Here is a 288358-nt window from a genome sequence, read left to right on the forward strand (position 1 = left end):
ATTTTGTCCAGAGTTTGTAATCATTTTTGACTCCATAACTACCAGAAGCAAACTTAAAGCCACGGGTAGCTGTAATCTCTTAACATAACCTTAACCCTTTCTCTCATGGTTGCTGCTATTCAAATAATGAAAACCTCCAAATATCAGAGAAGGACGATTGGCTGTCTCTACTGCTTGCTTAACTGAGGGACTGAATCAATGGATTGTGCTGAATGACAAACATTAGGTTCTCGGCAACTGATTGGTACAATTGTGACATGACTCTCATCGACAATGGATTGACTGACACCTGGCCTGGTGATGTCGTAAATGTCAATGGAGAGTTGCCTGCAGGAGCCAGAGGCTAGAGATCTGCAAGGATTATACCCTTCTGCTCAGAGTCAGGTAGAGAAAGCATTGCCCCACTCTGGCACAATTTGAATGTCTTCATGGACTCTGGGAAAGTTTACAGGCCTTGCTACTGGGCTGAAGGGGCCATGAAGGAGTGTTGTTACCTAGAGCCCCTAGGTACCAGACAATATATTCCTACAGGGAAAGCATCCTAGCATATTTGATAAGGAATAGATGACTAGATAATTTATCATCTGAAACACAGTATTTCTGAGAATGGAGAAGATCCTAGTAATAATTATCACAGAAAAAAAAACAGTATAGAAATGTTATTGTCCCAAGCAAACTGGCATGTTTTAGACACTGAGCAGTGTTCAGCGTGGCTGTTCTCCTACACACATATGATGGATAATCTATTCCTTGTGCTCGATAAGTAATAAACTCATGGGTGTCACAGTAGACTCTAGATCTCCTATTCTTCTGTGCACACATGAGAAAGCTTCATTCAAAGACTTGGACAGCCTGGAATGGTGGCCACAAGCACTGGGGGATGTAAGAGCTGGAAATGAATACAATGATCCCAGTTTAAAGCTGCAGTAAGGATAGCCATATGATCAAATGTCAACAGAACGAGGGTAATGTGGGCTTGATTCAGATAGAAGCGGACATCCTAACAATGTTAAGTGGAGCCAGGCTCCTGCTGTACAGTGGCAATTCTAGAGACTGTGGTATGCTGATTGTTTTAATTCATTCATTCAACAAGCCTGTACTAAGCAACGGCACCGCATTAGGGGTGAAGCATGCAGTGACAACTTGGTTTTTCAGGATCAGGGCCTCATCTAAGGATCTAGGATAACATGAACCAGTCAGAAACCAGAGCTACACAGAAGTTGCTACAGTTCAGCTCCAGGATGCACTTTAAGCAGAAAACTGACAAATGAATAGGAACTGGGGAAAAAAACTTGGATTATAAATTAAAAAACATATAGGATCACTATAGGAAGCATGGACAGCTACAGTAGAAAGCAATCATGGCCCCAACAGAAAGCACACACCATCACAGCAGAATGCGTGCAAGGTGACAGCAGAAAGCATAAGTGGTCACAGTAGAAAGAATTCACGGTAGAAAGCACACAAGCCACAACTGAGAGCATGCATGGTCACAACAGAAAGCACGGATAGCCACAATAGAAAGCACACACAATCACAGCAGAAAGTGTGCAAGGTGATAGCAGAAAACATTAGTGGTCACAGTAGAAAGAATTCCCTGCCACAGTAGAAAGTACACAAGTCACAACTGAGAGCATGCATGATCACAACAGATAGCACACACAATGACAGCAGAAAGCATGTATAGTTACAACAGAAAGCATGCCCTAGATGGCTGCATGGGCAACGGCCAGTCACTCCATCTTGTCACCTTCCTGTCATCCAACCCCATGTATGACAGATGTACTGATTCTCAGGACAAACTGAGACCACTAATCCTCAAAAACATTGGCATTATCAAGTCTTTGGGCTTTTAGGATTGGTGAGTGACTTCCCTGAAGTAAAGAGAAAGGGTTTAAAACAAAATGCTTTTGTCTCCATAGCTAAAAATATCTCTGGAATTCAGAACCATTTACATGAAGAGTCAGATCTCTGCTGGTCTCCATCCCTGACTCTGGGTATTCCAGTCTTCATCTTCAAGAGCTCATAGGCAGGTGGAAGAGACAGTTCCTTTCAATCCAATGAGTAAGGGCTCTGACAAACAGAACTTAGAGCCTGGCATAGTCTAAAAACAGAGTCCAACACCACCTCTTACATATTTTTTAAGCAAAAAAAAAAGATGCAAACTGCTTAGGAAAGGAGAGGCTTCTCTGGGATTCCGTTTTCAAGCTCCATTGGCTCACTACCAGCAATATGCTTTTGTGTTTGATTTGTTTGTGATAACAGTACTTTGCACCATAACATTTGTTGAGTGCCCACTGTGAGTCAGCAGAAGGAGCCTTACTATATGCGTTGACAGCTATCGCTGTGTAACAAACACAGACGTTTCTGCGATACATAATAATGGGTTTTCACTCACCCTTTGGCATTTCCTGGGACCAGATGAGCTTGGCAAGACTAGTCAGAGGCTTGTTCTTAAGTTGGAGGTTTGAGGTGTTCTAAGTCAAACTCTCCATATATCTCTCATATCTTGAGGTGTGTACACACACACACACACACACACACACATCAAGCCCACCTGTGCAGGAACCTTGTATCACTAATATTCCATTTGGTTTTCATAGGCCGTGTAGCTGAACTCACGGTCAAATGTTAGGCAAACTGCTAAGATCTCTCAACATCAATGACAACCTCTGTGGGCAGAGAACTGTTATTGTTCTTCTGAAGCTTACGAGGACAAATGTACCATCTCACTGAGCTCCACCACTGAGCAGGAAGGTACAGGTCACATGTGGGTGGCTGAGTGGCAGCTGCTGGAGAGGAAGGACCAGGAAAGCACCAACAGGGTCAGGACTTCAGACCTAAGCGCCTCGCCACTCAGGTCCTTTGCTGTGACGTGAGAGCACTTGGTTCTTTCTACCTTTCTGGGTCTCTCAGGTATGGCAGAGACAGGGACGAGAAGCTGCCAGGCCCAGACAAATGCCTTGACCATGGCAGCCCTGTGACAGTTAGTCTTGATAGTCAACATGATGGGACTGAGAACTGCCAGAGACCCAAGTCCCTGAGCAAATCTGTAAGGGATTAGATTTAGACTAGGTTAACTGAGGTGGACAGACCTACCCTAAATATCAGCAATGAATTTTCATGCTCTGAGCATCTGGACTGAATCAAAGAGAGAAAGTAAGGTAAATACCAATATTAATTTCTTTCTACTTCCTAACTGAATATAATGGGACTGACCACCTTCTGCTTCTTCTGCCTTGCCTTTCCTGTCATAATGGACGGTGTATACCCTACAGCTATTAGCCCAACTATTTCTTCACGAAGATACTCTGCTATCTGGGACTTTGTCACAGCTATAAGATAAGTCACTAATACAAGCAAATGACTCTCGGCTGCTAAGAGGGATGTGGAGGACTCTACCCCATATGTGTCCCAAAATGACCGGGAGGATGCCACAGCTACCCTTAGGTGGTCAGTGACTGATTGAGATTGGTATGTGAAACCCAGCTCTCACCTCAGGACAGACAAATGTTATGGGGCAACTTTTGTTTGAAAGCACTGTTTGGAATCAAGTTCCAGTTGGACTCCCAAGTGACCTGACTGGTCATAGCTTCCACAGAGACAAATCAGCAGGAGACACACCGTTTTCAGAAGGAGAGGATACTACCATACAGAAGAGAGATTTCCTATCTTTCCAGAAACCTCTGGTTTGTTCTTTAGATTTTTCACTGGTTGGATGACATTCCATTCACATCTTTCATAATAAAACAAAAAGTCAATTGACTGCCAGTTCTAAGTATGCCTACATGTATATAAAGTACCTTCACAGCTACTCCTAGATTAGTAGTACAATTAAATAAATGAGTAATAGAGCCTGCCCAAGACTCCTCCACTTTCTTCGTTATCTTCTAAAAGCCAAACCTCATTGATTCTGAGGGTCCTGAACCTTTGCCTCAGGCTCTGATTCCACACTCACTACTCATAGAACATTATAGAAGACATGGAACAAGGATTGTAAGAACCTGAGAACATGGATGCATGTTAGTGTCTGAAGTGGATGGAGAAGCTCTCATGAATTCTCAACAATATGATTGCCTTCACGAGACCTGCCAAACCACACCAGTTGATATGCCACCATGAATAAAAGAAAATCTGGCAAGGTCTCACGCTAGGTAAAGAATAACAGGTAGTCAATGGTTGCTGAGGAAGAGAAAACTAAAAAAAAAGAAAAAAAATAGAATTATCCCCAATGGTCCACTAGTTTCTCAGCTCCTGACCACTAATCTCGCCTTGAATGATTGATTCGATGATTTGAACAAACCAGTTATCCCTATCTGGAGAGCAATTGCATTTTAATGAGTAGCATGTTGAAAAGAAAAAGGGCTTCACCACCCAAAGGAACCTCAATACTACTAAGGCTTCACTTGGAGTCTTCTCTCTATCAGGGCAAAAGTTGCAGCCACAATCTTTAGCTTGAATGTGTGGCCATTGATTTGCTCTATAAACAGGAATAGGGCAGGTGTGATGCTGTGTAGTCAAAAGCTCTTGAAGGGAAAGGCTGTGGTGACCTCTGCTTACAGAGTCTTGAATTCTGATGGGAAGAGAGCCACCTAGTCAGGCACTCCCACTGCCCGGTTGCTTTCACACAACTCTGGCCAAAATACTTGAGAGGACAACCTAAAGGAGGGGGAATTTGCTGTGGCTCTCTGGCTTAGTGATTCAGTTTATCACGGTATTGAGGGTCAGGTGGAGCAGCTCACATCATGGTGGACAGGAAGCAGACAAAAGGAAAGAAGCAGACTATGATGAAACCCCCAAAGTATACTACTAATAATGCCATCTTATTATGAACCCATCAGTCTTAATTTATCCACTAGGCCAGAGTTTTCTTGCACTAATGGAAAACACCACGTCATCAGAGACACAACCAGAAGTGTACTCCCCTAATCTAGGTCACTCTAAATCCAACTAAGTTGATAATTAATATTAACACACCCACCTTTTTTAGGCTGACGAGAAGAATGTTACACTGTCCAACTAAAGACCCAACCAACACAGCCTAGGGCTTTCTTTTCTCCCATTTATTCACTTGACCAACTCCCGCTCACCACTAAATTGCAATACTATCATTGACCCTTTGAGCAAACTTATCCACTTTCTTAGGATGATCCAGATGGTTTATCACTGTGTTCTACAACCCCACTTTAACCCAGGAGAACTTGTCCTACTCAATTTCTTAATCTTCATGCCCAGACCCTGAGTAGTCCCAATCCCTGGGCTCAAAGCAGGGCAGGCACATAGGGTTTAGTGAACAAGTGTTACAAAGTAGGATTCCATGCTGGTGGGTTGGAGCACCCTGCTCTGCTCACAGAACTGCTGCCTTTAGGAGAAAACAGAAACATGCTCATTGTAGTTGGGGCTCATTTTCACAGTAAAGTTTTTCAAATGATGTAAAGAAGTTGATTCCAAGTGGATAACTTCAAGAGGGCTGTCAAGAGCAAAGAGCATCTTAGCTAGCTTTAATTATGAACTCAATACTGACAAGCTCACTGGACAGACGGTGCTCTTAATGCTTAGAGTAACATGGTATCTGAGAGGAGAAAGACACCAACATGGGGACCCTAAGTCTGATTCCATGAACCTCCCATCAAGAACTGCACCATCTGTCCGCCAATCAGACCCAGTGTAAAAGCAAAGCCATCATCCAGCTGGCGTAAGTTGATGCTGAGACCCTGCGTGGATTTACAACGACACACATTGATTTTGGCTCTTGGAAGGTGTCAGCTCACTGTAAATTAGAAGAGTTATCTGCAGGAGCTGCAGAGATAAGTGGCTTTGCACATAAATACCTTTTTCTCTTTTCTTTTTTTAAACAAAATTGCTAATTTGTTGAGAATATTCCATGGGAGAGAATTTAAGGAATTCTTTGTGACCTGCTCTGGACAGTATGTTGGGACAATCAAGGGTAGCCTGAATGTATCCAGCTCTGGGGCTTCCGGCTCTTGGAACTATGCTCTCCTCCCTATCCTTTGTCTACTGTGATCTAAGGTGTGTTAGACCTATGCATGCTTCTTTGCTTTAAAGGAACCACTCATTGACTTATCAAATCTGGACAGCAGCATCTAAGTCGAATGCATTGCAGAGATACGAATAAGACAAAAGTGCCTGAAGGCTTGTGAGAGATATGAAATGGGAAAGGAGGAAAGAGTGGGGTTGCGTCCCCCAAGTGAGTGGAGAAGTTTAGGTTTGGTCATAAGCTTCATGGGAAGCCACCAAGTGGTTTAAAGCAGAGAGTAACTTCTCTAAAAATTTCAGATGGCTCTGGTACTCCTGAGGATTGGGTTGGAAGGACTCATGGCAGAAAGGGGAGCATCTAGGGAGCTACTGTGATCATCCAGGAAGATGTAAGGTGGTGCACTGAAAGGCAGTGGAAGAGGCAGGAAGTAGATATAATTTGAGCTGCAATTTGAAGGCCTGTCAATCCTAAGTGCTGAGATACCCAGGCAGCCATACTTCCCGGGCTATAGCTTCTCAAGCCATGGACAGTTTCTTATACAGAAATCAGCAGGCCACTCCAGCACCTAGTGACATTGTGCTCAGACTTCTGGGCTCCCTGCCACGTCTGGGTGCAGTTTTCTGGACCCGAGCTGCAGCACTAAAGCACCTTTGCATCAGACACTGGATTCGCATTCACACAGAATCTAGAAAGTTTTGCAGAAAAGTACAACTCATGGCCCCATGCACCAATTGAGCTCCTGTATCGAAATTCTCCCCCTCGAGGCCTTGTCCTTTTGTTGGATAGTTTACTATTCTACCTCCTTTTATACTTTTGAAAAGGAAATTCTTGTGTTCTATGTGACATCCTTGTTTAAAAGCTAATGTGCTTTGGATCCATGTGGGTCTGTTATTCCTTTCGTCATTGGCAGAATTATGTTAGATTTTAGACTGATTGGTCCCACCTGAATTGATTGGCTCACACACCAAAAGGACCGCTACTGTTCTGAGCTGAGGATGGGCTGAATCACGGTTTGAATATAAAATGCTCCCCACACGCTCGTGTACATGAACAAGTTGGTCCCATTTTTAGATTCTGTGGAACCTTTAGGAGGTGCCTAGATAGGAGAAGGGTGCCAGGATACAGACATTAAGAGCTATAGCCAAATCCCTCATTCAGCCCAGTTTCACTCTCAGCTTCTTAATCCCCCGGATATGAGTGATGAGTGAGCAGCCTGTTCCTCCTATATCTGTGGGTCCAGCCAGTTCAGCAGCAGTGCCTTGTCCTCTGAAATTATGAACCTAAAACAAAACAAAACAAAACAAAAAAAACAACAAAAACAAAAAACAAAAACAAAACCCTACTTCCTCCCTCAAGTTTCCTTTCATCAGGTATTTTAGCACAGCAATAAGATAAGTAACTGATAAAATGCAGAGTAGAACATCTGGACATCACGTGTGGTCTTCAAGAGCAGGATCATTCCCACCTCACTCTTACCCTCTTTCCCTTCTCCCCAAAGTGACAATCCCATCACATCCTTTCTGATTATTTCCACTGGAGACTACCGAGCATATCCAATACAACACTGTGGCAAACACTGTTGGGTGTTTCCATGGTATGTGACTAGTCTGATTACTGGAGAAGGTTCTCTCCCAGCTCCTGGGGTGAGTGATGATGAGCTTGATCCCATGCAGCAGCACATCACCTCCGCAGTGACTGGTTGAGCAGAGCCAAAGAAACAGGAGGAGAAGTCAGTCAAGGATTCAGAAAGATGTGCTTCATTGATAAAAAGAGGTGTCGGTTAGGAGGCACTTCCCTTTCTCTCTACTGGACATCAGGGATGCCTGTATCAGGGTGTTCTATCAAGGCAGTGACTAGCTAATTGATCAACCCAACAAAGTGAGTAAAATGTCAAGGACAAAATAAAGGAACCAAATTAACTGACACTGGGACATTCTAGATCCAAGCTTCTATCCTTGTGTGAAGAAAAAGAACGTTCCCTTTCCTAAAGTAGATTTTGAACTCTGTCTTTTGCAACCCCAAACTTCCAGACAGATCCTGTTCAGAGCCACACCTACCAACAGACAGCCCCTTCCCATCTCCATCAGGTCAGGACAAGCAGGTCTGCTCCCATCGGGCAGGACCAGGAGGGTTCAGTCAAAGATGTCAAAGCAAACACTTTGATGAGCCATGGGCAAGAGGGGAAGATGATGGGGCTGGATGAGCACTGTGGATGGAATCAGGGAAAGAAAGGTGTTACGGTTGAGTTATGGCACCTGCATGAAGGATGTATGCGAGGGTAAGAGGGTGTGAGCTCTATAAATAGGCACGGGGATGGGGAAGGCATCACTGCCAGTGTCAGGCTAGCAGTAGAAGACAAACAGGATTATCAACAAAGAGAATTACAGGGCATGGAGAAATCCCAAGAAAGTGTGATGGATGGAGCCTGGCAACAGGGTGGAGAGTTACTGCTCTAAAGCCAAGCAAAGTATAAGAAGAGTTGACGGATGGCACTGAGAGTCTTTCAGTCTGGGAAGACATGAAGAAGCGCCAATTCATACCAGATGGGATGGCATCCACAGACCAAGAAGGGATTCCCCCCAAGTCCAGGGGACTCAATGAGTTTGGGGGGATTACATATGGTAGTATGAGTGATGAAGAGGCAGTCACCACATGCTGTGAGTTGCCATCTAGCACCACGAGCTCATGGTGCTTCCATACCCTGCAAGGAATACTTGGGGGTGTAGGATCCCAGATTCAGCATAAGCTCTCATTCACTCTAGGGAAGTTAAGCCTCCAGAGTCACATCTCAGGAGTCTCACGGGCCAGAACTAATCAGAACTATGTTGTCTATCATTTCATAGGCTTCCCATCAATCCCATCATCCAATTATGTGTCATGGCCACCCATCAGGCCAGATCCCTTGTCCAGTTTCAGATCAGGAGATATGTTTCCAGACTAGCAATGGTAAGTACCAGATCAGGAGATATTATCCCAGACTAGCAATGGTAAGTACCTTCAAGCTTTCATTCCGTGCTAGACCCGTGGCATGTACATTGCACTTCCTGTTCACTAGTGTTTGAGATTTGCTGAGTGCTTATAGGTGAGGGTGTGAGCAACAGACCAGACAATCAGTCCACAATAGTCAGGACCATGTGACTGGAAGGAGGGACATTTCTGAGACCTTCAGTGGATGGATGCTTGGAGGGTTACTACTTGAGGCCAGGGTAGCCAGCTAGAGAATTCATGTTCTGGCTACACTATAGTTACGATGTCATGTAGTGGTGGGAGCAGCGGGCTGTGACCTGGCTCCCAGCTAGCTTTACCCAAAATAATTGCACAGAAACTGTATTTATTTTAATCACTGCTTGGCTCATTAGTTTTAGACTCTTATTGGCTAACTCTCACATCTTGATTAACCCATTTCTAATAATCTGTGTAGCACCACGAGGTGGTGGCTTACCGGGAAGGATCTAACCCACCTCCATCTCGGAGAAGAGAGCCATGACAACTGCCTGCCTCTGCTTTCTTTCTCCCACAATTCTGTCCTGTCTACTCCACCCACCTAAGGGCTGGCCTATCAAAAAGGCCAAGGCAGTCTCTTTATTAACCAATGAAAGTAACACATAGACAGAAGACCCTCCTCCATCAGTGTCAGGGGTTCACAGCTGTGTTCTCAGATCCTAGGGACTGTGTATGGATAACGAATTTGACCAAAAAAAAAACTCATCCTGTAGAGGATGAGGCAAAGAGAAGCTCATCCCTCTGGTCTGCAACTATGGAAGGATGTCAGAGAGTAAGGTTAGAGGCAGACAGAGCTCAGAATGCAGAGTCCTCCTCTTGCTCATCCCTATGCATGCCATGGTTCATGACAGGGAACTGTGAAAACTACAGAGGCATGGGAACAATGAGACAGGTGGTTACCTCACCAAAAGAAGCTCAATGCCATGAACCGCCTGATAAATGTCATCAAAATAGGACAGAAATCTGCCAGCAGCACTTTACAGAGATCCCTACTTGCCTTGCAGCACAGGCCATGAACAGACCACACACTGGAAACTGGCCCCTGGAAAGGAGAGGGTGGAAGGGGAGAAGTAGGAGTCTCACACATGTTTCACTGAAGGGGCAGAATAAATAAATAGTCAGGAGAGTCATTGAAACTGCATAAAGCAAGATACTTTGATAACTGAAAACTCAGAAGTCCAATGCCTTGAACCTAGTAAGTGTGTGGTAGAGAGGAGGTTGAAGTCACAGAGGGCACATTCCCTTACATATCTAATTCTAGTCTAGTTTGTCTGCTTGGGATGGTATCTCAGTAGCTAAGCGTTCTCCATGATTCTACTATAAAAGTCACAAAGTAGGAAACAGTGCTGAGCTCAGTTAGGGTCTAAGACATGGTTCCCTCCAAGTGCAGCATCTGCAGCCAAAGAAGGAACACCCCTGTTCGGAAGGTAAGTGTCAGTAGGAGGGGAGGGTTGAATCCACCAGGACCTTATGAATAAGGTGGGGTTTTGGAAAGAAGAGGCAAAGAAAATGGAGCTGTAAGGGGAGAGAATCTTGAGGCGAGGAAGGCTGGACAGCCCTGGTGACTACAGTGTCCACCCTCCTGGGAAGGTATCAGCACATTGATGCCAGATGAAGGCCAGGTGTGTATGAAACCCAACCTCAAATGGGAAATTTTCATCTTCTAATCTCCCATCTACAGTGATGTAGGAGGGTCATCTGTCTATGTGTTACTTTCATTGGTTAATACAGAAACTGCCTTGGCTTTTTGGTAGGGCAGGATTTAGATAGGTGGAGTAGACTGAACAGAATGCTGGGAGAAAGAAGCAGAGTAAGGAAGATGCCATGAAGCTCTTCCTTTTTTGGTAGGGCAGGATTTAGATAGGTGGAGTAGACTGAACAGAATGCTGGGAGAAAGAAGCAGAGTAAGGAAGATGCCATGAAACTCCTCTCCGAGATGGACGCTGGCTAGACTCATGCTGGTAAACCGTGACCTCGTGGTGGCATACAGATTATTAGAAATGGGTTAATGAAGATGTGAGAGTTAGTCAATAAGAGGCTACAGATAATGGGCCAGGCAGTGTTTAAATGAACACAATTTCCATGTAATTATTTCAGGTGTAAACTAGCCGGGGAGCCAGGATCCTGGCGGGAATGCAGCCCGTTGCTCCTTTTGCAACACTACAGGGCCATCCCTACGTTCATGAGAACTTTCCACGACATTCATCTACAGACTGTTCCTTCCACTGTCGATTTGGTTGAGGATGGGGATTGTCTGAGAAACAAAACCAACCAGTTCTCTCATCCCCCTGTTTTACCAACAGCACACCAAATCAAAAGATTCGAGTTGTGAATGTAACTCTTGGCACAGAGACAGTGAGATTAAAGGCTACATCCCAAGCTCTGGAAAACTTTAATGCCAGGTACAGGGGCCTGCAAGAGACAGGCAGACATGAGCCAAGGGGTAAAGCCTGTCCTTCAGGAACTGAGAGTAACTTGAAATAAGATAGACGGCACAGAAAGGATAGAGAGGTGGGAAAGAGAGCCATCCCATGGGGAGCAGGGCAGCTAAGAACCCAATAGACAGTGCCTGTCTTATTCCTAGAGATGGTTAAAAGGAAATGCAAGTCATCTTGGTGCCCCTCCCATCCTCAACCAAATGGAGCTTTTATTATAACAGTGCAAAGAGGCAGGAGCTCAATGATGCTGACCTCAATGGCTGAGCTCCGTGTGTGTGTGGGGGGGGGGGTGGCAGCCGTCCATTAATATTCATGCTATGACTCAATGACCCGGGTTCAGCACCCTCCCACTCTCCCTGCCTCCAGCACCTGGTCCCTACTGTGACCCTTTGGAGGGCTGCCCGCCTGCCTGTCCTTCTCTCTGCCTGGAACCAAACGTGCCGGCCTCCCTCGTCCCGCAGCGCCTGACACGCTCATGACAGATATTGACAACCGCAGCAACTCTTTCCTTTCACCCACCCAAAAATCAACCGAGCTACAATGTGGTGATTCATCCTCCCTCCCATTGTCCTCCTCGGGCTGGCCCTGCCGCAGGGGAGGAGGGACAGCTGGAGTCATCCCCTGGGATTCAGAGAGATTGGCTCCGGCCCTGCCCATAGCAGCCTTGTCATCTGCCCAAGAGAGCAGCCAGTGAAGCCCAGGTGCTGGGGAGTGCAGGGTGCAGCAAGAACAATGGATGTATCGGTGTCATTCCCTTTCTCCAATCCCTATCCCTAGGACAGTTTGTCCCAGTAAACTCCAGGCAGACTTCCAACCCTTTGGGTGAAAATAGGAACAAGATATATACCCTGTCTTCTCTACTGCATTCTTCTCAAATTGCACCTGGCACTCTGGCTCTCTGGCATGATGGTGCAGAGACCCTGTCTCTGGCCCCACCATCCAGTGGATAAGGTGACTCAGCGCAAGGGAAGCCTCTCTTCCCCACGCTCATTCCATGGCTGGACCTCAAATCTCAGAGCTGTCTGAAGCATGTGAAGCTCAGGCCTCAAGGTGGTGAGATGGTTATGTTACTGAAGATCTCGTGAGAGGTCAGGGAATGCAACGGGCATCACATATCAGACCAGGTCTCATCGATTACTTTAGTAACCTCATAGATGCATTAGTGCCACCATCTTTTCCCTATTTACCTACATGTTTTTCGTTTTTATCTAACATAGATATATACAGAACAGTAAGCTAGGTGCCATGCTGTCTAGAGCAGTGAGCAAAACAGAGTCTGCTTGGTCCCCACAGTCTAGTCAGGGGACAATTATACTAAAGAGACAAGTGGAGCAGTGAGGGCAGAGGTGAAGGAGAGGTTGATGGAGAGAGAGGCATCAAAAGGTGGTAGCATTGCTATTTTGCTACAGAGTTGGTCAGATAACCTGGGGTCAAAGAGCATCTCCAGGAACAAGACAAGTTCGGAATCCTCTGCTCCTCGGGAAGAGGGGAGCCGTGGGACAGTGTTGGCTGGAGAAGTCACCTGAGTTGGCTGGGCTTCTTTGGCTGCTGCGTTGAGATGACTGGCAAAGGAGAAAACAAAAACAGGCAAGCCTGCCAGCTAAGGGAATAGCGTGGTGCTGCTGGCCTTGGGCCTGGCTGACAGTTGTGAAGATGTACTGATACCTCTGCAGGGTTTGCAAAGGGCTGAGTGGTGGAGACATAGGCTGTGCCTTCGGACAGAACCACAGTCTCCTATATTAAGGAAGACCCAGCTCACCATCTGTGGCTCATTCCCATTGAACATGTAAAAGAACTGAACCCTTGGTTCTGGGTGAGATGTCATTTCATCTTCCTGGAAGAGAATGGGAAGAAGACAGGGATATTAGAACTTCTGTCTTGAGCTTGCTGTGGGCCGCAGTCAGCCAGCCCTGGAGCATGACATTCTAGGCCTCACCTCGACCCTGTGAGCAGAACCTCCAGACCCATTTCACAGACCAGGCATAGGGAGAAGCTAGACAACTCCAGTGGGCAGGTGCCACAGGCTCCAGAGCCCTGGCATTAGTGAAGGCACACCCATACCAGGGCCGTTGGACTCCTAACCACTTCCTTTCCAACCAAGACATTTTCCCTTTCTTGACTTTGTATAGAAAGGCCCATTCTCCCAGGTCCAAGAAGAGGTCCCCAGATTGTTCCTTGGGCAGCAGAGGAGAGGGTGCCTGAATTGACCTTGTCCCATAGCCACTCTGATGAATGTCTTGCATATCACCATAGAACCTTCATCTGGCGATGGATGGAGATAGAGACAGAGACCCACATTGAAGCACTGGATGTAGCTCCTAAGGTCCAAATGAGGAGCACAAGGAGGGAGAACATGAGCAAGGAAGTCAGGACCACAAGGGGTGCGTCCACCCACTGAGACACTGGGACTGATCTAATGGGAGCTCACCAAGGCCAGCTAGACTGGGAGTGATGGAGCATGTGATCAAACTGGACACTCTGAATGTGGCTGGCAATGAAGGCTGACTGAGAAGCCAAGGACAAAGGCACTGGGTTTGGATTCTACTGCATGGGCTGACTTTGTAGGAGCCTGGTTTGTTTGGATGCTCACCTTTATAGACCTGGATGGAAGGGGGAGGACCTTGGACTTTCCACAGGGCAGGAAACCCTGACTGCTCTTAAGGACTAGAGAGGGAGGGAGAGGTGGGGAGGGGGAGGGAAAATGGAGGCGGGGAGGAGGTGGAAATTTTTAATAAATAAATTAATTAATTTTAAAAATAGAAAAAAAAAGAAAGGCCCGTACTCCGCAGGGAGCAGACTCAGCTTTCCCAGGGGAACGAACAGTCTCCTCTCCTCTTCCTTCCTGGCTTCTTTCTTCAGGTTTGAGTCTTGAGCGGGAGTGACTGAATGAAAAGTCATATGGATAATTAAAGCTACTTATAAACTCTTTGTATGTAATAACACTGAAAACAAACCCACCCAACTTACAAAGGATAGAATTCTCGAGAACTTCGTGTGCCCTTCTTTATTCTTTCCTTTGTTTTTTGAGTTGCCTACAACTTCCAGGAGAAAGGACCTGTCATTGCACTGCACAGTGATGAGTTCAGATGGACCACAGATCTCATGCCAGGACAGGGAGAAGAGCTAACAACAGCTCTCCCATCGAGCGGCTCCGCTCCTAGGAGTCACAGGGAACAGAACGTTCATGCAGGATAATTAAAATATAATCCAGCATTGCGAGGAGAATTAAAATGTGTTCCAGTCTTCAAAATGTGCAGATCTCAGGCGTCTGCATTTGGAATGTTTCAAAGCTTCCTGGAATCTATCTTCATTTGGTGCCCAAGCTCTGGAGAAAGATGATAAACAGTCTTGCAGTGAGGCAGCCAATTAACAAGCCAGGGGTTGTAGAAAATCAAGCAGGCTTCTCCCTTGCTCCCGTGCATGCGGCGTAGAATCTGGAGTAGGTGGGTGTGTGAGACGTGTGTTTGGTAGGTGATGTGACGAGCGTATACATTTTGTATGATGTGTGGTCTATGTGCATGGTGTGGCATGTGCTGGGGGAGGAGTACACGGGTTCTGTGGTATAGTGTGTGTTTAACTATGATATTCAGGCATGAGGCGAAAACTACCCTCTTGAAATCAGAGCAACTACAATTGCTCACGAGAGGCTGTAACAAGATTGTATCCATGACCATTCTGCCTGGGTGGGCATGGGAAGTGTCGTGAGGTGCTCTTCCCCTCAAGCATATAGTCAGTTAATAGTCAATGGGGAAAGGGAGGCTGTCGAGTGTTGTAGACTCCTCACTATTGCCTCTGTAACGCCAATAAACCCACTGGGTCACTGAGTTAGACTTGGCTACAACTGTTTCTTTGTTCCATCCTTATTGCCCCATTGGGGGTGAACAGAAACTTGTGTATGTCTCCCAAGAAAAAACTATACAACATGATGTTCCGTGGGTTTGTGTGGTGTGGAGATTACTGTGGGGTGCATTGACATGAGTGCATGGAAGTAGACTGTAATGTTTTGCATTTGATGTGTGGAGTGTGGTGTGGTATGTGTTTTATGCATTATATTTGAAGTCCATATGGGAGTTTTGTATGTGTGGTATATGGTGTGTGTAAAAGTGCAGTGTGTAGTGTTTGTGGGGATGGAGTACAGGGTATTGGGATGCACTGTACTATTTACTTCTGGGTATGGAGTTTAGAGTGAAAGTGGGCTATATTCACTTTTAATTGGGCATGTATTCAGTGTGGGGGTAGTGGTGCGGTGTGTGTGTGGTGTGAAGACAGAGTGTGTCTGTGCCGTTTCAGTGCGGTGCGGGTGTGGTAGGAAATCCTGACCACTCTGAGAGCTCTTCTTCCCAGTTGCTTCCTCTCTTCCCACTTTTCTGCTCCAGAACTCTCAGCATCCAACATGGTTTTTCATTGCTTGCTTGCAGCTCTAGTGTGTAAGCTCTCCGAGGCTTGTGAATGGTCTCATCCACAGCTGACTGGGAATATGTCTTGTCCCAGCGGGTCCTCCATAGCTACTTCTGAATGATTGGATGAAAGATGAAAATCAAGTCATACTCAGCAGATGGCTCTGGAGAACAGGCTAGGACTGTGTTGGAAGGTGGCCCAGGCAGCCCTTCGTTTATCTACAAGGTTCTGTTGCTCACCAAGTGAGGTCGGCATGAATGGCTTGTGAAGTTATACGCCAACAAGCGCTTAGGGAGAAACCATTGTAATCCATCAGGAGGGGCCCCATGTGTTTGTACTGTGGAACTCTCTGGAATCAAACTGGGACGATGGAGAACAGGAGATGGGGGAGAAGAGTAAGATGGTTTCCAGCAGAGGGAATAATACAAGGAGAGGCCATGTCAAGGTTCACCCCCTGAGAGCTTCACAAAGGGACCCAGGGACCCCCGAGCTAGAAGTCAGGCCGTGTGGAAACATCTCACAGGCCCCATGGCAATGCTACCCAGACCACCGGCCTATGAAGACATGAGACACAGGTGACAGAATGCAGAGTCACATTGTATGCTGCTTCCCTGTTTCCTTCATCAGGGAACTTGGAACTGAAACATGACATATACCCAGAGAGAAAGGCAGGGCTTACATCCTAGCCTGGATCGCTCCTCTCACTATAACGACACTTTTGTTCTCCAGGCTGAACAACCGCGCTCAGGCTCCTCTCTAAGTTTGCCTTAAGTCATGGGGCAAGGAGGTGGGGGAGGGGCACAGACTTGGACTTTCTGCACGGAGATCTTGACATGCCAGCGGACACCAAGTCCTAAACTTCCCAGAGTTTCATGATTTAGTAGATTTAGTGTTCTACTGTCCCCTTCTCTCCCATCTCTTTCCTCCTTCCTTCTTTTCCCCTTGGGCACGGGGCTTTTCTTTTCCTCTAGTTCTCCTGTACTGCATTCTTACCAACCTCAGGTCTCTGTGCATGCCATATTCTTCATCTAGCTCAGTCGTGGACTGCCACTTCAAGGGGTGACACTTCACCTCCCTCTCCCGTTGTGCTCCTCGTTAGCACCCCTATAGCCCTTGATACCTTCTATGCAGCACTTGCCTTTGCTATTTCCCAGAAAAATCTATGAGACTGAGTAAGCATTAAAAGGAGGCTTGTCTCCTGTGCATGCTGAAGATTCAGGACAGGGGTTCTTGGTAATTGTACAAGGTGCTAGATGTGCTTATCTGGATAGGAGGATGATTCATGATTAATAAAAACTCAGAGACAGATATTGGGGTTCAACCTGCAGATCAGAGAAGCAAAGCAGCCAGTCAGTGGCTCTTATCCCGACCTCAGTCAGAAAATAGTGATCCTGCCTCCAGGAAATTTCAGAATGAGGCTGAGACTGAGAGCTGCCTCTTTCCATTTTAATAATCCTCTCTAATTCTAAGATTAAGGGTGTGTACAACTACCACCTGGCTTCTATAGCAAGCTAGTGTGGTTACTGGGATTAAAGGTGTGTGTTATTGCTGCCTGGTCTGCAAGGCTGGCCAGTGGGGCTGTTTTACTTTTCTGATCTTCAGGCAAGCTTTATTTATGAAAATACAAATGAAATGCCCTACAGGAGAATTGAGCCTTACCTGTGGAAACCCACCACTAAACAGCTAGGAGAGAACAAGGTCAGAATCCTTTGGCTTAATTTGTTTGTGGTACCCAAGACAGGAAAGAGATAGCTCCCAGGAGACCAGAGTCAGGAAAGGTTTCCAAGAGGAAAACTTCGGTGTGATTCAGGACACCTGACTGTGGGAACACATCGCAGGTTCTAGTAGAATCTGAAGCCTGAGTCATGATTCATACTCTGCTCTAATGGGACCCAGGGGTTGAGTGGATCTATTGGTGAGCCTCAGAGGCAGACTAACTGGGCTCAAGGAAGCAGCACAGGCCCTGGAATTTGGTATATTCCTCCACTTTCTTCATGAGGGACAGCTGAACCAAACACACGCCCCATCCCTGGCTGGGGCTGAAAGAATTAATTGCATTTTGCAAGCTCTAGGAAGATCATCCAACTTAATTAAGATGGGCCCATCAAGGGAACATCCATCAGTGACTGGCACAGCTGGGAGGAAGGAAACTTAGCAGGGAGAGAGGAAGGAAACACAGTGGGGAGAAGCTGCTGTATGGAGGAAGCATCCTCCATAGCAGGGTATCCTAGAGGGGCATGGGCCCCCATATCTGTGATCACAAGAAGCAGGGAACAGGGGTGCATCTTCATCCACAGATAGTGTCTTCTCCTCCTTCTCCTCCTCCTCACCTTGCTTCAATCATTCAGTCCTTCAATGTTCCTGTACTTTAATTAAAGGTACCCCCCCCCTTTCAACACGGTCTTATTTTTCTTAGCGCACCCTGAAAAGGAATTAGAAGCCACTAAAGCAGATATGACTAACTCTTCGGAACACACAAAGAAGTCATCAGGATGACCATATACCCTGTTTCCCTGTACCTCAAGCAGGAACTGGAGACGTAGCATAGGGGGACCCCTCAGGGGTCTAGGCAGCTCCACATCACAGAGCTTCTCCCATCCATAAAACTGGAAGGGCTGCCATCTTCAACCAGTGGTACAGGTGTGTTCCTCTTGAAAATAACGTGTATGTAAAACTGGGTTAGATTTTGACAGTAAACGTGCCTGGCTGTTGGAAATAAAAATAAAACATAAATATGTCTGTAGTTTCTATCACTCTGACCCAGGAGACCCAAGTGCCTAGGACAGGGTCAGTAAACTATCGTCTTCTGGTCAAAGCTGGGCCACCTCTTACTTTTATAAATAACAGCTGTGTTGGAATGTAATTGCACTTACTCATGTAGTGGGCCGCTTTCATGATAGGATGACAGAGGAGGGTAGTTACAGCAGAGACTATGTTATTCACAGAACTTAATATCCATCTGGCTCATTACATCAAAGTATCTGTTGACCTCTATGAGGCTGCAGTAGCCAGTGGCCCCGTCAGAAATCCTCCCAGGTCTCGAAGATCCAAAATAGTATCTTATAGCAGACCAGGTGAACACGTCAAACAGCTGGCATACATAATATGTAGAGTGATAGCCTGTATACTAAATGCCAAGTCTTACAGTACTGTTGAACTCTACCACTGTCTCATTTATGAGCAAGCTAACTGAAGGTCTGAGGTAAAGTAATATGCCTCAGCCTCCATGCCAAGCAGGCTCTCTCACCCAAACTGTTGCCCTTCTCTAGACAGGATCCAAAGTGAATGCCATCCTAGAGTGTTGAAAGTTAGGTGCAGAGACCCTGTCGTGCCAACCTCTTACTGGGGCAGGAAGACTGAGGCCCAATGAGATGAGGTTTTCAGGATCACTTAGCATCCACGGCATAGCTGGAAAAAAGGTTCAAGACTTCTGGCTTGAATTCTCAGACCATTCCAGTAGGGTGGCCATCAGTATCCACTGGGGAATTCATTAAGCATATTCTCTGAGTTGTACGAGGCCATAGGAAGATCTGAGACCTTATCTCCATCCATATGACAGCCACGAAGGCCTGAGTGCTTCCATTTTCCAGAGGAAGACACTGAAGCCGAGCCATCAAAAGGTACATGTCCCAGGAAAGCTAAGGCGGGAATGGAGGACCCCTTGAATGGCAAGTGGCTTTCTTTCACACCAGGCTGCAGGGGAAAATGGAGCTGCCACAGAGGCAAAGGGCCCCATCCCCCTCACTCTGTGGCATGCTCCTAAGGCCTTTTACAGTAGCTGTCTGCAGGCACCAGCTTGGGGACAGCGTGGACCAACCAGGGGAATCCTTGCTCCCCCTACTGGTGGTTCATTGCCTCAGTTAATGACACGCATTATCTCCCTCCAGATTGCACCTGAGGCTGCTGCTAGAGGAGTGTGGGAGGGGCGCTGGAACTGGCCACACAAGTGTGAAAATCGGTGCTTGATTCTAAGCTGCCACAACTCACGCATTCTGCAACTGGGAAGTGGGTGGCATGACCAGGAGGTAACAGTGTGCAGACTCAATAAATATTCTCACTGTCAGCCTTATGGAACGGGAAGAAAACCAAGGCCCAGACAACTTAAAGCTTGCCCAAAGCTATACAGCTTTGGGTCAAAGATCCTTAACTTAGGGACCACGATGATCCCCTGTATGCATAGCACCATCTGCCTGTATGCAAACTGTTCTGGTAGCAGGTCTGTGATTTTCATCAGGATTCCCAAAGGACTCAGTCACTGCTCAGGTGTGTGAGGGGACTTCTTGGCAGAGGTGTCAACACACAGATTTCCACGAGATGGCTGTTCTCCCTGTTCCATCAGCCTGTAGTACCCTTCATGGAGTGTCTGGGGTGGGTGCAGACTTTACCTTCCACTCATCCAGAATCCTGTCCTCTGGAGAGCAGGTCAGATATTGTCCAGGTGAGGTGAATGTGGGCAAGAAAGGACACACTGGGCTCTGCTCATCCTTCTGTCCAGCCTCCCATAGACAAATAAGGTCCACACTAAGGGGGCTGGGTACAAGCACGAGCACATTTTCTCCACCCAAGTGTTTCTGGTTCACAGCCTTCCACTCACACCAGTTCACCTACCTGACGTTACTTTCACTAAATATGTCCAGTTCTAGAGTGTAGAAAGACTGTCACTGAGGGAGCCAGATCACTTGGAGTGACCCTTCCGTGGAAAGCAGGCCCTCTGGTCATCACATGATGGGCTCCTACAAGAACATAAGACATGTGCCGGCATGTGGGGGGTAACAGTCTTAGTTTACAAATATTCCAACAAAACTGTTGGGGATTGCAAAGAAACAAGGCTCTTTGGGGTTAGCTGTGACATGTTGGCAGGCAAGGAACAGACATCCAGATCCAGTGTCTACGAGTATGGATGTTTTCCTGCTGAAGGCTCCTGATGCCCAGCTGTGGAAAGAATGGCTGTATCTCCGTGGAGCCCCACAGGGAGAGGGACTGGTCCTTGTGGCAGCTGTGGCTTTCTAAAGCTTCCTTCCAAGACTCCCCTGTTCCTTACCTGACAAAAAGTGGTAAGGTCAGCAGCAGCAAGAATTGAAGGCAGCATGAAGGCAAAGTGGCGGGGACAAGCCTTACCCAGACCCTCACTGGGATGCAAGGCTCCTCAAGGGGTCAGTGGGAACGCTTGCTGTTCTTGTAAGGGGATGTGTTCACCTGTCCGTTGAGCCTGTTTGCACACATATAACACAGATAGCACCAATACTCCACACTTGAATGTGGTGTGTTCATTCACATTTCCCTCACATGGTCTCTCATCTCTACACATGGGTGTGTGAGGGGTGTGTGTGTGTGTATGTGTGATGTGATGGACTTTGCATGTATTCTCATTTCTGAAACTGGTTTGGTAGTGCAATCGCTCACTGTTGTAATTGAATTCCAGTTTGAAGCCCTGACTCTTAAAGTGATGTGATTAGGAGCTGGTGACAGGGTCATAAAGGGTGTGCCCACGTGGACAGCGAGGATCAGTGTTCTCTAGAAGAGACTTGAGAGGAACCTATTCACCTCCTACCATGAGTACTACCTATGGACAAATATGTTAGTTTTCTGTCACTATAACATGATGCTTGAGATAAAAATTCAGTAAGAAGATTTATTTGGCTCCCAGCGTTGGGGAGAGGGGTTCTAGCACCCGATGAATTAGCCTGTGACGTTGTTCCTGTGGTGAGGTGGTGCATCACAGGAAGAGCACAGAGCACTGGAAAATTGCATATATCGTGGCCTGGGAGAGAAACAGAAATTAGGGAGTGGGTTTGGTAGTTTCATCACTAGGGGCCCCTTGAGAGGTGGTCTACCCGTACCAGGCCCCTTCGGGTAGGGCTACTGTCCACGCGTCTGTGGCTCACGGATCTGATTGAGAGCACCTAGGAGAGAGGTGTGGGTGCAAGAATCAAGACTAAGATCTGTGGGCAAGAACGACTTATTGCCCTATCCTGGACCCAGTTTCGCCAGGGGACTCTGACTTGACACAGCCTCCCCTGTCCCCATGGACCTTACTTTTCTCTTTTGTCTGTTTCGTGGTAGCTAATACACCAAGCTGTCATTGCCTTCTTAGCCTGCAGGAAGTGTAACACCTGTTCTCTACCACCAGCCACCGAAGCTTTAAATTACGGCAGGAGCGGTGACAGTGACAGATTGGAATTTTTTCAAAATCAAACCCAAGCATGTCCCTGCTAAGAAAGGGTCTGGGTTTACTTCAAAATAATTTACTTAGAAAATTTTGTGGTACATGGTAAGTTAAGTCCCATCAGTACCCCTCCTCTTTTTTTTCTTCTCCAGCAAAGTATTAGACTACTGAACTGATTCTCAAAGGCATCCCTGTAGGACTTAAAATTATTATCACATGGGAGAGATTGGTGTAGCACTGGGGTGCTTCCAGGAACAGCATGGCCAATTCACTGGGACCCTTTCAAAGGGACAGAGCAGGAAGAGGGCTTAACACCACATGGCCTTTTTGCCCCAGCTTTGAAAGGCAGATATGAATAGCAAGTAGAAAGTCATCAACCCCAAAAGCTAATGAATTTTAAATAGCTAGTACAAGAAAAATTAATTTGCTAAATTAGTCTTGTAGATACAGGTTAAAAAATGAGTCACTGTCACCTCAAAAGCATGAAATGGAGATCAACACAGCTCCGAGTCAACAGTCAGGTGGAGGATCATGTCCCCAGCTCAGCACTACCCAGAGGGGTCAGGGCTGCCCTCTGTCCAAACACCTGATGAGCTCATCAAGCATCACTCAGTGGGTTTCCTCTGTTTTTTCTTTAAAAATTATTTTTTGAAATTAAAATATAATGATATAATTTCCCCATTCCCTTTCTTCTCTCCAGCCTTTCCCAGATATGCCCCACTTGCTCTCTCAAATTCATGGTCCCCATTTCTTTGTGCTTGTGTTGTTGTTGTTGGCGGTGGTGGTGGTGGTGGTGGTGGTGTGTGTGTGTGTGTGCGCGCGCACGCGCTCCTAAATATATAAATGCTACCTCCTCAGTTCATATAATACTGCTTATATGTATATGACTTTGGGGCTGCCCACTTGTTATGGGATAAGCAATTTGGGAGCTCTTCGCTGGAGACTATTTCTCACGCTCTTGTTTTATGGACATCTTTGCCTGCGCACCATGTAAGTACAGCCACTCTTCCCGATGCCGTGGTGAAGACTGACCTTAGGACAGTTAGCAACTCATAGGCTGGTAGGCAACAGGAGCTGTACCTGCCTCATGACAGTGGCTAGATCATCACCCAAGCACCAACCAGGGAGTGAAAGGGCTTACCCGACCAAAGTCACACGCCTGCAGGAAAGGGAAATTGGCTGTTCCTGTCTGGCCCGAGTGCCTGTGTATGTGAGCCTGGAAAAAGTCCTGGCTGCAGAGAAACAGGGAGTGCAGATGACATTGGAGGAGTCAGAGAGCATCTGAAAACGGAGCCAGTGGTTTCTAGACCTGCCCAACACTATACCTTCCCTGCAGCCCACCCCCAGGTACCACAGTGTTCTTGCAGTCCAGCCTTAGAGTAGCACAGACACTCTTGGCTGATTTGTTTGTATCTGGTCTCAGATTGGCCCTGGGCTTCTATTTTTCCACTGGCTCTTGCTCAAACTCCTTAGCTCCATGTAGCAGATCCAGACACAGTACTAAAATTCTACAGCTGGCCCCAACTCACCAGGCTGCTGCTAAGAGAAAGCACAGCCGTACCACTGGCACAGCTGAGCATCAGGGAAGCCCCTGTGGTCTGACCTTACAGGATCACAGGGAACAGGCAGATACAATCCCATAACACATCAAGATCTGGCCAAGCAAACACCTAACAGAAAAGAAAACCTAAAGGCAAGGTACAGTCAGCCTTTCCAGTTATTTATTTTTTTAAAATAATTTACTTTTATTTAATGTTCATTGGTGTTTTGCCTGAATGTCTGTCTAGTGAGGGTGTCAGAAGCCCTGGAACTGGAGCTACAGACAGGTGTGAGCTGCCATGTGGGTTGGGAATTGAACGCAAGTCCTCTAGAAGAGCAGTCAGTGCTCCTAACTGCTGAGCCATCTCCCTAGCCCCCACAGTTGTTTCTTAAACAGATATAATATATAAGTTGGGCCCCCCCCAGAAAAAAACTATCTGACATAGCCATGGTGGTGAGGAGGTCCAAAGGGAGAAGTAAGAACAAACCATATTTTATCACAACTGGAATGTTCCAGTTGTCTGACAGAATCGGTCTAGGAAGGAAGCCGTGAGGCATCAACCCTTCTGCCCCATCCTGGATGTCCAGAAGGATACTGACAGCCAGGAACATCAAGCCCTCAGTGATTTGACCTGGCTAGCACTGTGGAAAGTCTGCCTGGGGTAGGGTTAGCTCCTTCAGCATAGAATGCCCTGGAGTAGAGGGAGCAGGGGGTACTTCCTACAGCATGGAATGCCCCAGGGCCCCATTACATCCACCCCCCCCCATCAAACCTTTTCCAGCGAGGAGATGTAGGATGTCTGAGCTTCATCTTATCCCTAGGAACACAAACAGCAATGGATGCTTCCTCTGTGGGCCAAGGTCAAACCCTCTCAAGGTTCAGCAGCCTCTGTCCATAATCATAGAACTTGGCAATAATCCTCATTCAAGAAGTAGCTGAACTTGGAAGAGAACTCTAGCAACTTGCTGAGGACATTTGGGTGAGGGTGACAAGACCAGACAGGGGACATATTCTCTGCTTTCACTTTGGTCACTGACCATAAATCGGACACTTGTTTGGACAGGAGGCTCCCTGGAACACTGGCTGACCCTGGCCTATCAAATGGTCACTGCCAACCAAGGTTTCTGGAGCTCCCCTCCCCCACCTTGTGGAGCTGGCTTATGGATAATCCTCCCACCTACTCTTTGCAGGCACCCCCTCTCTGGATTGAAGTAAACATTTTCTTTATCCACTGTCCAGTGTGCACTGGGTGACAGGGGTCAGCCTAGCCACTCTCTCCCACCATAACCCCATAGCAAGTCCCATGGCCATCTCCCAGGCTACTGTTTCTAACTAACTCACACAAACACAGGGTCCTTTGTTCCTCTGAGACCAGTGAACTCTCTCGTCTCCTCTGTGCCAAGATATTGCTTGTCTCCTGCTGAAGTATTCACCCACGAGTACCAGAGGGTCCTGCAGGGTGAGGTGAACGGCAATGGGGATGCCAACAGGAAGTGCCATTGTCTGTGTCTGCACCCCTGAACACAGCTCCACGGGGAAAAGGGTACTCGGATGCAGAAAGTACAACCCACCCCCCTAAGAAGAATGAGAAAAAGGCACATTTTTTATTTCCCCACCTCCCTGAATGAGAGGTGAAGAGAGAAAATGTATTTATTTTAAAAAGCAAAAAAGAACTCCAAGTTGGAGTTCTTGTGATAGAGGAATAGGGTCAATCATTTGTTCCCCGTGCTCCTGCACTGAGGAGGGTGGTGCTCAGGGGAGAATACTCGGCTGGCCCTCCCCATCCTCCCCAGTGGTTCACTCAAATGACGTAAGGCCACTTGCTGCATGGTGTCTGTCTCCCTTTCACAGACAGCACAGTGGGCAGAGGGGAATGAGCACCAAGGGTGAGGGGTTGTAATCAAAGAAGATGCTGATGGGATGGGAGTCTCTGGATCCTGAAGCAAGAAAGGAGCAGGAGAGGACAGTTGATGTAAGAGTCTTCCAGAAACAGAGGATGCTGGGTCAGGGGTGTGATCTGTGCTGAGGACTGGGGTTCTGTATTGCTGGTGATGCACTGGCCTTGATCAGAGGACAGTGCAGAGAATACCATCTCTGCCAGGAGACAAGAAAGACAAGGACAGCGCCATTCCACGGGCCTGGCAGGTTAGGGGGTCCCCAGTGCCCACAAAGCCAAGGCTGCTGAAGGAGACTAGGTTCCTCTAGAGTTCTGGGGCTGGCTGCTCCCCAACCTGCTCCTCCATGGGTGGAACAGCTTCTTGTACATACACGATGAACTCTGAGGCCTCCCCGCCTTGTGTGTACACGGTCACTGTCTCAATGCCCTCCACGTCATCAGAGGACACCACCAGATGGTGCTGCTCGGCTAGCTCCACGGAGGCCTGCTGCACAGTCTCCTGGATCATGACGGTGTGGTTGGAACTGGGCTCCTCTTCGGTGACCTGGGCGGGGGGTGGGGGAGGACGAGAAAGATGACACAGGTTTACCAATGATGTCAGGACCTCAAAGGTGGCACTGGGAGCTGCAGACTATCCTCTCACCAACGCTGCACTGACTCGTACCCTTTTCATGAAGAATGAGATTCCATGACATGATATGGTATGATCAGTGCCTTTTCCATGTTACAAATGGAAGAATCCACACCCCAAATCCAAACTCCCATCCTGATGTCAAGCTGTCTCCTCTGACCTCCACAAGGTGTGGAGTCACTAAAGTATGGGGGTTACAAGGTGCCACGGGGCTACTGAGTGTACAAGCACCCAGTATAGGGTAGAGGGCTCCTAAAAATGTAAAGCTCATCCATTTGATATTGATCAAGTGGCTAGGTTCTTCCTGGCCTCTTTGTCTTTACCACTCTGGGAATCCCACTTTGAATGCTACAGTTCCTGGGGACTGTCCATGAATGTGAATGTCTGGCCATTTTTTGGAGGCCTGCCAGTAGATACATGCTGCCACAGAGTTGGGCAGGGGTGGCCAGGGAACACTGATAGAGGAGAGAACCAGCTGGTTCCTACAGCCAGGACTTTCTTGGTAGCTCTAAGATGGCAGAGTCCAGGTGAGGCCGAATTCTTACCAATGCTAAGACATTACATCCCTGATTATCAGCTCTGGGCTGTGTGAAATTTGAAATACCAACCATCTTTAGCCCATGAAGGGGAATAGGAGACAAATGTAGGAAGAGTTAAGAGCCTAAACTGCAAATAAGGACTGCAAAATAGGCAGGTCCACTGGTCCATGAAGGAGTGGGAGTAGCTATCCATCCTGGGACCTGAGTGGCAAGGGGATGTGCCCTGCCCTGCACTGAGCAGGTGTGAAGGTCAGCTCCGGCACTTCTGAGAAGTTTGGGCAAGACCCTCTACAAGCCTTGGTCTACTTTTCAATGAAAGAGGAACCCATGCCCATATCTCAAGAGATCACTGAGGGGAACATGTCTTGTAGAGTATTATTTTGACTATGTAAAGATGTGTTATTGTTTATTCAAAGGACTATTACTCTAACCATGTAAAGGTGTGTTACTTTTGTTTATGCTACATTTCTTTAATGATATAAGGATGTGATTAATTATGAAAAGATGTGTTCCATCTGTTTTGATCTTCCCTGCGTAAGGCACTTCATTAGTCTAATAAAAAGCTGAACAGCCAATAGCTGGGCAGAGAAAGGATAGGCAGGCTGTCCGGCATAGAATAAACAGGAGGGGAACTAGAGGCTGGAAAAGAATGAAAGAAGAACAAGATAAAGAGGAAGACAGAATGAGGGACACATCTCCCAGGGCAAGCAGCCAGGCAGCCACAAGCCCACCAGCAGACACGAGAAGCAATGAAAGTAAGATATATAGAACAAAGAAAAGTAAAATGCCCCAAGGCAAGAGGTAGATAAAGAGAAACAAGTTAATTTAAGTTAAAAGAGCTAGCCAGAAATGTGCTTAAGCTAGGACAAGCATTCAAATATAATATGCCTTTGTGTCACGATTTGGGAGCTGGTTGGTGGCCCAAAAGAAAAAAGCTTGGTGCATTTTGGCATTCCAATATGGGGCCATATTTCTATATAGGACATGAGAAAACTGGGGGTGGGGGCGGGGAGAACGAAAGAAAAAAAAACAGAAAATGGATATGGCTCCTTCCAATACTCTCTACCATACAACAAGCCCTTGAGCAGCCAGTACTTTAAATAGAAACAAAAAGTTAAGTAAAAATGCCAACTTCCTAGAGCTGGCATGGTTGAATGCAGTTCCTGGTCAAACACCCCTCCAGACCAGGCCATGAGCTTATGGCTTGGCTCTCAAAGACCTGAGGAGGGGATGGAGCCAGTCACCAAAGCCTCAGCGGAGTACTCAGTGGTAACTTAGCAGTTTAAGAGTTTGGTCATGCAGACAGAAAAGGCAACTTTTTGCAAAGTGTACACTACCTACTAGTCTTCTAAATAATCCATCCATCCATCCATTTATCCATCCGTTCGTTCATCCATCCATCCATCCATCCATCCATCCATCCATCCATCTATCCATCCGTTCATCCATCCATCCATCTATCCATCCGTTCATCCATCCGTTCATCCATCCATCCATTTATCCATCCATCCAACCATCCATCCTTCCAAACAACACTTTCTTAGATACTTTCAGATCGAAGGCACTGTTTGTCTATCATTTGATAAAAACCTCTGTTATTTTTACAGTTACCAGTAGATCATAAACTATGGGAGGGTAGGGACAGTGTCTGTCTTGTCACAACTATTTCCCAAAATGCAAGGTCAATGCCTAGCACATAGTAAGTGTCCAATATTTCTTGAATGATGATCTACTGGGTCACAGGTGCTGTGATGTGTAGCAACACAAGGAGATGAGACAGTGGTTGCACAAAATAAATCATGATCACACCACAGATGACTTCTGGACCCTGTGCAGGTGTAGGGTGGGTTCCAGGAAGATGGGGAAAAGGAAAAGGACACCCATGAGTTGAGGGGAACGTGCTAAAGCAGCCACACAGACTCCCACTCACGACACTTCAGACTTTCCTCCTGGCCTGTGACTGACAGCATGACCATGGCTTCCTACTCCCCGCCCTGCCCATTCATGATTATCCAGCTTGGAGGGTCGCACCTCAGTCCCATAATTACTGAAGTTTCATGAGGAGGAACAAGTAGAGGAGGTTCAATTCATGGAGACTTGGGGGAAAAGATATCTGTGGGAGGAATCTGGGCATTCTGATGTTAGAAACTAGCAGGAGCCTGGGAGTGAACGAATTTCAAAACTGCAAAGCTATCTTGAGGGAAAACTATCTAGTCCATTTCTTTATTTGTATCTATTCAAATAAACCAAAACATTTATTCCCCTTATTTTACTGTTTATTTCCATTTTGTTTACCTTGGAAGATGCACTAGGAACCAAGACTGCAGAGGTAAATACTGCTGTCTTTCAGTTTGAAAGGCAGTACCTGATGGGAGACTTGGAAATGGGAGGGAACATGCTACAAATCTTTACCCTTACCTTGTTGGTAAACAACACAGAGAAAGGAAGGGATGGGTGACTGTACATATACAAAAAAGACAGCATGCTCCAGGTAAGTGTCATAGCACCATGTGACAAGAAGGACAGGAGGGACAGATCAGGTGATATGCAGGGCTATGCACAGCAAGGTAGAGTGAAGGCTGGAGAGAGGGGCAGATGAGGTCTGAAATAATGCTTGCAATGAGCTCTTAAGAAGATTTAAGGGCCTTTGCCATCCACTCATAGACTGAGTATTTATTTCACAAAGCAAGGCAGAGGCTGCTGAAGTCAGGGCTCACGCCATCTAAACTTGCCCTCTTACCATCTTGCTGTACATTTACATCCATTTCATCTGCTACTTTTTAGAAGGCTAAAGTCCACTTAAGAGAACTCCTTCCCCATTTGTTTATTTTCTTCAATTTCCAGCCCCAGGTTGGTTTTGTCCAGCAAAACCAGTCCTATATTCATCCACTGATTCTCAAGCACAGGGCATCACATTTGGTTGGATGAAGTCACCAGAAAAGGTGACGGATAACGCTAACCGTGCATTTCACTGAAGTCCTAGCACAGACATTGTTTGGTTAACACAGGCCAAGATAACATGGGGCTCCCTACTGCTGTTGGTGCACCTGCTCCACACACTTAGGAGCTCCATAATGAGCTAGGAGAAAGGGATTGCTCCACAAAAGGATCTCGTAAGTCTTTCTCAGGGTGTGCTCCTCGACCATTCTAAGTGTCCCCTGATCTATAAGTTAATAGGTGTCTGCAGTTTATTAAATACTCTCCCAAGCTCCACCCTGACTGCTCATACACAGTATCTGTTCCCTCTTCACAAATGTGATCATGAAGCTCCTAGGTGTCCAGCTGAGCAGTTCACAAGTAGCAAAAGCTGGGCCTGGTTCGTATGAGTCTAGAACTCTTTCTTCCTTGGCTGGCTCAGCATGGCAGTGACTAAGGGTATCACGTGTCACAGACTGATAGGATAGAATTATTGCTCCTTAGCCATTCGAGGCAGACAAAGGTTGGCTGTACAGCTCTAACCATTCTCTTTGTTCAAAATGTTCACTCTAGCAGCTTAATCTATTAGCACAGGCTTAAGATTGTTCTCCGCAGCAGAAATAACATGGTTTTCACGGTGTCATTACCCTCTGAGATGGATACTTCATTTTCCTCAAATGCTGTATCTAACATGTCTTGCAGCTAAATTATTAGCAGCATAGATAGCTTAATAGAAAACCTTAGCCCACAGGACTACACAGATTGCTCACCGAGTCAGGTCCTGTGTTCTGTTGTTAAGTGTCTAGGCTCAGGACTGAAGCCTGCTAATGACCCACACTTGGCAGTTCTATTGATACTGGAGAGCAGCTTCCCTGTCTCTTTACCTTCATCTCATGGTCCACACTGCAGCATGGATGGGGATTTTATAGGAAGCTATGTCACCCAGGCTCTTCCCATCACCTTACTGTCTATTCCTGTATTCCTCACTTATTTATCCTTCCCTTTCCCCCTTCTTCAGCTCCTCTCCCCACTTTCAATCCATTTCCACAAGTTTACATGTTTTAAGAAAGTCCTAGAAATCTCTCTTGCTCACAGGTCCTCAGGGAAGAAGCAGCCCAAGTCACTCCCTCAGGCCTCCATGGCCCTGAATGGGTTTTGTGTTATAATCCACCTCTAAGTTCTCCCTGTAAAACTGTAGGGTCTGGTGAACACGGCAATCCTTGCTGTGCAGATGCTGGCTTAAATAAACAGCAGCATTTGCCCTAATTACCTAGAAACACCCAAAGGAACTTAGCACCATGCCTCGGAGGGTGTGGAGCTCAGGGAAGAGGAGAAGCTGCCTGCGGGGCCCTACCTACTACAGTCACAGATGATGATGATCCAGTGCAGGATAAGGCTACATCCAGCTCCCCATGCTTCTAGAGGACACAGAGCTTCAGGTACTTACAATAACAGGACTGAGTCAAGTGGGCAGCAGTGTGTTGGGACCATGCCATAGCCTCCTCCTGAGTCTCCTATCAGTTTCTTGGGCTAGACTGAAGCACAATCTCATTTTAATGTCTCTTTAATAAGAATACATTGAGAGGCTCTTTTGCCAGAGTGTTTCATGCCTCAAGGTCATCCAACCGGACCAGGAGCATCCTCTAACAGCATAGTCTTCTGGATTGAGCACACTACACCCTGCATCCTCAGCACCCAACACTGGCCAGAGAAAAAATGTGAGGAGGCACCTTGTCCAACAGAAAGACCACAGAAAAGAGGTGGTCCATAGGACGCCTTCAGAGTACTTCTTCCTCAAGGCAGCTCTTGACCTTCAGCTCACAGTCATTGCCCCCCACACACACACATTCTGAGTCTCAACCTGAGCACATGTCCTTCTGCTGGAGACTGCACCAACCACAGCCTCCCAAGACACCAAAATAACCCAGAGACACAGCCAAGGACGCAGAAATATGACAAACAAAGATAATTAAGGGAAGGAAAAGCTGTGGCTCACGGCTGAGTCCCACAGAGGTGGCGGTGAAGAAAGGAGAAAATGCCCTTACTAGCTGGCATGGAAAGAAGCACTCGCTAAAGCCACCGGGGACACAACAGAAAGGACACATCTGCAGCCCGCCTTTACCCAGAGCTCTCAGAACACTGCGCAAATAACTCCCAGGCACCAGCTGCCCACACACCTGTGCCCGGGGCCCACGGCCACATCCTCAGCAACCGTCTACTAAAACACGTTTGAGCTCAGTTCTGATGCGGCATTGGAAATGCCAGGCTTCGGACAGGGAAAGCTGGATCCAGCACAGCACATAAATAAATAACGGTTACAGGAAGATGAAACCAGGAGGACAGAGTGGAAAGGCCTACAGTATATGATAACGGCCTTATCAAGTACCTTGTTTACATCTGAACAAAACATAACCACAGCACCCTACAGTACATGCTGCCCACGGACCCAGTCTGAGGGCCCTGGCTGCTGCAAGCAGTCAAGTGGTTTCACTTCAAGGGTCATAGCTGGAGGGTCTTGTCAGGATAGGGACCCTCATTTATGCCTTTCAAGAGACAGATATCTGTTATCATCTCTGCCACTGTTGCTGCCATTACCAGGAAATCACAACTTCAGGCAGTCTTCACACTTCAAATCCATTTTAGATAACCTGAGCCAGGTTCCCTTTTATTGAGACATGCTTTGGAGAACAGCTTTCTCTAGATATCACTCGTGTCCATGGTAAGGAAGGCACCTACAGCACCCATGTTCCTCCAGCAGAGGAACAAGGCCACGACTTACCCTCTTCTCTCTGGTGCTCCTGTTGCTCAGGACTGGCTATCAAGACCTGCTGGGAATTCTGTGATAGGGAGACAGCCGCAGGACTGAGAGGGCCAGCAGGAGGACTAAGCATACTCAAGACAATCGATGGAACATAAGAAGCCCTCATCATGGGCAGGGCTATTAATGAGACCAGGCACAGGTGACACCTCTTCTAAGGTCCTTAACCTCTGAAACACCCCGACTCCCAGGACAGCCAGAGCTATTTCCCAGACAGAACCCGACATAGCCAAACAGTGAGAATGAGAAAGAAGCCTGCAGTTACTCACATTTTGGCTGTGGAAAGGGGCATACTCCATGTCATTGCTTCCCCTGTACTCTCAGAAGGGAGGCAAGTCTGTTTCAAGGGAGTCACAGCTGGTACATTCCCCGTCACAACCTGGCTTAGGAGTGGAGTCTCATGCATTGGAAACAGAGGAATTATAAATGCAATACCAAGACTTACCCAGGCAAAAGAAACGATGCGTGAATGGGCTTTACGGGGAAAATATCATAAATTTCTAACTCTAGAACTATTTATATACAAGACCAAAATGGGATGATGCTATCTGCAACAACATGTAGAAATACCAAAAATATTCACAGGCAGGAAGAAGCCATCCCAGGCATCACTGAAGATTGAAAGCCTTTTTTTAAAAGGGAAGGAATGCAAGGATGGGGGGAAGGTCATGGCTCACCCTGCACCAGGCAACCATAGTTTAGGGGAGATGGCACATTACCTCCTCTGCTTGCCATTTTTCTCAATTGTATGCAGGCAGCTGGTAGTTCTCTTTTCTGGGAACACGTATCTCAGACATACTCCCAAGACAAGTTGGCCCAGCTGCTCACTAACATCTGTTCCCAGTCGCTACAGCAACCTCCAAGGTCTGAGATGCTGGACGTCATGGTGAGCACAGAAGCACAATTGTACCCTGTCTGTGCAGCACAGGGCAGGCAGCTCTAATGCAGAGTATGTGATGCACTTACATAAGCTTGTCTACTCAAGTTTCCTGACCCAATGAGAAGGAGAAGGGCCAATTGTCTTTTGAGAAAGAGTTTGCTGAAAGGAAGAGAAACATGGTAAGCAGGCTTCTTCCTGGCCTCTGACTCACAAGATAAGGACTGTTTCCATACTGAATAGATCAACTTACTGCAGAGCAAACAGAAGTTTCATTAACTGGACATCTCACTCTTCTCTATGCTTTAGACTCTAAGTCCCATTTAGTCTGCCGTGAACAATCACTTGCCTGAGGGGGAAAAGGAGCTCCATGTCTTATGAACTATAAGCAGTGGGGAGAGCAGCATGGTGTTTCAGAGAGGGGAAGTGGAGAACAGGACGCAGTTACTGAGAGGTACCACTCCTTCAGGACAAAGAGCCTCACCTGGCCCGATCCCCCAAAACAGGCTTCCAACACATGAACCAACCCTGCACATTTGGCACATGTTTTTCTATAGGCACCTGCTCCACAGTGTGTGCCCAATAAATACTGAACTGTGCTAATAGAGTGCACCAGGAGATCTCTTAAAGGCCCCACTGAAACAGAAAATGGTAGAGTGGTCACAGTCAGGGGGACAGGCTTGTGGCTTTTGTTATCTGACCATCTTCTCATACGTCGACAATCTTACCACACCTGCCATTTTGCTGTCCTTTCTGCTCAGTACATTCAAGAGTGCACGTCACAGCCAGGCTCCTCTCACAGGGCCTCTTCCATACACAGAGCCCAGGAAGTCTCCCTCTTATAGCAACCCTTAGCAATGGTTTCCTATATCTCTGCACATTCCTCAAGAGAAAAGATCTCCACCCTACCCACCTAAATGTCCAGTCACCCCAGAGTCTTTGAAACTCTGTCCTGTCTCATTGCCCACCATTTTCTGGGTAGGGGCTGGAACAAGGCCTTAGCCAAGACTGTGACTTTTGTTTGACACCCTGAAGATGCTTCTCTGCCAGCAGGTGTATCAGTTATTTTTCTGCTGCTGTGATAAAAAGTCATGACTAAGAGCAACTCAAGAAAGAGTTGGTTTTTGGCTCCCAGTCACCAAATGCACAGGCTTACCTCTCTTGGCTGTTGCTCTTATAGAGCAATGCTCTAACTCTCAGTTCATTGTGCCTCCTTGCTCATATTCCCATACCCATTCCTTTTTACTTTGGTTTACACCCCTCAGCATCATAGTCATATCAAATCAACCTCTTTATTAGCTTGGACTGCTGTAACAAAGCATATTAGACCAAGTGGCTTATGGACAGTAGGAGTACAGTTTTTTTAGTTCTTAGAGAACAAACAATGAAATTTGATATCAAGGTCCCAATATGGCTGGGGTCTATCTAGCGAGGACCCTAGACCCACGTAGCACTGACTTCATGTAATCTTATGGGTGAAGGAGTGTGAACTAGTTGCAGGGCCTTATTGTTCCAACTCTATGACTTGGTCTCTTCCCATAGCCCTACTTTCTAATGCCACAATCACATTTGGGGTTAAAGTGTAACATACGCATTCTGAGAGATGCAAACATTTAATCTATAATGGCCTCTCTCAAGGAGGGTTGATTTTGTAGAAATAACTCAAATTGACTCAGCATGAGATTGTACAGGAGCCCACATGCATGTGTTAATTTAGGTTATGTAATTGTCTATCTTCCAGAATGAGCCACACAACAAGCTCTCCTAGGAAAGAGGCGGGACTGGAGAGGTAGTTCCATGAGAGTGCACTTGCCCAGCCTAGGCAAGGTCTGGGTTCAATATCTTGCACCAAAAAAGATAAAAGGGAAAAAGTATCCTTTTTACCATTTTATCTGGGACTCCCAGTATGGAGTCTAGATAATGCTTGCTGACTGCTGAATAGAATCAGCTAAAAAGTAACATTCGCAGTTGACTCTGCACAAATAGTAAAGAGTTAAGGAGTTATGCTGTGTCTATAGTGCCAAGAGCTAAGATACTGCAGTCTTAACATATACTAGCTAGCACAGGGCCAAATGTTTCATTTACATAATCTATTCAATGGCCCCACTGGGGATATTTTATTATTTTAACATAGTATAAAGAAGGAAACTGAAGTTCAATAAGAAGTACTCTGTCCAAGGTCATGGGCTATAAAGTGACAGATCTGAGGTTCGAGTCAGACATTTTATATCTCCCATCTAGGTTCACTACACAGATGGTTGTGCCAAGGGAGACACCCTAGGTTGACACCTATGTCACAGACTTTGTGAGAGGTATGCCTTTGTGCTTTCCACACAGAATGGTGCCCATAGCCTGCCTGGAGATGCTAAGACTGCTCAGTGAAGGTACTACCCTTACTAAAAAAGTTAGCTAAGTACCATCGGGTCTGAGCTCACATTCATGATCACAAATACTCATGACAGCCCGGGACACCTAGGAGACTAAGCCTCCACCTACCCTTATAGATCTTCAGTGTGATAAGAACTAAGCATGCACAAAATCATACTCGGTTATGGTTTAAACAAAGTCTCTAAGAACTGGGAGGGGCAGAGGGTCCTGCTGCCTTCCCACACTTCACTACTGCCCAGAAAGGAAGGAGGGCTTCCTGCAGGGCAGGTCTTCCTGTAGGAAGTAGTCACTGCTACTCTCCGTCTCCCTGGTTAGTTTGGGGTAGGAACAGAGAGCAAACTGAGGGCTCCTCCAGCCTGAAGCCCTTCCCTGAGAAGCAAAAAGTCCACAAATGCCTGCAGGGTATTCTCTGACCATGGCCCTAGATGACAGAGTACTGCATCCAGGTCTGATGTTAGCACGGGGTATTTGATTCTCATTTGACTATTCAGTGACTGTATCCATCATCTATACTGCCTAAGAAATTAACACAAGGGTAGTAGCTTAAAACAATCCCAGCCCCCTTGCATCAAACTGTACAGGTGGCTGTCACTAAGTGGATATGTTCTGTGCTTTATGGATCATAGATCTGATTAGGCCTCACTGGTCAAGCTTCCTTCTTTAGAATCTACAATGTCACCTACTAGCAAAGATCACTCACATTCTCTGTCTCTAGAGGACAGCACCTTGTAGATTAAGAGGACCACTAAGGGCATACTGAAAGATCACTGCCACGAAGAGGTCAGGACATGTCTATATCCTACATGTTTACATCTGATGCACAAGTCTCAAGGTGGGAATCAGTTCTACAGAAGGGAAGAGGGGATGAGGAGCAGGAAAGAGGTATCAAGCAAACTGTAATGAATGATGGTATCAGAACTCAAGTGGGACTCTGCAGCTTGCAGGGGACAACAGTAGAAAAACTGGGGCTTAGAAAAAGAAAGGAATAGGCAGTTCTCAGTGGACTGGCATCCTCAGCTCTAAAGGTGAGTATATGCAGGGACAGGTGCCGTAACAAAGAAACACAAGTCTTTATTTGATTTCTGGGAACCATGTCTCATATGTCTGGAAATGTATCATGGAACTTATTCTTCTTCTAAGATTTCACAAAGAAATGGACTTTTCAGCATCTGCCAAGGCATGAGAGGGCTCAGCAAGTAATAAAAGAGCTTTGAGAGGAAGTAATTCGGAATATCAGCCATCAGCCATTATGACAGGGGCAGAAGTCTCTGAAAGAAGTTTCATTTAGGAAGAAGAAAAGGAAAAAGGTTGAAAGGCTGGGGAGAGCTAAGGAGGGTCTACAGGGGACAAAGGTGGCACTAAGTGGCGTGTGTGTGTGTGTGTGTGTGTGTGTGTGTGTGTGTGTGCAGTGTGTTCACCCGTCCCTACATCTCCAGGCTGAAGGCCACAGTTCAACAACAGCAGAACAGATGCTCTGTAAAGAAGAGGCAGCTGCTTGAATATTAGGGAGCTGGCAGAACTAAAGTTGGCAGGGGTTTGTGAGCAAGCCAATTTTGCGGCAAAGTTCCTGAGGCAGGAGCCAAAGCTGAGCAACCAACAAAACCCAGAACCTGAGGTGAGAAGTCTGTCACAGAGCCGGCTATGATGGGCACAACAGGGAGTACGACGAAGTCCCTGAGGAGATTTTTCTACTCACAAAGGAGCAGAAGAGCTGAGCATGCAAGACACAAAGCGAGTGACAGAAAGGAGGATCAGAACAAGGCCCTGACCAGCCAGGGCTAGAAAGTAAAGTCCTGTCTCAAATATCAAACCAAGCCAATAAGGCAAATGGAAGGGTTGGGGATCAAACAATAACAGAAAAACTTGACTTGGAGGCAGCTGCTGGAATTCTGAGGCTGTACTTAGCATCTAACATTAGATCCTCTGAGCCCGACAAGCGTTTACTTTCTGTCTCTGTGACATGCACTGTTCTCTGTCCACAAGTACACATGTATACAACATACAAATATACACATGAGTGTTTCCTTAACCTTCTATGAAGAATCCCTTAGATGAACCACAACAATGACAGAAGCCATAACAGCACGGCAAGTGACACCTGAGACGCCAAGGCTCTGTTCACAGTGCAGGAGGACTAAGCAGCTGTTAGCTGTGACACACATGACACACCAACATGAAGTCAACCCAGCCTAGGAAGGGAAAGAGGGAAGAGAGAAGGGACCAGTCCCTTCCTAACCCCTGGCCCTTGACCCTCAGAGGAAACTGTTTCCAATATATGTCAAAAAGTGCCCTTCACAAACAAAACTATCAAATTCCATTATTTCATGTTATTTGCACTTAAAGAGACAGCAAAGGAAAAGAAAGTGGACCTTGCTTAGCTTGTTCTGAGGTAAAGGAAAGAGGAGAGGCCTCACAACTCATCTTAAGGCACCTCAGCTGGCAGATATCCTCTGTACCACGTAGGATTCTCTGGCCAGGCTGCCTGATACATAATTATAATAAAACAGAAGAGAATGCTTTCCTTAAAATGGTTATGAAGATGGACTTTGAAGCTGCATCTAAATCCTTTCCCATATGCCCCAGGCCATTATTTGACTACAGTCTCTGTTCATGCTCAGCTTCACAGGCCAGGGGAAGAATCCAGGCTGGAATCTCTTTGCAAGAACTTTCCAAGGCACCAGGCTCTCAGGCCAGGGTCTGCTCTTGGAAGTCCCTCAGCAGAACAGCTTCTCTTCACACACATAGTCCAGATGGATGGTGACCGTGGGTTCAGTAAGCTTGAAAACTGGGATTTATCACTTTCACTTATTGCTATACTTCAGATTGTCTCCAAAGACTCACACCTTGAAGACTCTGTCTGGAGGGTGGCACTGGTGGGGCGGGGGGGAGAACCTTCAGGAATCAGGGCCTTGCAGAAGGAAGTAAGATCATGGAGGCAGGTCCTGAAATGGAATATCTGGATCCCCAGCCCCTCTCTCTCTAGTGTTGTCTCAAGTGCCACCAGATGAGCAGAATTGCTTCACCATGCACTTCTGGCCCAAGTGATATGGCTAAAACAGCACAGAGTGAAACCTTTGAAGCCAGGAGCCACAATAAATATCACCTTATAAGTGCCACATAACAAGCAGGAAATGGCAGTGCATTCCTGTCATCCCAGTGCTGAAAGGGGGACCCCGGAGGACCCCAGGGGCTAGCTGCTCAACCAATCAAACCAGATTCAGTGAGAGACACATTCTCAAAAGGTGGAGAGCGACAGAGGAGGCCACTCAGCATCAACCTCTAGTCTCCACAGGTGTATGCATGGGCACAGCCACGTACACAGACATACACATGCACCAACATATACCATACACACACATAAAAAATGAATCTATAAAAATAACCTGGAATTCACTTGGGTCCTATAGAATATGCACATAAAACAGACAATTCTGTTATAAAACACATAAAATTATGGTATGTAACAGTATTTTAAAAATTCATTATTATAGTTCCTCATATGCTTTTACAATACACCCTTGCTTTTTCTCTTCAGTACTGATTAACCAGTGACTGCAGAGTCAAAACGTGAAACCAACAGTTCAAGCAAAAATACTCAGTTGTTATTGGGCAATTTCTTTGTGTAGTGGCTTGGGCTGGAGCAAGAGGAAGTCGTCAATACTGAAGCCCTATGCTCCTCTCATGAGGAGAGGGCAAGAACTTGCTTCCCAACAGGGGTTATAGGACTCCATCAGTGGCTCAGGAGTCTCATTAGCACATGCCATTTCCTGAAAGAAAAATAATCAATCCCACCCAATAAAAACAACCAAATTAAATGTAAATGACGGGATAATTTAATCAGAGAAAAGGTCAGTCCCTCACCTGCTCGAGCTTGAGATACTTCAGTCCCTCTGGTACAGGTGTGGGCAGATTAATGTCTATCTGACCATCCATCCATCCATCTATCCAACCCCTATTCTTTATTCTTCTATTCCTTATGTGTTACAGTTTACTTAAAGGGAGGCTCAGGCAGGCACACGAGATGACGACTGTGCTACACACACACACTTGGGAACATTTTCAAATGGAGTCCCTCATGATTATGTTCACAGTTCCACTTGCAGCTTCGGGTTGAAGTATGAAAGAAGGCTCCCTCAGGGGTACCACTGTTTCCTCCTCCTGTAAACATCTGTACCTGCTTACACAGGTCGTACTGATGCTGATCTGCCTTGTTCTCTGTTGTGCTGCCTGTCTGATAGAGAGAAGTATACCTAAGCAGGACTCCAAACTCACAACTTCACATAAGGCAGCACTGACTGTAACACTTGATAAACCACATCCCGGAGTAACAGCCAATCAACATTCTTCATAAAAAGGATAGATGACAATAAGTTACACCTTCTGAATTCTCTAACATTCACATGTGTGAACCAAGCAAAGCCTTCCCACTCTTGCCCTAGGTTAGACCCTGTTCCAGTAAGTACCAGATCTTTTTCAAGATTCCAAAGATTCCACATCTCAGGACACAAGTGAGGAGTACCAGAAGATATGGAAGACAACCTGGAGTCTGCAACCTAGCAAATGCCAAGTAAGAAGCTGGGATGTGTATCAGGACACTGCAGACTTCAGCATCCATCTTTCTGGTATCCAACTTCTGCCCAAGACCTGGAGGGAAACTTCACGGTGGAGTAAGAGTTTCAGACACTCAATTCAAATACTCCACTACAGGGCACGTCTTGTCCAAGGATTGAGAAATCCATGTTAAATCAAAAGTTCCTATTGCCCCAGAGATTTTCATGGTGGGAACTTTTCACGCTTTGCCTCATATGCTGAGAAACCATTGAGTACAGTCATAGAAACAACAGTGATATCTCCACTCTTAACTTCAAAGGTGGGTACCCAAGACATAAGATTCAGGAGAGCATCCGTGAGAGCCAGTCTAAGAACTGTCTTTGGACGTGCAAAAAAAACTTTTTCCCCCCCTTGAAGTTAAATGTCTCATGTTTTGTTCTTATTTCTCAGTACTAACTTCACAGTAAAGTTTGGATATCACTAGTAGCCCACATGTCTTTTAAGTTTCTCCTGAAATTTCAGAGACATCTTCCCCCAACAACCCTTTGTCCCATGAGCCTTCAGTCCCATGCTGTAAACATCGGCTCTGTTTGTTCACCATTTCACATTCTCTGTAGCATACTGCTTTATTCCTGTCTAATTTCTTTCCACAGAGAGTAGACACCTTGAAGGCAGGCACTGGTTCCTTCTTGGAACTCCAGCACCACAAAATTCACTGACAACAGCAAGTACTCAATAAATACCCAGTGATTCATAAAAGAACAAATCCACGCAAACCTTTATAATCTATATTTAAACTGTCTTCATGAACTTGAATATACAGTTTCCTGGTTGTGGTGTGCTTACTGGCTTTGTTTTCTGCCTTTAAAGTAGCTGTGCGAACTAGTTTTGTTGGCTGAGATTTCTGTCCTGCCCGGTTCCCACAGTTGTTAAGTCCCAAAGAAATCCCACAGAAATCTACATAAATTATAAACTGATTGGCCCAGTGTATCAGGCTTCTTATTAACTCTTATAACTTACATTAACCCATAATTCTTGTCTGCGATAGCCACGAGGCTTGGTACCTTTTTTGGCGAGGCAGTCACATCTTGCATGCTCTGTGTCTGGCTTCCTCTCTGTCTGGGTGACGACTGCAGACTGACTTTTTCCTCTTCCCAGAATTCTCCTGTTTTCCTTGCTCCACCTCTACTTCCTGCCTGGTCACCCCACCTATACTTCCTGCCTGGCTACTGGCCAATCAGCATTTCACTAAGAATACAATTGACAGGGTACAGACCATTGTCCCACAGCATAGTTTAACTTTTTCAAAACCTGAAGCAGGTATTAAAGAGATAGGGATGAATCAGCAAACGAAACTCGGATTATCACATGCAGTATATTCTAACAGACTGGTGAAGACTACTTAGGTTGGAGGAGGAAATGAAAAAAGTACCATAACAATTTGGTAGAAAAACTTTTCTTTCCAAACTCATCATTTTCTCCCTCTCCTGTATGGATCTAAAGCCATGACGTTTCTTTTAAAAGGACAGTCCGTGAGGAAATACTTCTGGGCATCTCTGGCTATCCCCATACTTCCTACTAGTTTACTAGTTTCCTTCCTGGTAGGTTCTCATTACGCTTATTTGCATTCTATGATTCTCTAAAAAGAAACTGAGAGTCTCCTCGGTGTTTCTAAAATATACTAACCTTTTTCCAACACATCTGCACAAACAGAGTCACTGAAAAACAGCCCCATAATAATCCACGGAGACAAGACCAATTTCATTTCAAATTCTATGTGAGGCAAGGCAAAGTTCTGAAAACAAAAAAGGGAAGACGGCAGGAGGCAAATCCTTCTGGGCAGAGGAACCTCACCTGCTTTACAACAGTTACTGTCCCAGGCGCCATAGCAACCACTGAGGCCACAGCAGTGGCATCGTGGGTCTCCGAACCCAGCTCAATGATCTGCTGCAGGATGTTCACAGCTGTAGGGTCAAGTCGATCACCTATGGGAAAGAAGTAACAGGACATCAATAAGCTCTCGGCACTGAATGGCATCCAGCACAAACTGAGCCCTAGTGAAGACCATGGAGTGACACCTAGTCCAAAATGTTCATGGGTTCTCAGAAATCACTCAGACAAGAGAAATCACTTGTTTGGTATCTTTTAATTTATTAAACATTTTCTATAAGAACCTCTCAAGGCTTATGGAACCATAAGCAATGGCATGATGGTACGATACTCGCTATTTTCTTTGATGTATAAGTCAGTTGGGCACAAAAAGCAGAGATTTGCCTCAGGTCATTGATGCGATGGCATCACAAACATGGAACCAAAGCCCAGATGAACTGAATCTTGATGTGGTTACACAAACTGCCCTTCCGTGTCAGAACTGAGGATTACTAGCTGATATGTTCAAATGCATAAGAGGTTTCTCCTGAGGGCATGGTAGATGTGCAGTGAAAGCATGCCAAGTGGCAGGCAGAACACCCAAGAATGTCTTACTTATCTAGCCAGTGGGCTTGTGAACTACAAGCCAATTAAGCCTGCTTTCATTTTAATCTTGTCAGAAGACAGGGGCCCACACCATCAGGGCAGCAGCTTGGCACACCCTTCCTGCTCTCTCTCACCATCTGCTGCCCATCTGTAATCCTCCTGAGCACACCCTCACCCAGATCACTGATTCACGACAATGGAAATTACTGTTTGGTCTCGGTGCTTCATCATGTCATGAAGTCTTGGCCAATGTTTACACCCTCACAGGCAAGCTTTTTGCAGGCTATGAGCCAACATGAATCAACCAATAAGAGACTGGAAAGAGAGACTTTGACATGATCAGTGTAGTGGGTAGAACATGACCTGAGATGGAGGGGATGACCTACATATATTCACAATATACCGAGAGCATTCCCCCTTTCCCACAATACACCTGTACCTGGAGCTGACTCAGATGTGCCTTGCAGCTAACAGTCTAGATCCCAAAGACTAAAATGTTTACTTTGGTGAGTCACTGAGGTTAGATTTTAATTCCTCCTCCACTCCCTCCCTTCCTGATCATTATCCAGCCCAACTATTAGTCAGCCAGGAGCTGTGGTTCCCACTGGGAATACAGATAAAGCATAATCCCACCCCTGTACTCATCCTTCCTGGGCTGACAGGCTGCTGAGACCCATGTGTAAGCAAACCATCATAGGGCATGGTATTGCAGGGCAGTTAGGGGACAGTAAAGATAAGTTTGGTGAGATTCTAATACATGGCAAGCGATCTAAGAACTGAAGGTGGGGGTGAGCTAGGCAGAAGAGTTCCACGAGGGGACTGCACCCAGGCTAAACTGGAGCACAAGTGAGAAACGCAGCCTCTGCTGATACCCACAGAATGCAGCCTGGACAACGCAGCCTAGGGGCAAGAAGCAAGACAATTGGGCAGCCAGGAGGTAAAGCAGGAGGTCTGGGCTGTCGAGTGACAAAGATAGAACAGAATCTGAGGTTCCATGGGAAGACACTGGTGGGCACACGGGCATGTGCTCATGGACTCTTTAAGGAAATAAACACCAGTGGGGAAATGGGAAATGAAGACAACACTGACCACTGAAACAGAAACCCAAATTCAAATAAGGACTCAGTGCTGGAGTCTGGCCTCGCAGTGTGGCCTTGCCTCTAGAAGTGTGGCCCTGCTTCCCTCTAGTGTGCCAGCGGTCAACTATTTGGAAATGGGAATTTGCATGGAGCTTTCTTAAGACTGGAAATGAAGGATTTCAAGTCAGGACAGGAGCAGTTTTCTCCTTGTATCTCCCATTACCATCTGTTGTCAATGCTTTCCCACTAATCCTGCTTGCTTGATTCAGTCTCTGAGATGCATGTGCGCTGGCATTCTCAGAGCTTTGGGAAAACTGCTTCCAAGGTCAGTGTCCAGTTTGTAAACTGATCAAAAAATTCAAAATTATCATTTGATTTAAAAATATGATCTGGCTTTTTGGAAAGAATGGAGACAGATGAGTGATCCTGAGCATACAGATGTATATTGGTCTTCCTAGGGTGACCTGCCAGTAGATCACATTCCAGTCACCCACTGTTATCACCTGTCTGGACACTCTGGACCCTGGGATAATGCCCATGGAATAGATGGCCATGAGGAAACATGAGGCAGTGGTAGGAACTGCCCGATGAAAGTCAGGAGAACCAGACTCCAACTCTGCTACCTAAATGGAGGACTCTCACCACTATGTGCAGTGGACAGCCACCTTTAAGTAAGAATGTCAAGGTTGTCCACACAAAAAACTGCTCTGGAAATAAGTGTGATCCACAAGGGTCCCACCGTGGCTGGGTTCATTCTGAAGAGTTTACAGATAGACAGCCCGGTTTGTTTGCTATGGAAAGAGCAGCACTGAAGTGAGAACGGAAGCCGGGGTGCCCTCACCACTTTCAGAGGTGTATCTCAGGTCCTGAAGTGCCGCCACTGCTGCCTGTGTCCCCTGAACATCTTCTTCAGCTTCGGTGATGTAGAGGTATTGGGTGGAGGGCTCCTCAGGAGTCTCTGTTGCTGGCTAAATAAAAACATCATCATCTCAGCATCCCTCCAAAAGATTAACAGCAACCCCCAAATCCCAGAATGAGATAAGCACATACAGAACAGCGCTTCACACGGCACTGGCATAGCTCTCCTGAAAAGCCATCTGCTCCCACAAATGCCTTTCCCAGAGAAAACATTTTCTCTCGAGGGTCAAGACATCATAAGGCTACTTTGAGTGGAAGCTTGTTTCTCCCCATGCTCATGATACAAAATAAAGCATACTGTTCATAATGAACATAATTGAATATGTGCTTCTACAGGCTCCTCCCACTGCTCCTAACACTGTCTTTTATCTGTCCCTTACACTGAGGTCTCTGGCCATGCAGCTAACAGAGGCAAAGGAACAGCCATGGGAGAAAGTAGGGAGCATGTAAAGTACGCACAGGTCCTACCATTCAGTAGGAGCCCACCGAACCATAGCTATTGACATGACCATCAATTTATTACACAAAGAATGTAGAGAGGCATATTCTGCAATATCAGGCTATGTGAGGGAAGGAGGGGCTCAAGTGATGTTCAAAGATATCTTCTACCTCAAGGGGAGAAACAGAGAAAGCATATAGTCACAGAATGAGAACAAAGATCTCTTGCTGAGAAGGAACAAAGCCAATACCATAAGGTGTGGGCCATGAATCTCACCAATTAAGAACAAAAGGTGGGTTTTGGACAAAATTTATAGAATAGTCAACATTATATTCTATCAATACCTATCAGTCACTGACACAGAGTTTCAAAGTAACAAGTAATTATCCTTCCACAGCCAACTGGCCAAACTCAGATTATACCTGCCTGACACAAAGGAAACACCTAGTAAATATCCAATGAATGTAAAAATTAATAAAAAGAATATTTCCCCTTTTGAGTTGCACTAAGGAGTGTACCAGTTAACTATGGACCCATGGGCCTTAGCTTGTGAAAGAGCTGTTCTTCTAGGGAACACAGGTAACAATGACATTCAGTAATACCTCTTCTAAGTGACAACTCAAACTGCCAGGAAGTCAGTGTGCTTGCTATTCTATTGGTGGCCACACTGTGCCCAACTTCCTCACTGCTTAACTGCCTAACTTAGAGAGGCAAGGGCATATTTTTCCGTGTACTATTTCATGAGGGTCATAGCTCTGCTAATAGTTCTAGAACCTGCTGGAAGTACTGACTGAGGTGGGAGGATTTCCTGTCGGGAGTCAGCACTCCAATGTCTGTTTCTTTAGACAACAATTTCTGTAGCGTGAACTTAGGAGCTGAGGAGAATAATGAAGGCACCACCTGTGGTGATGGGACACTGAGGATGCCATTACCACCAGCAACACAAAGGGCTTATCTCCCACATAAGCTCCAGCATTGTACATGGTGTTCCCTCCTTCAGCTTTCCAGTCTACCAGCCTACTGTATGACGAGAACACTAAGGCTACGCAGTCAACAGTGGCTCAAGGGCAAACGGCTATAGACACAGAGACAAGTTCAAACTCTGTCCCTCTAAACTTCACCCTTTTTTAGTCTTAATTTATAAAAAGTTTCAAATACATACAGAAGTAAAGAGAGTGGTATTATAAGATGACAAAAACGTATGTGTCTTGTCATCTCGAACTTGTCACTCCATCGCCTGATTTAAACAATTATCCACTCATGATCAGTTGTGCCGTCTATGGTTCCACATCCTCCATGACATGCTCTTGGATTTGTGTGTGAGTGTGTGTGCATGTGAAGGCCACAGTGCACATTTTGAGGTCAGAGGACAATTTAGCAAAGTTGGTTCTTTCCTTCCATTTTTGTCTGGGTTCCAGCGATCAAACTCAAACCACCAGGCTTATACAGAACATGAATTACACACGTGCCATCTTGCTGTGGCTCTACCCCTGATGGCTCTGAAGCAAATGAGAACCATTGTTTCCTCCACAAATATTCCAAATGAGGTCAGATGTGGAATTTTCCACATGTGGGTGGTATAGTGCTATCAAAAGCTTTTAGAATTTACGGCATTGAGGATTTTGAGTTTTTGTTTTAATTAGGGATTTTCATCATATAGATGATGATAATAATAACAACAGTAAGCCACATGAATTCCTAGTGATTCTTTGACTCCAAGTTGGCACTAAGGCTCCATCTAGCTTTGGCTTCTGCTTATTGTAACATCTTCTTCCAAGAGTAAAATCACAGTTCCCTTTATACACAGAATGTTCCCACACTTGCTCAATTATAACACACACAGGAAATAGTTTCAGAGATTAAGCATAGTCCACCAGATTGTAGCACTCATCAGTTCTTTGTCTCTGGCCTTAAGGTATCCAGCAACACACTATTTCCATAGTTACTTGTTTCTGACTTTAGTGGAAACTCTCTAGTATTTCCAAATGAAATAAGACACTGGCTTATGGCCAAGACACATACATTTTTGTCGTCTTAAGGAGCACCCACTAAGCTCTACTGAAGCAGTATAACAGGTGAACAATGCTTTCTGTTGAAAGCTTTTTTGCATCTATGAAGGTGATCATTCCATTCTTCCCAAGTTCATGGTGAGCTATATAAGCCTATGTTCTTCTATAGAGCCATGATTCCTTATATTTCAAAGTAATCTCTACACTGCCATAGTGTTTCATTATTTTTATGTGCTATTAATTGTTTCAAAGACCTTACTCCTGACCGGTTATAAGTAGGTACCCTGTGAGTTCACAAGTCAGCTGGGGGTGACTGTGACTGCCAGAGAGGGATGAACCTTGGCAGTGTGTGGAAACAGCTGGCTGTCTCAGTGAGGTCCAGAGAGGCAGGGTGATGTTACTGGTACCTTGTAGGAAAATGCCAGAAATGTGGCTAAACTTCCTATAGGGTCTAGACAGGCCCTCCACAACAAAGAATTACGCAGATCTAAACATCAATGGTGCTGAGTTTGAGAAGCCCTGTCTTGAGTGACTGCAATCTGTCCATGATAGTGGCATCTGGAAGCTGTTGGCTCTGGGAATGGTGACAGATTCAGATTTCTAGGGAAACAATCAGTGGGTAGGACTAGGAGTATTTGGTAGAAGACAAGAAGAACCTGGAGTCAGAAAATAATAAATAAAGACCTGGAAGTCTTTCCAGTTCTCTCAGAGAAGACAGCAACAGAACATTTGCCTTCCACTCTATTGAACGTAACATCTAAACGAGGGTTTGTGAGCTGGAGAAGCAAAGACAACATTCCCAGAAAAGCTCAAATAGCCTGGAAGAAGATTCACATAGGTGGCTCTGATCTCACTCAGAGGGACCCAGAGCCATGACCTGAAATGGCTGCAGATTTTCAAGGAACACATCCAGTGCTCTCCAGGGCAGACTGTGCACAGCACCTGGGCTCACCTGACTTGCCACGTGTGTTTCAACATGTTGAGATCATACCACACTTAAAGTTTTACCTCCAATTTGGGGTCTTCATCAATTTCCACTACCTTCAAGCCATGTTTGTTCTTCAAGTGCCTGTTGAACTCCCATTTGGTACCATACACAAAGTTGCAAACAGGACACTTCAGACCACCTGCAAGCAGAGACAGGAAAACAGCAGTGTTTATAGAAAGTAGGCATGCTGCTGTCTCTTTCTGCCCAAACGTGGAAGAATCCACAAAGCGCTTTACTTTGTATCCGGCACCTACAGTCACTCAAGCTTACCTTAGCACTGAAATAAAAGAGCAATGGTATCAGCTTTCAGTGGAAAGATTCTGGAACTTAATACACTTTTCTTATTTATTGAATAGGCTTTTGCAGAAGCCTAATATCGGTTTGATATCTTAAATGCCAGAGAGAAACGAGCAACATAATCCCCTTGACCAACTAGATTGTGGCTAAAATCAATCTTTCATGTAGTTATCTGCAAAGAATATTTTTTTTAAGTCACTAAAGAGCAGAGGCTGATTTGCCAATCTCCTTTGCCCCAAATGCTTACTTACAATCAGATGCTCAATTCTCAAACCCTTTCCAAGAGAAGCTAAGTAGCGAGCATAAATTCCCCTGAGAGTTTCCCAGTAAAGAATAAATTAAAAAGTCGTTCACATCCTGAAGTGTCCCTGTTTATTGAACCAATTAAATTGTGCACATGTTCCAGGCAGTGTTTAGATGTTTTAATTGGGATAATGTAAAACTCAAGGTAGAAAAAAAAAAAAGTAAGGTCACAGAAGAGACTTAAACTAAAATTAAAGCAGAAGCAGCATTAAATTGGAGACTGGACACCAATCTCTTAGCAGGAGATGCAAGCTCTAGCCAGAGTAGGCTAACTGCAGTCCCCGTGCTAGCTGACCAGATCTCCAGGCCAGAGTTGGGCCTCCACATGGGGCTGGGCCCAGACAGTGGATGCCCTCACCAAAGTTCCCCTGCTTGAGCTTCTGCAGCCTGGTGACTCTGCAGTTCCAGCAGCTCATGCCCCAGTGGTGACCTATCAGGTCTCACCTTCTCCTGCCCCATGTTTTCCCTATAGATAGCCTTTGTTCCCTAATCTCACCCTTAGACTGTAGTCCGAGAGCAATGAGACTCAACATTAACTTCATAAGGAAGGCCTGCTCTTCCTCGCCTCCTTAACTACTCTCTCTGTGTTCCGTTTGCTTTTGAAAGTCACAATGTTCACTTAATACTATCTTGCTTGCTCTTTTAATCCTGCCTCATGCCATGGCAAGCTGTTCCCCGACTCAGTCCCATAAATGCCACAGCACATGTCCAGATCAGTCATTAACCCAATGGACACCGTTTTCCTCCTATAACAATAGCAACAGCAGGAAGAGTAACACATATCTTCTCTCCGAGTATGCATGTCAAACACCTCAGGCATAAGCTCTGCTCACTTCCCAACAATACTGGCATAATCATGTCATTTTAAATGGAGGCTTCAGACTATGAAGTAGTATTTGCCTTAAGCCAAGGTTGTAACTAGCTTGAGTTCTGTGAAGTAAACAACAATGGTGGCCATAATTCCTATCAAATTCGTCCTGGACAGAATGATAACCTCACTCTCCTCTCAAGATCTTTCTGACTCAAATATCTGCACCAGTTCCTTACCTTTACTCTTAATCATGAAGCCTTACAAGTGATCATTTTTATATCCCTGACATGAGCATCAAGTGATGCCCAAAAATGCCCCATTTCTCCAATTCATCTCTGAGTTGAGCGAATCACAGGGATGACTATATTTAAGCAGCCAGAAGCTGAACTGAGGAGTATGTCTCAGGCTGTCACATTCATTTATTTACTGCTAATTTCAAGGAGTTCTGTCCTGATGCTGAGTTTGTCTGAATAAATTTTGTAAGAGCCAGGTTATCTCAGGAGCAGGCATCACTAATCTCATCCTCTGTCACATGCAGCTACAATGCATGCCTTCTCCTGAGCCAACTCCATGTTGGTGGAATCTCCACAGAATATGGTCTACAAATGGAGTATCTTGTCTATTGCAGAACTGGAAGCTAATAGTACGTTCCTTTCCACCTTCATTGCTCTTCAGTTCCCTGATCCTGGGCAGGTTTAAGAGAATACAGCAGAAACAAGAAAGAAGAGAAAACAAAGCTGGGTGACACTAGTCACCATCAGAAAGACTGGAAAGAAATGGACATCAAATTCTTAAGTTACAAAACATTCTACAAATAAGGCAACTTCTTCAGTAAATGCTTATTTTCATAAACTCAAAGACACTACTCTTTTGTAGACAAGACCAAATGCATTGTTCTTTCTTAGCCAGGAGCATAAGTAAACATCCTTTTAACCACCCACGGTGGCTTGACTGAGAAATGCCCCCACAGACTTGGGTATTTGAACACTTTGTCCCCCGGTTGGTGGTGCTGTTTGGGGAGGTTACAGAACTCTTAGGATGTGAAGGCTTGCTGGACCAAGTACATCGTAGGGCGGCGGCTATGCAAAGGTAAAGCCTTGTCCTGCTTCCATTTTTCTGCTTCCTGCTTGTAGTTGAGGAAGTGATGTCCCAGTTCCCTGCTTCAGCCACCTGCTGTCGTGCCTCCCCCGCCATTATGGATGCTCCCTCGAGAACTGTAAGCCAAAATGAACTCTTCCTTTTAGAAGCTGCTCTTGGCTGCATTGTTTATTGCAGCCACAAAAGGTGACTGATACATATTCCCTGTAATCGTGTAGTAGTCATCCACCCTGCTGTCTTCCTCCATGATCATCCTTGAAAAAGTTCTCTCAGTAAGGCCTTCCACCTTTGCTCATGGCTAGACCAACACTGCTTCTCCCTGACGGAGTTAAACACAGCAACAACCAACAGCAAACTTACTGAGGTCAAATGAAGGCTTCACAATGAAACTAGAATACTATTTTAGGGAAAACTAATTCAGGAAGAAAAACAACCTCAGATTATGTTTAAATTGAACTTAATATGATAATGCCCAGTATTAATTAAAACTTCAACCTTTGCCATACCAACTTTAATTAAAGAACAACAAATAGAAATATGTAATCTCACCTGAATGTATAACTATGCCATTTAATTGACATCAGAGCAGAGAGAAATAATTTCTACTTCAATTAATTAATTTCTTAGTGTGCACAGTAAAGGTCAATAGAAGGCTTGGTAAGCTAGTCTCAACCCTGGCATTAAATGCTCAGTAAAGTTGCAAATGGCCAGCCACAATTTTCTCACCTGGATTCATTAACCAAGAGAAAAGGTAGGGGGTTAAGGAGCAACTTTAAAAGCTCACCATGGCAGCCTTGCTCTTTACAGAATCCAATCTACTGGACATTTAGAGGCTTTCCAGGCATTAAAAACCTTCTTTTTGGTGCCTGATGTTACAAAAGATTCCATCTCATGTTCAATAACATGAGTTTAGGAAGGGCACGGAACATGAGGCAGGCAGGCAGATCATGTGAGTCTGGAGGACTTTCTTACTCTCTTCTACTAAGGTAGAATACCAATCCTCATATCCTCATGAAAGGCTACAGCACAGTATGCAAGCTATAGGATCCTCCAAATGGGTATTCTAACCATTGGAACATGTGAACACATGCATATCTAAAAGGGACTTTGCAGATGTGATTCAATTAAGGACTCTGTAGTGAAGATCATTCTGGGACATGGAATGTATCTATCTAATCGAAGGGAGCCTTACAAAAACAAGGAGGAGAGGGTCATCATAATGACACAATATGAAAAAAACTCCACTGAGCATCCTTGGCTTTGAAGGTTGAAGAGAAGGGACCACAAACCAAGTCATGGCATATTCTCTAGAAGCTGGACAAGGTCAGAAAACAGATAGATGTTTCCCTACCATCTGTGGACTTGTTAGCATCTCTACTTCAGCTTAGTGAGCCTTAGTTTGCGTACCTGACCTTTGTATCTGTAAGATAACAAACCTGCATAGTTTTAAGTTATTTGCTATAGTGGTTTTGGGAAACTAGCACAGGCATTCAGGGATTGGAGCAGCATGAATTCTAATTGCTCTTAATAATAAAAACCCAGAGTCAGACATTAGGGAGGAAAGCTGAGAGATCAGAGAAGCAGTGCAGCAGCCACTAGAGAGACCTTTTACCACTACCAATGCTCATAAGGAAGGGACCATCCTGTCCTTGGATCTTCCCCAAAGCAATGTGCTCATCCTCTCTGAGAGTGGATGGGGGCTGGGTTTGAAGGGTAGATGGAGGGAATAGGAGGAGAGGAAAGAGTGGGAACTGAGATTGGTATGTAAAATGAAAAAGGATAGTTTGCTGTTGTTTTTAAAAAAAATGGAATAAAAGAAATTAAATAAAATAGACTCTACTTGATGTGCAGAGCTAGAAGGAATTCATGGGTGTATTTTAATGGTCACATTAACGTACTTCCATGTCTCATTTTTCTACTTTTATATTCATCCTTTTGGGGATTAACTCCCATATAATAAACTAACTGTGTGTCACCACTCCCTGGCCTCTAGTGGCTTAGCTCCACACTCTCATCTTCAGGCAAGCTTTATTTGTTAAAACATAAACAAAATATCACTACACAGAAGCAGCTTCATTAAGGAACTTAGATACTGAATAGTTTAAATTTACAAGATGAGTAAGTTAAACATGGACTAGGAGTCCCTGCAGATATTAGCATTTCCTGTTGAATAAGAAAGTTTTACCCCTAGTGACCTGAAGTGCTGCTAGATCACAGCTGGCCACAGGACTCAGGGCTATTAGACCCTGTGCAAACCCTAGCCTCCCTCGGATCCTTGAGGAAAACAGCAAAGGGAAACTACAGCAGAGGAAACAAGCGAAGCTTATCATTAGCTGGCTGGTATCCTGAACTCTAATGAGAAGTCCCTGGTAAACACACCACTAGAAGCATCTACCAGTAACTCATTGAGTCTGGATTTTAGACATTTTAAACATGTCCCAAAATTAAATTGATGACTTTTGGGCTATTGAAGAGCTTCTGGATTTTCTGTTATGCTATTTCCTGAGATTAGCATGAATAATACGATATGCATGTGCTCCCATGGATACAGATTTACATTTTTCTAATTCAGTAGTTCAAAATAACAAAGACTTTAGCAGAAGCCAAAAATGAAGCCTTCCTCACATTTCTCCTGTCATTCCTTCTCCAGTCGTGATAATCTATTGTCTCTTCAGTGACTCTCAAACTGGGGCTAGAGAGAGGGCTCAGCCACTGGGAGAAGCAACTAATGGCCCTCCCAGGGCCTTGCCTTCATATGGAAGGGAAGAATTCTTTAGCCACACCATCAGAACACAGGTCCCTAAAAGGACCTGCCTAGTCCCCATGCTACTGAACAAAAGATAAGCAGGTTCCACTCAGGTAGGAATACCAATGAGTACCACGATAAAAATCACCTAGTTTAATACTGAGTTTCAGAGACTGGGCTGCCCACACAGGAGAGGCTGAAAGACAGGTGCTTAAGGAAATCTGTAGACAAATATCATAGCTTAGGGTATTCATCAAGCATTTACTTCATATCAGAAAAATAGCAGGAACTATCAGAGGATAAGAGCTAATTTTTGCAACTCCTGTTGAGGCAGGTATTAGCTTCCCCTGGGATGATTCTGAATGCAAGATCAAGTTCAGGGAAGATAAGCACCTGTTCCAAAGGCCATAATGTGCATAGGACCCAGTTAAGGTCTGTGTGGCTCCTAACCCTATGTGCATTCCAGAGAACCTAGAGAAATCTGATAGGGTGCTTTGTGCAGAACAGACCTTTGCTAAGTCTCCACTTCATCATATGACATGCCTCATAGAAGGGAGCTACGACTTCATGAAGCCTGGCACCAAACCACCTTACACACTTCAGTGCCTGTGACTGCTGATCTAGTCCTTGAGCAAACTTTAATCTGGCATCGGTGAAGGGGCAGGAGTCAGGGGACTGCAAGGGACATCTTCCTCAAACAGCACAAAACATACATTTATACAGGAGAAGACTTCAAATCCAAATTGATGATCAAGTGAGAACTTAAAGAAATCTACCTTCAAATAAGATGCACATATGCTAGATAAAATAAACTGCTTCATGTAATGCTTAGGAGAAGTCTAATGTCCAAATAGTACCAAAATAGTGAAGACATATTTAGTTGTTTGCTTCTTCAATAAGCCCTTAGAAAGGGATTGGGGGGTAGGGTGAGGATGGAGACACATGAAATATAATGATCAAGCACTGATCTTCAAAGCTTAAATATAAAACTCAGGTCCTGCTAGGAAATGCCAATTGATTAGAGAGCCTTAGAAAGTTAACAGACAACTTGGGGAATGAAACAGTTCTAGTTCAGCACAGCTTTTGCAAAGCGGTGATGAAAGCCTAAATGCAGCGATAGCCTCATCAATCAGATCCAAGGGCCTGCCCCACCAGCCAAACTGAACATCTATTTTCTGCCAATCAAATCCAAGAGTGTGAAGGATGTGAAAACTAAGCCCCAGCTTCTCACTCATTATTTACGGTGACTCTAAGTCAAATCCATCCTCCCTTGGGATTCCTGGACATGACGACTGTCGTGAAAAATAATGCAATGGAGGCTAGTGGTGCAGCTCGGTGGTAAGGTGCTGGCCTAGCATGTGCAAAGCCTTGGGTCCCATTCGCTGCACAGAAAGAGAAGGTCCCAAGCAATGGTTCCAGAAGTTTTAGATATTTTCAGAAAAGAAAAGTAAATCTAAGAACAAAAGTGTTTTGAGCCAGATGCCACTGAACAGCATCCTCTCCACCCTCATGGCAGATGTTCCTCTGTAGTTAAGAAGTCCGGCAAGTTCAGGCTAGGTGACTTGCCTAAGACAGCACGGTTCAAGGAAAGGAAACAGATGTGAGCCAAGATCCTCCCTTTCTGCTCCACCATCCTGTTCCTAGAGCCATAAAACTTCTCCTGAGGAAAACGCCAGGCCCGTTTTCTCTCTCGCACTCCAATACCTCACTAGTGGATGGCTCTGAAAGGATCTGAGTCTCAGCTGCTCATCTATTCCTGTTCTGCTCTGTCACTGGATGCTGCTGGATACAGACAATCCGTTCGTGTTACATGGAGATGCGTCTCTAGGCAACTCAGCAAGGGATGCCTCGCTCTGATGGGGGAAAAAGAAAGTATCCCTGGCTACAACACAGCTTGCAGGCCTCCATCTGGTAGCCAGACAGGTTTCTAAAAGCCCCTCGGCTCCACGTAGTCACCAGCTAATAAGAAGCAGTGTTCATGGCGCACTGGAGTCAGGCTCAGCTGAGTTAGTGGAGCAGAGACATAATGCGGCTGGACTTCCCTAGGTGGAAACAGCACCTGCGGCATGCCCTCTCCACAGGTAATGTGTGGTTATTTCTTTTCAATCAAACCTCCAAAAGAAAAACTCTGAAACTTTTTAATACTACCAGAAGTTTTCAGTAATTATCAATAAATGCTTAAAATATTTTTCAGGCTGGCTAAGGTATCTGTGTATTCAAAATGTGTTTTTCTATACCCCATTCCCACAAAGATCAACTACTAAATATGTCTATAGTAACATTGGTTACAATTTTATTTTTAAATCTAACTAAAATATAATTACATCATTTCCCCCTCCCACTCCATGTCTAGCCCCCTCTCTAGAGTTCATGGGGTCTTCTTCTTTAACATCAAGGAAAAGGGGGTATAAAGACTGTAAGAGCCAAAGGACCATGAAGTGTTGTGTTCTGTAAGATCACACCTCCTAGCTATGCAAAAGAAGCTATACCCATGAAATCTCAACATCACGGCTGTCTACCTAAGATCTAAAAAATTCCAACATCAGTTGACACCCCAAGATAGATGTGGGGGAGAAAATCTCACAGAGTCTAGTGTATGGATGAAGAACAAAAAGCAATTAACAACTCTTGAGAGAGGGAAAATTAGTCTTCCGGGGAGATGATTCCCCTAGTTGATTATCTAATAGTCAATAAGTGGTCAGCCCTAGAAATATATACATACAAGCAACACTAGATGACTCTAAAGGTTGTATTTATGCCTGTTCTTTTATATGTATAAGAAATAATAATAATTAAAAGGAGGGGGGAAAAGGTAGAAACTCCATACCTTTTGGCAACAGAACTTTTAAGCTCCTATATACAATGTTGTAGTATTGCCAAGAGCTCCGAGGAGTTATAATTACAAAGCCAAAGACTGTAGCCAAGGATAACAAAAATGGTCTTGTCCATAACAGTGAATGAAGAAAATAAGGTCTAAAATTTCTACTCTGCAAGCATTATGTGCAGACAGAGTAGACAACAATATTGATGGATACCACTGTAGATATCAGAGACTATGAGTAATGTTTTACCACCACCTTTTAGATCACCATATAACAGGTGTAATGAGTTGTAATTCTGACTTGTGTTTTCTGGTGAATAATGAGGATGGTGATGGCACACCAACAAAGAGGAAGGAGTAATGTAATGCCAGGTTCATGGGTTAGAACTGAGTTGTTAAAGTCTAGCAGACAGCAGAGGTCTGAGCCCCTCACCTACCTTGCTGGATGAGTGCTTCAGTTGCAAGCTCCCTACTGCCCACGTTGGCATACTCCTCATTGGGGTGCTTCCTGTTGTAGTGTCGCTTCAGGGAGCCAGAGATGTTACACGAGTAGTGACAATGGGCACAGCGGAAAGGCTGGGGGAACAAGAACAGAAATGGTGAACTTTGACAACTTCCCCAAGAGTGCCTCCTGGTGAGCATAAGACATCATCATGCCTGCAAATCTGCAGGCCCAATAGACTCTGTCACTAGGGAATGGCTGGTCCTAGTTAGGGTTTCTAGTGCTGTGGTAAAATACCATGACCAAAAGAAACTTGGGGAGGAAAGAACTTATTTCAGCGCACGTGCCCTGGTCACAGTTCATCATGAAGGGAAGTCAGAGCAGAAACTCAAGGCAGGAACCTAGGGGCAGGAACTGAAACAGAGGCCATTTGAGGAGTGCTGCTTACTAGTTTGCTTCCTATAGATTGCTCAGCCTGCTTTTTTTATACCACATCACCCAGGGGACACTGCCTTCTATCCACCTACATCAATCAAAAAAATGCTCTACAGGCTTTCCATAAGGCAATCTGGTGGGGCACTTTCTCAACTGAGGTTCCCTCTTCCCACACGACTCTAGCATGCAAGCTGACATCAAAACCAACCAATACATCCTGCTTCCATAAAACCCAAAGTGGCCAGGGCAGGGATTCCACTAAAGAAGCCTGCTGCCCTTATATCATGATTTCTCTTTTTGTCTACCTCTGGCACCAAAGAAGATAAATAAAATACCAATATGCTAACCAATCACAGTTGTAAGTGGGTGTCATTAAAAGCAGTTCCTATTACAATCAATTCATTGATACTCTTGTTCCTTCATCTAAACAACTTTCTTTGTGACATTACGCAGTGCCAGGCTGTGGGGAGGTATAGCTGGTAAAAGCCACCGCAGCCTGACCTAAGCCAGAAGAAGCACTTACAGAATAAAGTCACAGCTGGGTCCATAGCCTTGTCTGGCCTCTTGCATATTGCTTCCGGGAACTCACGAGAGGAAGGGAAGGAATGTCAATCAAGTCCCTCAGGAAGACTTTGGCATCAGCCTCGAAATAGCTATAGATCACTGCCATGTGCCAGGCTCTTTCTCATACCAAAGTGTCTTCCTGTGTCACAGCGTTGTGTAGTTCAGACAAAGAGTGGCAGGAATCCTGTTTGGCACTTGGACCTACTAGCAACACCAGCTTTCTGGCTGGGCAGCAAGAGAAAGAAGAATACCAGCGTTTTGGCCAGGCAGTAATAGAAGAAGCTCATGGGTCAGCAAGATGGCCTCAATACTCTGGATGTTGCAGGAGGTGCCCAGATGAAGCGTGTTTAACCTCACAGGTGAAACTTACCTACAGCAGAACCTCAGACAATTAGCAAAATGTCTCTGAGCTATTCTTCATCATAAAACCTGAGGATAATAGCTACCTTCTTGGGCTATGCTCTGGATGGAAGGGTGGAACACAAACAAACAGCTGAGATGCTGTGCTGAGAGTTCCCTACGACTTCCTTTAGCAATTCTACAACTCTCTTGCACACACAGAAGCTGGCACATCACTGTGTCTATTATGATCACCTTGACTATGTGACTGACAAATTCATCCATCTTTTCACCATTATTACGCAGACACACTGAAGCAGTTACAGGACTGACTGAATGTGGAGAACGCCAACCAGCCGGGGAGATGACCGCCCTGATCTGAAGCATCCACAGCCTCTAGCAATGGTTTCTTCTTCCCAGGCATATATGTTCCCAAGGCTTCCCACAGAGGCAGAGAGGATGGATGGATGGTAAACATAAAGGAGGTCCTTGGCCTCAGTTTTCTTTCTCCTTACTGTATACCCAACCACTCCTTCAAAACAGTTTTTGTCCATGCCTTCCACTCTTCCCCTTCCCACTTAGGGCCCTACAGACTCCTGGGAAAACAGTTGTCAAAGATTTGACCAACACCCATGTTCCACATCTATCAGATGGTGCCACCTCCCAGTATAAAAGCTACTGCTGCTGGCCTCTGCACTAACTGACAAGATCAGATTTTTAACCCTGATGTTCAGCACTGACTCTCTCTAAGGCCTTGAGGCCTGTGTGTCTTTCTGCTCTGGTTTCCAGCCACCATTGATGGCTGGATGTGAACACTCAGTGTGACCCCTTCCCTTTTTCCCCCAGTAGGAATATCTAGCTGCCGTCCAGTTTTCTCCACAGAGATATGCTGCAAGTGGAACTCAAAGCAACTGCAGATTCCTATCTTGCTACATAATCTGCTGATCAATCATACACAAAGCTGGCGCTCACCACAGCCACTTTTACCACTCAACAACTCCTGCTACCTAGCTCCTAGAATCTGTCCCTGCCCCTCTCCGCCTGCCACCCAGTGGAGAGAAGGATGCCATTCCAATTGTATTGATTTTGGCACCAGAGATTGACACCCAGAGCCTTGCACTGTTAAATAAACACTCTACCATTGAACAATATCTCCCTCCCAGATCCTCTTAAGAGAAATGTCACACCCCAGGAAGGCCATTCTCCCAAAGAAAGACAACGAAGCTTCAAAAAGTCCCCAGAGAACACCTACATCAAAACATCCTGGGACATAAAATATTTAGTGCTGTCCCATGCGGGGCTACATTTTTACAATCAGTCCTCTGCAGAACCCTTGTGATTTTGACCACAGGAACCTGCAACAAAGGCAAAACTTGTAGGGTTTCTCATCTATCAACTCCACAGGGGTAAAAGGACTACACTTCCCATAAAGGACTAGTACAGAGTTAAAAGCCACACCATATTCAAGAGCTTTCCTCTCTAAATAAGAAAACATTATGAATTCATTATTTTTGGAATGCTAGCATTCACACAGACATCAGAAAACTGAGAATGTACTGTATACATGGGTGGTCAGTGAGAAACAGCTGAGAAAGAGAGGAACAATCAAAGTGAAAAATGGTCCTACAAACCGAATTCTGACTGTGGAGCCAAGTCCATCCTCCAGATAAACCGCCACATGAGAATTTCAATGCCCTTCAGTTCCCATGCAGGTGCCTTGGAAGAATTTCTAATGAGAATAAAAATGGCAAACAGGTACGCCATGAGGAAAGAAAAGGTACAGATGAGGCCAAAGGAGGGCACAGTTCCCAAGCTACAGATTTTTAACATGTCAATCCTTGGAAGGCGTGGTGGAGAACTCTGCCACACCATCCCATGCAGACCGAGGCTATCAGGTTAGCATTATACAGGGAGCTCAGTACTGGGCTGAGTAAAATGTCTCTCAGGTGTGCTGTTCTGGGACCAGAAAGGCAACGATTCCCTTCCCTGGCCTCAACTCTGTTCCTTAAACCCTTTCTGTCATTCCATGAAATGCCCTGATGGGGTCCTCTGTCCTAAACTACATTCCCAGAGTTCCACCTGGACCTTTCTGACAAATCAGGTCTAAGCTGAAAAGCCTTGGTAGTGTCAATCTGAGAATTCTTCAGGAGCTATGGTGGGCGAGAAGGCAGGCAAACCACAGCTAAGTCACTCTGGCTGTGTTACTGATACATCAGGTTCTAAAATTCATATCCAAAGTATCTATTTGCTGACCTCCTACTGTGAGTGAGACACTGTTCTCTGATCTGGAGATCCTATGATGAATGAAGGCAGCCTTGTGACTCCCTGAATATATATGAGTTTCCAAAGATTAAATGCTACCGAGGCAAACTAAATCATAAAACTTGGTTCATACACCAGATACTCACAAATAGCAAATGGCACTGGACCTCAAAAGCAAAGTTATTTATTCGGAGTCTTCAGAACAGAATTCTACCAAGAGTTAGGAAGACAAAACTCGTGGCGTCCACACAGTTCACTTGGAAAAAAGCCTAATGTTCTGACTGTGCTTCAAAAGAAAGGGATTAGAAAAAAAAAGACAGGGAGCTATCAGTCACAGCTTCTGTTTAGTTGTACTGAAGTTACTTAACCAGCTTTCTGAGAGCTAACATCCTAACTAAGTTTTTCATCTATTTTCTGAGCTACCATATGCTCGGTAGCTGTGCTTTCATGGACTCATTCCCCTAAGCCTCTCAATTTTATATGGTGCAATGATTGTTCCCATTTCACTGATAAACAAATGGAGGCACAGAGTGATTTAGGCACTTGCCCAAAGTGTCCCAGTCTCTTCATCTGTACTGTTTTGGAGCACTAGGCATAGCTAACGACAAGGAAATGCTTTAGGTTTTTCACTGGCCATCTGGGCATCTATCTTCCTCACAGTTCTTCTGGGAGAGATTCAGGCTGGCATTCTAAGATACCATAGACAGGAGCCAGCCTATAGTTAACCATCAATAATAGCCATGGTAGACTTGGAAAGACTATGGCCCCTGCTGATTTTCACTATGCTGCATAAATGTGTGCGTACGTGCACACGTGCACACACACATACACACACACCAACTGTTAATGTGTGCTTTGTAATATTAGGCTCTAGAAGTCAACATTAGGTGTCAGGGAAGAGAGTGACAGTCCACGTAAGCAATAAAGAATATTAGTGTCTTTCTTGATGTCTGCGTAAATGCTAGCATTCCAAAAATAATAACTTCGCAATATTTGTTTACTTAGCAAGGAAAGCGCTAGAATATGGTATGGTTTTTAACTTTGTCATATACCTGCATTTGAACTGTAGACATTCTGTTCACATTTGAAACTGTTGCTCTGGAAACTACACTGAAAGAAACAAGAGTGAGGCAGGAAGCAATCACCCTTTGCTTCAGTGGTATAGGCAAGAGACACCAAGGGCCAGAGTGAGTCAGGGGAACAAATACCCAGGCAAGATAGTAAGCAGTTAGAGAGAAGGAGAAGAGAAGGCAGATGGACCCAATGGTTGAAATGGTCTGGGGGAAGAAAGAGGCTAAAAGCTGTCATCCATGTGTCTAGTTCAGATCAAAGAAGAGAAAAATACCAGTCTTCCAGGGGTAAAACTAGGAAGTCTAGACCCCCAATCTAGAGATGAGGTAGAGTCATAAATCTAAAACACAAAACCTTCTGTGGTATAGGTGTGTAGCTGGGCATGGGCACTTGGAAGATGCTCTGTGACTGGGCGTGGCTATGATAAGAGTTCTGTATGACTCTGGTGGCCCAGCATGATGGACAGGAAGGAGGGCTGCACACTGGGAGCTCAGGCAGAGGAATCAGAAGCTTCTGGAGTTGTGGAGTGCATGGTTGCCATCCTCAGCATGGGGAGACGGCAGACTCAAGTACACCCAGAACCCAATTAGAAACGGCCTCACCAGAGTCCACAACCAGACCCAGAGAAGGCAGCTATGGTGAGCTCACTGAAGAGTTTCAGAAACAAGGTGAAAACAAAAGCTGAACTCAGCAAGCTGCTGAGGTGGCATGGGGCAGGAGTGAGCTCTGGGTCATGGGCCAATTCTTAGAAGGTGTCTGCTCATGACCCACAGCACAGGCTGGAAAAAATGTGCAACTGATTTGTAAGGCAGGGACTCCCTAAGTTCATGGATTTTTATCAGGAAAAGTAAAGTCCTGCATTCAGTGGGGGACATACCACCAAAGGCTCAGAGATCAAAACGTGAACCTTCCCCTTTGAGATGGACAGCATCTATGCAGAGGATGACAATATCAGATGCCTCTAGTGTGGGAAATCTGGGAGACGGAAGCAAAATTTTATAGCCTAAGTTTGACATTCTGGATGACATAGACCTAGAAAAGAGAAACAGAAGATAAAGCATTTATTTGACTGACATCCCGGCAAATGCAGGAAAAGACAATGTTGCTGTAGCAACCTGTACCACGTGGACTAGTTGGTCAAGGTATATTATTAGAAGCAGCATTATTAGACCTTCACACTATAATGGGACCATCACAATGACATTATCATTGTGTACATAAATGAAGTAAAACCATGAATGAACCAGAAATTAAGAGGTGGGCTCAGGTATTGGATCCACCAGAGTTATGACAACCCCAGCCATTTATTTGGGGGAGTGTACACTTCCACTCTGGAGTGTGTGCATATTAATTTTTATGTAGGTGCATCTGGTATACGGGTAGGGGTCAGAGGTCAACCTCAGGTGTTGCTCCTCAGGAGCCACCATCTTGTTTTGTTACTCATTGGCCTGGAGGTTGCCAACTGGGCTAGGCTAGCTAGGTCCCAGGGATCCACAGAGTTCCACTTCCCCACTGCGAGGATTACAAGACCATACTTCCACATCCTGCCTGGGTTTACCCTTCTCCCCATCAATTTTAATTCCCTATTAAATGGAGGAATAAATTTCTGCTCACCTGCCAAGGTTGGAAAGAGGTCACAAAAGCAGAATAGGACTGTAATTTGAGCAGTACAAAATGCAATAGGCCTCGGGACATTTGTGCTTAATCAGTTACACAACACTGTCATTCATTTCTGGGGATTCAACCAAGAATCCAAAGTTCTTTTAAACTCTCAAAATTCCTTTACATTCTTAAATTATGTCTGTCCTAAGCATGTGAAGATCTCTGTAACAACTGTGCTAGGTTTGAAAAGTTAACCTGGAGACAGAGTATTTGTGATGTGCCTGGGTCACAACACAACCTGGAACATTTTACAGAAAGGACTTGAGCGCATGAAGATGCTGGTGTCTGTGGGAACTGTGCAAACCAGCTCCTCGATGCTGAGGCTGAACGATGCCCACGTTTGCTAAGTTGATCATTTGAGGATTGAAAAACCTCCTGGTAGATAGCCCTACCAACTCTCCGCTAAGAGAACATTCCTTTCCTTTCCACCCTAGAGAAGACCTGCTCTTCCTATAGCAGAGAGGCCTGCCTGCGGCCTAAGGCACGCAGAGGGAGGCCTGTCCTCTAACCAAGCACCGTAATCCTCCCACCATGAACAAAGGTTCCAAAGTATACCTGCCACATCACTGCAACATCTCTGTACACACTGATGGTGACTTATGCCTGTGACACATTCCTTCAAACAGAAGGAAAAAGAGTTTGAGTTTGCTATTTTCCTGGTGCTGGGGGTCGGACTGATGAGGTACACAAGCCACTCAAGACAATTCCGTAGTGCTGCATTTTAAGTGGGTTAGCAAAGTGATGGGCAGTCAGAGAAGAGCTGGTACTCTTCTGGTGGGGGAAGAGTCAGACCACAGAAGTTGGTTCCAGGTCACAGCATCTTCACAGTCTATTTAGCCATCAACTAAGTTCAGTTTTGTCAAATAGGCTCCCAATTAAACATCCATTAATCATTTGTCTAGAATCACAGTTTTTGGGTGACGAAAATATGTCTAGTGTTCAATGATGCCAAAGAAGAGAGGGCCTTGCTCTTACAGGCTCCAGGTTATGCTCAGGCATCATGTGCTGACCAAGAGAACCCACTCTGCCGGGACCTCTCCACAGTGCCCAGAGAGAAATCTCAGAGCTCAAATTTGCATACAGCTAGTCGGTAGGTAGTCTCCATCTACCCCATAGTCAGCAGGGGCAAGAGAACAGCTATGAGATAAGAAGAAAAGAAGAAAGTTGGGAGAAGGGAAGGGAAAAGAATAGAGAAATTGCTCCAGTGGTTTTTTTCTTGTTTCTGGGTTTTGTTGTTGTTGTTATTTTGTGGAAGTATGGTACTATATATCAGGTTCAGGGCCAGATCCACGAAAATATACAACCAAGGTAACATACCCTTTTTAATAAAATGCATACATATGTGCATAAATAAGCTATTACTTGCCAAAGTATTATGGTCAGAACCATCGGTGAGATCACAGCAGGGCTGGATCCATCAGGTCATCACTGTGCCCACATCCTATGCCTGGTGCTCACCGCAGCATCTGAGCTACCCTGTCCCACAGATTCTAGACTTGGATTTATGAGATGTTTTGTCACTGAGGTGAGCTCAGGAGGTAATCCCTACTGCTACAGCAACATGCTCTTTGCTCAAGGTCGGAGACCTGCACCCACAAAGCCTCCACATCATAGGCCTACTTAGGCACAGACATTGTGTGTATAATACATAGTACATACATAGTAGAGATACTGTCCATGTACTTTATTGGCCTCATAACCATCTGGAAATGTTTGCTTGACTCCTTCCTTCCTTCTTTCCTCCCTCCCTCCCACCCTCTCTTCCTTGTCATTTAGAAAGTTAAATGAATTGAAAGATGGTTATATGACCTACCTAAAGTCACGCAGGAGGAGACATCTGTAAGAGCAAATGCTAACATAGATACATGTTGAGGTGACTCTAAAATCTTTGACCAAATTCAAGTACAGCAATGAATTCAACTAAGCATGCCCAGGAATTCAGAGCACATATTGCCAAAACTATCTATAAGCAAAACTATCTACAAGCAAGGAAAAAGAATTGTGCTAGATTAATGTAAGAGTTTAAAATACACTAAGAACAAAATGACATTTGAAACCAGGCATGATGGGGTATACCTTTAATACCAGCAATCAAGAAGCTGAGGCAGGAGGATCATGAGTTTGAGGCAAACCTGGACTTTACAGTAAGTCTCAAAAACAAAACAATAACACACACACAATCTCTGCAAAGCCTAAGAAAAACCTCTTAGCCGCAAGCAGACACAAGTCTAAGCTGTGCCATTTCATCACCAGGTGTTGGAGGAAAGCTTCTTGACCTTTTTATGTCTCTCTTTTCTCATCTATCAAATGGATATAACATCGGATCCTCTAAGCATGGAGTAAGATACTATAAATACAGCATACGACACATGATAAGCATTTCCTGTGTTAGCTGTCACCACCATTATTTCCAGAGTCAATATGTTATAGAAGAAATGACAGGAAAGAAATGGAAAATTAGCAGCAGCAGCAAAAGAACAATTTCACAGCAGTTACCCAGCTAGAGCAGAGTATTGTGTTTTGTGGCATCAGGAAAAACTGAATGTCAAGAAGACAGCCACATTTTTACCTGTTCTAGCAAAATTGTGCACAGCACAGTCTATGACATTCTCCTGATTTCTTCAGCTGCCTGCACCCAATCAGAAATACCAAGCCTAAGGCTACTAGGAAAGAAGCCCTGCAGAAATAGTGATGGGGGCAGAGAACGCAATGGGCACAGTACAGAAGAGGGAACAGGAGCTAGAATGGGGCTGGAACATACTGACCCGTATACCTCTGCTCAAACTGTTCCCCCTGCTGCACTCTGGGGGGAAGAGAGGGCTGTTCCTTCTCTGCAGGCCTGCCTACTCCATGTCTGCCCACGGCTCTGCCTGTACTCCCCTCCACAGTCACCCCAAACACTGGGAAGATTCAGTCACATCACATCCTTTGTTACTGTCACATTGTCCTGATCTTCATGTGCCATTCCTGGATCACACCCCTGCTTCTCATATATTGTTCTCATTGTAAGTTCCCCCACTTTCTCCTGCTCAGAGCTTCCTAAGGGGGGGGGGGTAGGCACAGCCCCAGATGACCCCCTTAGAGTCTCTTGTGACATAGCAGTTACGGCATCTGGTGGGAAAGGCAAGTACAAAGCCCCACATGAGCTTGAGGCAGGTGCTGTGAGAGTCAGGTCCTTGGCCAAGGTGTATTGTGGTATTTTGTGTCCTGAAAAATAGGACAGAGCTAGCCACTAGTTAACCATAGTGGTCTGGTGGTCTACACAGTGCTGACCTACTCTCTCCAGGCAAAGCATCAAACCTCATCCACCAAGCATGAATCACAGGATCACATTCTCTAAAGACATTTCCCATCCCTGTCGAAGACAATCCCTACTTGAGGCAGGGCAATAGCTCAAGCACAAGCAAGCACAATGAGTAAGCAAAATTGGCCAAGACAACCTGTCAATGGACCAAAAGGTAATACGTGCACCTCGCCAATTACAACACACCAGCAGTGACCGCCAGTTTCAAAATGACCAATCAGAAATGTTCCTGCGGCAGATTAATTTCCCTAATCCCATAAAAAAAAACCCAAACTTTTTACAATATAGAGCTTCTGCACTGGAATCTCCCAGAGTCTGTGCCATTGACTTCGTATCTTCTCACCCCCTGCCTCACCAGGAAACGGGAAACATGCAGGCTGTAGCAACAAGCCAGCAAAACTACAGCTACTGAAGTGAATGACTTCACTTCTGCTGTGAAAGAAGATTTTGCTTCACAGATTTAAGCCAAAATTGATGGGTCCAACATTTTTTCATCCATGAGTTACTAACAGCACATGTGTTGTCTTGTGCCTGTCTTGTGTCTGATAGTGGACACACTCACCACACACACCACTCACTTCTCAAGTTTGTCAACTCACTATATGACATCATCCACTTGCCTGTCACAAAACCTCCCAATTTTCCTCAGAAGAACCAGTTTCCTTCTCACCAAGAAACTCTGCAATCAGCATATCCACTTGTGTAGAGGACCGCAACCACATTCGCCATTGCAAGATGGCGCTGACATCCGGTTCCCCCGCCCGGTGAACAGGATAACGCGCATGTGTTGGCAAATTTCCAACACTGTAGTCCCTGCCTCTCCCGAGGCGTCATCTGGGATGATGGGTAGCTGACCAATCTGACAGTGACACGTCCGAGGCGGGGACTGTTTCCTATATAAGGGCTGGGCTCGCCTCGCTCTGGGTCTCCGCCATGTTGGCTTATGCTCTCACTCTCAAGAAGCATTAAAAGCTGTTCTGCAGAAGGATCCTACGTGCCCTGCGTCGTTCTTGCTGGCGAGACAGTAGCGCGGGACATCTGGTGCCGAATCCCTCGGGACGCTGAGGGACCCTGACAACTGCTCGCACCGCCGGAGACCCCTTGGACACAAGGAGGATTCAGAACTGCAGGTCTGTATACTCAGAGAGATATGGCTTTTCCTGGATTTTTCGGTTTTGGGCTTGACCTGTTTCCGCATTGGGAAGGTTTCGTAGGGGCCTTGCTACCTCTTTTAGTAGTCCTCTTATTTTTTGCCAAAGATTGCTTAAAAGACGAATCCTGCCAGGCGGTTGCTGCAACGGAGGAAGTCCAGGATAGCATTTCAGAAACTGAGTACAGTGAGAGGTTAGGTGCGCGCACAGTCTCAAATAAGGAAAAAGGACCCTCCAGTGGTTTTAAGAAAATAAGAATGGGGGAGAAGACTGATTTACAAGGTCGAAAGATTTCTGGAACCAACAATAAGAAAAAAGGAAAGGACAGTAGTTTATATCCTCTGCAGGAGCTTGAAGCTCCGCAAATTGAAAGTGACCATGAAAGTGAGCATGAAAGTTCTGGCTCAGGAGAAGAGGTAGAAGAACTAGATACAGAGGAGGAGGCAGAATTAACCAGCGGTAGGGCCATGAGGTCATCCCAAAGGGCCCATCCACAGGTCCTAAGGGAAGCCTACCCATTGCTCATTAAGAGTTTACAGCTATGGGGTCTTCAAATAGCTGCTGAGAAGGTCCAGATTACAGACACTGGCCAATTCTTAGGTTCTGTTATTCTTCCTGAAAAGATTCTACCACAAAAAATAAAAATTTATAGGGACGATTTGCGAACATTAAATGATTTCCAAAAGTTGTTAGGAGATATTAATTGGCTGCGACCGTTTTTAAAAATCCCCTCTGCTGATTTGAAGCCATTGTTTGATATCTTGGAAGGGGATACTCATATTACCTCCCCTCGGGCCTTGACGCCGGCAGCAGAAGCAGCCTTATTACTAGTGGAGGAATCCATTAAGGAGGCACAGCTGTGCCGTATTGATGAAACTCAACCATTTGTTCTATGTGTGTTTAAAACAAGAAAGCTACCCACTGCTGTGTTATGGCAGGATGGACCGTTACTGTGGATCCATCCGCATGCTTCTCCTAACAAAAGTATTGATTGGTATCCAGCTGCTATAGCTCAAATTGCCCTTAAAGGCCTTAAAATGTCTGTTAGTCATTTTGGTAAGCATCCAGCGGTTATGATAGTTCCCTATACCTCCTTTCAGATACAAACTTTGGCCGCCACCTCTGACGATTGGGCAATTTTGGTTACCACCTTTTCAGGAAAAATTGATAATCATTATCCCAAACACCCTCTGCTGCAGTTTGCTGCATATCATCCCATTGTGTTTCCCCGAGTTACGTCTTCTGCCCCGCTAAAAGATGGGGTGATGGTGTATACAGATGGCTCCAAAAATGGTGTGGGAGCCTATGTTGTGGATTCTAAAATATATACAAAGAACTTTTCTGCCACCTCACCCCAGGTGGTGGAATGTATGGTGGTTTTAGAGGTTCTTCAAAAATTTCATTGTCCTCTTAATATTGTTTCTGATTCTGCCTATGTGGTTAATGCTGTTAAATTATTAGAGACCGCTGGAATTATAAAACCTACTAGTACAGTGGCAGCTCTTTTCCAGAGGATACAGGACTGTTTACTAAATAGGAGAGCTCCATTTTTTATCACACACATAAGAGCACATTCGGGGCTCCCGGGCCCCATGAGTTTAGGTAATGATCTGGCTGATCGTGCTACGCAGCTTGCTGCGGTAGCTCTTGCCTCCCCGTTACAGACCGCTAAAACCTTTCATGATAATTTTCATGTTACAGCTGAAACCCTGCGTAAACGTTTTTCTCTTACCAGAAAGGAGGCTCGTGATATTGTGACCCAATGTCACAATTGTTGCCAGTTTCTCCCTGTCAGACACACTGGCGTAAACCCCAGAGGGATTGCGCCTTTGCAAATATGGCAGATGGATGTGACTCATATCACTGCCTTTGGAAAACTTCAGTATGTGCATGTGTCAATTGACACATGCTCTGGCGTTATTCATGCCACACCACTTACAGGAGAAAAAACCTCTTATGTCATTCAACATTGTCTTGAGGCATGGAGTGCTTGGGGCAAGCCCACATCTTTAAAGATGGATAATGGGCCTGCCTATACTTCTCAAAAGTTTAAACAATTTTGTGCACAGATGCAAGTCACACACATTACAGGCCTGCCTTATAACCCCCAGGGGCAAGGTATTGTAGAGCGAGCACATCGCACACTCAAATCTTATCTACTTAAACAAAAAGGGGGAATATTGAAGGAATTACCCCCGACACCAAGAGTAGCCATTGCCATGGCTCTGTTCACTATAAATTTTTTAAATCTGGACGATAATGGCCAGAATGCTGCAACACGACATAGTTCGGATCCGCAGCGGCCTAAGGATTTGGTTATATGGAAAGATGTGTTTTCTAATGAATGGAAAGGCCCGGATCCCATCCTATTGAGATCCAGGGGAGCTGTTTGTGTGTTCCCGCAGGACCAGGAAAATCCATTCTGGGTGCCAGAAAGACTGACCCGAACGGTGAGGGGTGACCCACAACACGCGGACTCGCCTGAAGATTTGGCTTCTGTTCCTCCTACCATTTTGCGGATAGATGACAATGGTTACGAAGGAGCAGCGATGGGGGATACTCTTAGCCTTCCTGAAGCCGACACCAGTCAGCCATAGAGTGGCAGTGTTTCCTCGTTTCTTTTTTTTTTTATTTTACAACCAATAAGACTCTGGGGCTCCCCTACCTTCTATTTATAAGCTTATTGGGTGGGGGTGGGAATGTTTGGAACAGCCCTATGCTGTGGATCAGTGTTTCTCCTCTGGATGGTCTGCTGACTCAAATCCCAAAGTCATAGGGACAAAGTGTGGTTATTGCACAAGCGCTGGCTGCCCTGGAACAGGGAACCTCTACTGATGTGGTTATCTATGCTGAAGCAGCAGGTTTATGCCAACCAGCTCCTGCACCCCTAGGACACCTCTGTCCATTGCACAGGGTGGAGTGCTTGGCTTAGCTAGCCCTGAAGGTTGTCGAGCTAAAGAGCATCGCACAGAGAATGGCCCTCTCTGAGAGATATGTCGCCCTGCATAAGGGTTTCCTGCCGTATATTCCCTTTCCCAGAAAAATGGCAGAGGGCAGGCCGGATAAGTTCCAGGTGTCATGAACCTAGGGGCAGATTCCGTGCAAGCCCATTATAATGTTTCCACTTTGGGAAGTGCGACCTCTATCTCTGCCTTCTGAGGGAGTTGCCTTTCTGCAAAGAAGTAAAAAAAGGGGGAGATGTAGAGGACCGCAACCACATTCGCCATTGCAAGATGGCGCTGACATCCGGTTCCCCCGCCCGGTGAACAGGATAACGCGCATGTGTTGGCAAATTTCCAACACTGTAGTCCCTGCCTCTCCCGAGGCGTCATCTGGGATGATGGGTAGCTGACCAATCTGACAGTGACATGTCCGAGGCGGGGACTGTTTCCTATATAAGGGCTGGGCTCGCCTCGCTCTGGGTCTCCGCCATGTTGGCTTATGCTCTCACTCTCAAGAAGCATTAAAAGCTGTTCTGCAGAAGGATCCTACGTGCCCTGCGTCGTTCTTGCTGGCGAGACAGTAGCGCGGGACACACTTGCCCCTACCACAGGCCTCCGACCTTCTGCTAACAGGGTTCACATCAGAACACCTATGTTCCTCTGCAGTCAGGGTTGGGGGGGGAGGGACTCAGTAGCCAGATGCCTATAATAGCCAGTTAATAATTCATGTGATGGTCAGCCAAGAGAAACCCGAAACCTGAGAATCCACTTTAAATGTCTTCTTAAAAGTCATTAAACACCTGTAAAGACACTGTAAAGTGGAAGTCATAGAATGAGAGACTGAATTTGCAACATATAACCAAAAACGACACACAGTTTTAAAACAAACAAGAAAAATGAAGAAATAGTTGAGTGGTTATTTATTAGGAAAGAAGTAAGGAAGACAGGGAGAGAGGAGGAAGAAAACTCATGGCCATGACAATCATGGAAATAAATATGTACAGAGACCACAGCACGTCTAGCAGGGCAATGAAAGACTCTTCACACCAAGATATGGACTGACATGGTATCCAGGTGCTGCTGCTGCTGCTGCTGCTGCTGCTGCTGCTTGCCAATCCCACAGTAGGCACACCCTGTGCATGTGTCACCCAGAGAAGCTGGGTGACTCAGGCATCAGAGCACATATGTTGACGGGTCACATAGCCAGAAGCAGAGCAACCTGGTCACTTTATGGGCAATCAGACCAACATAAACACATACCCTAGATTCACACACCAGAGTATAATTACACACAAGGAATGTTCTGCTATGCTTCAGAAACCTTTCCAACTTTCTAGAAAGAGCAAGTTCTCCTTCTCATTGGGGACTGGCACCCAGGAAAGCAGAAGCAACCCTGCATAGTTGCAGACAATTTCAATCAGCATGTCCACCTGCACCTCCCAACCCCCAGACCTGCAGCCCCTCCGTGGAGTGCACATAAAAGCATGCTCATCTATGCTGATGGGCTGATCAGAACTGAACTCAGCAGCCAATAGGTTTGGCTACTGCAAAGAAGTGAGAGGATTAGAACCAGGAGCAAGAACCCTGTTCTGTCTCATCAATGTGCAGCCGAGTAAAGGAGCAAGGCTCAAAACAAACATTGCAAATGTCACGGACATATACGTGACATGAAAGCTGGAAGAAACTGCCTAGGGTGATAGGAGGAAACAGGAGGGTGAGATAAAGGAGGCAGGCTGTGAGGGAAAGGCTCCCTGTACAGCGTACACCTGTGTGACTCTCACTGACGGCTCAGACAGATTAACTCTGGTGCAAACGGCCTCATCTAAAGCAACATAACGCATGGCATTCCTTTTACCTGAAAATCTGCCTTTGGAATTAGAGGACCTCCCTGTTTATGTCTGCAGTGACAGAAGAGGAGAGGAAGGGGACTCAAATCCACTGATGGTAGCAGAATGAAAGCAGGCAGAGTGGCCACTAAGTTTCTCTTGCCTGCCTGGGGTGGAAAAAAAAAACAAAACAATATGCACATTTGCAGATGAGGTCCTGGAAAGTAAAGGCTGCTGCAGAGGGTTCTCAGATAGTCACCAGCAAACCAGGCTTTGGCCTAGGGCCAGACTCCAAACCTCAGGCCCGCCCCCCCTGGGCAGCTGGTGCACAGATCAATCAAGGCTACTGCAAATAAGTGTGACTTCAGCAACACTCTCTCCTGCTGATGCATCAGCTGGGTGACTTCTGCAACCTTCCCACTGCACTGAGCTTTTCATTTTACAGATGCCTCTGGGTTTCAGATCACAGCATCAATGTGATATCTTTCCAACAAAGGTATTTCTAACACCTGCAGTACTGGTGGCCCAATCAGCCACTTCTTTCCCTTCCCTTCCCACTCCCACCTTGGTGACCTGCCTCTGGACAGCTCCTGTCTGGACTGCCTGTTAATCACCGGCGTGTTCCCACTGACTCCACACTGCAGATCAGACAGGGTTAACACTGCTGCAAAACTAATAGCGGTATTAACCATATTTGCCTATATTTCCAAAGAACACAGCTAAATGAACTAAACATGAGCCTTTGCACAGGAATCTCCTTTGATGTTCCTTAACATTACACAATGATGAAACAAGGCTTATGGGGCCCAACCAAAGAAAACAACACATTTATCAATATTTAGCTCCTCTCTGCTGAAAAGCAGGCCCTTGGCACTGGCTACACCACGTCTGGGCCTTGGCACTAACCAGGGCCTGACTCACTAAAGCTAGAGCAAGGCAGTTGCAGAGTTTCTTGTTCCAAAGTGCTCCCACATGCTTCATCCCGTTCTAATCTCAGAGTTCTCACTACTGTGAGGAGGACAAACTCAGGGCCCAAGGCTACCCATGAAATAAGAATGAACCCAGAAATGCCCCGTGATTGAAGGTGTGTGGGACCCTGGCCCTTTGTGGTTCTGAGCTCTTAAAGCAGCTCAGAATCTTACTCCACCTAGAAGCCTGCCAGGATGAATCTGCCACCCTAGTGATCTGAAGACAAGGGTTAGGAACGTGGCCTATCTGGCAGAGTGCTTGCCTGTCCTGCACAGAATCCTGGCCTCCATACCTAGCACCACATAACTGGGCTTAGTGCCCAGCACTGTAATCCCAGTACTTGGATGGTGAATGCGGGAGAATTAGGAGTTTAAGGTCATCTTCATCTACACAATGAGTTTGAGGCCATCCAGGCCTAGGAGAGAATCGTGTAAAAAAATAGATGTAAGATGTGCCAACAGTGTACTCATTCCCCAAAAGGTGCTGCCTTCGTGTCACAGAAGGACAAAAAGTGAACCAACGACTCGTGCAAGAACTTACATCTTAGGATCAAAAGAAGGGACTATAGCATTTGCCAGATGTCATTAAACCTACAAAAACAAAGACCTGAAGGAGGTGAGAGCAATGTGGCCATCTGGAAGCATGAGGAGCAGGGATAAGCTGAGCGTGGGAGGGAGGACAGGTTGACGTGACTGCACTGGGTCTGACTAGAGGAGTGGAGGCTGAGGCAGAGGGGCTGGCAGTTGGTTGGCATTTGCAGCCATGGCGGGGGGGTCCCTGTTTTCCCTGTGAGTACTGCCAAAAGTGAGGGCTGATTCTGCCAACTCCAAACCTACACGTATACAGTTTTGATAGCCCACAGAATTTCAGAGAAGACAGACAAGGACAACAAGGGGACAGAAGCAGACAGACATGGAAAAACATGTACATTACAAAGAAAAGCACAAGGAAGGGTGGAGATTTTCCTGGACTCTTGTTCCTGGTGCATAGCCCTCAGATCCTCAGAGATATTTGTTCCAAAGATATCTAAATCACTCTGAGGCTTATAGAATACAGGCATGAATGAAAATGCCATTCATTTCTTATAATACAGGCAGATTTGCATAGTATAAGTTTTGTTGTTGTTGTTGCTGCTGTTTTTCTGTCCTAGCCATTCTGAAAGTTGGGTGTTCTTTACAGTGTGAAAGAGCATTATCCCACAGCAGCTGGGAGTCTTGAAGACAAGTTTACCAAGCCCAGAGTGAAAGGTTTTTCTAACGCTTGTCTCTTTTGAGAATTCTATGACCCAAAGATCAGCTCTACCAAGGGTCAACAACATGGCACTAACAAAACCAATTCCACGGTAAAGATCCAAAGAGCAAGAGTCAGATCTTCATATCAATTAATAAGCACAGAACTATCTCAGTTTTCAAATAAGGCCAGAGACAAATTAAACAATTTAAAAGAATAAATATTTTAAAACCATGGGTACCACAAGTTCAAAGCCAGCTTACCTTAAGGCAATTAACTCATCACGGTAAGTAACAGTAAATCAATCCGCACTAATTGCATTTTGTGCAAGAGCTTAGAAGACTCTTTAGTGTTGGCTGGTGATCGATTTTATTCTATTATTATATTTTTGGTAATCACTGTAATGTCAAAAATGCAATTATCTCCAGAGAATATACTGCATATTCTTAGATGGACAGAAATTTAATTTAACATAAAACTATCCAGTTTCCATTTTTTTCCAGAGACGCTTTTAAAAAAAAAATCTTAAATGCAACAGAACTGAAAATGACACAGATGCTCTTTAGCACAGGCTTTGTAGTTGGAAGCCAGTTAACAAAGGGCCCATGTGTCATCCAGGTCCATACCTCCCTTCTTCCTCCCACACACTTCCGCACACTCATAGGAAATAGAGAAATGAGTATCGTATCAGAACCCTTACTGTCCTTCAAATTGGGAACAGAAAAGCAAAATAGAAACTGCCACAAAAACCCACACTTCATCCTCATCTGCTGCCCCTGAGTTCCATGGTTTCCACTGTACTTGGTAAGAGTTCTGGCTGCTAACTTGTACTCAGTAAGCATTCTGCGCTTGAGTTTTGATAACTGAACACACAGCCACAGGTGTACTTCATCAAGGCAGCGAATGGGAAAAGGACAAAGAGGTGAAAAGTCACTGAGCTCTGAAAGCATAGAATAAAGGATAGAGTTATTATGTCACAAAGAAATCGACAAAAACCCAAGCAGCATCTCTTGAGAACTGCAGTCCTCCTAACTCATGCGCCTTCATTCAATTCTGGGCCTTAATCTTTTGATCTATAAAACAGAGATATTAATACTTGCCTAGAAGGGTTATCAGGGTAAAGTAAAATATGCATATAAAACACTAGATAGCAATGCCAGGCAACTGTCCTTGTGAGATCACTCGGGGGTACTAGTAACTGGAATTGCTTACAAATGTTACTACTTACAAATGTTTGTCTTCCATTCTAGTTACTGGAGATTATCTCTTCACTTCCACTCCCTTCCTCACAGGGGTTAGAAGCAAAGCCAGGAATAAACTGTTTACACAGCAACCTCTGTGGCTGACCTCATCCTAGATGCTATCTTTGTCCAACTCTGCATATTTGTTCACATGTATTCTGTGTGTTCCCATGCCCTTTACCTTCTACATGCATACCTCGCTGTAGCTTGCTGTGGTCACATTACAAAGGCCTTGGTCACACATTTCACTATCAAAATGCAATAAGAGATAATGATACAGTGGCTTAGAAACTGTTTTTGCTAAAGAGAGTTGGCTCTGTAACTTGGATCTACAAGGTAACTGTAAATGCAGAATGAAACCTGACATTTCTGCTTTTGTTCCTGCCTGTGTCTTTTACTTTGGATGAAGACAGATAAGTCTTTAAATTTTTTTCTTGAGACACCTTAGATTCCTAAATAAGAGTAACTTCACAGGACAGACCCTTTCCCAGACAAGGGCAACTGTCCATGAGGGTGAGGTCACATCACAGAGCACGGTAACCATCTTCTGAGAGGCACCCTGGCCTCTTAAGCAACAAGGACTTCTTTAACCACCCTGGGCAGCACACCCACAACATCCAGAGAAATGGGTTAGCGAGACCACATCTTGACTAGGATTGCTTAATTACACAAATCATGTATGCCCCAGTTCTCCCTGCGTATATAAACCTACAATACACATCAGCACGCCGAGGATGGACTTGGGGACACTGAACCCTTTTATTTGTTCCTCTTCAGAGTAATGCTTGAATTCCCTTTGAGTTGTGGTCATCAATCAGTGGAGAACCTTCTTGCTGCATATTTCTAAAAATATGGGTTTCAAACATAATCTTAACTCAGCTGAAATAAGACTTAAAAAGATATAGCTGGAACAATTGTTGTGCTTGTCTTCTGAGTTCCCACAGCTCATGAAACATAACTTTTCCCTAATACTCCATACAATGGCTATTATTTTTGATGCACATTTGGCTCTCAGAAGGCCTATGAAACTGGCAGACAGAGGACCTGACTTCATCCCAGAAGCCTGTGCTCCTGGCACAGGGCCTGACAGAGAAGTGCCTGGTACCCAAATCATCTCATGTACTTTGATCAAACGATCCAGTAAAAACTGAATTCTTTAGTTGTTCCTACTTTGTCTCTGAAAATTCTGATTGCTGAGTTATGATGTGAAGTAATCTATATGAAAGACTTTGGAAAAGTCTATTAGAGGTCAAGTTCTCCTTTACCTGTTACCAGTTTTGTGACAATGCTGTGGTTATGCAAATTCTCAACTGCAATAAAGCTATAGGCTCATGGCGCTGATGGCCAAGGATTCAACCTCTTTTAACACATATCAAACATAACTTCAACAGTGTGTTGTCAGGTGATAGGTCAATTCCCAACCTCAGCTATATCTAAGAGCTTTCTGGCCACAAAAAAGGAAAGGACCAACAGCCAAGAAGGTCACACTGTCAGAAATGAAGGAGGCTAAATAAAGATGGGTCAGCTTCCAGCCACCTTGAACAGTTTCCAAAAGGTCCACATTTCAAAACTGCTGATTTCAGTCTGAATTTTTCTTTGCAGACTTGCACAACTCATACACCACTTTTTTTTCCACTTATTCTCCAGAGGCCAGGAGAGTTTGGGTGTCCTTGAAGCTCTATAGAGGATGGAGCGAATGTGCAAAGTCTCTCTGGTGCTGAGCCCCGTGACATGCATCAGTGCGATGACATGCACTCATGGGCAGCAGGGATGAGAAGAGAATGGTGGGGAAATTCAGAGCATGATGACCCTTGCCAGGAAGCAGATTTGGAAAGCATGGGCAGTGGGTCCAGCAGGAAGGGAAGGGGCTGACGAGCAGGACATGACTGGATACTCACAAGAGCTCCATGTGGAAGATACACCTGGTAAAAGGTTCTCTCCACCAAGTGGTATATTTATATAACATTTGTGTTAGAAGACACCATTAAGGAAATTGTCACATCAGGTATGTGACTATAACATGTGACTATAACTCTCAGAACAAATGGAGCCTGCCTCCGATACCACAAATGTTGAGTAATGGAACCATGATAGGCAAAAGTGTGCACAGTCAAGGGAAGTTCACCATGATAAGGAGAAAGCTAGAGAAAGGATGGAAACAAGCATATGAGATCCACACGGCAAGTCCTTGGCATTTAGTTTCTTATTAGTGCTAATGTGTACAGAGGCAGCCAAGAGTCTGCTTCTATTCCTAAGCAATAGGTAACTTGGAAAAATTAAGGGACTTGCCCCAGATCACCCAAGCAGTAATAAGGCCTGGATTCCAAGACAGTTTGAAAGCACATGAGGGTGGGCCTTATAAGACACAGGACTTTCATCCCATGGGTGCTTGTGAGTGGACATGACTCAAGGTCCTCCCTATCCTACTTGTGGGTGATGCTGTGTAGATAAAATTGTCACAGAAAACCCGCCAGAGCACTGCACCTGTCACTTCTGCCTACAGTTGGCTGCTATGTCAATCACCCTCTTTTTTTTCTGACTTCCTGTGTCTCTGCCGTAGATAGGAGAGGGCCAACATGAATAGGCAGTGGGCAGCCACTCTGTGAGGAGCTGTCAAGTGGACAGCCTCAGGCTTAGAGATCCAGCAGCTTAGTGACATCCAAGAGTGTTGGTGCTCAAGAGCTTTGCCTGACTGGAAGCCAAGTCCTGATCGTGCTCCCAGAACATCTGAAAACAGAGGAACTAGCTCTAGACCTGCTGAGCCCAGACCCAGCTGAGCTACACATCATAATAACTGCTTTCTGGGTTGGGGGCCCTAAGACCAATTGCAGGTTTATAGACTCACTGGGAGGCCTCAGAAAACTCAGCATAAATCTGATTACAAAAAAACGAGAGCAGAGAAACATCATTCAAGGTAAGAAAGGCATGAGGCAAAGTCCAGGGAAAACCAGGCACAAACATCTAAGAGTTTTTTCCCAATATAATCACAGGGGACATAGTCACATTCACTGAAACAAGCCAATCAGAGATGTTCTCAGAGATTCAGGGACCACACACTTTGGGGTGGGCACTAATGACATGGGCATCTTCTTCCTAACCATGTATCCAAACTCCAGGAAGGCAGACAGGTCTCCAATATAAACCACAACTCTTGCACAGTGAAAGCAGAATGAGTTCTTATCGGTCAGGGTGCCAGGAACACATGAAGTCCAAGCTCTCATAGACCAGGCAGCAAAGCCAACCTCTCATAGACCAGCTGTCCTCCTTCATCTTCTGCACAATGCCCCACATGAAAACCATTTACTTTCAGATACCAACTAGTATGTATCCCAGACTACATTACTCACTCAAGCATGATATTTGGTTCTATTAAATATTATAATATATGTAAAGAGAAGCAAGACAATGTAACCTCAAAATGGGGGAGTTGATATATACATAAAGATGTTATTAGAAGAAAATATGAAAACAACTCTAAGTGTGTTAAAGGCTCTGGTAAGAAGAGAAAGCTTGTAGTGACAGATGAAAACATTAAGCAGAAAAATAAAGCCAATTTAAAGAACTAATTGGAATTGATACAAATGTTAAAATAGCACACCCTTTATTTGATGATCTTATAAACAGCAGATACGACATAAAGAGAAGGGATAACGAGCAGGAAGAAAGGCCAAGGGAAACAACTGAACTACAAAGATGAGAGAGACAGACACAGAGGGAGAAGGGGAGAGGCCATCTGAGTAATGGCACGCAGCATGTGACGACACTGGTGCTGCTGCCCTAAGGAGAAGATGGGGAACAAGCAGGCCAAGTGAATATTTAAGGAGATAATGGCTGAGAATGGCCCAACTAGTGAAAGACACCACCTACAGACCACAGGATTCAGCCAATCACAAGTCAGGTACCTCAACTCACAGGTGTCAAAATGAGGCAAACAAAATAGGGGACAAAAATCACAAATCAGCATGAAGAAACAGACCCATTACAGGTATGTTCAAACCAGTGGAGGGCAGAGAGCAAAGAAAAGCATCTTGTCACGATGCTCCCCCAAACACTGCCAGCTGTCAACACTGCTGTTGTTGCTGTTCTTTCTGGGAAACAGACTCAGTTTGTAGTCTGGACATAGATCAGGCTGGCCTTTACCTCAAGGTGCTCTCCTGCCTTTGCCTTCAAGACACATTGTACAAATGAAGACATCTTCAAATTGGAATAAGTAATGACATTTTCAAAGGAAACAGAAAAGTCAGTTCTGTCTAGCACATGAGCATCATCTATTTGCTCAAGGAAATTCTCCAAGCCAGAAAGACAGTGTATCTGATAGAAGCCCAGCTATGCGAGGAAAGGGGGGTGAATATATTGGTAAGTTTTACATTTACACTTAATACATTTTCAAATTAATTTTTTAACTTTTAAAACTATATTTTCAAATATATGTTTGAAATTTCACTAAAATATTGCTGATTAAAACAAAAGCACCACCATGTTTAGGAGTTAATAGCTTAAGTAAAAATAATGTGAGTGATAACAAAAGTGTGAGCATGTCAATATAGGTGCATAATATTCTGTGGATTTTATTATAGTCACAAAAGTATATTATTTGAAACCATATAGTTTTTAAAAAATAATATTCCCAGCAACCACTTAAACACATGCATGTGCAAGCACACACACACACACGCAGAAGGTAAACACATCCTAAATGAAGGTAAACACATCCTAAATGAGAGATATTCTCTTCCTAAGGTCATCAAAATCAATGAAGTCTGAGAGCTGTCAAATCTCAACAGAGTAAGCCAGACCCAAAAAGAGTAATATGGTATGTATTCACTCATAAATGGATTCTAGCCATAATTAAAGGTCTTTGAGCCTATTATTCGTGATCCTAGAGAAGCTGGATAGGAGGGTGAACCTGAAGAAAATTCAGGTAGTTTTCCTCCTGGAGATTGGAAATAGACAAGAGTCCCAGATCCTTCATCTGGCGATGGATGGAGATGGAGACCCACATTGGAACACTGGACTTAACTCCCTAGGTCCAAACGAGAAGCAGAAGGAAAGAGAACGTGAGCAAGGAAGGCAAGACCAGAGGGAACCTTCATCCGACGATGGATGGCGATACAGAAGGAGACCCACATTGGAGCATTGGACAGAGTCCCCCAAGGTCCAAATGAGGAGCAGAAGGAGGAAGAACATGAAAAAGGAAATCAGGACCGGAGGGGTGCGTTCACCCACTGATACAAGGGGACTGATCTAATGAGAGTTCACCAAGGCCAGCTGTCTGGGACTGAGCGAGCACGTGATCCAGCCAAATTCTCTGAATGAGGCTGGATTCTCTGAAAGTGGCTGGCCCAGAGTCTTTCTGAAAAGCCATTGACAATGACACTGGGACTGGTTTCCTCTGCATATACTGGATTTCTGGGATCCAGTCTGTTTGAATGTTCACCTTCCTGGACCTGGAGGGAGGGGGGAGGAGCTTGAACTACCCACAGGGCAGGAGACCCTGACTGCTCTTGGGGATGGAGAGGGAGGAGGGGAAGGAGTGGGGGGAGTAAGAGGGGGTTGGGAGGAGGGGCGGAAATGGAGACTTTTGTATTTTAATAAACTTTGAGAAAAAATAAAATAAAATAAAATAAAATAATTTAAGATATTTTGTATTATGTTGCATACTACTGAGATCCTAAAGGAACAGGTCATCAAATAAAAATGAAATAAATGTCAAGCATGAGATTCAGTTACTCATGTGCCAGTGTCAAATTGTCAGTAGGAAGAGACATGCCATACTCATGCTTGTGATTAACAAGCAGAGACACTGAATATGGGACAACAGACACTTTCTGCAGTACTTCCATAACTTCTCTGTAAGTCTAAAATGGTTCTAAGTTTAAAAGAAAAATCAATAGAAGTGGTTAAAACTTGATTCACCCCCCTCCAAAAGCAGAAAAACAGAAAAGAACTGATATGACAGGTAGAAATAAACACCCGCATGCTGATCTTCTTTCAAGCATGTTGACAGTGCACTAAATATAAATAACTGGGTACTCTAATTAAAACATAGTGAACTGTCTGACTGCTTACATAGGCTTACATAGCTAGCATGCATGCATGTGGATGTACACAGAAACCAATGCAGTGTAGGAGGTCTATGAATGTTCCATATGGAATCTGGCTTTTCCTCACAAAGCTCCAAGCCCACTGTAGTGGTTTTGGAGCGCAGCAAGCTTCTACATCAGAACCATATGGGAAAGTGTCTCAGTCAAGGTCAATGGCTGGGCTCTGGCTCACTAAGAGCACCCCTAGGCTAGAAATTCACTCTACACATTTCTAAGATCCAATAATGATTACAATGGTGACTCCAGAGAAGCCAAATTGGTATGGAACGTGACAATAGGCCTTGAAGAAAGCTCCTGGCACGCCTTATGGGGAGAGAAAGCTAGTGCTCTTCCCAGCCATCCTCATAGCTATGGCCAGAGTGGAGAGCAATGCACAGTCATTCCGTCCTGCTTCCTCACACCAGCCTTTGAAAACTTACATCAGAGCCGACAGTTTTCAGAGGAAAACAGGGGCTCACATAAACAAAGGAGCCCCACAAAGGTCCACTAGTTGGCAAGTAGTGGCACCAATGCTGTGGCTCTCATCTGCTTAATGCTGGTGAGCAATTCACACAATAAAGAAAAGAGCACCAGTGTCTAGAAATGAATAAAAAAAATGGTGAGAATATTAGAGTAAGTGCTTTATAAACAGAATTAAATCCAAGCAAAAAGAATATGGGCATGATCAAGGGGTTCACACCACTTCCTTTGGTTCTTTTGAGAACCGAGTCATTTTCTAGAAAGAGGGGAGGAAAAATAGAGCCAGCATCCTTTGATCACCCACTGGGTACCATGTACCAGACCCACTGCTAATAAAAATAATACTGCTTTTAATATCTCCAGCCCCAGGAGACAGATATCGCCATCAGCATTTTATAGGTAGTAAGATATACATAAAGAAGTGAAATGACACAACCTGCAAACAGCATAGCTAGGAACTGACTCAGCCTCTACCTGGCTCTAAATCCTACAGTTTCTAGGCTACCTCGTTGTTCTGGGGTTTTCAAATGCCAAAGGCAGTTCATCACCACTCATGTAGGCCAGCACCAAAGACTAAAAACATATTCGTATTCTGCTTTGACTTTAGTTTCTAAGATCTTTTTTTTCTTCTTACAGTGTTATGGATCTTATTTACATATATGTGACCCTTTCAATTTACATATTCAAAAATCAAACATAGGTTGGGGAAATGGCTCACTGGGCAAAGAGCTTCCCCAGGCAGATGTAGGGGTACAGAGTTCACATCCTCAGACCATCCAAAAGCCTGGTGGGCATGGCCAATGATTTGCAATCTAAGGGCACAGGAGGCAGAGACAAGGGTCCTAGGGTAAGTTAGCAAGTCAAAATAGCAAGTTTTGGGTTCAGCACAAGATTCTGCTTCAATATAAAAGAATGAGAATATCTGAAGAAGAAATGTCAACTTTTGGTCTCTACTAATGTACTGTGTGCATGTACACGAACACATATATGAAACTTAGACATATGTGCCACACACATGCAACCATGCATAGATGTATGCTCACCACACGTCACTATAACCCTGTCTTCCTATGTACTCAGTCTGTATTCTCACCCTTCCCAACAGATATGTCTGTTTATTTTGCATGTATTTTTATAAAAGCTTGAAAGTAAATAAAAGAAATATAGTTTTAAATATCATTTTAAATCTTCCTTTTGCAGTTTCTTATACAGATTAAATATCTTTCTATAGAAATGAGCAGAGAGATATTTTTGACTCCTTCAAAGGAGCTAAAGATACTCTGCTGTTGTTTGTTGAATTTTTTTTTTACTTAACCCTTACCTTATACATGGATATGCTACATATTTTTGTTAAATAATCTTACAGTTACGGTTCATATATCTGGAAGGATCTATGCAGTAGAGGAATTCTTACAAGTGACAATTTTACATCATCTGTCACACACTTGTAACAGAGTCCTCTGTACTCATCTCCTTGGGGCACACACCACTTTGGCTCCTGTCAACAGCATATGAACAGGGTTATTCCCTCATGGCCTGCAATGGAGTGTGCATTTGAACTCTGATGTTTACTGCTGTAAGCGAAAAATGATCTCGCCATGGTTTTGCTGATTCTTTTTTAATCAATGAAGTTGAACATTTTATCAAGTACCCAAGTTATTCCATTGTGGCCAATTCTTTTCACACACTTGCCTATGAGGACTTCATAAAATAATAGATACATAAAAATATTATATGAAAATAATTCTAGCTGCGCAGCATTTTCCTTGAGTTTTAAAGTTAGCAAGAAATTCCCTTCTCAGGCTTTGATACCCGAAAGCCTGCTAAGAGAAACCTCAGTGTCCTTGGATGAGTGAGCTAATCAATCAAGCTAGGAAATAGTCCAGGGAAAGACAGAGAATGGCTCAACTCAGCTACAATAGTAGATCTGAGCAGCCATTTGTATATGTTTCTCTGACTCCTGCCTAACTTGACTTCCCTAGAAGAATCATCTAGTCATCTCCTTTCCTGTTCCCCTCACTCCTCTCTCCTGCTCCTCTCTCTATTTCTTTCTCCACACACCTACAGTGGCAGCACCCTCCACATCTCCACATCTCCAATGATAAGAAAAAACACAGCACAACCACATATTAGAGCTAGAAATTAGACTCAAGAGAATCAAGCATCTAGTCCTCAAATTTGGTATGTAATGATAGCCATAATGCCACCAAAATGAAGTCAGCATCCTCTTTAGGTGAAAAGACAAGACTTCATTTAAAAATGGTTTATTCAAGCTATAATAACAACCTGCCTGGAAACACATACCGGTTGTTCTAACAGTGGCACGAATGCCATGGAAGTAACCAACTATTACTGATTATATTATTTAAGCTAGGCATTATGCAGCTAGACACAAAGACCAGCCCATTATTTAAACCCTACTGCTCAGGGGCTGCTCATCACATTCAGGTATCTTCTCTAGCACTCCTCTAAGGTCAAGTGTTGACAGTGTGGGAAGTAGAGGAAGCCCTTAGCAAATATATGTAATAAGTGGATAACCTGAATGAATGGGGTATTATTGACATGAACACAACCATTCAAGCACCCCAGTGTCTCAGACCCATAGGAATAGCAAAGCCTTCCCCAGGTCAGGCTCGGGGAAATGGCAAAGCTTCCCTGGCTCACATGTGGATGTTGACAGTGTGTACAGAGAATATGGACTGTAGCTTCCTCTTCCAAAATGTTTACAGCCTGAGAGTGCTCCCCTACACACACAAATTAGCTAACCTTGTCTCCTTGTTCAGTTCAGCTGCATATAATAAACACACTATGTTTCTGGACTGCTGGTGTGTCACCCCATCAATCCAGCTTTTCTGCATGGGTGCCTGTTTCTTCGTTTCCTATTTCCCTGGTTAGGTCAATCCCTAAACCCCGCAAGGTTGAGGTACACTGTGCTCTTGGGAATGCATTTTGATTGCAGCCACTATCTGTGATTTCTTGGTGATGTGATGAGCTTGGCTCTGAACTTTACCACCCATTAGATTTTAGGAGACAGAAAATGCTTCCTGCATGAAGATGTCCACTGTGGCTATTTATAACAGCCCAAAGGATTCAATGATGAGGGGCAAGATCAAAAAAAGCATGGCTTCAGTACTTCTGCAGCAGCCACAGGAGTTTGCAAGTCTATTTTCATGAAGTATGAAATGACTGAAAATGCTGAAGGGAAAGGCAATGCTTCTAACTGCAGAAAGGGTCTTGACCCTGCATTCAACTAGGAGGGTCCTCTACCCCACATTCAGCTGTGACTCAGAAGGGGAGCAATTTTAGCAAACCACCAAGCCTCTCAGCTATGTCACAGAACCCAACAAAGCTTTATCAGTGGTAAAGCTGATGCAGTGATTTCCGTTAAAAAAAAAAAAAACTCATTTACTGTTGGACTGCAAGCTCATCTTTAAAGAAAATGCATCAAAAGCATTCGAGATTCTATGAAGAAAGGAATTTACAAGCATTTTCAAATCTTATTTAGTGAACACTAAATAAATACATAAATAGAAAATAAGCCATTTTTAAAAACAAGCCAGGGACCTGCCTTATGTCAGTGTTTCCTGTCACAAGTCATATACTGTAAGTTATGAAATCTACCTCAGAAAAAGCAAATTGCTTTCACTTTGCAAACTGACTGCACAAGTTCATTAGTATTTGCCTGAGGATCCCAGGCCAAACAGAACACTAGAGAAGATGAGAAACCGAATGTTTGGCAGCATTGGCGGGTGAAACATCTTTGCATACTATGCATTTTCTGGCCTCCATAGCAAAGCTCCTCCACAGGCAGATATGAGAGGAAAAACTGTGGGAGAATATGACTGGCAGAACAGCACCCCCCCCCCAAGACACCCACATCCTAATCCATTAAACTGTTTAAAAGGAGTTAAGACTGCAGGATTATGCTGGGATTCTCTCAGAGGTAAGAGTGCTTTCCTAGCATGTAGGCCTGGGTCTATCTCTGTCACTGAAGACAGAGTAACAACCAAACACAGTAACAACCAAAAACTAACAGACAGAAATTAAGACACAGGCTACCAATCACCTGAACATAGGCTAAGGACTTTGCTTGAATTATATGAGTGCCGTCACAAGGACCTTTAAACATTTTATTATTTAAACAAGGTGTCATGCATCCCAAGCTGGTCTTGAACTTGCTACAAAGTCAAAGTTGACCTTGAATTCTAATCTTCTTGTGTTCAACTCTTGAGTGCTGGGATCACAAACACGTGCCACCATTTCAGATTTATATGGAGAGGACTGAAACAGAAAGTATGTTAGGCAAGCACTCTGCCACCTGCCACATCTCCAGCACACACAGGTGTGCACATGCATGAGTGAATGTGGTGTCTGTTCCCATGTTTGTACACCCCTGCACATGTGGCCATGAGGGCATGTGAAGAGCAGAGGCTAATGTCAGACAGGTAGTCTTCAATCTCCACCTTAGGTTCTGAGCAAGGGTTTCTAACTGAACCCAGAGCTCTCTGACTCAGCTAAGCTGGACAGACAGTTATCTGCCATCTCCATCTCCCCAGGTCTGGGGTTACAGACATGCGCCACTGTACCCAGCTTTGTGTGTGAGTACTGGGAAGAAAACTCGGATCTTCATGCTCATTCAATAAGGACTTTACCAACAGCCATCTCTCCAATATCACCCCAGCCCCAGCCCCAAAGGGATCATTAAAAGTCAAAGGGGAGAGTCAGAGCAGAAGAAATGAAGGGACATGCCATGCTGCTGGCATTGAAATAGAAGAACTACAAGCCGGAGACTGCAAGGATTCCAGCAGTGGAGAAAGTCAAGGGCATGGGCTGGAACACTGGCCTTGCCAACATTCTCTTGGCTCTCAGTGGAGGCTGTGCCAGACTTATGAGTTGTAGAATTATAAAACATGTGTGTTGTTTCAACACAACTTGGTGGTAATCCATTTTAGCAAGAGGAAACCAACACGGGGTGAGAAGGGAGAAGATGGAAGAGTAATTGCTACTATCTGGATGATCGTGACTGGTGTGGAACAATTTCATGCTGCTTAATGAGGAAACTGAGAAACCTCACTTAGGCAAACTGGCATAGGAAAGTTACAGGGTGAGATACCACGGCTGGCTGCAGTGTTCCTCAACCTATGTGAGCTTCTCAGCTATGGTACTATTTGATGAAGAGGATCCAAAATCTACTGGTAGCCTGAGGAAGGCCAGCCATGGCCCAGGGACCATCTCAGTGCAGCAACAGCAGGGCTTGCACTGGATGCCATGGACACGGCAGAGGAAAGAGGTGGTAACCACCTGTCCAGATGCTTAACAGGATGAATCCCACATCCACCCCCACACTCCTACAGCACAGCCCAATCTTAGAAAACTAGGATTTAGTTCAGGGTCAGCTGAAAACCTAGGGTGAATGCAAAGCCCACTGAGACTGGAGCAGCTAGATGGACTCTCCTCACTGGGCCTAATTTCTCACCTACAAATACAGAAGCTTGGTTGCGTTGACGCGCTGTTCTCTACCATGGCAAACGCACTACCAAAAGTGTCATCTACTGATGAAACACGTTTGTGTACTGTGAAACTTGAAATGAAGTCCCCTGTTTGTTTGTTTGTTTGTTTGTTTTGTTTTTTAAAACAGAATTTTGCTGTAGCTTTGGAGCCTGTTCTGGAACTAGCTCTTATAGACCAGACTGGCCTCGGACTTACAGAGATTCACCTGCTTCTGCCTCCCGAGTGCTGGGATTAAAGGTGTGTGCCACCACCACCCAGCCTGAAGTCCCCCATTTTAATTATATAAAAAACAGGCATAAAATTGAAAACCTAACAGATTCAGTCATGTACTGCTCAGGTGATATGTGGGTTCTACCTTAGCACCTCGTGTTCACTGCAGACCCCAGGATCAACTACCTGACAACAGTCTGCATGACTGTAGTTTTTCCAGTTTCTCCCTTCTCCCCTTCTCCCCAAAAGTCATTGAGAAAATAAAGCGTGAGAACCTGAAACAAAAGTGGGAGGGTGTGGCTTAAATCCTGGTTCCTTCTGGATGCTAAAAGTGTATTTGACACATGCGACGTCCTTACCAAGTTCAATCACATGAAGAGATGTTCTAAGAACCCTCACAAGCTGTTCTGAGCCCAGGATGGGCTTGCTGCTTGAGAAGGTCCTTTTCACCTCACAAACGACAGACACATCTGTCAACATGAGCATAGTATTTAAGATCACAGTATGTTGCAGAAAAGACTAGAGCTGATCAGGTAAACTATGAGGTTCGGGTTCTTTCTGTGATAAACAGAGGCAGCAGTATGTACCATGGGGAGGTCCGAGGTGACAGGCACATGCCTCATTACACTAAGCCAGTACCTAAGGGGCTCAGTCACTGATAGCTGTAAGTGTGGTAACCAACATCCCTTCCATATTAGATAAGTCTATGGAATTTCACAGTAGGAATTTTCAGAAAAATATTTCAGAGCACAATAGTCAGTCATTTTAAAGATTCCATTAACTGTGTACATACCAACAGAAGTAACAATGTCAAGAGTCAAGTTGCTGTAAGTGATATGCAGAATTCTGATTGAAAAACATATTGGGTCATCTTACTTCCTCTCCATAATTACATGAGAGAATGGCTAAGTGCATACTACCAAACACATTAAAGAAACATCACTCAAAACAATTAGGAAAGCATAGAGAGACTGCATTATCCTCCAACCCCTGCCACATGCTAGGCACTGCAGAAGGTGCACCAGAGCACTCTGCCACTCATACAAAATGCCTTACAGGAGACTTTATCACACCTGTTTTACCAGGCAATGGGCCTGCAGAACTCCAAGATCTGAAGGCAAGGATACACGTCCCTGAACCTGTACTTTCCTCCCAGTTCACTCCAGTCTTGAGAGGTAAACGCATGCTTTGTCTTCTGTTAGCATCCTCTTGCACACTGTTTCTTGAACTGGTCTCTAAACCATAGGGAACTACTATTCTTCTGAAAAGGGGGAGCACAGAATAAACTCCACACATGACAGCTAAAGGGCTGGAACGCAAAGGCAATGCCAAAAGTGGCGTGTGTCCAGTCAGAATTCCCACGGTCACCTCCCACGCCCCTTACCTTGAAGGAGGCATGCTGCTCCATGTGCCGCAGCAGATGTGGCTTCTGGGCTGCCGTGTAGTCACACACAGTGCACTTGAACTGCTTCCCTGGAAAGAAGCGGAGGATAAGGTGAGCAATGCCAGGCTGGCAGCTCGGGCATGTAAAGGGGCCTTGCCAGGTGGAAGAGCAGATTCTCAGAGGGGCTCAGGAAGGCAACACGACCAGTTGTCAGAAAGTAGCAGCGGGAAGGAGATCACCACTGAAGGAAGAGATTGGTCAGCTTCACCCAGGGCAGCTCTGAGCAGTAACACTGGAGCACACTTCTACAGGAAAAGGTATGCCCAGCCACCTAGAGAGAAGGGCACTGAAAGAAAAAGAGGTGTTTAAAAGAGACAGAGACAGAGAGATATTGATCAGCAGAATGGGCCACAGCATGGTCAGAAACATGAAACAGCAGCATCTTCCTTCTGGAACGGGAAGTGTACAGTCTACAGGAAGTTGAGCGCCGACCTGGAGAAGAGGGAAGCCAGAACACTGAGGATCCAGGGCACCTCAATGAAGACGAGCTCCTGAGCATCAGCAGTGTGCAGAAAGATGTTTTACACAGAGAAAGATCACTGTGCAAACCGCCCATGCTGGTGGGAAAGCCAACAGCGTGCCTTCAGAAGTGCCACAGACAACTTCAGAGGAGAGCGATGTTTTAGCAATACAGAAATACACAACAATCAGGTGCATGGGTGCCCATGTGAAAACAAAGAAATAGATACATGGAACGTATTCTACTCCTCCTGAAGAGAGTAAACGAAATCTCCATTTGTCATCATACAGTTATGTAACCAAACAGAAGTACACCCTACTTCCTGTAGTAGGAAATGGCTCGAATGGTGCCAGCACTATAGGAACACACCTACTGCCCCTGCAGTACAGACCCCAAGAAATTCTAGCTCCTCTGGAGACCTCCACACTGCTCCTTCACCAGACAGGTAAGACTTCTCTGTAGTTGCATCCCCTATATCTCCCTGCTCTGCAAACTGGGTAAAGGCACAATTGGCCTTGACACCTGTTCTTACCAAGGTAACCACTAGGTCAGGTCAAGGACAGACGTTGCTCCTGGTTTTATGAGATGATTCTACTACCTGAGATTCTTCTGACGGTCTGTGAAAACCTTATTCTCTGGCACTGCATCACCACCGCCCTTGTGTGTCTGACTAGTCTCTGAGTTTCTTGGTGACAGTACCCACGTCCATCGTTCTCTATAAACCGATGCCCCACAGTATTCTAGCCCACACTCTTCTCATTCTGAAGCGCCATTGCACATGACTGTTCCTACAGTTTTAGCACACATTTGATACCCAAAGCTACACCTTCGACTCAGACCTCTTCCCACAGCTCAACATTTGAGAAGTCACCTATTGTCTTAGTCGCTGTTCTATTGCTGTGAAGTGACACCAAGTCCTATAACGGAAAGCATTTCGTTGGGGCTGGCTTTCAATTTCAGATGTTGAGATCATTAACATCATGGTGGGGAGCATGGTGGTATATAGGCAGACATGGTGCTGGAAAAGTAGCTGAAAGTTCTACATCTTGATCCAAAGGCGGCAGGAAGGGAGAGCAACACAACCAGGCTTTGACTTTTGAAGCCTTAAAGCCCAGCCCTAGTGACACGCTCCAACTAGACCATACCTAATCCTTTTCGAATAGTTCCATTCTCTGATGACTAAGTATTCAAATATATAAATAATCCTTATTCAAATTACCACATTCTACTCCCTGGTCACCACACGTTTGTAGACATATCATAATATAGCAATGCATTCACTTCAACTTCAAAAGTCTCCACAGTCTCTCACATTCTCAAGGTATCTTCAAAGTTCCTTCTGAGACTCAAGGCAATCTAACTATAACACCCTGAAAAATCAAAATAAAAAGGAGCACCTACTTCTAATATACAATGGCACAGGATATATATTACTATTCCAAAAGGGAGGTATATAAGCACAATGAGGAAATACTATAGTGCCAAAGAAAGAAATGAAAACCACCAGGGTAATCTACAAATTCTATGTCTCCATACCCAATGTCAAAGTTCTCTGCAGATCTCCAACTATTGCCCACTTAGTCGGCTGCAACACACTTCTCTCTCTTGGGCTGGTTCCATTCCGTTACCCTGTTAGCAGCTCTCTTTGCCACACCTCTGGCATCTCTAACATCTTAGGGTCTCCAACACAATCCAGGATTCACCCCTACAGCTTCAAGTAAAAGCCTCTCTGAGTTTCCATGCATAAACACCCCTGACACACACCTGATCTCAGCAGCTTTCTTCGGCCCCTGACAGAGAGGTAGATTCCACAACCCTTTTCTTGTGTTCTTGACTCTAAAGACAGAACCTTGTGACCTAAGCTGCCAAGTTCCACTGCTTGCTAGGGATGGAATTTGGCCCCTCATTCAAATACATCTTCATCAGCTTTCTGTTTCTGATGGTTTCCTTCACTACTTAAGCTTTTCCTTAATTCTTTTTCACTTTTTGGAAGCTTAACTGAATAGGATCTTGCCCTGAGGTTACCACTCCCTTTATTCCATTTAGCATCTTTAAACTTTTTATTTCCTTGAGCACTGGACTTGGCTCCAACATTCCATTTCCTGGTACTCCTTTTCTCCTCAAACTATATATTTTGTAATTTCCCCTTTGCAGCTGATTTTTTACTATATATCTGCATAAGTGTGATCACTAATGACTACACAATACAGTCAATACGAGTCTGACTTGAAGTCACCTCTGCAATACCATTCATCTAAAACTCTTCAATTTAGCCCTAGGCAGACTTTTGTGGATAAGGGAAGAAAGTACTACATTCTTCACAAAAATATCACAAGAACAGTCTCTAGGCTACTTGTTAATACTCTGAAACCTCTCAAGCTGAGCCATCATAATTTACATTGCTCTCAGTACCACTGTCTTCCATGTTCCTACTAGGAGAGCCCATTATGCCCCCACTTAAAGCATTCAATTGTTTTCTTAAACCAAAATTTCAAAGTCCACATCCCACCAACAAGCAGCATGGTCAGGCCTGTCATAGCAGTACCCCAGTACCTGGTACCAACTACGGTCTTAGGCACTGTTCTATTGCTATGAAGAGGCACCATAACTAAGGCAACTCTTATAAAAGAAAGCATTTAATTGGAGTTTTCCTTACAGTTTCTGAAGTATAGTCCACTATCCTCATGGCAGGAGCATGGTGGCATGCAGGCATATATAATGTTGGCGAAGTAGCTGAGAGTTATACATCTGTACCCGAAAGCATCAAGAAGAGAGAGTAATACTGGGCCTGGCATGAGCTTTTGATACCTCAAAGTCCAGCCCTACTGACCCACTAACACACTTCTTATAACAAGGCCACACACCGCTTAATCCTTTTCAAACAGTGCCACTCCCTTGTGAATAAACACTCAAATACATGAACCTGTGAGAGCCATTCTTATTCAAACTAGCATAACCATCAACTGGACTGGCCACTTACCTGCTCCAAATGTCTTAAACTGGACTAATTATCATCCTCACCAAGTAGGTTCTACCTCTAAGAATCCCAGCATTACCCATGTCACCCAAGTCTGATGCCTGGATTGGATACGAAGTGCTCCCGCCCAACACACACAATCAAACACTTAACCCCCAACTGTTTTGGAAGGTTACAGAACATTTGAAAGGTAGGGCTCAGCCACAGGAAGAGGGGTCAGACATTGAGGCTTACACCTGGGCTCTACTTCCCTTCTAGTCTTTGCTTCCAGATCAACCCAGACGTGAACATGCTTCTCCTACCACAGCCACAGGCTACTTCTTCCACCACATCACTCCTTCCACCCACACCTTACAAAACATCAATTTACCCGGGCACGCTTCTCATTCTGCTCACTCTGACTACCTGCTCACAAGCCAGGCTGCTATCAACTGCCATGTCTTGTTCATCTTAGTAATACAGCACTGGGTGTACACATACATGAGCATATTTTGTGAATCTTCTTAAGTTGAAATGTCTAAAAGATAAACAAGAAAACTTTTATATCTTACATAGGCAGCACCCTTGATAAGAGCAGCAAAACCAACAAATGGTTCAAGAATATTAATGCTAGAGTTGTACTTCTCTTTAAGTGTATGATCTCTAAATTCTAGATTTTATTCTCCTGCCCCCCCCGTGTGTGTGTGTGTGTGTGTGTGTATGTGTGTGTGTGTGTCTGTGATCTCTATAAATCTGTGTATGTCATGTATATCTGGGTTCACATGGAGGACAGAAGAAGAAAGCAGATCAGGCATAGTTGGAACTAGAGTTACAGGCAGTTAGAAACCAACTAATGTGGCTGTTGCAAACCAAACTGCTCTTTTAGAAAAGCGGCAAGTGTTTTTAACTTTTGAGCCATGTCTCCACCCTGATTTTACTAAATCTTCAAGGTCAAGCTATAGAGATATTTTCACTTGTAAAGTGTGCAAGTTACAGCTAGAAAATAACTAAAATGTTTTATTAAATACATTTTCAACTTTTCTCACATATGGCCACATAGTTCCACACATCATCAGCATAATCTCAGCCAGGTAGACCTTTCAACGAACCCATGACTCACGTGATAACATCAGCATGGCGCCAGCAACAGAAGAAAATGCTTGGATTCTTTGCTATCTAAGGAAAGTGAAGGAGGAAAGTGGATAGAACTGTTCTCAGTATCAAACAACAAGATGAAAGAGTAAAATATTAAGTGTTACAAGGAAGCCTTGAAGGGCAGGCAGCTGGCTCAGCAGTTAAGAATGCACACTGCTCTTGCAGAGGACTAGAGTTTGGTTCCAGCAGACGTGTCAGTCGGCTCACAACCGACTAGCTTGTAATCCTAGCTCTAGGGGATTTGGCACTCTCTTCTGAACTGCATCAGTACTACACCCACGTACACATGCGCACACGTGCACACGCACACACACACACACACACACACACACACACACACACACACACACACCATCGGGGATCTCTTGGGCGGCCCTTAAAGGAGATTTCTAGTATTGAGGCTTTTATATGATAGTCATGGCCCATGGGGGAAGTATTGCCTGCTCAAGTGGGATAACTTCATTAACGTGTGTGTGTGTGTGTGTGTGTGTGTGTGTGTATACTAGCTGGCTTTGCAAGTCAACTTGACACAAGCTAGAGTCATAGAGAGGAAGGAGCCTCAGCTGAGGAAATGCCTTGATAAGAAGCAGTTATAAGGCATTTTCTCATTTGGCGACCAATGGGGGAGGGCCCAGACCATGGTATGTGGTGCCATCCCTGGGCTGTTGGCTCTGAGTTCTATAACAAGGTAGTATGAGTAAGTCAAGGAAAGCAAGCCAGTAATCAGTGCCACTCCATGGCCTCTACATCAGTTCCGGCCTCCGGGATCCTGCCCTGTTTGAGTTCCTGCCCTGACTTCCTTCAGTGATGAACAGCAATGCTGAAGGGTGAGCCTTATTAATAAATCCTTTTCTCCCCAACTTGCTTTTTGGTCATGGTGTTTTGTCACAGCAATAGAAACCCGAAGACAGTATGTATGTACATATAGTATGTATGTACATATACATATACACATAGACTTATATGCATTGTGTGTTGTAATTTTAGGCTTTGTTGTTACTCTTGGTTGCCTCCCAGAGTGTTTTAATTATTTTTATATGGCTGTGATAAAACACTGTGACTGAAAACATTTAGTTTGGCTTATAGTGTCCATGACAGTGGAATGAAGGATAGCTGAGACCTTATATCTTGGCCAACAAATCATGAAGCAGGAAGAGAGAACACTAGGAAACTGTGAATCTTTTGAAACCTCAAACCCCACCCTCAGTGATACACCTTTTCCAAGTTCACAGGTCTCAATCATTCCCAAACAGCTCCACCAATTAGAGAACCAACTATTTCAATATATGAGCCTAATGAAGGTCATTTTCATTCAAATCACCACACAGAGGTTGAAGGTAACTAAGTATCCCTGAAGATACCTGCACTCTAGACAAAAGAACTGGAGGACATTCACTGGATCAGGTTTGAAAGCCTTCACCCTAAGGACCACCTTGCATAATAATGGAAGGTACTATGCAAGTTTCCAAGAAACGGAAGCAATTAATACTCCTAAGAAGCTATGAACAAGGACAATCATCATGACTGAATGACACTTAGGGTACAATAGTGGCATTCACAGCTTGGAGGTAACCAACAGCTCTCTCTCATTAGACTTAAGGCCCACTCAGCATAAGAAAATCATGTCTGATACTGAAAACCTAGTCAACTACCCACTAGTGAGGTCACAGATCTTAGAGGAAAGCTATTATTGCCACCTTATTAAGCCAATATAATTCTTAACTATATTTTAAATATTTATTATTATACCCACAGATAAAGTTTAGCTCTCATTACTGATCAAAAAAACTTCAGTTTGCAACAGAGACCATTAAAAAAGACTACAACAGGTCAAAATGTAGAGAATAAGTGATTGTGGGGTGTCCAATCCCAACTGACACATCTACAACACAATTCTTGCACCTAAGATTTGGGAAACATTGAGGGAGGGGTTGGACCAGAAAAGCTGCTGTGAGAATATGTCTCCTAGAAATGACACAGAAGTTTCAGCCATGAAACCTCAACAATATGGCCACCTAAACAAGACCTGAATAAAAACAATATGACCAGATATGCTAACATTGAAAAGGTAAATCAAATGAGGCCACAGCCATGGGGGGGGGGAACTACAGGCAACCAAGGAGAGAAGGAGAAATGGCTTTTCCTAGGGATGAGCCACCTGATTGGTTACTCAATACCAAGTGATCAGCCCTGAAATTATATGTAATACTAAACAAACTGAGCAGGTTGTATTTATATATTTAGGTAGGGGTGTGTGTGTGTGTGTGTGTGTGTGTGTGTGTGTGTGTGTGTGTGTATTTAAGAATAACAAAGAAAATGAGGTAATAATTTCAAGATGAAGTGAGGGTGGGGGTGCTGCATGGGAATGACTGAATGGAGGGAGTAAAAAAGAGAAAAATGTTGTTAACTATATTTCAATTTAAAAGATAAAAAATATAATTAAAAGGAAAAAAAGAAGCTTTGAAAGAAAGAAAGAAATGGAATAACCTGCTAGCATCCAAGGCTCTGAATCATATAAGTAGTGTGTGGCTCCAGAAAGCTATCTTTACACAGGCAACCCAGCCAGGCAATAGATACAGCTCGATCAAACAAGCATGAGACAGTACTTAACACATCTTTTGTTGACTAATTAAAACACTTGAATGCAGATTTATGAATAGTCATGATTTTCAGACTTATCAGACCATTTCTGGCATAAGACTCCAGAGAATACCAAGAAAAGCAGACACTAACCTAGTGCTTCTTCAGGTTAAAATGATCCCACAGGGTTGGCAGATGAGCATCACACAGCTGTATGTGGACACTAGCCACACAGTATCAAGAAAAGAAAACAAAGAAAAAGCAAAAGAAGAGGTTGGTTTTTAAAACCGTCCACTTTTCCTTCTGGTTCTACTCACTGAACTACTAGGAATATTTTAGTAGCCCTAGTCTTGGGCAGATATGGTCCCACTGGGTACTCAAACCACTGTTGTAGAAAGTATCATTAGTTTATGGATGAGAAACCAGAATCACAAACCTAGGTAGCTTTCTCAGTCATGAACTGGAGCCTGACTTGGACCCAGGTTCATTCTCTCTCCAATCATAGAGAATCATTTCACCTAATGAGGGCTGAAAGAACTGACATCACTCATGGAGGTCAGTACCTCTCAGACAGAATGGCTGTCCATTAGAAAGGGCCACCTAAGAAAAAGTGGCAGGAGAAGTGATCAGTTCACCCTGGATGGTCCTGGGATCATTCTTCTCTGTTAATCAGAGGCCCTATTAGAAAACAGGAGACACTAACTGCTGTCTAGTACAAGGTTGACTTTTAGTAAGCACCTAAAAGTCAGGGGACCCAGTGGGAGACTCTTCTCCACAGGGACCACCATGCTACTTGGTGGTGACCCTGCTGTCCTCTTGCTGTTCACTTTGAGACTATCCAAAGCTTGAGTTCTAAGTAAGGCCGTCTACACAGACTGAGGACAGAGTGGAGAACAATGGAGCAGTTAGGATAAAGTACAAGCAGCTATGGAATCAGATAGTTTATAACAGACTATTGGCTCCAGTCTCCCACAAGCTCTTGGCCTCCCCACCCACAACAGAGGCTCAAAGCCTGCAATGGCTGCAGGCCCCTTGGTCTCATGGCTCCATCTCTCCACACCCAGGTGGAGCCTCTCCTCTCTGCACTCACATCCACAGCCTTGGTGCCTGCTCCTCCCGGGTGTTGGTGAGCTCTTCAGTTGGCCCGCATTCTGTTGTTAGTTCAGTTCTCTAAAGCTTCTGTTCAAGTGCCACTCCACGGGTCCTTCTGTGCTCATCTTATATTGAGATAACAGTCCCCATACCCTGATTTACTGATTCAGTTTAAGAACTAGGAAGCTCATAGTATTTCTATGTAGAAACTGAACATTTCATACTTATTACATTCACTCAAGCTTCCTAAGTATCTGAGATGGTTCAAGATTTCCATTCTAATGCAACTTGTCTTTATTGATTTTTACCATATTACCATCTGTCTCACTCACTGGACTTTCAGCCTCCTGACAGTGGAAGTTTCTGCTTTCTGCTTGCTGTCATCGGGGCTGTCTAATAAAAGACGGATTTTACTGAATGGCCAAAGCAATTAACGAGTGCATCTCTGCCAATCTGTAAGCTCCTTCACAGGCTGTGGGTGCTGTAAGCCTTCCATTCTACATCCTAGGTGCTGAGGACTAAGGGCACAGTGAAGGTGAGACCAGTGAGAGGTCAGAGCAGCACTCACTGGGTCTGCTCAGACACCCTATTTCCCTCTGCACTGTCAAGCTGTATCACTAGAGATGGGACACAGCATGTACACCATGTCCAGTTCTAGTCACAGATGACTTGACCACCAGAGAAGAAGTGACCTGAGTGAGCTGATCCAGGAATTAAACTACCTAGAAATGAGGCAAATATATATATATATAAAAAGTGGAAGGAGCTTACAGTTAGTCTGCACTAGGAGGGGGAGGGGAGAGAGATAGGGAATCAAAAGAAAATGAGGGAAGAGAGAGGGGCAGGTAGATAGTGCAGATGGCAATCTGGCAGCTATGTTCAATCGCTCATCAAGCTTCAAGAAACAGTCATTGTGTGCCAGAGCCATGCCTGACCACAGGAGACAAGAGAGAGTAAGACAATGAAGCTGGTGCCCACTGAGGCACATCACAAACAGGAACTAGCAGGTATGTCAGAATAAATGATTGTAACATGAGACCAAGAATGATGATTGCTACAGAGTGCTAAACATGAAGGAGGTAGATAGGAGGGGGCGAGGCCCTGGGTTTGCTTTATCATGAAGGCCCCAATGGGAATGTGATGTTAAGTTGAAGTGGATGGATGAGAAGGGAGTGGCCGAGGAGAAAAGAAACAACTTTGGGGAGATAAATAGCCACTGTCTCTGGAAACCCAAAGAACTTTCACAAAAAACTACTGTCTGTTCTGGTTTCTCAAAAAGGTTCTGTCAACAGGCCAAGAGCTCCAGTGCAGGCAGCCACTGAACCTGTGAGAATGCAAACCAACAAGACTCCAGCAAGAGAGTAAACAAGAAGACATGACTGCATATCAAGAGAGAATAAAGCCAGAGTTAGCCCGCCAATGGATATCCTTACAAAAGCAATCACACAAAACTCTATAAAAGACGCTGCATAAGCTTTATGAAGCATAGGTCATTTACTCTGTACAGTACTTGCTCAATTTTATGAATTGTCAGATAAATACAAATTATAGCACAGGAGACCTGATATCTATTGGTAATCATTTTTCATAGTGTTAAAAAATGAAAGAGGTAAGACACTGTACTTCCAAATCTCTGGTAAAAGTATTTAAAAGAGGAAAATTGTGGTTAATGCACAGATACAAACAAAACAGCTGCTCTGGTGGTGGGAAGTACCCTGAGAAGGAGTCAAATGAAGGAAAGGTGTGCACGCAGAAGAAAGGCCCCTGACATAGAGGGTACCACAGCTGAAGGGAGGGAAAAAAGAGGAGCAATAGACTGTCCAAAATTAATGAGATGATTCAGTAAGTCACCACTTTAATACAACTACTAAACCAGTTACCTCTGGGCTGCACAACTATCAAGAATGACTACAGTCTCAAAAATCATCATAACTGTATAATAATCTCCATAGGATGCACCGACCTCTGATCAAAGACAGATATTGACTAGAAGTCACTTGCAGGTGACAGAACTGTGGATCCTATCCTAAGGAGGTGCTCTTTGTGATTTCTCTGTGTGTTCTCTGTGCTCTCATAGAAAGAACCCCGCATCTTTAGCACCATCCTAGATCATCCTAGATGATCTCTCTACCACACAAGGTACAAAGGCAGGTCTGACACCGAGAAACAAAAAATGGTGCCAATGATTCCTGAAATTGAAGATTCAGAAGAGTTCATGTCTCTCTGAACACCAGACCGGCTGTTTCCTGATTTTGCAACTTTGTCTGGTGTAGTAGGGAGGGGAGCAGAGAAAAATGTAGAGCTCAACAAAAATCAATTAAAAAAAAAAAAAGACAATGGTCCTTCAGGCTCACAGGGAGTGGCACTATTGGGAGGTGTGGACTTGCTGGAGTAGGCGTGGCTTTACTGTAGGAAGTGTGTCACTGTGGGGGGGGGGGGACTTTGAGGTTTCAGATGTTCAAGCTAGGCCCAGTGTAGCTCACTATCTCTTCTTGCAGCCTGTGGATCCAGACGTAGAACTCTCAGTTACCTCTCAAGCACCATGTCTGCCTGCATGCCACCATGCTTCCTGCTATGACTATAATAGACTAAACCTCTGAAACTGTAAGCCATCCCCAATTGAATGTTTTCCTTTATAAGAGTTGCTGTGGCCATGGTGTCTCTTTACATCAATAAAACCCTAACTAAGACATCTAGCTATGTGTCTGAGAGTCCTTATTCCCAAGGAAAAGACAGGGGCCCAATTTATGTTTAATCTGTCTTCTGAAGCGAGATTTAACTTTTACAAGCAGTCAGGAACCTTCTGAGCCATATCTTTCCTAGAAGACGGATGACAGAAAGCTAAGGCAACTCTTGTTTGGAGGACTGGACCACAGAAAGCCCTCAGGCTCTGCAATACTGGCCCCTTGAAGGATTATGGCAAATAAGCCTTCCTAACTACAAACTGTAGGACTTATAATCTTATTATTTAGAAAATTCTCCTTCATTGACTTCATGGCCCAGATGTTAAAAGTCAAAACCATGAGAACCTGAAAGAATCTCACAAAGGAGCAAAACACACACACTGTATAAATCCAATGAAATAAAACTTAAAGACAGGTGAATGTCAACAATAATGCAAGAAGTCAGAGCCAGCTAGCTGCCTTAAGATGGGGGAATGACTAGTAAATTGTTCCTTGTCTTTGACTGCGGTTACCTCCTCTGTTTCTTCACCTAATAGGAGCCCCTGGCTTGTCCTTTGACTAATGGGTGGATGGCTACTGGCGGATTCTGACTTACTAGACACAGCCTGGGAACTAGACACTGTCTAGATTCAAGTGTTGACAGACAGTGAGAGAAATGGAGTCCGGTGATTCTCAGCTCCACCCTTGCTCAGGCTATAACTGGGGACAATGACTTGCCCTACCCATGGTAATGGAACAGGGAGAGATTGACAGTGGGAGAGGAAGAACGGGGACCACCCACTGCCCTGTCCTAGCTTATATAAAAAGGTCCAGCAGACCTCAAGGAGTTGCTGCCTGTGGACTGCCATTGTTGGGAAGAGGAGCAGGACCACAAGGTGCTTGTGTGGAGCCAGCAGAGCATCTGCCTCCAGGCTGTTGCAGGAAGCTATATTGAAATAGATGCTGAAGCACAGAAACATATGGTTGTACACAAGGGAGGGGAACTCTGAGCCCTAAATCCTGCCCTTATGGATATACAAGGTCACCATGAAGAACACCTGTTGTCTCTGTTGTTCAACACCAGGGCATCTGCTTCATGAGTTTCTTTGGGGCTGGTTACAGCTGCTCGGCTACTTTAAATAGAGTTTTATATAAAAATAATACAATGGCTAAAGAACCTTAATCCATTGCATTTGGATTCTGGCATTTGAACTCAAGCTGAACACAAAGCCACAGCAATGGAAGATTCCTCTGGGTTGAAAGCAAATTGTTTGCAATGTCTGTTAAGTAAGCATCACTGCCAAATCAAACTTCACATGTACCTTAGATGTGAAGGGTTACTGAAGTGCTTAGAGGAGGAATTTCCATAAACCTAAACTGTTATTAGCAAAAAAATACCTACAGGCTTAAAGTAGAAATGTCTCATGACTGTTTATCCAGTCTTACTGTAAAAGGTGATTTTTGCATAAGTAAATTTTTAGCAGTTTTTGGAAAAGTTAGATCATACTTTTTCCACACAAGTAGTGTTTACCATTTTCCCACAGTGACACTCTGATATCCTCTGTGGCACCGTGCCCTAAGGGCAGAATGACCAAGAGACAGTGGACTTGGCTGTCCCGTAGTGATGTACACTCAACAAGTACCCACTCTTGCTGGGGCAGTTAAGGAGTGTTGTGGTTTTTAAGAGCCCTGGTATGTAGAGGAGCTGGTACAAGGCCCACATACCTGATATAAGCCCACTACCCCAGGGTAGCAGGCCAACAATACTTCAGACCTACCACAAAGGCAGCCAGTTCACAATACCTGAAACCTCCACAGGAGATTTTGTATTGAGAGAAAAAGGTGTCTGCAGATATGGCCAAGTAATATGTCTCAAGCTGGAGTCTGGCCTGAATTATGTAGAAGGCCAAATGGCAGCTGGAGAAAAAGGCCTGAGGATCAGAGTCAGAGCACAGACGTGAGGAAGCAGGGACAGACTGAAGGACACTGCACTGCTGGCTTTTAAGACAGGGAGGCTCCTAGACTGAAGGGCACAGTGTCTGTGAACTACAAAAGAAGAAGCAGATCTCTGTCCCCCTGAGAGTTTGACGAGGGAGTACAGCTGTGCTGACACCAGGATCACAGACTGTGCGACTCCAGAGACATGATGCCATGAGCCCACCACTGCTCTAAGCCACAAAATCTTTAGTAATTTGTTACAGCAGCAGAGGAAATAAACCTTACAAAACACGTTAAAAGGCATCTGCTCCAGGCTGCATAGCGGGAAGCGTTGGTGACCTTTTCTGGGAGTGCATTTCTATTCAACCTAAGACAAAAGGTAAAGACTACTCCCCCTTCCCCCCCACACAGAGAGTCTAATGAACCAGTGATTTAAGCACAAGAGCACGGGTGGGCGGTTACTTCCATGAATCTGGGCAATGATGGACAGTTACACCACAGAAGATTTTCCTGAGACTAACCTTTTAAACACCCTCAAGGAGGGGTAGGGCTTAATACACTTTATAAAACTAATGTGTTCTTACCCCTTTTACCACAGAATGTCAGTGGACCTAGTCTTGTAAGAGCTTCCTGGAGCTAATCACGGCTACTGCTTCAAAACACCATTAGCTGTGTCATGCCAGAAGGATAGAGTTCTACATGACCTTTCACCTGCTCTGCCTTCTTACTCCTAGTAGGCCAGCCATGCAAGGGATGCCACCTACAACAAGGAGAGCATCCTGCAGGAGGCATCATAGGCACTTGGCTGCTAGAGCTTTGCAGAGCCATAGCTCATGGTTTGAGTATCTGCAGTAATTTCTGCAATGGCAAACTGGAACAGAAATAGCTACAGCAACAAAAATACGGTGTAAGACGTCTCTGTGCTTTAAAAGCCGAACTTCAAGCAACCGCCGACGTAGTCTGCTGATGATTCCCTGTAATTAGTGCATCAGTTTTAATGCAAGGAGGAACAGATCAGTAGGGGGCAACAGAAAAGAACCAAATAAAGGGACAGGAAAAGAGCAGGGAACTAGGACTATACTGAAATGGCAAACACTGTGCCAGGCATATCTGCACAAAAGTCCTACCTCACTTAATTTGACACCTCAATGTGCACATCGGGCTAACTGTCAGGTAAGCTCACAGGCACAAGGGCAACAGCCTCAATTATTCTTCAGATCTTATGGCTCAGATAAGTCTGACAAAATGAGCTTCATATGGACCCAAACAGAATGCACATATAAAATGATACTCTTGGGTCTTGGCATCAGCCCACCTTTGACCCCACCAGCCCACAAAGACACACAAGGGCCTCCGGTATCTATCAACTGCCCCATTCCCACCTTTCCTCCGATGAAGAAGAAGGAAGGATGGGCTCAGGATACAGTCCTGTTGATGGAGACCACTTGCCTGTGTGCTATGCTCTTGTGCACTGCTTCTCGAATATGATAGTTCTGACAGGTTAGAGCCATGGATGGGCTTTACCATTGAGTGATTTTATGATTTTTCTTTCTCTTAGAGGATAGAAAAGTAAGAAAAAGAAGGGTAAAAAAAAATTCTGGCATTGCCAGAAATACTCCAACCAATGAGCAGCTACAAGAGTTCTTATTATGAAGTGAAAAGTTACTTTTCGAACTCAGCTGATTCCCAAATTTAACTCAACTTGTCTAATTATTACACAAGGGCTTGAAGCCTGAAAAATGCCTTTTAATAAATCTTACCAGAAAAGTCCTTTCTGAGTAGATAAGGCAATATTGAACCAAAGGAAGTAAGGACTCCACAGGATCTGCACAGAATCTCAAAGAACCATGGGTTTCACGATGAAAGGATTCTGACCTGATTATGTAACAGAAAAACAGCATGGGATCCATCCTTCCTCACCAGCTGAAGGAACAGAGAATTAAGAGAGAACCTCCAGATTCTACATCATAAATATCTTTGTAAAAGGCCAAAGTGTCTGTGGTCCCAGAATTTTCCCCTAAATTTTTTAATTCCATTGACTGAGATGGGGCCACTAACAGATCAGTTCTGACTTTGTACATCTGGCAGGCAAAGCTTTACAAACCCTTCACTCAGACTGGCCTATCCTTTCCAAGTCACATTCATTACTAAGGCCCTGTGGGAAAGAGAAATTCAATAAACAGAGATATATCATTTTAAATAAGCCAATAAATGTGAAAAATTAGATTCACATGCAGGTGAAAGAAAGGGTGGTGACTCACTGTCTTTTTACTTCATTAAAAGATGCCCAAGAAGATTCATTTAATAGTGCATTCCCCAACCGTGCTTTAAAATATCTAATTCACAAGCACTTGATTTAACAAAATTTTCTGAGATGAAATGGTGAGGAAAAAACCAGCATTTTTTTAAAGAAGGGCTGCAGCCTACACTCTCTATGCAAGGCACTTTACACCTTGTTTTTCACTTATTTGCACCACAAAAATTAACTGAGCACAGGTGGTGCGGGAGAATTGTTTGTAGTCTGTCAATCATATTTGAATAAACGCTGATTGGCCAAGCAGGCAGTATAGGCGGGAAAGCCAGACAGGAAGTAGGGGTGGAGGAAAGAGACTGGGAGTATTCTGGGAAGCAGAAAGCTCCCTCCACCATTCCTGTCCAGATCACCCAAGAGGCAACATGTGAGCTGACAGCTGAAAAAGGTACCAAGCCGTATGGCTACCATAGATAATAGTAATGGGTTAATATAAGTTACAAGGGTTAACAAGATGCCTGAGCTAATGGGCCAATCAGCTTTAAAACCTAATGTAGACTCCGTGTGATTTTCTTTGGAACTTGCCGGCTGTGGGGTACCGGGTGGGACAGATACCCCAACAAGCCAGCCCTCATGCTACACACAGGTGTCATTTCGGGGCTGCAGACACAAAACAAGTGCACCATGCCCCAAGTCTCTGCTGGCTGAGCTTACCCACACAGTGCAGTGCTTCCCCACCTTCCTAGTCCTGGGATTCTTTAAGACAGTTCTTCCTGTTGAGTGACCCCCAATCACAAAATTATTTTGTTGCTGCTTTATAACTGTACCTTTTCTACTGCTATGAATCACAGTATAAATATCTGATATGCAGGATATGAGATGTGCAAGCACAAGGAGGTCATGGTCCACAAATTGAAAAACACTGGCCTAGAGGAAACCACAGAAAAACCATAAACAAGGGAACGCCATAGGACAGTAGAGAATGAAAAACCTAAAGAGAAACAGTACAAACATGCAGGGAGGGCACGGAGTTGCTGCCAGAGAGATTCTCCAGCAGAGATGACAAACAACTAGACAGGGCACTGAGAAAGAAAGCCAAGGAGAAGTAGACAAGTTTGGACGACTTGGTGCGACTGCAGACACAAGGTACACAGGAAAAGACTCACTCAGAAATGCTCTTCAGGAAAGACCAAAACCTCTGTTAGTGGGAGGAGGCACTCACTCCAGTGTAGGGAGGAAGTATACACTTAACAGGCCTGATAATGAGGAGACAAGAGTCAGGTAGGGCAAGAAGAGATGAGGGCAGAGAGAAGATGGATGAGCTAGAAGGACCACACAGGCCACACAAAGAACTTCAGATTTGCCTCCAAATGTGCACACCTATATTAGAGGCAGGACTCTGGACCCATTAGTTCAGATCCGGCCTGTTTCAATAGGGTTACGGGCTGCTGGATAGAAAACAGACCCCAGGCCAAATGGCAGAGTGGATGAGTGGCAAAGAGACTGCGTATGCTGAAAAATGGGAATGGCAAGGACAATTCTTCTCCCTTGGACTCATGCTGACAACTAAATGAGCTATGTTCTTTCATCAGTTCTGAGATACATATTTTTCACATCTTATCTGTGAAATTGAAATGTGTGTACCAGCAAGAATGATTTACAACAGCCTTTAGCAGTCATGGCAGTCCACACCGCAGATGCTGTAAACATGGCCTTAATGCTCCTGTCATCACTTCAGGTCTGGAACAGGTATTTCTGGTATGTGCATGTAGTTTGATTAGCATTCCAAAATGACTTCGAAATACTCGGCTTGAGGGGTGGGAATGGCAGAGTGTTTGTTCATTCCCCAGCAGCACCAAAAACCATTTTTCTGAAAAGAAGCATCATACACAGTATTAAGTTTGAGTATGATATTTTCAAACAAAGTTGGGTTTTTTTATGGTTAATCTGAAGGAAAATCACAAAAACTATTTTAAATAAAAGTCTGTTTTGTAACAAATGGTTATTGTACACACCACAGTCAAAGACAGAACTGTGGGGGCATAGATACAACAGGAGCACACGCTCACCTCTGAGTGTGACATCTTCCATCAGTGCAGCAGACAGAGCTGAGTTACAGGAGGCCACTGGCCCGTGAACAAAAGGGCAAACTGCCACCACCCAAATGGTTCAGCTGAAAGTGGAACTCCCAAGCCCTCAGAAAAACACGTCAGAATGGCCCAGTGATGAGGCCAAGAAACACTTTTTCAGAGGTCCAGAGAATGCCAGGAACTAAGCTAGCAGACGAGATGTGACAGCGTGGGAGAACTTTCTGGAGATGGAGTTGGTCATCATGAGTGCACCTGAAGGCATGGGCAGCGACCTGGGTAAGGCCAGGGATGTTATCTCCTTTGTCAGACTCGAGCAGAGGAGCTGCACTCAAACAGGAGCATAGTTTAGAAAAATCACCACATTTGCTCTCTATTTTATATATATATGCCTGAGAACAGTCCAATGAAACAAACATGTTGTATTTAAAAAGGGGGGGGTACTGTGAACTATGGAGTTGTAGGTGGGCTTCTGGATCACGTGGGAGAGAACACGATCACTTGTAAAAGGATCTTTTCTTTAATTTATTTATTAGAAATTTCCACCTCCTCCCTGCTTCCCTTTTCCCTCTCCCTCTCCACCTCCCCCTCCCTCTCTAGTCCTAAGAGCAGTCAGGGTTCCCTGCCCTGTGGGAAGTACAAGGTCCTCCCCCCTCCATCCAGGTCTATAAATGTGAGCATTAAAAGGATCTTTTATGAGTGAGAGAACAAGGCTGTCCACACTGACCTGGTTTCTCACCAGAGCAGCTGAAAATGGGTAGCCATTCACTATGGCTGGGTCCAGCAAGGTGGGCAGTCCAAGGCCCAGAGCAACTCCACACTGTTCCCTGCTTTCATATATCTGGGTGTTAAGAACAGTGTTTGCTGTTGTTGTTTTTAGTGCTTTGAGTTATATTTGTAAAAACAAAAAACAGAAGATGAAAAGGTGGCAGAAACTGTGTGGTACTCAAAACCTAAAATATTCACTATCGCATTACACTATCTGACTACCTCCAGCTCACAGAAAACAGGTTATGGTGAGGAAGAGAAGGAGCTGGTATTGAGCAATGGAATATGCTCAAGGGGCATCTAAGGGTCAGTCACCTAGGCATCCACAAGCAGACATGTAGTGGGCAGTTTAGAAGGACTGGGGCTTGGTTGGCAGAGTAGGACATTCCTGCATGGAAAGCCTCCACGTAAAGAGCCTTCCAAACTTGCAGGAAGACCAGTACACATGAAGCCCAGTGGCCTTACTGACGCATGAAAAGAACTCTGCAACAGAGTAAAACGAGGACCCAGATCAACGATATGGAAACAGAGAAATCACCTGCTCTAGTCACTCTGCAAGGAACAGGCAGACAACATTCAAAGCAAGACTCAGCTCTACCTATCTCTATAGTTTCTCAAGGAAAGAACTTAATTCTTCCTCATCAGATAATACGCTGTAGACCAAAGAAATGGTCACTACAGACTTAGAAGCAGTGTTTACTGCTAGATATGAAGTCCCTATAGGGTTAAACACTGACAGCTTCATCAGGGCACTCAGCACACCAGTAAGGAGCACAGGCACTGGCCAGGTCAGAACTCACTACACTCTTGTCAAATGCTCATGGTATGGAAGGAATGACTAACATTCCATGAACAAAGGGGTGATAATCCAATGAAAGACCCCAGAATTCTCTTACAAAACCAAAATAGAATGGAATAGTATGTGGTAAAATTGTATTAATTAAAACAGTATCTTTTAAAGCAATGACCTAAAACAAAACCCATCAAAGACAACCCAAAATCTCAGAATGAAACACAGCATCTTTAGGGCATTCTGGCACAGGCAAGATAGGTGGAAAGGATTGATTTCTCTATAAATGCACTGAGTCAGTAGACTGCTGTGTGAAAATGAAGATTCCTAACATGCTGCATGCACCAAAACAAATTTTAAGAAAGTGAAATTTCATAAATGTTATGAAATCATAAATAAAACTTAAGGCAAAAGAATTTGTTTTGAAACAAGAGAGGTTTCTTTTATCATAAAAAACTCACAGAGGGTAAACACATAAAGGAAAATATTGATAAATTTAAATGAGCAATGCTTTTTAACTTCTCTCTATAAAAAGAGATTGTAAGATATAAAAGCAAATGATAACCTAGGGGAATATTTATAGAGCCTCATAAAGCACTGAGGTCCACAGAGCTCTATGAAACCAAAGAGATACAACAGGAGCATTACAAAAATCAGTAAGGGACGTAAAATCTTTTCGAAGTCTCTGCCTTACACATGGTATCAGAGAGAGAAATTCAAAGCTTTCTTTTTTTATTTTTTATTTTATTTATTTTTTATTTTTCTATTTTATTTAAATAAAATAAAAGGGAAGTAAGAGCATATAGTTTGAGGAGAGCTAAAGCAGGTAGCCAGTGGAGCTAGAATAGCTAGCCTAAGCTCAGCCCTCAAAAGCAGGAATGCACAGTAAGTGTCAAAGGGAGACACAAATGACAGGCACAGCAGCCTGGGGAGAAAGAACCAAGCTTCAGACACATTGCACACCACACACAGCTGACCCTCCTTGCTCTTGCTGCCTAGAATCAGAGCACTTCAAAGCTAAGAGACCCAGGGAATGTCAAGGCCTCGCCTCTTCTTTTTCAGTGTAACAAAGTTCTCAAAAATGTTAGAAAAAAAATGAATAAAAACTGCAAATTTCTATAACTTTGCTGGGGAAGACTCCATGTTATTTGCCAGGCTATATCCTTGCAGGGAGGCCATACTGTTGTTTCGACCAGACTGCCCACACTGGTCCCTTTCAGAGTCAAAGTTAAGACCACTGTACCCTTTCTGAGTCTTCATGAATGCCCTCATAATGCTGTTACCATAACCCAGGGTACAATGTGGCTCTGGGGGTGATGGCCTTCAAGAATGTGCTTGGAGAGAAACAGACTACCACATGAAGGAGCATGGTTCCTGCAAAAATTCTCGAGTAATGCAAGATCAGCAAGGCCATTGTTTGAGAGGTAGAAATTCTCAAGTAGCTACATGACACTAGTACTGTCACCACCCCTGTGTGATGATGGCCTATATAATTGAGCTCTTTGTTTATTCGCAGAGCTGGGGATTGAACCTAGAGACCCACTCACACTACACAGGTACTCTACCACTGAGCACACACAACCCTGTATATTTTTCATTTTGATTAAGACTATTTTTTTTAAAGAAAGTACTGTTCAACAGTCATGGTCCTGCCATTGGTTCAGCATCCTGCAAGGCCCTGATTCTAATTCTAATAAATGACAACAAAGCATTCAGCCTTTCCCACTAAGCCGCTCAAGTCCAGTCTGACTCTTGCCAGGAACCTGCTAGTACACCCCCAGCAGGACTTACTCCCAGGACATACACAGCTTGGAAATAAAAACATCATCTCCTAAGTTCCAAAATTTTGAAACACTATGGAACTTACTTTTATCTGTATAATAAACCCTAATTTTTATATCTAATTGTGCTGAAATAACAATATATCAAGAAATTTAATTAGTCATGTTACATGGAACATTCACAAGCTCCTCCCACAACTGAAGTTTCTAATTGAATAGAAACTTCGTAAGATGTTGTATGATTTGACTGCCTGTGTTTCTCAATATCTTTCTCTTTGCGAAGCCCAGGTGTGCAGGTTTTAAAGCTACTGTATGCTACCAACCATCAGAACTTTGACCCTTAATCCACAGGCTTCTGAGCTCTCCACATCTGCGCACACACCTTCAAAGGCATACCTGCTCTTGTGTTATTTTATCTAGAAGACGGCCTCTTGAAACATGAGCTAATCCTCATGGTTTTATTGTCCCTGAAACCCACCCAAGGCTCACACACATAGCAACTCATATTATTTATATTTTAGGCTAAGCCCTATTTTGAACTGAATAGTAGGAACCCCAGAGTAGCAATTTTATGTAAATGCATCAACTCAAAAAAATCAGGTCAGGAGCCACCACAGTTGTCTTTCCAAACACACTCAAGATGAGAAGGAAGACTAAAGAGGATAGAGCCTTCCAGAACCAAGCATTAATAGTTTACTTCCTCCAGCAGCCTCCCTCTTCCTGTCCTACAGCACAAGCTCACATGTCCCAGAGGGTTTATGCTGAGCATGTTATAAGTGAGGCACTGCTTGGCACAGGTTGGAGAGACAGAGGACAGGACCTTGTGATCTTTCAGAGTATGCATCCTATACAATACAGTGCTTTCCGGATACAAGGGATGGACAGTCTCTCTTGGTCTTGGAATACCAGCTTCTAGTCACACATGGACAGGTCACTGGAGCTCAGGAACTCACCGTCAGACGTGTGGAGGAGCTTATGACTTTTCAATGTCCCTTTGGATTTGAATTTCTTGCCACACATGTCGCAGAGGTGGGTCTTCTCGGTGCTGTGGCGGTTCATATGAGCCTTGAGGTTGCTCTTGCTGCGAGTTGCATATTCACAAAGAGAACATTTGAAGGGCTTCACACCTACCAAGGAGAAATGCATAGATGTATATTTACAGGTGTTTGTGCAGCTATTTGTGGGGATCCAGAAGAATAGTTCACACCATATCAAACATCTATCTGAAAAAGAAGTGCCTTAGTTACTCCCAACACATCCCACACTTCCCACGTCTTCCATAATCCTGCCACTCCCTCCTGCTGAAATAATCTTGCACATCACAGCGAGTTGGTCACTTCTGCTCTCCCTACAGTCTGGTAACTCCCTGAAGACAGACACTCTGCTCAACTTACAAAGTGGTCATTAAATCAAACTGAACCAAGTTGAACTAAATAAAATTAGAGGCCTCATCAGTTTTTGCAAAAAAAAATCAATGTGATCAGGCATCTGGAGTCAAGTGTCAAAGGATATTCCTATTCATAAAATAAACAGAACCATACTCACACTGAACTATTCTCAAGATACTGTGTCTACTCCATTTATCTGGCTTTCACCCACCAAGAGCCAGTATTAGAACAGCTGTCATGGTTCATTTCAAATCCATTTCTTGACCACTATGGAACTTTGAACTGCTATATCCTCTGCACACCACATGCCAGGTGTGTAGATAAAGTTCCACAATGTGTGGTCAATGTCTATGACTGTGGACAGTACCAGGACTTAGCTATCTTTATTTTGTCCCTTCTTGTTGGTCTTCACATTTTTCTCTTGAATTTGTCTATTGTTGTTCTTGTCCCAAGTTTTATTTGTGGACTGAGTCGGGAGAAAGAACACTTACAGTGCAATGCAACGATTAACTCCTAAGAATCCCAAATACTTAATGTGGGTAAGTAGGCTTTTTAGATAAATCTTTGATTCCATCATTATAGAAAAATTCATAGACAAGCAAAAAAAGAAAACACCATGACAATCAAACACAAAACAGCACCCTTTAATTTTCTGAACCTTTATCAAAATTCTGAAGATTTTAAAAAGAATAGATTTCTTCCAAATGCTCAATATAGAATATTATATCTCCCCTGTGAGTGTAAAAGTGTTGGCTGCACATTAAGCCTGGACACACACTGAGCCTTCTTCTGAGGAATTTAGGAAACAAGCTCACTGACCCTGTAGCAAAACTCAAAGCACTTTATACTTGTGTTTCATGGGTAAGTGAACTGAACATCAGGAAGATGGAAGGTTTGCCCATCCTGCATCTCATACACAGTGAGGAAGACTGGAGCATGTCCTCCCACTCCAGTCCTATGTCTGCCATGCAAGCATTATCATCCAGGAGAAAAGACTTCTGATCCCCAGGATTCTATCACACTGGATTTCCATCAGTGTCAGGTCCTTGGTTCTGTCTCTAGGCACACCCAGATGATTCCCATGAACACCATTCCGAACCAGTGTCCATGCAGTCGGAGGCTTCTGCCTCCTTGCCTGCTGAGAACACTCACAATGAACTCCTTCAGTGCCCTCAGAAAATGACATGTGTATGCATTCAGCACCACTATTACCTCCTCCATCCCTGTCTCCACCCAGGAAGTACCGCTTTCTCCTACGTGTATGCATCTCCCCACCACCGTCACCTCCTCTATCCCTGCCTCCACCCAGGAAGTACCGCTTTCTCCTACACGTGTATGCATCTCCCCACCACTGTCACCTCCTCTATCCCTGCCTCCACACAGGAAGTACCGCTTTCTCCTACACGTGTATGCATCTCCCCACCACTGTCACCTCCTCTATCCCTGCCTCCACCCAGGAAGTACCGCTTTCTCCTACACGTGTATGCATCTCCCCACCACTGTCACCTCCTCTATCCCTGCCTCCACACAGGAAGTACTGCTTTCTCCTACACGTGTATGCATCTCCCCACCACCGTCACCTCCTCTATCCCTGCCTCCACACAGGAAGTACCGCTTTCTCCTACACGTGTATGCATCTCCCCACCACCGTCACCTCCTCTATCCCTGTCTCCACACAGGAAGTACTGCTTTCTCCTACACGTGTATGCATCTCCCCACCACTGTCACCTCCTCTATCCCTGCCTCCACACAGGAAGCATCACTTTCTGCCAGTGCAAGTCAATGGAGATGTGAAGAACAGAGCGTTAGATTCATGCCATGTGGATCCAAATTCCAGACCCATTACTTGCTGGCTGTGTGGCATGAATATTTCATAACTTTCTGAGCACCGTGTTCCTCACTGGTAAAATAATACCTGGCTCTCTGGTCCCTGAACACACTGACCAGGGCATCATGGGCAAAGCACTAAGCATATTGCCTGGGGCCCACAGTGCTCAATAAATGCTGGTGAGCAAGAAAACACCATGCAGCCTCAGCACTGGGCCTCCGTTCCATGCCTTCTCTCTCAGTCAAACTGGGAGTCTCTCTCTTCCCACCAGCTCCTCCCCTGGAGCCTGCAACTGATGGTATATATTGAGAAATATTTTCTCATTCCTCTTCCCTTCACCTTATGGTCCTGCCTATAGCACGCAGGATCCTGACCACAGGAGGGAACTAATACACAGGACTAGCAGGGCACTCGGGCTACTTACACCTTTCTCATGCCCAGGAGAGCAACATCCTCCTCTAGGGGCAAAGAATAAGGTTGATGACAGGAGACTCTTGACTTGCGACTTGCCATACTTTCAGTAAATGGCTAACACTTCCATACCTGTTCAAACACCACTGAGCATGGCCCCCAAGCTTCTCTGGGTGACCTCATTTCCACTCAAACCTTCCACCTTCCAATCCTCTCTCTACAAGATAAACAGTGATGCTCCACACTGCCAAAATGGCAAGATTCCCGCTGGCCTCTTTACTTGCAGTCATTCATAGTTCCATTATTCTTCAACACCAGCTACATACATACAGTGAATGACAGTGGGCACTGCAACTGCCTAGGGTAACTGGTGCGGTTTCCTGTTCTCAGGACACTGGTTTCCCAGTAAGCAAAGTATTTCACCACAGTTATAACCAGAGCTAGGAAGAGGGGAACATCTCTATACACCACAAATGTAACTAGAGTCACAGTTTTACCCTCTGATCTTCTCCATTGGCTGGCAGACACCCTTCTACGTGCTAAAAAAAAAAAAAAAAAAAAAAAATCCTAACTACAGGACATGTGATGACAAACTTCCTCCTGACATAGTCCCAAAATAAAGCACACAGCACAAAATTAAACAGAACTTCCAAATGGAAAGACAACTCACCCTCATGAGCCCAGATGTGCCGCTGAAGGTCTGAGCCATTCTTCATGAAATAGAAATCACAGTATGGACATTTCATGGCTCGCTTTCCAATTAGTCCTTTGAGCTGGACCCTTCTCCCAAGAACCTCAGAAATGGTGTTCATGGAGACCTCTGACAAAAAAACAGGGTAACAATCAGAGAGATCAAGGCTTTGATCAAGGCACTTTGTTCTTTACGTTACAGGTAAATAAACTTCAATGGCACCTGCATATGTAAGAAATACCCAGGAAGTGCCCCGTTGGTATCACAAAACAGCATTTTTACTTACTGCAAAAGCTAAACTTGAATCTGACCAAGTTGCAGATCTAAGTACCTGTTAGAGTACAATGTGAATAACGGATAAACACCACAGCGCCATGAGCAGACTAACGTGGAGCATGGCCTTTCTACAGGAAAAGTCACTCAGCTTCTGGGAGACTAGGATGGGAGACTAGGGGTTCTACAGAATGCAGGGAATGTAAGAGACGCCATCACTAAAACACTGCGGCTCAATTCAAACAAACCGTACAGAAAAATCTTAAATCAACCGGTGACACTTTAAGTGGCCACACACAATACACTAAGGTGCACTAAGAATCACTGATAGCATTGTTTTTTATAGGCCACAGAGGTCAAGCTAAGTTAAACCATTGTTAATTCGAGATAATACATAAGTCTTTCATAGGAAAACTGAATGGGATAAACTTTGGGATATTCTAGAAAGGAAAATTCATGGGTGGAGATATGTAAAGAGCTCAGGAAATGTAGAAGCATATGGAAGCTGAGGTATGGATATATAGGGCTCCTTGTATAATTCTGTATTGATAAACAAAGGTCAGTGCTTTTAAACGCTGCTTTCAGCTCACACTGGATCATTGGTCACCTAGGACAAAGATTAATAGCAGAAAAATGGAATAATATAACCCACAGGTTCCCATGACAAAGGCTCCAAGTTCTGTGTGTCCCCAGACAAAGCACAACTGTCAGAAACCTTCACTTTTAACAGAGAAATCAGTTCTCTTCTATCAAGGGCGGGTACAAATGTTTAAACAAGAAGAGGCAGGAATGAAGAAGAAGGTGAATTTTGCTGCTGTTTACTGAGCACCCAGGTCTGCTCTGTCTGCTCTACTTGATATGACAATGGAGTCTGACGTTAAGGTAAGGTCTACCTCAAGGATCCCATGGTAGGAAAAATGACAGTGTCTGCAGCAGAAGTGGTCAGAATGCCACCCTATATATAGGGTGAAGCAAGGCAGATACAAGGCTTCCCTAAGAGAAGACCATTTTAAATACTGATTTCATTCCTAGCTGGTACAGCCTACATACAGTATTATGTTTTAAAATAAACATAAGTATTTAAAAATTAATCTTCTTTTCTAAAATTCATAATCTTACCAGGATGATTGGTCTTGATATGTGTCTTTATCAATCGGTCTTCTGAAAAAGATTTTTCACATACAGGACAAGAATAACTCCTTTTGTCCTTAATAGAAAAAGAAAAAAAAAACAATTAACTATCTTAAGTGTAGAAAGACGACTACTATCCTTACCATCATCATCATCATCATGATGACTACCAAAACATACCATCACCACTACCACCACCGTCAGCACCACCATCACCATCAGCAACACTGTTATCTCCACTATCAATGTTGTCACCATTCCCATCAACATCACTATCACATCCATCATCAATACAGGTTGATGACTACAACAAGCAGCAGCAAACACCTCGTCAAAACCAGATATACAGTGCATCCTTCTGAAGCCACTACTAGACAGGCATCCAGTTCTACACAGCCTGGGAAGATGCAGACAGAAGAGCTCTAGGAAGGTAGAAAAGGCAGCCGCGAGGCTCTACCACACATTCCAGGGATACTCAATAATCCAACAGTATACGATGTCCGCAGCACTCAAAACACTGCTTACACTAAGTTGTCACATGTGATTGAAATCCACATACAATTGTTAAAAAAAAAGTCATTCATGTTTATATTATCCATTAAGAAATGGAGGGCCAGGGAGATGAACACAAAATCAAGTCAGTCAACATTTTAGTGTGTGGGGGGGATGAACTCATAAGACCCCACTCCTATAGAGGAATTATTTGAAGTTGATAGCTTCTAAAGGGAGAGATAATGATAATCCTTTCTTTCAGGACACAGCCTCTGGTAGGCTGACCATGCCCTATTGGAAGAACCCACACACAGGAATATATGACCAGGACAAATTGAAGTTGATAGTTATTTAAAAAGAAAGAGAACATGAAGTTGGGGGAAGCAAATCTGAGAGAGAAGATTCAGGAGTGAATATGATATATATATATAGAGAGAGATATATATACATGCATATATATAGATATATATAAAGATAAAGATAAAGCTATCTACAATGAAACACACACACACACACACACACAAGACCTTGCCATGAGCTTTCTGGCCAGCCAATGCCACTGACTACCCCCAGACAACATTGGGCTTGGGATGTCTCAATGTGCTTCTATTACTCCCTTCCCCTCTCCTTGACACTGGGCTCACAGTGCAATTTTACAGAAATTCTCAAGGCTCTCTGGCATCCTGGTGGCACCCTCCCACCTCCGTCCCAGCCGCCCTTGTCATCAGAGCTGATGGAGGCATTCAGAAGAGCTTTGAAAGAGTTTACACTGATCTCCCCTGAGTCCTTGCTGTTTGATTTTTCTTCTTTTAATCCCTGATAGTCTGAAAGCAATTTATCTTAGAGCTTATCAAGGGCCCCGTTTTTTTGATGTCTTTGAAGATTGTCAGGACACAGGCAGTGGGAGAGGGGGCTGGGAGAAGGGTAGACTCTTAGGATTCATTTACTTCTTTTTCAAAAACTCCCGTGTCTTGCTTCAGATGAAACCCAAGCACCAAACACACTCAGCAAACTTAAAAAGAACTAAGGCTAAAAGAGCCCCTGGCAAAGGCAGGGAACACAAGAAAGCTAGCCATAGGGTGGCTAAGAGCCTAGCCTTTGGAGTCTATTTGCTCCAACACAAGTGCCTTCAGAGCCATTTGTGCCCAGAAAGAAGTGAGCATCAGCCTGAGACTGCAGTCACTGCAGCCACAGCAGGAGGTACAGGAGGAGAAGCCTAGTTTATCACTCAGGTGACCTCATCTGGCCTGTGCCTCACTGGCCAGTATATTGGCCTCCAAAGAAGTGGAGTCCTGAGGCCCACACTGGATGGAGAATACCAAACCGAATCCCCCACAGTGTACAAATAAGACACATACGTGTATCCCCTACAAAACACTGGCATCGGGTCCCAAAAGAAAGCTGGCACTCACTCTGAACAACTGCTCAGGAATAGGTCACGGTCACAGTGTCTGCTACATCCCAGAAGCTGTGCTGGGGACAAAGGCAGCAGATGCTTGAGTTCTTACAAGTTATCTAAAGATGTGCCACTCAGCAAGCCCACCCATCAACGTGGGGGTTGCAGAAGCCACTCCAAGTACTAAGAACGTAACACTTGTGTTATGACAGATTTGAATACAATACCAGAATGTGCTGTATTGAAGGTGGAAGAGAGAGGGTTCTCCTTCTGCTAAAGACAGTTCTGGCTCCCCATACCATGAGGAACCAATTCTCCACACGGGAAGCTCTGGAAACCTGAAGGCTGCTGCACAGTGGGTACAACACCCAAACGGGGGTAACTGAGAATCAGTCGTGTTTTGTGAGCACATGTGACCATACTCTTAAAGCCCTTAGGAAGGAGAAACACTTCCCAGTCACCTACATTCCCCTCTTCACATGAATACACACTGATCAGGTACACTCATCTGTTTCTGAAAATGTATGGAAAGAAGCCTCCTTTACTTTCTCTATGCTTTTTGGCAACTAATTATTTTAGTTTATCCAAAAAATACATGTTATTCAGCAAGCATCAAACAAAAGAGATGTGTGTGCTTCTCAAAGGTCAAGGCCAAGTATTCTAACCACTGACCGAGAAGCCAGCAGACACTGGATGGATACACCACCACTCTCACTGCTGGGATCCTCATCCTCCAGATAAAGGGACGAGGAGAAGGGCATGGAGGTCAAGAGTAGCAAGAGCATCTACCATGTGGCCCTGCATGCATGAGACCGTGCTTAGTCCTTACCAATATAACCACAGCATGTTCCCAGGGCAATCCTGGCAGTGGACACTAGTGACCTCATTTCCAGGACATGGACCTAGGGAGGTTGAAGGATAAGACTATGCCCCTTCAAAATCTTAAAACTAACACTCTCAGCCTTGGGCTGCAGCTTGTGTGAGCACCTCTGAGGTCTCCTGAGAGAAATACAAGACAGAAGCAGGGGGCCCTTCTTTGAGTAACAGATTCCCAGGGCCCACTTCCAGTTAGGATGACAGCGGGAGGCCATGGGTCTCTTCCTAACAAATGCTACTGTGACATTGGGGTTCAGAGGGGTCACCAATTAAAGCACGTAGGTCATCAGTTTACACTCTTATTGATTAGGAGCTCAGGAATCCAGCCCCCTAACCACAGCCCCCAGCAATACTAATACACTCTGGCATCTCAACACTTGATGCTGAAACAAAAAACAGAAAGTAATACTTGCCCTGTGTGGGGGTGAACACTACGGCTCTGATCTGATCTACTTAATCTCACGTTCAAAGAAGCCAGGCATGACTCACTGAAACATTTGCACAATCCTCTAATGAGTCACGATCTAAGGATGCTGCCATTCACTGACCTAATTTAATCCCCATAACCATGAGGGATGATGGAAGCACTTTATCTCCAATGTACAAGTGAGCTAACTGAGGCTCAAAGAGCCTAAGCAATTTGCCCAGAATCCCAAAGACTGACATGGGACTAGAAATGAACCTTGCATTTGATTAAAATCATGTTTTCCCTTCATGAAGTTTTAATAATTTTAAAGTTGCTTTTGATAGTGTTTTCTTACAGCAACAGGAAGGGAACCAAGGCATACATCGCTTTACACAAAGATTCTGAACATCCTCAGAATGACCGATGAAGGGCATTCTTGGCCCCATTCCCATGGAGGGACGACTGCATCCCTTCACCACACGTCTATGCCATGGACTTAGTAATGAGAAGGAAGAGGCAGTGGAAAGAAAGCACACTGGCCACCACTCTTTTATGTAGTTACTTGCCAGATTACCTCCGCATCCTAATACAACCAGACTAAGTCAGGATCTGTAGGCTCATTCGGAGGTGGAGGATGATACTTTAATATTTGCTGTGCACAAGAACCTGCGTTCAAAGCAGGGATGCTAAAACCAAAATGAAACCTCATCCAACATATCCATAACCTCTTCAAGTGCACAGGTAAGGAAGCCAAGCCCCAGGACAGACAAGGACTCACTCTGGTTCCCATGGTTTCCTAGTGAGAACAGCCAGATGTTGATGTGATTGAGATCCTCAGCTGGACAATAGTAACATGACATGGTGCTTTTACACCACAAGCAAGTTCACACAATCTCCCTGTGAACTCGGCAGCAGCTAGAGAAAGTAGCTCACTGTACTCTCTGAAAGATATGAAGTCGGAATGAGGCAGAGTGCTGGGCTCTGTCCTCAGCTCCACATCCCCAGTGGTACCTCTTTCTTGGCTGTGTTGATGGGAGTATGCTAACAATAGTGAAGACAAGTGGCTGGCGAGGATGACTCACCAAACATGGACAGGAGGTTGGGCGATGGGGAATATAGGCAGCTTCTCCTTAGATGGTTTAAAATATTTGAAAACTTTTCAAAGGGAAGATTAACATTTAAACTCTAAAAGTTAACAAGCATGAGTTACTGAACTGATTTCACCAAGAACTAGCCCAAATCCTACGAGTATAAGACAGCAAGACAGCATAGCTGAGCTACATCCTGATGCAATCACCACTAAAAATGCACTTCAAATGCTCATCAGTTCAAGGAGAGTGAGCCAAACTTCAAACAAGGGAGTATTGCCCAACTCTAAAGAGGAGCCAAGCATGAAGCCTGCTATCGGATAGATGGGGGGAAAAAGATACTAGTCACAAAAAGCTTTATTTATAGCACACACATTTTATGTTCCTTTTATATAAAATGTTCGGGAGAGGCAAAACTATGGACATACAAAATGTTCAGGGACATACAAAATGTTCAGGGACAGGGAAGCAGGTGATGGCAGCAAACAGGAGTGCCTCCCTATGGGATAACAGAAATGTTCTAAAGTTGCCAGCAGCTGCATAAGTCTGTGTGTATACTAAATTCCACTGCACTTCACATTTTAAAAGAACAAATTATACCCTATGCACATGACAAATCTATAGAGAGCTTAAAAAACAACCACCTTCCTTGCAGATGGGGAATATTTTAAAGCTAGCACCTTCATTATCAGATCAACAGCGTCTACATGAAGAAAAGGCAACTTGTCCCTGTGTGGTATCTTCAGCTGCATGACAGAAATAAGTTACAAGAAGCTCAAATGACAAATGTCATCAAGATTCAAAAGCCTGGAGTTTTCACAGAAGTTCTCTTCACTGCAATGGCAATACAGTCCTTCACTTCAGGAACAAGTGTGCAGCGGATCAACTTCCGAGCATGAACTCAAAGTCTTCCCAGCAGCTTTTGCCCAAGTTCAGCTGACCACTTCCCCCCTCACCCTCTTTCTTGGCCCAAATATCTTCAACTTCAGAATCATCCTCTACATCCCCTCAGGGTGTCTGGGGAGGAAGGCAGTTTGACCTGCTAGCCTTTTCCTCGCATTGTTGATCTATTCATCCCACACAAAGTGGAATACACCTTGCAGGTAAAAGCAGTTTTACTTGTAAGTACTGTTGAGAAGCAGGACAGTACCCCTTATGATGTTAACTGAGCCACATTCCCTCTATCAGAATATTGTACTTCTTAAGCAGCAAAGTGCAGATATTAACTCATGGAGCTTGAGCAAATGGCTGCCATTTAGCAACACAGGAATATCTACCACATAGTCTCTGCCTACCTGGGCCAAAGTTCACTCCTGTCACATTCCTTCAGAACATGTACAAGTGTCCAAGACTCACCAAGAAAAGCATATCTAAGACTAATGACCTACCACCACCAAATGAATAGCATGTGACAGTGATAAGACCATGGAATGAATTCTGTCATCCTTCATTCATTGCATAACTATAGACCAAGTTATTGTATGAAAGAGACAGAGACACCAACCAGACTCTGTGCAGTAGAGGAAATGATTCCTAGTTCCCAGAGCTGACATGGGAATTAAGTAAAAACCCAAGAAGGAGCTACAAGATCAAACCAGCATCTTTCTGCCTCAAGATGGACCTCTAAAGGTGAGCTCAGTGCTCTAAAGAAAGTCCCAACCATATTCATGACCACAAAAGCAGAAAAGTGAAACGCCAGTGCTGTGTGCACATTCCCTCAGGAAGAGTGATCAAATGCTTACCCACTCCTTACAGAGCTCCAATGGCAAACCAAAGTGTGCTTCTATCAAAGGCTAACCTGGGGAACCAATGAGTTTGAGCTTATTTACAGAACATAGATGAGAAGTTACTTACTAGAGTCTGGGTGACCCCAAAGGAGTCACACAATGAAAAGTCTCACCTGGAACTAACGACAACTAGTTAAGTAGATGGAGTTCCAAGCATCCAGTTAACAGTCCCACAATCTACACACTCTAGCATCCCCAGAGGTCCCAAAGTCACATGCAATTAGGGTAGAATTATACACAGCTAGCTATGGGGTAAAGAAAGAGGGAGTGAGATCAGGTAAGAGTCCAATGACCCTCGCCATGCCCCTCTTTCTATGAGAGAGCATCAGCAGTCGACAGCACTGATCTTCGAGGTTAGCACTGCTGTCTGAGGAAAGTCTTGACTGTTTTGCTCAGAGGTCGGCATCTACAATAGCCTTTTATATGTGAGAAGTGAAGTACACAGTCAATACCAAAGACATATTCCTGATGCTCCCCAGTGAGCCCAACACTCAGGGACTGAGAATCAGCATTTGAGGAAGAAGATAACCAGGCTAGACCAACAACCCCACAACATTCACAAGTAACAGACAAATTCTGAATGTGGAACAAGAGGCAGCCTAGGCTGCACAGTCAATGTTTCAGTGAGTACTGCTCTAGTTCCTGTCACACATTTCAACGGCTTTGAAAACTGAGTCCAGAGCAGCTAGCTTCAGAACAGTACGATCAATGAGATTAACCTTAGTCCACACCAGGCTCTGCTCTGGACACTTACATGTGCTCCTTCACCTCACCTTCACCTGCATGAGTAAACTAAGGCATGGAGTAGCTCCGTTACTCGTGTCAAACACAAGGTAAACAGGAGAGCAAGGGTTCAATCCAGGCTTCTGTTTTCCTAGTCTCCAGCATTACACACTAAAGCAACTCCTAACAAGAGCCTATTCTAGCACTGGACTCCCTCCCTCAGCCTCTGTGTCACTCTGACAATCATGACAGAAAGGCTGACAAACCATGTGCCCAGGGCCCTACTGGAGAAAAGCGAAGGGAAGGAGGGAGAGAAGGAGGAAGGGAGGAAAGGAAGGAGGAAGGGAAAGGAAGAGTAAGAAAAGGAGGGAGGGAGGGAGGGAGGGAGGGAGGGAGGGAGGGAGGGAGGGAGGGAGGAAGATGGGGAAGAAGGGAAGAGCAAGATCAAGAACCAAAGCAAGCCTGTGACATGAGTAGGAGAGGATGAGGAGAGAACAAGAAAGTATGACAGGAAGCCGGTATACAACAGGAAGTGCAGCTAGCACTTATGCACTGACTGCAACCATTTATCAGGCTCAGTCTTGGACCAGTCTATTTTAACACTGCAGTAACAACAGAATAGAAATATACAAAATATGCACAGATGTGTGTGCATGTGCAGATATGTCTAAGTACACACATGTGCAGACATGCTTACATGTACCACTGTACATGATTGTGTGTATGAGTACGTACATAATGGACTTTGACGGTTTGAATGAGAATGGCCCCCATAGGCTCATAGATTGGACTGCTTGGACACCAGTGAGTGGCACTATTTGAAAGGATTAGGAGATATGGCCTTGTGGAGGAAGTGTGTCACAGGGGGTGGACTGTGAGGTTTTAAAAGTCCATGGCAAGACCAGAATCTCTCTCTCTCTCTGCTTACAGATGAGACTGTAGTTCTCAGCTGCGGCTCCAGGGTCTGCCCGTATACCCTCATGCTTCCTGCCATGATGATAACGGACTAAGCCATGAAACTGTAATCAGCCTCTCAATTAAATGCTTTCTCTTCTAAGAGTTGTCTAGGTTCTGGTGTTCTTCATAGCAATAGAAGAGTGACCAAGACAGGTTTTTTAAGAGTATATTTTATATAAAGTGAATTATCTGAGGCCACAGAGCCTGTGGGAGTATGGGAAATGGTATTGGAACCTATTCCAACATGCTCTGATCTCACACCTCTGAAAACCCCCTGGCTGCACCTTAATGACAAACCACCTGTTAAGAAGAGCAAATCATCCAATTTCTGAAGTCTCCTTTTGTGCTGTCTTTAGCATAAACAGGGACACACAGGCCTTAGGTGTGGCTTCTTGTTTATGTTAAGAAATATTAAACCATTCTCAGGAGGGTCAGTCTCTTCCCATCAGACCAGACCTTGCAGAAACAAACACTCACTCATTGCATCATTGTGTGATCAACCATCACAGAACCAGACATGCCCATCGTGCACATTAATGGTACCTTGGATTAACATGTCGCTTCTCAAGTCAAAATGGTTCCTAGATGCTGTTGATGTTGACAATAAATGCACCACTAATGTGGCAACAGTGGTCATTAACATTCACTACACTCACACTGCCTACCAAACACTGCTCCTGGTACAATTACCTAATCCTATCCAATCAATCAACTTAATGCCCCAACAACACTTAGAGGCAGCTATTATTATTCCTGTTATTAATAATTCTTTAAAATGCCATTTATGAAACTTTTGCTTCATTTCCATTCTGCAGATCTTCTGTAAACTTTCTCAAATGCTAAAAAATTTGCAGAGGATGGGATTTGTTCAGTCTGATCAGAGACTCACTATGAAAGGAACTGGATGGGAGGTGAAAGCTCTGTGAGGCATCGAGGGGCAGGAGAAGGACCCCTCTGTGTCCAGAGGGAGCAGGATGTTCACATGCCTGTGGCAGTGATACCTCTATATGCATAAATGTGGGAGAGCACTGGGCACCCAGGGGGAGGTGGGGGCTGCCGCTTTGGCTTGCTACTTACCAGCTCTGTGTGAACTTTAAGATGGGCCTGTAGCTTATATTTATCTGGAGTCGAGTAGTCACAGCCGTCAGTGGGACACTTCAGCAAGATGTTACTGTGTTTCTGAATTACATGGCGTTTAAGGCAGTTTTTGGTGATGGAAGAATAGTGACACTGGGAGCAATAATACAGATGTTCCCGGGTGTGGGTGCGGACATGCATGTCAAAATGCACTTGGTACCAAAAAAGTTTGCCTAAAAAAATATTTTCACATGAGAACAAGGAAGTTTTTTTTATACTGAATTTGATTTTTAAAAAAAAATATCATCATTTTTTAACTTCCATATTTATCGCCTTTATCTGGTAAGCCCTTCACACTTTCCACCAAACTTCTGTCAGGAAATTACTTTTCAAAAAGGGTAGTTTTTAAGTATTAAGGTACCACCATCTTTCACATGGTGATAGGGCTAGGAAAAGAGAAAGGAAATGTTTATTGAGAGCGAATTATGTCAAACATCACCCTGCAAATGCACAAATCCAAGAGCCTGCAAGTCCTCCTGACGTTCTGGGCTATGAGACAGGCTCTAGGCTACCCACTTCCTGTACTGCCTGCTGTCTGGGAGCTTCCAGAGGCACGCTTTCACCACCAGCTAGAAGGGAGCTGCTTGGGCCTCCCTACACAGGGCTGCAGCCAGTCTCCTACCCTCTCTACCCAGTTGACAGAGTCACAACTGAAAACCAGAAGAGTGACTCTTCTTGGTCAACAGGCGGTAGAAGTTGTGAGCAGCCCTCAGCATGACCCCCAACACGGTCAGCTGTGCATCCTCCCAGCTGACTCTGGCAAGGCTCCAGCTATGACGCATGGCATGGGCTCACTATTCCTATCTATCATGGAGGAGGGTGGCTCACTTAGGAGGTGTTCTTTGCAGACAGACATGAGCTCAAATGGAACCCAAGGTGATGGCAGCATGAAAGGAATGGACAGGGCTGCTGGGAAGGAAAGCTCCGCTCAGAGGCACCTCTGACCAGCACAGCCTGTCCTTACCACAGTATTCGCACTCCAGGTCTCCATAAACCTTCCGGATTCTCTCGCATAGACTGGTGTTCATCTGCTTCTTCTGGAGACTGTCTAAAACCTTCATGAATGCCGTGCTGCCGGGATGATGCTCGGTGGAGGGTGTGCAAGAGTCAGACTGGCACATTACAAGGTCCCCTCCACCAGCCACCACAGGGAGGAGGTCTGAGGCCTCCACTGGGTTTGACCTGAGACACTGGTTAGAGTCAGGTTCACTGGCTGGCATAGGGACCGCATTCTGCCCTCCACCTGGAGGGCTCTGCTCGCTCTGGGCCTCTGGGTCTGGTTCAGCACTTTTGGCCTTGGTCAGCAGCAGTATGACATCTTCACCCTGAGTGTGGGCTGAGCCTCCATGCTGTGTGTCCAAGGTTGTCTCGGCGGCAGCAGGAGCCTCAGCAGAGGAGGTATCAGTTTTCAGTAAGAAATCATCTGAAACCACTCCTAGAGGGTTGAGGTCACAGGGGACCTCAGTGGTTCCTACTTTGCAGGGGGAAAGGGAAGCACTTTCAGTCTTGGGGGTGTCCAGGGGCACAGCTGGGGCAGTTGCTTCTCCAGGGGTCTCCAGTTCCCTGGGCCCTACCTCAGGCTGAGCTTCCCCAGGACAAGCCTCGTCCCTGTGCACATCTACTTCTGGGCACACAAATTCCTCAGCTGCCAGCTGGAGCTGGTCCCCCAAGGCTTCTTGCTGGATGTCCCCACCAGGCTCCAGGAGGCAGAAGCTCTGGTTGATGGAGCTGGTAAAGACCAACGTCTCCTGGGCTGTCCCATGCACCTCTCGGATGTGGGAGCGCAGCCTGATCGAGCTGACAAACTTCTTGAGACATATAGCACAGACATAAACAAAGGGGTGCTTTCTGACATGCAGTTCCAAGGCCTGGTACTTAGTGGCCCCATGGCCACAGAGCTCGCAAGCGAAGGGCCACTTGTCGCCATGGACCAACATGTGGCGGTCCCGGTCTAGCTCATTCTTGAACTTGCGCTCACAGATGTGGCAGTCATAGAGCAGCTGCCGCTTGCCCTCCCTCGTCATCAGGCGGAGCTCATCTAAGGCCTCCTTGACCTTCTTGTCCTGAGGGTCATGCATGTCCCGGATGTGCTTGATGAGGTTCTTGACATCCGAGTACTTTTTCTTGCAAAAGCGGCAGTGCTGTTTGATCTTCTTGTGCACCCGCTCAATATGCACCTTGAGGTGGCCCTTGCTGAGGCAGGTGAAGGAGCAGTAGTCACAAGAGAATTTCTCTCCAGTGTGCTTGCGCAGGTGCACGTTGAGGTTGGCCTTGATGGCGCTGGCATAGCTGCACTGGGAGCACTTGTATGGCTTCTCGTTCGTGTGGATCCTCAGATGGGCCTGCAGTGAGTGCTTGAACTTGAAGACCTTGTTACAGTATTCACAGGTGAAGATCTTCAGCTGAGTGGGACCTAGCCTAGAGATGGAAGACAGCGCCATTAACTTCTGGAGACCTTGAACCGATCCAGTGAACCGCCTACCAAAGGCTGTGCAGTCAGCTACAGGGGAGTGGGAAGAGGTGGAACACCTATTTATTCAACAAATAAGACTTGGGGGAAACAGGATAGACACAGACAATGATGAAAGAAGGTACTGGTCTTTAGGGAGCACAAGCCCTAGCGGGAGAGAAGGGAGCCCTGCAATGACCCACAACAACATGGTACTCATTGAAAGGAGTGTGTGAAGAGCAGAAAAAAGATGCCTCTAACTGAACAAAGGCTGCTGGGGAACACCTGTCATGGTAACAGCTGGGTCAAAGCTTAACAAAAATGAACGCAGTGGCCAGGGAAGGAAACAGGAACAGGGGTGTGATTTATACAAGAAAGATCACCAGGCATGTTCCAAGACTGTGTTCATTCTGGGATACCTGAACAGAAGCAAACTCAGTTTCCATGAGATTAGACATGGTGAGCTTATTCAAAAACTTTGATAATCCACACCTGCCTACTCATCCCATTCACTTCAGGGTGGCTCATGTCCTCTTTGTCACCTTGCATGGAAGGGCGCACCTGAGAGAAAGACCAAACTGTGGTCTTTATCCATGTTCTCACTTCTCCCCAGAAAAGGAGAGCACAGACGGATGGTAAGGAGTTTAGAAAAAGACCTATAGTTTGCTAGATGGTAGGGGTGTGCCTGCCTGTGGTGAGCAATAGCTAGAGAGACTTCTTGGAGCCCAGTCAGTGGTGATCAAGGTCTCAGACGGGAGAGGTTGGTGTCTAGGCAAGCTCACAGCTGACAGAACTACACTCTGTCTCCTGAAGCTGTCACACACAGCAGATGACTGACGAACTACCGTCTATCCTCTTCCACCATCACTGGGTAAGAGCTCAGAGGGGGAAAATAGCACTCTTTATTAACTTCACACACCATTAAATAAACAATTCCTACTGATGAAACCAACCAGCATGTCGAGGGCATGTGTTGGTTTTTGCCGGTATGGTGGGGAATAAAAACATGCCCTGCCTCTTGGAGCCCAATGTGGCTAGGAATACCCTGAATGAAAGAGCAGAGGTTCTGACTAATAATTAGTACTTACAAGAAAATGTGTACTGACCATTTAATTTCCACTCTCATCAACCCATTTTACACATAAAAAAAATTAAGCATCAGGGCTGGAGAGATGGCTCAGATTAAGAGCACTGGCTGCTCTTCCAGGGGTCCTGAGTTCAATTCCCAGCAACCACATGGTGACTCACAAGCATCTATAATGAGGTCCGGTGCCATCTTCTGGCGGCATACAGATATACATAATAAATAAATCTTAGAAAGAAACAAAGGAAGGGAGGGAGAAAGGGAGGAGGGGAGGGGAGGAGAAGGGGAGGGGAGGGAAGAGGAGGGGAGGAGAGTGGAGGGGAGTGGAGGGGAGAGGAGAGGAGGCGAGGGGACGGGAGGCAAGGGGACGGGAGGCGAGGCGAGGTGAGGCAAGGCAAGGAAAGGAAAGGAAAGGAACTAAGCATATGCCCAACATAAACAATTGCTTAGTGACTTGCACGCCCATAGCCTCTGGAGCATCCTCGCCCTTCCTCAGCCTCTTTGCTTCATGAAACCTCTGATGCACAGCAGCCCCTCCACAGTTTGTGCACTTGGAGAAAGCTCTTTGAGAGCAGCTTCCTCTGCTACCAAAACGGTAGGCACTGAAGTACATGACCATGCATCAGCAACAAGAACAGTGAGGGAAAGCAAGGAAGCAAGAGAGAATGCACCCCTGGAAGGTCTATCTAGGCTAGCCAAGAAGGATTTATGGCACACTAATAACTATGCAGTGCTATTAATTAGTATCATTAAATTGTGCCTACCACAGATATAAGGTCTGTATTGATGCAGCAGTTCATACAACTGTCTCTTTAAATTTAAAACACTTAAGTGGCCTGCAGTCCATAAATACTAGTGAGTACAACTCACTTGATGAAATTAAAATATTCAAATTTGAGAGCTACTAGTACTCCTACATGCTAAGCCCAAGGCTTCTTTAAGGAAAGCAATTTGGATCTTTCCCAAATGACAAAGACATCCAGAAGGTGATACATTTTATACAGAGCACTGAAGAAAGAAGTCCTGGATTCATAACATTAATTAAATAAGCAAGTCTCAGCATTTCCTCATCTATTGAGAGACCTAAATAGTCCTAAAAGAACCTTTTGTTCTTTGTTTTTATATTATTATTAGGCAAATATGTAGCAGATCTCTGAGTGGTCTGCTTTTGGAGAAGACACTAAACCTGGGCACGATGCTGAGCAGGCTCCATTTGACTTTAAGCATGAGCCATAAATGGCGACTGTGGACTAGCGCACTGAGCTGTGATGGGCAGAGAACGCTTTAGGGATTATCTTACTGCAAGTGTTTCCTATTTGGAGAGAAAAGTACTGCTGAAGAATTTTCAAAGGTCAGACCCCCTACTGCAGTAATTCCACCTCTGGGAATCTACCTGAAAGAAACAAGGGAACAGTCGATTGAAGGAATGAACTCCTTCAATGCCCATTTTTTTCATAATAGTTAAGGACAGCAATATCCTTGAAGGCTCTCACATAGACAAATACTTAGTGTTTAGACCCTGCTTACATGTTTGTCCACTGGCATCAACAGGGCCATATTCAGCTAAGACACATCTAGAAAGCAACAAGCACCCCAAGCCCTGGGAGGAGGGGCAGTTTTGGATGCCCATTAAAAGTTCTAGGTACTCATTCCTTAATGTAACAATTTCACTTGGAGTTAATTTATATTTCAGGCAGTCTTGAGAAGCATGGGAAGGAGGCTGTCCCAGAGTATGAATCAATACACTATTATCACAGAAAAATGTGGGGAGTTGACTTGCCCATGGTAGCGCATGCCTGTAATCCTCACACACAGGAGGCTGAGACAAAAGCGATGGGGTTAAGACCAGCCTGGGCTACATAAGCGGTGCCTTTTTATAAGCTGTTTAAATTACAAAAGAAACATATAGGAAGAGAAATATTTTTAAGATGTCCTAAAACTGAAATATTTTCAAAGTGCAGTAAAGTTTTTAAATGTGAAAAATAATAGTGCATTTAGTATTTTGTATGACAAAAAACAAAACATATATACATACACACACATATATATTAGTATATCGTGAAAAACTAACAAGTATATGCAGTGAACTAGCAGTAGTGAAATCTAGAAAGAACTATGGGTTGCAGGAGCTCTCACCATGAAGGTTGCTTCTGTTTTTACAGTGTGCCTATGACTACCACAGTATGTACAAAACAGGCCCTGTTTGCATCTCTTTTTATAGTTTAATGACACATTTGAATAGATAATATGCTGTGCCCTGTGAAGACAAGAGAATGCTCAGTCCCTAGGGTACAATGTTCTGCCTTGGTCTTGGAGGAAGCACTCTACTACGGCAAAATCAAGAGGTTGATTTTTTTAACTAAGCTAATGAGCTAAGACCCTTTACCGATAAGGTCATGAACAGAATTCAGACCAGCAAATGTACAGCTCTTCCCTGCTCCTTGTGAATGTTACTTACAACCTACCTCTGGTTAAGGCCCCCTGGGACAACTCACCTGCTTGACTTCATGGGCTGCTCATATGGGGTCTGCTGAATGGCATATTCTTGGTACCCTCTCCGTGGCACCAGGTCTGCTGCCGTGGTCTCGGGAGGGGCTGCTCCTGTTTCAGGGGGCCCAGCCTCCACTGGAATAATCTTGGTAGCACCTGAGATTGATACACAGTGCACTGCTTACTGAGAGGTGCTAGCAAGAGCACTGACCCTGTTCAGCAGAGTCAGTAGGTCCTGGGGACACTTACTGGAGGACTTTCCATGCAACGCACTGGTTTTCTTATTCAAATAACACATTTAGAATGTGTGAGTGTGTGAGTGTGAGTGTGTGAATGTGGGGGGTGGGGAGGGTGAGTGTGTGGGTGTGTGTAGGTGAAGATACAGTTTTTCTAGTAATGTGCCCAAATGTCTTCCTGAAGTACAGTTTTACTTGATCAAATTATGAAACAGGCAAATACACATATGTCACTTGCAAGAATTTCTCCAAAGCCACTGCTGCTAAATTTGAAGCAAATATAAAGCCACATCAAGGCAAATCAGGTGGCAGAGCAGCCAACAAAAAGGGAATGTGAGCACTCCAAATGCCTCTGATTCTCTTCCCAGGAGCAGAAATTGAAAGTTCAAAGAGAAGACCCCCCAGGGTCACCTTTGCTTTTTACTTGATAACATAAACTGACCCAAGACCATTCAGAGCAGGTAGACTTTGTGGGGGCTGAATGTGTATGTGCATGAGTGTAGGTATATGACCATGTAGGTGTGAGTATGTGTGTGTGTGTGAGCGTATGTGTACATATGCATCTATACGTGAGAAATGATTGTGTGTCAGTGTGTATGTATGTTTGCGGATGAGTCTGTGTGAGTGGGTATAAGTGTGTGAGAGAGAGTACATGCATATGTGTGAGAATGAGTAGGTGTGAGAATGGGGAGAGTGTGTGGAAGTAGTGGGAGTGTGTATTAGTGTGTGTGCATGTGTGTGAGTGTATGAGTATGAATGGTCGAGTTTGAATGTGAATGCACAGATGTGTGAGTTTGAGCTGTGAGTGTGTAAGTGGAGTCAGGGTTGAGAGCAAGTGTGTGAGAGACTCGTCTCTACTACTCGTTTCTAAAACACCAAAGGGAATTGATTATGATTTTACCCTCTTGGAATCTCAAAATACTACCATAAATTTTTAAGAAAAATTGTGGAAATTTTCTCTAGCAACCACTGAGAACAGAAAACTGTCCTCTGGGATTTTCCTTATCCATAGTAATATTTCTCTGAAGCAGAGTAGGGCAGATGGAGTGATTTTCCAGAAAGTTCAAGTAGCCTAATTTTATACGACATTTTCTCTCCTGAACACCTTACTTTGTAGTCAGGTATAAAAGAGAAAATGTATTCAGAGTTTTGAATTTGAGTGGCTACTATCAGCACTAAAAATAGCGGCTTAAAGGGAGCAGCTGTTCTGACAACCATGACAATGTCCTCATTGTATCTGAGCTAATACCCCCCATGCATGAAATATTTAAAACATTATGATAGCCTGGAATCTATCACAAACTGTTGGTGCTGGCTAGTTTTTATGTCAACGTTTATGATAGTTTAAAATCTATCAAACTGTTTGTGCAGGCTAGTTTTTATGTCAACTTTTATGATAGTTTGAAATCTATCACAAACTGTTTGTGCAGGCTAGTTTTTACATCACTTTGACACAAGCTGGGAACATCTGGCAAGAAGGAACCTCAATTAAGAAAATGCCTCCATCACACTGGCCTGGAAGCACGCTTTGGAGAACTTCCTTGACCAGTGGTTGATGTGGGATAACCCAGTTCACTGTGAACAGTGCCAACACTGGGCAGGTTTGGGTAAGAAAGCAGACTGAGCTGGATATGGTGGTGTATGCCCTTAATTCCAGCAATCAAGAGGCAGAGGCAGGTGAATCTCTGAGTCTGAGGATAGCCTGGTACTCAGAGTGAGTTCCAGGACAACCAAGGCTACATACAGAAACACTGTCTCAAAAAAACAAAACAAAAACAGGAAAAAGGAAAGAAGGAAAGCAGGCTGAGCAAGCCATGGATGAGCAAGCAAGTAAGCAGTACTGCTCCATGGTCACTGCTTGGGTTCCTGTCTCCAGGTTCCTGCCTGGTGTTCCTGCCTTGACTTCCCTCTAATGGAGGGCCACCTGAGAGGGGCAAGTTAAAATAACCCTTTCTTTCCCACGTGCTTTGGTCCATGTGATTTTATCACAGAAAAAGAAACTCCAAGGCATTCTCTTTGTCTAAAACAGTCTTTCCTTCAAGTGACCTTTAAAAAAGGAAATAAAGCATATCTGCCAGCTATGTTCATGGAAAAATAATAATAAATAGAAATGTCTAGTACTGAAAAACATTTGGTGAATACCATCAAAATGTGAAGGAGCCGGGCAGTGTCTGCCTGGCCTGCAGAACCGCTCTTGCCCTTGTATGCACTGAGTAGGGAGCTCCCAGCAAGGAGGCAGTCACTGTAGTATGACAGGGACGCCACCAGCTGAGGGGCTGGGGAGGGGCACAGAGGGACTGTTCCTGCACACCTGAGTGACAGCAGAGTTGGCCAGGAGATGGGCACGGCAGCCCCAGGGGATAATAAGGTCTGTGGTCACTCCATATGCATAGGTGACTAAACGAAGTTCCACTAGGACACCTAGCACATCGGCAATGGCCCAGTCCCACTTCCTCAGGCTTCCTCCATGCCCTCCTTCCCCAAGGACAGCTGTGTTACAGGCTCTCACTGTATCATTCCCAGCCTATCGTCAGTCACCTGGAATGGCTTCGTGAGCAGTTAAGACCACGCTGATGATGGGTTTCTTGGCTCCAGAAAGCTGCCCTGCCTCCTTTCCTGAGATCTTCTGGACTTTCTCTGTTTTCTGAGTCCGAGGTCTTTTTGGAGCCTTTTCTCGATCATCTTCTTTGTACTTCTTTTCTAGCTCAGTGTCTGACTCGTTACCTAGGGAGCAAATATCAAGATGTAGAAGCTATCCCTTAATGCCAGCTGAGGAGAAAATACGACTCTCACCAGAGGTGATGGCAAAGGACATGGCTCCCTCTGCATCCTCATATCCACCTCCATTCCGTCTCTCTCTTTTCCTGGCCCAGGCAGGACATTGAGCTAGCTTTATAAACTCAAAGCAAAGCATGTTCACTGCACCCAGATCACAGCCAAGTATCAGGAATGCACTGCTAGGCAAAGCAGCATAGCCCCTGGGCCCATTTTCATGAAGCATCACTAATATCAGCACTGGAGATAAAATGGCCTGCGATTCACAGTCCAAGAAAGTCCTTCTCTTAATCAACTTATACTTCCCAGGCACTTCCCTTGTGCCAGGCATGGTGGACACAGGACAGGAACACACCAAGCCTTCAAAGGCCTCCACTCCACAACAGACAGAGACAATGGGTATGCTTCAAAGCAGTCTCTGATCTGATTTGCATGAACAAGAGTAAAGAACAGGATGGCAGAATCTACCTGAGAGGTCAGAAAGGCTTTATGGAGATGTTAGCTATGGCTGAATGAAAGAGTGAAGGTCAATGAAGCATTGCATGGGAAATAGAGCACCAGTCAGGAGGAAGGAGCTACATGGTCTAGGAAGGGGGTGATTAAAAATGGCTGTGCTCCAGTGTAGCAAAGAACGACAAAGACAAGAGATGGATACTTGGCTGAGCATCACGGTATCCCCAACTTCATGAGAAAGAAGAAAGTGACCAAAACAGGTGTCAAGAGGAAGAGGTAAGTCCTAGAAGTCCATGATACTGTGGAATAAAATGTAGACTGTACCTGGCCTGGCCCTGCTGGGGACTCCTGGGAGGTGGGGTGATTGTCACATCTTCTGAAGACTCAAAGAAAGATAGTAGGTTCAGGTTTTTACAGGACCTGTTATTTTTCAAAGCTGATTGCTATCTGGTCTTCCTTAAGACAATAGGGAAGCCAAGCAAAACATTTAGGGCATCATGGGACCTGTTGGATCCCATGTGCATCTCTGAAAGACAATAGTGAGCCACTGAAGCCATCTAATCCAAAGAATAGCTGGGCTGGATTAAAGCTTTACATGTATGCTATACTGGAGAAAACAAAATAAATTGGCTCACAAACCATTCAAATGCATGCAAAACAAATGTATTAGTCACAGACATACAACAGCAGCCATGACAGTTCCAACCTTGGCATTAGCCTAGGAGTAAGAAGAGCCTCCACATATCAGTGAAGAACAAAGGAGCAAACACCTGGACAACAGCCCCAGCTGAAATGAAACAGGGAAGAAGGGGAGGGAGAGCTTTATTAGAATCACCATGTCTGAAATGACCCACCCGAGGATAGGGTCTCCAGGCTGTCTGGAGTGACCACTAGGAGTGATTCCACACACCCCTGAATAAGACATGAGAGTCGCGGATAGACAAGGGATGCAGCACAGTTGAGCAGACAGGCAGGTGTGAGGGTGGGCTTTGGAAAGTGCGGAGATTAAGGGGTTATCAGGGAGGTGAGACTGAAACCAAGAAGCAATGAGGCAGAGGCAGTGCAGGAGAGCACACAGGGAGGCAGGCAGAAACCAGTCTTCAGTGCTTCCTACCTCGCAAGTCAGCTCCAGTCAGTCCAAGACAATGCACCAGTGAATGCACAACAGATAACCTAGAGACCTAATTCTTAGCAAGCCATGAGGGCTGAGGTGAAGCTAAGGAGACAGAATGACCAGACTAAGCATTCACATTGTGTCCCAGAAACCAACACAGTGCTTGCCAGGTTCCTGGATCATCTCCAGACCCAAAGGAAACAGTCTCGGGTTAGTCTTTAACAGATTGGTATTAGTATTAAATATATTAACATCAAACAAGAGAGAAAGACGATAGGCGGCATCATGGATCAGAATGGCATGCTGCCCTCCAAGGCCAAGTCAAGGACCAACACTACATTACTACTGTCAGATCCCGAAAGCCACATGGTAGGCACAGCACCTAGTCTCCAAGAATGCTGGTGGAGCCTACATATTACAAAGACTGCTATTTATCATGTTTCCCAGCAATTTTTGCCTTATTTTCTAGTGGCTATATATAACAAAAACATTTTCAAAGACCTACAAACTGAGTCACAGAAGTCTTTTTGTCACCTAGATATTGGTGATACGTGCACATAAATACTACAGCAGGATATTTCGGATGCCATAAAAAGGTAGAAGAATATTTAATGGATTTTTTTAGCTTGTAAAATGATGCCTTACTCTATAACAGAGTTCACTGTGGGATACAATTCAATACGTGGGTGATACGCCAAGAATAGATATGTTGACATAAAAAAAGGGACCTGAGAATTACCATAAGCTTATCCTGATTAACAACATAAAACCACAATAAGAAAACAAGGGACACACTGCCAGTCAGGGTAAAAGATGAGGAGGTCCCACATGCTGTGGGAGATGAATGAGAGCAAACTCTCCAGGTGAACACACTGCAGAAACAAGTCAAAGCAGTTGGTGGCTGGCAGGGGGTAAAGGTTTGGAATCCACATCAGATTAAGAATGAATGATGGGACCTGAGTTGGCCTATGTAGAGAAGATGAAACCACTTCTCACCTTAACTACTGCAGCCACTGGTGCTCCCTTCTGGTTCTGGCTGCGCTGTGGTCAAGCTGCTGGTGTGCATATATATGGGTTGGTTATCTTCCCCATCATTAGGAAAAAAAAAAAACCTGGCAGAAGCAGCTTAAGTGGGAAGAAGTCTGCTTTGGCTAATAGTTCAGAGGGAACACTCCATCACAGCAGAAAGGGTATGGTGACAGGCTAGTTCCAGTACAGGGAAATGGAATGTGAGCGGGCTGGTCATATGGCTGTGGCAGTCAGAAAGCATAGAGTTTTGATCATGATCTGTAACCATCAAGGGTCACCACCAACCAGTGTCTCACCTCTGCCAGTCATGCCTCCACTCCAAGGGCACACCCTCTGTAGGAATGAGGAATACCACCTTCCTTTTCAGGAGCTGAGAATACGCTTCAGCACCCCAAGAGTCTGAGTGCTAGGGCTATAGAACCTGGGCCACAGGGGGCTGAGGGAAAACTGTCAGGGGTTCTTCCTTAATAAGCGAAATATTGCCCATAGACCTTGCCAGGTAGCTCTGTGGAACTGAAGCAAGCACTAGCCACTGAGGAGCCAAGCAGAAGCTCATTTCAATACACTTATGCTCATTAAGGAAAAGAAAGTTCACACAGCAGAGTCACTGTGTCAGCCTGGACTACTGACCCCAGACAGCTTGTTCTAGGGAAAGTTCTGTTCATATTTAAACTGGTTTTTAACTGGTGTTGTAAGATCTTTACACCACCCTCCACCCTAGTTCCTCAGTGAACCATTCTACAGTCCAAATTTAACCACGTTACTCTCCAACTTAAACCTTGTAATGCCACCCTCCTGTCTCCATTCAGAGAAAATATGACCGTCTTCATGAATTACCATAAACCATCTGTCATACTACCCACTGAGGCCAAGGCCTTGACTCCCAAGCAATACCCTCATATGCATATCTTCTCCCCAGATGGCTCCAACAACATGGGCCACAGACGGACTAATCAACCATGTTGTGTTTACTCCCTGGACCACTTATTCTTCTTCCATGAATCATCACTACAGTCTGAGGGTGACTGCTCCCCAAAGACTCATGTGCTGAAGTCTTGGTCCTTGGTGTAATGGTGCTGAGAAGTAGCAGGGTGGAAAGCTGAGGGAGCAAGGGACCAGAGGGAAAAAGGGACTGCCAAAGAGGAGGATGAAACAGTGACACTTGCAGAAAAATGAAAGAAGCTGGAGGACCGTACGATATGTGAGGTAAGCCAGACTAAGAAAGATAAATAGCACATATTTCTCTCATATGTATGTATGTGCATATAGATGTTTATATGTGTGTGCATGTATTCTTGTGTGTGTGTATAGATAGATAGATAGATAGATAGATAGATAGATAGATAGATAGATAGATGAGTGAATGGATGGATGGATGATGGATGGATGAATTGACTGATGGATAGATGAATGGATTGATTGAATGATTGATTGATTGAGGGAGAAAGGAAGAGAGAGGGAGACAGACAGATCATAGATAGATAGATAGATAGATAGATAGATAGATAGATAGATAGATAGATAGACTGAATGAAAATAGAAGGCACCATTGGGGAGGCAAGAGGTTTAAAGGAAGGGCAGAGGAGAACATAAGAGAATAGTGGGGAAGAGAAAGACAGAAACAATATATTGCATGTTTTCTTCCATCTCTCTTGTATGTGGAATATATATATAGATATATATCTATATATCTATATATATATGACATGAAAGTAAAAGAAAGATTATTTGAGGAAAGAAAGGGGACTAGTAAGAGGAAGGGAGATAAATATGACCAAGGTACAGTGTGTGTGTGTGTGTGTGTGTATGTGTGTGTGTGAAAATGCCATAATGAAATTCATAAGCTTATATGCTGACCCACAAAACTAATTGGAGGAAAATCTGAAAGGGCAGAGCAAGTGTGAATTATACACCCTTCAGTGCTCTTGGTTGGTCACCACTCTCTAGCAGACCCTGCAGCACAGCTACTAGTCCCTCACCACATACAAATAGCTACACACAACTTAAGCAGTCGGTGAGGTAGAGGCAGCACACAGTCACTCTCTAACGCTGTCACAGGCGGTCTACCATTGTCACTCTCTACCGCTGTCACAGGCTGCTAATGCTGGCGTCATGTGTCAGCATCCTGAGAATCCAACTCTTACATCTACAGTTGGGTCCATGGCTAACCTCAGCTTGTTGATTTGGGGACTCTTTCCCTAGGCAGATATAAACAAACATCTACCTCCACCTTACAAGGACGCTATCAATAGAAAACAAAGACAGAATTCTACCAAAGTCCTACTTGAAGAACCCATTAGTTTATGAGGGATCACTTAGAGAGCAAAGAAGCTGTTTACAGGGATGTGAACATCACCAACCAAAGCAGCCTTACCACTGAAAACTCTCCCTCACTCCTGCAGAGACGAGGACTGCATAGACGGAGTTCCCCATCGGCTAACCTTTCACACTCCGCAGACTCTAGCACATCTGACACTATGTGCAATTAGGGCAGAATTATGTACAAACGACCGGGAAGAACAAGCAGAAGTGGCTGAAACCTAAGGTAAGGATCCAATGGCCCTCCCAATCCATTCCCTCTGGGAGGAAAAGTTAAATGTCAACAGGCCTGATTTCAGAGTCACTTGTGAGCAGTCAGAGCTGATATGATGAAGATAACAGCCATTATGCTCGGAGAACAATCTTCTATGACACTCATCCTGGTAGGTCCCACTAGCCTAGCCCCAACCCCTGCTTCCTCGGATCACATCCAAATCAACTGCCAGCAAAAACAGCTACTTCCAAACAAAAACAAGCTAAGAGCCTCCCCCCCCCCCTCCCCGAGCTACCACAAAGAAGGACCCTTGAGTATTCTCAGTCTCCAGTTCTATATAGCCTCACAGGAGTCTCCAGTTCTATAAGGCCTCACAAGATCAATACCCTGGAGTAACCACTCTGCCTAAGAGTATCTAGAGCCTTAATACTAGGCTTTCCCATAGTTTTGGACACAAGGTGCCATACCCTGAGCATCCTGGGAAATGGTTCTCAGAGATGATCGCTGCATATCCCTCGAGGGCACTAGAATCAATAAGGCTCTGTAGAGACCTGTCAGCACACTTGCTCCAAGGCAAGTGCCTGGGGCACTTAGAGAGTAGTAAAGAACTCAGGGTGAGACAAAAGGAGGACATGAGGGCTGGCATGGAGAACTGGGCATTACCAGGCATGCAGCCCGAAGTGTATAGGAACGCCCAGCTCTCTACCACATGCCGCGTGCCTGCTTCTTGCCCCAGTTCAGCTGTGTGAATACCTAGTCACAGTCCCCTGGCTCAGAAATATTTGAGGAAAGATAACAGGGATAGGAAGAAAGAAAAGACATATTGATAGTAGGGTTGTTTATTTATTTGTTTGTTTGTTTGGGCAGCCTTCTGCTCTCTCCATTTGGACAATATAATCCTTTTTCTATTTGTTGTGGTTGGAATATAAAATGAGTTTGAACAGTTGTTCTCCAGCAGGTGGCACTGTTTCGGGGGAGGATATGGAAGCCTCAGGCCAGGGGCCTAACTAGCAGAAGTCGACCTAGGTGCACAGGGCCTAAAGGTGACATGGGCTTTTGACTCTAGTCTGAGCTCTCTGCGTCCTGATTCTCACACACCCAGCACTCCTGAGGGAACATCATGCCTCTCCTGCCATGATGTATTGTACGCTCTGAAATACTGCGACAAAATAAACCTCTCTTCCTTAAGCTGCTTCTGGCAGCAATGAGAAAAATAACCAGTACTGGTTGTTCATGAATTTCCCAGCACCCTCACCTCACCCATCTCTGTGGTTTTCAAAGTTGCATTTTCCCCACTGAAACACCACCTGGGGTAGCAGTCATGCTACCGTTGCCTTTCCCACCTCCAGCTTCCAGGCTCCCCAGCTTTACACTGGGGTCTTGCTTCCTCTGAGTTATTGACTTTGGAAACTTCTCCCTCCACCCCCAGCTACTGCCTATATTCTCTGTAACTTCCTTTTCTTTGGAAAATTCAGTAGCTCTGTAACGGAGCTACTTCTTTGGTTCTCCCTCTTGCACATGGTTGTTGGATTTAGTCCTACTGTGTGCACAATGCCAGTGGGCCAGCATGCATAGCTAACGGTCTGCTACCAGTGGAGGAAAGTCAATAGGCAAATACCACACTGTGTCTCCAGCCAGGATCGTACATGGCAGGGGAAGACTGACAATGGATGTGAGCACAAGAAACAAGTCGGTCAGCAGAGGAGGTCGCCATCCACCTGAAGCAGCGAAGGGCAGCCTTGGCAGGCCACGGAAGTGAGCATTTCTAAGTGAGGGCTGTGCTCTGGGTTGTGATGTAGCAAACATATCTCACACCTACATCCCTACAACTAACAGGTCAGGAGATCTGCGAAGACTCAACCCTTTCTCTTCTGTCTCCCTGGTCAAACAGGAGCTCAGTGATGTTGACAGCCTTCAGTCCACTCCACAGGGCAACTTCCATAGAAAAGACTGTCAATCTTAGAAGAGGAAAGTCATCCATTCCTTAAGCAAATAACAGGGAGGTCCTCCAGGTGTCTAGTGCTACACAGGGTACTAGGGACCCAGAAAAGGGCCAGGTCTGTCACCTATCCTCTGGCAGCTCAGAATCAGCCATGGGTGACAATGACTAAACTCCAGCTGCGCAGGACATTGTAGCTGCCACCGTCCCTGTCCCCTCTGCCCTTGAGGACCACTCCCAATTCCGTAGAAAGATAAGGAAATTGTAGTGCTGGGAGAGGGAGAAATAATGTAGCTCAGACTCTCCCTGATGTGTCAGACCAGCATTCGTGTAAGTTTGTCCAATTGCAAAGCATGCTTGTCCCACTGTCCTCTCCTGCCTCTGAAGCTATGCAAACCAGACAGTTAGACTAAGTGCCCGGAAAGGAGTCAACTGCGTGGGAAGTTCCGAGATGGAACAAGACCATGGTCGAATAGCCAAGCCTATACAATAAAGACCTAACAGAGTACGTCCCAGAGACAACACAGGGGCCTAGCTGATAGACTGGAACAGTTGTTCTCAGCCTTCCTAATGCCGCAGCCCTTTAATACAGTTCCACACATTGTGCTGACCTCCAACCATAAAATTATTTTGTTTCTACTCCATAACTGTAATTTTGCTACTGTTATGAACTGTAATATAAAGGGGGGGGGCGCGACCCACCGGTTGAGAATCCCTGCACTAGAAGGTGCCTGCCACAACCATCACTGCTGTCTCTGGAAAGCTGGTGGCTTACAGACAGTTCATATACTGCAGTTGCTCAGCAGCCCCCTCCCCGGCCTAGCTCACTCAGACAGGCCCAGGCCATCTGTGCTTAAGGCTAATTTGGCCAGAATAAAGACTGGTATTTGCTCTCTGTGCCTTCAACTTAGTCTCCACAAACAGCAAGAGACTATTTGTTCCTAATCACTTTATGCAGATGAGCAGCCCCACTCGAGCCTAGGCAAAAGCCTGCCATGTTCTCAATTGCACAGCTGGCTTCTAGTGCAACAGATGCAGGGCCAGGCATTTGCAATACCATTAAGGTTGTCTAGGGCATTCCCAAGTCTTCTAGCTGGGCAGCCATGTTCTTTGCTATAAAGAGGCAATTCTCTGTTCAGCAGACAAGTGTTTATTTCCCCAGCACAGAGGAAGAGTGAATATTTAGCAATAATGGCATTGCTAAAGTTGGCTCCTCACTGAGATGGTGGGACACAGGGCAGAGTGAGGGACTCCCCAACTGAAATCCAGGCTCCCTAGCTAGTCCCAACAAGAAAGTTGGGTGGGACACCTACTCTTGTTGAAGAGAATGACTGATTGATACCCTTCTCCCTTAGTATAGGATAAGTGCCTGATGAAAAATGACTGAAGAGCTAGTCTGTTTGTTTGTTTGTTTGTTTTATGGGTGCAGGGCTTCTTTTCCTGCATGTATGTCTGTGAACCACGTACATGCAATGCCTGCAAAGGCAGAAGGTAGTGGATGTCCCAGTACAAGAGTTATAGATGATTGTGAGCAGCCATGTAGGTGCTGGGGAAAGGATCCAGGTCCTCTAGAAAAACAACCACTGCTCTTAACTGCTAAGCCATCACTCCAGTCCCAAGCTGATGTCTTTTAAGAAACACAACTAAGTTCTAAAAGTAGAGACAGCAAAGGTAGATGGGGTGTGGCGTGCAGATCAAACTCCAGTTCTTCCCGATGCTCTCTGCAGATGTGTGTATGGTTACACATGCTGTTTGAAGCTAGAGTGCTTCCAAAGGTCAATTCCCCAAAAGCTTAGTCTCCAGCCTGTGGCACAGTGGATGCGGAGGGACCTCTAACGGGAGAGAGCAGTCTGGTGAAAAGTCAGGTCAGTGCCATGAGCCCCAGCCCATTCTGAGACTCTTTGCTTCCCCAAACCTAGTGAGAGTTAAGTAGTTTTGCTCTACCAAATGCTCCCCCTTCCGACCCACCCCATGAGGTACTGTCTTATCATAGGTCCAAAAAGAGCAGAGTCAAATGACTACAGATTAAAACTCTGTGACCCAAAGTAAATTTTTCCTCTTTATAACCAGTTATCACAAGTGACAGAAAATCAGTTATCATCATGACAGAAAAAAAAAACATATTAGCATATATAGTTAATCCTAAGGGATTGTTTTCAAACTGTATTAAATGTTTAAAATGACTTTTCAGCAGGTTCTAGAGAAAATTCTCATCAATAGCTGAAATATAACTGAGATACTTAAGATTTAGGACAAACTAGGGAGATGTCAAACCCCTACAACCTTTTCTTGGTCCCAACCGATGAGCTGTGTCATCAGGAAGGAGCAGAAGGCAGCATGAGCCCCATCAGCAGCTGTGGGGTTCACAAAAAAAAAAAAAAAAAAAAAAAAAAAAACAGCTAGCAATGGCCTGTGCCACCTGGCACCCGGTCCTTTTCCTGCACTCAGTATCACAGGTGCTGATGCCTCGGTCCCTGAAGGCAGAGCATGGTCAAGAGCCATGACCAGAACTCAACTCTATTCCTACACAAAGCATGTGTCTTCTTAAGTCGACTGGTTCATATATCTTTTTCCCTTCCAAGGCTTTTATAAAGAACTAGGTCCTTAGTCAAAGTCCCCTTGTCTATCAAATGTCATACTTCAGCATTGTGTGACTCCAGCTATGTCTACCAGCACACTGGGATGGTGACTTTCAAACACTTTTTAGTAGGAGGACCTTTTCAAGTGACCTCCTCAGGCAATTTCAGTGTCATCAATCAATTCAGACATGCCAACTAAAGTAGATGTAGTGGATGGGGATCCAATATCACTCTCTCACTGCTTCACACATCCGTCCTCGGTCTCTGCAACCCCATCCTCTGAGCACTTCTGAAAAGCCCTGGTAATGCTGTCAAAACTGCTGGATTAGGACGTGCTGGGTACTTGGCCAAATGTCACTGGATATAAAAGTCAGCTTTGAGAAGGCATGGCAGCGACCGCCAGATACGATGTCAAGGGCATCACAGATGAGATCCTGTTCTGTCTTTCCACTGGAGACATTTAGAACTCTCTAGACCTACGAGCAGCATCTGCAGAATAGCCACTGTGAGACTCACGAGAGAACATTGGCAGTGTCTTCTCACACAGTGAAGCAAGCACACATGAGAGGCTCTCAGGAATTTCTGCCACATTGCAAGTACAGTTCAGGTCTGGGCTGAAACTCAGTCTCACACACACACACACACACACACACACACACACACACACACACACACACACCTTGTCTGAAAATTCTAGAAATAAACATTTCAGAATTTGAAGCCACTTTTATTGCAACATATCAGTTTATTGGGTGATTGTTATTAATCTTCCTGTATCATATTTCTTTTTTTAAAAAAAATTATTTTACAATGCAACCACAGCCTCTTCTCCATCCTCTCCTCCCACTTCCTCCTCCCGTTCGCCCCTCCCCAATTTACCCCTCCTCCTTAATAGCTTAGAAAGGGGCAGGCCTCCCATGGGCTCCAGCAAAGCAGCTGGGCAAGGCAATCCAGCATGAAGAATAGGTTCCCAAGAGCCAGTCAGTACACAGGGGACAGCCCCCATTCCCAGTGCCAAAAGCCCCACATATACACCAACCTAGGCAAACTGTCCATATATGCAGAGGGTCTAAGTCAGTCCCATGAAGGCTCCCTGGTTGTTGGCTCAGATTCTGTGAGTTCCCATGAGCCAGGCTAGTAGTTTCTGTGGGTTTTCCTGCCATGTTCCTGACCCACACACACATACACCACCGTTTTCACAATACCTCCTCCCTCTCTTCAGCAGGATTCCCCGAGCGCAGCCCAATGTTTGGTAGTGGGTCTCCTGTGTCAGATTTCTAAATCAACCCTTATCATAGCTATACATGTTCAGGAAAAAAAATCATCATAATTGTGATCAGTATAGAAGAACAACAGCATGGGCCAAACTCAGCACCATGCTAGGAAGGTTTCAGGCATCATCTGAGGGCCTTGCAAGGTATCCCATTCAGGTAACAGACAGGCCTTAATTTGCTTTGTGTTAGTGAAAGCAGTGACCCCTATGGGTCAGCTCTGGAAGTGGGGATTGGGTAGAGATTGGGTTGTACCTGACTCACCCTGCTACCAAGCCTTGTGTATTCCCAAGTTTCTGACAACTGTAACATTTAATTGCTTGACATCTGTGCAAAGTCGCTCTTCAACCCTAGCAAATTAACATAATTCTCTATATTTCATTTCCAAAGGAAATGAAAGCATTTAAAAAAGTGATGACGCTGCACAGGAGAAAGCAAACCTTAGAAAGGGAAGCAGATGTTCACGGATGGCGTGCACACTGTGCTAGAGGTGTCTTCCCTGGGGAAAGGCACCAGGGCCTAACACCCTGCATGCAGAATACCTGAGGCAGCCACTGCAAAGAAACAAAGTCTGACATGTTCTTTTAGGAGCAGATAAGAAGAAAGAGACCCAGGTTCCCTGGGATCTGTAGCAGTCCCACTGGCCTCTTGGGTCACCCTCCATTCTTCTTCACCCAGTTACCATCCCCACGATTGACTCCCAGGGGCCACACAATAGACACCAGGGTCCTCTGTTTTCAAACTGGGTCCAGACACTGGAGGCACCAACAGAATATAAAAAGCAAAAAGGAGAGTAGGGTGAACATTTATTCCCAGACTCCCCGACTGCCAACTGATCACTGAGTAACTCCATCTCCACCCCCAACAGTAACAGAACCCCAGACCTTAGCACAACTGACTCTATGATGGAAGTCCCACTGAGGACATAAAACTCAGCATGCAAACAGTACCACCTGCCAAAATAAAAACAAAGACCTAACCCCTCAAAGTCCATAGTTTGGGGAAAGTTTCTAAATGTGCTAACCTTGCTTTTTGTCTTCTGTAGTTCTGTTTTCTAGCTGACTGTTCTTGTTAAGTATGTCAACCCAGAACACAGCTCTTAAGCTTGAAAGCTCATGCTAAAAAAGATTCAGGGTTACACAGGGAACTGGAACACCCGGTTTAGTTGCTGACCAGTCTAATGAAGACTTTCTATTGGTCTAAACCTGTGTCCGAGTAGTTTCCTCTGGTAGATACCCCACAGCATAATCCCACAGAGTCCTGAGAGCTCTCAACCCTAGCCTTTTACCTATTTGGGTAACATGTCCTCAGTGTCTCCTCTTTCCCAGCCTCATCTCCTGGAGCCTCACTGCTCACCCGCCCACTTCTCCATAAAGACAAGCTTTTTTACTACATGCCTCTGGTGATCCCAGGTCCTTAAGATCTGGACCATCTTTTCACACTCTGAGCTGCTAAGGACACTGAAGTTAAAGTCCTGTACCAGCAGCTGGCTCCATCCTCTTGCACATTTTCAGTCCATCAAACTTGATCCCCAACCAAAATTAACTCATCCTTTTTATCAAACCTGCTTATCACCCCAGGCGTCAGAGATTGGCAGGGACAATCCTGTCAACTCAAGCTTCTAGGCCAACAACAACACAGCCTCCCATCAGCTTCCCTCAGTATGACTAAAACAGGTCCCTTCTATCAATCATCACTGCTGAATCAGACACCTCAGGGTCATACATGAAATCCCTGTGCTTCCGGTGTGGCTGCTAGCTCCTCTGTAACTGAATTTTCACTGTGCCCCTCTCCCATGCTCCCCACACCTCGTCAATCCTCAAAGTATTACTTCAGCCTTCACACTTCAGAACCAGATCCTCAGCTGGTGGGCAGCTCCACACCACCTTTCCAGGCCTCCTGCCCTGCCCTGCCCCACCCACCACTGTTAGGACAAGCCTGAAGCATTCCTGACTTCTCTGTCCAGTTCTCTGAGAAGTTTATGGAAAGGGCTTCTCTTTAGTGGACACATGTAGTCATCAACTACCAGAGATACACACAGCAGGCACTGGATGACTCTAGGTGACAACGGGGGCTCAAAAACTCCCATTCCACGTAGCCCGACGGGTAAGCACATATATACACATGCTCACTTTCAGATCTGCTGAGCTCCTCTTCATTCTCCTCATTGCTTACTTAGCTGAATCACATAGGAAACTCTCTCTCTCTCTCTCTCTCTCTCTCTCTCTCTCTCTCTCTCTCTCGTGTTTCCAAAGAGGATTAATTAAAGACCCTGAATGTGATCCCTTCTGTCTCACTGACTTGGGAGCTGGACTGAATAAAAAGAGGAATAGAAGAGGGAGAGAGAGGGGGAAAGAGAGGGACAGAGAGAAATAAGCAGCGAGCCCTGCTCACTCAGCATCCTGATGTCCCCAGATGTGAACCAGACTGCACCCTTTCAAACCGAAGGCAAAAACCAATCTCCCCTACCTTGAGCTGCTCTCCGTAAGGTAATCTGTCACAACAACGAGGTAACTAATACAGAATGCTAGCTGCAACACCCCTTATGAGTGTTCCTATGGCATAGATGTCTTCCAGTTCTTTGCTCACCACCCCTCCTCTGCCACTACGCTCCTTATTCCCAACTCTCCATATACAAAGGGAAGGATTTGCACCCACATTTTCCATCCTTGAACTGCCCACAGAAAGTCCCATGTCTCCGGACCAGCACATCATAGTTTGTAGACATTAGTTTGTGTGCATTCCTGCCTAATTAGCACTGCACTAGTATTCTAAAGTACCTATTCTAAATTGCCCCAGAACTAATTAAATCTCATGATGCCCTAGAGAGTCAAATATTATCAGTCACATTAATGAAAGGCCCGGAACAGTTGTCAGAACAGCAGACTGATAAGGGATTATATTCTGGGACTCTGCCACCAATTTGTTCCACCCTGCTAATACAGCAGTTTAGGAAGCTTTGCGGCCTCACAATCATTCTCGCTAACCTGCTGAATATGCATCATTCTTTTCTCCTCCTCACATCTCCTGTCTCTCCTGTGATGAGGGCAAGACGGGTGAGCCCTGCTGCCAGCAGCTTCCACCGAGAGATGTCTTCAATGAAAATGAGTCCAGGAAGGGCAGAGGCCTCCGTGTAATATGCCCCTTCCTCACATTACATCCTCCCTGAGTGGACCACCCAGACTTCTCAGGGTGTCTGCAACCTGCTTCACCTCCAGGCTTGGCATACACACCAGCAAGCAGCCATTGCCTATCGACCTCTTTCACTTTCTCCCCTACAATCACAGCATGCTAGAGATGGCAGGTACTCATGGCCCACAGCTGCTCCTCCAGGAAACCTCGGAGATACCCCATCAGAGGTATGGTCTAATGTCCTCCACATGTGCTTCACCTTCCATGGTATTGTATGTGTCTACATCCATTCTGCTCTCCGACACTCAGCCGCTCAAATAACTGAATTTGTCTAGCTCAAGTTTGGTCCCCAAAATCTGCCTTGGCACCCAACAGCAGCATAAACTCAGGGTAACCAGAAGTGAGAATGTGTGCGGTGAGAGCTCACTTAGTGAGCAAAACCAACTTCCTCAACATCTTGGAAGCACCAGGCCCAGGCAATTTGCTAAAGGGCTTCCAGGCCTGGGCCATCTACTCCAGGACCACTCAGCTCTGAGAGGTTGCCATGGGGAGTCCTTCAGACCAGGACTGCAATGCCCAGCGCTTGCTTGAGTCAGGTGCAAAGGAAGCTCCGTTCCCCCAAATTCTGGAGCCTGTTCCCCTCTCGCAGAAGAGACACCTCATCATCTCTGTCAGAACGGACAAATGACTTTTTGTGGTAGCTCTCAGTCTGTGAAGTGCATGCTGGCCCTCAGGCTCACTCGGTATCACCAATACCTGTGGTTCTGCTCAGCTCTTCTCACCACACCCCTACCCTAATACATCTAGCTCATTGGCTTCTCTTCCCCAGCTTCTCATCTCCATATAACCCTGCCATTTCGGCCCTGATCGCTCTCCCCTTTGTCATCCTCTCCTGGTCCCCTCTCTCACACCCCTTAATCTTGGTAATCGATTTCTCTTTCTCTCTTGCTCACCCTCCTCTCTCCTCTCATGGCCTAATCCAGTCTGCTGGCCATGTTCAGTCTACTACTTTCTCTCCCTGCTCTGCATTCTCACAGATGCCTCGGCTGTACTCTTCCTCATATCTACAATAAAAACCTTCCCCTAAACCATACTTTGGAGTGGTCATGTCCTCCATTTATACGCTTGCACCTCTGCTCAAAAAAAGCCCGCTGACAGGAGCTGCATTACACCACTCTACTCCTGGCCTGTCCACACTGAGAGGGAGCAGGCAGCCCCCTGCAATCCAGGCAGCAGCATGGTCACTGAGCTGCCCCTGCTGCCTCCAGCATGGTCCAGCAGGCCTCCACTACACAGTCCTCGGAGCTCTCAGTCTTTGGCTGGCTCGGAGATACTGGCAAAGTCTTCCTTACAAAAGCAGTAGCACAAACTCTTCTGAGGCAAGATTCAGTGAGTATTCCACTCAAGCAGCATCTGCTCCCTAAAGGGCCACAGAACACCAGCAACAGACAGACAAGGTGGGGTGCAGCAACAGACAAAGTGGGGTACAGCTCCAGTCCTGTTTCTCCCTAGCCCTCACATCTACTGTCAGGCTAAAATATCAACAAAACTATAGCTTTTAACTCATGGAAGCCTGGGACGGGCAGTGTGGAGAATCAAGGTCAGCAATGCAGGACACTGCCTTCCAGAAGCTGTGATACTCATAGCAAGAGCTGGCTCTTGGGCCTCTTGAAGACCTAGACTCAAGTCTTCCCTTCCGCATGCACTCTTCACTTAGCCTTAGCAAAGTCCCCTAGCCTAGCAGGCCCTCGATTTCTTAACCTGAAGAAGAAGACACTAGCCTTGGCACCCAGTGGTACAAGGAAGCGACACACAGTGTCCTGCATGGCCGCTGGCTCAGGTGGATTCTTGAAGAAGGCAGCGACACTGCAGAGCCAGCTGATAAGTTTCGGGAATTGTACTCAAGTGTAGGAAGCTCAGGCCTCCGTCACCTCTGAAAGGTTCAGAAGTATGTAAATGGAAGCCTTCCCGGTGTGATCTTCTAAGCCCATGTCTAACCCCCTAACGTTTCCCACTGCTCACAGCTCTAGGTGTCCAATTCCCTCTTTCCCCAAGCAACACAGAAGATGAATGTGAACTTTGTGCAGAGCATCAGAAGCCTCTGAATAATAAGCACACACCTGTGTGCCCACACCCCTCACCAGCACTGCCTATGCTACAGACACCATACTCCTCAGGAAGACAAGAGGAGGACAAAATATCTGGCTAAGGGTGCTGAAAGGACTTTGCAGGAGGTGAACACTGAAATAATCTAGGAGACAGCTATTAGCAAGAAATGCAAAGAGGTAGTGAGAGGCCAGGGACAAGCAGCCCAGTCTCAGAACATGGGACAGGTCAGGCTAAGCAACAGTCTAGACAGTGGGACATGGGAAAAGCTTCAGCAAGAAGCAGGTCCTCAGTGTTCTTTCAGTGTTGTCTAGAAAGACAGGGTCTTAGGTCCAAAAGGAGAATCAGAAAGACAGTGACTGGTCCAAAGTCAATGTGAACTCTACGTGGAGATGACAAAAGACCACAGGGTTAAGAAAGGAAGTCAAAGGTCAAGACTCCAGAAGTTGCTGAAAGGCCAGGTCAGCAGAGCCAGGAGACTGGAAGATGTGGAGGTGAGTAAAAAGAAGAGGCTACGGTGAGTCTGGAGTGTCTCCCAGTGAGGAGTGGCAACCCTGGAAGCCTGGGCTAGAAAGGAGCAACTGATCCATGAGCCACGAAAAGCCGGGGCAAAGAACAAAGAACAGCAGCACCTGGGGTCAACTGGAAGAAAGTACTGAGCAGCAGCCATCAGCATCATGAACTGAGCCTTGCACAAGTTCCAAGCAACACCGGGAAGGCTGCACAAGAGCAGAGAGAAGGAAGGGGCTTCAGGGAAGCCCAGGTTGACCACAGCAAAGAGGATGCTGGGGCTGAGTGTAGAAGAACCAGCACAGCCCTGTGATTTAGAGATAACCAGGAACTTGATGGTATAGACAGGCAGGTGTCCTAAAGAGAGACCTCAATGCTGTGTCTGTGCCCCCCTGGTTTGGGGACTGCGAGTGTCCAACACAATTGAAGGGTGAGCAGTTATTCAGAGCAGGAAGGAAAGGGGAGCCCCTCATATAGGAGAACAGATGGCGGCTCCAGAACACTCTGAGTGTCCCACACAGCAGCAGCTTCTGCCCTAGGGGATTGGTAGATTCCCTCAAAGGGTAAACATTGAGCACCTGCTGCATGCCCAGCACTGCTGTAAACACTACAGAGCTGCTGAGAAATGACATGCCCACAAAGCAAGTAAGCTGCAAGGTCTACTTATGGCAAACTCATCAGGATACTGATGAAGAAAAGGAAGGTGAAAATCTTCATCTAGTCCCCAGGGAAGCAGGTCCCAGCGGAATGGAATTCCACCTTCTAAGCCATAGGTTTATGGCAAACAAGCTCAGAAACTGGCCAAGTTGCACAGAGAGGAGGGAAGCCAGGAGTTTCTGGGAGACCTAGGTGGAGCACAGGAAAGAGACACTGGGGCTAAGCCCTGGGATGTAGAAATGAGCAGGAGCTGACTGGTATGGAAGAAGGGTGTCCCACAGAAGGGACCTCAATGTTATGTCAGTGTCCCTCTGGTTTGGGGCTGCTAGAATTCTCTAACAGCTGAAGGAAGAGTAGTTACTCGGAGTAAAAAGGGGCACCCCAAAAACAGAGAGAGAGGTGAGAGAGAACAGGAAGTGTTCAGCCATTACGTACTCACGGGGGTAAAGTAGAGGGAGGGGGAGTATAGCAGCCAGGCCTTACTAACCTGGCAGGTAGTACAGAGAGAACAGTGATGGGTGTGCTGGGGGGAGAGGGCTATCTTCAGGGTAGGGACTAAGTTGCTTCATGTTCTGGAAAGACATAGTTCATTTAGGGGGAGCAACTATGGTTAGAGGGGATATCGACAGAGGAAAAGGACACACTTGGAAACACCTGAACAACCCAATTCAAACTCTGGAAAATAAATGGAACTCCACTTTCCCCTTATGACCTTTCAACAGTTTTTGTATGTTCTATAACGCCTGTAACATTGCTACAGCAGTATGGACAGCTGAGGCCAGTGGGCTTGACTAATAACCACGTCATGAGATAGGCTGCTTGCCTAAGTTTTTTCCCTGTGAAATTGAAACAAAAACAGTAAACACCCAAGAGCTTCTATGAAGAAGAAATGAACCAATATTTGTAGGGCACTAAGCGTAATAGCTGGATCATAGTAGGGACTCTGCAAATGCTTATTAACTTTAAAATTACAACCTATTGGTAAACAAGTTGCAACTTACCATAAATGCATCCTCAACATGTCTGCCAGCCACTGGTGTGTACAAAGTGTGGAGGGGATGGGAGGGCAGACCTGAGCTCTTACCAGGCGTTGTAGAGATAATAATGGGGCCCAATCCACAAGGAGGCATTCAGCGGGATCAGTCAGTATTCATGGATAGTGACAAGATGTGGCAGCTGAGGAAGGCTTGAGACTGAGACATCAGGATGATGGGGACACATACCAAGATAGAAGTCCAGAGAAGTTCCACCAGAAGTTAGATGAGAGCTTCTCATTACATACTGCACAACAGCCAAACTGAAGTAGGGCTGAGCAGGAGAGCTGTAGGAAGCCACCCACAGATAAAGATGAACTGTGCACATGAGTAGAAGCCCTGCGTGTTTTTTAGTAATGCTTAGCAAACATGTCCCGTCCTCTTTCACACTGGGATCATAGCTAGATTACAGGCAACTCAAGATTAGGAAGGCCATGTCTTCCAGGCTGATAAACTGTATGGGCAGAAATGACACTCCTGGGCCACAGTAATAAACTCTTAGGCTCTCTCTTCTCCTCTAGTTCAATGATAGTTCAAGTTCAAGATGGTGGCTGCTAACTCTGGCTGGATCCACCAACCAGAAAGCAGTTGGTGACATCAGGCCGCCTGCCATCTGAGAAGCTCTGTGGTCAGAATCTGGTATAGGTCTATGATGGGGGAAGAGGGAGGGATTGGAGCAGACTGGGCAGGAGCAGTGGGCAGGCAGGAAAGAAGGGGGATCACAGGGAACATGAGCTGTGCTGGGCCATAGCTATTATGTCACAGTTTGCTCTCAGATTGAAACATCCCATCCTCCAGGGATGCTCCTTAAATCAAAGAACAAACAACTCAAAATAGATTAAGGAAGTCCCTGAAATTGACCAGATTCAATAAGCACCCATCCTTTCCAAGAATAAACAATAAAGACTGCTGAGAGTCACTCTTGGACAAGCCAAGCTACAAAGAGTCTCACACAAGCCCATTTGCCAGTGGTTCTCAACCTTCTTAATGCTGAGATACTTTACTACAGTTCCTCATGTTTTGGTGACCCCCAACCATAAAATTATTTTTGTTGCTACTTCATAACTACCATTTTGCTACTGTTATGAATCTCAATGTATTTATCTGTGTTTTCCAATGGTCTTAGGGGATCCCTGTGAAAGTGTCACTGGACCCTCAAAGGGTTCGAGACCCAATACCATGTGCTGAAGAAGAAACCAGCCTGGAAGAGGTTTAGACCAACTGAGCCACGTAGAAAGGACACCCTTCAACTTGTTGAGCTGCCTGCAGGCTGTGAAGTGAGCTCAGATTCTCTACTTTTATGAGATGGGCTTTGGTGAGGCAGCTGTCTTTGAGTCATTTTTTTCTCCTGTGAGTAAACCCAGTAAAACTCCCCGGTTAACCAAGTAGGACTTGGTTGGTATCCATCACTCCAGTCTGTCAGGGGCTCCATATCTAGGGTGAGTAGGGGTATGTGCGTGTGTGTGTGTGTGTTGTGCCTTCTTGGGAAAAAGTCTGTCACACAACACACATCCTCACTACAATGTACCCAAGCTGAGCTCAGCTGGATGCCTACCAGTGCCTCTTCCCTGAGTAGTTAAGAGAAAACCAAAGCACAAACAGGCAGCAAAAAGAAACAGCCAGCATCCACACTCATCTTGCAAGGAGAGAAGTGTGATACTCAGAGGGCTGCTGCACACACAGCCTTGCACTTGTAAGCCCTCAAATGTAGCTCAGAGCATCTTCATCAAGCCACCTGCAGTGGTCACAATCAGAGCAGAAGACAGAGTTGAAGTACAGTCCAAATCTCCAAGGAGCACACAGGGTATCTTTGGGATGACCTGATGACCCCATGCGCTCTTCCATGGAGAGTATTTAACATAAGCAATGGGGAATTTTACAACCCTCTTTGCAGGGAATGACCCCAGAAATAACAAACTTTAAAGGCTCTGAAGCCACTTTCAAAACTTGACATATTGATTTCTGTAGGCTGAAAAGTGTTTTTCAAAAACACCAGTTGTTTCGCATAACAACAGGGGAAAGCCATTTCTTTTCCCAGTTCCTCTTACTATTGAAATTCAGAATGAAATAAATAAATGTTGAATACATATTCAAAATGTTATTTTAACTTGCCAGGGTTCAGAGGAGAGGGAAAAGAAAAACACTTATTTTGTTCTCTTCTAATTGTTTTAACAAGCTATAGAGTCAAGGTCAATTTCTGAAATGTCACTGAAGTACTCTTTACAGTGCATGTACGGGAAGAATTATGGGACTGCTTTCCAATTGCAAAGCTGTGTTTGGCAGGCTTGGGAGCACGGTGCAGTGTGAGCAACTCAGCCCCAGGCAGCTGGGCATAAGGGCACTTCTGCATTTGAGAGGTATCCACGGAGACCAGAGGGGGAAAATCAGCCAGGTCTCTACCTTCCCATTAGGTATCTGTGAAATTAAAGTCCTTTTAGGTCACCCGGATCAATGAGGACGAGGCTGTTTTCCACACAGCTCATTACTGTGTACACTGATAATCCTGTTAGGAGGACCAAGCCTGCCTGCCTTGCTGCAGTCACTGCCTAATTATCACAGAGGGACTGCAAACAACAGGAAGTGTGCAGAGGGACTTCCATTTCTTACTGAGGTACATGAAAGCCTCCCTGCCAGAGGCTCAAGGAAGGGATGTGCTCTGCATCCCTGGGACAGAGATAACACTGATTGTTAAGGCCAGGAAGAAAAGATCTTGCTCCCCACCTCTTCCCAAAAGAGGAGGGGACTCTGGATAAACACACGGCTAGACTTAGCTTCCTAGATGACTAATTAGAGATGGAGTTTAAACACAGGCTGTTTTGTACAGGGTCACATACTGTGTTGTTCAATTTACACAGCATTCTGAAAAGGACAGAATCACAGATGTGGAGACCCGATCAGTGGACGTCTGTCGGGAGTAGGGGTGAGTAAAGGGGCAGCAACAGGTGAGCTTTGAGGGAATAGGACAATTCTGCCACCTGCTGGCAGAACGGCTGACAAATCTACATGGAAGACAAGTGATCTGGCCCACACCAGCACACTCAGAATCTTAGTTTTGTGTGAGGGTGTGGGGACATGGGGCCATTATGCACTGTCTTTGCAACCCCAAAGCATAATGTTTATTTGTAAGGGGTGTTTAGACTTTGAACTGCAAGACCCTTTTCTATAGATCTTATATTTTAGTATATTTTATTGACTAAAATGAATGTATTGATCATATGTGTATATAGCCTTACTTCTCAAGTTATGCAGAAATATAATTTCCAAATTGTAATTTTCAAATATATAGATTGAATGAACGCACATGAACAACAGAAACAGGCAGAGGCATATTTGAAGGCATGGCAACAGCTTCCTGAGCTACATTTAATAAAAAAAAAAGGGGGGGGCAAGAAATTTAAAGCCACAAAGAAATGCAAGAGACTTTAAAGGATAAATGACAAACTGAGGGGAATATTTGCAGCACACAGGACAGCTCAGAAGCACGATGACTTATTGACATGAACGAGGAAAACCCCAGCCACATACAAACACAAATAGTCAGTAACTAGCCATGCTCAAAAAGAATCCACAAGTGATGAAAGAGCTATGAATTAAAAGTTTTCGAGCATGATTTGCATGAGAGATCAAAGGGATAACAATTTACACAATGGAAGGCAAAGAAAGATATAGCCCGAGCTGGAAAGGGGCTGGGACCTGCGTTCTCAGGTCCGTTTGACAAACCTGAATGTGCAGAAATGTAAAATATTCCCTCTTTACCCAAAGTTATGTGAAGAGACATTTTCCTAAGTCAATAATGGCATGCAAAGACTAATGATAAGATTGTGTGTTAAAGACTGTTTTAAAATAATCCTATTGTCCCTTAACTATAGGCCTATACCTAGGAAGAAATGCAGTATGGTATTTAAAAATGACAACAGTAGGCGTTTGCTCATTGTTTGGGGTTGGGACACCTAGTAAAACAGTCACAAGAACCACATGCAGGCATAAGGATCTGAGCTCACCCCAGACCATACAGTAAGAAGTTTTTTGTTTGTTTGTTTTTTTTTTTTTATAAACACGGGCATGGTAGCATGCTCTTACAATCTTAGCACTAGAAGGCTGAGGCAGGCAGATACCTGGGACTCACTGGCCAGGCAGCCTACCTATGCAGTGAGCTCAAAGCCACTGAGAGAACCTATCTAGTAAACAGGAACCGAGGTACAATAACTGAGGATACCCTTAACCACCACATGTCATCCCAACACATGTAACACGTGCGCATGTGTGTATGCGCGCGCGCGCACACACACACACACACACACACACACACACACCAGACAACAAAATTTATACAATCCAATGGTGCTCTTAGACTGTTTTGGACCATAAGTTGGTGGGGGCTATCTATGGAGATGTAGTAACATGTATTTTCTGACTAGGCAGATCTGCGGTCAGGAATTTAACCACACACACAGACAAATACCTCAGGAGATTTTACTAAGTCCTTGTTTATAATTACACACAGGAAAATAATAACACAGCTTGTCACTGGCTGTGCCAAGGCTGACCTCAACACTGGAACATGGAAACCCTGGAAGATGATACCACAGTGCCACATAGTAAGGTCATCTGGAGTGGGAAAAGATGAAGGCTAATATGAAGAGATAGATTCTATGCCAGCTAGATGAAAACTTATTACTTTGGCTCCAAAATTAGACCTACACCTGGGAGGCAGGAAGGAAAGTTCAGTACCACAAAAGATTTGAAATTCCAAATACCAGGCATCTCGATCAGGACAGGACAAGGCTGCGGAGGCACAGCAACCACTTAATGGCAGAGAACCAGTCTGCAGACGACCAGGTAGAAATCAGAAAGGCTGCCTTAGTGGCCAGGGCTGCTGAAGATGCAACAAATATCAAGGAGGATGCCAGAAGAGAGGAGGGGTGGGTGTATGCACGTGTGTCTGTATGTATCTGCATGTGGTATGTAAGAGACAGTGGGACAGAGAGGAGGGGTGGGTGTATGCACGTGTGTCTGTATGTGTCTGCATGTGGTATGTAAGAGACAGTGGACAGAAAAGCAGAGACACGGAGAGAGAACAGTAACACCCATAACCCACATCAATGAAATACAGAGCCAGGGCTATCTGGGTTTCAGGTTTGGAGATGGTACAACCTGATCCTAAGCAACTGCTCTCTAAAACCTATCTTCAATTTTCCAAAATGACTTTCGGATCAGCTGAGACACAGATCCCCAACTGAGCACACTGCTCACATTGTGGGACGGCTGCCAGCCCACTGTCACGTCAGGATTCTGTTACCACACAAAGTGGCAAGGGTCACATGACCACCTTTAGTGCTCTTTAGGAGATTGGAGAGATGTCTTAATCAGCTGCCACAGATGCTGGCAATGAGCCTTGGCCACCCACCTGGACGCTTGTTAAGTATAAATTGATGAATTACTTAATAATCCATCCAATCTGTGCTGGGATTTTGCATACCAGGCATCCTGCTTCAACACTGGGAGACATTTACAGTAAACAAATTAAGAAAAGCGAGTCAGAGGATGGCCTCTGATGGGTCAAAGGTCAGGTCCTCTTGTTACCGAACAGACACCAGGCAATGTCTTCCCTTGTCAGTGTCAAGTGTGCTGTCCTTAGAACAGCCAGGATGACAAAGGTTCTGTAGCCACATGGACGTAGCAGTTAACAGAGGAGCTAACGAATACTGCGTCTTCTGATAGGGCAAGTGCTACGCCAAGCTCAGGAGAAGCCCCGTCTCACTTAACACTCAGAGCGCTCACACAAAATAGCAGGTTTTCTTCCTGTGTTACTGATGAAGAAACTGAAGTTAAAGCAGGCCAGCAAGGCTGGAGCAGATTCAAACCCTGACCACATGCTGGGCTCCCACACAGCACACTTTGCACAGTACAGCCAGCCCTTCAAGAACTCCCTCGTCCGGGTGCGCCTCAAAGAGAGAAAGAAGGTATCTGTGAGTTTGCCATGATGTGGCCACTTCATGCCACGCTTGCAATCACCCTCAGCCCCACTCGAGTGCTTCAGTGTTGCAGCCCAGCCAGGAACACAGCCAGAGGAAGTACATGATGCTTTTTCTTCAAGAATGCCCACCACAGTCCTCGGTCACCAGTGACCACTCAGCCTGCCACCCTTGACTCCATCTATCCACTTTAATGTCCCCCACCTCACGCTTGAGTGCTGTCCAGGTCCCCTGGGTTCATATTAGGATGACTGCTCTTGATGACTGCCCTTCCACAGTTTGCTTCCAAAAGCTCCCTGTTCTCCTGACACATGAACAAGGTGGAGATAGAGTTTCCCACTGCCATAATCCCCAGACTTCCTCTCCAAGCACCTCTGAGCAGCATGCTGCAGGTCTCACCTACTGCTTGACATCTTCACTTCGGGGACTATTCTCAGGAACAGTAAACAACCATAGTGAACCAGATGGAGAGACGCGCTCAAGCACACACTATTTCCAAGCAACCAGCCTAAAAGCAGGTATTGGCTGTTACTGCTCTTGATAAGAACCTGACATGCAGCACTAACCTGCGACTCCTTCCTCCTCACCCAGATTCAGCACGATGATGCAGATGTGCTTGCGCAGCTGGCGTGTGTTGGAGAACTTGCGGCAGCATTTGCTACACTCCAAGCTGCTAGGGGCCAGGCCACTCCCTTCCTCTGGAGCCAACGGGGCATCTTCACTGGGGCTCACAAGGCTCTCTACCATCTCCTCTTCAGTGCTGGGCTTCTTCGTGGAACCCTTGGGCCTGCCTCTCTTTCTCTTCATAACCAAAAACTCTGCAAAAGAAACAACAAGGCAGGGGGCAGTCACATGAGGAGCAGAGCGGGACCGTTACTCAACCTCTTTGTGTAAGTGTGGTCAAGGTCTGTGCTTTATTAAAAACGAAACGTCTTTAGTGGTTCCCCAAATTACCAGCTGCAAATATCTTTAATGCTGATGCTAATGGTAATCGATTTTGCAATATCCTGCTTCAAGACTACCAACGGGTCAGACCTCTACACACACTCCTTCAATAAAGCTGGAAGGGGGGAACAAGTTCATGTTGTGAGGATGGCTGGCAGTGCACAAATCCCGCCCCTTATTAATCCTCACTTCCACTTAAATCCAGTTCTCAGAAAGTGCTTCAAGACTCCTTTGCGAATGATTCTCAGACACTGATGAGAGCACCACATTCCTATTATGCAGCTATTCTGATTATGTCAAAGACTCAAACTGTCCTGGTAAGGAGAGGGGGAAAGTATTATAATGTAAAGCCACAAATTACTGGGCAAAAGATAATAACATTTTTCAAGCTGCCTACTGACCTAGGAATTTTTAAATAGTGTGATCAGAACTGCTTCGGAATGAGTTCCAAACTACATTACAGCAGCATTCTGGTCCATTAGTGCTCATCATGAAAATACTGGCCTCTAGAATGAAGGTGGGTTAAACAGGAAGCAGGAGCAGTGGACAGGACTGCACACACAGTCATGTGAACTGGGACTGATGTAGTTTTATGAATGTGATATGCCTTGGAGACAGTCCAGGCAGGGGTATGGCCCCAGCTTGATGACACCCCAATGTCAGAGCTGGCACTGAACCCCTCAGCATTGGGAAGAGGGGTCCTAAGGCTTGGTGCCATCTTAGGTGATGGCTTGACTGTAGAATGGGCACGACTGTTCCTGCTGTCTAACGAGCTGAGGCTCACACAGGGAAACACCAGTGACTCTGCTCAATGCTAGCACAGTGGCACCCTTTAATCAAAAGGGTTACCCAAGCCCACAAGGCAGGAAGATGGGAGCACAGTCTGCAGGGCAGAGCAGCATGCCTATGGTCCTCTAGGCAACACAACCCACCTCAACCCAGGGTTCCCAAGCATTCAGGGACACTGGACACGAAAATGGAACAAGAAATTTCCCTGTGTGACAGAACTCTGCAGAGCTATAATGCCAAGCACAGGTCAGCACTGCCTGAGGATCTAGTCCATAGCCTTCTCTGGCCTAGGTAGCCAGCACAACTACAGACTGCACTCCATCTCACTAGGCCATTGGGGGTGGGTAAAAATGGGAGGAAACAGTGCTTACAGACATGAAAATACAGTAAGGGACCAGACAAAGCAGCCAACAGACTGAAGCCCTTTGATCCCTTTGTCAGAACTGGATACCACCAAGGACAAAGGCCGTGTCCCGGGAGGACCAGTGGCTGGGCACTGCAGGTTCAAGGAAGGAATCCAGCAATGGAGTAAGAACAAAGTCTTGAAACTTCCTATTATTATTCTTTACAACAACACATGCAACCTGACGGAACAGCAATTAGCATCTGGGAAGCAAGGTTAACAGATAGTGTGGGAGAATTGTCTGTATTCTGTCAATCGTGTTTAAAAAAAACACTGATTGGCCAGGCAGGAGGTGTAGGCGGGAAAACCAGACAGGAAGTGGAAATGATGCAAGGAGAACAGGAGAATTCTGGAGAGGAGGAAGTTGATTCCTCCCACTCCTGCCCAGACCACTGAGCAGCAGGATGTGAGCTGCCCCACTGAAAAAGGTACTGAGCCACATGGCTAAAATAGATCAGAAAAATGGGTTAATCAAGATGTGAGAGTTAGCTAATAAGTAGCCTGACCTAATGGGCCAATCAGCTTTATAACTTATAGAGATCTGTGTGGTTGATTTTCTCTGGGGCCTGCTGGCTGTGGGGTACCAGGTGGGGACAGAAAACACAAACAGGCAGGCCCTACATGCTACAAACAGAACCTATAGAACACTCCTCACACCCCTCAGCTGAGCTGCACAAGCCAGCACCCAGCAGCTGACTGAAGTCTAAGGCCCAGCTCTAACCTCCTGGGGAACTATGTCCTGCTGTGCAGACAGAAGCTGTTCTCTGGATGCTCTGAGCATACAGCTGTGTCGTCAAGATGAATTTAACAGATAGCGAGGCCTGGTCCTTGACCTGGGTGACCTCCAGGCCCTCCTGTCCTTTCTGATAGGTGTATATGTGTCTGCCCGAAGGCTCTGGACTAGGTGGCAGGTGATGGGAACTTCGCAGTACAACACAGCACCTCCAACCTTCAGAGGGACCAGAGGAAAAGGGATTGAAAGACCTAGGAGAATGGAGATCGCACATGAGCAGTAGGCCTTCGAGACCCCAGCAACAGCTGTGTGCGGTGATAGCATGAGAGACTTCCTAGGTGAGTCTTGATCTCACCATGCATGAAGGATGGGAGGAGGTGTTGACATCCAGCACTAAATGGGGAGCCCAAAGCTCTACTGAGAGCCATCCTAGTCCCACCTACAGTCCTACATGTAGGACTTTGCTGAGTTCTGTAAGTTCCTCTAGCAAATTACTGAACCGGAGGAAGACCACAACAATCTCCCAAACTTCAGCTAGCCATTCAAAGAGGGTGGTCTTGAGACCCTGCCGCCCCCCCCCAAAGAAAAGATTATGGCTGGTGTCGTGTAGAGAACTGTGCCCTCACCTGGAAGGCCAGGAAACCCCGTGGAACGGGTGTCCTGTGCTTTGTCCAGAGACACAGTGTGCTGGGCTGGCAGTGCTGATGGCACGCAATGGGAGCACAGCACAGTGAGCAGCAGGGCAGACGGGCTGAGTCCCTCTGCCAGCAAACTGGGGGCTCTCTGCAGCCTGGTTACGCCTTACATCCCTTAGCACCTAACCCAGTGTCCTGACCCCACAAAGCCAGACGAACTAATGAGCAGTGTGGAATCTAGTGGTTAAGAAAGAAAGAAAATCAGCCCTGAAAGCTTCCAACACAACAGCAACAAAACTAATCTTCCATCCTCGACATCCATAATTCAGATCCTCGAAACCAATTAGTTAGCAAAAAAAATGAAATATTCATAAATGAGCTTGGAATAATTTAAGTTCTGAAAACAAGTTGCTGCTGTCAACTACCCACATTTCATGAAGAGCTGAAAATTCTAGGGCTGGGAGGAAAACCGCACAGCCTCAAGTCAAAACATCAGGATAGGCCTGGCTAGGTGTCTCTTCTGCTCCTCCGTGAATCCCTTAGCTCAGTCTGTCACTGAGCTCAGGCTATTTGCCCTCAAGTCTGTACAGTAAGCAGCCTTCCCAGTCTCAAGCAATTGTGTCCACTCAAGTCTGTGCAAGCCTTCTGCTCCAGGTTTTTCCTGCCACTAACCCTTGTCTCCTTACCATTTCCTGGCTCTAGAATGTTCCATTGTTCTGGATAAATCTGTCCCACAATCCTCAGGCAAGGTATTGGGGAACACTGTGCACCAAGCATGATGTATCCTTTGTCTTCTCAGGAGTGGAACAGCTTGACTGGTCACACTATGCTGACCCTCCTAAGATCAAGGCTGTTACAGTCCCCACAGAAGGAAGGCTGGCAAGGGCAGCCTAAGATTCTGGCCCCTCCATCCTACTCCAGCCTCCCAGATGCGCAGGTCTCAGGAGGTGCTAGAGCACACAGAAGATAGGCAGTTAGTGGAAGGGTAGGCTCCGTCTGTGCAACTGAAAGAATGTTGTCAGCTGTGCAATGTGGGACTTCTTTGGTGAAGCAGCTGTTTTGAGGTCCTATGTTCCTATAAGTAATTCTTCTCCTGTGTTCCCTTAAGGAAGTCCACTGAACTCACAAGTTCACCAAGACAGACCTGGATGAAATCATTTCTCTGTCTGTTCATGTCTCCCTAGGAAAATTAACACACTTTTCCATGTGCCCTTTTGCACATGGTCCAAACACACACACACACACACACACACACACACACACACACACACACACACACACAAAGGGGGGGAGAGGGGAGAGAAAGAGGGAGAAAGGGAGAGAGCAACAAACCTCCATTCTCTCTTCTGCTTCCCCCTCACTGTCCAGTGTAGCTGTTCAAGTTTCCTGAACATGCACATGTATCCTGCCTTCTCTCCCTCGCTACGTCCACTTCCTCCCTGCAGGTCAGACTCAAGCACATCCTAGAATACGGTCCAGCTCAAATATTAGCACCACCTCCTTGATGCAGCCGACAGCAACTGAGGCAGGACTAGCTATGTCCTCACTTGACTGGTGTCTCACACACACACACACACACACACACACACACACACACACACGGGATGTGCGCTCAACCACCACTTCGTGTGTCTTTTTCCTCACCTCCTAATATAAACCCTGATGCCTGAGCTGCCTTTTAATCCCTGGGTCTCCCTGGATCTTAAAGAGAACTGGAGAGGAGTAAGCAGGTAAGGAAAAAAAAATGATCACTATGTGACAATAGCAAAAGAGGCTTTTGGAGAATGCGCTGGCTGTGTCTTGTGCTTTAAGTTCACAACAAAAAAAAAGGGGGCAGAGCCACGGTGCTTCTGAGCCCTTGAAGCCAACCAACTCTCTCTGCCACAAAATCACCCTTGTAGATCCAAGGCCAAAAAACCTGTCAAAGAACAGAGAGAACCATGGGAGGTTTTTACATTCAACCAAAAGAAAAGAAAAAGCCCAAGAAAACAAAAAAGTTAATAATGTAAGCCTTTTCTTTGTACATCATTCAAGTTGGGGGGCTCTTTCCCAGTTATTATCTCATTTTACTGTTATAAAAATTTAGTGAGATGTGTGTAACCAAACATAATTCACTCTGTAGGAAACAAACCAAAGACCCAGAGGTTCCCAAGGCTTGGCACTTTTTCCAGAACCGTTAGCTGAGCATGCAAAGTTGGACTGCGGGGGTCCTTATTCTCGACCACAGACTCTACTGCTGAAGCCCCCAGGGCCAGCTAAGGATGCTCAACCCAGTGTGCAGAGCAGAGAAGAAGCCTTTGAGTAGGTCAGCCCTGGATTCAAACCTCCCTGTGCCTCAAGTTTGTAAGCACATCACAGTGTCCACTTCACAGAGCGCCTGTTACAAATGTGGCCTCTGTGACAGCGGCAGTGCACTCAAGAACGACTGGCAGGATGGCAAGTGTTTGTCACTGCACCACCGCCCTAACATTCTGGGGTGTGATATCCTACTTAAGAAATTCCTGCCTTCCCAACCAGGCCATCATCAGATTCTGTGACTCCTAGATGTGTATGCATTCCTGTTCACTCTCACTCAGTGAATGTTCTTCCTTGATTTCATTGTTTTAAAATAGCTCACACACCAAGAGACCAATGTAGAATTAAGGTTACACTGATTTTGTCATGGCTACACCTCGGATAACCAGCCTCCCAGTGCTCTTACATGGCAGCATGGTCTCTAGTCACAGTAGCTCCAGACCTTGGGAAATCTGGAAAGACTAACAATGGAGGGCCCTGACAGTCAATCTTCCTGACATTTATTTCCAAAGCCCAGGAAGCAATAGGGGAGACAATGAATTATTTATCAGAACCCAGGGAGCGTAAGCCTTTTAGGCTTCTGAACAATGCCATACCCCTCTGCGGGGAAAGACTGTGTCCTGTTCTACAGCAAAGCTGAGGCACCAGAGGCCAAAGGCCAAAGCTATTTTCTCCCTGCAGGTTTATCAGCCATACTGTGGAAATGGCAGCGAAGTTAATGAAGCTGAGGTATGAACACCGAAGGCACCATGCTGAGCTCATCACAGGCACTCCTTCATTTAATTGCCAGGTACTTCATCAGCACCATCCCAATTTCAGTCAAGAACACTGAGACAGGGTGGAGAGATGGCTTGGTGGTTAAGAGTATTCGTTCGCAACTTCTTACAAGTTTCATTCCTAGCACCCACATGGGGTGGCTCACAACTTCTAACTCTAGTTCTGGGAAATCTGATGTCCTTTTCTGGTTTTTGTTCATACCAGCACACATGTGGTGTACAGACAGATATACATACAATCACTCTCGCACACATATATGACAAAATAGATAAAAATTTATGGGTTTCCAAAAAAATAAAAAGAAGAAGAAGAACATTGGTACTTGCAACAATTAGTTACTATGACCCAAGGTCATGGAACTAGTAGGTAGCAAAGGTAAGATGTGAACAGAACTGTCTTAGTGAATTTCACAACCATGTTAGAGCAAATCACTCATACATCAAAATGGCCTTATCTGTTGAAAATGTCCAGAAGAGACAACAAAACAGATCTAAAGTTTCTGACATCGACTTCCCTAGGAAGTTGTCTTTTACCCTCGACCCAGAGCACATGATCCCCACTTGAGTACCCCAGAATAGCACCCTAAATGCTCATGAGTACTTATCATCCACCAGAGAGGAAAAGCTAACAGACATGGTACCTGGGACCCCTCAGCACCTACCATAGCAACCAGACATGGAGCAGACCCATGGTCAGTGGGTAGTGGATACAGAAGTGGAAAAGAAAGAAAGATGAAAAAGAAAGGAAAGGAGATTCTACAGAGGGATATACCGGGGGGGGGGGGGACAATACACCCCAAACCCGTAAGTTCTTCATAATGAAATGAACACAATGGTCGGGTGATGGTGGCGTATGACTTTAATCCCAGCACTCGGGAGGCAGAGGCTGGTAGACCTCTGTGAGGTCAAGGACAGCCTGGTCTACAAGAGCTAGTTCCAGAACAGGCTCCAAAGCTAAAGAGAAACCCTGTCTCGAAAAAAACAAAAAAAAAAAGCACAAATAGCCAACTCTCCATGCACACAAGTACCAAAACACACACACACACACACACACACACACACGCACACACCCCAAACCATATGTCACATTCATGTGCGCACGCACACACACCAAAGAGAATGAACTTGATCTACTTGGCAATTTTGTTTTGATCACAGCTTGAATCACAGCTAGAGACTTGAGCTGTAAGAGGAAGAAAGTGAAAGGTCATTCTGCAGACCAGACCTCTGTGAGCAAAGAAGATTAAAGGCTATCAAATAAACGAAAGGATTTAGGAACCTTCATGTTAAAAAGGTAAAGAAAAACAATAAATCAATTACTACGCAGTTAAAATTTTAATTAAACTATTTCAAGTAGCTTTCCAGTTAAAATGAAGTGTGAAGGTTAAATCTGAGTGGAAGCCATCAGAGAGAAACTAAGCCTGGACAAGAATCAAATTTTACAGACTTTCACGGGGAGAAAGATGTTGGGGTCTGGTGCTGGCCAGGACTCTCAATTATTTCTCTCAACCAGACCCCAATATAAACTATCTCTCTGGAGTGGCGTGGAGGCACAGAAATAAAGACACGACTCACATGGCTTTATCGGGAGGGAGATTCTCAGCGGTCCCTCATGAAGTCCTGAGTTCACATCCTGAAGAATTCCTCTTCGTTTATTCTCCAAACAGCCTTTATACCAAAACTTAACTTTGGGGAAATACATTAGCATTCTGTCTCCTACGTAAACAGGTGAATGGCTTTTCCTCACTCCACAACTACCTGTCTGTTCTGTATGCTAGCTGTTACTAGACTTGAACCTGCATCTCTATAAGGCATCCTCCAAATTACAAAGAAAGGAGTAAAACATCCTGGCCTTTTGTTAGGTTAGCGACAGCCTGCCTGGCAGGATACGTGACCCATCTCAGGTGTGGCTATGGCTTGATGGCTTGGCTGCCGTGCCATATAGAAATATGGGGCTACAGAAAGAGCACATGGGGCTCATAATGAAAAACTCAGGAAGAAATTCTCTCATTGTAAGAACCTGGTTTTAATTAAAGTCTTAGGAAATAGTTTTTAAAATTAAACTATACAAGCAATTAATCTTCTACTAAATACAAAAGAAAAGGACAAAACGTACTAGAGAAGAGTTTAAGTCAGAAGTAAAGTCTATATATAGATATATACATATATGAGAATGCCACAGAATAGCAGCTCAGTAGTGAGACTGTTTGCCTGTGCTGCTGACCTTCCTCAGCATGAAAAGTTTCACTTTTCATAATCACCACTATTCATGACCAACTCTGATCCAAACATATCAAATGAGCAATTCCAGAACGAAACAAACCCACAGCATAGTGAAATCTCCAGGCATCATCACTTCGCTGAGCGTACACACACTGTGTACACTACCTATTGTTAGCCATTCCGTGGTCATCTTGGTCATGAGAGCAACTACTTCAGGTATTAGAGTGCTTATGTTTAAGCAATCTTTATTTTACTTAAGAATGACTGCAAAATATAAGATTAGCCATGCTGGCAATTTTAGTAGAGACTATCATCTTAATGGTTCTGTATAATGTTATTGCTGCTAATCTTTCACTGCACTACATATGTAATAGAAGGTGGAGATAGGTGGATCCTGAGAGTTTGTTGGCCAGCCAGCCAGCCTAACCAAAATGCTGAGCTCACAATGAGAGTCCTGTCTCAAAACAATAGAACAGAGAGTGAGAGAGGAAAAAATAACATCTTCTTGTGGCCTCTGCATACACACAGAGGTATACAGAAACACACACACATACTCAAAAAGTTTAAACACAGAATTACATAACCCAGCCATTCCATTCCTAGGTATGTACTCAAAAAAATATAAAAACATGTATTTATGTGCAAACCTGCACATTCATGTTCATAGAAGCATTAATCACAGTAGCCAAAGAGTGGAAACAAGCTAAATGTCCATTAACAATGAATGAACTGACAAAGTATAATATATCCATGCTCCAAAATGCATTTCATCCATGAAAAGAAATGAACTGGCACATGCTATCACATGGATAAATCATGGAAAAATACAGAAGTAAAAGGAGACAAACACAGAAGGCTATGCTTTATGACTCCTGTATCTATGAAGCAAACAAAGGATGGCCATCCACAGGGACATAAGGTCAGTCAGGGAGTTCCAGGGCAAAAGAGGAAAGGAAAACATGATTGCTTAGTGGGTACAAGTGCTGGTTTAGTTTTGCTTTACAGTGAAGAATGTTCTAGAATTAAGTAATTATTACAGTGCATGCATTTTGACCATGCTTAAAACCATGAAAATTTATGCTCCAAGGCTGTTAATATGGTGAAATTTTATGTCAGTTTTATCTCCAAAGGTACAGGTATAAATAGAATTAGCAGACTGAAAAATAGGTCATAAAAAACTTGAAATGCATAGAAAGGGACATAAGCATGGGAAACACTAAAGTAAATATAAAGGCACAGAGAAAAGCTTGCACATGCAAACTTCAAGCATTTATTATTAGCATTTCTCCTCATTCTTTTTATGTCTGTATGGTATTTCCTTCTACGGAAAATATATCTAATTCAATTAACTTTTCTGGGCAGCCTATCTCTTCTCTCCAACTTACAGACAAGGCAGCATGAACATTCTATACTGTGTGTTTATGCAGGCTCTGCTTGGGCAGAGAAGCAGAAGTACTCATTTAGAATTTTAAAAGGTTCTATCAGAATGCCTCTGAAACAGTTTGCCCATTCACATTCTACCAGGATCTAGAAGCTTCTACTGTTTCCATCCTCACATCAGCCAGGAATACTTTTATATGCTTAAGAGCTTTCACCAATTTGATAATAAAAAAATTCAATTCTGCATCATTTTAATTTATATTCTGTTGGTTCCTGTGATGTTTCCTGAGAAGAGACAGGTGGGATGGAGCTGATCCTCTACGAGACAGGGAAGGCAGCAAAGCCAACATCAAGAAAACAGAAGATGACCACTTCAAATGGTAACAATCATCCGGCACTTGGGGAGGAGGATTCGCTGGGGAACTGGCCACAAGAAAGGAATGGCCTAAAGCCATCCTAGGGATAAATGAGAGAAAGCAACACAGACACAGTGAACACACAGACTGGAAGACTGATCTGACTCAGAGTGGGTTCTAGAACCCAGAGGAAGGGGTTCTAAACCAACACACAGCTAACACCAAGTCCTTCCAGGTCAACCCAAACTGATTAAGGCCAAGGAATATGCAGGAGTGAGCGAGTGGGACAAAACCATCTTTGGGGAGCCAGCTTCCCAGGCAGAAGAGTGACCTTTGCCTGTCAAGTGCTGGCTCCCCAAAGGCTAGACTTCAGGTGATAAAAGGAAAGAAAGGCAGAAGGGAACAGTTGTAGGGGTTGAGGGTCAAAGATGGGTCACCTCATTAGGTAAGGAGGGGAAGGGCAGAAGTCAGAATATACATCTCACAACACACCCAACACAGAGAGAGAGAAAGAGTTCCCTGTAAGCAGAGGGCTTTACTATCATTTCCTACTTCTTGTTTATAAAAGAAACAGAAATGCAAAGTTGTTCCCTGTCTGATTCATGTTCCATTTCACCTTAAGCAACACTAATGGAAAAGAACTATAACCTTTGCAAAAGCAACTCTCACATGCTGGCCATGTTAACCCACTGACTCCTGTCTGTCAGATGAGTTTGATAAGGAAAGCATCCATTTTCCTGAGGTCATTTCTGTTTCCAAACAGTCAACCCAAACTGGAGCCTCTCCTGAGAGGCCTTACTCAGCAGGCTCCGCTGGGAAGTGCTTCTGCAGATGGCCTCTTTCCTATTAGCTCCTCCCTTGGGGGTCAGGACTCCTCACATGGCAGGGAAAGGGTGGGGCCTGAGGCTCCCTGTGCTGGGGAAAAGGTATCTTAGAGCACATGAAAGCTTTCCCCTTTTTCTTCAAAGCCAAGTACAGCCCAGTTCCCTACAGGTTGTGAAGTGATTACAGATGCCTTTCCCCTGACTTGCTTTTCTGTGGGAGAGAGGACAGTCTGCCCCAAGGCCTTTAAGGGTGGAGACAGGTGCAGGCCCAGGCGTACAGCAGCAGCAATGAGCAGCAGTGGTGATGTTGACCAGAGAGAATTCCTCCTCCTCCTCTGCCCACTTCAGGTGCTGAATTTTCTTACTTTCTCACCATGCAACACAAACAGCAACGAAGAAAACTTTCCAGTGTCTCAACAACTTAATCATCTGTCAGACATATTTCTTCCAGCACCCTAAGCCTTGGCCAGAGGGACTTATTAACCAAACAGTTTTTGTCTGGAGTCTCTCCTTGTTAACAGTGTTGGACAGATGATCAATAAGCCAGACCATTTTGAATGCCAGTCTGAATATTCCCAGGAAGGAGCAACCGTATGGTGAGAGTGGCTAATGAAGCCCTCCACGGGACATTTACCACCCAGCCTGGGCTTCTACTCAGGAGACCGGCAGCTGTCCCTCATCATATATAAAGGGTTTTGTGGGGAATTTTTCTGCATCTTGTTTGCAGCTGTTCCTCCTGTACTATATCTTTTCCTTATCGTCTGTGGGGACCTAATTACAGTGCCTGGATGGCTTCTCTAATCCATGGCACCTGCTGTAGCTGATCTCATTCAGAAAGAGGGTACAGCAGCTGCAGACAGATGTATCTCCACCCACCGACGGTGAACCTGAAGGATGCTGTGTGACTCCATGAGTCACAATCTGAACCTTCCTCTAGGTTTTTAATACGGCTTTTGAGACACCATTTCCGAGACTATAGATAGTGATTTATTGATAGTGTATAGCAACACCTCCCTTCATCCTCATCTTTGCAAGACCCTATGTACAGGAGGTACATTCTCTGTCTTGATAGGAATACCTATCTTCATTTCTCAAATAAGTAAAGTAAGGATTAGAAAAGAAATTTCATTTGCGTTAAATAATTCGGCAGCTGGGTAGCAAAGCTGAACTCACCCCATAGTTGTCTGAGGTCAAACTCCTGTTTTTATTTCATTGGAACCTGCCTCATACACATACCCATGCATACACACACATATATGTATATATACACAAACATACATGCACATATACACACATACATATATACAGATGCATACACACATCCAAACTCACATATCCACATACACATATATACACATCTATGCATACACAACATACACACACACACACACACACACACACACACATATCATTGACCAGGTATTAGAGGGACACCTACAGAGCTACTAGGTAGGAAATTCAAAGATCTGATCTTTCACAAGAACTACATTCAGACAATGATGTGGCTCCAGGTGGATTTTCTAAGTTTCTGTTGAGACCATGAACAGGAGAGCTGGCCCCACAGTAATCTAGAGTGTTCCCATATCACAAGTCCCTGCCCAACACGCCTGCTGTCCTTACCATCTCCGCCCTTGCTTGGGTTGGGGGTTTCAGGAGTATTCAGAGGCCTGAGGGGGATGATGACATCATCCGCATTGACCCCCTCTTCACTATGCTTCTCAGACACATGGGTCAGGAGTTCTGACTGGTTTGGTGAGAAAAGGTTACAACATTTACACATGAAGATGGCTGTATTTTCTGTAAGAAAAAAAAAACACATATTGTTATTTCTCTGTCACATAAACAGTGATTATTCCAAAGAGCAAAAATAAAAATAAAAAAACCAAACAAACAAACAGAATCGCTGTATGCACTGCCATCAGCCTCCTGCACACTATCTTTCCTTCGCAGATACCTCAGGAGACAATGCTGAGAAGAAAACTCCTTTTACGGTATTTCAAGACTTTCTCTGGAAGAGACTAGCAAGGACCTCCCTGTGACCCAAATCGGTCCAAATCCACTCGGCAGCCCAGACTTCAGAAAAGCACAGTCAAAGGAAATATAACCATGGTCTGGAAGCTAAACCCTGCCCTGTCTCGGAAGAAGGAAGCAGCACACGAGGATCACTCAGCATTCCAGCCGAGTTCTCTCAGACCAGATACGGGGAAGGTTGACGAGAGCAACACTGCCAAGAGCTAAGTAAGACCTTTGCCATGACTGAACGGCTGGGTCCAGCAGTGAATGAGAGGCAACAGCGAGGCATGTGTTGCTTCCTGACACTTAATTTCTACCTAAGACATTACCATTTTTCACAGGTATTAGTAATTCCTCTTGTTCCTAATATCGTATTAGGTAAGAAGACAGAATGAGAAGAACTCATTTTTTAGTTGGATAAAATAATTACAAATATATATCAAATATTATATTTAGGACCCAAAAAAGTCATTAAGAGGCAGCTTTTGTTGTTATTGTTGTTGTTGACATTTTTACATGTTTACTGAAATGGAAAGACTGGTATACTATAAAAGATCATGGTTTGCAGCCAGGCAGACCCAGGTTAAGTTTCCAACTCCCTTCCCTAAATACTGTAAGTGGCGGAACCTTGGAGAAGTTCAATTACTCTTGGGAGCTTGAAGTCAGTGAGCTGAGGAGGTCACCAGCCTCCCTGGCAACAGACACCAGGTTATCCGGCCACACACCAAGGCCTTGTCCCACAGTTTAAGGGGTTCACAGTCCACTGTGGAGGAAAACACGGGTGGCAGGAGCTTGAGGCAGCTGATCAATCAGGGAGCAGAGAGAGATGAATGCTTAGCTTACTTTCTCCTTTTTATTCAGGATGGACCCCGGCCCATGGAATGGTATGTTTTACAGTTAGAATGAGTCTGCTCACCAAATTATCAGAATCAAGATTATCCATCAGAGGCACGATCAGGTGACCCTAAGACCTGTCAAGCGGAGAGTAATAATCATCACTGCCCGATGCCTGGTTTTGACATGGATATGTGTGGCTAGAAACCATGAGCTGAGCTCCACCAAGTTACAGCTAAAGTGCTACAGACTAAAGCCATTTACGCTAGAAACAAATTTAAACACACAGTGCCTGACTAACATGTCACCCACAGGCCATGGACAAGCCCTGGTCTGATCTGGGCAATCAAAGATGAATCTAGGCCCAGGCCTGCCAAGAGGTACCCTCATACAACCATGACACAGACAACACAGAACCACTGTTTTTTACAGTTTGCAATGGTGTCATTTCCCACAGGCCTCTACTAGACTAATATTATAATATCACTTCACAGATGTTCTCAGGAGACTGAGAACCTTATGACATTTAGCAGGGGAGAATGTCTAGGGAGCCAGAGTTATTATAAGGCCTTTCTCAGTTCTCAGTTCAAAGGCACAGCAAACACCATGTGGAGATTAAATAAATATGATGATTTTTTTTTTTTTTTGCATGACAGCACCAGAGAGGGCCTTGGTAGCCCTGGGTGACAGCTACCTCAGTCATCAATTGTTAATTAGCATGAGCTTGCCAGGTACCCTCTGCATGTTTAGCTGTTGGGTAGTGGACTATGCCTGCAATTTGAGTGACAAAAAAACCAAGCACTGAGACCCAGGGCCACTCCCATTAACTGTGGGCTCAGCCAGGCAGTATGGCCATGAGACAGGGCTCAGTGAGGAAAACTGGACCAGGAAAAGCTGACAGGGACAGAGGTTTTTCAGCATGGTCTGCTGAGAGTCAGAGTCACAGGAGAACAAGGGCAGATCCTAGAAGGCACCGCACAGGACGAGAACTCCCAGAAACTGAGGTGTTAAAAGAGCAGAGCAAGGACAGGAACTGACAGGGCTGAGAGGGCCAGCAATGATGGCTTCACTCTCATGGCTAGAGGCCAGCTCCTCACTCACAAACTGCACCCGCGCCCTGAAGTCCTGCCCTGCTGAGCTCCACTCAGCCCACCACACCAAGAGTGGGGGGTGGGGTAGATTTGTTCACCTACTCTACCAGCAGTCAGCAACAGCCTGAGCCACATAAGGAGACAGAGAAAATGTTGGCACGACAGAGGAGGCCACCAAAGGGGTGTCAGGAGCAGAGAAGGGACATGAGGGACAGAGATGCAGAGCTGCAGAGAAGAAACACACGCCAGGCGGGGCATTACTACTGATGGGAAAGGAAGGACAAAGGGCAGGCAAGTGAGGGCCTCTGCTTTGCTACTACCAACATATTCGTGTCTTCAGTAACTGCCTGCCCCAGTTACTGAAGACACCCAGGACAAAGCACAGGGCATGCCCTCTTGAACACAGGCCTCCAACATAGACAGTGACTTCTTGGAGATGTCTGTAAAGCCATGCATGAAAACCAAAGTGTCAAAGCATATTATAAGGGGTGCTGTACAATGCTGCACCCTCCGAATGCTAAGGATTATTAATACACCAAAATAACAATAGGAGAGCCACTTTTCTTTCTACAGTAGCCAGATATGAAAAAGTGTATCTTATATCCTGAAATATAGTCATAATTATGTTGTCAGCTGGCTCTGATGAAGATGTGATAATTTGGGTACATTCTGGGGTTCAATTACTATGCTCTCCTCCTTAACAAAAGAACTCAGAGAGAAAATGACATGCTCAGCACAAGGAGACCCACAGCAGTCTGGAGTGTGAGCATGCAATTCCCCTGAATTATCTGCTGGCTGGAGGCAGTTACTATGCACCGTTACAGATGAAACCCTTAAGATGCTGGAAAAAAAATAATAACTCCTCCTTTCTAAGCTAAGGACCAATCAGGTCCTCTGTGGACCTCTGTACTGGGACCCTGAGGACTCTGCCCCAGACCTCCCAGAAGATGACCATGAACTAGATTGTGAGTCTGGGGTCCCAGGAGATGACAAAGCAGTAGTGGAGCTGTGGGCTGAAGTCACAGGATGTAATCAATGTGAAAAATATTCTGGCGCCTAGCACACTATCTAACACTTTGTGCTGTTGTTCCTTTTAATCCATTCAGTATAACTAGAACACAACAGGGCTCTTGCATCTGCGGACTTGGTTCTTATGCTAGCCCCTGTCCTAAAGAGGTCATTTACTGCTGAAGTACGAATATGTATTTATGTTCACTGTGAAACAGGCACAAGCTGATTTAGAGTCAATAGAATCACTGAGTGTCTGATACATCTTCAGACCTACTGTGTATCAGACACAAGAGTCAGACAGAGACTAAGGGAGGGTCCACCTCATATGGGTAACGGCCTTTTCCATCCTTAAAAGCCCCCCATGATCACTCCAGCTCCAGACACAGCATGGGGAAAGGCAGAAGACACACTGGCTTTCACTGGCATGGACAGTGGAGTCAGGAGCCCTGGTTAAAATCTCACAATACTCTTCCTTACAGAAATAGCCTCATATTGTGACTGTCTACACAAATGGTTCTCCACCTGTGTGTCATGACCCCTGTGGGTCACAGGGGTGGCATATCAGATATCCTGCATATCAGACATTTTTATACTACTTTTCATAATAATAGAAAATTACATTTATGAAGTAACAACAAAATAATTGTGTGGTTGAGGGTCACCACAACATGAGGTATAAAGGGATTATATCTAAGCTATTTTGTGAGGCTGCTCAGGACTGGATGTCAGGGTTCCTAGACTCCCTCTGACTGCCTATGCATCTATAGGCAGGACTGAAATCCTTGTAACTCAGCATGCAAAAGGCTGGAGGCAGGTGGCCCAGAATGCCTGAGTCTGTTTCATCTAACTCAAGTTGTGAACCCTGAGTAGAACAGAGCTCAGGACTCTCAGGAGGCAGACATACACATGTGCCTGGGGCAACACTCAGTACATGGCCAGTTTCTACATCCTACATTCTCCTGCAGGGCACTACAAGGCTGACATGCTTCTCAGCAAGAATCTCTCAGCCTAACGAAGCTAGACTCTGACAACCCAGACCATGACGAGAGGGTGACAGCTGCTGGCACCTTCTCAATACCCTGGACTCCGAACTCTCCTGAAATTGATTTTATCCACGTTAAAGTGGCCAAAATGAAAAAAACCTTAAGGCCAGCTGGAGGCAAGACAAGGCATAACAGATGAGAGGCCCAAGGCACACTGAGGAGATGCAAAAGCTGCAGTCAGAACATGGGAGTGGCCATGCTAGGGCATCCTCGGCCAGAGGCAGCCCAGTGCACACCTGCCATTCCAAACACTGCAGCCAAGGGTCCCAGATTGATGGGGTAGATGAACTCTTTCTTCTCACTAGGACTAACAAAGAGCACAGAGCACTGCAGATAAGATAAACAAACACAGGGAAACTCAAGCTTGAGACAGGCCAGCTCACAACCCTGGGACCTGAGAAACAGCACAGCAGTGACATGCTTTGGATTTTGCCCTGCCTCCTGCAACTAGCCTGGTGCTGAAGAGGTTATAGATCTGGAAACGACAGCCCAAGCCTGTTTTCCATCCAAAGGACAAGCGAGTGCTACCAAGCAAAGCAGGCACTCTCTAACCCACCATAACCAAAAACCTCAGTAAACAGTAGCCCTGGCCCCATCCTATATTCAGAGGTCGAGAGGGAGCCAGAACTCTCACTAGCATCCAGCCATAATGACACGCCAGCCCTCACTGCACTTAAGTGCTACAAGAGGAGAAGCACTGAGATCTGTCAGCCCTTCTAGCCCTGGTTGGCCTTAATACAGCAGCAGAGGCACTCAAGAACCTAGATTTCACTGTCCTATTGAGTGTTGTAAGAGTCAGTAAGAACCTAAATTCCACCAGTTCTCCCATGAGTCAATGCAGGCAGGCAGCGTGGAGTCTGGACTCCATCGCTTAGCATAGTGGAAGTCTAGACTCCACCATCCAGCACACTGGGAGCCTGCACTCCAACACCCAGCCCAGGGGGAGCCTAAACTCTAAGATCCAGCCCAGGGTCAAAAGCAGCAGCAGGGACCATGAGTTCAAGTCCACTGGAAGTAACAAGGTATCACCCTCCACAACAAAGCCAAGGGAGCCAGCCAAGGCAGAGTATGTAAGACCCAGGATTTCACACCTCAGACAGCCAGGATTCAGTCACCGTTCACTCCCCGTGACTTGTCAAGAAGCAGGGGGAAAGTATGGGGAAGGACAGAAGGCCATGAACAGATATCAAGAGGACACAGACAGCAGGATGATTCGACGAGGACTAAAGCTGCCATCACAAGAAAAAAAATGTCTTCAAAAGCAAACTGAACTGGGGGGTTCCTCATCGATAGACAAAGTAAAGGAGTACCAACTGGAAAGTTTAAAACAGAAAACTAAAGCAACTACTACCAAAAATAATAATAATAATAATAATAATAACAACAACAACATTCAAAAGCCTTCAATGGTGAGCTCAAAACAAGATGGGGGGAAAAAAAAACAAAAAAACAGGAAAGGTGGTGATGCTGATGCAAAGAAGCAGGATACATCAGAGGCCCGGGGAGGACAGTGAGTAGCACCCAGGTACCCAGGGACCACAGCAACAGAGCTAAAACTCGGTCATCAGAGCCCAAGGATGAGGAAAAGATGTTGAAACTGGGAAAAACGTGGTAAGAAAGGACAACTGAGAACTTCAAAATTTTTGGAAAAATAAACGAACGTACTGAAGAAGCTAAGCAAATCTCAAACAGGATAAACTTCAATAAACTTACTCCAAGAAATATAATCAAACACTTGAGAAGTAAAAATAAAGAAATATGGTTAAAAAAATAACAAGAGAGGAAAAGCAACATATTTCCTATCCAAAAAAAAAAAAAATCATTTAGGAGACAGCGGATTTCTCAGCAGACAATGGAGACCAGAAGGAAGTGACAGAAACCATCTAATTTCAAGCACACTGCTGAGACTTGTGGATAGGGAGAAACACAGCTAACAGACGCACAGCCAAGGTACAGTCTGTGCTAAACCCCTCTCTGAGAACTGGTGTATTCCTAGCTGCATAGCCCACAATTCCCAGTACATTTCATGCTGCCTCCACTAGAGCTGCAGTCACAGCCTCAATAGCCCAGTAGCATCTTCCTCTTAATAATAATACCAATGGAGATCCATTAAGAACTCATCAGTTAGATGAATTAATGACTGCAAAACACTTAAGCATTTTTCAGTAACCACAAGAAGACAAAATGCTACAATGCTAGGTTATTAAATCACTCCATATAAAGACTGTACATTAAAAATCTCTCACTTCTGCTCCTTGATTAGCATAAATCACCCTCTCTAATATCCAACTATCTTCTATTTTGATGTATTAACTGCAAGAGAATTCAACAACCAGAGCCAAGTCCCTATTGAATTGTCTGTCTTATGAGAAGAGATGGCAAGAACGCCCCTTATATTTTTTGTTTTCCTGCTTTTCATTTGTCCTTAAGTTATTAAATTCATAGAAGCTAGCAGCTCCCAAATAGAAGTGGAAATATTTTAGCAACATAAAGTCAGACTGCCATCACATCCAACATAATGAACTAAGTCTCATGTTGTGCAGATTTGTGCAATATCACACAAGCTTCCGCCTGCCTCCCTGGTACGGCAGGCAGTGCCCCAGTCGCTTCCTTTATTTTCTTTCATGTGCAGGAGGAGTGTTTTGCCTATATGTACACACATATGTACACCACCTGCATACAGTGCCCTTGTAGGTCAGAAGAGGGCATCAGATCCCCCTGGAACTGGAGTTACAGATGGTTGTGAGCTACCATGTGGGTCCTGGGAATAGAAAGGAGGCCCTCTCAGAGAGCATCAAGCACTCAGAACCACTGAGTTATCTCTCCAGTCCTCACCCTTCCTTTATCTTTAAGGGAAGAAAATCAGGTTAGGATGTTTCCCTTCACACCTGTGAATATGTCTCCCATGTTGTCACTGTCATCACCACTATCACCATCATCATCAGTGTCACTATGTCACTATCATCACAGACACCATCACCATTACCACTATTGTCATCATTAACACCATCTTCACAATGATCACGAGCATCACCACCGCCGTTATTAGCACTAGCATCAATACCACCTTCACCACGTTCATTACCACCACTACCATCATCATCACCACCATCATTATCATCTGTGGTGGTCTGAAAGAAAATGACCCTCTTCTGGTCATGGGGAATGACACTATTAGGAGGGGTGGCCTTGTTAGAGGAGGTGTGGTCTTGTTGGAGAAAGTGTGTCACTGTGGAGGTGGATTTGGAGATCTCCTATGCTCAAGCTATGTTCAGTGCAGCACACAGCTGCAACTGCTGCCTGCAGATAAAGATGCAGAACTCTCGGCTCCTTCTCCAGGACTATGTCTCCCTGTGTGCCACCATGAAGATAATAGACTAAATCTCTAAAACTATAAGCCAGCCCCAATTAATGCTTTCCTTTATAAGAGTTGCCATGGTCATGATATCTCTTCACAGCAATGCAAACCCTAAGACACCAGCACACTATTAAAACTTGCTGGAACTAAAATTTAAAGAGGATGCAGGAGACAAGGAGGAGGTTTAAATTCATCAAGTTCTCACCACCTCCAAGTGGCACACAGGCTCACACTAAGTGTTCTTAATCTTCAAAGCAATCCTCTGAAATGGGTTTTATTATTGTATTTCTCCTCTGTAGGACAGCATCTATTTTTTAAAAAGTACTAACACTTTCTATGTCACTAAAAAGACAAAAACACAGATAAATAAACTAAGACATGCCAGCTTCTTATCACACCAATTGAAAGATGCCTCTGGGTGTTAGAGCTGCCTGAGTCAGTAACCTACCGCAATGTTCCCACAACTGAATAGAAGCAACAGAGGTCCAGCACACAGTAAGTGCAGGGCCCCCTGGGTAAGGCAGCTCAGAAAAGCTTGACTCCTGCTCCTTCTCCCCCTGTACAATCTCACTTCCCACTCTGCACACAGCACTCTGCAAACCACTCCTTCAAGACAAGAGAGACAGCTGAATAAACAGTACGCCTGTTACACTACCTTACCAAGATGCTGCTCGCCCAAAAGGACCTCTACCTTTCCTTAAGACACTGGCACCCCATCAGAAAGTCAGAAAACATGGAGACATTGTAAGAAGTCACATGTCTACCATGTGTAAGACTTCATTAACACAAAATCAACCTATTATGTGAAATGAGCTGTCTTCCTTAAACACAAGTCCTGCAACTAAGACAGACACAAAGACATTATCTTGTGTTACAGGCAAGCAAATGTAACATGTCTAAGAGGATGGGCTTATAGGACCATGAAGTTCAAAGATTACATGCACAGCTCCAAGGACAAGTCTACAAATGGGGAAGTAGAAAATGTGTCACGTCCATGCAAACAGCTGCAGAGGAGCAGCTGTGTGTGGAGGAGGCTGCAGTGCTTGTGGATAAGGAACTGGCCTGTCAGGGAAAGTCAGGCTCACCAGGCCCTGGAGATACAGACACACATCAGCAGGGTGTCAGAGGGCAGCAGCTGCCAAGGAACGAAACTGAGACCCTGGCTCCTTGCAGGACAGACACCTCCATGCAGGCAACCACCTCCTCAGAAGCCACCCTGGATGCATGATGAGCCAGTAAGTGCCAGGAATTTGGTTGTCCAGGAGGCCTGGAGTTAGCAGGCAAGGATAGGAAACCTGCCACCATCAACTGTGTTCTAGGTCTAGGCAGCAGGGCTCCAGAGCTGGATCTGTGCTAGCAATCCCCTGGAAGGCAGAGAAATGAGATTGGGCATCACAGAAGTTCACACAGTCCAAGGGCTGCCAGTTTGCAGTTTCTCATAAAAGCTTTCACACCTAGGTGAAAGCTGGGAGGTAGCTGCTACCCTGCGGGGAGACAGCCAGAGAAAGCACTGGGGGGAACAAAGCAGAAACTCAGCTTGCTGTGAGGGTGAAAGCAAGTAGCTGGGATTCAGCTCTGCCCATCCCCATAGCTCCCAACAGTCAGGGACCAGACCTAGATGGGCAGATAAGGGATGGTGCTATTACAGTCTTACATTACATTACAGTCTTACTTGAGTTTTCAAGTTTCTTTAGAAATAAAAAAAATGATATTACATTGAAGAAATCACCTGAGTGTAGTGATATTTCATTTGTATTTTAATAAATAAAGCTTGCCTGAAGATCAGAGAGTAAAACAGCCACCCTGGTCAGCCTTAACAGACCAGGCAGTGGTAACACCTTTAACCCTAGTAGCCACACTAGTTTGCCATAAAAACTGGGTAGTAGTGGTGCATGCCTTAAATCCCAGCACTACAAAGGAATATAAACCAAGAGGAGACAGCTCTCAGTCTCAGTCTCATTCTGAGAATTCCGGGAGCCAGTGACTGGCTGTTTTGCTTTTCTCACCTTCAGGCTGAACCCCAATATATGTCTCTGGGATTTTATTAATCATGTTACACCTGAGTGCTGAGGAGATAGCCTAGTGTTGCACAAGCAAGGCCTGAGTTCAGATCCCTCGCACCCATGTAAAAAGCCAGGTGGTACTGCACACCTGTAACCCCAGCACTGGAGGACAGAAATGGAAGGACCTCAGGAGTTCAGTAGTCAATCTGTTTACCCAAAATGACAAGCTCCAAGCTCAGTGAAAGACCCTGTCTCAAAGTATAAAGTAGAGAAGCAATCAATCAAGAACGGCAGCCCAACAGCTACCTCTAACCTCCGTATGCATCTGCATCGACAAGGGCACAAGCACACATGTATGCACACACACACATACACAGATACATACATAAACATGCAAACACACATACACATATACACACACAAGCACATGCATGCACACATACAGACACATACACACAAACACATACATATATAGAAACATACACATGCACACACACACAAATATATATGCACATTCACACACATACACATCCATATACACACACACGAGTTGGTGTCAGGAAGAAATAGATAATGAAACAAAACACTAGGATTTTTTCCTTCTTGGAAGATGAAGACAAAAATTCCCAACAGCTCTGTCGTCAGAGAAGCCACCTAATGCTCTAATGCCTGGTACCAGACTGGGAAAGACAATGAGACCAAGGCCATCTCTGGACACAGTGGTAAACCAAGCCTCAGAATTAAAGAGTGTAAACATTTGCCTGGTGGGAGTGAGCTAGGTGGAGACATGTAAGGGCTTTTCCCAGTCTTTCTCTCACAGGAACAGCCTAGACTGATAGGATGACCCAAAAGAAGCAGGAAATTGGTTTAACCAGTTTGCAAAGTCAACTTAGGTGTGTGTTAAATGAGAAAATATACTTTTGATGCAGAAATTAAATGTACTGCAACTAGACACTTTATGGGCATGGTAGGTGCAGACGGCCTAGCCTCAAGGAGACAGATTCCAGTGGTGCAATGTGTAGATCAAGGGAGTGGAGGACTCGGTGAGCAGAGGGTCCTGGGAAGAGGGAACCTAAGGGAGTGGAGGACAGGTAAGTTTGGGGAAGTAGAAGACCTACCCAGAGTTCAGAGTTCTACAAGTGTGCATATGCCTTTCAAAAACAATGCATCAAGACTCCACAGCTCAGAGAGGCATCCCTGTCAACCCAGTTGCAGTCTAAGACCCTCAGCAGTGAACAATATCCACACACTTCTTCACACCTGTGACTACACTTGATCATCACTGCCATCCTGGGAAACAGCCAAACTGGTGGTGCTGTCACCACCACCACTTCGATCATCACCATCATTGCCACCATCACCATCATTGCCATCATCATCATCACTACCTTCAACACAGTCACCCTCACCATTATCATTATACCATCACCACTATCACCCCACGACCATAAACAGCAGCAGCATCACTATCATCACACTGTCACCATAATCAGCACCACCATCATTATCTGCATCTATAGAAGACAAGCCTGGCGCTGAGAGACATTAATGAGCTGCCAAAGACCTCTCATCCAGATAAATAATAACACCAGAGCTTCACCAAGACCTTCCAAGCTGACTGCCACATCAGCCGGCCTGTGGTGTCAGCGTGTATTTTGATGAAATACTCGTGCTAGTCTGGCTGTCCCCAACTCAAGCAGTATCATAATCAAAAGGAATAATTACAACTTAGAAGAGGCAGCAGATCAGGAAAGGAACTTTGTTTCTTTTGTGTTATTACTTGCTACAATTTATTTCAAGTAACAATAAGCCAGAAAACAGGAAGTAGCTTGATGTGAATTCACCCATACCATATATATGTATTACTCTCTCCAGATCACAGCTTGGGAACAGACCCCAAACCAGGCAACAGTGAACCACCATTCCAGGTGGACTTTCTAGCAAATAAATGTGCTAACATCACCCTCTGGTGGCCATCGACGGCAGTACAGCAAAGTAAAAAAGTTACCACTGACTTTGCTAGACACTACCACTCTACTTAATTAACCTTTACATTTACCTCACCAAAGAAAGGCTTTTGTGTCCATTTGTCAAAGAGAAGAGTCGGCCGGGTTAGGGATGACTGGGGCACACAGCAGGTGGGCACACAGCAAGAACACAATCTAAAGTTGCCATTTGATTAGGCTGTTTTCCAGTCAGAAGGGACTTGTCCTGGCCGCCAAGCTGTACCTGGCCAACCCTGACTGGTGAGTTAGATCAGACCTAACTCTTAACAGACTGTCCTCATCACCAGCGCCTGCCTGGCCCATTCCTGATCTTCCTAAAAGTTACTTTCAATTCTCCAGGCTTTCCCATCGCTGCGGCGCACAATTCTGTGTAGCAGCAATGATGCTAAGGAGGCTAAGCAGAGGCGCATGTGTACACTGATGTGAGGGACAGTGTGGTGGCTTGAGTAAGAACAGCCTCCATGGCTATTCTTTGAATGTGCCGACAGCAGGGAGTGGCACTATTTGGAAGATTTAGAAGGATTAACAGGTATGGTCTTGTTGGAAGAAGTGTGTCACCTGGGATGAGCTTTGAGGTTTCAAAAGCCCATTCCAAGCCCAGGCTCTCTGCCTAGCGGATGTAGCTCTCAGCTACTGCTCCAGAGTCTGCCTGCATGGCACCACGATGATAATAAACTAAACCTCTGAAACTGTAAGAACGCCCCCAGTTAGACACTTCCTTTCATAAGAATTGCCTTGGTCATGGCGTCTCTTCACAGCAACAAAACACTGACTAGGACCGACAGTGGCTGAGGCATGCACTGTGTCAAACAGAGCAGGCTTCCCCAGTGTGACCGCGGCTGGAGCCTCCATCTCCTGATCTGGTACAGGTCATGTGACATCCACTCACCTGCTCACCTATGTGATAGATGCTCTACCAACATGTTATGCTTTGGTCTAAGAAGATTTAGACAGCTAATATTAAAAGAAAGTATGGAGGAACAAATGGATATTCTGGCCCCAGCTTTGACCCAAGTAGCTGTGTGACCCAGGGCACAGCGGCTCTAGCCTCTATGAACTTGTTCTTCCTCTGTGCAAAGCTGTAGAGGACAGCAGCTTACTGAGAATACCATGCACCTGCCTCAGAGCCTGTAGCCTAGAGACATTACCCTACGCCATACAGCAAAGGGCATCACTGGGAGCCAGAGCCTCTCACCTCACAAACGGCCCTCACCTCTCCAGCAGCAGAGAAAACCTAAGTCTCTAAATCTCTTCAAGTCTCATTTTCTCATCTGAATGACAAACAGCTCAAGCTGTTGGTTGAGAATATTTAGAAGCGGAAGCTGGTCTTAAGCTAGCCATATCCTAAGGGGAGGGGAGAGACAAGACTCCAGCCTTCCCCACTCACAGATATCCCCAAGATGATGTAGGTGGGTCTTCTTTCTATGTGTTGCTTTCATTGGTTAATTAATAAAGAAACTGCTTGGCCTGATAGGTCAGAACATAGGTGGATGGTGTAGACTGAACAGAATGCTGGGAGAAAGAAGCAGAGGCAGGCAGAGGCAGGCAGAGGCAGAGAGCCACCCGCCATGAAGATGCCAGGTCAGACATGCTGAATCTTTCCCGATAAGACATGACCTCGTGGTGACATACAAGTTATTAGAAACGGGTTGAGTCAAGATGTGAGAGTTAGCCAATAAGAGGCTAGAACTAATGGGCCAGGCAGTGTTTAAAAGAATACAGTTTCTGTGTAATTATTTTGGGGGTAAGCTAGCCAGGATCCGGGCAAGAACGCAGCCTGCTGCTCCAAGAACACAGCCCGCTGCTCCCTCTACACCAAGAGACCTACCAGCTCTATCCAACTGATGTCTCAAGAAACACACACCTTTAATGTGTAGAATTACCAGGCATCTCATAAAACGTTGAAGCACATGCCAACCTCTATAGCTCACAAAGTTAACATGTTTATTAAATGCTAGGGAGAAATCCCAGAGGTGTTTCTCTGCTGAATCTGAATTAACAAAATAAAATGAGGAATGCTTGATCCCAGCTGTAATTATGACTATGACAACAGTTGCATTCTAATTTTATGCATACACATTTCTTCCATGCTAAAACTTGGCATGAAATTTTTCAAGCTATTTTTAAGCGTTCTCAAAGTGAGAGTCCTGGGCCATAAGTATATTCCCACTGAATAGGGGAGGGGGAGGCTCTTCCCACAGGAAACCACCACAAACACCGATAGAGACAGGAATAGCCCCTGAACCTAGCAGACCAGTGGGAACGTGGGACCATGAGGCCCCAATGCAGAAATCAATAGCACAATCCATCAGAAAATGGTGGAAGCCACTACCCCTAACTTACCTGATGCCCCTGAAGCAACCAAGTCTCTGCCACTATTTCCATGCTGAACATAAAAGCAGCCAAACCTGCACGTTGCCAGTATCTGAGAGGGAACCATGCCCACAGACGGCAGCACTGTGTTCACAAGTGCCTAGCTTTGGTTTTCTGGCTTTGCGCATCTTCCTTCTGAAATAACGGCTGTTTTCAAGCTACTGGCAACAGAGTCCCATCAGACCAAGACCACATGTCACCAGCCAGCAACACACCTGGAGCCACCTTCCCCTTTCTGAACAAGCAGACTCAGCTTGGATACAATATCTACAATTGCCCTCACTGACCCTGCATGAATGGCAGGGAAGGTAATGGGGGAGTCATCATAAGGGTGATGGGGGCATTACGGGTTAACAAAGTACTGATGCTGAAGAAAGCAGGCAGCGCTTTAGATCCTAAAGTCTGGCTACCTAATACTACTGACTGCTTCTCCACTTGCATCCCCAGTTCTCTGAGACATGCGTACATGTAAAGCATAAATGTGTGTGCACGTGTATATCCATGCACACATACATACAAGCAAAAGTGCATGCATAGACACACGGGCAAGCAACACATACCTGTGTGTGCATACATATACATACACACTTATTTTAGAGAAATAAAGAGCATAGGCAATTCAGTAACTACTAGAATGAAAGAGCATCGTGGTGAAACCAAAGAGAAATAGAGGCTATCGTTCTCAAAGAACTGAGAAGAAGCAGGAAGAAGGGAAGAAAAGAGGTCAGGGAATGAAGGGAAGAAAGAAAAGATGGCAGGTACTAAGACAATCTGTCAGAAGCCAAGATGTAAGTGAGGGAAGGAAAGTGGATCCAGCTCAGAAAGGTGAGCCCAGCCTCTCCATATAGGTCGAAGTTCTGCTCATATAATCTGCCCCCTGCACCCTCCAGCAGGGTCTCTGCACCCTCCAGCAGGACCCCTGCACCCTCCAGCAGGACCCCTGCACCATCCAGTAGGACCCTGCACCCTCCAGCAGGACCCCTGCACCATCCGGCAGGACCATGCACCCTCCAACAGGACCCCTGCACCCTCCAGCAGGACCCCTGCACCCTCCAGTAGGACCCCTGCACCCTCCAGCAGGACCCCTGCACCCTCCAGCAGGACCATGCACCCTCCAGCAGGACCATGCACCCTCCAGCAGGACCATGCACCCTCCAGCAGGACCCCTGCACCCTCCAGCAGGACCCCTGCACCCTCCAGCAGGACCCTGCACCCTCCAGCAGGACCCTGCACCCTCCAGCAGGACCCTGCACCCTCCAGCAAGACAAGACCCCTATACACTCCAACAGTATCCCCACACCCTCCAGCAGGATGCCCGCTCCCTTTAGCAGAACCCCTGTACCCTCAGGCCAGCAGGACAAGGAAGAAGTGTTTCGGAAGGCCAACAAAGCATGGAGGAAGGGCAGGACACTGAAGAAGGGGCAGCCAGGTCACACAGACCCACTGTCCTGTTTAGCTGCCATTTCCTATTCTGGCTTGATGTTCAAGATTGAAGCCATTTGTTCCCAAGTGGCTCGGACACTGTGGTTGTCAGAGGACAGAGCTCTTGTCCCCTCCACATGTATGCAGTCTGTAGACACACTGCTTCTTAGGAGAGGGACCCAATCTCTGGCCTGACTCAACCCACTTCTATGTAGGCAACATTTCCAATCAACAAACCTGAACCTAGCATGCATTGTGGATATGCTGAGTAGGAGGAGCTGTGCAGCTTGCTAGTTAGACAGTCCACTGAGGAAACTCAGACTTATAAGTGAGCACTGCCAGGCAGGGTGGACTCCACAGATCCTTCGTTCCTCTAGTGTATGAGGAACTGTCTCTGAAGATGGTCCTGTCTGTGGGACACTGGCAAGGGTGAGTCAGAGGTGTACTCCACAGACACGTGAGGAACCACACCCACTCCAGCTCAGGTACAAATAGAAGGCCCAGTGCTTTGTCTCCACAAGCACTGCCAAATGAAACAGGAGGTCGCCACAGGCAGGACTTTAAACTTCTAGAAGCCACATTAAAATAAAATGAAGCACACATAAAATGACTTTTAACAACACACTTTATTTAACTCAGTATACCTACAATAGCATCTACCCTGCAGTCCATTTTCGAAAGCTCCATAAGGAAATCCATCCTTTTTATACTAATTCTTCAAACTCAAGAATCTTTGTCACTTACAACCTGGTCTAAGCTAGATACAAACCCAGTATGCACTCACACTGTTTCCAGAACCAGGAATGTCTGTCACTGCATGTCAAAGTCATGGCAGACACATCCTTTCCCAGACCCCCAGGAGGCTGAGACAGAGCCTCTACCACTCAAAACTCTTTGAAGATCAGTGAGTCAGGAAAGTGGAGATGTAGAGGTAGCAAGTTGGAAATACAGGCCTACAGGCCATGAAATTAACACAGTATTGGTCACAATCTGCAGGGAAAGAGGGACGTGTTCGTTTATTACTGTCACAGGCTTAAATGCCAGCTGTGTGCTCAGGGCTCCAGAGGTCACAATCAAAAAGGATAATGGCCTGGGTAGAAGCTGGAGGCAGATGTGGGAAACATGCTAATTCAAATTCATATTGTAAATGTCTGCTTTACTTAGTATAAAAGCCTGAGATTGGTCTTACTTATTAAGTGCCCAGGGTCTCAAAATTAATTCCAGGAATAAGAACTGCCCTTTAATATTCAGACATCACTAAGGTCTTTTGCAACTCCAGAGGAGAACTTTAAATTTAAGAAAAACAAGAAGGGAAAGAAGTTTCCAAGTCACCACCCACCCACCTACCCTCAGCTCACCCAAATGATCCAGCTCCTCTTCCTGAAGACAAAATATGAAATAAGTTTTAGATCTATTCTCTAAATAGCTGTTCTGTGGCTCTTACATTCAGTGGCTTCATAATTCTGTATTTAATGAATGCCCGGGACGTGTCACATCCTCTGCCAGGCACAATTAGAGATGAGGAAGATGCAGGCCTCCTCCAGGAACACAAATGAGCCACTGCAGTTGTCACTGTTGTTCTCTGGGACTCTGTGGACTCTTGCCACGGAGGGCGGGGGAGGGGGGTGCTCAACTAAAGGCCAGAGTCTTGCAGGGTCAGACTGCCTCACACACACACACACACACCAGCGTCACTCTGCAGGGCAGCTGCCACCTAAGTTTATGCCAGTGGGAACCTCAGAGAGTCAGGCCCTCTCCCGAAAGGCTCCTGGGCACGCTGCCTCAGGGAGACACTGGTAGCCCAGCCCTCTCACAGTTCAGGGCTGTGAGGACGCAAGTGGAGAATGAGAACTCTGGCCAGGGCAGCTAATTCCAACTCAGGCACCTCCACAGAGAGCGAGACACAGCCGCATCTGCTCCCTGTCTATCAAATTTGCTCATGAATTCAAGACCTACTCTTGAAGTCTCAAACTCAGCCTTGAATGCTTTCATCTGGTTTTCCAAAGTTCCCTATGCCCTACTTACTGGCTTGGTAGGACAACCACAACTTATAACAGCAGATTTAGTGGTGGGCTTATCTGTTTTCTCTGATAGAATACAAGCTCTTAAAACATCAATAGCATGCAATTTAAAATGTAGTTTAAGTCCTGAAAATAGAAATGCTAAGCATTACCAAAGACGTTCCCTCTGCTCAGAGCAATGCTGTACTTCCTCTGTGGTGAGGGCAGGATACTTCCAGTCTTCACCTGAGGACCATGAGACCAGGAACCAAGGCTCTCCTAACTCCCACTTCCAAGCAAAACAGGCAGAACCCTGAGCTGGATAAGAAGTTGAGTTCAGGAGGATGGCCCTAGTCCCAGTAGTGAAGAAAACAATGACAGCTGGCCCCATAAGAATATATGCAGTGTCTAGATGATAAATTAAAGGAATTCATAAGAGACGGAGGCCAAGTGCCTGGAGAGGAGATGCTCACTGAAGGCCAGCAGAGCCTCGGTAGTGCAGCCCAGCTCAAAGGTAAAGCCTTAGTTCTATTGCAGTGCCATCCAGGGCTTCTGTGCCTTTCCTAGAGACACACCCTATCCCCAATTCTCTGCACGTCTCCATGTTTACAACTCATAAAAAGAAGAGGAAAAAGTAAAAAGAAAAATTTGCCCTCTCACTGAAATACAAGAAATATACTGTTCCAAAAAAAAATCATATCTTCAATAAAAATAAATAAACAAGTATAAGAACCCTACAATGAAATCAAGAAGACATAAGTGATCTGTTCACATTTTAAAGGGATGTGTGTAACCACACTGAACAGTCTCTATAGCATATCCCCCTTTAAATGGAAACAAACATTTATAAACAATATTTTGGAATATGGGCATAGTTCTCTCCAAACTGCTTCCTGTTAGGGAGTGTTCACGGAGACCTTTCAGGGAGTGTTTGTTCATCAAACCAAATTAGTCTGGAATTAATACACAGGTTCTCATTTTCCGTGAAAACAAAAGTAGAACCTCTTTTGCAAAGCAACAAATCCTTAGATCCAAATTTTGGAATCAAGATACCTTTAAAATATATAGCTTGGTTTAGGTTAGCAGCCCATACAATGAAATGGTGTAGGAAGTCCCTCTGTATATGTGTTGCTTTTATTTGTTAAAGAATAAAGAAGCTACTTTCCGCCAATGGCTTAACAGAATATAGCCAGGCTGGAAGATATATAGATATAGATATAGATATAGATATAGATATAGATATAGATATAGATATAGATATAGATATAGATAGATAGATAGATAGATATAGATATAGATATATGTATATGAGAGAGAAAGAGAGAGAGAGAGAGAGAGAGAAGGTGGAGTCAAGGAGACGCCACAGAGATGCCAAAGGAGAGAGACACAAGCTGCCAGCTGGAACCTTGCCAGTAGGCCATGGTAAAATATAAAATAATAGAAATAGATTAAGAGGTAAGAGTGAGCTAGAAATATGCATAAGGTGATAGGTCAACAATGATTTAATTAATACAGTTTCTGTGTGATTATTTCAGATCTAAGCGGCCAGGAATGTACAAGTGGCCTCCTACAACAGCCTGGAGAGCAAAGAAACATGATGCTGGACTGCTGTATATACACAGTATTTCCCTTGGTTATACACAATGTTATGGGGACAGTTGGCAAAATGTGAATCGTGGCTAGCTGCACTGAGGTGATTCTCATGCTGTGACTACAACAATGTCAGTAATGTAGGAGGGTGCTCCTCTTTATTGAAAGATTAAACACTGTCAAGAGTTAGAAGGTGGTAAAGGGGCATTCTGTCCAGAGCTTTATCTCAACAGTGCAGAGACACAGAGGCAGATGGAATAACAAAAGCAATGTAGTAAAATGCTAACACTGTCCAGGCTTGCAATAGAGGGTACATGGGGACCGGGGGATGGGTTTCAACGCTCTCAACTTCTTTGCAAGAGAATGTTATGCAAAAATAAAAGACTAAAGTGGAATATATCCACAGGCCCAATGCTTCTCTCTGAGCATCTCAAGAGGTCAGTACAGAACAGTCTCCCCGTGCCCTCCACTTTCATTGCTCCTTCCATCCTCCCTCAGATCCCCAGATTATCTTTTACAAGTTCTCACAGCTCCAGCAATCCTCACACCATATCAGGAAAGAACAAAAGCATCAGACAGCATCAAACAGGACATAGTGAAAGTTAACCGCTAGATATTCCTGTTCTGAAATTTGTACAAATGTTTCTATGTTCTATATCTCAGGCTTCAAAACAGTTTGAAAGTTAGTTCTCAGGAAACTCTCTTTAGTATTAAAAACCAGGTAAGAAGGAAGGTGCCTGAGGAAAGGAAGCTCTTGCCAACAATAGCTTCCTACAGCAAACACCGTAGGCAGAGAGGCTACAAACTCACCCCTCTGGTATCAGGGGACGAATCTGGGTGGAAAGCCCAGGGAGGTACTGCTGGTTGAGAAAAAGAGACTGGACACAGCTCAAGGCATCCCTTATAGAAGCTGCCCCGAGGCTAGAAAGTAAAGGAGGCCTTCTCACTGCTCGCAGTCCTTAAGGTGGGCCACAATGGGCTAACGCACCATGTTTCTCAGAGAGCTGCGGTCAGCGTGTCTGCAGGCCTCCCACTGACAAGCTGGACACCGAGGACACCTGCTTCTTCCTGCAGTCAGTCCCTGCTGGCATGGTCTCTGACGTCTGAAAAAGTCCTCAGTTGGTTTTCCTAAGTGGCTGCTAAGACTCCTGGGTTTCTCCAGAGAAGTGAAGGAAATACTCTTCCAGCAGTCCCTGCTCCTGTAGATTGTGGGAGTGACAAGTGGCAGGACTGTCCCTAGAGTTGGCAAGAAAGTCCTCCTGCAGTAAGAGGAAGGATAATGCAGATACCTTAGCAGCACCTAAGAAACCAGCAAGTCCCAGAGAGATGGAGTAGAAAACCAACAGGTCTGAAGGGAAGCTATTTCCTAAAATGCACTTGTAAATTTAAAGGAGGGGTTGAGGGAGGAGCCCTAAACCCATATGCCAAGCTCTTCTACAGAGAACAGAGCAGAAAGGTGGCGGACGCCACCACTCTTCCCACCATACACAAGGAGGATACTGCCTCTTCATCTACATTTCCCTGGTGCTGCTCCTGAAACATGGAGTCTTCCTTATGCAATCTGAATAGGTCACAGGATATGGCTTGGGGTCAGGAAAAGTAATATACAAATCCTGGTTTGGTCACTGCCACTGGTAGCAGCACGTGACCCAAACTTTCTGTCTTTCGGGCTGTAAATCAAAGACAATATCCTATTATTAGAATTGCAGTTACAGTGGGAAAAGCAACAGCAACAGGGGTTGCATGTGTGCACACATACACACACACACACCAAATTTTAAAAAATAATAACCTCTCTGCTGTTGAAGAACACGGGTGCTGGATAGGAATAACACCAGGGAAAGCTAGTGCAAAACTGTGAGAGTTGAGCAGCCTATGGGCTAGTCTGGGCTCTCATGGCTGAATAAAATAGAGCAAACACAGCAGTGGATTCTGGCATGTGTAGGGAGTGACATTCCAGGACAGATCAAGCATCATAGGCTGTCTAGAAGAAGTCTCGGACACAAAAACTTTCAAGGCCACTGAGCAGCAGCTACTGGTATCAGTGGACCACTTCACCTGATTGCATTCTTCAGAGCCCAGAGTTCTCAGAGATCGGTGCACGCAGCTCTAAATTAACAGCAGTGCAAAGTGGGGCTCAAAAGTGTTTCAAGAACTGTCACACATGGAGGCTGGATCACAAAGCCAGGTCTCCTGGCCTGTAAGACACTGTTATCTCCCAAGGTCTACGGTCCCTTAATAGTCAACCTAGCAAGAAGCAAGACTAGTGAGAAAGCCAGAAGCTGCCTGGGTAGATGGGATGCAAAGACTATAAATAGAACCTGGGTGGATGTCTATCTTAACAGACTAAAGGCTGCCCAGTAGCTCTGCCAATGGATGGCAGCTGGAGGCGGACAGGGACAGGTAGTGCACATGTACAAAGACAACACATAGAGGCTAAGTGTTCAACTCTTGACTGTCACTGTTCCACTCCCAGAGAAGTACTGGCCAAGCAGGTGGACATGTGGAGGTCACCCCATGTCCTTCCCCTGCTAGGTCCCTCTAGATTGGTTTTTCAGCTCAGACATCACCCTAGAGGCTTTCCTGAGCCCCTCTCCAACTCAGTAGGCGGTGATCACCTTCTGCCTCCCCCACCTTACCCTATGCACTCCAAGAACCACCTGTGGACCACTGCACTACCCACTGAACTTCAACACAGGACAGGGAATTGAAGCTGCTGCTACCAGTCATGATGCTGAACACTTTCTCACCCTACCCAGTCCCTTCTCTCTGCCAATTCCTACCAGAGTCTGACATCTTGAACTCATTCATGATCTTCTGGGTTCAAAGACTTGAGCAGGCCTACCTCTCCAGCTCTGCCATCTTTAGCAAGCAAATAATAACAAAGCAACCACATCCTTTTTTTTTAAAATGGGCATGGTAAAATACACATAGCACAAACTTTAGCATCAAACACTTTTAAGTGTCCAGGTCGGGACACTGGGTACATTCATCCTGGTGTGTAGACGTCTCCAGAAATGTTTCATCTTCCCAAACAGAACCTCTGTTCCCATCACAAACCAATTCCTCATGTTCCCTCCTCCCAATCCTAACAACTATCACTAATCATTCACCAATCAGAAATCAAAAAGTGGGCTGGGGAGATGGCTCAGAGGTTAAGAGCATTGATTGTTCCTTCCAGAAGTCCTGAGTGCAATTCCCAGCAACCACATGATGACTCACAACCATCTGTAAAGAAACCTGGTGCCCTTTTATAGTCTGCAGGCACACATGCAGACAGAACACTGTAAACAAAATAAATTAAAAAATCTTAAAAAAAAAAAAAAGAAATCAAAAAGTTTCAGGGATAAAAGTGGATACTTACTAAACACGCATAGATGTTTGTTTTTTTTTTCCTTTTACTAGTTACTAGAAAAACATCAAATGGTTGATCTAGTTTGCTTCAATGTTACTGTAATAAAACACTGACCAAAGCAAGTTGGGGGAGAAAAAGGTTTATTTGGCTTACAGGTTACAATCTATCTATCATCAGGAGAAGCCAAGGCAGGAGCCTGTAGCAAGAACTGAAGCAAAGATCTTGGAAAAACTGCTGCTTACTGCTTGTTTCCATGGCTTACTCACCTGTTGTTGTACAACCCAGGACCACCCGCTCAGGGGCTGAACTGCCCACAGTGGGCTGCATTGTCTCACATCAATCATTAATCAAGAAAATGCACCCATGGAGAGGCCAATCTGACGGAGGCAGTTACTCAATTAAGGTTCCTTCCTCATAGGTGACTCTAGTCTGTGTCGAATTGACAGAGACTAGCCAGTTCACTACTTAATAGCATTAGCACTGTGTTAATTGTAAGGAATCTACACATGCTATAAAGCTTACCAAAGAATGTTTCTACGGTACATGCAAAAACAGAACCATTTTATATCTGATACTTAAGCGTGCACAGATTTTGATATCACTGGGGGTCGGTCTGGGAATCAATCTTGTTCATGGATATCAAAGGACAAATTTGTCTTCATAATCTTCTGCCCATTTAAAAAATTTTTGTCTATATTCTGTTACTTTTTGTATTTTGTGTATCTTTTGTATATATTGTGAGTTCCTTGAACACAGGCCCCTTGACCACACACAGAGACAGAGAGACAGAGACAGAGAGACAGAGAGGACACATAACAGGGATAATCATCCCCATAGAGTACTATGGAGGCAAAACTATGGGTTACTCAGAAGTTCAGGCCTCGGGTGCACTAGACGCAGTCACTGGATACTGTAGAAGTAAGTCACAAAACAATCCCACACCAGTTTGGAATTATGATTTATTAATTAATTTATTTATTTATTTAAGGTTATTTATTTAAGGGGGAAACTTACAGATCACTGTCCTAGACAACAGCCCTCTGCACAACCAGGAATGGAGTCTACTAGTTAGAAGCAAGAGAGAGAGCAGGGCTACCGCTGCTTAAGCAAAAGAGATCATGCCCAAGTGCGCTGGTGCCTTAAAGGCTATTGGCTGAATGAGCAGAAGGAGCTCCTGCAGCAGGATACTGGTGTGACAATTTGGTGGGCTCCATAGAAAGCCCTCAGCAGACTGGGCGGCCTTCATGCAATCATCCCTCCCAGCTCAAGCTTCTCCAGGTCACCAGTCTATAGAGAACTGAAGCCAAGCCAACTGGCCCAGGCCCAGATTCTGGAACTTGACAAGATTTCAGGAGAGTATCTAGGATGAGCCTCTTCAGGGGGTTAGTGATCCAACATGGATCTCATCCTGCTGGGCACCCTGTTCTGAAGCCCTCCCCGGAAAGAGCCTGATGGCTCTCAATTGCAGAGCAGAGACAATAAACCCACTGTTCTGAGCTTTTGTGAAAAGATGTGAAACACCTGGCTAAGCAGGTCTACGGAATGATGATTATTACCAGGTCCATTTTACTTGTCATGACTGCATGATTTAATAAAGGCCACTGTACCATGCACAGTGATTTACAATTTCAATTACACATCAAATTTCCAAAGATACTGTCAAAATCCACAAGATGGGGAGAGAAAAGGAAAGGAAGCAAAAGACAGATGATAGCAGAGAATAAAGGGAATGCACTGAGTGCCTGATTTCACCACAGAACTTTTATACCACATGGCCCAGTGCTTTGCCCGGACCATTTTCACATGAGATTGTGACAGGACTTTAATATAAAATGTCTCCATAGGCTCGCGTGTTTGAACAGTTGGTCTCCAGATGGTGGCACTGTTCAGAGAAGTTGTGGAACATCTAGACACAGGGACTGGATGACAGATAGAAGACCATAGGGCTAGAGCTTATGGTTGATAATGGAGGCCTGTTTGGCCAAGGTGTGTTTGCTTCCTGATCCACTGTATTGTAACCAGTAACATGCAAGCTCCAGAAGCCCAGCTGCAATGCCTCTCTGTAAGGAACTAAGCACTAAAATTAATCCTTCCCTGGGCTGCTTAACTAGTTAAGCAGTTAACTAGTCACAGCAGCAGCAGTAGCAGCAGTAGCAGCAACCAGGTCACTAAAATGTGTTGATGATGCTCAGCAGGATTTCTCCCCTGCTCACCTTCAGCAGGCTCAAGACCCGAGTTCAAGAGCCCCTGAAAGACTTAACCAAGAAGCCACAGGTCAAAACTCATTGAACATGACATTCTAGCCCAGAGTGTAAGAATACTCAATACAGCTTTGTTCATAGTGATTAAAAACTGGATACGTGCACTTGGCAGCATGCTTTAATCCCAGCACTGAGAGGGTAGAGGCAGAAGGATACCTATGAGTTCAAGGCTAGCCTGGTCTACATAGTGAGTTCCAGGCCAGCAAACCTACACAGTGAGACCCTTTTCAAAAAACAAAAACAAGCAGACAAAAGAACTCAAACGTGGAAACATGAGAACAGCCCAGGTATTTATTAAGAGAGAAACAGGCAAGCAAACTGTGGTGGTTTCCAGGCACTAGAATACTATGAAGCAATAAAAACAAACAAACAAAAAACAAACAATAACAAAAAAACTAGATTTCTGAAATTTTACGCCAAGTTTTTTTTAAAAAAAGGAGATACAGAAAAGAATTATGTGACATCCTACAAAGGACAAATGTAATTTATGAAGACAAGACTAGGGGGTTTGGGGTTGAAGGATAAACACTGGGTGTGAAGGGGCAAAAGAGAACTTGTCTGTGGTGATTTAAAAAAAAAGCCTATTGATGGAGGAGGGTCATCTGTCTATTGTGTTACTTTCATTGGTTAATAAAGAAACTGCCTTGGCCCTTTGATAGGACAGAAAATTAGGTAGGCGGAGTAAACAGAACAGAATTGTGGGAGAAAGAAAGCAGAGGCAGGCAGTCGCCATGACTCTCCTCTCCGAGACAGCCACAGGTTAGAATCATCCTGGGAAGCCACCACCTCGTAGTGCTACAAGCATTATTAAAAGTGGGTTAGATCAATATGTAAGAGTTAGTCAATAAGAGGCTACAGATAATGGGCCAGGCAGTGCTTAAATGAATACAGTTTCTATGTAATTATTTCGGGGGTAAGCTGGCCGGGATCCGGGCGGGAACACGGTCCACCGTTCCATATTTCTATAGCCTATGTATCATAGGGCTGAGGTTTACCTGAGTACTGGCTATACAAAAGAGCCGCATGCTTCTGTGTATTAAATCACAACTACAAAACGCCTCCTGCAAGGCACCAAAGAGCCCTTTCCAGGTCGGCAGGTCAGCAGACATTGTTCTCCTGGTTCTCAAGGCTTTCATGCCAAACTCCCAACAGTACCCACGCCTCAATCTCTGTATCACAGGTCTTCAGTCCTAATGCCCCTACTCTGATCACAATGCACAGAACACATTTGCTATGATGAGAACAAAACTTCTCAAAAAAACTTGTACTGGCTATAAACGAAAGCAGAGACTGACTGGCTGATTAGAATTTCAGCACTGCCTGGAGACTGGAATGTTGCAGGTCCAGAAACTAATTACCTTACCTTGGGCTAAGTTCTGGCCCCGCCTTCCTTGACCCCCTACACACACACACACACACACACACACACACACACACACACACACACACACCTCTGTCAGAACTAATATCTGTGACCTTTTAGAATCTATTGACTTAGCAGGCAACTAGCTGCTACCAATCCAAAAGCTCAGAATGTCAGCAGATAGCTTTTGAGCCTATAGAAATGGCTCTCTCTTCTTAATAACCCGCCTTTCTGATGTACGCACCATGTAGTCTAAACTTACTTTGATATATGACTTTCTCTGTTCTGCAAAGCTATAAAAATTTCATGAAACTCCTTCCGCATTGGAACATGGAATTTGGAGTGACCAAAATCTGTACTCCCGGGCCAGGGTTACTCAAAATAACTCAAGAATAAACTATCTCTTAATCCTTTAAAGATGAGAGCTTTGGCTTTTGTGTCATACCTGTCTTGGTACCCACCCTTCCCTTTTTGGTGGGTACCTATTCCCTCTGCAAGACCCAACTCCATGCTTCAAGAAGTCCTCCCAGAATCCCTCCATGGAGCCTACTGACACTGTCAATATTCAAGGCTCACATTTCTATCATGGCTTCTTACACCTTTTCCTAAAGGAAGTGCTTTATCACTGCCAGGTCTATATGACACCCTCAAGAGCGAAGGGCCCGGCCACAGTTGAGAAAGCATCTGAGGGCTAGGGATCCCGCTGCTAAAGAGAAAAAACAGCCATGAGAAATGGTGGCAGCTCATGAAGGCCCACTGGCAGCAATGAAGCAATATGGACACCAAGAATCTGACCAGCTGGAGACCTCAAGAAAATGGGGCCCAAGGGGTTGCAGACACAAGCAACCTATGCTCCTTGGCTCCAGGTCCTTCCCCTCACTGTGGGACAATGCTACTTTCCTACCCAGAGGGCTGTCCATAATCCTCTGAAATCAAGTCCCCACCTACTCATTTTGCCTCTGTCCAGACAGGTTGGAACACAAAGGCCAGAGTGTTGTAATGCCAGTTGTCTTCACAGAGCTAAAGGAATGAGAATACTCTAGACCAACAGGCAAGGATTCATCTGCACTGTCATGTTCGTCGAACAACTAGTAAGACAGCCCAAGTCAAGTCCACTAGCGTCCATCAGCAGGTGAAGACAAGGTGTAATGAGCACGTACAATGGCGTGACTCTGCCTTCAAAAGGGGAGAAAATGCTTTGCAGTTAGACGTGTGGGACTGAAACAAGGACCTCAGGGATGTATAGAGAACAGAGTGCAGTTTCCAGAAGCTGTAGGGATATGGAAGCGGGGCATGAGCCAAGGGGGAAAAACCTCTATTAGCAGGAGTAAATATGCTTTCACTTTCTGTGTGATTTGCTACATATCACAGTGACTAGCCGTAGCAATGTGTTTTTCACTTTAAAATCACTAAAAGAATACATTCCAAATGTTCTCCTCTCGAGAAATGATCGACACTTGAGGTGACAGCGGGACTAAGTATGCACAGCTATAATTGTCAACTTAAGATTTTTTAAAATTTTAAAAAGAACGAAGTCCGCTACTCAACTTTAAGGCCCTGTTGTACATTAATATGCCAAGCATTATCTTTTTATAAGCAAATTAATTAGTCTTTATATTTTATGTTCTTTTTTAAAAGCCAACTTCGAATCTACGACAGATTTCTAAGATGCTCATTTTTCTTCACTTAAAAATTGCTTTTTCCCTTTTATAGAAAAAATTCATAATCGTGCTTGGCGTGGTAGTGCATGCCTTTTGGAAAACTCTGTCTCAAAAGAAAATCATAATCAAATTCTACCCCACCTTTCCATTCACAAACACTTCCCAAAACACGGGGATGGTGACAGTGTGCTATAATGAGCACTATTTGGTGTGCCACCAACATGCACAAGGTGGGCACAGCATGTGGCCCTGTGCAAGTACAATTCAATGGCTGGGACCTCCGGCCTCAGTAAGCTCAGGAGCAGATCTCCTCAGCAAGGCCTGAGCTCTTACAGCCACTGTACCGTGACAGCCCCTGGAAGAAACGCCTGCCCTTGGAAGCTACACGCGGAAAGGTGAACAGCATAAACAGGTGACGAGGGGCAAACATTACTCTAAATCCTCCTCAATTAAACTGGGCCATCGCAATACTGGGGTTTTCAGAGGCAGCACACATAAACATCTATGAAAAGGAAATGCAATTAGGAGAACCTGTTTAAGACACCAGATTCTGACGAGGCCCAGTCAGAGCAGCCACCACGTTCTACTTAAGGACAGCTGTAGCTGCAATGTCAATTACAAGGTGTGAGGAGAAAACAGAAACCTTTGCACCAGAAGAAACAAATGAGGCCATGAAAAGGAGACCAAGACAGAACCGGCTCTAACTGGGCCAATGACCACCACCGCACTTGTTTGCCACCTAAAGTTCCCTTCCGTCCCCTCATCTAGGACTCTGCCTCTCCTAAGCTAATGGACACCAAAATGGGAAATTTCCCAGAAATGAGCTGCCCACGAGTTGACAGAAGGACATTTTGTTCAAACTATGACCCTCCTTGGTCATATAACACATGCTTGGGGCTTGTTTTGTGTCTTTTTGACCTATGTCCACTCTGCAGCACTAACAGACACACTAATTCTAGATGCTTCCACAGACAAAGTGACAGGTTCTGAAGATAAGACAGGAAACAGACAGTAGTGAAGGGTAAGCCCCCCGGGGACGATTTTTCTGCTTCTTAGGGAAAAGGGCTCCAGCAGAGAACCACACTGACAGGAAGGAGTAACCAGACAGCTCCTACACACTGTTTGTTCTTCAATATACAGTGGCCCCTACTAAGAGCCTGTCAGAGTTCCAGGGGACGGTGGCAAAGGCCAAGCAAACATACAATTCACGTTCTATCCCAAACTGAAGATGTCTCATATCTTTAAGCCTCGGCTGTTAGGAATCTGACCTCTCTCAACTTTTCTGTTCTTCAGTAAATGACCAGCAATTAAGAGCAACCAGGGGAACTTAGCAGCGACCCCTGGAAGTCAGAGTCCAAGGGTCGAAATTGGTGTCCCTCACAGGCCAGGGACCCCGAAGCTCAAGATTAGGTGGGGGCATCAGGGGTTAAATGGGAAGTCCACCGTTCCAATCAGTCCACCCAAAGAAGCTGCTTCTGGCTAGAATGCCAGAGGACTGACTTCATGGAAGGTGTTGACTGGGAGCCACTTCATTTAAGAGCATGGGGGCAATGGCCTGCAGAGCTGGACCAAAGACAGAAGGTAAATTATTTCTTGCATGGGGCAGGATCATCCACGGTAACGCCAATCTCCCTCATTTACTGCTCCAAGGGTCACTAGGAAACTTCCCCTGGAGAAGGCTGCCCTTCAAAACGTCCTGACTAAAAACACGGAGTCGATAACTAGGAGGGAAGGCATCTACGAAGCTCACCCAGCCAAACAGCTGGAGGCAACGGGATTCGAACACCGGCCCAGCTAGGCGTCTGCGACTCGGGTGAGCGCCCTAGTACCATCCCACTGCCCTGGAGACGGCTCGCACGCGCTCGTCCTGCACTCCCCTCACTTGCCCTCCACTAGTTCCCTCTTTTTCTTTCCTCGGCGGCAGGATAAAGCCAGCGACTGAACGTAGGCCGCAGAGCACTGCGACGTCCGCGCTCCGCCCTTCCGCGGATCCCTCCGCCGCCCCGAGCCTGCGCGCGGCCTCCCCACAGCACACCACGAGTGGTTTCCCGCGCCGCGCCCCACCCCCACCCCGTCGCGTCCCAACCCCCATCCCGGCTCACCTGCCGCCGGCGTCTCCATGGCAACGCCCCCACGGCGGAGGGAAAAAAAAGCCTCGGGCTCTCCCCGGCTCCCTCTCGAGCCAAGCGAGAAGGCCGGACACCCTGAGGAAACTCCGCTCTTTATTTTTTAATTTTTTTAGGGAAAGAGCCGGAGAGGTTATGGCGAATCTGCGGCATCCAACATGGCGGATGGAGTCTTCGACCTCCTCCCCCACGGGGATCCGACGCCTGCGTAGCGACGTCCGCCGCGGGGAACCGCCCTTGGCACCCAAGGCGCACTGCGCATGCTCGCTGCCGGCGCAGGCGCCCGTGTCCGCTCCCGGCGGCCCCCGCGGTGTTTTGAGCCACGCCCGGGAAGGGACGCGGTGATCCCGGAACGTGGGCGCGGGGTATTGGGAGCGTCCTGAATCGGCCACCGTGGGGCGACGGCCGCCGTGAACGAGCGGACAGGGTGGTGCGCTTTTTCGCCCGCTAGCTTTTCCTGGACTCAGTTCCCTAACTTGCACGCCGCGATGTCGCCCCCGAGACGCCCGCCTAGGTGTGGTTGGCATCGGTTGGCTGGGCGTGCCGTCCCACGTGAGGATGCGGCTCCCCGCCAGTTCTCCGGAAGAGCCCTGTTGGACGTGTGCAGGCCTCGCAACAGCGTTTCTTTGGCCGCTTAGTGACCGCCTTTCCGTTTTTCATACTAGGACATTAGAAACCCTTCCGCAAGCTGTAGGAAGTGGCTGTCCCAAATAACTTTAGTAGAATCTATTTCTACTAACGTCGAAGTCGCTTATCTCTATCTTGGTCACCCTTTTAGCATTCATAACTGGGAATGAGTTTAACTTGGAGAGTAAGCATGTATATAATAGTAACAATCTCAGTTGTGCTAGCAAAGCTGGCTTTTTAGATACAATTTATTTTTAATTAAGCATTGTAAGGAAAACGCCACATATGCAGAAACAAGACAAAAATAATAATTTTTAAAAAAATCAAAAGCGAAACAGAAATGAATGGAGGCTGGGCAACACTGACTTTTTACAGCGCCCGCACCCCTGAAATACTGTTGTTTTCTGGAATAACTCTTCTGTGATGTTGAACTTGAAATATTCAGAAAGCCCTAGGCTCCTGCTTGTACCCTCAGAGGTCCGGGTCTTGTGTTGCTTACTCCCTCCCCACATCCAGGTTCATCTGTCTACCTGTTTGCACCGCCCTCTCTATCGTGGACTGAGTTTACTGAGCAGGGAGAGTAGTATAGCAAAGGCCCCCTGGGTCTTTTAAATCTATATCTTTCCACCACAGGTTGCATTAGTAATACTGTTGAATGTACTCATTCTTTTTGTCCATCGCTTTTTTTTTTTTAACCATTGAAGTGCCTTTGGGCACTGAGTTAGTATGGCTAGTACAATGCTCTGTTCTTTCTTCTGTTAAGTACATGTTCCAAAACAGCTATCTCCTTTATTTCATTGGACAAGTGAGAAAAGGACAGGTGTTCAGAAGGGTTGTGTCGCATTCTGAGGTCACACGGCCAGCATATGATGTGTGTGGACCCACCTCTCCATGCCCCTTGCTTTTCGCAGTTTACCACATGACCTTCCAGAACGTGCCAGTCTACCTAGCAAGGCCCAATAGCACATTGTGAGAAGAACCATAAAGTAGTTGCTTCACCCTTACTAAATTCTGCCTTCCAGGTGTCTGGGAGGTCAGGGGACAGCGATATCTTTCATTTGAGAATAAACTGTCCAAATGCTGCATTGGTGTGCTTTCCTTTTTAGAACTACAAATATTTCCAATACTTTCTGTTGGGAATCAATTTCTATCTAAAATGGGAGTTGTTCTGATTGCTGCTGACAATATTGGTTTTCTGCTGGGCTACCTTTCTTAAAGCAGCATTGAAATGTTATTTATGGATTAGCAGGTGGTTCGATTGCTACTGGAGATAGTGACCAAAACAAGTTTGGAAATGAAGCAATTTAAAATAAATCTCAAAACTCAATTGCTTTAGAAGATTGAAGCCAAATTTTAAAAGGAAACTGGATTGTGGATGACAGTCTTGGGTTTGGGGGGTAGCTCTGATTTTCTTCATTATTCTTTCCTTAAATCTACTCGTCATTCAGAAAAGACTTACTGGACTTCTGTTCCCCGAAACTGGGCTGGCCCCAGGCAGCTAGAAATTAATAAGGGAAGGTAGAGAACCCAGTTTGGGGAGTGGAGACATGAACCAATAGCTGACTCCTCGCCTTACTGCATGATTTACACATTTATGTGTAGAGAGGGCCCTTGAGCATGCACGCTGAAGCCAAAGGTTAGCTTTATGTCTCTTCCTGTATGACTGTCCACCTGTTTTAGGGATAAGGTCTCTTGATGAACCTGAAGCTCATTGTTTGGCTAGACTGGCCAGCCTGTGAACCCCTGGGATCCTCCTGTCTCTCTGCACTAAGATTGCAAACCCGCTACACCTAGCTTTGTAATGTGGGTACTGGAGAGCCGAACTCAGGGCCTCATGCTTCTGCAAAGGCACTTGACTTACTCAGCCTTGTCCTCAGCCCTGACTGACATTTCAGTCTTTGCCTTTCTAGATGCCTTCCATTAAGAGAAACATTCGTGGAATTAAATGTAAATCACTGAGAAAAATAGTGTCCTGTTCCAGTGGTTCCTGGAGGAGAGTAGTCCCAACTTGCCCACTGGTGGGTGAGCTCAGGAAGAAATTTATGTCAAATCTGTGGACATGAGATGGTATTTAGCTACATGAGAAATGTAGCTGACTATCTGTGTCAAGTTAATAATTATATTAATAGCTGGAAAATGTATGAAAACACAGTTTATGAACATAATTTTATAAGGCACTGATTGAAAGTTTTGATAAAGAATGCATATGACCTTAACATACGGGTTTTGAGACACACAACTGTTAAAAGTCAGGGAGAGAAAGAAGAGTTTTAGTTAACATGTTAAAAACCTAAATAAGGGTGTTGTCAAAATGCATTTAAAATTATATAAAAGGGACTGAGGCTTAGCTTGATTTGTGCAAGGCTCTGTGCTGCTTCTCGGTACCACCGGGAAGAGAGTCACACCAGAAGAGTGTGAGCTGTTAGTATCAGCATGATTGTGACCTTGGAAGCAGCAAAAGCCACAGAGTGCCATTTCCTCATACGTCTTCATGTCTCATCCGCCTGTGTGTATCTGTTACCTAGATGTTAGTGTAAAGTTTTTTACTGGTCTGAGCGCAGTCAAAGAAGCTGATTCCAGTGTAAGCAATAAAGGAAAGTCAGGGTGGCCTGAAAGTTCTGTCATCCTCCAAAAAGAGGACACTAAAAATTTTGGAGCTGCAGAAAAGACAAAGGAGCCAGCTGAAAAAGGAATAGGTCCCTCTTTGATGTGCTGATCTGTATGCCACAAACAGAACTACAATCAGTAGTCGTTGACACTATGTCTCTAGAAAGCGATAAGGAATGTACATATTATAATTGTATGGGTGCAGGTACGGGTACACATGTGAAAGCTAGAGGTGGATGTGGAATGTCTCCCTAATCACTCACTCGCCGCCATGTTTTCTGAGACACGGTCTCACTGAACCTGAGGCTTGCCCTTTAAGCTATACTGGCTGGGCAGTGAGCCTCAATGATCCTCCGTCACTCACCTCATTCCACCTCTCAGGGCTGACTACCAATGCAGGCTGTTGAGTCTGACTTTTACATCGGGGCTGGGGAATCTAAACTCAAGTCCTCCAGCTTGTCCACCAGGTTCTTTCCTCACCGAGAAGCCGTCCTGATGATAGGGGCAGATGGTGTAAGTGCTCAGGTAGATTACATGCTTAGCACAAATAATGCCCTAGGCTTGATCTCCAACACCACACACACACACACACACACACACACACACACACACACAAAGTCCTATAGACAAAGCTGCAGTGCTACTTTAATTACGTAGCTGATCATACGTTAACAAATAGAAATTAAATGTTTTAGCAAATAGGTGTTTGAAATAAATGAGGTTTAGTTCTTGAAGTTCTGCGTATCCCTCTACAGAATGGTACATGTATATACATTGAGGATGGTGTTATGCCCAAATCCGTGGGTCCCCACAAAAGCCAACAAAAAAGACCCATGTGTAAAAGCAAAGAGCCTTTATTTTAATCAAGTTTGCAAACTCGGTCTCTCTGCATGTCCAACATACTGGAATTTCCGGAGAGCCCCGAACTCAATTATAATTGGGTTTTTATAGTAGTAAAGGTGGGGGTGTGAGGGGCTGGCAGGTGTTTCTATTTACAGTGCTTGGAAGGCCAGAAATTTTCTCTGAATGGTCTGCTCTTGGGTGGGGGTCAGGTAATCTAGGCCTGTCTGGCACTGTCTCAGGGTAAGCTATTGAGACTCCAGACTCCATTTAAATTTATCAATGGTCAGAGTCCCAGGTGATAATTGTTGGAGGAAGTAAAGAACTTCCTTTCTGCCCAGACTTGGATGATCATAACTGGCCCTCACAGATGGTAGTTATGATTATTATTAAGAGATTTTCAGAAAGTCTTGGAACTGGGAAAACAAGGAATGCGTAAATAACCAAGTGGGAAAAGTTTGGAGAGTTGTGTTCCAAGTGAATGGGTTAGGAGAAAACCTGAGAGATCAAATATGTGACCCTGCCAGTTCCTTTGTAATGCTGCTGCTGCCGCTGCTGCTGCTGAAGCTTGTCATAAACAAAGGCAGAGCATCATATACCCAAAATGTAACATGCATAAATGTAGGTGGTGCAGGAGATTTGAGTGGGGCAGTCTCTTTCTCAGCCCTTCTGTGCATGTCCCAAGGACCTAAGATGCTGGGCACTCACAGTCATCAAAGATTGGCCTTGGACAGTGACTCCAAGTTAGCTGCTAAAGAAGATTAATGATGCTGACTCATGTGGGAGTGTGGGAATTAGAAAGAGCAATTAAGAAAAGTGAGAGACCCTCCAAGAATGGGGGAGTCCAATATTGTAAAATAGACTCTTGGATTTATTTTGTCTAGGGTAATTTTGTTTTTGTTTTATATTTATTTAAAGGAGGGCTGTACCAATCGTGTATGTGGAGGAAGAGTAGACCACTTGAGGTCTACTCTTTCTACTGTGTGGGTTCTGGAACTCAACACTCAGATCATTAGGTTCAGTAGAAAGCACCTTTACCAACTGAGGCATCCCGACAGGCTTGTCACTGGATTTTATAGAATAACCATAACTAGACAGAGACTGAGGCATTCTCAGAGTGGTTAATTCTCTAAACTGTAATGGACTACACCTACTGAAAGACCCCCGATATGGGGAGACTCTCACTCAAGCCTCAGGATGACACATCCCCCCTCTAGTAACTCATGAGAGACCGTCCTTGCTGCAATCACATGAGGTTTAAATCGAGACGAGAACCAGTGCACTGGGGCTGAGACTCAGAACCCATGCAGGGGAAGAGTTCAACCCCAAGTAACTGGAAGAAGGGGTTTCTAAGGGAAGAAACCACAGCCCAGTAATCCAAAAGGGGTATGGAGGGTGTCATAGAAAATTCCGAAAATACCAGTGATGGTCACAAGGGGCAACTCCCTGCCTCTCAAGATCACTCTCAAGGTCATAATCAGCTAGTTTCTGAAACCCTGAACTGTCTAATCCTAGATTTCTGACTTTTCTCTTCCTGCTAGATTTTTGGCTCTATTTTTTTCCTGCTAGGGGGATCTGGATTTATCCAGGTCTCTCACTACGAAGGTCCCATATGCTCTCTATATGTCTCCTTGACCCAGCCAGACAATTGATCACGTACTGCTGTCAGTTCGGAGTGGTTGCAACCCTTCTCTGTCCATCTCTGATTCTGTCTTTGACCTTGACTGTCTACTAGCTGTTGGTTGCTAGCCAGTGTTCCTGCCCTCCAATTTTGTAGTTGTCTCAAGTACTGGCAGTTTATACTGAGCTCTCTTGTCTTTCATTTAAACGGGCAGCTGTAGCTTTTCCATGACAGGGAGTTAGCTTTATCCCAGCTACTAGATGTGTGTGCAGTCTTTCCTGGCTGCCTCATTTTCAGCTCCTTGTGTACAGAATGGTCTGCAGTCTCTGCTGAGGTGGGGACAGGCTTGCTAGTAGCCATCCTTAGCATTTAGTCTGTTAAAATAGGCTCTTTTAGAAATAAAGACATGTGAAAAGACAACAGTGCCCCACATATGTTTCCCAAGGGTTCAGAGTGGCCTGCTGTCACTGGCCCTGAGCCCTGTCCTTCCTCTTATCTAGCTAGGTTATCTCTTACCAGTGACAGGCCCTCTTACCTTCAGTGCTCCAAACTGTCATTTTAACCCTTCATCTTCCTTTGTCCCCAGCCTGTTCTCACTGCAACATGTGTGAGCATCATGGAGTTATCGCAGTGGGCCCTTTGCCCTCGCTCTGTACAGAGAGCAACTCCTGCCTCAAGAGCATTGGGAGAACTTGTCCCTGGATCTTGTTGACATAGTGACTGAACTTGGTCTGAAGTAGAACCAATCAGCAAACACAAGCTGATTTAAGTCACGCTGGAGCTGGGTGGAGTAGCACAAGCCTAGAATCCCAACTACTCAGGAGGCTGAGGCGATAGTATCAAATGTTGACAGCTATCCTGGGCAATGAAGCTAAACACTGTCTCAAAAGAAAGAAGAAAGGGAGGGAGAGTAGCTGGGTCTGTAGCTCAGTGGTCTAGCATTATCCTGGTAAGTACAAGGCCCCGGATTCAATCCCCAATTCAAGAAAGCAGGAGTCACCTTGAAGGACTCTTCTAAGAGTCTATCAGCCAGTGGCCCAGAGGCTGTGAATTTAATTCACTGGGAAGAAGATAATCCTCTTTGGGGTCTAATAAGTGCACTTCTGGAAAAGTACAAAAATGAGTTTTACAGAGATAAAGGAATAGGACAGATGAACAGCAATGCTTCTTACAGACTCAGGTATGCACGCCAGAAAGACGTGCGTTCTTAACTGGCCCAAAGCCTGGAGGAGCAGTTGCATTCAACTTGGTCGAAATAGGATCCTTCGACTGTAAACATTTAAGACCGTGTGATGTATGAGGTTTTAACTTTTATCTCATCAGTTATATTTAATTAAGGGAATAAGACACCATTTATAGTTGTAAATTTATTTTAGGAGCAAGTGGGCCATGGAAAGAAGTGGGGGAGGGGGTGTCCTGGATTCCAGCAATGAGGAAGGAATTAGGGAACTTCCCAGAGCCTGCAGGGATGCCAGGCCTGTAGCAAGAACCAGGTAAAAACTCACTGAAGAAAGGGATGGGTACAATTTATTTCAAGAGTGAAGCCAGTAGATGAGAAAGGGGAAAGCAGCATGATTGGACAGTTATTTAGTAATGTGCAAACAGCACTGTTTTAAGTGTCAGAGTAGAGAGCAGTTGGAGAGAGGGTATTCTCTGGTCACATGTCAAATGGCCATCCTGCCCAGCCTCCACAGATGCAAGGTGTGTGGGGGGGAGACTTTCTATCAAAACAATTTTCACACATTCCTTTCTAACAAAGGAACTTACTGGGAAATTGGACAGGCTGACAGATGTCAGAAGATATGAGTGTTCAATTCCACTTGGCTGTTTATAGGACATGCACACATACACAGGCTTCCTCTCAAACCAGACAAGTTGTAGTCACCTGGCAACTCATCATCTCTCAAATATACCAGACACTTTTATACCTGAAGATTTCCCCACCACCTTTATACTCAACCTGCTCCTTCACCATCCTTAGAACCCCAGACCAAGTGACCTGAACTCTGAAATTCTGGCTTCCCAGGCAGTTTAAAGACTCTCACACCCCTTTTATGATTCTTACATCTCTGCCACACCTGTTAACAGATCTCCCTTCCTGCTCAATCGGAGGCTTCCATGGACCCACATCAGAACCAGGTTCCTTCTCTGTGGTCTCTCCCCAGATGATCTGAATGTGACAGTTCAAGAAGCGGCCAGACAACTGCCACCTTAGTATAAGGAAGAAGGACAACTATTGTTCTGGTAACTGAATAAAATAGCTTCTGGGAACAACTCATTATGAAATGGGAGCCAGCTTGTTCATTCATGCCTTTAGTATTTATGGAAGGTCTGTCATGTGTCAAAACCATTTTAAGGATACAGGCCACAAGATCTGTTTTTTTTTTTTTCTCACTAACCTGTGTGCTCCAAAGAAAATGAAGCAGGAAACAGATGATACCTCAAACTAGGCAATCTAGGCAGAAGTTAGTAAAGAAATCGAGCAAAGATGTATTTGGGGTTTAAAGAAGATGAAAGGAAGTAGTATAGTACTCACCTGCTTCTTCCCTATCTCTAGGTCTGTAGGGAAGGAACTATGTCCTGGGATACAGAGCCTGGATAGCAACATGCCACCAGCCCTTATACTTAGCTAAGGAACAAATGTCCAGGTATTGAAGTCTTTCTGGATCCTTGACCTCCTTCCAAAGCCTCCCTGTGAGTTGAGGCCAATCTATATACAAGTCTTGACTGCCCCACATTGCACTGAGAAGACCATGGTCCATGGAGATGCCCTTTGGGTTTAATTATCTCCTATGTTTCACACATAAGGGACAGTCCCAACAAAAGCACATTTCAACCTTGGACAGAAGTAGACAGTCAAGAGCTGTCATCAGAAGCACCTATGCCTCCAGGTCCTCCAGGACCTAACTTGGAGATAAATGCTGTAATGGCTGGAAAAATGATGTGTGTGAGTGAGTACACTGGGTGCCAATTTGTTGTAGGAGGTCGCTTGTTTGTTTTCTGACCACCCAGACTCCCAAAATAACCACACAGAAACTCTATTAATTAAATCACTGCTTGGCCCATTAGCTCTAGCGTCTTCTTGGCTAACTCTTACATCTTATTGTGAGGAACTTCAAGAGAGAAGTGCCCATGGAAATCGCATTCATCACCAGGTGTTTAAAACAGTTTGACATAGAGGAAGGATCCACTTTGTCTCGTCACCATACCACACGGATGTCCCAGTGGATCTAAGGGGTGTAGTCATTTGTCACATGACTTCATTTATTCCAGGGAGTTGTGGGATTGCTTTTGCTGCAACTTGGTTGGTACAGAATTTTCTCCAAGTTGGCATAAGTAATCGCATGCCAACATCAACAATACAAGAGCTCAGGGGAGTGAGGGAAGTAACGCTAGTGTGTTCATTCTCTTCAGCTGCCACATCTCCCACCTGCTCCTAGAACGTGGTGGCAGCCCTCCTGCTAATTCCTGGGTAGCCATATGGAGGCAGGGAGATGGAATGAGCTCCAAACCAAGTGTGTTAATCACTTTCCCCAGTACTGTTGCAGAACACACATCAAAAGCAACCTAGGAAGGACTGACTTTGGCTGATGGACTGAGCACATCTAGCCAGTGCCAGTAGAGAAGGCGTGGTGACAGGTGGTTGCATGACAGTAGGAGTGAGCAGCTGGGGTCCTCGACACCTTTCTCAATGGAGCAGGAAGCAGAGACTAGAATGGCAGCACAGCTTTCCTCCTGTAAGCATTTGTTCAGGGCATATGCTCAACTCATAGGATGCTGCCACTCATATTCATAATTGTGGATCTATCTAGAAGCACCCTCACAGGTATGTCCAAATTGTATCTCCCAGTGATTCTAAATTCAGTCATAACTTAGAATAAGATTAATTATTACATCCAATCTCCAGTCAAGACAGAAAAAGGACACCAAGGATGGTAATCAAGGGGCCTTTTGTTAATAGATGCAGAGTAGATGCTGACTAATCAGAATCCCCTGTGGGCTCATCCCTCTAATTTTAGCTTCTGAGGCAGGAAGTCTTAAGGGCCCAAGGCCAGTGGCTGGACTGGCAAAACCTCACCTTGACTCCCTCATATTTGTCATCTCCTTTGAAAGAATTAAGACACACAGTGTAGTGTAGACTATAGACAGAATGTATTACAGAGTGAAATGTGGCAACCTCACGAAGTAGCAGTAGACAATGACCAGGGAGACCATTATATAGGGCACACTCTTTAGAAGGCAGAATGGACAAGAGAGTTCTTGTGCCAAGTTATATTTTTAAGCAACCTTTGTACTGCTTTTTGATTTTTTTTTTTTGGAACAGACCACTTCCTGAGGAATGTTTTTACACACAGATGATTGACAGGCCCATTTGGATTGACTCTAAGAGAGAGGACAATGGCATGTCTTTGTGGTTTTATTTTTTCAGAAAATCACTGGCTAGATAGTGATCATATGATCTTTGGGGCAGTTTAGAGATAGTGATCATATGATCTTGGGGGCAGTTTAGAATGTCATTTCTCTACCCATAACCAGAGTAGGACCCAGAGCACACTCTGCTGACCAATTGTCAAAGTCCTATAGATTCAGTTCCTGATGTCACTGTTGTAAGAGAATACTTGTTTGTTCCTGGCTGCTGAACCCTGAAATAATCACACAGAAACCATATTATTTGCAATGCTGTTTGACCAATAGCTTAAGAGTATTTCTGGCTAACTTATATCTTAATCTAACCCATCTCCATTAATCTGTGTATCGCCATGAGGCTGTGGCTCACAGGGTTCTGTCTGTCTCCGGCAGGGCTACATGGCTTCTCACTGACTCTGCCTTCTTTTTCCCAGCATTCAGTTTAGTTTTCCCCGCCTACCTAAGTTCTGCCTTGTGCAGGCCTAAGACAGTTTCTTTATTAACCAATGGTATTCACAGCATACAGGGGGAATCCCACATCATGTCATAAACTGCTGGTTATGAAGGAGGGGGTTTCATCCTAATTGGCTTTCCTGCTATTATCTGACTTTCTGGTTGTGGTGGTTTGAATAGGTATGGCCTCCAGAAACTTATGTGTTTGAGCACTTAGTCATACAGAATGGCACTCTTAGGATGTGTGGCCTTCTTGGAAGTGTGTCATGGTGGGGGTGGACTTTGAGATGGCCCATGCTCAAGCTAAGCTCAGTGTGGCTCAAAGTTCAGTTGCTGTTGCCTGTGGAACAAAATGTAAAACTTTCAACTCCTTCTCCAGCGCCATGTCTGCCTGTATACTGCCATGCTTCTCGCCATGGCGATAATGGACTAAACCTCCGAAATTGTATGCCAGCCCCAATTAAATGTTTTCCCTTATAAGAATTGCTGTGGTCATGGTGTCTCATCACAGCGATAGAAACCCAAACTAAGATACTACCTCAGAACACAGGGCAATGGCTGGGGCAGCCACTGTTATTAAAGCAGTAAATATGTAAACACCTTGCTGTTGTAATTTACACTGTAATCACGCCTGTGTGTACAGGTTGATTGGCAGCCCTCTTGTCCTGGGAACTACTTTAGTCCCAGATAGTTTGGGACTTTGTTTTAGGTCTGGATTTTTTGGCCTACATATTCCAGGTTCCAAGATCCTTATTAGTCCTGCCCAGAATATTATTGTACTAACTGTGGTGTCTACAGGTGAAGTCACTCAAGCAGGGACTGTAGGCCTTCACAGGCACTGTCTGCAGAGGCAGAGAAGTCACCTAAGCTCCTCAGTTAAACTTCTACTCTCCTGGTAACTCATGACCACAAGCTTCTCGGGACCTTGGCTTATCCTCCCCAGGGCACTCACTCTCCTACCCAGCTCTGATCAGATCTGGAGATGTTCATTAAAAGGTTGCCATGCTCTCTGCTGGAGAAAAGTCTCCCATTTGTTACTATCTGCTCGCCTCTGTCTAGTTCATTTTAATCTCGTCCTCCATGCCTGTGTATGGTGTTCGCCTACTCGGAGAAGATTGACCGACCTAACTAGGTGAATAAAGGCTAAAATCCTGAATTTTTCCTGGGCATGCTTTGCTGAATATCCTAAATACTGTCATCACCTGCTTAATGACTTTCTCCCTAGAATTGTAGACTTCTGCAGGGCACAGGTTCTAGTGACTGAAAAAGGATGGGCATTCCGCCAGTTTTAAAGGAATCAAATAGCTACCCGGAAGCTAAGGGATGCAGGTAAGCTTGGCCCTTCTGGCACGCTAAGAAAACTGCATATCACTGCCAGGTTGGTATTTGTCCCTACATCCTGTGTGACCAGGAAAGCCCTACTTTTAGTTTTCCACAGTGAGACACGGCCTAAAACTCAATAGTTACTATATGGCTGTTATTTATGTGTTCCTTTGCTTAATTAATGAAATTACTTAATTCATTAATTTCAGTCAGTCCATTAGCCAATCATTCCATTAATGCTATCTTTTCCTTTGAGAACAACGACGTGCCTGGACCAGTCCAACCACTGGGGATACCATGCCGAATGAGATGAACAAGGGCCCTTTTCTCATGGTGTCTGGGATGGTATTCACTAAACAAGCACAGAGAGTTTCAGCTAACGAATGGCACATTGTTTTTTTTTTTTTTAAAGATAGTGTTTCTAGAGTGTTTGTGTGGGGGATAAAGGGAAATGATTCTTTGGAATGAGTGGTCTGGAGAAATCTCCCCACGGAGGTGATAATCAGCATGGAGATGAGAAAGAAACAGCTTGGTGAAATTAGTCCACACAAGGAAATGGCTGGTGCGAAAGTTCTGGGGCCAGAACGAAGCTTCTGTGATTGAGAAGCAGAAGAGGCGGGGGCTCTGCAGGGGGTGGAAGGATGATCCCTACCACCCTTTGATCCCTCTCCTCTCTGTGTTATCAGAGGCCTTTGCTCCTCTTCTTTATGGAAATGTCCTCTTTCGGGCTCTACCAACCTGAAATATAAAACCCAAATTTCCAAAAACTACAAAGAAAACTGTTCTTCCTGTAAGTTCTACTTATCTTTGTTAGAAACACGAGCCAACTTTGCAACTACATACTAAACCTATCGATGATCTCAAAGGTCAGCCATCTCTTTTTTTGTAATGAGCCAGGTGTTGTAAATATTTTCCATTTTGCCGGCCACAAAGTACCTGCTGAAAGTACTCTACTCTTCCCTGTGGAAGCAGTCAAAGGTAACTGGTGAATGACTGGATTGTGGCTGTGTCCCAATAAAACTTTATTTACAAAAACAGACAGCAAGTAGGATTTGGCCCCTATACTGTAATTTGGCAACTCATAATCAACTTCTAATGATTATTATTTTAAAGGATTTTATTTTTGTCAATGTAGTACTCACCAGGGTCAAGGAAAACAGGGCATTTGAGGCGTATCCTGATGATCTGGGTTTGAGCAGACATACTGAGCCAGGCATTGTCATGAGGAAGACCCTGAATAGAACTTCACTGATTACTTGTGATACTATTCTATTGAGATGTCTTTCAGACTGTAATATAACCATTGTTTTGTTTGTTATGTTAAGACAGAGTCTCAAGAAATAGTCTGCTCTGACCTGGAACTCACTGTGTAGCCTATCTGGCTTCAACCTTGCAGCATTTTTCCTGCCTCTGCTTCCCAATTTCTGTGGACCACCATAGTCAGCTCAGTTATTTAAATTATGACATCTTTTTTTTCTACTGCCAAGCCAAAGCCATTTTTACCCTTTGTAGTGAACTGGTAGCCATCTACCATCATTAAGTAGCCATACAACGTAGCATGAAAGGGAGAACAAACCTCAGATGGCATTATGCAAAACTTGTATAAGCCAGCAAGTGTGAGCATGGGCGCACAAGCCTTTCCTGCAAAGTCTGCGAGATCCTGATTTTATCTTCTGTGATGGTCGTTCTCGACTGTCAGTTTGATTGACTCAGTAAGCACTTAGGGAACTGCTGGAGAGGTGGCTCTGCAGTTAAACCCCTGGGTGTTCTTCCAGAGGACCCAACTCTATTCCTAAAAACATGGTAGCTCACCACTGTCTGTAATTCAAGTTCAAAAAGATCTGTCACCCTCTTCTGGCCTCCACCTTCACTGCACACAGATTGTGCACAGATATATATATATATATATATATATATATATATATATATATATATAACATAGCAAATTTTCTAGACATTAAGAGAGAAGCATCTAGGAGAGTAGTTGGACATACTGTGGGTGTTACCTGTGAAACATTTTCAGAGAGAATTAAATAGGGGAAGAATACCAACCTGAATGTGACTGCTACTATCCCATAGGCTAGGAGTCAAAAAGAAGAAGAAGAAGAAGAAGAAGAAGAAGAAGAAGAAGAAGAAGAAGAAGAAGAAGAGGAAGAGGAAGAGGAAGAGGAAGAGGAAGAGGAAGAGGAAGAGGAAGAGGAAGAGGAAGAGGAAGAAGAGGAGGAGGAGGAGGAGGAGGAGGAGGAGGAGGAGGAGGAATCCAGCTAGGATTCTGTGTTCTGTGTGTTTGCTCCCTGGTTGTCAAATGTTCACTGCTCTGCTCCACCAGGCCCCTACCATAATAGGTTGAAACCATGAACCCAAATAAATCCTTTCCTAAGATGTTCATGTAGGTATTTTCCCCAAGCTGATATCTAACTAAACCACTAAGGCTAGGCAGCAACTCATGTAAAGTTCCTGTGAAGCAGTTCCCCCAGTGATCCCACAGCAGGCTCAGCTCCTCTGGCTGAACTAGCAGCATCGTCCTGCAGTAAGCTCAGGGCACCATGCTAAAAGGAGTGAGGGTTCATGCTCACTGACTTCCTACCTCCGCCACCCAGGGCAAACAGGTCTGCATGAAAAGCATGCCCATTCCAAGATTCTCAAATGTCCTCTGCTAGTGAAACTGTAAGGCCATGGCTTAATGAAATGCTTCATAGCTTATAGAAGCATTCTTGAAGTTTACCTTCCTGAGACCTTTCACATGATGCCATTTTAGTACTGTGTTAAAGGCAACCTACTGCTATACATTAGAGTGTATATTGTGAGATATTTTAAATTACACAAAGTAGAATGCACCTTTCTTGTTTTGTAATAAATCCTATTTTTTTTTCAGTTATTTGTCCTGGACCTCTTAAGCTGATAGGTGTAGTAAATTATATAACTTTATTTTTAATTTGGAAATTGTGTCAATATATTATAATCATTGTATTCCAAAGTCCAAAACAACCCTTAACTCTTCTTAGAACTGTACTGTAAAAAAAGCAATACCTCTACTCCACTAAGTAGTTCTACCAAGCTAATCCTGTATGAAGTGTGATGGTGTGTAATACAGACATGCCTGAACACAGAAGAGGCACTGACCTCTTCAAATTGTTCAAGCATGAAAAGTCAGTATATGGTTTTCATCCCAATGTGGGGCATGTGAAAAATTTAAAAGAAAATGTCCTGCTTCAAAACTTATGAGCCAACACGATGGCTCAGCAGGTGAAGGGGCTGCTGGCAAGGCTGACAATCTGAGTTTGATCCCCGGGACCCACATGGTTAAAGGAGACAGCTGATTCCTGTAATTTGTCCTCAGCCCTCTACACAGAGTGCACATGTGCCCTGCACACGCGCGCGCACACACACACACACACACACACACACACACACACACACACCAATATGTAATGAGATAACCCCAAAAAATGGCTGAGAAGGAAATGTTAACTTATTTAACTGGGTGTATTCTAAAAGCACTCAGCAAGAGAGACACAGAATTAGCTTGGCTGCATATAAACTGCCGACACTGTCTTTCAACAACCATCTGATTATAACAGCTCCGTGGGGGTTGGCCGTGAGTCAGCTGATTTGGGCTGGGTTCAGCCAAGCTTGCTTCTAGTGCAGGTTGAATGGGGACTCTGTTATAGGCTGAGCTCAGTTCAGTCATTTTAGCTTTGGCAACACTGTTCCACATGACTTCCATCTCCTGCTCGGGGGGGGGGGGGGGTTTAGACTTCGCTTGCCCCCCCCTTTTTCTTCGTGATGGCAGGCACAAAAGGGAACAAATGGAAGCCCCCAGTGCTCTCTAAGTCTTTCCTAACATAACACATTGGACAAAGCAGGTTAAAAAGCCACCTCGGAATCAATGTGCATGTTCTACTTTCGGCAGAGAGAGGCTACAAAGTGATGTAGATATAGGCTAGGGGAAATGTGGGTCATCGGTGCTTTGTCCTGTCTTTGTCTGCATTTGACTTCTACTCAGCTGCTTGATTCATATTTGTCTGGAACGACACGAGAGAACCTTACACGGGTTTAGCAGAAAGCAGAGAGTCCAAAGAACCACTCACAGGCTCTCTTGTATGCTAGACTTGAGTCCACCTTTGATTCCCAGGAGACTTAGACTCCCTTCAGAATGAATGTCTATTCTCTGTCCTACTCAAGTCCCATGGCCTTGGGACCCCCATTCCTATTCTCTGAAATGAGGAGATGGCTAAATTTGTTTCCAATGAACTTCACCTAGCTCACTATTCTAGAAGATAGACAACAGGCACTGCCCAGTTCTGACCTGCAGCTGATGGTTTTCTTGAATCATGAGGCTTTCTGGTATCACACCTACAGTGGCATTGTGCATCTGAGTAGTGATGCTACAGTTTGAACGCCTAGTATGAATCCCGGCTCTGACCTTGCATAAGTGCCCTGGAGACATCTCAGACTTCCCAGCAGTAGACTAAGGATGATACCCTCTGCTCGGAACAACTCTATGACTTACATTAACCAGCACTGAAGAGCGGGATTTCTTTGAAGATACTCAAAGATTTATCTCTCCGTGGAATTTAACAGCTCACAGACCTAATCATTCCCTTTTCTTTATCCTCCCAACTTTTCCATTTTGGCACAGTTTGGTTCAGTTCAATAAGACTTTACTCTGCCCACAACTTAGCTATCAGAGGAGCATCTGTCACATGGACTTGGTGACCTGTCCCCTGGCCTTACATACTGCTCACAGTTGTGCCAAAGGAAAGCAGGAGGTGAAGTCTGTCCTGGGGGTTACTTTTTATAAATGCAGTGTGTCCTGGGAATGTCCAGGGTGAAGCTGGCACTATCCTATCACCAAAGGGAGCAACGTACCAGGCCAGCATCCCAATGACAGGACCAAAGCTAAGCCTACTCCCCCCTTCCCCTAGTTGGCCACTTAGCCTGCGGCCTCCTGTGATGTTCATTGGCCTCGTCATTTCCCATAACTCTTGCCTTTTAAAGATGCATTTGGCACTGCTCCAGCCTCCCATAGATGCCACAGCTTCCCCCAGGCACACAGTCTGCTTCCCCTCCCGCTTCCTGCCAGAGCAGTGTTTCTCACAAGAGAGACCTCGAGCAGGACAAGCCTCTTGAGCTCCAGGAGTATCCTGGTCACACAGGAACTGTTTATGAAGAAGTGTGTCCATTCTCCACTGTCAGTGGACAGCAAAGAGAGCTGACAGGAAGGCTTTAGGGATGTAATCATCCTCTGTTTGGAGATACACGAGGTATGTCTTCAAGTGTCCCCAGTGCAAACATTTACACAAAACGATGCAACCAAAATGACCCTAACGCTCTTTGCACTGAATTCGCTCACTTCAGAGAGAGGGACCTGAAGCCCAGAAATGCTAACTGTGCTCATTCAGCTGCCAGCATGACGAGGATGCATGAGCCCATGTAACTGAGTAATGTTGAAGAAGCTGGAAATACTTAGGATTCTTTCCTTAGCAATTGAGACATTAAGTGTAACGATAAGCACTGAGTTTTAAATATCTGAAGGGCTAGTGTGTTAAACAAGAGCGTTCTAAGAGATTAGAAAGATCCAGGATGAAACAGTTGCCTCTAGAAGCCTGAATGCTCTCTCTGGAGGTGTCTGGTCACAGATACCATGTGGAGAGAAAGGAAGCATAAACATGAAGGCAGTGGAAATGACTAAAATAATAAACACTAAAAATGGCAAGGATTGAAAGGACAGGAGCAATTGGAGGGGTCCCTGACCCCTGCTGGGAGTGTGGCAGTAGTGCCAGCATGGAGACAGACAGTTACAGTAAGGTTAGCTTAGGTCTTGCCTGTGTTCAAGTAATTCTATTCCTAGGAACAGACACCGAAGCGCATACACACCCTTTGCCAAGGACATATGTGAGTTACTCCTGCTGACTCTTCCCAGCAGCCCGAAGGGGAGACCCACAGCCCAAGAGCAGAATGAATAAACAAAGATAAGTATATTCACACAGTGGAATACCACTCAGGATTCAAGGTTTTCTTTCTGAGGACCACATAGCATTTTCGGCCGCTCACACCACATGTCTGCACGCTCAGTTCTGAGCAGCTGTAGACAGGCATAGACAGAAATATACGGGCAGAGACAACTCAGAAAAGCTCGACAAAGCATATGGCATACATAATGCATTCTATTTTTTAAAAAAAATTCTTTAAGGTTCAGGGTTTAATATATGTGTATATGAAAAGATTTACAGTTTTAAAAAAACAGATCTTTAAAGCTGAGCATTGGTGGAGGCGGCACATGCTTTTAATCCCAGCACTCGGGAGGCAGAGGTACGTGGATCTCCGTGAGTTCGAGGCCAGTCTGGTCTACAACTAGTTCCAGGACAGTCAGGACTGTTACACAGAGAAACCCTGTCTCAAAAAACAAAAACAAAAAGCGATCAAACAAAAGGCTGAGCATGGTGGTGTACACCTATAGTCTTTGGGAAGCTTAGATAGGATGATCATGAGTTCAAGACCAGCCTAGGCTACATACTGAGCTCCAGGCTAGTCTAGTCCATAGCTAGTCTAAGCTGTAGGACAAGCCCTGTCTCAAAAAGTTAAAACAAGCCAAGAGCTTTAATAACAAGTTTTTAAATAAATAAGGCCTGTCTCAAAAAGTCCAAGCAAGCCGAGAGCATTTAATAACAAGTTTTTAAATAAATAAAGACCAAGAATCAGCCTGTGGCTTAATAACTGGTCCCAAATGAAAGTTAACATCCAACTGGAGAAAATTCATCAGGAGTGAGCAGTTCCCGTGTTCAGGGCACTCCCAACACCCACTCCTTATAAAAATGAGGGGAGGTAATTGTTAGACACATGTTTACAGATTAGAAAAGGAGGCTAAGAAAAGAGCGAACTTAGCCAGGATGACCAATTAGCAGAAACAGTGCCACTGTTTGAGCCTAGATCAGCCCAATACTGACCCAGTTCTTAAGCTGCCTCTGGAGGCTTTCAGTGCAAACATGGCATCTTATAGTAACGGTATAAAAATAAACCATAAGCCCCACCTCAAGAAATACTACCCATCTCTCACTGGGCTCTCCTGCCAGCAGCTAAATCTTATTAGGTTATGCCTGCTGCCTGGGGCAAGCACTGGCACAGCTCAGACACAGGCTCTTCACTGACTTCTCTCTCTCAAGCAAGCATGGGAAGGGGCTAGAGTGAGAGAGGATTGAAATAGGATCCTGAAGAACACCACTTTTACAGTTGGTCAAAGAAGAAAGGCAAGTATACTGAGGTGGGGGAGCTTGTCATCCGAAGCCAGTCCGGAAGAAGCCCCCATACACATCCATTTGATAGTCACCTGCCTCTCAATTGTTTCCCTACTTCTTGGATTGGCTCCATCACTTCTGTTTCTTGCTCCCAACACCTGTCTTCTTATAAAGGTATCTTCTCATTGAAGGAGACCTCCCCAAAGAGTGGGGGCTTCCTCCAGGACCCTGGATTAGGCATAAACCACACCCAAACAACTGTTTTCAAAGAGAAATTATTTATTAAGTGTAACATGAGGGCCGGCTTGTTGGGGTCTCTGTCCCGCCCGGTACCCCAACAAGCCGGCAGACCCCAAAGAAAAACACACAGAGGACTCCATAAGATTATAAACTGATTGGCCCATTAGCTCAGGCTACTTATTAGCTCTTATAACTTATGTTAGCCCATTATTTTGACAGAATACAGACAGTTCTCCCGCACCAATTAAGTGGGAAGAAAAGTTTAAGTGGCTGCTTTCTGACTCAGGCAGAAAACAGCAGCAAATGACCTTGCAGGACTGCCTCTGGATAGAGGGGCAACAGACATGGCACACAGACAAATAACGGTTTATAAAGGTAAAGGGGGAAGCCCTGTGTTAGGAGGAGGTGTTTAATTTTAATTGGACATGTTCATTAAGTGAGCTAAAAGGGGCTTTTGATTACTGATGACTTTGGTAATCAGCTTCAGGAGGAGATAGTGGTCAAATAAGGGAATAAATCTTGGTGGCTAGCTTTAGGAATGTAATCTAGTGCTTTTTAGCAAAGCAGAGAAAATTGGGAGAAGGGCAAGGCCCCAAGAGCCACACGCTCAAGTGGGCTAGTGTGCTTCACCCATGCAATTCAGGGAATTGCATAGGTTGAAGGTCTGCTTTGCTGTGTTTGGGGACTGCTGTGTGACAAAATTTTTCCTGGGAAGACATCACACACACATACACCTACCCACCCCAGATAGAGAACACAAGACAGGCCAAGGTACTAATACCACCAAAGTCCAACCAATAAGTTATATTGGGGTTACTTAGAGGTGTATGGGTGAGGGATTTCTTATAGGAGCAGAAATGATTCTAACAGCTGCATCCCCAAAACCCACGCCAGCATGGGTGACAGCTCACAAAGGCTGCGAACCTGAAGTACACTGCACAGCCTGCCAGCAAGCAGCTCAGTAGGTTGGAGACTGTCCTTTCCTGTGACCCTGTGACCTCTACAGCCACAAATACTTGACTGTCTTGATTTCTTGCCTGTTGTATATCTTTGCCTTTCACAGTTATCTACAGACACACCTTAACTTGGTTGCAGCAAATCTGTCCTAAGTTAAAAGCATTGCAATTAGGAAAAGTATTTAATAATCCAAACTTTCATATTCCCTAGCTTAGCATTACTATTTCTCCAGCCTACTCCCTCCACCCAGTGTGTGTGTGTGTGTGTGTGTGTGTGTGTGTGAGTGTGTGTGTGTGGTATCTGTAGCTGTGTACGTGGGTATGTGGCTGTGTAGGCAGTTGTACAGACAGCAGTCTGAGGTCAGCATTGACTCTCCATCTTACCTTCTGAGATAGGTTCTCTCGTTGAACAAATAAAACCGCTTGATTTCTGGCTTCATTGCCAAAGTCTAACTATGAATTTGGGTTCATGTTCCTAGACTTTCTGAAATCCAGCAGACACACCTTGTCCCTCTGGAAGTATGTCTTCTCCTATGGGGCTCCCTCTAGCAGAACAACCCTATTTTGCTGTTGCCCATATGAGCCAGTATTACCCTCCAGTGTCTCCATCTGGCTTTTGGAGTTTGGAACCCTGGGAGCAAAGTATGGAATTCAGGGTGATGGTCTTCAAGAGATCCAGCAGCCTTCATGTTCCTTAGAGATCTTCCTACCCCCGGGGTGTCAGCTCGGGCTGAATATGGGCAGAGTTCTGGAACCCTACAGGTCATATCTGAACTTCCTCGGTATGATTTATTTCCATGTGGTCTATGAGTGACATACATGTACACATTAGTCTAATGACTTCCTCTAACAGAAATGGAAAACCGAGGCTCAGAACGCAGCTGAAGGAGGTTGCTGTGAGGTGGAGCTTATACAGTTTCTCAGTTATCCTCCTGAAGTTCTACCAGGCACGTGACTTTCCTTGTTCAATCACCAGAGAACTCCCATTTCAGATGGAATGACAGTGTAAAATAGGCTCTTGTTATGGAACACCCTCTTCATCTGCCCAGGACTCCTGGGTTACTGGACAAGCTGTCCTGCCCTTCTTCCAAAGAAGCTGTCGATTCTGAGTCAAGGCCACAGATTCTAACGAAAAGCGCGACTGTGGGGCATGAGTCACGTTAGTCCATGGATGCCTTTGCATGCAATTCCTCTTTCAGAGTGCTCGCCCTTGCCATGGGTGTGAGGCGCTCCTTCCTGTTCTGAAACACGGTCAGGGGCTCTCGCCACAGAGCTGCTCTCAACGCGTAGCCTGCAGTGCAGAGCGTTCTGTCTGTCAGGGCATTCTGTCTGTCAGAGGTGTCACCCACTCTGGGTTCACCAGGTACTTCTGCTGCTCCCGCATCACCAGCCGCTGCCTCCTCTTCCAGTCTCTCCTCTCAGATCAATTTCGTCCCCTATGTCAAGGGCTCCGCCCACCTTAGGCTGTTCCTGAACTCAGACTAGGCTTTCTTTTCAGGACAGACATTCTCAGGAATCTTGGTGCTCCCTAAAAACGTCTTCTATCACCTCAATCCCTTCACTTTTAAATTTGTCACTTTTTTTATTTTTTGAGAATTAATTTCAAGTATGTGTACATATTTGTGTCATTTCTCCTCTTCCTCTCCTCCCTCCAACTCCTCCCACGTTCTCTCCACCACTCAATTCACAGGCGCAGGTAGGTACGTAGGTACGTGTGCATGCATGTGTTTGGAACGGACTGTATAGGGTTAAATAGCCTATCGGCTCCCCACAGGGAAGACTGCTTCTCCCTCTTTCCAACAACCATTAATTACCCATAGTTGTTCAGCTAGGGGTAGGAGCTCATGAGTCTTCTCTCACCCACACTGGCATGTCAACTGATCTGGTCGTTATTCATGTCTGGTGTAGGTAACTATACCGCTGAGGTTTCAGGTGTCGCTGTCCTGGCATTTCTAGGAGACATTCTCACAGCACACAATCTTTCTGCCCTCTCCTCTGGCTACTCTCCGAATCTTAGGTGGAGGAGTTACATTGTGTGTGGATGGATCAATGAGAGCTAGGCACTCCACAGTCGGTTCTCTGTATTTTCACCATGTGTGGCTTCCCCTAACGGTTCCGTCTGTGGCAAAAAGAAGCAAAAGGTGTGGCAAAAAGGTCAGGGTAAGAGCTATCCTTTTCTGGGGATGTAAGGTTATGTATGTAGAATGGAGTTAGGGATTACACTGGTGTAGGGAAGTGGCAGTAGATGGTTCTCCTCGGAGCTGAACTGTGTCACAAAGCCCTCAGCACCCACAAAGGCTTATAATCAATCATATCCAAACGCTGCAGGGAGCTGGCCTTCATCTTGGTAGGAGGAAAAAAAAATGCTAAGACAGGCAGGCGTCTTGCCAGGCCCCACAGGGAGGCAGCAGCAAAAGCTACCCCAGAATTAGGTTGACAATTCAAAGGAGCTACCATTGACCCCAGTCTTGCATATCAACTACCTCCTTGGTGGGAGGGGCATGTTCTCCATAGAGGGCACGGCACGGCACAGGCGGAGTACGACAGAACCCTGTGTGTTCGGGGGAAGACTGCCAGCTTAAGGGTGCTGGCATGTAGCTATGCCCTGGACAGAGAGACATTTTCTAACTGAGAGAGAACAAGCTCTTGCAGCTGCTCGGTGGAAGGCGGCAGGAAAGGGGGAGGGCAGCCTGGTAACCCAATCCTCTTAGCAGATCAGCCAGCTCGGGGGCCACCTCCACCTCTCTGTCCGGGAGTCTGCGGCAGCTCAGCAGTCAGGTCGTGGGAAACACACCTGCCGTTTGTTCTCTGCTCAGCTCGGGCTGGCAGAAGTGAGGTCACATGGGTGCAAGTGTCTGCTTGTCACCTGCTCCTACCGATGCTGGATTAGGATGGGCTCTCGGACTTTTGAGCCTTCTATACAACCCCATGTGGCTTGGGCTCTGATGATCATTCTGAGTTAGAATTTGGAAAGACTTTAGAGCAGGCTTTTGAGGTGTTGTTTATTTCTGTTTTATTTTTAACCGAGGCCCATGGCTGGAGGAATATGTGAGCATCTCAAAAACTATGAACGAAATCTTGCTTCTATGGGTGTTTTCTGAGGAAAAGGCTCCCACGCTTTCCTCTGAGCCACAAAGCACATGTAACCCTTTATACCAGAGCAATTGCCGAACAACTCTCTCCCACAAAGAGTTCTGGTGTCTTTTTCCAAAGGACACCATGCAGGGAAAAGCGGTCAATCTGGGTCAGCAGGCCAAGACTCACTTAAAAACAAACAAGACCTACTGTGGGCTGCAACTTAAGATAGAACAAAGTTTTGATCCTTGACAGAACTGGAATATTTAATTTAGCTATTATGATAAGGGATTATGATTGAATTTTCTCAAGCATTCAGTGTGTGTGTGTGTGTGTGTGTGTGTGTGTGTGTGTGTTCTGATTTTTATTATCCCTTTTATTTACCAATGGTTTTTCTCTAGTCATTGAGTCTGTAAATGAAATACTGAGAAACAGGGTAACCTGAGGAGTTATTATAATGTGAAATCAATAAATCACTCACAGCACCTCTGGTGGCGATTAAACGCGTATTGTGCCATTCCTGTTAGGACCTCAAGAAGGAAGAATATATTTTTTCCACATAATCTATGATTATGCCAAATAAAGCACAAGTCTGGATCCTTAAAAGTAAAACTAAAAGTGTGCCTAATGTTACTGAAAAGGATACATGTTAGTCCCTGCCTGAGAAACACACTTTATGACCATTCCAGGAGTCCATTCATTCTAAATAGGCCATCAGGCAAGATCAGGACCTGGTCACCTATCTTACAAAGAAACTGGAATCCCAGGCATTTTAAAACAAGGTAGAGGAGAGGAGATTGAGGTCCATCAGATCCCAAATGTTGAAACTGAAGTTATGGGAAAGGCTGTCATGTGATTGGAATCTTGGGGAGAAGAAGGGCTCATGAGCTCTCTGGAAGGCTTTATAGTTCCTTGTGTTTTTCCCCATACATTCACAAAGCAATGATGCTCTTTCCAAGTTGTACAGGTCTCCTATTGGTCATCATATCCACTCTGCTTCAATGAAGAAGTGGGTCTGCTCCTCCCTGTTCTAGAGACAGCAGCATCTTTTGTGCTGTACCAGCCTCGTTCCTGAGACACGATGGTGAAGCCCATAGTGAACAGATTTGATTGTATTGAATGCCTGGTTGCCACGGCTGCCTTCAATTCTGGCAAAGTGGACATCGTTGCCAGCCATCAGCGACCCCTTCACTGACCTCAACTACATAGCCTACATATTCCAGTATGACTCCACCCAGGAGGAGTTCAAAGGCACAGTTAAGGCTGAGAATGGGAAGCTTGTCATCAACAGGAAGGTCATCACCGTCTTTCAGGAGCAAGATCCCGCCAACATCAAATGGGATGATGCCGGTGCAGAGTATGTTGTGGAGTCAACCGGTGTCTTCACCACCATGGAGAAGGCTGGGGCCCACTTGAAGGGTTGGGTCAAAAAGGTCATCATTGCTGCGCCTTCTGCGGATGCTCCCATGTTTGTGATGGGTGTGAACCGTGACAAGTAGGACAATTCCCTCAAGATTGTCAGCAATGCTTCCTGCACCACCAACTGCTTATCCCCCATGGTCAAGGTCATCCATGACAACTGTGGCATTGTGGAAGGACTCATAACCACAGTCCATGCCATCACAGCTACCCAGAAGACTGTGGATAACCCCTCTGGGAAACTGGGGCATGGTGGCCGTGGTGCTACCCAGAACATCATCCCTGCATCCACTGGTGCTTCCAAGGTTGTGGGCAAAGTCATCCCAGAGCTGAATGGGAAGCTCACGGGCATGGCCTTCTGTGTTCCTACCCCCCAATGTGTACATCATGGATCTGACATGCCGCCTGGAGAAAGCTGCCGAGTATGAAGACATCAAGAAGGTGGTGAAGCAGGCATCCGAGGGCCCACTAAAGGGCATTCAGGGCTACACTGAGAACTAGGGTGTCTCCTGTAACTTTAATAGTGATGCCCACTCTTCCCCCTTTGATGCTGGGGCTGGCATTTCTCTCAAGGACAACTTTTAAAGATCATTTCCTGTTACGACAATGAGTTCGGCTACAGCAACAGAGTGGTGGACCTCATGGCCTACATGGCCTCCAAGGAGTAAGAGCCCGCCCTGGACCACCCATCCCAGCAAAGACACAGCAAGAGAGAGGCCTTCGACTGCTGAACAGTCCCTGTCCTAACTCAGACCTTGACACTGAGCATCTTCCTCACAGTTTCCATCCCAGACCTCCAAAATAACAGGAGGGGCTTAGAGAGCCCTACTCTTGAGTACCATCAATATAGTTCACTGCACCCATAAAAAAAGAAAAAAAAAACCAGTGGTCAGACATCACCTGAAGGGAACGGTTATGTGACCTAATGAATAGATCAATCCTTTGGTTGATTATTGGTTGCTTATTGTGGGGTGATGTAGACAGTTAGGAAAGAGGTAGGAGGTCAGTACAGGAGTATGTGTGAAGGATTTCCAGTCCCTTCTTTCTGTCTCTGTGTTTGGGATTATGCAAGGCAAGCAGGTTTGCTCCACCGCATGCTCCCAACCATGATAGTTTAGCTTTGCTTCAGATCCACAGGACTGGAGCAAGCCAGCCATGGGCTGAGATATGAACCCAAATAAATCCTCCCTCCCTTTTGACAGGTGTTTTGTCACAGTGACAGAAAATTGACTAAGAGGACACATAAATCCTTGAGGGACACACTCCAGCTACACCAAGCATGAGACAATTAGGAAACACTGGGTCTGATGGGATTATAGATGGAGGCAAACTATAGTCGAACTTCTGCCGCCAGACTCCCAGTTCATCTGACTGTGGACTCCCAGTTCATCTGACTGCAGACTGTTCTCGTCCCTGCCTACAGTTTGTTCTACCAATAGAGCCAACTCCGCCTTGATATCTGGGAAAGAAGAGGAGTGTATGTCCTCCCAAACGGCTGGCAACTACGGGTGTAAGGATGCATCAACACCCAGATTCTCCATACTTTGGGTAGGGAATTCCAAAATGAGTGCCTACCCTCTTTCTTTCTAGAGTCATCCTTGCCCATCTTCCAGTTGCCAGCATGATGAGGTGCTCAGTCCCACTTCTTTACTAAGCTCTGCTCCTTGACCTTTCTCTCTGCTAGTCCCTCATCAGTACGTCCTCAGATTGCTATGGCCCCAGGAATCAGGCCCATTCCTTGTCTTGTAGAAACACACTAGACAATCTCAGGTTCCTAAACCCTCCAAGGGTAGTGGATGATACTCTGGGGAGAGTAACACATGGATGAGCTCATGGGAGCCTGAATTTATACATGCCTCTGGGGTTTTAAACTGGCCATCTGGTAAGCGGCAACATGAGCATCATCTCTACCAGGCTTCTTCTTTTGGGCCACCACCAGCTCCCAAATCATGACATGGAGACTCTTAGTTTTGAATGCTCAGCCTAGCTTAGGCATGTTTCTGGATAGCTTTTTTTAAAAAACAAAAAAAAAACAACAACAAAAAAACAAACAAACAAAAAACTTAACCTCTCTCTCTTGTTTTTTTGTTTGTTTGTTTGTTTGTTTGTTTTGCCTTTTGCCTCGGAGTTTATTATCTATCTTACTTTGGTATATTTTCCTTTCACTGTTTCTCTATGCCTGCCTGGCTTCTTGTCAAAGGCATGTTCCTCCTTCTCTCCTCTTCCTTCTCTCATTCTTCCTTCTTCTCCTCTCTAGCCTACATTTCTCCTTCTATTATTAACTGCATGCCAGCCATGCATATCCCTCTCTTGCCTAGCTATTGGACAATTCAGCTTTTTATTAGACCAATCAGGTACCTTAGGCAGGAAAGGTGAAACAGATACAACACATCTTTACACAATTAAACACACATTCTTACATCGTAAAACAAATGCAGCATAAACAAATGTAATACATCTTTGCCTGGTTAAAGCAATATTTGACAACAATCATCACTACAAGGAGAATGATGTTGTTATTCAGATCATGGCACTGAAACCAGTGCGAGTCACTCAACAGTAACAGAGGATGTTACTGTCAATCTATAACATATTAAAAATTAAACACAGAAAAAGTTGCAGTAAAGATGACTAGAAGCACTACTGACAAACATCTGGTTTTTAACTACCTTCTACTTGTTGTATCCAAAAACTAAATAAACTTTTGCATTGTCTCCAGACTTTTCCAGGATAAGTCATCTTGGCCAAAGTAGCAAGACCCACATGTAGAATCCAACTCTAGGCCTATAGAATTACAATGTTCTGTCCTCTGGAAGGACAGATCCCTTTTCTCAGTTATCCAAGGCCTCAAGACTTAGATATTTCACTCATTGCAGCTCGGAGCCACGTCAAAAACTACTGATTTCCTTCAGTATAGTCAACAGCAAGGTCAGAGGAGCTAATTAGTTAAATAGCATCAGATGAAAGGGCTGGGTTCTTCATCTACAAGATCTGATTTAGCACAGTTCTGAATACATTTCTAAGAGTATGCTGGAAAGTCATTTAACTTGTAGTACATCTTCTTATCCCTTCTCCCTCCTGCCTCGATGAAAACCAGCTTAGTCTTCATCTTACAAATGGTCAGTGCATCAAAAAGTTTTTTTAATGACTAAATGAAAATGATAAGACATGGGATGTAACCCCTTGATAGAGGGTTTACTTAGCATGCACAAATCCATGGATTTAATCCTCAGTACTACATAAGCAGGGTGCGGTGGCATATGTCACCAATCCCAGTCATCAACCCAAACTAATCATCAATTTGTTCTATTCAGTCCATCCTATCTTCCTAGCTCTGGATAATAAACCTTGTCTACTGGTCTACTGGCAGTGTCAAAATGAACAGCCCAAGTCATAATGATGTATCTTTGCCAGCCTTGTTTTTCATGCTCTGGCAGGGGATAGAAGCACAATGCACCAGATATTCGAGACAACTAGAAGTAGTCCATTTTGTCTTTGATTCATCAGCCCCCTCTTCTCACACAGTCGTTCGACATAAGCAGTTCATTGGGATAGGAAGTCAAAGTTCTGTCCCCACGGCTTGATGCCTCATAGGTCTCAGATTCAAGGTCCCATTGAATGAACTGAGTTCCTTAATGGTTACCTGTCAGAACATGGTCCAGACAGAGAGTCAAATGAGATTTCTGAGTCCTTGTGATTAAACTCCAGGATCCCAAGACAAGAGTCTTGTGACCTTAGTTTTTTCAATACCATGAAATTGTTCTTGGATCATGCTTTCGTGCCCTTCCCAGGTGTAGTGGATTGGAGTGAGTTTACTTCAGATTATTGATTACAACTGGTTATTGCTATTTGTTTATATGACTCTATGAAAAAAAAAACCTATTTCTACCACATGCAGCTTTTCTGCCACGTGCAACTTGCCCTTGTGATTGTACGCCATTGCTCTCGGGTGACTCTTCTTAACCTTCAGAGCATAACCTGACTTATGCTTTGAAGGAAGGTGGCTATTGCATGAGACTTTACTCCTCCTCATTTGTGGGTTCCATTCTCCCAGGCCCTCCCTACTGCCTCTGGAGCAATAAAAAGTTACCAATAACAGCTTTCCTTTATTAGTCACAGAAATGCCTTGTGAGATCGGGGGCGCAATTCATTTGGTAGATTGTTGGCCTAGAATGCAAGATATTATGGCTCCAGTCCCCAGCATTGCACGAAATAGGCATGATGGTGTGGGCTTGTCATCTCGGAATTTTGAAGGTGGAGACAATAGAATCAGAAGTTCAAGTTCATTATTAGCTCAGTATTGAATTTGAGGCTAGCCTACATTACATAAAACCGATTCTCAAACAAACTACCACCAACAACAGCAAAAAGGCCCGTGAGATGCAAATATTACCATTATTTTTCCTACTTTACAAATAAGGAAACTGAAACTCAGAGAGGTTACATAACTCATAACTTCCCCAAGTCTTAGACCTATGTAGTGCTGTAACGCAGGCTGGCTGCAGGACTGGCTGCCTCTGAGGCCTCTGCTGGATTTTGCCTGTGAGGTTCCATTATTTCCTTACCCCCAGCCCTTTGCATATAATCTTCCTTCTCTTTGAAACTCTTTTGCTTGCTATTTTAAAAGGAAGACTATTGTACATTTCATTGACTTTGATAGAAATTGTCTTAATTTAAAGTTCATCACTCTGAATTTCATCTTAATTCTGCTGTGTTAGAAAATTCAGAAGTGATCTGCCAGCCAGTCAATGAAACAACCTTCTTTTGGTCTCTATTCAAATATACAACTCTCTTATTCTAAGAGTGTATCTCTCCTTCCTTCCTTCCTTCCTTCCTTCCTTCCTTCCTTCCTTTCTTTCTTTCTTTCTTTCTTTGTTTCAGATTGAGTTTATTCTGTAACTAAATATGATCAACCATAGCCCAGCCCAGGAATACAGGTTCAGGCTATCTCAAATACCATATTACAATGTGGTACAGTTTCATGAAGTTGTTATGGTGGCAGAACTTAGAAAGTCCCGATCAAAATACCTTAAAAATATATTGAAAATCAGTCAGACTATATAGAGTAATTCAGAGACATCAAGACATCTCAGATATTACCCAATGGCATTCTTAGTCTTTGGGTTAGGAGTTCAAGGTCTATTTGTACATTCCAAAGAGATATATCTAATAATCAAAGGGATGTTATGTCATGTCTGGGAAGAGGCACCATGACCACATCAACTTTTTTCATCTGTTTATTTTATATCCCAACCAGAGCATCCCCACATCCTCCCCAGCCAGTTCCTCCCCTGTTCCACCCTCCTCGCCCCCAGTCTCCTCCTCTTCCCTCTTCATCCAGAAAAGGGTGGTCTTCTATGAGTATCAATACAACATGGTATATCAAGTTGCAGTAAGACTAAGCACCTCCCCATTGAGGCCAGGCCAGGCAACCCAATATGAGGAATAGGGTCCCTAAAGTAAAGGGGTCAGGAATAGACCTTGTTCCCACTGTTAGGAGTCCCACAAAAGGACCAAGCTATACAATTGTAGCATAGATGCAGAGTGCCTAGGTCAGTCCCATGCAGGCTCCCTGGTTCTCAGTTCAGTCTCTGAGCCCAGGTTAGCTTGTTGTATGAGCCTTCCCATGGTGTCCTTGATCCCTCTGGCTTCAACACTCCTTTCACCTCCTACTCTGTAGGATTCCAGAAGTCCACCTAATATTTGGCAATGGATCTCTGCATCTTCCTCCACCAGTTGTTGGATGACACCTCCCTGAAGACAATTGCACCAGGTACCAATCTGGTCACAGTTCAAGCCACTTATCCACTATTGCTAAGTTAGGGCTAAGCTAGGGCCCTCCCCATAGACTCCTGGGAGATTCCCCTGCTCCAGACTTCCATCTGACTCCCAAATGCCCCCCAACAGTCTCCCTCAGCACTCTTCCCCCTCCTTGCCCTCCCAACCTGATTCCTCATGTTTCCATCCCACCTGCCCTCAGTCCACTCACATAAATCTCCTCTATTTCCTCTTCCCAAGGAGATCTGGGTGTCCTGCCCTGAACTCTCTGGGTCTGTGGATTGTAGCATAGTTATCCATCATTTTATAACTAATATTCACTTATGAATGAATGCATGCTATGCTTGTCTTTCTCAGTCTGGGTTACCTCACTCAGGATGATATTTTTCCAGCTTCGCCCATTCCATAGCAACTCTTATAAAGGAAATCATTTAATTGACATGGAGGCTTACAGTTCCATTATCACCCTTGTCAGATATAGCAACATGCAGGCAGACATGGTGCTGGAGAGGTATCTGAGAGTTCTACATCTCACAGACAACAGGAAGTGAACTGAGACATTGGGTGTATCTTGAGCATATATGAGACCTCAAAGCCCACCCCCACAATGACATACTTCCTCCAACAAAGCCACAGCCACTTCAACAAAGTCACACTTCCTAGTAGTGCCACTCCCTTTGGGGTCCATTTAAGGTTATCTTAAACGGCTATTTATGAGGTCAAAATAGCTCAAGATAATTTGCAACATTCCAGCTCTCCAAAAATGACAGAAGTTCAAATCAATCAATCAGACTTATAGAATATTTTTCTAGAATGTTTTGTACTTAAATATGTTGAGAATTTCATGAAATATATTTTGATCATTTTCATATCACAACTTTTCTCCCTAATGCCAACACCTCCTATATCCATCGCCCACTTATCTACTATCTTTCCACTTAATGTCCTCTTTACCTTTTTTCCTTCTTTTAGAAAGAGTGCCCGCTATATCTAATTGGTGATACCCATATACTCATGGGTATGGGACCATCCACTGAACCTACCAGCAGCCACACTATTAAAGAATACCAATACTCCCTCATTCCAAATTCATCATTGCCAGTGGTTCCTCGGGTAGTGGAGAGGGTTCACAAGCCCCTGCCCCTTCTGTGCTAGAATGCTGGCTGTCTTGATTTTATGCAAGTCGTGTACAGGCAATCACAGCTGCTGTGAGTTCATTCATGCAATGATCCTGTTCTCCATGACCACTGACTCTTACAGTCTTCCTAGTCCCTCCTACCTACAGTCCCAGAGCCTTCTGGGTGGGGCAAGGTGATAAAGATGTTTATGACCAAGCACTCCAAAGATACTCATTCTGTGCACTTATGTCTATTGTTTCTGTGTTAACTGCCATTCGTTGCATAAAAAAAATTCTCAGATGATATTTGAGAGTTGCTCTAATCTATGGATACAGTGATAAACAGATTTAGAGGGTAATTTTATCCTATGTCTATTTAGCAGAATAATTGGAGTAGGTTCACCCCAGAGAACCATGAACTCTCTAACTATGAGTTCTTGACCAGATCTGCAGTACTAGGCATTTGTGTCCTTCTGTGGATCTTAAGTCCCAGCAGAACGTCATTGGCTCCCCCATAACATTCATGCCAGTATTGCACTCATGGGCATATTTTATCACTGTGGTTAGTGTTGTAGCTCATGGGGTTCACAGGTGAATAAAACTATTAATGACTTCCCCACCCAGCAGCTTGTATAGGACTTTCCAACACTATGAAAACTAGTTTCCATAAAGGGAGCATCCTGTTCAGAACCAACTTGACCTCTCTGTGTCCTCTTATGAAAGAGTATGGTATCTTCAGCAATAGATCTTATAATTCTGGAAAAAAAAACCCAGCTGTGACAACAGCCTGTATTATTTTCAGGAGGGTCTCCAAAGCACCCCTAACTCTAGTCTGTCTTTAACTCCTTTATTGATGAGGTACTCCAAACTGAGGAGGGTTCTACTATTTTTCATAGTTGCAGAACACCTCAAGACCAACACTTACTTGATAAGAACATTAGGCTTGTGGAAGGCACCCAAAAATCCTATTAGCTTTTAAAGGGCTATATCACACAACTGTTTCATGTCCATGTTGGACTTAGTTAAATTGTAGGTCTTTACAACTACACTAATGGCAGGGTGAGCCATCCAATATTGTTTAACTTCTTTTAGTTTATTCATTCTAATTTTGTTTATCCTTATTTTAGAACATGTTTAAATCCTAGTGATTCAGATCCTGTGATGCAATATATCAGCTGTTTATCCAATTTTTCCTGTCTTTATCCACACATCAATCAAGGCTTAAAATGGACAAGCTAAAGATTAGAGATCCGTGGGGCTGATTTTCCAAGTTCAATAACCTGACAGTTTAAAAAGATTATTAAGCTATTAATTACACTAGTATCTGGACTTTATTAAAACATAGGCTACACCTATAGCATTTTCTGTATTTATTAAACTGAACAATTCTCTTCAAATTGAAATGAGATTAATGATAATTTTTTCCTAGAAAAGCTATTTTTCTTATTCTAAGTCATTGTGAATGACCACAACCACCCACTACAAATCACAGCCTACTGTTTTGACAGGGATTGAAGCATGTATACTTTATGCTACTATAACAAAATTCCTGAGACTGGATACTTTATAAAGGAAAGAGGTTTATTAGCTCAAGTCCTGGATGCAGTTCAGGAAAACAAAGGGCTATTACCAGCAAAACTTTTCCCAAGGGCTTCATGATGAGCGGGGAGAAAAGGAGGGAATAATAGAGGAAGGGAGATAGGTAGGTAGATAGATATAATGAAAATCACTCATAGATTCATATTTGAATACTTAGGGAGTGGCTTAGGAGGTATGGACTTGTTGGAGGAAGTGTCACTGAGAGTGGGATTTGGGGTTCAAATGTTCAAGCCAGGCCCATGGCTCTCCATTTTCTTTCTGCCTGTCGATCAGGATGTAGAACTCTCAGGCTCTTCTCCAGCACCATGTCTTCCTGTGTGTCATGCTTCTGACAATGACAATGGACTAAGTCTCTGAACTGTAATCCAGCCCCAATGAAATGTTTTCCTTTATAAGAGTTGTCATGGTTATGGGTGTCTCTTTGCAGCAATAGAAACCCAAGACAAGACAAGACAAGATAAGACAAGACAAGACAAGACAAGACAAGACAAGACAAGACAAGACAGACAGACAGAAAGGAGGGGGTAGGGAGAAAGAAAGAGAGAGACAGAGACAGTGAGACTAACAGAGACAGACAGAGAGAGAAAGTAATAGGTAAGAGAAAAAGGTAGCTGAAGACCCGAACTTCTTTAACTAACCCATTCTTGTAATAACCAATCCCATACCAAGGAACAAAACATATTTCTGAAAGATGGACATTAATCCATTCCAAGGATATTTTCCCCGATGACTAATCAGTTTCCACTTCTAAATGCTCCTACCACATAGAGATACCATTATAATGGGATCAAGACTGCAGCATATGAACCTTGGGAGGAACCACATTTAATACACAGCAGCTGTTAAAATTTCCCCCTGACATATACAGAACCTTCTTTCTAGATATCTTTGGAACGGTTGGAATCCTTGTTTGTATGTATGTATGTGTGTATGTATGTATGTATGTATGTATTCACATCTGAGTGTTTCCAAGAGGGTGTGTGTTCCTAGGGTGCATTATAGGAAAGTGGCGTAACCTTTAATATGTAGATCACTGTAGGAGGTCCTTCTGTCACTTAGGATAATTTCTTCAAGTAAAGAGTTGGACTGTGCTGGCTAATTTTATGTCAACTTGACACAAGCTATAGTCATTTGGGAAGAAGGAACCTCAATCATAAAATACTCTCACCAGACTGGCCTGATGGAAATTCTGTGGTTCACTTTCTTAATTAGTGGTTGACGTGGGAGGTCCCAGGCTACTGTGGGTTATGACACTCCTAGGCAGTTGGTCCCAAAATGTCTAAGAAATCAGGCTGAGCAAGCCTTGGGAAGCAAGCCGGTAAGCAGCGCTCTTTTACAGGCCCTTCTTCAGTCCCTACCTCCAGGTTCCTGCCTTCACCTCCTGCCTTGACCACCCTGTGATAGAGTGGGACTAACACAGAATCACCGGCCTTTTCTGTTTCTCTCTTTGCTACCTATCCGACCAGTTATGATTTGAGACTTCCAAAGGTGTGACTTGGAATAAACCTTTTCTGTTATAAGTTACTTCCCTTCAGTAATTCCATATGGCAATGGGCTTAGGGACAGTGAGATGACTCAATGGGTGAAGGTCCTTGCTATCAAATCCGACAATCTGATAGAACCCACATGATGGAAGGAGAGAACCCACCCCTGCAAGTCTTCCTCTAAACTACACACACACATATGCATGCACACACAACGTGAATGCATACACACATAAAGGATGATAAAATAAAACACACCTGCTAAAATATCCTATATGAGTTGTTTTGTGTGTGTGTGTGTATTTTAAAACCCAATACTATTCTATTAATTCAAAACAACAGATCAACAAGGCCCTGACACTGCTTTGAGATACTAATAATTGTAACTTACATACTGTCTTACTTAGCGTTTCTGTTGCTATGACAATACACCACGACCAAAAGCAACTTGGGAATGAAAGGGTTTGTTTCATCTTACAACTCTCATCATACTCTATCACTGAGGGCACCAGAAAGGAGCTCAAAGTAGGAACCAAGAGGCAGGAACTATTGTATAGGCCATTGTCTTAGTTAGGGTTTTGGTTTTCTGTGAAGAGACACCTTGACCATGGCAATGCTTATAAAGCAAAACATTTAATGAAGTGGCAGCTTACAGTTCAGAGGTTTAGTCCATTATCATCATGGCTGGGAGAATGGCAATTGGCAGACTGATGCGGCTTGAACAGAAGGCAACAGGAAGTGAACTCTCTGTGTCACCCCGAGTGAAGCTTGAGCAGAAGAGACCTCAAATCCTGCTTCACAGCAATACACTTCCTCCAGCAAGGCCACACCTCCTAATAGTGACATTTTCTTTCAAACCACCACAGTTGTGGAGAAGTGCTGCTTGTTCAGCCTGCTTTCTTATACACTGTACTCCTGGTGCCGATTTCTGTCTTAGAATTTCTACTACTGTAATAAAATACCATGACCAAAAGCAACTTGTTGAAGAAAGGGATTATTTTCATTTACAGTTTCACAACACAGTCCATCATTGAAGGACATTAGGACAGCAACTCAAGGCAAGAATCTGAAAGCAAAAACTGAAACAGAAGCCATGGAAGAATACTGCTAACTGGACTGTTTCTCATGACCTGCTCAGCCTCCTTTCTAATACAATTCAGAACCACCTGAGTAGGGGTGGCACCACCTGCAATGGACCAGGCCCTCCCACATCAATAACTGATCAAGAAAATGTAGAACAGGCTTGTCCACAGGTCAGGTCAGTGGGCACATTTTTCTCAACTGAGATTTGCTTCTCTATAGCTTGAGTCAAGTTGACATAAAACTAGCCAGCACACACACTTTCAGATTTATTTAAGTGTACAAGTGCTTTGCCTGCATATTCCTATGTATAACATGTATATGAGTAAAAACCCGAAATTGTCCTGTACTATGTCTGTACTGTATTATATATAAAAACTGATGGTCCTCTATCTCCCATGCCACTACGGGACCGTACACAAGCCAAGAACTAAGCTGGAGACTTAAAAACATACAAACACAGAGACAGACAGAGAGACACACGGACATGGGTCATCCTTGATACAAGAATGTCAATGTCCCCATTTTTTGTGCTCAGAGGAAGCTCATATAAGGATCCTTAGCCACACCCAGCTCTCAGGATCTTTCAGTTGTGGATCTCACCAGCCTGCTATCAAGGTCTCATGCTCAGAGCAGCTGCAGGCAAAGAAAGTCAAGGGACCAGCGATCTATAGCTTCCAACATTTATGTATGCATGCTGTCCTTAAGCTTGAAGAAGGCATCAAGTAGTTTGAGCCACCACATGGTTGCTGGGAACCAAATCCAGGTCTTCTGCAAGAGTAGCAAGTGCTCTTAACTGATGAGCCATCTCTCTAGTCCCTGAACCCATATTTTCCAAAAAAAATTTCCAGACACATCAATCTTTGAAAGACAGTGATAAAGGCTGAAATAACGAATTTCAAATTTGGATAGATCACAAACTGCCGACTGTCCATTACAGAAACTAGGCCACTTGATTTTCTCAAGTTTTCCTCAGATTCTCTGAGGTGCTTTAATTTTTGTCTTGATCCATTCTTGTTTATAATGAAAGCACTGCCATTGTATTGTGGTCTAGTAGGAACAGGGGATGCAAATTTAATACTGTTTTCAGATGCTGGGTGTTAGCCACAAGGTTTTGGTACTGACGAACTTCAGAGCTAATAACATGTAAATAACAAGAGTACAAGTTTACTTCTTATTATAAATATCCAGAGTATGTTCAGTAAAATCTATCTCTTTTATTATCATCTGTGTCTCAGAAATGACTGAAGTTTTGGTAGTTTTAAAAATTGTCTTAAATTTTAAAATCTGTTATGCAGATAAATGTATAGGATGTATCTGTCCAGTCTGATGCATGCTATCTAGAGAAGTCCCCTCTTATCCCTCACCTATAACATTCACTGCTCCCAGAAGTGGCCAGTGACTTTTTATGGTAATAATTTCCTTGCTTTTCATTATACACTTATTGTCTGTGGATGAATTCCTAAACCACACATATCAGTTTTATCTATTCCTGAAATGGAACTCTGCTGTACTATATTTATGATTTTCCTCTTGACATTGTAAAATTTATCACATTGCTGCATGGAACTGAATATTTATTTCCTTGCTGTATAGTGATGCATACCATAAATATTCCATATACTAAGCTTTTCACTTATTTCTGGGTTTTGGTAATCATGAAAATGTTGTTGTGGCCATTCTTGTTCATTTTCCTAATCTGTATAAAAAGGATTCTCTCAAAGGTCCATGGAATATCCACCTGCATTCAGTAATGTCACAGCAAAGACTTTGTTGCCTCATTTTTATCATCAAGCAAATGAGTTTCTAAATCACTATCGCCTGGCCCTATGTGATATTTCTTGTCATTTTGAGTTTTGCCAAAAATTTAAGAATATGCTTGTATCTGATTCTGATTTAATTTCTATAATTGACTGAGCACTTTTAATATTCCATTATTCCTATGGACTTCATTTTCTGTGAGGAACATTCATCTTTGCCCATTTTTCTATTATGTAGCCTGACTTTCTCATTTGTTTTTAATATTCTTAATATATTTTGCATACTGGTTCTGTTAAAACTGGTATACATTACAAGTATGTTCTCCTATTTTATGGCTTATATTTTAACTCTTTGCATTACTTTTTGATGAACATGTAATTTTTAATGCATTCTAGTTTTTTGTAACAGTTTTTTTTGGGTGTGTGTGTGTGTAACAGTTTCTTCTGAGACTGAAACATTTTCATCCTGCAGGGAAGCTCCTTGAGCAGGAAGGTTAAAAAAAGTTCAGGAAGTCCCTGAAACTGATCAGATTCACTAGGCGGCTTCTGCCAGAGTAAACAATAAGAGCTGAGCATCCCTCCCAGACAGAAATGAAACTGAGCTGCAAAGACGCTTAGAGGAGAAAACCTGCAAAGAAGACTCTGAAACCAGAATATCTGCTTAGAAGAAGCAGAAACCAGTCCAGCTGCATGGAAGAGGTTTAGAGCAACTAAAGCATATGGAAGGATACTCCCCAACTTGTTGAGCTGCCTGCAGGCTGTGCAGTGTGGTTCCAGGTTTCCTAGATCTTGTGAGCTGTCACTCATACTGGGGTGGGTTTGGTGATGCAACTGTATTAGAGTCAAGCACCCTGCCATCCTTTAGTAAAGTCTTATGTGACGGCACAAACAAAGAATGTTTTGTCCAATTTTTACAGGATCTTCTCTCTTCCCTTTTAAGTTCATCACAGAAATCTTGACTAGAGATGGTGACATGAAGGCTGTGAGGTGTTTAGGATACTCAACTAAATGACTGATGAAGCAGCATGCATAGTGCTATGTCACTCTAATCGCCACACAAAGGAACACTGAAAATTCAAAGCTGCCCTGCAAGACCTTGTCTAAAAACAAGAAGAGCTCAAGAATGGAGAAACCATTTTGGCTAGATACCAGTCAGGATACACAGAGTTTGACTTTCATTCTTGCCAAGAAGATTTGTATTGGATGATATCTTTTCTGTGGTGCTGGGGATGGAACCCAGGGCCTTGTGTATGCTATACAATGGGTCTATCACTGAGATACACCCTCAGCTTATGGTGGTATTTTATAAGAGACATTTGTGTTTATTATTATAATATACAAGCATTTAAATGATAACAGTGCTACTGTTGATATAATCATATGACAGCAATTAAGCTATCAGATTGTGTGTAGAGAGTTACAGATGGTAGACCTGTCCCATGGGAGTCTATGTTCTGAAAAACAAATTGGCAAACAGCGACCAGATAATTCTTATATGCCTTGAGACAGACATCTGAAGCAGCCCTGACAGATGGATGGATTCCTGTGTCTAAGTCTTAGTCTACCAGTTAGCAGTACATTGGCCTCAATGAGCTCTGAACATCGTCTCCTCTGTAGCACAGAGGGATGACTGTAGTTAATTTGAAAATATCCATCTTGTTTAATAAACTATGAACACAAAACCAGTTTCTTGCACACTAGCAAATCTAACCCTGCTGCTTTGCATTGTGCTTAGTTAACAGGGAGTACATTGTTGAATGAGCTAAAGCGCTGTGGACATTTCTTAATGCTCTCTGTTTATTTTCTTAATCTCTAAAGCCCCTCCCTTAACTTTATCACTCTTCGTGCCTATGCCTTGCATTCTTGCATTCCTTTCGACACTCACTTTTGTAAGTCTCCTAGCTGGGATTCCTACCTCCAACCCCCACATTCCTGTCAGAGTTATCTCTAGAATGTGAATTTGATTGCATTCCTCCCCCACTCCCTGAAACTTTCCAAACAGGAGCCTCAGTAGGCTAAAGGCCAAGCCCATGAATTTGGCATAGAAGGTCCTTCATGCTTTGGCCCTGGAGTCCTCTTATCTGTCCAGTGACTTCCTCCACGCTGCACCCATCACTTTCAGGTCGTCTTGAGTTCTCCAAATGTCCCAGTAGATGTTTATTATTTTAGATAATGGATATATTTCTAAGGCTGTCATGAAAAGTAAATGAAGCGAAAAATACAGAAACTTAATAAATAATAAACCAATCTATCAGTTATCCAATTATCTATTTACATTACAAATGTTAGGACTGATGAACCCTTTTGTATAATTAGTTTGAGTTGCCCTAACAATGTCAGAAACTGAATAACTTAAACAATAGAGTGTTTTTCACAATTGTAAAGGCTGGGAGGTCCAAGATCATGTGCAGTAGGATTGGTGACTGATAAGGATATGATCTGGAACTTGCAGGTGCCTGTTTTCTTGGGTTTTGCTTCTATGGAGTAGGAACAGAAAGATAAGGAGAAGGACCATACAAATAATCAAGCACAAATTCTCTAGTGTCATTTTATTGTGCTATCGTGACCTCGTCTGACCCTAACTTCCTCTGTTAATCCCCAAAATAAAAGGAGAACAAGCACTGACTCAAATCATCATGGTCAAATTAATTAAAGAAAACTATTAATTAAAACGAGCTTATAGTTTATTCATGTACATGGGCAGTCTTTCTTTTAGGAACTTTTCACATTCCCAGAACCAGGTTCTTCCCACCTTCAATGACTCAGTGCCAGCCCCATATAATTATTTAAGGCCAATGTGATATGTCATCATTAGCAACCAATGTGACACATCTCCACTGTCACCATGGTCACTTATGCATATGTTCTGTAGCCCCATATAAAGTCTAAACCATCACAGCCCTCTTGCTCTCTCTTATCTCTGCTCAGAGGTAGACTTTTATGTACCCACCCTCAAAAATTCTCTTGCATGAGGTATGTTGCATGGTGTGATCTTTACAGCATTCCTTGGCCCATCAATTGCTGCAAAAACACACTCCCTCTAAGGTAGTTTCAAAAGGTTAGCATTGGGCATGGGGAAGATAAGATTGTTGTAGCTTGGGGAAAGGGGTTTCCAAACTAAAGATTTGGCAGGCAGATAAGCGGGGTTACAGAAGCAGAATGGAATGAAGTGGTTATAACAACAGGTGGTTATAACAACCTTTTAAAACAAAGACATGGCTGCAGTTTCCTGGAACAGGCACTAAAGAATCATTTGTAATTAAGGTTACAGGTGGAGCATAGCACAATCTTTGAGAAACAGAGATTTAATCACAAACAGGAATAAAGAATAAACTTAGTTTGTCTTTATTATAAGATGGCTTTCAAGCCCATGATGGAGGCAGTTTGGTTCATATCTTCTGTGGTCCTGTCTCCAAATACCATCTGTACTTTGGGCTGGGGCCATAATTCAATTCATAGCACTCAGTAGGGGTTGTCAACAGTTTTGTGATTTGTGATGGTATATCCAACATTCTACTTGAAACAGCAGGATACCAGGAATTTCATGTTCAAGGAAGGCAGTCTACATTCAAAAATAACTACATTTAATTAGGGTGGAAATCAAATAAGTAAAAAGTTGAGAAGTTATGAGAAATTAAAAAGGAAAGACAGTCAAAACTTTATTTTGGGGTGGCTCTGTATTTACCAATGAAAATAAGAATTTCATCTTACAAATGATGATAATGGTGGTATTGGTACAAGCTTGCCAATGTACTAGCACAGAATTGGCTCTTACTTTTAGGAGCTACCAAAATGTTCATTTTCATGATCTAATTTATGAGAATTCATATTAAGAAAATGATCCAGCCGACTGGTGGTGGTGCATGCCTTTAATCCCAGCACTTGGAAGGCAGAGACAGGCATAACTCTGTGAGTTCAAGGTCAGTCAGTCTACAGAGTGCAGAATAAGTACCAGGACAGACTCCAAAGCTACACCTGTCTTGAAAAAACACAAAGAGAAGAAAATCATTCAAAACTCAGGAGAGGTGTTGTGTATACAGATACTGGGATATTGTTTATATTATGATAATCATAGTATCTTTACATCATTTATAATTAATATTAGTGACTATACTTAGTATGTTATTTAATAAAATTATAATACTATTTATGATAAATCTGGAAATAATTCATAGAAGATAGTCAAATAGTTATTAAATAGGGCTTTTTAGGGAGGCCAACACATATTTTTATAATATAAAGCAATTAAATATTAAGGAAAGGTCTGAAAAGATGGCTCAGTAGTTAAGAGCATGTACTGGTCTAGCAGAAGATCCAAGTTCAGTTCCCAGTGCCCCTGTTAAGTGGTTCACATGTAATTAATGCTACAGGGATTTTTGTGCTTTTTTAAAACTGCCTTCTGAACTCCATACTTATATATGTGTACCCACTCACACATAATTAAAATATACTAAGTATTTTAATTAAATAAATAAAATACATAATAATAAATGAAATAAAATTAAATAATTAGTTTAATAAAAATTAGGTGATTAATCAATACAAATTAATAATAGTAAAAATAAGTCTGAAGTCCAAGGTAACAATAACTGAAAAATCTTTGTATAAACAAAACATACAGCTCCAGCTTGTTGCACCACCATACAGCTATATAAACACAATGCCCAAGTTACCTAGAATTAGGGGTCAGTGAGAATTAAAGAGATCACAGACTATTTGTCAGGTAATGAAATGATGTATCACCAACATAGTGTATTTAAAAGACACTGGCATTTTCCAAATCAAAAACCATGCCAATCAAAGGTAATCTAGCTGTAGTTACAGCTTCTCAACATAGTTTTTGTCTGTTGCTGGTCTAAATAAACACTTAGTTTTCAGGGACACAAGTAAACTGACAACATATTTGGGTCAATATAGTGGAGCCAAGTGTTTGTTTCATAATCAAGCGGAGAACAATGGAGACTGGGAGAAGCAGTGGAGGGAGGAAACAGACTGAACTGTTAACTGAACTAAATGCTGCAGCCAAAGGTACCCACTATAGTGTGAGGAGAAGCAGTATGAATGACCAAGCTGAAGGGACCCTAGCTTCTCGCTTCTGGCAAATGCAGAAAAGCAGAGAACTAGATGCTGGCAACAGTTTCAGCATTGCTGAAATTTGCTCTGATACCTTTTGCTTAGTAGTAAGTTTACTGAAGTTTCAGAGAGAGAAGAGGTGACAAAGGTTAAAAGGTGGCCATTTCCAGGTCAAGGACGTGCACTCACTATCTGGTATAAAAAAGTCCCAGTCTTTTCTTTTCTTTTTTTTTTTTTTTTTGTAATTTTATTAAATTATAAAAAGTTTCCATTTACGCCCCTCCTCCCAACGCCCTCCCACTCCCCCCCTCCCTCTCCTCCTCCCTCTTTGTCCCCTAGGGAAGTCAGGGTCTCCTGCCCTGTGGGAAGTCCAAGTTCCTCCCCCCTCACTCCAGGTCCAGGAAGGTGAGCATCCAAACAGACTGGATCCCAAAAATCCAGTATATGCAGAGGAAACCAGTCCCAGTGTCATTGTCAATGGCTTCTCGGAAAGACTGCAGGCCAGCCACATTCAGAAAATCCGGCCACATTCAGAGAATCTGGTTGGATCACATGCTCGTTCAGTCACGGTCCATCTGGCCTTGGTAAACTCTCATTAGATCCGACCCCTTGTATCAGTGGGTGATAGTATCCCTCGCAGTCCTTCGTCATTTTCTTCCTCCTTTTGCTCCTCATTAGGATCTTGGGGGGCTCAGTTCGGTGCTCCAACGCGGGCCTCCATCTGTATCGTCATCCAACGCCAGATGAGGGATCTATGGTGATAAGCAAAATATTCATCAGTATGGTCACGGGCCAAGGCCGGTTCAGGCACCCCCTCCTCTGTCCAGAGAACAATCTGGGGATCTCTCCTTGGACCTGGGATCCCATATATAATCAAGTTTCCTGTAAACTCTAATATGACTCCCTTAGTTGAAATATATTCTTCCCTGATCCCACATTCATCCTTCCTCCCTTCCCCCCATCCCGGTCAACCGAGCTTTCTCCATTCCTCCCCTACTCCCTTCTCTCTAACCCTCTCCCCTTCCATCAACCCTCCCACCCACCCCCATGCACCCAAGGTTACCTGGGACTCTTGACTATTTCCTACCTCCTGGCGGATAGGTAAATAATCTGTCCACTTTGAACCTGATAGAAGAGAAAGTGGGAAGTAGTCTACAAGATATAGGCACAGGAGGCCACTTCCTAAGTAGGACCCCAGCAGCACAGACAATAAGAGAAACAATGAATAAATGGGACCTGCTGAAACTGAGAAGCTTCTGTAAAGCAAAGGACACTGTCAGTAAGACAAAAAGGCTGCCTTCTGACTGGGAGAAGATCTTCACCAACCCCTCATCAGACAAAGGTCTGATCTCCAGAATATACAAAGAACTCAAGAAACTAGACACTAAAACTCTAATTAACCCAATTAAAAAATGGGGTACTGATCTGAACAGAGAATTCACAACAGATGAACTTCGAATGGCCAGAAGACACTTAAGGTCATGCTCAACCTCCTTAGCGATCAGGGAAATGCAAATCAAAACCACTTTGAGATACCATCTTACACCTGTCAGAATAGCTAAAGTTAAAAACACCAATGATAACCTATGCTGGAGGGGATGTGGAATGAGGGGAACACTCATCCATTGTTGGTGGGAATGCAAACTTGTGCAGCCACTTTGGAAATCAGTGTGGAGGTTTCTCAGGAAACTGGGAGTCAACCTCCCTCAGGACCCAGCAATTCCTCTCTTGGGAATATACCCTAGAGATGCCCAAACATACTACAAAAGCGTTTGTTCAACTATGTTCATAGCAGCACTATTTGTAATAGCCAGAACCTGGAAACAGCCTAGGTGCCCCTCAATAGAAGAATGGTTAAAAAAGGTGTGGAACATATACACATTAGAGTTTTACTCAGCGGTAAAAAATAATGACATCTTGAATTTTGCATGCAAATGGATGGACATAGAAAACGCTTTACTGAGTGAGGTAAGCCAGACCCAAAAAGAGGAACACGGTATGTATTCACTCATAAGTGGATTCTAACCATAATTAAAGGTCTTTGAGCCTATTATTTGTGATCCTAGAGAAGCTAAATAAGAAGACGAACCTGATGAAGATTATTTACCTATCCGCCAGGAGGTAGGAAATAGTCAAAAAAGTCCCAGTCTTGAGAGTCATACAGACTTGTGTCAAACACAGACAACACTCTGCTACTTGGTTGTGCACAGTTTGTGTCCTGAGAAAATCACTCAGTCTTGCTCTGTCCCAGCTTTCTCCTCTCCAAAGTGTGTATGAGGCCTCTAATGAGTTGCCTGTGGTTGTTTGTCCTTCTGCCATTCCTCCTCACAGCAGCCTCAGAGAAAACTCTCTCTCTCTCTCTAACCCACAGGCCACACTCCAGGACATGAACCTTTCATCAGGGAGCCATTTTGGTCAACACTGGTAGACTGAGAGCAAGGCCAAAGTCCTGGGAAAGGGAAAATGGAGAACTGGGGGCTTAAGTGACATCCGGGGAGGCCGAGAATCAAATAATGCCTGTCGATAGTCAGTCATTCAATAAAACCTGCTGGTTATTATTAGAAACACCACACTACTATGAACAGCAACTACGGGTTTCCTGTTGGATTTTCTCTGAGGAAAAAAAAATTAGATAAATGTCACATTTATTAGATAATAGGCTTGTAGATTGAAATTGGTGCACTGACTCAGTGAAGCCCTGTCCCCTATAAGCAGCCAATCAGATGTAACTGGGGAACATCTTCATATCTAAATATTCCCTTTTTAAAAAGTATATTGTTTCACATGTATTTAAATGAAATACTACTGCTCTAGACCTATTGCTGCTTGTACCTTGCTTTTCACTCTGCTTCCTAGTCCATGTTGCAGGTTGCATGCTGTAGCTGTTTCCAATGCTGCATGGCCTGGCAGTGCCTGGCCTCATTTTACCTGTCCATCACTGATATTTTAGCAGGGGAGATGTGCCACTCCATGTGCACTGCTAATTGGAAGGCAGACTGGCAAGACCATCCCGAAGAAGAATCAGAAAAAAATACTCGATCACAATCAAGTCTCGTGTTCTGTCGTATGTGTTTGTATCGTGTGTTTAGGAAATCCAAGACCTGGAGATAGGCAGCAGTCTGCAGTAACTAGATCTAAAACTCCAGGTGGCCAACATAAGTTTTCATATATTTCTCAAGCAGGATTATATATATACTCCATTAAAAAAATCAAATTATATGGACTTAAGTAACTTCTAGCTTCCACCATTATGACAAGATATCTAAGATAAACAATTAAGAAAGAGGAAATGTTTAATGTGACCACTGTAGCACATTTCAGCCCATAGTCACTTGTCTCTGTGGTTCTTGGCCTACGTTGGGGCAAAGCAACATGGTGCAGAGAATATGGGGGAAGGGTACACCTGGACACTAAATGCATTCTTTAAGAACCTGTTCCCAATAAACTACTTCCTCTACTAGACCCCCACCTCCAAACTGAGGCCCAGTGCATCTCGTGGATAGAAATGTCATGACCCTATCACTGATTGCCTCACAGCTCTGTGTTCAGACACCCCACCGGTAGCTTGAAATAAGCCAGAATGGAAATTATACTGTAGAAATCAGCAAACCCTATAAATTTGGGTTTTCTTGTTTACTGACAACTCATTGTATAAACATTTCCACCAGAGACCAGCATTAACTCTGCCTTGCAAAGGGAAAAACAGAGCAGCAACAGCTGAGATACCTGTCAGAAATCAGACAATTGGAAACTAGAAGAAATTGGATTCAACCCTAGGACTACCTCAGACCTTATGCTTTACTTTTATGAAAATGAGTTAAAATATTAAAACTACAAAAGTCTCTATTCCTTACTGACTGTATTTAGTGATTTTGTTGTTGTTGTTGTTGTTTAAAAAAAATAGGTCTGATGGCTACTAGCACTCAAGCCCAGTGTGAAATCAAGAAATGTCACAGCTTTTAGAAACTTCTGGTCACCTGTTGGGCTTCATTAATTCCTCATGAGTGAGCTTTGTTTTGTTGCTAATAGCATGCATGAAAAATGAATAAGCACAGCTTTCAGATGATCATCACAAGGTTACACAGCATCACCACTGCACATGACAGCCAAGGTATTTTAGGTATTGTTTGAGCAGAAAGATTTCTGAATACATGCATCTATTTGCAAGCTAGAGGCTCTGTGTCTGCGTCACAGCTCCTGTGTTTGCTTAGTTAGGCATTATTCCCTATTTTTTACTTGAAATTTAGACACAGTTTAAACTCATTGTCAAATATCACCTTTTTAAAACCCTGCAGTCACCTATAAACATTTATAATGTGCCCATTTTAGAATCGATAATTTTGATAAGATTAATTCTAATGTGACTTTATTCAAATATTTCATGAATCAAATACTTTCTGATATAGGAATATTAGACAAACATAATTTTATATATATGTACCCAGCCTCCTAGATGCTTAAAGGCTAGACTGAATGAGAGTAGATAGGTGTGAAACTATCAGATTTCCTAAGTCAACATTTTTTAAAAGTTGTTTCTAGAAAGAGAAGACTGAAATGCCTGTAAAGGCTATCAAGCTCCTCCTCTCATCACCTTATGGCTCGTCATGGTTCATTACATCCCTATTCCCAGGGAATTCCAATTATTTAGCTTTTTATATATTAATCACAGTTCTGTGCATCTCCTCGATTCTTTAAAAGCAAGCAGACATTTGAATGTTATCTGGATGTTTGGTGATACTTTTCATAACTCATTTTATTAATTTAACCATCCTATCTTCTAAAGATTCCAGGACATAAGCCGCTACTAGTCTACAGATGAAGGAACTAAAATATGGAGGTTTCCACCATGGCTGGTATTTAAACTCAGGAAGGCTGGCTCCAGGTACTGTGCTTCTACCCACAACACCACAGCTCACACCCAAGAGGCTGTATGTTCCATAGAACACTGGATGGGGCTTCTGTTGTCCAACTCAATCAAGAGATGTTTTTCTTGATTCACTCAGTTGGTCCCACACTCCCAAACATTATAGAACTTCACTTCAGTGATATATCCTGCCATGTATATAATTTTGCAATGTTGAACTATTCGTATCCTTTCTTTTCTTATTTCAACTACTCCCAGTGAAAATTTCACATGTCTAATTTCACATGTCTGGGAACTGGGGTCCTTCCATCATTAAAATAGTATGTAAAAAAAAACTCGTCTCATATTGCTTTGTTTGTGCATTTTAGTCTTATTGGTCTTTTGCTATATGCTATACGTTTTGATTTTGTGTTTTTGGTGGGTTTGTTTCTTGTTTCTATTTTATTTTAGTGAATATATGTGAGAATTTCTTATTGTTTGGTTTTATTTTGTTTTGCTTGTCTGTTTATTTTCTGAAGAGAGGAGAAAAAGTGGTGTAGAAGTTCTTTCTGTTTGTGTGTTGCTTTCATTGGTTAATGAATAAAGAAACTGCCCTGGGCCTGATAGGGCAGAACTTAGGTAGGCGGAGAAGACAGAATTGAATTCTGGGAGGAAGAAAAAAGAGTCAGGGGAGAGACAGCATGGAGCTGCGAGAGACAGACGTGCCAGATCTTTCCTAGTAGGCCACAAACTCGTGATGATATACAGATGAATAGAAATGGGTTAAATCAAGATGTGAGAGTTAGCCAGTAAGAGGCTAGAACTAATGGGCCACACTGTGATTTAATTAATATAATTTCTGTGTGGTTATTTTGGGGCTAAGTGAGCTGGGCGGCTGAGAAAAATAAGTGGCCCTTTACCCTACAACAAAAAAGGGCATGGAGTTGGGTGGGTAGGTAGGATTTGGGACAGTTGGGGAGGGGGAAGTGTGATCATAATAAAGTATGTCAAACTTTTCAATGAAAAAATTAAAATAAATTTTAAAAAGAAACAAAGTAAAAATAAATAAATCTATTTAGTAATATTTTAAAAATAGAAAGTATGTTAAAAAGACTACAATTTTCTGAAGAACATTTGTACTTTTCAAATCCTATCCTAATATAAAAAGGTTCCTACATATTTTAGTTCCCTTTTTAATGCTAATAACCAAACATATTCAGGCAGGCATTGTTAAATAGACTGACAAAGGAAGAAACTTAAATATAAGATGTCCTATTTTCTGGGCTGCTCAGGACATAAGTGATTATAATAACTTTACGTGCTGAGCCCTAAAACCTGAGTTTTTTTGTTGAAAAATTAAGATCTTCCTTTCTTTGGGAAGATAGATGGAGTAGAAAGAAAACAGAACAAGCATATATATGCACCCCACTCTTCAAACAAAAGTGTCTTCGTGAAATCCTAGGTGCAATGACAAATTAGTCAATAAGAATCACATTAACATAGGTATAGAAAGAAAAGCGGTTGGCAGGTGGCAGCAAGTCAGACAGGGGTGACTGACTGACTGCAAATGTCCTGACAGTAGCCACATTTCATTCTGCTCTATTGGGGGCTGACATCATTTTGAATCAATAATTCAGGAGCCTAGTGAGACACCACAGTATGAGTCATTGGTCAAGGAGGCCCCAGAGGTACCCAAAACAAAGGCTTTGGCCATTTTTCTTCACTGACCATCATAACTAGATAGTAAGACCCTATTGCTGAAGACACCATATACTTCAGATTTAGGACATAGAGAAATCAACCTCAACTGACCAGGAAACTCACTCCCACTCATGGCTAGCTTCCATAGTGCTAGAAGGTGTTATGCAGTCTGCTAGGGGAAAAAAGACACCAGTAGTCTCACCTGCACTGAAACCTGCATGCTGTAATAGTGACCTTCTTGACAAGATTTGCCCACTGGTGCAGCAGCAGCATGCTGGCTATGTGGGTAACCAACTGCTTTCTGATTGGATATGAAGCCTGATCCACAAGAGGGATTTCATGCCTGGTACTATTAGACTGAGAAGATCATAGACTTAAAGGAAAAGGAACTTCTGTTGTTATTATGTTGTGGGGTCATAATACTTTGTTTATACTCATAGATTTGTGTTGCTCTCAACTTCAGTCAGATAAGCTTTTTGCAGTAAGTAGAAGTTAATGTACAGATTCTTATCTGGCCAAAGTGCCACGTAAAAGTAACCGTTGAGTTCTCAGTTGTGAGGGAATCATCTATATTAAATTTTGCCCATCCAAGGCTTGGGTAACATTTTGGAAGAATGACCAGGAGTTGTAAGAGTTGACAGGTGAGGAAAGGGAGAGATTTCTGCACATGGTTGTTACACACATCAATTCATAGGACCTGTGGTTACCTGCACAAGACTTGCACAAGATCAAGTCAGTAAAAATCTCAGCATAAATGGGGGGGGGGGCTCAAGAATAAACCTTCGATAGGGAGCTATTAATGGTTCATAGCCGCTGAGAGAGGAGAGCCACTCTCCCTTGGGAACATGTCTGACTTTAAGATGTCCATGCCTCCAGTGGATGGGCCATGGAATAATTGGACTCAGAGGGCTATTAACAATGAAAAGAGGAGGACATGAAATTAGGTGGGTGAAAGTTGGAGAGGGGCAATAGTAGATGAGATCAAAACATATTGTGCACACGTATGAAAGAGTTAACAAATAAGTATGAAGTATTCATTTTAAAAAAAACCTCAGGAGCCTAATGCGCAGATAATCACATAAATTCTCACAAGTGTCTTCTCACCTTTGACAAATACATGTGTAAAGTTCTCTGCAGGCAGAAACGGGGAGATTAGGAAGGTCTGCGCTTAGTTCTTTTTCTGAGTGGTTATATTTGTATATTAAAATGATCACAGCCATCCTATTTTAATCCTTTTTGTCCTTGTTTCTGCCAGGTGTGTTGTTATAGTGACAATAAAACTATTATAGAAAATTATTAAATTATTAAATTATTAAAGGCTAAACCTGACCATATCACTTTTAGGCTTTTAGAATTGGTTTGTAGGAAGAATTCTGAAGAGTTTCAACAAGTAGGTGAAAGAATTCCTAAAATCCTTCATGCAGATATCAATAGATGATTCTACTAAAATCTGAAATAACCAGAAAGCCGACAGAGATGTGGACAGTAAATACTGTGCTCATGAGGTCAGATGAAGTTCTAAGAAGAATTGGGCTACAGGTCATTTACGTTACAATTTGGCAAAGAATTTATCTATATTTTGTCCATGTTCTAAAGATTTAAGGGAGGCTGAGTTTAAAGGTGACAAACTAGTTAGTATAATTTGTCAGAAGAAATTTCATAATTCAAGGGGTAGCATGGTTGCTCCTAGTTGCTGCTAGCTAAATTTGTAGTATGAATCTGGAGCAAAAAGCATGATAGATTTTTTTAAACTTGTGATCTTTTGTGGAACAGACTAAACTATAAGTTGTTGAAAGGAAGGTGTGAATATTAAAGAGATTAGTGCCATTGCAAAGAAACAAAGCACTTTCATTGGGACAATATGAAATATGCCTTGAGATCCTCTGAGGAATTGTGAAAATCCTATTGTAGGGCCTAGAGTGTAAAATTATAAACTCATTTGGAAGACTTTTTCCAAATAAGAGAATATTCAGGGAACCCTGTTCACACAGGACCACCTAAGAAAATGATTTCTCAGGTTTAGCCACCTAGGAGGCTATGGTAAAAATGACCCAAGGTGCTATGGCTCAAGCTAGCAAAAGACCTTGGCATTTGATGTGGGACAATGGTCTGTATCCTGTCAATTTTATATTAAATAGCTGATTGGCCAGTAGCCAGGCAGGAAGTATACGTGGGACAACCAGATAGGAAGTAGAGGCGGGTCAAAAAGAACAGGAGAATTCTGGGAAGAAGGAAGTCTAGTCTGCAGTCCTGTCCCAATCACAGAAGAAGCAAGATGTGACTGCCCTGCTGAATAAAATACTGAGCCACATGGCTAACATGGTCAAGAATAATGGGCTAATATAAGTTATAAGGGTTAATAAGAAACTTGAGCTAATGGGCCAATCAGTTTATAACTAATGTAGACATCTGTGTGATTTCTTTGGGACTTAACGACTGTGGGAACAGGGCAGGACAGAAATCTCAGACAACAGGCATGCAGTGCTAGCTTTTCAAGCATATGAGATGTATGCAATACTGGTTTGGTCTACACTTTTGCTGAGATCTTAAAGAAAGGTCTAAAAGGCAAGCAATGTGTATCAGGCTTGTATTCCCTACATTGACTCTTGAGAGGGCAAAACATGAAGCTATGAGCATGAACCCTAAGTTGCAGTAAAGAGTTTGTATTACCAGGAATACCACGAATATGGAGCATATGCTGAGGAAAGCAATAGAAAATGAATAGTGTCAGTCCAAGTGAGAGACAATCTGGGTGGTAAATGGCAAGGTAGGGATGATGACACCTTTGATATTCATCATGTCATTATGTATCACCGACACAGTATTTTAGAGTAAGGTCCTGAAGGTTGCAGATTGTGAACCAGCTTTGGAGCTGCAGCAAAGAATTCTGTGAAGGCAATGCATGGAGCTGTGAGGGTTAAACCTAAGCTGCAGGGGACGTATGCAGCAATCTGATTTAATGGTTGCCCTTGCTGAGTTTTGCTCCTGATTTGGTCTCATTCCCACCCCTTTGGCTGCCATTTCACTTTGTGGTGATAGAGCCCTTTAAAATGTGCCGTTGTATAATGGAAGTACATAATGTATAATTTTTAATTTTACAAAATCAACTAAGAGTTGCCTTGTTTCTCAGAGGAACCTTTGGATTTGAACAGTCAATACTATTGACTATTGAATATTGACAGTAGGGAGTATTAATTGAACTGGGTACATTTTGCAGTATGACACAGATGCAAGGCTTTGGGCAGTGAAGGTAGAATAGTACGGGTTAAAGTGATGTACTTGGGTACCTGGCTGAAAAGCACGAATTTGTGATGATTCATGATCGTTGTCAACCAGACAGGATTAAGTACCACTTAGAAAGACTGGTGAGGCAAACTCATAGCTGTGTCTGCGGGCATGTTTCCACAGATGATTAACTAAGGGGTGAAGACTCACCCTGAGAGAGAATGTCACCATCACAGGCACTGTGGTCCTGGATAGAGTAAGAAGCAATGGAGAAAGTCAGCTAAGTACAGGCCTTTTTCTTTCCTCTGTTTTTGGTTGACCATGAAGTAAAGAACACCTTGTACACAACCTCCTGCTGCTATATCAAGGCTAAGCATATGGGGCCACGCAATAACAGGCTAAATTAAAACATGAGCCAAAATAAATGCTTCCTTCCATAAATTGCACCAGTCAGCTATTTTGTCATAGCAAAAGCTAAGTAAACTGTATAGCTGATGACTAGCAGATCCAAGATTTAAACACATCTCTTAAGCCTTTGTTCAATGGTACTACAGAGAGCCAACTCTTTTTTGTTTTGTTTTTTGAGACCAGGTTTCACTGTAGTTGTGGAGCCTGTCCGGGAACTAGGTCTTGTAGACCAGACTGGCCTCAAACTCAGAGATCTGCCTGCCACTGTCTCCCAAGTGCTGGGATTAAAGGCATGCACCACCACTGCCCAACTCGAGAGCCAATACTTATTTGAATTATTTACCAATTTCTGAAAGTTGAATTGCTGCAATCTCCAGATACAAAGGGTCTGATGTAATATGGACTCAACATCCCATTTAGGCAACTGGGTGGTCTTTTCAAGGGATGAACTCATAATGGTTGAGCATTGGTCTCTGCCACAGGCATTCTGTGACCTTTGATAAAGGGATTCCAGGCATAGCTACCATTCCTGTTACCAGGAATGTACCACTGTGCAACATCACCAGGGTATCTGAGGAAAGAAGTTGGTTGCTATCTGAAAGATCCATTCTATGTTCTTGGTTCTTGAGCATGCCTTTGGTATATACCTGTGTCGTACAATATTAGAAACAGCAATCCTCTTACTTTGAATTTACTCCCATAGGGCCATCTCTTGGATTTGTCCCTAGACATTCTGATTTCTTTCAGACTTGTCTTTTCTAGGATCTGGACTGCCACATTGTTCACCACAGCATCAATGACCACATTTATTCATACCCTAAGCCACATACTTTGATACAGGATAGACTGACCAACAATAGACAACAGGAGGTTTCTCTTCAGCCACTGTTTTGTATTTACAGAGAGTTGTAGTGTGATAGCAGTATTTTCATAAGGAGCTTTATATTGCTTGGTTGTGGAGAGGTAGAAATATAAAGTAGGATAAGCATACTCCAATGAAGGGCCTACCTTAAGTGACAGGATCTTCATGCAAGTAAGACTTTTCTCTAGGAAGCAAGTAAATATTGCTGCTGCTTCTGGTGTTGAAGAAGCAGGAGTCAAGGTCCCAACATCAGTTCTCCTATTTCTTTATCTGGATCCTGACCATGATACCAGAAACCTATTGGGGTTGAATTTGTTCTTCTGGTTAACTATTATGCTCTCAGTTGAAAACCTGTGACTGAGTTCCAGCCACCTTCTGTGGTAGAGATTAGGCAGGAATCTCTGTTATAGCTGGGGATGCTTTCAGAATTCTTTTTGTTTTGTTTTGATTTTTCAAGACAGGGTTTCTCTGTACATTTGGAGCCTGTCCTGGAACTCACTCTGTAGACCAGGCTGGCCTTGAACTCACAAAGAACCACCTGTGTCTGCCTCCCTAGTGCTGGGATTAAAAGTGTGCACCACCACTGCCCGGTGCTTTCAGTATTCTTTGGGGTCAACAGTTGACAAACCTCAGTCTGCTATTTAATTTCCTTCTTTAAAACTTCTCAAGGTCATAAACCACAGTCAGATGCTTCTACATTCCTTAAAATTAACATTGACAACACAGTGCAAATGTTTCAAAGAGCACATAAGCCAGGTCTTCTTTTAGGCCTTCATCATTTCAATTCACCAGTGAAAACCTCATTGTGATGTTGCTGTATGTGAGTGGGAATTTCTACCACCTTAGTGTCTAGAAACAATTAGGTCATCACCAGTCTCTGGTCCAATAATAGACTCTTCATAAAAATTATGTTTGTTGTGTATTTGTAGCACCAAATGTCTTGGCCAGAGAGGCATAGCTGAGAGAGGTGTGTGCAAGCAAGAGTTTATTTTGGAAAATAATTCCAGCAAAAAAAATCATGACAATAGGTAAAAAGGACAGCCCATGCTCTGGGTGACTGACTGAGCTGATCACTGCTAAGAGGAACTTCCGATGGAGACCATGAGGTTGTATCTGTATAGCCAGAAAATCATCTGTATAAATAATTTGAATTACAGAATGATATCTATTACTACTGTTAGATACCTTGGGTGACTTGGTCATCCATTTGACTTAAAATTTGGTTAAATATATTTGTTTAACTGGTTTATTTCTGGTTCCCCTTTGTTCTAAACATTTTAACCTTTGGGCCAATGTAGGAATTATCAACGGGGTAGGGATCTTTGTATGACTTGACCTTTGTCATCTGTCTCTTTAGCTCTAGTATACATGAAGTGACAGCTCTCTCTTTAGCTTGGCAAGTACTACCAAGACAAAGGGGTGGTAAATGCTGGGCTTATTGTTCTAATTTTACACCTTTCATTAGATCTCACATAACATCTCTCATCTAATTTTTCTTTGTTTCTCTTTTCTTTCTTTTTTTCTTCTTTCTCATTCCTTCCCCCTCCCTCTCTCCCTCTCTCCGTCCCTCCCTCCCTCCCTCCCTTCCTTCCTTCTTTCTTTCTTTTTGGTTTAATAAGTTATTTTATAGTTTTTATTTTTTGAATGGGAAGCTTGATCTAAATGAAGTATTTCAGAACTCAAAAGAGAAAACCTTGTGATTGTTTTCTCTAAGACATATAAATGTGTAGAAATTATAGCTAGATTAAGGAGCAATCCTTTACATTCACAAAGGTTCTGTATGTTAAGTATAAATGTTCAATATTAAAAGCAGCATAGATAAGTGATAAATCAATTGTCTGGAAGAAAGATGATGGATACTAGGTTTTAAGATTCAACTGTTTCTGCCATCTTCAGCAATACTTGAAGTAGAAAAGCTCTAACACGGAAAGCAATATGCTTAAATTTATTTTTATGAGTAACAATGTCAAAAATGTTTCACCAACGCTCCTCTTGCTGCTGATAGTTCATGTTGCAGAAGTTCTTACTCAGAATCAAATTCCTCTGCCCACATATCCTGTCTTGATTCACTGAACAGGGATATGTGGTTCTATAGTGCTGGATTTGTATAAAAAAATAAACTTAGAGATGTAGACAGTCTGATCCCAGCTTCTACAATCCAAATCAAATCTTCTTTCTAATCTGTCATTTCACCTGGTGAGTTTGGGCAAATCATTTCAAAGTCACTCTTTCTCCCTTTGCTTGATTTCCTTAAGGTAAAATGAGAAAATAAAAATTATATCTCTATAGTTCTCTTTTGGGCATTGGAATCATTTAGAAAACAGCTGGGCCTATGTAGCTGATGAACTTACACACTTAGTAAGAGGACTCAGTGAGGGCTGGCATCCTCCAGCCCCAGTAGTGCTGAATTTCTAATCTGCTTTTCTATACTGACGTGGGAAGTCCTTCTGTATATGTGCTGCTTTTATTGGTTAATAAATAAAGAAGTTGCTTTGACCTGTGATATGGCAGAGTAGAGCTAGGCAGTAAAACTAAACTGAATGCTGAGAAAAAGAAGGCAGAGTCTGAGGGAAGCCAAGTAGCCACCAGAGGAGATAGACGTGCTCCTGAAAATTGCTGGTAGGCCACAACCTTGTGGTGATGCACAGATTAATAGAGACGGGTTAATTTAAAATATAAGAGCTAGCTAGAAAACATACTTAAGTGATTGGCCAAGCATTGTTTTAATTAATATAGTTTTGTGTAATGATTTCGGGTCTGAGCAACTGGGAACGGACGAGCAGTCTCCACCAGCACTTCACTGAAGACCACTTTCATACACTTTAGAATGAATAATGATGCTGTAACCACTTTCTTACGCTCCCAGTGCTCATTTGTGGAATCTTTCAAGATGAAGATTGACATCTTCACATTCAGATAATTATCAGAGGATATGGAGAGGATTATGACTACCTAATAAATTTAATGCCTTCGAAAGATAAGCTTTTCTCAAGGAAAAAAAAAAAACAGCAGCACATTGAAGAGTGAAAACCTCTTCCACCCTTAGGGAGAAAAAGCACGTAATCTCAGCTATGGATGTAATGGGAACAGTATGTGACTTTGAGTAAGTCACTAATCTAAGTGGATCTTAATTTTAGTTAAATGGAGATGAAATACAATGTTGCAAATTCTGTGAAGTCTGAAATTACTATCCCAATGCAGATAATCACCTTTAATTGACATCAATCTGGGCACTGAATACATCAATAGAGGGGTCAATGGAAGATTTAGGTTTGCTTACCTACTTCAAAGGAGAATGAACAAGGGAGCGACAGAGAAAATTAACATCTTAGAGTGCTCATCTTTTCATCATGTGATATACTTAACTTTGTCAGCAAGGTTTTTCACAACATGGTCTTTGAAACACAGAACTACTATGGGAAAAAATGGAGTCTTAAGTCACATGTACCTGGAATATGCCTTAACTGTGCCACATGTTGCGTGGGCGGGAAGGTTATTTAACTTCCCAAAACTATTTCTTCCTCTATAAAATGGTAATTATGAAGATTTCCAAAGGCACTTCACAAAAAAGCAAATCATGGTGTTTTAGATATAGCAGGTATTCAATAAAAACAAGTTCCTTTATTTCTTGTGTAGAAGAATATCTATTCTTGAATATTTTATTCTTAACTTTTTGGGGGGTCCAATAAAACCATTAAAAGAATTGCCTATAGAAAGGAAAACTTACAGACTCCCTCTTCTACCAGAAACCTTAGCATAAATGTTTCTAAAACCCCATAGCTGAGTTGTTATTTGAAAGCTTCTTAAAAATTAATTATTAAAGTCCTTTCCATTAGTCTTTTGTTTGGCCTTCTTAAAACCATTTTTGTTTTGCAGTTTAACAAAAAAACCCCACTACATTAGCTATAAATATATGACACCAGATATAGGGAGAAGGCTATGATTCATGCTAGACCATCCCCTATGATCACCTCTACATTCTGGGAAATGTACTGGGTCAAATCTTCACACACAGGCTAATTCAAAACCAGCTGGCCACATGAAAAAGACTTTCTTTAGGAGCTGACTTTTGGCAGTTCTTCCTACTCACTTAGGTAAAGGTACTGTGTCATTCACTAGTCAAGAAATCCATCCTTCTTTCCTAACCTCATTACTAACACACACTTGATGTTAGTGGTGGAATATCAATTAAATATGTGCTCCAAACACAACACAATTATAGTGTGGGGTAGTCAGACAACCAACATATATTGTTAGTTAACACAGAGGAATGAATGCACAAATAACTCAGACAAAGACATCAGAGCAGATTTTTAGGTGATTTTTTATCAGGACAATTAAATGCCATCAAATCAGTAACAGTAAGGTAGGTCAGGAAGAGCCGTGATTCTTCACCATTTCTCATCTAATACAAATTCCATTAAAAACTTTCTTCTGTCAATGACCAGGTTCAAGAGCAGCTGTATTTTCTCCTCCAGTCTTTTCTACAACCTTTCCTCAACCACAGGTATATCCAATATGCCTAAACTTGACAGGATTATGACCTTAATGATATGGCAGTAGATGCCCTTATCAGATGTAAGTTGAGCAATCAAACACATCATGCTTGAGCCAATTACCATGTCAAATGCAATTTGTGCTGTGTAGAACAAGAGACAAGAGCTACAGATACCCTGAGATCATGTGCAATGGCTCATTGTAATAGTTGGAGCCTGCCCATTGTCTTCATGACTATTCCTTCTCATGACTGCCAGGGACTACTGCTCTTAGAATACCTTACCTGGTTATTGGCTCCCTAGTGCTCTGCATATACCCCAACAAAGCCTCATTTGACTGTTATTTCCCTTGCATGATTCCTGCCTTGAATTGAGTGAAAAAAAATCAAGTTTGAGTAGGTAACATCAGGAGCTGAGAGCCAGTAACAATGCAAGCTGGCAAGACTAGTAAGAGAGGAAGGATGGTGTTACATTCATTGTGGAAAAAAAATGGCAAACTTGAAGGCACTAGGTCACAAGTAGGATGCTTTGGAAGAGCTAAAAGTAGTAAGTTTGTTTCAGAGACAAGGATAGCAGAAGGTGGATTCCTGTAGTTGTCATCTGTGTTCTTCCGATGCTGCTAGGTAGACCAAGAGAAGTTTGCCAAATTGGGTTTTGGCAAAATGGTGCTTTTGAAAATTGCTAAATTTAGTGGTACAGCTAAAGGAATTTGGATGTGGGACAATGGTCTGTATTTTGTCAATTAAATTTTAAATAAATGCTGATTAGCCAGTAGCCAGGCAGGAAGTATAGGCAGGACAACCAGACAGGAAGTAGAGGTGGGTCAATGAGATCAGAGAATTCTGGGAAGATGAAAGCTTATTCTGCAGTCTTTACCTAGCTGCAGAGGAAGTAAGATGTGACTGCCTCGCTGAAAAGGGTACCGAGGCATGTGGCTAACATTTACTAGAATAATGGGCTAATATAAGGTATAAAAGTTAATAAGAAGTCTGAGCTATTAGGTCAATCAGTTTTATAACCAATGTAGACCTCTGTATGATTTCTTTGGGATTTAATGATTGCAGGAACCAGGCAGGGCAGAAAACTCAGTCAACAGACTCTAACCCAGAGTTTACTGAATACACTGAAGCCACACACTCCACCACTAAGTTTAATCCTAGTACTGAAAAATGTAAAGAACATTTATTTGCCATTACAAAAATATTTGGAAAATATTTGCCAGATAATTGTGTTTGTAATACTGTCACTCAGTCTGCTTCTTCTTATTTGTGAAATTTGCTGAAGGTATGACTCTATAAAGATCACTCAAGGAATAAATTTACAAAGATAAATTTTATGAATTTGAAAATGTTTTAAATCATAGGCATATTGTCAGTGCTACTAAAAATAAAATCTGTCATCTACAGCAATCTTGAACTTCTCAAAGCATTCTGATATACATAAGTTTGTATCCATAACCTAGAATTGCATAAAAACTGGTTGTAACATTCATGCTAATGTATACACTCAGGAATCAGATTGAAAGGGATAAAGTCCAAGTTGACTGAATTCCATCTCTGTGTTTCAAACCCCAGCTTCGTGCTACATTATACTACCTAATACAATAAAAAGGATTTAAAAGTATCCATATTATGTAATGAACATTATCCAAACCTTCAAGTAGGTTCTGGAATAATCTTCACTCATTTCCAGGTATTTTCACTCCTCTAGTCTGTGTCAGTAACCATGCCAATCACCAACCCTATTTCTAGTCCTGGGATCAAATGTTGCCAGAGTCAGCATATTTATAAAGGTGAAATTTTGTCTAGTGTTTGGATGTAATCTCCCATTTGATTTTCCTGTTAGTTCCCAGAATTATTCAGCTTTGCATTCTAGAAAGGTAATTATAATTTACAAAGCATCTTCTTGAATACTTAAGACTCTTAATAATTTAAATTTAGTGCCCTTAAAAGTCTTATCATTACAAGTAGACACTCAACTAGGGGTTATCTCTGCTAACACAACAAAAAATTTAAAAGAAAATCCAAATCAGAATATTGCTTATCTTGTAAATCTGGGAGTGAATGCAATGGCTTGCTGCTAAAATAAAGAGAGTTAAAGTTTACTGTGTGGAGAAAAGCTATAGGATTTTCAGAAAATAAATTTCCTTATTCCCTATTTAGGTGGTATTGACTCATCTCTTAAATCTGTAGCCTAGTGGTTCTGTCATTTTTTTCTTCCCCTTTTATTGAAAATGCATTTTTCATATATCTTAATTGCAGTTTCCCATCCCTCTACTCCTCTCAGTTCCTTCCTACCTGCCCTCCCATCTGAATCCACTCCTGTTACTTTTTGTCGCTCATTAGAAAAGAACTGGTTTCTAAGAGATAATAAAATATAATACAATAAAACAAAAACCATTGAAGATGGATGCTTAAAAGAAATCTCAACACTAGCTTAGAACTGAGTATAATAGAGGGTTATTTATTTAGGGGTAGACTCACAGATTACAGTCCTCTGCACAAATGGGGAACAGGAACTGAATCACACCGCTGGAAGACAGAGGCTGGCTGTGCACTTTACATTGGCATATATAAAAGGCCACGCCCAAGTGGGTGGGTAACTTAAAGGCTACTGGCTGTAGCTCCCCCTTTTGTTTAAATAAGAAAGTTCTAAGCATAATACAAAATTATATACAATAAGAATATCAGGTATAAAAATTAGAATTATAGCCAGTATAAACAATATCAAGCAAGAAACATGATAAATGTTTCAATAATTATCCTAGCCTAATGAGTTTAATTCTTGCATAATAAATAACTTGACCAAGTCAAAAGAGGAAAGTAACTACAACAATCACGTTTTCAACCCCATTGAAGATCTGAGAAGCGAAATAATATTACTTAAGTAAGCAGGAAGTACAATCAATCAACTTCCAAAATGTGCAATGACAGAGACAACTGGTTACCTGGGCAATCACCCAAAGTCTCATTTGCAACACTGGAGCAACAAACTTTGGCTAAGGCCTAGAGTAACTGACAGACCATTTTCAGAGGCAGGAAATTTTTCAAAATGTCTTATCCTGTCTTGGCAAGATTTGACAGTCTCTTTTCTTTGATCATGATTGTCCTGTCTGGACATTGGGCATTTTTTCAGTGGTTGATGCATGGGTAGTTCCTTGTCCAAAAGCCAGTTTTGCCAAGAGGAAAACAAGCTCCAACTGGAGTGTCTTTGGTGCTCAACATTCTCTCGGGAATAGATCAGTGCTCCCAGGAGTAATTGTGTCTCACATCAAGAGAACCCTAAGTTATTTAAACGCCATATTCTACAGCTCTTTGAAGTGGTTGAAGATTACCTATCTATGCAAAATACAATATCTATGTATCTAAATAACCTGATTAGTCTAACTGTAAGTATGACAAACATGGATGACTATTGACTTATAATTCTCAATACCTAGAGACTACGACTTCATATTAGAATATTAAACAATCTTTAAACAAGAGTGCAACAAATGAGGACAATGACCTCAAAATGTAAGCAATGCATAAGTATCTTGACTAGAGGTAGAAATGTGTATTGCATTATGATAAATATATCCTAAGATTGTATCAATATACAAAATGTCTTAAGCAGAGATAGAAGCATACATACATACAATACGACAAAATAACTTTGCCTAGGTATACAAATATTGTAGTCAAAATAGGAACATATTCAATATAATTTAAGTTTGCATCAATATACAAGAATCTATAATAATGTAAACTGCCTAATAGCTCACAAGTATTCACTCCATTAATATTATTATTAGTGTGAGTAAGCTCATACTAATTTATTATCTCATCCAATTTCCTTTTTTAAATGGGATCCCTGAACTTACTTAATTTTCCCCATCCACAACTCTAAACCAATTATAATCAACCCTTAAATGATGTCCCTAACCCTGAGGACAAACTTTGTTGGAAGAGGAGACGTTGTCTTCTAAAATTACTTCCAGCTGTCATTGGGGGTGATGTTCTTTCTATGGGATCCTGTGAAAGTAAAATGATGGTTAAGTTCCAAGATTACTGCCTGGTATAATTGCATATAATCTCTGAGTATTCAGTAGGGTTTTTCTGAGCTTCCAATTTGGAGTTCTGGCCAGAATATTTTAAAAATTGCACCATTTCAGCTAACCAAGTTCAAACCATCTTGAGCAGCTGGTACCCAAAAACAGTCTTATCGGCTATCAGCATCATGACATCATACCAACCAGGTAGAGTTGCTGTTGTGTGGCCCCATATTCTTCCTGGAAACTTCAAAAATTGTGTGGTATACATATTTTAATTTTCCAGATTCTGCAAATTGGAACACATCCATCTGCCAGATTTCATTCCTTTGAGTACCCTTTGGGTTGTTCCCTGGAGGTAGCAGTGTTTGGTTATATAAAGAGCAAGTAGGGCATCTCTTTATAATCTCCTTAGCTTGTTGCCATGTAATAAAAAACTCTTTCTTTAAACCTTTGCTATTGACACGATATTTCTTTTTTTTTATGAGAAAGTAATTTTATTAAATTATAAAAGTTTCCATTTCCGCCCCTCCTCCCAACACCCTCCTACTCCCTCCACTCCCTCTCCTCCTCCCTCTCCATCCCTAAGAGCAGTCAGGGTTTCCTGCCCTGTGGGAAGTTCAAGTTCCTCCCCCCTCCCTCCAGGTCCAGGAAGGTGAGTATCCAAACAGACTGGATCCCCAAACTCCAGTATATGCAGAGGAAACAAGTCCCAGTGTCATTGTCAATGGCTTTTCAGAAAGACTCCGGGCCAGCCACATTCAGAGAATCTGGTTGGATCACGTGCTCGTTCAGTCCCAGTCCAACTGGCCTTGGTGAATTCTCATTAGATCAGTCCCCTTATATCAGTGGGTGAACGCACCCCTCGCAGTCCTGTTTTCCTTTTTCATTTTCTTCCTCCTTCTGCTCCTCATTTGGACCTTGGGGGGCTCAGTCCGGTGCTCCAATGTGGGTCTCCGTCTGTATCGTCATCCATCGTCGGATGAAGGTTCCCTCTGGTCTTGCCTTCTTTGCTCACGTTTTCTTTCCTTCTGCTTCTTGTTTGGGCCTAGGGAGTTAAGTCCAGTGTTCCAATGTGGGTCTCTGTCTCTATCTCCATCCATCGCCAGAAGAAGGTTCTATGGTGATAAGCAAAATATTCATCAGTATGGTTATGGGCCAAGGCCGGTTCAGGCACCCTCTTCTCTGTCCAGAGAACAATCTGGGGATCTCTCCTTGGACCCGGGATCCCATTTATAGTCAAGTCTCTTGTAAACCCTAAAATGACTCCCTTAGTTGAAATATATTCTTCCCTGAACCCATATCCATCCTTCCTCCCTTCCCCCATCCCAGTTCACCGAGCTTTCCCCATTCCTCCCCTACTCCCTTCTCTTTAACCCTCTCCCCTTCCAACAACCTCCCCCCCCCCACGCCATGCACCCGAGGTTACCTGGGACTCTTGTCTATTTCCAATCTCCAGGAGGATAGCTACATGATTTTCATCAGGTTTACCTTCTTATTTAGCTTCTCTAGGATCACAAATAATAGGCTCAAAGACCTTTAATTATGGTTAGAATCCACTTATGAGTGAATACATACCATATTCCTCTTTTTGGGTCTGGCTTACCTCACTCAGTAAAGCGTTTTCTATGTCCATCCATTTGCATGCAAAATTCAAGATGTCATTGTTCTTTACCGCTGAGTAAAACTCTAATGTGTATATGTTCCACACCTTTTTTAACCATTCTTCTATTGAGGGGCACCTAGGTTGTTTCCAGGTTCTGGCTATTACAAATAGTGCTGCTATGAACATAGTTGAACAAATGCTTTTGTAGTATGTTAGGGCATCTCTAGGGTATATTCCCAAGAGAGGAATTGCTGGGTCCTGAGGGAGGTTGACTCCCAGTTTCCTGAGAAACCGCCACACTGATTTCCACAGTGGTGACATGATATTTCTTAAGGAATTCTGAGGCCTTCAATACACTTCCAATCAGTAATCAATCCATTTCTGCATTACATTGTGCTAGAGGTCCTGAAAGACCTGTATGTGATCAGATGTATGTTATGTATATGGGATAAAGCCTATTCCTGATTATATCTTGAACCTGTACGAATAATGAAGTCAATTCTGTATCATCTGGTATAAATTCAGTGGCTTCAATATAGCAAGACAACTCTTTCTGCATATTGTGAATCAGTAGCTATATTAAGAAGTTCTTTAAAATCCCTTTAGCACCATGCGAATAGCATATAATTCTGCCTTTCGGACTGAATTATAAGGGCTTTGTTCCACCTTACTTAAATCTTCTGATTTGTAACCTGCCTTTCCTGATTTATTTGCATCAGTATAGAATGTACCCGTTCCTGTTATTGGTGTGTCCTATACACTGCAGGGAAGAATTCAAGTGGTTCTTTTTATAAGGTTAATTCTATCATCTTTGGGGTTACTGCTATTAATCTCTCCTAAAAAAAATTAGCACAAGTTCTGTCAAGGTTCATTGTCTTCCCATAATTTTTTAATTTCATCAGTAGTAAAATACACTATAATCTTTGCTGGATTTATACCTGCTAGTTGACAAAGTCTCAATTTTACTTTTATAATTAATTCAGAGACTTTTCCACATAGTTTTAAATTTTTTACTTGGTTTATGTAATAAAAATATTCATTCTAACGTAATATTTTCCCTTTGCATTAAAATTCCTGTAGGGGAAATTCTGAAGGCAATATGACTAAAATGCAATCAATATTTGGATTCACCCTATCCACATGTGCCTTCTGTAATTTTTCTTCAACAACAATTTACTGTTTCAGCTGTTAATTCTCTGGAACTATTTGTTACCATCTGAGGTTTTTTTTGTTTTGTTTTGTTTTTTTTTAATGGTGAAAAAGTGTATATTTAGAATTAGCCAGCTGGGCTCAGTTTAGATGATTCCAATTTTGTTGGCAACATCCAGAGCATCATAATCAGGATCCAACCGAACATATGCCTTCTTCTCTCCAACAGGTCTTATGAGGGTGTTAACTTTGGCCACATCAATGTCGTAGTTTCTTCACAGCCTGTTTGATCTTGTGCTTGTTGGCCTTGAAGTCCACAATGAACACCAGTGTGTTGTTGTCTTCTATCTTCTTCATAGCTGACTCGGTGGTCAGAGGGAATCTGATGATGGCATAGTGGTCAAGCTTGTTCCTTCTGGGCATGCTCTTTCGGGGTATTTAGGTTGCCTTTGTAGTCACAGAGTCTCGGGTCACTGAAAAGTGGGCGATTTGCGGATCTTTTTCTTTTTGTGGCTGTGGACGCCTTCCAGCACTGCCTTCTTGGCTTTCAAGGCTTTCACTTTAGCTTTGGGAAGGGCAGGAGCTTCCTTCTTCGCTTTAGGCACCATCTTGACAAAAAGGGTCTAAGGTTTTGTTTAATTGAACTATTAGATCAAGTGTTATCCCAACAGCTGGTCACAGATTGGAAATGTCTCCTAACAATCTTTGAAAATCATTCAGAGTCCCTAATCGGTCTCTCCTAATTTGTGCCTTGTGTTCTAATTTTCTGTAAACCTATTTTATAACCTAGGTAATTGCTAGAATCTCCTGTCTATTTTTTTCAGGAGCAATTTGTAATCCCCATTTTGGCAAAACATTCTTTACTTCTTCAAACATTCTTTCTAAAGTACCTATGTTTGAATCAGATAGCAAAATGTCATCCATGTAATGGTAAATTATAGATTTAGGAAAATTTTAAGTATCATTTCCAAAATAAGTTGGGGCCTGTTATCCAGGACTGCTGAAACTGAAGCCAGTCCTGTGGTATTGCCTTAATGCTAGAAGCCCATGTCTTTACCATCTCCTGAATAAAACGCAAACTCAAAGTTACTATTGCTTAATTTCTTTTAGATCATTCATTCCTATAGGTATCCATCTACCTTCGTTGGATCCTTTTAGAACTTGATACTTTGTCAGAGTAGATTACAGGATAGGAAGCTAAAAGCCTTGGTAAGTCATTTCTGACAGCTACTGGCAATGTTAAATTCTGTCCTTGTACCTTCTTTCCCTGCTCATCAGCTCCAATAATTTCCTCAATTGTTCCAAATTTTTTTACTACTGTCTTGTAAAGCTGGAATCTCCTGACCTGTATATATTTCTAGTGATTTCACTGAGGTATCTAGCCTCTGGTTCTCATTCTGCACATGTGATTCCAAGGTCTGAAGTTTTTTTTTTTTTAATATAACACCTCATCCTTGGATATCATTTGGATAGTGTGCAGATTGCCTTCCTGGAGTGATAATGTATCTGCTAACCTATCATAACAAATTTTGATTGTCAAATTCAACAATATGAATATTTTCAGGTAATTTTTCAGTATCCTTTGACATCGATTCAATTTTGTCTGTCAAATTAATGTTACCCTTGTCAAGTTTTAATTTTTTTCAGGTAACTTTTGATTTTTGATGGTATTAATCCTGTCATATAACTGTTCATTATTAGTCTGTAAAGACTGTATCATTTATAAAAGTGTCACTCTTCCTTAAGAGTATAATATGAAGAAAAAAATTGAGTTCCAATATCCAATAAATGGATGTATAACAATAACCATATGAGCCTTACAGAATACAATCCACAGTATTAGCAAAAAAGTTACTAAAATTTCCATGGTAATGTTGTCTGCCATTATATAACTTTCAAGTTTATTGATTTGTTCATTACTTGTTATGAGGTCCAGTAATTTATTTTACATGTATCTTTATTGTCCTGTAGGTCAGAGTTGGAGAGTCATGACTAGCAGCACAACCTGGCGCCAAGAACAATCCTGAGTCGCTTTGGTTTTTTTTCACCTTGGTGTTGGTTAAATACTGAGAAGTATGCTTTGCTTGACAAATTAAAAGCAATTAAATCAATTCCGGCCACAGAGCAAGAAGTCCAGAACTCAGGAGCTGGGAGTACAACTGAAAGCTGTGCATGTTGCCATGCAGCAGAGAACGCCGCCGTGTGTGTGTTTGAGCTTGGGAAATTTTCAAGTTGCCACTGTAGCAGACATTTTGCAAAAAAACTGCTTGGGTGAAAATAAGTAGGGGTGAGTGACTTTTCGGGCTGTGGACCGGTTAGGTCTTTAAGCAGGTTTACCTGGTAGGTTTGGAGTTTGTATCCACGTGGGATGCCAGAAGAAGACGGATCTTTAAAAGAAATCCCATACTAGCTCAAAATTGAGTATAATAGAGGATTATTTACTTAGGGGTAGACTAATAGATTACAGTTCTCTGCATGACTGGAACAGGAACCAAACTTTGCTGCTGGAAGAGATAGGTTGACCATGTGCTTTACATCGGCATATATAGTATGAGAGGCAATGCCCAAGTGGGTGGAAACTTAAAGGCTACTGGCTGTAGGAATTCCTACAGCAAACCAACACATTGGAGGTGGACAAGATAAACAGAAGAGTCCAACAGAAGGCCTAAGACTCAGAGACCCACTCACTCATACACCCAGGAACCCCATAAAAACGCTAAACTAGAATTCAAAATACAGAGTACCTGGTGTAGACCCATGGAAGCCCTGTGCATTCTGCCCTAATATCTCCAAGTTCATGAGCTTTAATCATGTTAATTTACGGGGCCTTGCTTTTTTGGTCTCCTCTGGCTCTTATTCTTTTTCCACCTCCTCTTCTGCAGGGTTTCCTGAGCTCTGAGGGGAAGGATTTGATGGAGATAACCCATTTAGGGTTGAATATTCCAAAGCTTCTCACTCTCTGCATAGTGTTTGACTGTGGGTCCCTGTGTTTTGTTTCCATCTTCAGAAAAAAAGCCTCTCTGTTGATGGCTGAGCAAGGCACTGAGCTATGAGTATAGCATAATATTTAGTCAGTTTATCACTATTGTTTTTTCAGTCCAGTAGTATTTGGTTTTATTCTAGGTCCCTGGTACATCTAGTCTCTGGTTCTTGGTCACCCCATCTATCCACAATTACCCATTTTCCTTTCCTAATCAGATCTGTAGCTTCCTATACCTACCTTTTGTGGTATAGACTTACTTCTTTTCACTCTGAAGATCACTTTCTAAGTTTCTGCAGGTCAAATAACTAAGCTTATCAACACTAAAGTACTTCTGGTAGAAAGGTATCTTCAATTAAGACAACAATTCCACATGACTTTGGTCCACTTACTAAGGCCTGTTTTTAGTCTTAAGAAATCCAGTTTGAGCAGCTGAGAGTTTTAGCACAATCGTTACAACTTCTAAGTTGACATAAGCATATTAGTAACTTCTAAGCTATGCTGACTTAAATACATTTAAATGATAAACTTTTTATTTCAAAGTCTGGTCTCACTTCTTTCATATCTAATTTTCAAATCTTTCTGTGGATGTTTGTGTGCATACATGAACAATGTGAGTGGACATGAATGCCACGAAGAGCAGAAGGCACCTCTGTGGAGTCGATTTTCTACCTTCAGGTGTTTGGAGGTTTCTCAGGCTGGTGCACCAATTTAACTCATTAGGCCATCAGACCAGCCCTGACATTTCCTCATTTTAGAGAAAAACTTTCTATTTCTTTCTTTCCTTGTTGCTGTGATAAGCTACCTGAATAATGCAATTTTAGGAAGTTTTTTTATCCTGGTGCAGTCTCTCATGGTAGAGGCATCATTGTGGCAGGAGCTTGGGGTCACAGCTAGTTACACTGCACCCAGTCAGGAAGCCGAGTGAGCAGAAATGTTCTTAGTGACCCACTTCTTCCAACATGGCTCCACCTCCTCCTGTTTCCACAACCATCCCATACAAGCCACCAGCTGTGGATCAAGTGTTGAAATTCCTGAAATACCAGACAGCATATACTTTAGGCTTTTTCAGGCCATATATGACCTGTTGTTCATCGAATCATTCTTTACGGAGTCCTATCAGTGTTCTCAAGATCACTGTCCAGGTCACTGCCTCATAGAAGTTGGGCATATGGTTACACTGCCAGTTGCGGTTTATTATTGCAGAATGATACCTTAAACCAGCAAAGTGGACTATGACAAATCCAGGTGTAATACTTAATAGGTTTGTTCAGATAAGTATAATTAATCATCCCAAAACTATGCATGACATTACACAACACTGTCAATCAGATAGCTGTGACTCGTTATGATTCAAGCAGCACCCTGGCCAACCCAGGCAGGGTCCTATGACTACTACCTTACTATTTACTCTGTACACAGTTGCAAAAGTTCCCTTGTAAGAGACAAGCTCCGCCTATCCCAGCTCTCTTCTGCTGTTCTTCTGAAGAGGCTAGTAGGTCTCTACCTCCCCTTCTCTCAATAAGCTAATCAACTAAGCTGTATGTCTGTCCAATACCCACTGTTGGCTCTCACCCACCACCAAGGTCCCTCTCGCACAGATTACCAATGTTCCCTAAGTTTTAAAGTTCTCCTGGACTGTGTAGAACTCTATACCCATCCTTGTGAGGCTACATCTTCCATGGACTTCAGCATGGTTAATTCGGTTTCCTTCCCATTCCCCATCACTTGTGATTAAATTCCCAAAGTGCATAGATAGAAAATTTCATGACCTAGGGTGAGTGTAATTTTTCACTTCGGAAGGTGGAATTTCCCTCTCCTTTTTTGTAATTGGTAGTGTATTTACCTGACATCTGGATCTGGAGCTATGGGACCGTGTTAGTCGGATAATCTATTCACTTAGTAGGCCACACCTTCCTCCTGAACACCAATCCCATAGCGCTCATGCCAGAGCCAGAGGCATCCCACCAAATAGCCACTTACCTTGAAACTTTTCTTTTCCAGGAAATTTTTAAGCTGTAAAACACAGACCAAGTTGCTAAGTGTCTAATAAAAGAATTACGTTTCTTGGTCTTCATTACAGTCAGTAGACATAGTTGTGGCGAATGAGCCAAAGCAGGGTGGGGTGTTTCTGAAGACTGCCTTTGTGTGACAGGAGCAGTAAGCTTTCTCCCTCCTGTATCTTTCTTAGATATATTGATAGTAACAACCAAAAATAGCTTAGCAACTCTATGCCAGGGTTTAAAAAATAAATCTTCCCTGTTCAACCTATTTGGGGATTTGGTAGCCTAATTCAACAGCTCTGATAACTGGAAAAACAGATCTGCCAGGGTTCAGCCTCACCAGGGATTGTATGTTCCAGGGTAGGGGAGTGTTTATTAGGCAGACAAAACAGAGATACAAAAGAAATAGAGACACAGAATAGAGTAGGGAGGGCAACCCAGTGAACACTGAATTTGCCTGTTTATTTTTCATATGCTTTATATACCCCAATCCAAAACGGGAGAAGAAGGCAAGACTACTTTCCCTTGATACAAACAAGGAACAAAGTAATGACCTCTTCATTACACGAAACATCAAGTAACTATATTCCAAGTTAAGTATTCTGTTGTTTAGGAAAGACATGCAGTGACCATACCTTAGGCTAAGCATCCTGTAGGCAGTCACACCCTGGGCCAAACCTGCTGTCATAATCTTGAAGGAGCAAAGAATAGGCCTCGACTGTCTGACCTTTGGTCAAAGTGGAACAGAGCCACATCCATGGGCTCCAACACAAATCAAAATGAAAACACAAAACAAGGTGGGAAGAAAGTGTTTATTTAGCAAAAGGATATAAAGTCTGTAGGTATCATGTATAGAATTTTAAGAAGTTTCTTGAAAACACAGTAATTAAGAAATAATTTGAATAAAACTTCTGCAAGAAATGTGTATATTCCATAACCACGAAATAAAAGCATCTAACGGTTGATTTTGAGCCAGGAGTCATTGTTTTTCCACATCTACATCTCACAAAGAAAGGGAAATTGCTAAAGACTCTAATGACTTCCAAGGTTTCCCATACCATTTCTCAAGTTTTCAGTGACTCAACTTCAGAGACATAAAGAGAACACTGCTGTCTTCTATAATTATTTAAACTGAATTTTCATATACACCATTTGTGCAAAATGGAACCCAGATTAGATCATTGGACTAATTCCCAAATGTGTTTTTTTAACATGGAAATAAGTATTCATACCTATTTTAAAACCCTTACAACCTCTTCAGTAATGCGTGACTCCCTATGCTAGCAAGATGACTGGTACCCAGAGCTTCTAGATAGCTTCAAGATGGGCAGTTACCAGAAAGCCTAAGGTATGATTAGAGATTTTTCAGTCTATAAACCAACTTCCAAGAACACCAGTGATCAATGATGTAGTTAATCAAGCCCTGTGTAAGGGAGTCTCCACAAACTCAGTAGGACAGGGTTTTGATGAATTCCCAGTGGTTAAATATATCAAGGCTTCTGGAAGGTGGAAAATTTAGTAGCTCTCTGTCCTTACAACATTCCCTGCAGTTTCAGAGGTTCAGTCCATAATCATCATGACAGGGAGCATGAAAGCACACAGACAAACGTGGTGCTAGAATATCTGAGAGCCCTACATCTTGCAGGCCAACAGGAAGTCAACTGACAGTCACACTGAGAGAAGCTTGAACAAAGGGACCTCAAAGCCCATCCCAATAATGGTGCACTTCCTCCAATAGCTCCTAATAGTGTCACTCCTTTTGGTGGTCATTTTCTTTCAAACAACCAGATCCCCAACCATAAAATTATTTTTGTTGCTACTTCATAACTATAATTTTGTTGGTTATGAATTATAATATAAATATCTGTTATACAGAATATCTTATATGCAACCCCTGTGAAATGACCATTTGACCCACAACTTGAAAATCACTGATCTGTAGGGTGAGGAATGTTTCTCCTAATGCCCAAATTATTGGACTACATAAAGGCAACTATAAATGTTTAGGCATTTTACTTTTAGAAAATAAACAAGCCCCCAAACAGCTAGAATTTCAAAAGAATCATTACAAAAGTACTAGCTTACCTTTTACAAGTTCTTATAAAACCTGCAGAGAGATCAAGTGACACTAGAACTTTTTCAAGCTACTTAAAAAGAAAATTGACCCAAATACTTTTGGACAGGAAGGACAAATGCTGAACATTCTTCAAAAAACCATTCTGAAGTAAGAACTCAAGTAAGAACTTTGCAACTAGTTATGACTGTACATAAACAATCTCCAGATAGAAAAGCAGCTAAACAGGTTCTCCAGCTAAGAAGTTGATACACAGAATAGTATTTTTTAGCCTAATGAAATCACAAAATACTCAAGACTTGTTCTTTTTTCATAAAATTAAAGGACATTATGGACATTATAAAACAATCTGGTATATAAACATAAAAAATCTTAAATATGAAACTGCTCTTGGATTCATCATACACTGGCAGCTTTATGAAGAATTAAAATTTAAAAATAAAATATATTCCATTTGAATGTTAAACTTTGAAATAGTATTTCTATTCAAAACAAAGCTTTCAAAATGAAGTTTAAACAATGAAAAGAGGTCACATAGTTACTCTTTTATAATTTTGCATACTATTTTACTATGTAAATTCTTTCAGACTTATCAGTGGAAAAAATTTTTAAAAACTAAAAATAGAAAACATAAACTGTTACATATCATAGATTACCTCACCATAAACGACCATCACTGAAGTTCATAGGAGACATTACCACCATAGTTTCTTCTATTAGGAATTGAAATGGGAAAGCCAAAACAAACGGGAGAAACTAGACATATGTGTGTGTCAAATGTCTATAAAATAATCACAGAAGAGATAAAAAAAATCTTCAAACTTAATTGCAGAAAATATTTTAGTTATTAGATGGAATTCAATTTTATATTATGTTCTCTATTAATATAATTGAATGCAATATAGTAAACAAAGGAAAAATGGAGGTATTTTCACATTTACTCAAATTTTATAACATTTAAGATTGATAAACATATTCGCCAGAAAACATTTTTTGATGCTTTGAGAGTGTGTTGGTTTTTTTTCTGTAAGGATGCGAGTTATCAGCTTAGTATAGCTAGGAAGTTTCACTGCATTCAGTAAGAGTAAAATTTTAATTTAGACACAATTATTGTTTAATGTATGGCCTGTCAAAGTGAGGTCGAACTGATGGTCCACACGAGCAAAAAATGTATTTATATACATATATATACATATACACACATAAAAGACAAGGAAGTATAAATCAAGACATAAATATATGATCATTAAACAAGAGAACAAAGAATAAATAGGGTGAAAACTCTGACCTGTAGGTCATTGGTAGTATAAACTGTTAAGTGTGTGTGTGTATGTAACATTTTTTTCATATCTGATACAAATAAAAGTTGCTTCCATAAACTTCAAAGGCAAATTGATGCTAAATTCCTAAATATGCTCAATTTGATAAAGACATTTTGTAAAGCTACTATTAGATTATATCCCCTTGTGATTCTTTTTAATTTTTGTTAAAGTATATATAAATTATAAACTACTGTAAGCATTCAACAAAGTTCAAATAAACATAAAAGTCTGAGGTTTTTCAAAGCATAACCAGCTTCCTCTTAATAGCAAAGAAAATATTTAGGTATATTCAAGAACAAAAAACTAGAAAAAAAAAAGACTTCCATGAACAAGTCTCTATTTTATTTTTGTTTTGGCTGTTGTTTGAGACAGGGTCTCACTATGCAGCCTTGGCAGGCCTGGAGCTCACTAAGTAGTCCACCCTGGCTTGAACTCACAGAGATCTGTCTGCCGCCTCTGTCTGCTTAGCAGTGTTGAGACGAAAGGACTGCACCATCATGCAGGCTTAACATCTTAATTTAATTACGGTTTTTCTTACTAAAGTGTAGATAATTTCCACAAAAGAAACATTAAATGTGAAAAAGTCTGGACATAGGCCCAGCAGAAGCTTGCAGACACATGCTTAGCTCCTGCAATATCTTTTATGTAGTTTTGTGGTTTCTGTTTTGGTTGCTTTTTTACCTATAGATAATGTGGATGTGTCACCAAATATTGAAAGGGCTGACTTCATGTAACTGAAAACCAAAACTATAAAAAGTAAATATTTTGAAGAAAGGTATAAATATGGAACTAGCTTTCAGGCAATATACTGTCATGTGTTAGCTTCTCCACCTTCACAGTATTTAGAAACATGTGGCACAAAAGAGTTTTAAAATAGTAACAATAATAACTTCCCTATATCTGACATTAACTTATTTCATCTCAATAATCCTGTCATATACTATGATGTAATTCAGCAGACTAAGGCAAGGAGACCCAGAAAAATCAATACTTTTCTTAATTATCACAGCTGATAAGTGGCAGAAGGAGAGTCAGAAGCTAGGCTTTACTTTAAGACTATTAGCATTAAATTACAATGATATATAAGATTCAAACTGTAAGTCAAAATATTAGAATTATCTATAGTATATGTATTTGAAACAATACAAGAAATATTTATTGAATACCTCAATGTAAATAGAATTTACAATAAGTTGCCTTTAGTTGGGCATGGTGGTATACTTCTGTAATCCCAGTTAAGTCCTGTATCAATACATTAAGTGGTGGATACTCCAAGACAGCTGACGTAAACATCCACATCCCAGCCAACTCATGTATGACAGCTGAGTGTAGGATGTTTACATGAACTGAAACTTGGCTTAGAGAGGGACTTGTGAACTCTTTACTGTGTTTATACTTGGCTTTTTACTCGAAGCTCAGACAATTTTATAGAATCTGTTGAAAAAAAATAGACACAGTGATCCATATAATGAGGACAAAATCAACTTGAACAATGTCTTCACATTAATCCAATGAATGACGTTTTAACAAAAGAGGAATCCAAGCTGGAACATGCTAATGCAACAAGGGAGACATTGTGGGTTAGAGGTTTATGATCCTTTCTCAATCACGCCAATAATATTGTTGTGCATAGAAGGGACTTGGGACCACGGAGACAATTAGGACTCAACCAAAAATGTTTATTTCTATGAACATTTTCTAAACAGAATTTAGACTTGATATACTGTACTCAGACTTGATATAACTTTTGTAGTTGTTTGCTTACAAGTAATTCCTAAAGCATACACTGAGAGATAAAATCATTTGCAGAATGGCTGAGAACTACTTAAACAAATATATGAACAAACTTAAATAATAAAAGGATAACTGAGATTTCTAAACTCTGCCAAAATTTATACATTTTCCACCTGAAAACCCAAGTTAAAGGCTGAGAAAACTGTTCTCTAAGTTTACTGGAAAATAAAGACAAACCAACTTTTGTGGTTCAAAAATCAACTGTCAACCTCGCCGGCCAACGAGAAGTTTATGGTTCTTTAAAGTTAAAACATAAGTCATCTGCAAATGACCAAAAGGCTGTGCTTAATGACACAGAACCAAGGACATTAAGGATTCAAGGTGACATGGTCTCTGATTTTCCTTTGCTAGGGCAGAATAACATACAACAAATGTTCATAACAGAGTGTCATTAACTCTGAAGCATCCAGGAATAACTAGACTAGGCAACCAGAGGATGGCAACTTTCTGAAGAATGGCCACCCCCTTTTATAGCTAGATTTGACTTACCATTTTAAAAAGCACTTCAAACTCAAATCATTTGCAAATAGGTAAACCATGTAGTTTTTATCCACTCCCCCACTGGGATTTTAAAGCTATACATCAAATTTTTACGAAAACTAACCACTGCCACCTGGCCAAACAAAATAATTCTATTACCAATGAACACATCACACTCTACTCCTGGCAAGGAACATTTTATGAGCGCCTAGCAATGTTTCTTTCTTAAGTGATGTTGCATACATGCTAATCATTAAGACTTTAAGTATAAGAAAGACGATATATGTCTGAAACAACTAAGCCTTCTCTCAAATTAGTCTTGCACACCACCTTTCTAACACAGCAGTACTTAAATAGATCTGTAATAAAAGAAGCTGGAGGTGACATTCAGTGGTAGGCCCCTTGCTTAGCATGCTCAAGAACACTGCTTAATCTCCAGCACCAATAAACAAATAAATGTAAATAGCATACTGTTGTGATAAAATAATTATTAGAGTGCTGTTATCAATATACATATATTGATGCATATGGTATATAACATGGAATTATAAGACATAATATCCATGTCTCCAGAAAGGCTACCAAGAGAAGTATGTAAGAAATTAGATTGTCAGAAACTGTACCTTTTGTTTTAAGACTTTACTGAACCTAATCCAGCTTAGCAATGATCATAAAATATCAATGCCTGCTGAATGTAATGGTGTGCACCTTTAATGCTAGCACTAATCAGGCAGACAGAAGGCTGGTGAATCTCTAAGAGTTACAGGTCAACCAGGGATAAGTAGTAGGACCCTCTCTCAAATAAATAAACAAGAGGGAATTCCTTAAGAGATAATTTTTAAATAAGATTAGAAACTATCAGTAATACAAAGAAAAATAAGAGAAAACATTTAAAACTTAAAAAAAATCCCACCCAACCAAACAAAAACCCCAACATGTTAAGAAAGTACATTGATTTATACTGATTGTCATCTATGTTAGAAGGCCTAGATTATTTAGTACTTGGGAAGAAACAAAAAAGGAAATAAAATACAACTATTTTCAAGGCAATTGGGAGCCATGCAATAACTTGAAATAATCAAGGAAGCTTTACTTAATCCACAAAGACAAACAGAACCATTAGCAAATGTTGTAGAGGTTTAATGGTTTGAATCGTGCAGATTTTGAGAAGAACATTCTGATTAAGATTAGTAACACCACAAAGGGTAAAGAGAACAAGTAGGAGGAAGCAAAAGTTTACATATAAATCTCTTCAGCACAGGGGAAACTGAAACTCCTAGATTGTAGATGGCTCGCTGGGTGGTAGAGATGAATAACTGCTACAGAATTTATAGGGGAGAAAGTTGGTTTTCAGGACTGCTGGGAAACTAAACTCCAGCCTATCTGGAAAAGTTATAAAGAATATACTTTTACTGACAGGGCAGAAATAGGAATTAAAAATTGTTTTAAACAAATCCTCTCAGGCCCAGCAGAAGCATGTTCAATCAGTCCCCTACATTAGAAGCTGCCAATGTAAGTAAGCAGTAAATGAATGGCTTTCAAGGTTTCTGATGTGACCCCATGCACTTCACAGCCTCCTTAGCTTCAATCCTTAGTCCAGACTGTCTACAAAGATGCATGGGAAGAGCCGGTAGCAGCAAACATCTGACTGAAAGCTTGGCTGTGGCTTACAGCTTCCAGTCGGGGATGTTTACAGACACAGACTTCCTGGCAGCAAGCTAACGGAGGAACAGAGCAAATGGCCAGTCACTGTTTCTGCTAATGACTTTCAGATCTGCAGAGATGAATGACAACTGTGACATCTTGAGGAAAAAAGAGGCAAATAATAAACAATACTAATTAACAAGGGAAGATAACAATTTCCCTTGAATTATCTAATCAGAAAAGATTCATTACACGCTTATCTATGTTATTCCACATGAGGATACGTTTTTCTAGTAGATGTAAATATGGATCTTCTTCTCAATGAACATAGAATTTCAAAATTAATAATAAATAATTATCTAAAGATTAGAGCAACCATACATCTCAGTTTTTCCAGATAGTATTATTAAAAGTGACAAGTCTCATTAGCAAAACTGCCCTAATTTAGATGGTAATAAATACAACAGTTTTACTGGCAGTAGATCAATGCTGAGAAAGAGTCTAACATTTTCCTCCTTATCCTCAGCTGAACTAGGTTAGGAATGCAAGTGGTAAGAAAAGAAACAGCACCCACCTTGGTTGACTTTGCTTACAAAACAACTTTGCTTTTTCTATTTGCTGAAAGAGAAAAGCTTAAGTGAGAGTAATAAATTTGTATTTTATAAATTAACTTTAAGACATATATAACTTTTTTTAATTTTTTAAGACATATATAACTTAAAAAATTAAAGCCTATTAAGGCAATTACGTTTACAAAAAATTACAGTGATTTCCAAGAAATGGACATCCAGTCATACAAACATCCACAGCACATGGGATTAAACACTCAACAAGCCAAGGTACCATGGAGTGAAAGATTACAACCACTGAAACTGCCCTGCGATAATATTGAATGTTCTCTGAAATAATTCTTCATTCACAGATTACACAAAATTCTATTATTACAGAAATAAGGAGGGAAGTGTATGTGGTCTTGAAGGATACAAATTGATCATTATTTTTGAAGACAAATATTTAAATCAATTCAGCAGTTATTTACAATGAAGATTATTCAGAAAGTTACCCTAAAATTGAAACCTTCCAGATTTAATTTAGGAATAAACAATTAGGTCTAGATAAGCACCTATTATTTGAGTGGGGACACCAAGGAGCAATAAGCCACTATTAAAACTCTCTTTAAACAGCTTCTCCCTCCATCCTCAGTTCAGTTTTTTGAATCGATTAAAAAAAATTGTCAGACAATCTTTTATTTAGAGTCATGAAGGAATTCTGTCACAGTTATACCTTTGTAAAGTGTAAAAAGAAGTTTATTTGAACAAAGCTTACAGTAGCACTATCTGATGGAGATGAACAATTATTTAGAAGATTATTTTGGAGTGCATTTCATGTCCATTTAGCACAATAGCAGTAGCTTCCCCTGTAGGACCTTCCAAACATGGTCTTTTGACCACGTTTACAGCAACATGTGAATTCCCTCCTATGGAATAGGCATCAATCAAATCCAATCAGAAACCAACTGGTTAATCTCATAACAGATTTGCCACTATTAAATAAGAAGGCTCATCTTGCCTGGGTGGTATTGTTGCACACAGGGTTCAGAGCTGAGTAAGAATGCTGATGACAATTTGTCCCCAGCAGTCTGTGCAGTTTCCAGCACTATGAAGGCTAGCAAGCAGGAAGCTTCCAGCGAAGTTCCAGATTGATTTCTCTATCTTCTATGACCAAAGTATGTGGTGTCTTTCAGTAATAGGGTCTTATCTATTTTGGGCAGGCAACCAACAGCAGTGGTGTTTGGGGGCCTTGAATTTCCCCAACTAACAGTGTACTGTCCTTCTTAGTGTCAGCATTAGCACCTTTTCTGTTTACCTGTATTTTACAAAAATAGCAAAATGTACAGGCACGCAACTCAAAACAAAAATAAACATTGAACAGTACTGCTGTGTAATTAACTGGAGGTTTTCATAAAATCAGTTTGTCAAAACACTCACATAGCTATATACTATACATTTGCTACAACTTCTTTTGTACAATGTTGAAAACAAGTTAGATATCTCAATGGAACATGTGATAATCCATGATGAACACACAACACCATTGTTATAAGGAACTGCTATGGTTTCAATATGCCCTCCCTCAAAGTTAATGTGTTTGATAACTCCCCACAGAGGTAGTGTTGAGAGGCCCTTTAAGAGGTGACAGGTAACAACAGGATCTTTCCTTATGAATGTAATAATGTTAACATACAGGAAGTGGGGAGATATGTGGGGAAGTATTCCTGATACAGTATCAACTCATCCCTTCTCCTCACTATATGCTGTCCACTATCCCTCGGCTTACAAAGGGCTGGACATCTGTTCTTTTGCTCTGCCATCAATGATGCACTACAAACTCTTACCAGATGCTGGTCCTTTGACTCACAACTTTGTAACTTCTAGAACTATCAGAAATAATGACATTACAGAAAGGGCTGTAAGGCACTGTGGCAGGGAGGATAACTGTCACCAAACTACTGGAAGGAGGTAAAACATGGGGAAAGAATTTTTTTTTTTTAAATCTTCTAAGGCAGGATGGTATCTGAATGGGGGCAAAATATCTTAAGTAAGTTATTACGAATTTACTAGTACTCTAAAAAAGAAAGACAATATTACAAGTAGCTACAGATGGAAGGAATAAATAGTAACAGAATGAAGACTATCCCAAGTACATCTTAAACGAACCTCACAAACATGAAACCATGATACTTGAAGACTGAAAGCAAAATTGCAGACATCTCTCTGATGTAGGGAGCTGCAAAGGCACTCACTCACATAGAATCAATTCCACACAGCACAAAGATGTGAAAACTTGGAAGTCTACTGTGTCAAACAGGATACTGCTAGAAAATTTGTACCAGTTCTAGCAAGAAAAATAGTACAAACTTCAATAACCAAAATACCCTTATTCTAGTTCAGAAAAACAAACACTCATGCTGACAAGAATGACAGGGAAACAATGTTTTAAAAAAAAACAGGCCTGTGTTATATGTCTCTCTTGGCTTCCTAAAATGACGACCAAAGCCACAGCCAGGGACTCTCAAAGTAACGACGTGAATATTCTAAATCTTTTGATGGCATGATCTTCTACAGTCTGCTCTTTAGAAGGCAGTATTCTATAAGTAGTAATTAAGAATCTGAGTTTTACAATTTGACAGAACTAGGCCAAATATTTAACTCTAGGACTTTGGGAAAATGACTATTTTTCTGTGACTCCTTTCCCATTTATAAAACCCCGTTTAAAGGACCCATCTTACTGGACTATTGTCAGAACTGACTAAGAAAATGTTAATCACAGTGACAAGTAAATGGCTAGTATATAATAAACGGAAAGAAAACTCATTCTAACTTTGTTTATGTGACTCTTACAATTTTGAATTCTATCTCACTTTTTAAAGTCTTTTAAAAAGATCTAGTTCAAACGCCAAATTCTTTATAAAAACTTCATTATAATGAGCAACCTGAAAGGTATCACAGATGCATACCTATAAAAAAGACTAGCCCTTACATAAGGCTTGCTAGCTTTGTATATATGAACTCACTCAATCTACATGGCAACACTATGATGTAGGAATTGTATCATTTTGGTAAATAAAAGCAACCTGTCCAGAGACCACACAAAGCGCCTGGTTCCAGAGTCTGCTCTTGCACCACCACTGCTACGCTATCTGTACTGTTAGCTGAGAAGGATGATTAATTATTGCAGGGAGCTGTTCAATGACCAGGCAGTTTCAAGTGTAGTACAGCTAAAGATACCTTAAATGGACTAAAGTCTTACCTTTGGATACCTTATTTGTCCTTGTGAATGAAGAAAGAACATTCACAGTTCCATTCCTTGATCTTCATGAAATAAAGGAGGGAAGCAGTCACACTCATAATTTGGGTCCAATTTTCTCATTTAAAATTCTAAAATTCTAGTTTTCTTCTTCTTAAGACCCAGGAGAGAGACAAAAATGAGTATCTTTATCCTCACACGACACCAGAGAAGGATAATATCAGATCACCTGCCACATTAGACTGTCAAAAATGACTGTCATCTAATATTTTGTGTAGATGTAATACAGTTGTCGGGAAGCAACTAATATTCTCAACAATGTATGCCATATTTACAGATTTTTGTCTTATGGATACATAAATTCAGACAGTCTTTTGTAGATAAAAGATAGTCCTTAAACAAAGGTAGGCTCAGGTACAGAAATGAGTTCTAGAAAATAGAAATATGAACATTCTTTGTGTGAATTTCATGTGCTAGTTCTTTCATGATCAGGCATGCCATAAAGTTAAACAGCACAAATTAACAAGCAAAAAGATCACTGTTCCTCAGTTTCCTTTTGAAATTATCTTAAAAACAGAGAATTGGCTGGCTGTGGTGACATGTGCCTATAATCTTAGCTACTTGGGAGGCTGAGGTAGGCGGATTACAAGTTCAAAACCAGCCTGGACAACTAAGTGAAACCTTGTTTAAAAGAATAAAGAAGGTTGGAGAGATAGTTCAGTGGCATAGTCTCCACCCCCCTCCCCGCCTGTGTGTGTGTATGCACGCGTGTGCCTGTGTTAGGGATGAATCCCACAGGCTTATGCATGCTATTCAACTGCTCTGTAGAGAACCAGTGCTCTAATTCTTCCTAAACTACTGGCAATTCACCCTAATGAATTCAATGAGCTTGATGATGCCTCACTGTTAGGTTGCCATTTCCAAAAGTCCCTGGCAATACACAGTAACATCTACCTATGATCATGACATTGCCATGTCTTCAGCATTAGGAATGTAATCCTGTCTTTTCACTGTGGCTCAGGAGACCCCACTGATTACTGTACTTTATTAGTATAGTTTATTTCATTCCATATTTTCTGAATGACTCCATCACAACATGCTAGGATAAAAGATCGATGAAAGCAGGATGACTGCCTGACATTTTTACTCATATAATCTAGGACAGTAACAGGCACTCATTTGTTGACTGAAACAACAAATAAAGTGAGAACTGTACTCATATAACATCACTATTCTAGGCTCTTTATAAAATTTCCTTTCAATCCACTTTATTGTGGCTCCATAAAATGGGTATTACTTTACTTGATAAACTAGCACTCAAAAGTATTATGTGACTTGATTGAAAGAAGAGGATAGAATAAATGCGATACTTAAAATATGAACTTAGATATTTTTCTCAACATTTTTAATATTTTATATTTAGGTAATAGTACATAATCCAGCCAAGCATTTAAGCTCCAAATCACCTACATTTTAAATTTGTAAAAAATTTATAATTATAATAATCTTGAATTGAAAAAATTAACAGGAAAGATGACTCAAACAAGACCAGCTTATTAAAACAATGAACTTGCAACTTCTATCAGTCTCAACAAACATGAAAAATGACAGGTTAAATAACATCTGGACCTTTTAAAAAAGAGGTCTTATTTTTTTAAAGAAAGTATATTGAAAACAAAGAGAATAATTCTAATATAGGATGAAAATAGTGAAAGAGCTAAGAGAAATTAAGGTAGTCCTGAATAGAGTGCTTACACCAAGTTCATAAGTCAGAAGGCTCATTATACTTAAGATGCTCATTACTTTCAATGTGATCTACAGATCTGATAGATCCCTACTCAAAATCTCTATTGGCCTTTTATTCCCCCTTAAGACAGAGTTTCATTTCAGAGTCTTATCTAGAATATGCTATTTAGCCCAGGCTATCCTCAAACTACTGCTCTTCTACCATAGGCCTCCCCAGTGGTAGAATTAAAGGCATGAGTCTCCATGCCTCACTATTCAGTAATCAAAACAAAAACAAAAATCTGAAAATGCATTTGAAAACTCATCAAATATAAAGAATCTAGACTAGCAAAAAGAGTTTTAAAAAAGAATCAAAGTAAAGAACTAATACTGCATAACACCAACACTCATATTTATATTAAACACTAAAGCTTTTGTCACCACAACCATGCAATATAGAAATCAAAAACAACAAACACTTCAACTGGACAGAATAGAATCTGAAAACAGAACTGCAGACAACTGATTGTTGACAAATATGTAAAGGCAATTCAATGTAAAGGAGTCTGGTTTCCAAAAAGTGACAAATGTTACTGTAACAATATATTTTTTTCATTTTTTTCTATATACAAAATTTAGCCCCAAATGTATCATTGATCTACATATAAGTCTAAAACTTTTGTGATCTTGTACTAGAGGGAAAAAGTAGATATAACACTGAGGCATGATCCACAGAATTATAAACCGGTAATGAGATTTATCAACACTAAAAAACCTCTACTCTTTCAAGAGACAGCTTTCTGCTAAGAAATAACGGGTTACAGAAATGGCTCAGTGGTTAAGAGCAAGTACTGTTCCTTCACAGTACAGTTCTTAGACCTTTGTTGGACAGCTAACCACCACCTGTAACTTCAGATCTCTGCAGTCACCTGTGTGTGTGTGTATGGGTACACACAAATAGTTATTATATACACACAGGCAGGGGTGGGGGAAATGAGTAGGAAGACACAAATGACAGACTAACAAAAAATACCTGTAAGTCAAATATATTATATGATTATTTAGAACATAGGAAGAATCTTCAAAACTTAAGGGAACAAACCAATTATTTTACAAAAATGTATAAATAATTCAAACAGATGTTTCATAAAAGATATAGAATGGAAAATAAGCATGAAAAGATACCAAACTTTCTTGTGGTAAACTTATATTTATCAAACAAATTAGCCATTCTACTCCAAAGCATAAGCTCATATACATATAAAAACACATTCACGGACAGTCATGTAATCTTTACTTCTGAAAGTCAACAATTAAAAAACCCACAAGTCTATTAGCAGTTGAATGGATATACATTATTAGAAGATAGTATCTCTTGAAAAGAGTAGAGTTTTTTAATGTTGATAAATCTAGTTACCAGTTTATGATTCTCTTCATGCTTTTAGTTTTATGTTCACTTTCTTTAAAAAAACAAACTATTACCATACCCACAACAGAATACTAGTTAGCAATAAAGAAACAACCACTGATATATGAAGAAATACAGCATGAATAAATCTCAAAATAATCATGACACATAAAGAAGTTAGCACAAAAGAAGAAAGTGTAGTTTATGCCAAGACATACAAATAAATGCAAAGTGAAAGAAAACAAAGAGTGGTTGCCTAGGATATAAGCGAGGATTTAAATGAGGACCAGAAAATGAGTGAGATATGTTCAGTACCTTGAATCTGATGGTGGTTTCATGGGTGTAAACATGTCAAAGCTTATCAAATCTTACTTTTCAATTCATACAGTATAATATTTAAATGTTAATAAAGTTGTTTAAAGAAAAACAGACCTGAAGATGTATGTGGTGGTTTGTGTCTATAATCCCAGCATTCAGGAGGCTGAGTGAATAGGACTGCTGTGAATTTGAGGTCAGCCTAGAGTATAAAATGAGTTTCAAAACTGCATGGGCTATGGAGTGAGACTTTACCTCAAAACAAAACCAATAAACAATAGTACAAGAAAGAAAGTCGGGCAGTGGTGGTGCATGCCTTTAATCCCAGCAATTTGTAAGCAGAGTCACGTGGATCTCAGTGAGTTCAAGGCCAGCCTGGTCTATCAAGCAAGTTCCAGAACAGTCAGGACTGTTACAAAGAGAAACCTAGTCTTGAAACAAAACAAAACAAAAAAAGAAGAAGAAAGAAAAGACAGACCTGCCATGAGAATGAAGAATATCAAGTTACTAAAAATATATTCATAGCAAAAAGACACATAAAGGGTGGGTTAGTTCCTTTGGACACATGTACTAGCGATGACTTACAGACTGTTTCTCTCTCTTGAGTCAGCCTCTTTAATATAAAGAACAGTCATTAAATGTGGAACAATAAATACAAAAGTATGAAGTGGAAAAAATAAGGAGAAAAAACAAAACTGAAGCCCAAGACAGAAAGTCAACAAAAATGGAATTTCTTTAGACCATATTTATAGATAGTATTAGTTACTTTTCTATTGCTGTGATAAAACACCACAACCAAGTCATCTTTTAGAAGAAAGAATTTATTTTCCACTTCTGGTTTCAGAGAGCAAAGAGTCCATCACCATAACAGAGAAGAAGTATGGCAGCAAGAACCAGGCATGGCATCAGGAACAGCGAGAATGAACTGGAGACAATAGGAGGCTTTTAAACCTTAAATTCTGACCCGAGTGACATATGTCCTTCCGTGTGGACCAAGTATCTGTTTGACCATATGGGGAAACACCTCATTCATACTATCAAGCAGATCAAGGAAAAAATACGTGTACAGATTTGATCATTTCCAAGGAATAAGAAAGAAGTGCTGAAGCTGGGCAGTGGTGGCACACACCTTTAATCCCAGCACTTGAGAGGCTGAGGGAGGTGTATCTCTGTGAGTTCGAGCTACAGAATTAGTTCCAGGACAGGCCCCAAAGGTGCAAAGAAACCCTGTCTAGAACCCCACCCCCCGCAGCAAAAAAAAAAAAAAAAAAAGTGCTTAGAATTCACAGATTAAAATAAAGCATAACAACCCAAGTAACAAAGAACTAGCTCCTTTTGGTATTTATTTCCCCTGGTTGTAGGCTTCCTAGTTTCTTTCCATTCCCAACTCCCCTGTTCTTAAACACAGGCGCTTTCCAAATCTTTGTCTGCATTTAGGCTCACTTTGTGTCAGGACTAGAGGTCTCCCAGAGGCTTATGATTCCTTTTGAAAATGTGATGAATGTTAGAGGCCAGGACAATGAATAGTTATATAAAATTTCATGTCATTGTTTTAAAGGCTTTAAAAAACTCTCCTAAAAAAAAAAAAAAAAAAAGCCAGGCACAGTAGTAGTGGCACACATCTTTAATCTCAGAATCCTAGTCCTCAGGAGGCAGAGACAGGTATATCTCTATTCAAGGTCAGCGTGGTCCAAGAAGGAAGTTCCAGGCCAGCAAAGGCTACCTGGTGAGACCTTGTCTCAAACCAAACCAAAAAAACCAAACACAACCTCTCCTGACCCCTAGCCAAGTGTTTTCTTCCTCACTTCTCAGGTTAAGGAAACAGATTCTTTATAGAAATCCAAACTAGTTTGTCTTTGAAAGATCAAATGCAAAGTAAGGTGCACAAATAGCACAATGGGAAATTTGAAAACCATGAGTAAAATGAATATTAGTACTTCAAAATTTCTAGACACACTATATAAACAGCTCAACTGGATAGATTCCTACTTTATATAGTGACTTCTGACCTCAGGTTTATGAAGCATGCTTTAATAACCATTTTGGATCATCATATCCTGTTAAATACTTGTTCTGACAGGCTGGAGGGATGGATGGCTCAGTAGTTAAGAGCACTGGCTGCTCTCCCAGAGATCAGGGTTTGACAACTAATGCCCACATGGTATTTCACAACTGTCTGTAACTCTAATCCCAGGGCACCATACTCCCCCTCTTGCCTCTGCAAGCACTGCATGCACACATGCACACACACACACACACACACACAGAGAGAGAGAGAGAGAGAGAGAGAGAGAGAGAGAGAGAGAGAGAGAGAGACGCGCAACATGCACACACAAAATTTAAGAAATTAAAAAACAAATTTGTTTTTAAAGGTGATTTGAATGAGGACATAGCAACATGTCTAAAGATTTTTTTGGATTCTATGAGGTTCTGACAGTGAGTTGCTGACTACAGACCCAGGCTTCAAAACATACTCTATCATCCATACTCGAAGCAAGACTCCAAGTCAAGAAAGGTCCTCTAATTCAAAGAACCTTTCATAATACACACTCCTCTTCCTTACTTCCCAACAACCCACGAAAACTTATGGCACTTTCCAAGACTGCTTGCTCTTTTGGACAAAAGAGTCTCAGTGATGGCTCCTGACCCTTGAATGGTATCAGTACCACACTATCTAGGCTTAATATAGCAACAACTGACTCCTAAATCATGATGCCTTTGAACACAAATACTAATTTCTCATAAAACTTTTTCCTTTTAAGGACTGGCTTTAGCTCTGTTCCAGAATCCCATGTCCAAACCTTAGCTAAGGCATGATGGTTCCAATACAAGAGTGGGCAAGGGCCACTGGCAGAATTACAACCTAGAAAAGATGTACTTGAACACGGCCACAAACACCACAAATAAGCGCAATTTGTGTTGTCCACTGGTGCACCAGATTTGCCAGTTTCTAACACATTTTATAGATGCATTAAATTTACATTGGATGAATGATCTGTGATGAGAGGAGACTGAGACCTAAAATCAGACTATGATAAAGTACTACACCTACCAAAGGTTAACGTAATACAAAGTATTTTTTTTTCTGACTTGTCAACATTAAGAAAGTAAACCAGCATGTGAAAAGCACCATGGATAA

General features: G+C 43.8%; 1 protein-coding gene, 1 long non-coding RNA gene and 2 pseudogenes across 2 annotated transcripts; 2 read left to right on the top strand and 2 right to left on the bottom strand.

Annotated features, from left to right (window-relative positions):
• Positions 1-25179: 25179 nt before the first annotated feature.
• On the bottom strand, positions 25180-200801 carry Zfat (zinc finger and AT-hook domain containing). Its single transcript, XM_048457183.3, has 16 exons — positions 200627-200801; positions 170761-170937; positions 158348-158599; positions 133213-133398; positions 130444-130594; positions 125380-126833; positions 124356-124588; positions 115542-115629; positions 114129-114278; positions 110785-110958; positions 89251-89339; positions 56582-56720; positions 48089-48207; positions 44556-44682; positions 42015-42145; positions 25180-25984 (listed from the first exon to the last, which is right to left on the bottom strand). The coding sequence occupies exons 1-16, from the start codon at positions 200643-200645 to the stop codon at positions 25745-25747; spliced, it is 3729 nt and encodes a 1242-aa protein (XP_048313140.3). The 5' UTR covers positions 200646-200801; the 3' UTR covers positions 25180-25744.
• LOC146891073 (uncharacterized) lies at positions 199729-202360 on the top strand. The gene is made up of 2 exons (XR_014997979.2): positions 199729-200337; positions 200767-202360. It is a non-coding gene; the product is annotated as an uncharacterized LOC146891073 (long non-coding RNA).
• Positions 202361-225118: 22758 nt separating this feature from the next.
• LOC125415089 (glyceraldehyde-3-phosphate dehydrogenase pseudogene) lies at positions 225119-226132 on the top strand (annotated as a pseudogene).
• Positions 226133-264622: 38490 nt separating this feature from the next.
• LOC148118932 (large ribosomal subunit protein uL23 pseudogene) lies at positions 264623-267149 on the bottom strand (annotated as a pseudogene).
• Between the last annotated feature and the right edge of the window lie 21209 nt (positions 267150-288358).

This window comes from Myodes glareolus, chromosome 19 (assembly GCF_982192425.1).
Source record: "Myodes glareolus chromosome 19, mMyoGla1.1, whole genome shotgun sequence".
Classification (NCBI taxonomy): Eukaryota; Metazoa; Chordata; class Mammalia; order Rodentia; family Cricetidae; genus Myodes; species Myodes glareolus.

What these genes read in the sequence shown, in the direction of transcription:
- Zfat (XM_048457183.3), bottom strand. An exon ending in TGCTCACGAAGCCATTCCAG is followed by an intron (nt 130,595 to 133,212) that starts GTGACTGACGAT and finishes TATCAATCTCAG; the next exon opens with GTGCTACCAAGATTATTCCA. An exon ending in CAGCCCATGAAGTCAAGCAG is followed by an intron (nt 126,834 to 130,443) that starts GTGAGTTGTCCC and finishes TTCCATCTCTAG; the next exon opens with GCTAGGTCCCACTCAGCTGA.